Source organism: Xyrauchen texanus, chromosome 37, assembly GCF_025860055.1.
Source record: "Xyrauchen texanus isolate HMW12.3.18 chromosome 37, RBS_HiC_50CHRs, whole genome shotgun sequence".
Classification (NCBI taxonomy): Eukaryota; Metazoa; Chordata; class Actinopteri; order Cypriniformes; family Catostomidae; genus Xyrauchen; species Xyrauchen texanus.
The window spans coordinates 26,639,370-26,859,758 of record NC_068312.1 but is presented as its reverse complement, the minus strand read 5'-3'; the positions used below and the strand labels follow the sequence as shown (position 1 = coordinate 26,859,758).

General features: G+C 37.7%; 4 protein-coding genes and 1 long non-coding RNA gene across 10 annotated transcripts; 3 read left to right on the top strand and 2 right to left on the bottom strand.

Moving 5' to 3' along the window:
• The first annotated feature begins 34,031 nt into the window (after positions 1 to 34,031).
• Positions 34,032 to 172,307, top strand: LOC127630513 (nuclear factor 1 C-type-like). 4 transcript variants are annotated; one of them, XM_052108091.1, is made up of 11 exons: positions 34,032 to 34,521; positions 68,030 to 68,561; positions 132,448 to 132,519; positions 133,401 to 133,475; positions 138,346 to 138,469; positions 141,099 to 141,223; positions 147,719 to 147,829; positions 150,046 to 150,230; positions 154,910 to 155,069; positions 156,458 to 156,543; positions 162,534 to 172,307. In XM_052108091.1, the coding sequence occupies exons 1-11, from the start codon at positions 34,519 to 34,521 to the stop codon at positions 162,552 to 162,554; spliced, it is 1,494 nt and encodes a 497-aa protein (XP_051964051.1). In that variant the 5' UTR covers positions 34,032 to 34,518; the 3' UTR covers positions 162,555 to 172,307. The 4 variants fall into 4 exon arrangements, with proteins under 4 accessions (XP_051964051.1, XP_051964052.1, XP_051964050.1 ...); XM_052108092.1 differs by lacking the exon at positions 34,032 to 34,521 and adding an exon at positions 36,368 to 36,881; XM_052108090.1 differs by lacking the exon at positions 34,032 to 34,521 and adding an exon at positions 36,368 to 36,955.
• Positions 172,308 to 173,793: 1,486 nt separating this feature from the next.
• LOC127631255 (uncharacterized) lies at positions 173,794 to 180,950 on the top strand. Its single transcript, XR_007968931.1, has 3 exons — positions 173,794 to 174,542; positions 180,030 to 180,050; positions 180,407 to 180,950. It is a non-coding gene; the product is annotated as an uncharacterized LOC127631255 (long non-coding RNA).
• Positions 180,951 to 192,224: 11,274 nt separating this feature from the next.
• On the bottom strand, positions 192,225 to 195,128 carry LOC127631074 (putative nuclease HARBI1). The gene is made up of 2 exons (XM_052109041.1): positions 194,800 to 195,128; positions 192,225 to 194,559 (listed from the first exon to the last, which is right to left on the bottom strand). Exons 1-2 carry the CDS (start codon positions 194,983 to 194,985, stop codon positions 193,369 to 193,371), a joined length of 1,377 nt encoding a protein of 458 aa, XP_051965001.1. The 5' UTR covers positions 194,986 to 195,128; the 3' UTR covers positions 192,225 to 193,368.
• A 1,559-nt stretch (positions 195,129 to 196,687) lies between these two features.
• Positions 196,688 to 204,929, top strand: LOC127630974 (fizzy-related protein homolog). Its single transcript, XM_052108901.1, has 14 exons — positions 196,688 to 196,849; positions 197,580 to 197,700; positions 197,898 to 198,029; positions 198,113 to 198,176; positions 198,877 to 199,007; positions 199,101 to 199,180; positions 199,272 to 199,455; positions 200,364 to 200,429; positions 200,514 to 200,616; positions 200,847 to 201,031; positions 201,643 to 201,876; positions 203,436 to 203,540; positions 203,633 to 203,725; positions 204,432 to 204,929. Exons 2-14 carry the CDS (start codon positions 197,632 to 197,634, stop codon positions 204,471 to 204,473), a joined length of 1,488 nt encoding a protein of 495 aa, XP_051964861.1. The 5' UTR covers positions 196,688 to 196,849; positions 197,580 to 197,631; the 3' UTR covers positions 204,474 to 204,929.
• A 2,669-nt stretch (positions 204,930 to 207,598) lies between these two features.
• On the bottom strand, positions 207,599 to 220,124 carry LOC127630973 (HAUS augmin-like complex subunit 5). Of its 3 annotated transcripts, none has more exons than XM_052108898.1 (19): positions 219,950 to 220,124; positions 219,806 to 219,868; positions 219,323 to 219,355; positions 218,115 to 218,139; positions 217,894 to 218,026; positions 215,440 to 215,599; positions 214,637 to 214,712; positions 214,415 to 214,500; positions 214,275 to 214,329; positions 214,051 to 214,178; positions 213,887 to 213,965; positions 213,648 to 213,790; positions 212,370 to 212,532; positions 212,175 to 212,255; positions 209,966 to 210,111; positions 209,495 to 209,591; positions 208,854 to 208,992; positions 208,352 to 208,484; positions 207,599 to 207,811 (listed from the first exon to the last, which is right to left on the bottom strand). In XM_052108898.1, the coding sequence occupies exons 1-19, from the start codon at positions 220,039 to 220,041 to the stop codon at positions 207,709 to 207,711; spliced, it is 1,935 nt and encodes a 644-aa protein (XP_051964858.1). In that variant the 5' UTR covers positions 220,042 to 220,124; the 3' UTR covers positions 207,599 to 207,708. The 3 variants fall into 3 exon arrangements, with proteins under 3 accessions (XP_051964858.1, XP_051964859.1, XP_051964860.1); XM_052108899.1 differs by having other exon boundaries at positions 214,290 to 214,329; XM_052108900.1 differs by lacking the exons at positions 219,806 to 219,868; positions 219,950 to 220,124 and having other exon boundaries at positions 215,440 to 215,594; positions 219,323 to 219,357.
• Positions 220,125 to 220,389: the final 265 nt, after the last annotated feature.

Genomic DNA, 220,389 nt, shown 5'->3' with positions numbered 1-220,389 from the left:
TGGAGTCTGGACCATGACCTATATTTGGATGGAGGCAGAGTGGTGTGAATGATATAAGATTGGGCCTACATCTTGAGGTAAGGGACAGCCACCCAAGTATAGTGGGGGTGTACGAATAACATAATCACACAAGTCGGCATGTTGTTTCCGAACGTTCCAGTACCCTAGGATTGGCTACATTATGCAGACTCACAGACAATACCCTTCAGACTGTTTTGTATTGCCTCAAGCATCTTTCATTTTTACAAGGACATTTTTTTACAAGAAAACTGAAATCTTACCACGCTCCCTCCATTGGCTGATTTGATGACACTTGTTAAATACCTTGAATGCAGACATATTGGAAATTGCCTTTGCTGTGTTTGACTGCTAATGATTCTGTATTTTGTTTACATGTTATTTGTCATTGTGTTTTTGCTGCCTTCTTGGCCAGGTGACTCTTGTAAAAGAGATTATTTCTCAATGAGTTTTTATCCTGATTAAATCATGGTTACTTCCTTACCTTCCCTTGTGGGGGGACCGGAAGCGCAGTAGGTCAGCAGCGTGGGATTCCTGGGATCATGACGAGTGTGATTTCGAGGAAGCATTTTTCCCCCTTGCATTACGTTTGTACTCCACTGATAGGCTTAGGTAAAGTTGTTTAAACCATAGTTTTTAAGGTCATTTTAGGAGTTGTGTTACATTGTCATGGCAACAAAGATTTAAAGTTGGATAGCTGTTATGCATAGTGGAAAAAGTTGGATATCCATCTAAAAAAAAGCTGCCCAAGAGCGTTTCCAAGATGGTGGCTGATTGGACTGACTTAATTTGGAAGGGACTTTGCTAATATCAAGGTACTACTGCTTTAATGTCCTGGCTGGCTAGACTACTGTAAACTTACAAATTTATATAAAATATAATTTTTCAGACAGTTGTTGCTAAAAGTTAATAGGCCACCAATTTTTATTTTAGTAACAATAACTGTGTTAACTATAATATTCTCTTGGCTGTCGTGTTCTTCCATACTGTACGGCTACTAAAAAATCTCAGAGTGCTTTGGAAATTACAACAAGCATCTCAAATGTGCATGAAAACAGATGCTTGACATTTATTGTTTTTCCCATGACTAAAAATTTTATGTAACCAAACCCATTAAATTCCTCACATGTGTAAACTTGAGAAGTGCCCAAAGTTGTCAACGTATGCGTAGACTCAGATACACTCTATTATAAAATACAATATAACACATCCAAATGATACAAGTGAAACATTGAGAAAGGTGTGTGTGTGTTTGGTTAGAAGGTGAGGGAATGTCAGAGCCCATGGGACATAAATCTTCAGTCCCATGATAATTTTAAGTTTCTGTAGATATACAGTTATTTAAAACACAACAAAAGAATAAAATAGTTAATAAAATACCTCACTTGAAAGACATTATGATGCATGACTTATGGGTGATATGGGAGATTTTACAGGTTACATCATGACTGTCATTGCAATGGTCAGTATTGCTCACACACCATGTGGGATCTCTCATCTGTTAGGCCATTGCAACTACATGTCAGTTTCAATTTGGCAATATCTGTAATAACAAAACATTTCAAAAGTAAACTGAGAAACACAAATTTACTTAACAAGTCATTTTGCTCATATCTTCTCATTTAAAAGCATTTTTAAAGGCTTTTTTGTTTCAGGTAGAGAAATATGGGTATTTTATGGGTCCTTGAGAGTTAACCACACACACTCCTTCAATACCATGAAAAATCTTTAAGAGAAGGCAATTAGAGAAACAGAAAAGATTACTGGCAGAGAGCATGTGATTATTGTCAGAATAAGGATTAATCACGAATCACTGTGGATGACCAAAGAATATACATGAGTGAGGTTTCCAGCCCCCAGCTGGGATGGAGGTCTGGCTCAGAACTGTTGGAACTGGATTTGAATCTGTCAAGGATAAGCTGCTGTCCTGACCTCCAATGCTGCTTTTGTTTTTTTGTGTCACTCGTGATATTTTCACAAAGACGTTAACTGCCATGATGGTGCATTGTGGCGGCTGTTTCATGACAAATCATTTGTAAACAAGCTAGGCCAAACTGTCATCGATGGTAGTATAAACAACCCTAGCATTTAGCTCAGACAAAATCTGAGCAACTTCATATCTACTCATGCAGTCACTACATCTGGCCACATTATCATTTCGGTAAGTCGACATTCTCATCTGAGGTTTGCTCTTGTTCTATTGTCATGCCCTTTTCTGAAGTCAAAGAGTGTGCATGGTTCATGTGGTATATTTTAACATCACAGAGAGCTCAGTTTTCTTCGGCATGCTGGATGCAAGCTGAAATGTCTGACCCAATATCCTGTCCGTTCTGAAGTGTGGTTGGACTTCTGCACTCTGGCTGAATATGAGTCAGTAGTATTATTATGTCCCTTGGAGACCAACAAGTTTCTGTAAAAACAAACACATTTTTCTAATTTGAACCCGTTCTGGCATCAAATTTTTCAAACATATCAATATTTATTTGCACATGGAAGAATCTTTGTTAAATTTTAAATTGTGGGAGGCAGATTTGTTTTGTTTTTAAACTTTTAAACTGTTTTGTTTTTAAATTTAAACTTCTTTAAATTTAGTAGCTTGTAAATGTGTATTTAACATGCAACTTTTATTTAAACCTTTATTGTATATGTAAGGGAACGTTTATATTTAGGTGCTTGAACTGGTCACTATGTTGTTTTTCACTATGTGGTCACTAGTATTTTATAAATGTAACACATGCTTAAGCGCACAGTATTTTATTCATTTAACACATGCTTAAACACAGTATTTTATGCATTTCACACATGCTTAAATGCACAGTATTTTATTCATTTAACACATGCGTAAACGCATAGTATTTTATGCATTTATCACATGCTTAAACGCACAGTATTTTATTCATTTAACACATGCTGAAACGCACAGTATTTTATGCATTTAACACATGCTTAAACGCACAGTATTTTATGGATTTAACACATGCTTAAACGCACAGTATTTTATGCATTTAACACATGCTTAAACGCACAGTATTTAATGCATTTAACACATGCTTAAACGCACAGTATTTTATTCATTTAACACATGCTTAAACACACAGTATTTAATGCATTTAACACATGCTTAAACGCACAGTATTTTATTCATTTAACACATGCTTAAACGCACAGTATTTAATGCATTTAACACATGCTTAAACACACAGTATTTAATGCATTTAACACATGCTTAAACGCACAGTATTTTATTCATTTAACACATGCTTAAACACAGTATTTTATGGATTTAACAAATGCTTAAACACACAGTATTTTATGGATTTAACACATGCTTAAACGCACAGTATTTTATTCATTTAACACATGCTTAAAAGCACAGTATTTTATGGATTTAACACATGCTTAAATGCACAGTGTTTATGTATTTATCACATGCTTAAACGCACAGTATTTTATGCATTTAACACATGCTTAAACGCACAGTATTTTATGGATTTAACACATGCTTAAACGCACAGTATTTTATGCATTTAACACATGCTTAAACGCACAGTATTTAATGCATTTAACACATGCTTAAACGCACAGTATTTTATACATTAACACATGCTTAAACGCATAGTATTTAATGCATTTAACACATGCTTAAACGCACAGTGTTTTATGTATTTATCACATGCTTAAACGTACAGTATTTTATAAATGTAACACATGCTTAAACACACGGTATTTTATGGATTTAACACATGCTTAAACGCACAGTATTTTATGCATTTAACACATGCTTAAACGCACAGTATTTAATGCATTTAACACATGCTTAAACGCAGTGTTTTATGTATTTATCACATGCTTAAACGCACAGTATTTTATGTATTTATCACATGCTTAAACGCACAGTATTTTATGCATTTAACACATGCTTAAACGCACAGTATTTTATGGATTTAACACATGCTTAAACGCACAGTATTTTATGCATTTAACACATGCTTAAACGCACAGTATTTTATGGATTTAACACATGCTTAAACGCACAGTATTTTATGCATTTAACACATGCTTAAACGCACAGTATTTAATGCATTTAACACATGCTTAAACGCACAGTATTTTATACATTAACACATGCTTAAACGCATAGTATTTAATGCATTTAACACATGCTTAAACGCACAGTGTTTTATGTATTTATCACATGCTTAAACGTACAGTATTTTATAAATGTAACACATGCTTAAACACACGGTATTTTATGGATTTAACACATGCTTAAACGCACAGTATTTTATGCATTTAACACATGCTTAAACGCACAGTATTTAATGCATTTAACACATGCTTAAACGCAGTGTTTTATGTATTTATCACATGCTTAAACGCACAGTATTTTATGTATTTATCACATGCTTAAACGCACAGTATTTTATAAATGTAACACATGCTTAAACACACAGTATTATATGGATTTAACACATGCTTAAACGCACAGTATTTTATGCATTGAACAGATGCTTAAACGCACAGTATTTTATGCATTGAACACATGCTTAAACGCACAGTATTTTATTCATTTAACACATGCTTAAACGCATAGTATTTAATGCATTTAACACATGCTTAAACGCACAGTATTTAATGCATTTAACACATGCTTAAACGCACAGTATTTTATACATTAACACATGCTTAAACACACAGTATTTTATGCATTTAACACATGCTTAAACGCATAGTATTTAATGCATTTAACACATGCTTAAACGCACAGTGTTTTATGTATTTATCACATGCTTAAACGCACAGTATTTAATGCATTTAACACATGCTTAAACGCACAGTATTTAATGCATTTGACACATGCTTAAACGCACAGTGTTTTATGTATTTATCACATGCTTAAACGCACAGTATTTTATGCATTTAACACATGCTTAAACGCACAGTGTTTTATGTATTTATCACATGCTTAAACGCACAGTATTTTATAAATGTAACACATGCTTAAACGCACAGTATTTTATGGATTTAACACATGCTTAAACGCACAGTATTTTATGGATTTAACACATGCTTAAACGCACAGTATTTTATGCATTTAACACATGCTTAAATGCACAGTATTTTATGCATTTAACACATGCTTAAACACACAGTATTTTATGCATTTAACACATGCTTAAACACACAGTATTTTATGCATTTAACACATGCTTAAACACACAGTATTTGATGCATTTAACACATGCTTAAACGCACAGTATTTTATGCATTTAACACATGCTTAAGCACACAGTATTTTATGCATTTAACACATGCTTAAACGCACAGTATTTAATGCATTTAACACATGCTTAAACGCACAGTATTTTATGCATTTAACACATGCTTAAACACACAGTATTTAATGCATTTAACACATGCTTAAACACACAGTATTTTATTCATTTTACACATGCTTAAACACACAGTATTTAATTCATTTAACACATGCTTAAACGCACAGTATTTAATGCATTTAACACATGCTTAAACACACAGTATTTTTTTCATTTAACACATGCTTAAACGCACAGTGTTTTATGTATTTATCACATGCTTAAACGCACAGTATTTTATAAATGTAACACATGCTTAAAAGCACAGTATTTTATGTATTTAACACATGCTTAAACGCACAGTGTTTTATGTATTTATCACATGCTTAAACGCACAGTATTTAATGCATTTAACACATGCTTAAACGCACAGTATTTTATGCATTTAACACATGCTTAAACACACAGTATTTTATGCATTTAACACAAGCTTAAACGCACAGTATTTAATGCATTTAACACATGCTTAAACGCAGTGTTTTATGTATTTATCACATGCTTAAACGCACAGTATTTTATGTATTTATCACATGCTTAAACGCACAGTATTTTATAAATGTAACACATTCTTAAATGCATAGTATTTTATGCATTGAACACATGCTTAAACGCACAGTATTTTATTCATTTAACACATGCTTAAACGCACAGTATTTAATGCATTTAACACATGCTTAAACGCACAGTGTTTTATGTATTTATCACATGCTTAAACGCACAGTGTTTTATGGATTTAACACATACTTAAACACACAGTATTTTATGCATTTAACACATGCTTAAACACACAGTATTTTATGCATTTAACACATGCTTAAACACACAGTATTTTATGCATTTAACACATGCTTAAACACACAGTATTTTATGCATTTAACACATGCTTAAACACACAGTATTTTATGCATTTAACACATGCTTAAACACACAGTATTTTATGCATTTAACACATGCTTAAACACACAGTATTTTATGCATTTAACACATGCTTAAACACACAGTATTTAATGCATTTAACACATGCTTAAACGCACAGTATTTTATGCATTTAACACATGCTTAAGCACACAGTATTTTATGCATTTAACACATGCTTAAACGCACAGTATTTAATGCATTTAACACATGCTTAAACGCACAGTATTTAATGCATTTAACACATGCTTAAACGCACAGTATTTAATGCATTTAACACATGCTTAAACGCACAGTATTTAATGCATTTAACACATGCTTAAACACACAGTATTTTATGCATTTAACACATGCTTAAACACACAGTATTTTATGCATTTAACACATGCTTAAACGCACAGTATTTAATGCATTTAACACATGCTTAAACGCACAGTGTTTTATGTATTTATCACATGCTTAAACGCACAGTATTTTATAAATGTAACATGCTTAAACGCACAGTATTTTATGGATTTAACACATGCTTAAACGCACAGTATTTTATGGATTTAACACATGCTTAAACGCACAGTATTTTATGCATTTAACACATGCTTAAACGCACAGTATTTTATGCATTTAACACATGCTTAAACGCACAGTGTTTTATGTATTTATCACATGCTTAAACGCACAGTATTTTATAAATGTAACACATGCTTAAAAGCACAGTATTTTATGTATTTAACACATGCTTAAAAGCACAGTATTTTATGTATTTAACACATGCTTAAACGCACAGTATTTAATGCATTTAACACATGCTTAAACGCACAGTATTTAATGCATTTAACACATGCTTAAACACACAGTATTTTATACATTAACACATGCTTAAACACACAGTATTTTATGCATTTAACACATGCTTAAACGCATAGTATTTAATGCATTTAACACATGCTTAAACGCACAGTGTTTTATGTATTTATCACATGCTTAAACGCACAGTATTTAATGCATTTAACACATGCTTAAACGCACAGTATTTAATGCATTTGACACATGCTTAAACGCACAGTGTTTTAGGTATTTATCACATGCTTAAACGCACAGTATTTTATTCATTTAACACATGCTTAAACGCACAGTATTTTATGCATTTAACACATGCTTAAACGCACAGTATTTTATGCATTTAACACATGCTTAAACGCACAGTATTTTATGCATTTAACACATGCTTAAACGCACAGTATTTTATGGATTTAACACATGCTTAAACGCACAGTATTTTATGGATTTAACACATGCTTAAACGCACAGTATTTTATGCATTTAACACATGCTTAAACGCACAGTATTTTATGCATTTAACACATGCTTAAACACACAGTATTTTATGCATTTAACACATGCTTAAACACACAGTATTTTATGCATTTAACACATGCTTAAACACACAGTATTTTATGCATTTAACACATGCTTAAACGCACAGTATTTTATGCATTTAACACATGCTTAAGCACACAGTATTTTATGCATTTAACACATGCTTAAACGCACAGTATTTAATGCATTTAACACATGCTTAAACGCACAGTATTTTATGCATTTAACACATGCTTAAACACACAGTATTTAATGCATTTAACACATGCTTAAACACACAGTATTTTATGCATTTAACACATGCTTAAACGCACAGTATTTAATGCATTTAACACATGCTTAAACGCAGTGTTTTATGTATTTATCACATGCTTAAACGCACAGTATTTTATGTATTTATCACATGCTTAAACGCACAGTATTTTATAAATGTAACACATTCTTAAATGCATAGTATTTTATGGATTTAACACATGCTTAAACGCACAGTATTTTATGCATTGAACACATGCTTAAACGCACAGTATTTTATTCATTTAACACATGCTTAAACGCACAGTATTTTATTCATTTAACACATGCTTAAACGCACAGTATTTTATTCATTTAACACATGCTTAAACGCACAGTATTTAATGCATTTAACACATGCTTAAACGCACAGTGTTTTATGTATTTATCACATGCTTAAACGCACAGTATTTTATAAATGTAACACATGCTTAAACGCACAGTATTTTATGGATTTAACACATGCTTAAACGCACAGTATTTTATGGATTTAACACATGCTTAAACGCACAGTATTTTATGCATTTAACACATGCTTAAACGCACAGTATTTTATGCATTTAACACATGCTTAAACGCACAGTGTTTTATGTATTTATCACATGCTTAAACGCACAGTATTTTATAAATGTAACACATGCTTAAAAGCACAGTATTTTATGTATTTAACACATGCTTAAAAGCACAGTATTTTATGTATTTAACACATGCTTAAACGCACAGTATTTAATGCATTTAACACATGCTTAAACGCACAGTATTTTATACATTAACACATGCTTAAACACACAGTATTTTATGCATTTAACACATGCTTAAACGCATAGTATTTAATGCATTTAACACATGCTTAAACGCACAGTGTTTTATGTATTTATCACATGCTTAAACGCACAGTATTTAATGCATTTAACACATGCTTAAACGCACAGTATTTAATGCATTTGACACATGCTTAAACGCACAGTGTTTTATGTATTTATCACATGCTTAAACGCACAGTATTTTATGGATTTAACACATGCTTAAACGCACAGTATTTTATGCATTTAACACATGCTTAAACGCACAGTATTTTATGCATTTAACACATGCTTAAACGCACAGTATTTTATGGATTTAACACATGCTTAAACGCACAGTATTTTATGCATTTAACACATGCTTAAACGCACAGTATTTTATGCATTTAACACATGCTTAAACACACAGTATTTTATGCATTTAACACATGCTTAAACACACAGTATTTTATGCATTTAACACATGCTTAAACACACAGTATTTTATGCATTTAACACATGCTTAAACACACAGTATTTGATGCATTTAACACATGCTTAAACGCACAGTATTTTATGCATTTAACACATGCTTAAGCACACAGTATTTTATGCATTTAACACATGCTTAAACGCACAGTATTTTATGCATTTAACACATGCTTAAACGCACAGTATTTTATGCATTTAACACATGCTTAAACGCACAGTATTTTATGGATTTAACACATGCTTAAACGCACAGTATTTTATGCATTTAACACATGCTTAAACGCACAGTATTTTATGCATTTAACACATGCTTAAACACACAGTATTTTATGCATTTAACACATGCTTAAACACACAGTATTTTATGCATTTAACACATGCTTAAACACACAGTATTTTATGCATTTAACACATGCTTAAACACACAGTATTTGATGCATTTAACACATGCTTAAACGCACAGTATTTTATGCATTTAACACATGCTTAAGCACACAGTATTTTATGCATTTAACACATGCTTAAACGCACAGTATTTAATGCATTTAACACATGCTTAAACGCACAGTATTTTATGCATTTAACACATGCTTAAACGCACAGTATTTTATGCATTTAACACATGCTTAAACACACAGTATTTTATGCATTTTACACATGCTTAAACACACAGTATTTAATTCATTTAACACATGCTTAAACGCACAGTATTTAATGCATTTAACACATGCTTAAACACACAGTATTTTTTTCATTTAACACATGCTTAAACGCACAGTGTTTTATGTATTTATCACATGCTTAAACGCACAGTATTTTATAAATGTAACACATGCTTAAAAGCACAGTATTTTATGTATTTAACACATGCTTAAACGCACAGTGTTTTATGTATTTATCACATGCTTAAACGCACAGTATTTAATGCATTTAACACATGCTTAAACGCACAGTATTTTATGCATTTAACACATGCTTAAACACACAGTATTTTATGCATTTAACACAAGCTTAAACGCACAGTATTTAATGCATTTAACACATGCTTAAACGCAGTGTTTTATGTATTTATCACATGCTTAAACGCACAGTATTTTATGTATTTATCACATGCTTAAACGCACAGTATTTTATAAATGTAACACATTCTTAAATGCATAGTATTTTATGGATTTAACACATGCTTAAACGCACAGTATTTTATGCATTGAACACATGCTTAAACGCACAGTATTTTATTCATTTAACACATGCTTAAACGCACAGTATTTAATGCATTTAACACATGCTTAAACGCACAGTGTTTTATGTATTTATCACATGCTTAAACGCACAGTGTTTTATGGATTTAACACATACTTAAACACACAGTATTTTATGCATTTAACACATGCTTAAACACACAGTATTTTATGCATTTAACACATGCTTAAACACACAGTATTTTATGCATTTAACACATGCTTAAACACACAGTATTTTATGCATTTAACACATGCTTAAACACACAGTATTTTATGCATTTAACACATGCTTAAACACACAGTATTTTATGCATTTAACACATGCTTAAACACACAGTATTTTATGCATTTAACACATGCTTAAACACACAGTATTTAATGCATTTAACACATGCTTAAACGCACAGTATTTTATGCATTTAACACATGCTTAAGCACACAGTATTTTATGCATTTAACACATGCTTAAACGCACAGTATTTTATGCATTTAACACATGCTTAAACGCACAGTATTTAATGCATTTAACACATGCTTAAACGCACAGTATTTAATGCATTTAACACATGCTTAAACGCACAGTATTTAATGCATTTAACACATGCTTAAACGCACAGTATTTTATGCATTTAACACATGCTTAAACACACAGTATTTTATGCATTTAACACATGCTTAAACGCACAGTATTTAATGCATTTAACACATGCTTAAACGCACAGTGTTTTATGTATTTATCACATGCTTAAACGCACAGTATTTTATAAATGTAACACATGCTTAAACGCACAGTATTTTATGGATTTAACACATGCTTAAACGCACAGTATTTTATGGATTTAACACATGCTTAAACGCACAGTATTTTATGCATTTAACACATGCTTAAACGCACAGTATTTTATGCATTTAACACATGCTTAAACGCACAGTGTTTTATGTATTTATCACATGCTTAAACGCACAGTATTTTATAAATGTAACACATGCTTAAAAGCACAGTATTTTATGTATTTAACACATGCTTAAAAGCACAGTATTTTATGTATTTAACACATGCTTAAACGCACAGTATTTAATGCATTTAACACATGCTTAAACGCACAGTATTTAATGCATTTAACACATGCTTAAACACACAGTATTTTATACATTAACACATGCTTAAACACACAGTATTTTATGCATTTAACACATGCTTAAACGCACAGTATTTAATGCATTTGACACATGCTTAAACGCACAGTGTTTTATGTATTTATCACATGCTTAAACGCACAGTATTTTATTCATTTAACACATGCTTAAACGCACAGTATTTTATGCATTTAACACATGCTTAAACGCACAGTATTTTATGCATTTAACACATGCTTAAACGCACAGTATTTTATGCATTTAACACATGCTTAAACGCACAGTATTTTATGGATTTAACACATGCTTAAACGCACAGTATTTTATGCATTTAACACATGCTTAAACGCACAGTATTTTATGCATTTAACACATGCTTAAACGCACAGTATTTTATGCATTTAACACATGCTTAAACACACAGTATTTTATGCATTTAACACATGCTTAAACACACAGTATTTAATGCATTTAACACATGCTTAAACGCACAGTATTTTATGCATTTAACACATGCTTAAGCACACAGTATTTTATGCATTTAACACATGCTTAAACGCACAGTATTTAATGCATTTAACACATGCTTAAACGCACAGTATTTTATGCATTTAACACATGCTTAAACACACAGTATTTAATGCATTTAACACATGCTTAAACACACAGTATTTTATTCATTTTACACATGCTTAAACACACAGTATTTAATTCATTTAACACATGCTTAAACGCACAGTATTTAATGCATTTAACACATGCTTAAACACACAGTATTTTATTCATTTAACACATGCTTAAACACACAGTATTTAATGCATTTAACACATGCTTAAACACACAGTATTTTATTCATTTTACACATGCTTAAACACACAGTATTTAATTCATTTAACACATGCTTAAACGCACAGTATTTAATGCATTTAACACATGCTTAAACACACAGTATTTTATTCATTTAACACATGCTTAAACGCACAGTGTTTTATGTATTTATCACATGCTTAAACGCACAGTATTTTATAAATGTAACACATGCTTAAAAGCACAGTATTTTATGTATTTAACACATGCTTAAACGCACAGTGTTTTATGTATTTATCACATGCTTAAACGCACAGTATTTAATGCATTTAACACATGCTTAAACGCACAGTATTTTATGCATTTAACACATGCTTAAACACACAGTATTTTATGCATTTAACACATGCTTAAACGCACAGTATTTAATGCATTTAACACATGCTTAAACGCAGTGTTTTATGTATTTATCACATGCTTAAACGCACAGTATTTTATGTATTTATCACATGCTTAAACGCACAGTATTTTATAAATGTAACACATTCTTAAATGCATAGTATTTTATGGATTTAACACATGCATAAACGCACAGTATTTTATGCATTGAACACATGCTTAAACGCACAGTATTTTATTCATTTAACACATGCTTAAACGCACAGTATTTAATGCATTTAACACATGCTTAAACGCACAGTGTTTTATGTATTTATCACATGCTTAAACGCACAGTATTTTATGGATTTAACACATGCTTAAACACACAGTATTTTATGCATTTAACACATGCTTAAACACACAGTATTTTATGCATTTAACACATGCTTAAACACACAGTATTTTATGCATTTAACACATGCTTAAACACACAGTATTTAATGCATTTAACTCATGCTTAAACGCACAGTATTTTATGCATTTAACACATGCTTAAGCACACAGTATTTAATGCATTTAACACATGCTTAAACGCACAGTATTTAATGCATTTAACACATGCTTAAAAGCACAGTATTTAATGCATTTAACACATGCTTAAACGCACAGTATTTTATGCATTTAACACATGCTTAAACACACAGTATTTAATGCATTTAACACATGCTTAAACGCACAGTATTTTATGCATTTAACACATGCTTAAACACACAGTATTTAATGCATTTAACACATGCTTAAACACACAGTATTTTATTCATTTAACACATGCTTAAACGCACAGTATTTAATGCATTTAACACATGCTTAAACACACAGTATTTTATTCATTTAACACATGCTTAAACGCACAGTATTTTATGCATTTAACACATGCTTAAACACACAGTATTTAATGCATTTAACACATGCTTAAACACACAGTATTTTATTCATTTTACACATGCTTAAACACACAGTATTTAATTCATTTAACACATGCTTAAACACACAGTATTTAATGCATTTAACACATGCTTAAACGCACAGTATTTTATGCATTTAACACATGCTTAAACACACAGTATTTAATGCATTTAACACATGCTTAAACACACAGTATTTTATTCATTTAACACATGCTTAAACGCACAGTATTTAATGCATTTAACACATGCTTAAACACACAGTATTTTATTCATTTAACACATGCTTAAACGCACAGTATTTTATGCATTTAACACATGCTTAAGCACACAGTATTTTATGCATTTAACACATGCTTAAACACACAGTATTTAATGCATTTAACACATGCTTAAACACACAGTATTTTATTCATTTAACACATGCTTAAACACACAGTATTTAATGCATTTAACACATGCTTAAACACACAGTATTTTATTCATTTAACACATGCTTAAACGCACAGTATTTTATGCATTTAACATATGCTTAAGCACACAGTATTTTATGCATTTAACACATGCTTAAACGCACAGTATTTAATGCATTTAACACATGCTTAAACGCACAGTGTTTTATGTATTTATCACATGCTTAAACGCACAGTGTTTTATAAATGTAACACATGCTTAAACGCACAGTATTTTATGGATTTAACACATGCTTAAACGCACAGTATTTTATGGATTTAACATGCTTAAACGCACAGTATTTTATGGATTTAACATGCTTAAACGCACAGTATTTTATGGATTTAACACATGCTTAAACGCACAGTATTTAATGCATTTAACACATGCTTAAACACACAGTATTTTATGGATTTAACACATGCTTAAACGCACAGTATTTAATGCATTTAACACATGCTTAAACGCACAGTATTTTATTCATTTAACACATGCTTAAACGCACAGTATTTAATGCATTTAACACATGCTTAAACACACAGTATTTTATTCATTTAACACATGCTTAAACGCACAGTATTTTATGCATTTAACACATGCTTAAACACACAGTATTTAATGCATTTAACACATGCTTAAACACACAGTATTTTATTCATTTTACACATGCTTAAACACACAGTATTTAATTCATTTAACACATGCTTAAACACACAGTATTTAATGCATTTAACACATGCTTAAACGCACAGTATTTTATGCATTTAACACATGCTTAAACACACAGTATTTAATGCATTTAACACATGCTTAAACACACAGTATTTTATTCATTTAACACATGCTTAAACGCACAGTATTTAATGCATTTAACACATGCTTAAACACACAGTATTTTATTCATTTAACACATGCTTAAACGCACAGTATTTTATGCATTTAACACATGCTTAAGCACACAGTATTTTATGCATTTAACACATGCTTAAACACACAGTATTTAATGCATTTAACACATGCTTAAACACACAGTATTTTATTCATTTAACACATGCTTAAACACACAGTATTTAATGCATTTAACACATGCTTAAACACACAGTATTTTATTCATTTAACACATGCTTAAACGCACAGTATTTTATTCATTTAACACATGCTTAAACGCACAGTATTTTATGCATTTAACATATGCTTAAGCACACAGTATTTTATGCATTTAACACATGCTTAAACGCACAGTATTTAATGCATTTAACACATGCTTAAACGCACAGTGTTTTATGTATTTATCACATGCTTAAACGCACAGTATTTTATAAATGTAACACATGCTTAAACGCACAGTATTTAATGCATTTAACACATGCTTAAACGCACAGTGTTTTATGTATTTATCACATGCTTAAACGCACAGTGTTTTATGTATTTATCACATGCTTAAACGCACAGTATTTAATGCATTTAACACATGCTTAAACGCACAGTATTTAATGCATTTAACACATGCTTAAACGCACAGTGTTTTATGTATTTATCACATGCTTAAACGCACAGTGTTTTATGTATTTATCACATGCTTAAACGCACAGTATTTTATAAATGTAACACATGCTTAAACGCACAGTATTTTATGGATTTAACACATGCTTAAGCACACAGTATTTTATGCATTTAACACATGCTTAAACGCACAGTATTTAATGCATTTAACACATGCTTAAACGCACAGTATTTTATGGATTTAACACATGCTTTAGCACACAGTATTTTATGCATTTAACACATGCTTAAACACACAGTATTTAATGCATTTAACACATGCTTAAACGCACAGTATTTAATGCATTTAACACATGCTTAAACGCACAGTGTTTTATGTATTTATCACATGCTTAAACGCACAGTGTTTTATGTATTTATCACATGCTTAAACGCACAGTATTTTATAAATGTAACACATGCTTAAACGCACAGTATTTTATGGATTTAACACATGCTTAAGCACACAGTATTTTATGCATTTATCACATGCTTAAACGCACAGTGTTTTATTTATTTATCACATGCTTAAACGCACAGTATTTTATAAATGTAACACATGCTTAAACGCACAGTATTTTATGCATTTAACACATGCTTAAGCACACAGTATTTTATGCATTTAACACATGCTTAAACGCACAGTATTTAATGCATTTAACACATGCTTAAACGCACAGTGTTTTATGTATTTATCACATGCTTAAACGCACAGTATTTTATAAATGTAACACATGCTTAAACGCACAGTATTTTATGGATTTAACACATGCTTAAACGCACAGTATTTTATGGATTTAACATGCTTAAACGCACAGTATTTTATGGATTTAACACATGCTTAAACGCACAGTATTTAATGCATTTAACACATGCTTAAACGCACAGTGTTTTATGTATTTATCACATGCTTAAACGCACAGTATTTTATGTATTTATTACATGCTTAAACGCACAGTATTTTATGTATTTATCACATGCTTAAACGCACAGTATTTTATAAATGTAACACATGCTTAAACGCACAGTATTTTATGCATTGAACACATGCTTAAACGCACAGTATTTTATTCATTTAACACATGCTTAAACACACAGTATTTTATTCATTTAACACATGCTTAAACGCACAGTATTTAATGCATTTAACACATGCTTAAACGCACAGTGTTTTATGTATTTATCACATGCTTAAACGGACAGTATTTTATGGATTTAACACATGCTTAAACGCACAGTATTTTATGCATTTAACACATGCTTAAGCACACAGTATTTTATGCATTTAACACATGCTTAAACGCACAGTATTTAATGCATTTTACACATGCTTAAACGCACAGTATTTAATGCATTTAACACATGCTTAAGCACACAGTATTTTATGCATTTAACACATGCTTAAACACACAGTATTTTATGCATTTAACACATGCTTAAACACACAGTATTTAATGCATTTAACACATGCTTAAGCACACAGTATTTTATGCATTTAACACATGCTTAAGCACATAGTATTTTATGCATTTAACACATGCTTAAACACACAGTATTTTATGCATTTAACACATGCTTAAACACACAGTATTTTATGCATTTAACACATGCTTAAATCACTCAAAGCATTTTATAAATTTTTAAACAGGCCTTAAGGCCATGTATTGCAGATTAAAACAGTAGAGTTTTCATATTTTCTCACATACCACGTATTACAGTTATTTACTAAACTGGAAAACACTAAGCTATAAATCATTGAATGAGATGAGATTATTTATAAATTTACATACCCAGTCCTTGCATGTATGCCAAACGTGGTTAAACTCCACACATGCAATCAATATGCATCATTCAAAACTTTTCTGAACACATATTTAATACAATTTAACAACATTTTGTGTAGAATTTAAACCGGGAGCTCTCTTGTACAATGCATATTATCACATCTCCAACACCAGAGTGTGCTGGAAAGCAGATGTCACAAAACTCCAATCTTAGGAGGGGCCACATCCAATTTATGACTAGAGTTCAATTAAATAAAATTGCTCCCCTTGGCTACAATAAGATATGGAAAACAAAAAGCAAGGAAACAAAACAAATACTGCCCACATCTCCCCCACACAGACTCAGCTCTCCTGCGGCCAAGCAAGGGCCGGACTTCTCACAGCCATGTGGTTGTTGGAGATGATGAAAAAACATTTTAATTTCTACATTCTTTAAACACAAATTTTTTTTTAGTAATTTATTCACTGCCTTCTCCCCACAACAAGTCTGATGTTTTCTATTTAGTGCTGTGTGAATCAAATGTGATAATGAGGACAGAATAACTTTGCCAGCTCTGATAACTGATGCCAGCTGTGTGGTCTCCATGAGGCAGTTTCATACTACTGCACATGGGGCTTCTACAAAGTTTTGATATGTAATTTAGTTTCACCACAGATCTTATCTACAGGTGGTAATGCTGGATGACATCATTGTGGCCAGGTCTTGAAGTAGGATTCACTTTTTCTTATTCAAGTAAGTGTAAATACATTTAAATGTTAAAATACATGTTGGAGCAAAGGTAAAAAGCAGTAACTGCACATTTTGTAAAAACTATAACAGTAATAAGGTCTCTTAGACTACGATCTGTCCTGTTGCAGATGGGTTGGTTCAACCATTCTCAGAGTCAGAGAAATCAGAGTGTGTAATTAACCTGGCCACAATGATGTCATCCAGCATTACCACCTGTAGATAAGGCTGCATTACATATCAAAACTTCATAGAAGCCCCATGTTCCTGCAGTAGTACGAAACTGCCTCATGGAGACCACACAGTTGGCCACAGTTAACAGAGCTGGTCAAGTTATTCTGTCCTCTTCATCACATTTGATTTACCAAAAAGAAATTGTATTACCGCCGTATCCACACTCAAATCAAAAACCTTTGAAGCCATCTTTCTCAGTGTCAGTGTTGGCATAGTTACTTCGTTTTGCCCTTTTGGGGCAGTGTACATATGTTGTAAAAGATATTGTGATTGCATTTGTTTCTGACATCATCACCCAGTTTCTTCCTACATGTGCTTTATAATAGTGTGTTTGTGCGAGTGTGTGAATGTTAGCACAGCTGGCATTAGCTGGTCTGTCTAGCAGCCTGTGGTGGTGGTGTTGCTGTGGTCTGAGTGTCTGCATGGTCTGTTCAGAGAGTGTGGACTTTTCAGTGGGAACTGTTGTCGAAGTCTTAATCCTTGTACCCCCTCTCTCTCTCTCTCTCTCTCTCTTTCTCTCTCTCTCTCTCAACTGTCCAATCTCTCTCTGTGCCACACAGGGAGGTTAAAGATGAGAGCAAGAAAGAGGCAGCTGAGGAGGATTTGCACTTCTGTTCCTTTGGCTCCTGCTGTTTGGCAGAGTTTGGGACTGCTCTGAGAACCTCCACATCTCCATTTTTCTCTCTCTCTCTCTCTCGCTTCCTGTATCTGTCTGTCTTTATGGAGCATCCTAGCATCACACACACAAGTGGCACAGCGGTAGAGAATGCTGTGAAATGGCAGCTGTGTTATGATATGACAGCCAAGACCTGGTGGATGGTGAGTGTGCCTTAAATAACTTCACATGGCTTTCACACTGAATTCAGCACTGTTGCTTCACAAGTCATGTAAAGCTGCTTTTGTATGTTCTACCTGTTGCCGTTTGTTGTGAGTTTTGGTAAGAATATCTTCCAATCTCCTTTGTATAGCGTTCATGACGTAATTGGTTGCAGAGTAATGCTTTGCATGGACTGACGTGATGCTATTTGTAGTGTATGGTCAGCAGGTGACCTCAGATGACTTTTGGCATATAGCTGGATACATATTGGTTGAATGGCTCTTGTGTGGTTTATAATGATTGGATATTTTAAAAGATGTAGAGACTTTCTGAATATTTGATAGCTTCAGCAAGTTACATAAAATTTCATACGTTTTTTTTTTCTTTGATCAAAATACTTTACAATTGATCAAATTTACAGACTAGCTTAAAAGTTCACTTTCATATTTTCAGTGTCTTTCAATGTTATTAATGCATAGTTTCCACTTTGTGAAATAACATATCGCTTTGTGTAATAATAAAACAAAGACTGCTCACTATTCGTGACAGACAAACATGACTTTTTTTATTTGAAGGTTGCCAAATCTTTTTTTTGAATTATTATTATTATTTGTATTATTATAGGCACTTAGCTGTGCCTGAATATGTCCCTGATTACGGTCCACATATATCTTTAAAAATGATTTCAATATGGCATATGGTTTTTTTCTATTTATTTTTTTTATACTGTTTTTGAACAGTACATTTTTAATTTTATTTGAATGTTACAGTGTGTCCAGTCTAAAACTGCACCGCAACTGGTCGACAGACTGATTTTGTTTGTTTCACTTCATCATTAGCACATGAAGTTGTTTTAACTCCATTCGTGCCATGTGATTTGACTGTTTTATTCATGTTCGCTTTGTTTTTAGCACTAGTTTACTGAATTCACCAGAGCTTGTTAGCTCTTTTCTTCTCTCGGCCAGTTTCTATTGGAATGCTTTTTGTTTGCTTAAAGTTCAATGCTCCAGTTGTGCTTATTTATTCATCTATAATGGATTGGTTCTATTCCCTGGTCCTCCACTATTATTCCAAAAGTGATTGCCATTTTCCTTCCATACCCCACCCCCACTATCCATCTCTATCTCTCTCTCTCTCTCTCTCTTTCTGTCCCTCTCTCTTTCTTTCTTTCTTTCTTTACTGCGTTAGCCACCCACACTTTTGTTTAAATTAACTTGGCAATTAGCATTTGCTATGAGCCTTTACTAATAACTAATCACATTGAAGGGCTTTGATTGTTTGTCAAGCCTTGGTTTGAGAAATGACCATGCTTTCAGAGCCGGTGTTTCACACATGTTCTCACTCATTCACTCACTCAATCTCTCTTTTCTCCATGCTTTGATCCTGCATGTTAGCTGTGCTCTTTCTGTTCCACATGCCTCCCAAAAGTTTTCCTGTAGATGAGCATATTTGTTTCATGATTCTTTTTAACATTTTAATTTATTAACATTTGCATTGCCAAAACTTTGTTGGATTTCAGACTTTTGCAGTAATACAGTTCAGCTGAAGCTCAGGGTAAATCAAATATTTGGGTTTTAAAGACATACCATTCTCCATTATTAAAACAACCACATAAATAAATAAATAAGTAAAGGTAAAATGTGGCATTTTTGTGAGAGTAGATTGTTTTCTCTTATCCCAGCTGGTTAGGCAGAGTCAGCTGTAAGTAAGCAATTTAGGCTGATTTTACTGAAAAAGGTCCACTCTGGAGCTATCAAAACATTGCTGTTTTTGTAAGATCATACCCACCAACCCGATGAGCTGTTTGAAAAAAGTCATTTTATCTGCAATTCCATATGGTGACATAGAAATTACAAACTTTGCCTTAACTGTGAGCATCCCTTTCTGTTCCATATGTCTCACAAATCTTTCCTGTAGATGAGCATTTTTAAGTAAACTTTTTAAGGTTTAGGCTGTCTTTGTGTTTGGGGCTCCAGAGACTCAAATGATGCAAGACAGAAATTGTTGAAGCTTTAGCCCTCTGTTGTATCAGAAAGTATGCATGCCCTTGGAAATGCAACTGTTATGAAATATAGTTACTCTGTTTCTGTTTGGGGTCATTGCATTTATTCCAGTTTATATCTTGGGTCTCTGAGAATCCAAACAGGTTAAAACTTTGTTTTATAATCAGTTTTCATGAGATAAGGAAAGAACTTGAAGAATCAAACCTGTACTTTATAACTTGTCAATGCAGTTGTATTTAGTTGTATGCAGTATCAGGTGTAATGCACCTTGGAGAGCGTGTTGAATGCAAACGCAGCTTTGTGATGCTGATTTTGTATATGTAAAATTCTTTACTCAAACTGCCCACCTCAGTACATGTGGGTGGGTTTCACCTGTTTCGCTGTTGTAGCCACAACCTTTTGGAATCACATCTGACAAGCGGAAAATGAAAATCAACGCACAACAGAGAGAAGCAACATTATTTCAAAGTGATTGCAATTCATCTTATTTTTTGCCTTTTACTTGTGGGTGGAAAGGTTTATGCTCACTTAGCTCCTTTATAGGCCCTCTATTCATTGTAACGTCAGTGCTGGAGGTCTACATATAAACAAGAGCAATGAAGTGATTTACATATAGACCTATTTATTTAAAAAAAAAAAAAAAAAGTTTGTTTTTTGTAAGTTTGTGGTTATTTTATGGCACAGATGTGCCAGATGTGTTAAGTATAAACCTGTGGGATGTGTGTCTTAGATGATCAGGTGTGTGTGTGTGTGTGTGTGTGTGTGTGTGTGTGTTTGTGGCACTGTACAGCTCAGGAACGATCATTTTACTCACTACAACTATGAACCAAAGATTTTTTTTATTTCTGAAATGATCCAAGTTCTGTGAATTTCACCAAACTGGGCAAATCATTGTACATGTTGGCTATGGTCAAATCCCATTCCCTTGTGCTCCGAGGACTCAAAATAAGAGGATGGGGAAAAAATAAAAAACGTAATCAAAGGAACATCTCCAACGAATTTGGGATTTGCTTAAGTAGAGCCTAAATTGTGCTTGTGAGATTAGATTTGGCTGTAAAGTTAAATGTAGTTTTAGAAATTAAATACAAACATTTGCATAGCCAAAACTTTATTGGACTTCAGCCTTTTGCAGTAATACAGTTCGGCTGAAGCTCAGGGTAAATCAAACATTTGGGTTTTAGAGACATACCATTTTCTATTATTATAGCAACCGCAAAAAAAAAAAAAAAAAGAGAAAAAAAGGAAAGGTTAAATGTGGCATTTTTTTGGATAATAGATGGTTTTACTGTGGGATAAGAGTCACAAAAATCACAATGATTCATTTTTGTTAATTGCACGTATGATCTGTTAAGCAATGACCAAGTAAAGGTCTAATAAAAGATAGAAACAGTATTCTAAATATTCCATTTGAGATGTAAATGTATCCATGTTATTGTGATGAAAGCATGAGCTTTTAAAACAGTGTGATTTCAAGTTGAGCAGAATGTTTTTTTGTTGCCAGTCTCCCTCTATGCCTGTCATCCACATTCATGACGGTACAGTCAGACACATGGCCAGGCTTACATCAGCAAAGCATATAATACAAATATCAGCATGCATAACACTTTAGACAGGATGTGCGCCTTGAGTTTATACAGTCAAACCCCATTAAAGAGCAGAGTTTGATGGTGACTTTTCAACAGAGTGGCCCATGAACCTTCCCCCCGTTGTGATTTTCTACAGCATGGTGATTGTGGTTCCAGCCCGTGACTTCAAACGTCTGGAAACTGACATGAATCTTTCTCAGCAGCAGAGAGAGCAGCGAGGCTAAAATTAGAGAGAATGGTCACTGAGGAGACACACTTACAGCCCTCACAGTCAGATGCAGCCAGTCAGCACCGGATGAACTTAACTGACATGAGGAGGAAGGTTTTCCCTCCTTTGCATTTACCTGTTTATTGAGCAATTTCCCATATTTGAGATCATGTAACCTGTGCACAGAGGTGAAGATGCAACTCTTACTGTAGGAACTAAAACTAACAACCAGCAAACTCAGCAATATGACATATGATTTGCATTTACATTTAGCAGATGCTTTAATCCAAAGTGACTTACAAATGAGGAACACAACAAGCAAATTGTCATACAAATGTCAACAACATCTGTAGCATTGTACTGCCAAGTTGTCACGGTGTCTGCTGGAGTAATAAAGATGCTAGCGAAAGAAAGATACAGACATTTATTTTTTATTATTATTTTTGTTAAAGGGTAAATGCATTTAGTGTGGATTGGTTAAGTGCTCAAGGAACAGATGAGTTTTACGCTGATTCTTAAATGCTGAGATGGAATCAGCAGATCGTGTGGAGGTTGAAAGCTCATTCCACCACAAAGGAACAGAGAGAGTGAATGATCGTGAAATGGACTTGGTGTCTCTTTGCAACGGGACCACCGGGTGCCACTTGTTCAATGACCGCAGAGAGTGAGTTGGGACATGAATTGAGGAGTGAATTGAAGCGAGATAGTCCTGTTCTGTTCCATTGGCTGTCCTGAAGCCCTGAGTCAAAGTGGAGAGAAGTCAAGAGTGGGGTGACGTGAGCCCACATTGGCTAATTGAAGACCAGACGTGCTGCACTGTTCTATATCATCTACTGTGGCTTAATCGTGCTAGCTGGCAGACCAGCCAACAGGGCATTACCGTAGTCCAGTCTTGAAATGACCAGAGCTTGGATCAGGAGCTGTGTAATGTATTCAGACAGGAAAGGTCTGATGTTGTAAAGTGCAAACTTGCAAGACCAGACAGTTGTTGAGATGTTGGCAGTGAAGTTAAGCTGGTCATCCACCACCACTCTCAAGTTCTGGGCTGTCCTGGTTGGTGTTAGCGTAGCTGAACCAAGATGAAGAGATAGGTTGTGGTCAACAGATGGGTTGGCTGTGATCACAAGATATATGAACCACAAAGCTAATAATCACTCATCACTCACACTTATCTCATGTAGTTACAGTGCATGCAACTTATTCCCGGAAGAACCAATTTCACAACCATTAATGAAGTACATTCTTTAGGTATGCAAGTGTGTAGTAAAAAAATACATTCTAGGACATACAACTTCTACATAATTTTGGTGTCTACTCTATAATAGTTATACACTGAAAACACATGTTTTTTTTAAGCTGACAGCTTCTCCATTTCTGACAACTCATGTCCAGATGGAATCTGTGGACTTCTTTTTATATATTCTGTTCTGATTTTGGGGGAAAATCTGCAAATTTTTGCTGAAGGGATTTAAACATACTTAAATGTGTTAAATGGAGCTGAGTTTTTTGCTGAACACATACCATGCACATTTCAGAATTGCAGCAGATGCAGGTTATCTGGGTTAAAGGGTTAGTTTACCCAAAAATGAAAATTCTCTCATCATTTACTCACCCTCATGACATCCCAGATGTGTATGACTTTCCTTATTCAGCAGAACTCAAATGAAGATTTTTAGAAAGATATCTCATCTCTGAAGGTCCAAACAATGCAAGTGGATGGTGATCGGCACTTTAAAGCTCCAAATTTTACATTTATCCATTTTGCAGATGCTTTTATACAAAGCGACTTACAGAGCCCTTATTACAGGGACAATCCCCCCCGGAGCAACCTGGAGTTAAGTGCCTTGCTCAAGGACACAATGGTGGTGGCTGTGGGGATCGAACCAGTGACCTTCTGCTTAACAGTTTAGTGCTTTCGCCCACTATGCCACCACCACCACTCCAAAAAGCACAGACTGTCAGACTGTCAAAGTTAAAGTAACCCATACAACTCCAGTGGGTAAATTAATGTCTTCTAAAGCAAATGCTTTAGAATGCTAGATGTATGGACCTACAGAGATGAAATATTCTTCTAAAAATCTTCATTTGTGTTCTGCTGAATAAAGAAACTCATACACATGTGAGTATTTTCATTTTAGGGTGAACTATCCCTTTAATACTACATTTTCATACATTCTACTCATCTGACATGTCACTCTTTGCATATTGTGTAGCAGCAAAGTACACATTCTTTAAATCATGGGTCTGTCTCCCATTTCTTTTGGCTTTCTTCTCTTTTTCCAGTTTATTTTATACAAAACTTTAAAGACTCCATGAGATGCCTTGATGTGCACATTTTCTTTCCTGTGTTGATGTATTTGCTATAGAAATAGGAAGTTGGGGTGGGACATATCTAATGGCTTTAAAAAATATATATATATTTTTTAGTTTCTAACATTTCTAATGTTTCCATGACCACCATGAGCTGTGATTTGCTACTGCAGGTGGTTTTAGGAGGAACTTTGCTATTTTGCTAAAAAAAAAAAAAAAAAAAACTTGGATATGCCTGAGTCATCAATATTTTTGATCTATTTTTCTAGAACATAACCACTGTGAAATGTTTCAACAGGTGTACAGAGTAACACATACAGTAGATCGACTTAAAGTTACTTACATGGATGAAAATCCACAAAACCCCAATTTTGAATTTCAAATCTAGTTTCGAAGTAATTTCTAATTTCAAAACTATTATTGTTTGACTAGTGCTAATTAACATTGCACTAAATGGCAACAAATATATTTTTTTTATCAATGCAACAGTATATTTCACTGCAGAACAAAATAAATTCTGACTGCCACACAATTAAACAGTGGGCCAGTGGGCTCTTAAGGTTTTAGTGCTGGTCCGTTAATGAACTGCAGAGCATAAGCACTGAAAATGCAATCTGTTGCTCCGGATAATCCACCACCTTAAAAAGGGAAAATATTTTGTTTTGCCTGCCAGTCGTCCAGTATAATCCTGACACCATCTGTGAGAGGGGATCTTCAGAAAGCTGCACGCAATGTTGTGTGTACTCTCACAGTCCTTTGGTCATTCCCTCAAATGCTTTGGTTAAGTAGGCAACCCAGAATACCTTTTTGATTCAAAGTGCAGTCCAGGCATGTGGTAGACATCAATGTAATGAAATATGTTGATATTTGGACATGTGTGTGAGGTTTATTTGGTTGGTAAATGATTCATTCATTTTGCACCACAGGGTCAATTTGTACTGAATAATGTATTTCGATTGTAGGGTTCACAAAGTAGCATATCTTTTTAACTCAATAGTTTTGTTAACTTAATCTTAAATTTACACATATATGGTGCAATCTTAATAAAAAATAAATCACATTTGTCAAAGTCCAAGACCCATGTAAGATGCATGAATCTGTTTAGGGTGAAATACATTTCAGCACCACAAGAGGGAGTCAGCACTTTGGTTTTCTCCAATACTGTTTAGAATATGTGTTGGACTTTTTTCAAAGAATAAGAAAATCCACAGAAATCATAATTAAATATAAAGTAGAATGTGATTTTTTGTTTGCTTGTTTAAAGCAGAAATAGTCAGAAACTTCATTTCATAAAGTAATTTATTTTCATAAAGTTGTGTTTGGTGTGATATTTCTGTAAATGTTTACTTGTTTTGGTGTTCCATTTTCTTTTCAGCTGCACAAAAATAATGATAATAATAATAATAATGAAAGAGTTACTGGTAAAAACACATTTGTCCTTAAATGGGCAAAGTTTAGGCAAAATGCAAATAGGCCCCTCCAATATTTATTTTTCACAAACATTGCTTATTTATGTGTGGCTGAGCGTTGTCAGCTCTGTGTTACGCTGCATAATTAAGGGACTTTTATTATAGGGTGGTACTAATGATTTTGTGCTATCACTATATTGTTCTGTTGTTCAGAGCAAATCCAGCCATTCAGGTTCTACATTATCCAAGACACACAGCAATTGGACATTGCCAACAAATCTTCTAATATTGCCTTTCTATTTGTTTCCCATGAACATCAACCATAATTGAGCAGCCATTATGTGGATGAGGCAATGCTGTTAGGTCAAAATAACAATTAACATTTTATTAGAATTAAGTGGGTGCTGTGGATTTGAACTAAGACAGCCAGGACTAGATTTTCTGGATTAGTACTCTTTCATGAGCTAACTTTTCAAGCACTCACTCAAAAGCATTTATACTTCTTGAATGGATTGTTTTTTTGTTTTGCCAACACCCCCACACCCCACATCCCTTTTGCTGGGATTCATTTAACACCTACAAGTTAAATTAAAGTCAATAAACAGCATTTATGTCAAAAACTAATTTTTACTCATCCCCCATTTATTAATAAAAATAATAATAATAAAAAAAAGTATTGCGGTTACATTTAGGCACTTAAAATGGTAGTGAATGGGGCCAGTCCATCAACATTAAACTACACATTGCTTTAAGCATAGCCACAAGATGTGAAACATTATACATGTTAACATGATTTTAGCATGATAAAATTACTTACTAACCATGTATACAAGTATTTTTCCAATATTGGGATGACTGGGTAAAATCATATATAATTGTACACAGATATGGTTAGTAAGGGATTTTATAACACTAAAATCATGTTAACAGGTATGCTCTTTATATAATACTCACAAATGTTTTGTGGCTATAATTTTGAAACCGTGTGAATTTGAATGTAAATGGACTGGCCCTATTCACTTCCATTGTAATTGCCTTGTTGTTTCCACAGTTTTGCATTTCATTGTAGATAAAATAGAGATGAGTGAAAATAATCAATATGTGGAAATCAATATTATGCCACACGAGAAACATAAATTCAGTCAAGTGTGTCCAAAACTTTTTTAACGTTAACCTTTGTGACTGAATAAACAACCTAATTTATTTAGCATTTTCTGAGGCTCTTTCACTTTTTACAGTATAGAGCTGATGACAAAAGTTTTGAACATTGTTAATTCATCAATCTCTGTAATTGTGAGTTAAATCTGTTAAGACGTTCATGTTAAAGCACAGGAGGATTCTGTTAAAAGGTAACTCTAAACCTCTGATTTGTTTGCCCTTTTATGGGTAAATACACGAAAAACGTTATCCTTCGACTGCTATTTGTTTTCAAATGTTGTTGTTTTTGTTGTTTTGGCTTAGAATAGCAAAAGTAAATTTCAGCCCTGCTCCAATACACAAAAATGAGGTCAAATTTATTTTAGCACTCAAATTTCCATGACTTAATCATAATCATCAGTCAGTGCCTCCTGAATGTAATAAACAACATTCAATTAATGAAGAGATCATTAGCTGTGATAGCAGCCCGCTGAACATGTGAACATGTCCTGAGGTTCTGACAAGTGTTTAGTAACCTGCATGCAATTAGAGTGGTCTCTTCTGTAGGGTGCAGTGTCATTATCCTATCACAGCATAATCACTGCCAGATTACTGCAGCGTTATCATTTTCTAATAGCCATTAGTGGACTCCCACAGAGGATTCTGGGATCAATTAAAACCTAACTTTATGCAAATGGAGGATATGCTATGCTGAGCAATGCTCATTTTTCAGCATCATCTCAGATTCAGTCATGGCTTGTAGAGTCATGGTAGTTAACGTGGTGGGATCTACTATATTATGGATTAATTTGTCAACTGAAAGCCAGGGTGTTTTTATGTTTTTGTTTGTTTTTGCCATCAGCTCTATGTACATGTACAACATAAATTAGATTTGATGTGCATATTGCACATGGGCTTTGCAGTGGAGTGAGTAAATTGACTGGCAACCTGTCAACTCTCCACTAGCATAATCTCTATATAAATCAAGCGCTGAGAGAAGAGAATAACATGGTACAATGTTTTGTTTGACGACATACAGCCATTAGATATATTTAAGTTAACAAACTGTACCATTGGTTAAAATATGAATCTGAAAATGATCTGTACTAAGAGCAGGGCTGGCTTGATTTGAACCTCTTGTTTTTGATTGAATCGCTTGGCTCACCCTGAAGGTGACTGTAATGTACAACAAATGGTCCAAAATGGGAAAATTATGCACAATTTGCACTTGTAAGCGTTCAGATGGCAAAAGCAGTGAAATAAAAGTCATTCCTCTTTGTGAAGAAATAAAGCAAAGTCTTGGCATTGGACTGCTTGGCTTGGATCTGTTTCTTGAGAAAGAGTTTCCAGACATTTCCCCCTCGCCAGTCTTATAGAGCAATTTGGAAAAGTGAAGCTGTATAGGAGACTGAGATTTGCCTTGGGAAGTATATGCCAATGAAGTTAATAGGAAGTTAACTAGCCATTAGACTAGCCGTTATTTGAGATATTGTTGTGATAAAATTAGACCATTAAAAGGATTGTAACCAAGACATATCTGCTGGCCTAAACTTCATCAATTGTTTGTTGTAGTACTTCCATCTCACCACAAGTAGGAGTAAGACACCATAGTGAGCGGTGGAAACTTTATAGGGACAGTAATTGATACTCTGTACTCATTGTACAGTCTTTGTACACTAAATACCTCTTCTGTAACACTATCTGAACTAGCTGTTCCAGTCCTACATAGTCAAAATAACCATACACTCACATTGTTAATGGTAATATTTATTTCCAAAATGTCTATAAGTGCAATTCACCATTTAAGGGGTTTCTACTTGACCCATTTAAACATCATGTATAGGTTTTGTATTAATGTGATTGCATTGCCAACAAAAGGACAACTAAACATGGGCATAAGAAATCTTTGTATAATGTAGTTCTTAATCTTTAAAATGCGTTCGACATAACCAGTGACCATGCTATTATCCTCTCTCTCTCTCACTCACACACTCTCTCTCTCTAAACTTGACTACTCAGACTGATTATGTGATTGCATGTACAGTATCATAGGGAAATCATATGACTAGTCAGTATAGTTTCAGATGCTGGATCTATCTATACTAGAATCAGAGTTCATTTAAAAAATGACTGTAATTTGTTAAAAAAAAAAATGTTTTACATTTATTTACATTTTTCCCATAAAACAATTTCACAACTGAAATATTTTCTTTGCCCTGTTGAGGATGCCATTTTTTATTTTGGACAGATTCCTTACCCACAGGCTGTTTGTTCAGATCATGTTCTTGCTTGGGTGAGTTAAGAGGCTAAATATAGACCAAACAAGTCTCCCCCAAACATTTCAAAATGGTAAATCTGAATGAAAGGCTTTTTTACTCTTCCCAAATAAAATACAATAAATAATAATAAAAATAAAGGAAGAAGAGGGGCATTTAGTTCTTTTTATCACTCATTGTTCCTCTGATGAACTGTTTTAATGTGTCAAAGCCAGAGCACTCATCTGTCCTGTCCCCCTGACACTCAGTTCAGATATTATAGGTTGTAATTTCACTGTAGGTATTTACTATATATATATATATATATATATATATATATATATATATATATATATATATACACACACTATTGGTAAAACGTTTTAAAACACTTGACTGTAATGTTTCTCATGATCTTAAAAATCTTTTGATCTGAACGTGTATGTTTAAATGTTTGAAATTAGTTTTGTAGACTAAAATATAATTTTGCCACCATATTAATTTAATTCATTATAAAACTAAAATGTTATAAAAAAAATGTTTTTGAAATTGATGATTTGGACCAAATAATAAAGAAAAGCAGCCAATAAGTGCCCAACATAGATATGAACTTCTTCAATACTGTTTAAAAAGCATCCCAGCATGAAACCTCAAGAAGAAAATGTCACGAGTTCATGTCTGCAAGTTCTAGGCAAAGGGTGACAACTTTGAAGACGTTAAAATATAACTAAGTTTTATTTTGGATTTAGTTTAGTCACAACATAACATAGTTCAATTTATGTTATTACATAGTTTTGACTATTATTCTAAAATGTGGAAGAAGAAAAAATAATATATATAATAAAGAATGAGTGTTTTAAAACATTTTACCAGTAGTGTGTGTGTGTGTGTGTGTGTATATATATATATATATATATATATTAAATCTTTAGCATTTTGATATTTTGCCATCTTTCTTGGCCATTTAAACATTATATAAAAATTATAAATAAGAGTAAGAACTAAATAATACACACTTTAAAACAACTATTAAGATAAATATATTTTCATTTCAATAAAAGTATCACCACAATTATACTTTCTGTCTCATTGCTGCAAACCAATCTTTCCTCAAAAACTCTGATTCACAGAGCTGGCTGGTTCATATTTCTCTCTTTGTAACTGAGGCAGATGGCATGCCAGGGCAGCTTTCTCAGCAAGCCCTGTTAACTTTCCTGTTAGCACGTATCTGCCCTTCTGTGGCCAGATCTGGTCTCTTTTGCCACAGTTCTCTGGATTTAATGCCTGTTCTTTGCCTTTCAGATTTGACAGGGGAAAATGTGTGCAATGTCAGTTTGAGTATGTCAGCAAGCAGTTCAAACTTTCAGTTTTTGTGTGGTATGTGTTTGTTTGTCTGTGAAAGCTTGTGCATTTGCCTGTGTGTTGTCTGATTCTACACAGTTTTTTTACAATGTATGTTAATGTAAAAAAACACAGATATATATTGTAACTTAAAAAAATATCGATAGATAACGACTAAAATGTTTAAGTAGCCTTAATGTACACAGCCTCAGATTAATTTCAGCTCCATCAATAAAGTGAAAATATTTTTCAACAAGTGTTTTTTGTTTTGTTCAAAGAGGATTGTATGTATTTATTTATTTTTGGTGAAGCCAAAATAGTGTTGGAGGAATGAAGCGACTTGAGTCTAAACGAGTAATCTAAACAAGGATCTGCGTCTAACATGTTGATTTTGGAAGACATTTCATTGGATTCTTTAATGTAATGTTTGTCAAACTGTAACAAATTGGAGGAAAGTTTTTTTTTTTTTTTTTTAAAGTTTATTCCATTAACCCCATAAGCAGAATGTATTTATTTATTTAGACGGTTTTCCAGTCGGTCTGACGATATGATTTAACGAAGTTAAATTAAATTACAATAAATTAATTAAATTTTATTTATTTTTAGAGATGGCATTTCATTGGTGTTAAAATTATAATTACATTAAAGCTTCCAAATTATTTTCTGGCATTTCTACATTTAAATTATTGATTTTAAATCTGAGTTTAAATAATTTTAAGTTGCCAGCCTGTTAATGTCAAATAGCCTATATTGAATATCGCTTCTTTTTACGCAAATAAGCATGCTCCAGAAAATCAATTGCACTAGCAGAGGTGCAAAATATATAAACTTAGCCTACCGCAAAAAAAAAAAAAAAGAAAAAAGAGAAAAGAAATAAAGACATGCGCACATTTCAACGCCTAAAATGGAAATGTAAACGTATTGATTTGTCAAAAAAAGAATAAGGCGTTAATTACTCAGCATATCGTTGGTAAAATGTAGGTGGCAGCCTACAGTGCTATACGTTTCTTTCAAGCTCAAATTATGTCTTCAAACATCGTTATCGTTGCTGTTTACTTTTCAGTGCTGTAGCCTAATACTGACAGTCTACACTGCAATGCACTTTTAAAAATCTACAGTTTTAATGTTCTTGTCGTTCAACTACTTAAAACTGTGACTCCATAATCACATAGCTATTTTCCGCTAAATGCTGACACTAATTTGAAGCAGGAAAACACATTTTTTGAAAAGGGCATTCAACAAGTGAGAAGGACACGTAGGCTATTTAACCCAAATGTTTAGGCAGTTCTACCGAGAGCAAAACTATGTAATTATCATTCTTGGCTCTGACCAATCACTTTTAGCATACATCATTAACTCGAGAGGTTAAAATGTTGGTTTCGAGTTTATGGAGCTCTTTCAGCTTTTCGAGGAAGAACAAAAGGTAAAATACTTGTGTGCATATCAATGTAAATATAAGTTATAAAAACACAAATTGCTGCATTTTATTATTGTGGCATCTGTACAGGTATAGGCCGCACATTGCATGCATTTATGAAAAAAGCAAGGCTACAGTAAAACAGTAAGTTCAATAAGCCATTGTTGGATTACAACTGCCAGCAAAAGTAAAGGAATAAAGTTATCCATACTGAAATTGTATTTCTTGTTACTGCTGTTAAGATAAGTTGCATGTGTATTTAATTGCTGCAGACAAGCTTAAATCACAATAAAAGGCCTCTCGTTCTCTTACTTATCGGTTTTTAGTAATGTTATGAACAGTTAAAAAGTTTGTCCGTCATATTGTTAGCCTTTAAAATACCAGTAAGAGTGAAGCTGTTGTGAGTCACTTAATGACACAGCAATGGGCTGGGCATTAATAAATAAAAATTGATGTTTTAATACGCAATTTCAGTGAGATCAGAGAATTATGATTGTATTATTTTAAGAATAATATTTTATTCTTCTTGTATTGTTAGGCTACCCAATGAGTGGTCAACCACGTCTCTATATTAGACATGTGCACGCAGATCAAACACAATACGATTGTGACATTATACTTGTCTCTAATCGTGGAGACAGGGGTGGCATACTGTCCAGTTGTTAAGCACCTGACAATTAATCCTAAATTAGTCGTTATATAAAACAGAGGTTTTCATAAATAAGTTATTCAAACAAATGTATGTTTATCTATTACCATTGGTTTTACATTCTCTTGTGTGTGTGTATATATATATATATATATATATATATATATATATATATATATATATATATATATATATATATATATATATAAACTACGCCATCAAGTGCAGTTCTTTTAAACTAGTGGCCTCTTTGCAATGCACACTCTCTCTCTCTCTCTCTCTCTCTCTCTCTCTCTCTCAAGCCACCCCCGTGTTTCATCAATTCCTTCTCCGACTGTGTGTATGGAGCTCGTCGCACGGGCCGTCTGTGTTGCAAGAAACAAAAGAACAGACGAGACATTGACTCCTCTCTATACACAAGGACATCTGTGCGTGCTGCGTGTGCAATGCTGCAAAGCTTTGAGAGCAACGATTCAGCACTGTAAATTAAAGACACACGACCAAAAAAAAAAAAAAAAAAAACAGTGCCTTCAACCAGTGCACTCTCTGCAGCACAGCCATGCCAATATCGCGCAAGCCGTGCATTACCTACTGTAAAATATTTGCGTTGTCTTTCTGTACCTTGTAAAGGGGATTGCGGATCGGACGAGGCTCGAAGACTCCGCGTGGGACGTTTGTGTTTGGTCAGTGGGCAGGTTTATTCTCCCCATCCGAAGAGCACGGATTACTGTTCTGCTTTGCGAAGATAAATGGATACGGATTTATAAAAGCACCCTGACGCGATGACCAGGCGTTAAATCGCAGTTCTGCCAAACCCACTACGCTGTAACTTTTTGAGGAAGGTTGGCAGTTTCGCTTTGAAATGGTACGTGAACAAATCAATTTCTTCATTATGTATCGTTGCTCCAAAAGACGCTTAGGCGAGAGAGATCACGAGTTGTGCACTCTTAAAGTCAAATGAGATCATCATCATCCTCATCACAGGCGCTGTGTTTCGGTTCCCCCCTGCTTCCTCTTTTACCAGCCAGTTACTCCTTTTTTTCTCGTTGGGTTTCAGCCAAACGTAAGGTTTGTGGGAATGGCTTGCAAATGCTGGCGTGTTATTTATGCTATAGAGACGCGCAATAATTAAGACACTCAGCGATTTGGCTTTTCTCCCATAGTGAAAGTTATTAGCTCTTTGCCAGCTGAAGAAAAAGTGGTGCAAGATGTGTGTTAACCACGGGACTCCGAAGGCCAAGTTGAAGTTTAAAGCCAGTGTAGGCAGACGCCCAGCAGTAGAGTTTGCTCAGCAGAAAATGGCCGCAGCCAGAGCCGCAGGCTCGCCGGCATGAATTTGACATCTACACCGACAGAGGCGCTCCCTCCCTGGAAGAAGTCTCAAACAGTGTGCCGTAGTCACACAGCCGCGCAAACCGGGAGTTCGGCATTGTTTCCAAAGTGCAAGAGATTGCAGAATCACTTGCCTTGTCCTTGTGGCAGTAACGTGCTTTACGGAGAGTAATTGTAACTTGTAGCCTAAATAAAACAAATGAAACAGGCTTTACGAGACAGGACCAAAACAAAATTATTGGACCCGGATTAACTTTCTACCAATAATAAATAAACTTTTTATCCAAATAACCTCAGTATTAAACGAGAACCGGTGTTATATAAGACTCTTTTATTGTTGTTACCAGCACTGAGAATTAACGACAATAATTATGATAATCTATGCATAACAACACTCCAGTATTTGTTCTCTGCAGGGGTATTTTCAATTTACGCACTTACTACTTTTGCACAAAACTATGTTTTAAGCAAGGTACGCTTTTGATAATAATTTATGTTTAGGACTATAAATTAATACTTAATTATAATATAGGCTACATTACAAAAAAGCATTCGTTATATATAAGCATTTTCTCTCTTTCTGATTATTTAAAAATGCTTTGAGTTGTAATTGAATACTCTGGGGTCATAGTGCAGTTTACACAAGTCAGCAAAGATTAGATTCTTATTAGTTGATTCTTTACTCAATATGATTCTTAATTCGGAATATTTCGAGACGTCGGTGATTGAACAGTGCGATCGACTCTGTATGTGCACCACATTGCCTTCAGTGCACATACAAATAACAGGTGTTATTTACACTGTGAGTTTCGGTCGCCTGCAACTTCGCTCATTTAAGTTTGCCTTGTTTATTTTGTCTGCGTGTGATCACTCCAGCAAAGTGAGACTTTGCGGTTTCTTTCAACAAGTTTACAAAAACCCAAACCTCCAAACGCAAATGTTTTAAGTCTTGACTGGATAGCAAGTCTGCTGCACACTTAATTTCTAGATGCCAGTATAAAGACACCCTACCCAAGGCACGTTGGCAAACGTTTGTGATTATGCATATATGCAAAATAGGTTCCCCTAAACATGTATTCATAATATATGACACGGTTCTGGAGTTTATGTGACTGCCAATTCATACCATTGTTTTTCACTCGAGATTTAGTGTGAAACGTTGTCAGTATACATCCGAGAAGAATTGTTCACCACTGCCTCTAACACATATTTTACGCGTTTTTTATCCACTCAAAAATGTCAACTCACATGAAGCGATAAGCCTTGAACGGTCTGCCATGAATGGATGCATGCGTGTGCGTTCTCTATGACGCAATGTCCGCGCCAGCCTGGGTGTAATCGCTGCTTTGTAGCATTGCATGTCACAGTAAATTGTTTGGAATACGCGCGCGGGTAAAGCGCGCATAACGTTACTGCGCCCCGAACTAGATCAGCGCGAGGAAAAAACTGTGTCTGCGCACTGACGAAGAGAGAAGAAAAAACACAGAGACCTCCAAAACCCGTGGCAAATCACGTATTTGGTCATTTCGTGGACCCAACGGATGCTGCTGGACAGTGGAAACCCGAGTTAACCTCCCGACTTTCTCCTTCAAGGAGCCTACTTCTTTGGGATGGGCTATTTTCATAACGTCATTTCATTCCTCCCTCTTTTTCATTTTCTCTTTCTTTGATGCTTTCCCCCACCATTTCCTAAATGGAACAGATTGCACAACCCCTGCAAAGTTTGATTTCAGACTTGTACACAGTTCGCGTGGTTTCTATTCCTAGGCGCCCCTTGATTTTTGGACGGCAGACACATTAAGGGACTTGAAGTGGAAATCTGAAGTGGCGGCGGTGGAAGTGTAAATCATGACGAGGCTTACCATGATTAACTGAAAAATGATCCTCTAGCTGGTCGGTGTTTTGCCACTTTTCGAGTCACGCGCTCCCTTTTGAACATGATGTATTCTCCTCTCTGTCTAACTCAGGTAAAGAGATTGTTTGTGTCTTTCTGTCGATAATCGAACGAACTGCTCCTGATCGCGCGACGAGATTTCAGTTCATAAAAGGACGGACTGAGCTCTGGCTCAGTTAAGTGTAACTTCTTTGTACACATTCAACATCTATTCATACTCAACACCGTGCTGTTTACAATGTGCATAGCCTTTATTTGTTTATTAGATGCAAATCCTATGAAAAGGTTACCTTGCAAATACATACAGTACAAAGTAAACAGGAAAAAAATACAGTCACATTTGATGAGTTAGCCTATATGAATAGTTGGTTTTCGTTTATATGCTTTTTAAACTTTGGAGGTTGTACAGTTGGCTATAGTAAATGCACAGTCATCTGCTTCAGTTGATCATGAATTGGAGGGAAAGTTAGAGCAAATGCGAGATGATCATATTTAAGAAAAACTTTTTGTCAAACTGTAATATTTTTAGTTCTTGAAGGTTTGAGTTTGTAGCTAATTCTGAGTCTTATATATTTGTGGATATGGTTTGGATTCAAAATGGAAAATAAGGTTAAAAGTGCACATTTCAACGGCCGGTGTCTGGGGCAAAGAGCGCACGGGTTCATTTTAGTTCTTGCATCGTACCATAACAGGCCAGACAGTGTATTATTACAGCTTTATTTAGTCACTACTGTTCGAACTTTTACTTTGATGTATTAGAAAATACACAGAGTTGTGTAAATATACAGAGAGTTAGGATAATATTGGGCAAAACGGGCTTCATATCTGCTGTCCATACGGTTTCAGCTCTTGCATTTGTGTTTTCAGAATTAAGATTCTAATTAATACTCTAAAAGTTAGCTTATTTGTCTTTTTTAGTGTCCTCATATTTTACAAACAGAGAGTTTGTCACTTTAAAAGAGATAAACGTGAAAACATGGAGCATTCTAGAAAGAAGAACATTAACTAGAGAAAAAGTGGCCCTTTGCCTCTAATTTATCATCATTTACTTGAATGCTAAAACAACATTCCCTCATATAATTAAACAATCAGAAAAAAATCTTCTTATACCCTGATAGTGCGCACACTTTTAAAATGTCTTTGAAAAAATGTGAATTTCTTTTTAAATGTTTTGTTTTTTTGTCAGCAATTTGAATTGAGTTTCTAAGGTCACTTTATTGTGTCAAATTGCCTGTATTTTGACACAAGTCATTGGGATTTTAGATGACTGAGTGCTTTGACCTTATTGATGAGACGATGATGATTTTGCTTTATGCGTCTTTTACATTTCATATTAATATAGTGAATTGTAAAGCTACTTCACAGCCCAACCACAGTTCCCCTTCTCTCCTTAAAACAAATTATAATTATGATAAAAAAAAAAAAATATAATTCCACATTATTGCAGTTTAGCAGTTGTAGGTGAGAAATATTTTTTTTAATGTTTGAAAAAGTTTCACTTTTGCATTAGAGCAGTTTAATATGCTTGATTCAAAAAGTACCCATCAATGGCAGATATATAGACAATATATATACTGTCTAAACAACTGCTTGGAAAACGTTTGGGAATTGGGCTTTTAAGTCCCATCAAATATGTATTGTACTTTTCTGCTCTTATTGAATGTGTTCAAACATGTAACAGTACAAACACAAGCCTCACCCTCCAGCACTTGAATTTATTATTAAGTAAATTAGATGGATATATGTTTCAGTGATCACTCTGTTTTAGGGTTCGATATGACCGATGCTTGCTTTAGTCTTTGGATTAGTAAACTCGGTCAGTTCTGTTGAAAGATGAAGAAACACATCTCAGTCCATTCTTGCAGTTGTGCTGTCTTCTCAAATGCTGTTTTAGTTCATTTTAAAGGTAAATCAGCATGCATAATCCACTTGCACAAACTTCACAGCAAAACATAAAGTCTTAGACTAAAAAAAGTTTACTCTTGCTGCACACTTTCAGAGTGAATTTGATCTACAAGTTGCAGTGGACATTTTGGAATGGAATAAAATCCATTCCGGTACTGCAAGCCGTACACTGATCCATCGGTGTGGAGGCCTTTGGTTTTCTCTGTAACCATTCAGTATGTCCACTGCATCTTTGGACTTGCTATGGTTGCTGATAGGTAGCAGCTTGCAGTGCTTGCGGGAGAGCGTGCAGTGTGTGGAGAGAGGTTCTGGCCGTACTCTGGGCTGAAAGAGAGTGAGTGAGAGGGACAGGCGAAGCATGTGCCAGACTCCACCGCAGCCCCGCTGGCTGCTGGAGGGGCCTTTAGCTCTACTGAAATGCTTCATATAGCTTTCCCTTTGCTGTCATTATAACAATGCTGTGTGCAGTGTGCACCAATTACCTCAAAATGTGGCTTTTTAGAACTTGCTAATGGTTAAAAGACAATATTTTTTGTCTTGGATTTGACTTGATTTGTTGAGCAAGATCTAAAGCAAAATACCACTTGGGCACTTTTGTATGTATGTATGTAAGTATGAATGTATGTATTTGTGGTTGTGTATGTTTATATACTGTATCTATTTTCTTTTTTTTCTTTTTAAATGGATATTATCAGCTATGATCAAATGTAATCAAAATTAATTGCAACCAAGTAGCACAACATTTCAGACAGAATAAGTTATATATTTTAAAAGATGTAATAACATTTTGTAACTACTGATACATATTCCTAATTATTCAATTTATACAAACTAGTTAATGCATTATATATATATATATATATATAAACAGTATATAATATATATATATATATATATATATATATATATATATATATATATATAAGTATTTTAGTAGAACTGACATTAATTGTATAAAAGTAATGGAGCCGACAGCAGGGCTCTTTCTGTTTTTATTTTTTTTTAATGCACATATTAATCCAGACCTTTACTGCACAAATGTATTTACTGAGTTTGGACAGTCCCAGTTTGAAGCATATTTGCCAACACTGTAGAGTTGTATCAGTGGGAGATCTAAGAGAGGATCTATTCCCCTGAGCTGGCAACATGCTGTCCTGCCCCCATTCCTCATCGATTCATTCGGTTAGAGCCGCAATTAGTACCCCTCTGGAAAGGAGAGTAATGCCGATCCGAGCGCAGAGCCTTTTGGAGACATACTCTGTTGACCAGGCTGACCGACAAAATACTATCATTTAGGAAATTGTGCTGATAGTGAGACCTGCTCTGCATTGTTTTTTTTACATTTTCATATTTCTGTGGAAAGTATTCAAATTAATTTGCACATTAACAGAACAGAGATTCTCTTAAAAGAGCTTGGCCCATCAAATTAAACATTTTCAATACACTTTTTACTCTCAAGTTTAGCTCATCACTATTGGATGTGTGTGCATGGAAAGGCAGTCTAACTAGAACCTAATGTAATGAGCACTGAAATGTTCTCCTCCCCTCTCCATGGTTGGGCACTTTGTGTTTGAAATGCCGCTACTGGTCTCTCAAACGGCCCACAAAACCCCCATAGTGTATTCCACTGGCCCTCTCTCAGTCCGCCCGAGTGTGTATGCCTGCTTGCCTGCCTGAGGTTTTTTTTTTTTTTTTTGTCAGGAGAGTGTTTGCTCTTTCACTCGGCTCAGAAATGCATGCCCCACTTTTGTCTGACAGCCCTGAGTGGCACAGTCATGGTCGCGTACCAGTGCGGCAGCTCCCCATGTGCCCGTTAACAGATTAATTAAGCTGTTTTGATCACACGCTCTCCCTCATTTTTCATCCTGCTGTCATTTATCACAACCTTTTTAGATATTCGTTTGCTTATGTGTGTCAGGGAGTGTTTTGGAAAAAAGGATCAGAAATCTCAAGTGGAGCATCAGATTTCGTGCGTTGATTCTGGTGGCTGATATTCATTAGAGGACATCAATGAGAGTTTAGAGGAGGGGAGAGGAAGGGAGAGGAGGGGAGTAGGGCACAAAGAGTAGCCTCAGTTATAAAGGCCCAAGCTCTTGGCATGAGTAGATGACTTCATGTGGCCAGGGCTGGAGATGTCTGTGGAAGGTTGGCTGCATTTCATATCACACCCTGGTTTCTCTGCGGGGAGAATGGTGAGCAACCCTAAATATTTATTTCATGAAGATGTGTTTGGATTCCACCTGAGCTCGTGGCCTCACTCTCATCCATGGCAATATATTATAGGAGAGGAAAAGCTTGTTTTTGTTGTTTTCTAGATTGTTATGGTCAAGCTAGTGCCAGAATCACCCTCCGGAGTCTCGTTTTTTAACTGAGGCTTATAAAGAATAACACAGACCTCGGGAAATAGCTTAATCAACCGTACAAAGAAAAAATAAGCTTTATATCTGAAAGTACATCTACAAATCTTGGGAAAAAATTATATAATTCATAGATGAGGTTGGTCCGAATGGTATTACCTGACAAGATAAATATTCATCCTCATTTTTTTGGACCTCTGCAAATGTTTAAATCTATTTTTTATATTGTATGAGTTCAAATTCGGATGCAGACTCTCTCTAGCAGAGAGAGAGAGAGTGTTTTCGTCTTCTGCCCCAGGCTTTAGAGTCACAGTAGTAGGTCATTTTGAGAAGAACCTCCACTCTTGGCAGAGTCGGCTCTGCTGGGAAGGCTTTAAGAAATGTGTCCAACTGGAAGGCGATCAAGAAGAGCAGTGCTGGCGTGGCAGGGTGCAGCGGGCTGTTTATTTAAAAGATCCCTAAATCTACCTCTGCTTCTCCACTACTGTGGCTATGTTTTTCCAGCAATAGTTTTGTTAAGCAGTTAGATTTTGCCACAAACATAGTACTTGATTACATTCTTCGATGCCTATTACAACTCGTGATGAGGAATTGATTGTGTTGTACGTTGTTCATATTGCAGATTCTAATTAAATGTTCTACACAGGGTTGCATGCTCTTAGACAAAGAGCAGATATTTTCAATATATATACACTTTGTAGAAAATGTTACATTAGTTAAGCAATCAATGTTTTAATAAAATATTTATATTAACAATTCCATTATGCATTTTCTGTATTTTTGGATGGAAAATTCAACTGGAATGTATTTAACTGCTTTAACGTCCACTGTATTTGAGTTGTAACAGATGCTGGATTTTTTGGCCATCTCTTCATTGCCTGTGCACCAGTACTGCTGGCAGTTCATAATGTCTGATTTACACCTCTCTGCTGCTCTCCACAGCCCTGGAGTTGGAACATTGCACGATATGAATCCCTTGTTTGTGACGAGGCATGCAAATACATTGTGAATGGATATAGACCTTCTTTATAGATATAGAATTGCCATTGAGAGATCTGTTCCTTTGCTTCTGATGCTTTGTATTTGTTTATTCTTGGATAGATGTACTTTTTTTCATTCTCTGGTGCAGAAATACCTGCAGACTTACAGTACAGATAAATGCTTCGAACGGCTAGGCATAGTAGAGTTATTGAAGAATATGTGCTTTTGAAAGTCAGGTAAATATTATTTTTTTTAAATCCCTGCAGTAACTTTGCTAGCTACCATTTGTGTTTTAAAGGGGGTAGTTCACCAAAAAGTAAAAATGTATCTGTAATTTACCTGTATGATGTCAAAGGATCACAAAAGGAGATGTTACACCCTGTCTGCACTGGACGCGCCAGTTGATGCGACTTGACGCAACAAGTTAAATTGAACATTCAAAATGATGCACAGACAGCACAGACCAGTAGGTTTTGAGCTCTAGCAGACTTCCTCCACAGTTCAATCAGTAAATAACCTGCATCATACTTTATTTTTAATGGAAATCCAATAATATAAATAATTATTTTATATGGAATTATAATTGTAATGTTATTATTGCTAAAACTGTGTGTACATGTGGTTAGAATCAGAAGTATTTAAATGAGTAGACCAGAAACATCACAAGCTGGCTTCAGTGCAACAGTCAAAAGTTATTTAAATAGGTAGCAAATGAAATTCATGGCAGAAAGATCCACATGTATGGTATTTGGAAGTCATAATATTTTTATTTTAGATGCACAGGATACTAAAGTGGCTGGAGTAACTCTGCAGGGTGTCAGCACCAACAGAACCAAGCATCCTTTTTCTGTTGACTCTATATGGCGCTCCGCAATGAATGTTTTTGTTCAGTCCCCATTCACTTTCATTGTACATTTAAATGTACATTTTTAAATGTACATATTTGGCAGATGCTTTTATACAAAGTGACTTAAAGTGTATCGATGGCATACTTTTGATCAGTATTTATGTTCTCTGGGAATCAAACCCATAATCATGGCATTACTAGTGCTACCAGTTGCGCTAAAGAAACATTGTAAAAGGGGAATGATGGGCTCGTCAAAACAAGAATCATGCCCCTAGAACAGCAAGCCAACCTGTTGAATGGAAAAAAGTAATACGGGTTGGAACTACATGAGGTAAATGATTACAGTATTTTCATTTTTGGGTAAACTATCCCTTTCAGTCTTGAAAATTGAGTAAGTAAATATTACTGATGTCCCGAGCATCCACATAATGAACGGTACAAAGACACACTGTATGATTCCTTATCAACCATAATCCATCTAGAGGATCTTCACTGTTGCAAATGGTTTTACAGGGTCATTGAGCAAGCTTTTACCCTCTTCCACTCTGTGTATATGTCTATGTCTGGACCGCAGCTGGAAGAGGATGCCACAGAGCGTGTGGTGTAATGGAGACTTTCCAATACTGCAAGATAAGCTACTTGCTCTTTTGCCTCTGCTGTTGTGCATTGAAGGCAAAGGCCAGGATCCCTACAGCCTAGAGCAGAACTGGGCTTTCGGCTTGAAGATGGCTTGTCTGTACTCCACACCGGAAGAGGAAAAAACCAAGATCTCTTTCTTTCCCAGCTCTGAGATCAATAAAATCAAGAAGAGTTCACTCTGATCTAGAGTAGTCCTATCTTTATGGATTGAGCTTATAACTTGTTAATTAGGGATGGAATCATAAGGGACCTGGGAAAACCATGTTAATGAATATCGATTTCTGAGTCACTGTACGATAATATTGTGATTCTTTATGTTTTGTGTACTTTGTTCCAATGTCCTGGTATACTTCCTCATTGAGCCATAGAAATTGTAAAGTGCACAGGCACATCGGTAGCAAAGAGCAAAATGACAAGAGGGAATAGTGCATCTTGGTTGGTTTATCATTATGCTACAAAAAAAAACCTTGCTGTCTAGCTGTATGGAATTTCGGAACGGACATCCTTACAACATGCACAAGTTATAGACTTAAGGCAGAAACATATTCTACGCAAGTACATTAACGCAGATGCGAGCACTTAGCTACTGCATTGCCAATGTTAACATGCTTAACTTGCGTTCTTTCTTTACCGTGGCAGGAACAAACCTCAGTACTCAAGGGGGTGATTGAGTTACCTTCAAACATCTGTTCCCTTTACCTGGATGTGTTATTTTTCTGTAAGTTGCTATAAATATTTAGAGTTTACCTTGCTAAGTAATATTCTCTTCAAATGGATGCTTTGCCATTACAGTATTTGACTTGAAAAAGAAAACTCACTGTAGACGTGGACAGTTCACACTAATCTTGCAATAGCGCTCCTTGTGGCAGCATTAGCAATGCAATGCTTACTTGTGTTGTGTTATGATTTGTGTTCTGACACATTTCAAGTACTTGCATAGAGTTATTTAAGCCCTTACAGTCCAACCTGGTCTCCGGACAAGTCATAATAACAGTACGAGATGACAAGATGGTACAAGTTGGCTCATACAAAAACGTATGACTTTTACTCCCATAAAGAAAAATAAATGAATCAATGAACAATGTTATTGCTCAGTTTACCCCAAATCATACCATTGGAAAATAACTTTTGTGTACCACGGAATAAAAAAAAAAATTGGTGTTTGGAATGAGACGAGGGAAGTTTATTACAGGTTAATGACACATTTCAGTCATTTGTATTTTATAGCCTAAATAAATATGGAATGAGTCACCGATGTTTCATTTCTTAAAATAAAATGTTGGATAGGAGGCTAGCTAAAGTTTGAGGTCTGTTTTGTATTGATTTAACATTTTGTTTGTGGATTGGTTGGTGGGAATAAAAGTTGTACCTTTTCATATGAGCCAAGTTGTACAGTATTTTATGTTTTCGCCAAGTCGTACAAATTATGATGTGTTGCCATGAGTCTATGTTGTATAGTCTTAGCTTGTTCTGAGTTTGCATTCAAAATGAGTTTGGTCAAATAAAAATACAGTAGGTCTATTTGAATATGCATTGCCCTAATGCTGCAGTATGTGTTGTGTTCTAGCACACTTACTCTGAGTTGCACTTTATTCACTTTATGCTCAGTATGCTGTTTATTCCCAAAAATAGTAATGTGAAAATGCAACTAAAAATAATCATTCTTGGCATTAGAATATGGATGAAGTATTGTGAGGTAATAAATGTTTCTCACCACCTCTGGCATGTGTGTGTGTGTGTGTGTGTGTGTGTGTGTGTGTGTGTGTGTGTGTGTGTGTGTGTGTGTGTCAGTGCCGGTCCTAGCCTTTTGGGGACCCTAACCAAAGATTTGTGCAGGGGCCTCTGTCAGTATGTTCGTAACACTACTACATGTTATTTTATAGGGAGTTGATGGATCCTCCCTGATGGATTTTCTTAGCCTCCCCATTTGACAGCTTTGATTCATGTGTCCGCCTACTCACTCTGAGTGCAGGTTAGGACACCTTCTTGTGAAAAAGGACAATCCAGATCCTGATTCATTAAGAAAGCCAAACAGTAAACAGCATTCTCAGTTCTTAAGGTATGCCGTTGGGGTTCTGACGCATTGTTCATTGTTTTCGCTGACATGCAATTGAATAATGACCCCTGGCGATGCATTTAATTTTGTTTTGCAGGAACTTGAAATAGGCTGAAACTTGTGGCATACTTGCAGTCTGAATTACACTCTCGCCTTAAACCGTCATCTCCTTATCTTTTAAAACTATTCTCACTGATTTATAACATAGCATATCTCTGAGTGAAGAATTAAATAAAAAATCCATTTTTTTATGGAATTTACTTGAGAATGTAGACTCAAAGTAGATCAATCCTGGTTCTTATGACAAAGTAAAATATCACCTTATAAGAGCATATAAAGAGCTTTTTGAATGATATGGACCTGCTTGTGATGAATTAGACTGCTTCACTTCATAAATGTCTGTCATCACTTAAGAAGCTTGTGGTGTCTAGAAACAAGACAATTAGAGACTAATAGATAGAGAAAGCAGTATGAATAGCCCACTGGACTTTGTGGCATTGGCAACACTCTTATTTTCTTTCTGCCTCTTGATTTTCCCCTCTCTCTGTAAAACATGTACTGCAGCCAGATATGAGTTAAATTCGTTATGCTGCTCCAACAAAGAAATATTAAAGTCAAATCATAGGTAAATTATTTCCCACTTTTGCACATTGGGATGTGGTGACATCCATCCGTTGTTTTGATCAAGGGCAGGAGCTGCATAAAATCAGAGCAACACTTTATCACAATCTGAGAGCTGCGTTGGATTTAGCTGCATGGGATCAGTTTGAGTACAGGCACAGGAGAAGGCTGTTGTATCAATGGTGTGCAGAAAGGTTGGTGAACTAAGGCCAGAGTTTCTGATCTAAGATTAGGGCTGGATGATATAGCTACAAAAAATATGTATTATTTTAATATAGATAAAATGCTGGGTACTTCACTAAACAATTTTGATTGATGTAAATTAATCAAATCAGAGTTTTTATTGCCTTCATGAGAGATAGAGATCATCAAAGTACAGAGTGCATGTATTCATCTCTTATTTCAGACATTAAAGTTCATCCTGATGTCTTGCTCTTCAGCCTCTGTCTCAGGTTTGAGTTGACTGTGAATGTGTGTGTTTCGTCCTTGTCTTTCACACATGCACATTCACGAGCATAGATAAACAAGCTTCAAAGGTGTCAAAGCAGAAAGTGGAGATAGGTTAAAGGCCTCAGATATATATAAGTGTGTGTGCGTGTTTGTTCACTACAGGCTTAGACAGATATCTCCATGAATTAGGATCTGAGCCAAACAGTGCAGTGCTGGGAATGCAAGAGGACACATCAACACTTGCTACATGGCAGAAATGGAGCCACTTTTCTATGCAGCTCGGGTCCTGATCAGTGTACTAGTATAATGATTAAGTTTAATTATTTTATTATCTGGGTTTCCATGCTCATGGAAAACCTGTATTTCCTGGCCTGGAAATGTCAAGGAATTTAATACCATCCAACCTGATTTCATGAAAAGTCATACGAATCTGTACAAGATGGCTAATTTGAGGAAAGTGGTTTGCGGAAGGTCTCTATGAATTAAAAGCTTTTGCAACCTTGATGTGTTTCCAGTAATTCTGGGTATCGGATGATTTACTGGACTTTGAGTGACAAAAGTATAAGCTTTTCGTACAGCTCAATGTAAACTTTCTAAAATATTGCAATTTATTAATCCATTTATAAACATGGAACAGCATAATTTGCACTGTATAGGTTTACTAGTACTTTTCACTCTTGAGCAACTAATGAGGCTGAGAGGAATTTGAAAAGCTCTTTTTTTATAAGACATATCATCAGTGAAAATGATGGTGTTACTTGTTGGTAGGCTGTCACCTGAGTGTGAGAATGACATTTTGTAGAGCTTTAAGAGAGCATTGTTCTTCACTCCTCGACTCTAACAGAGGAAGATGACAGAGTTTTTAGTGAAGGCTTTGCTCTTAAGCTCTGCGCCGTGGCCCTATTGTGGCATGATTTGGATTATGGAGATTAGCAGGCTAGCTGGTTATGTAATTGAATGTAACAGTGAGGTGAGCGAGGAAGGGTTAGAAAACATGAGCTAGAGAGACCGACAGAGAGTAGGGAAATGGGAGTTAGAGAGAAAGAGATGGAGAGGACTTAAACATTTAAGTTGTTGGTTAACCGTTGTTGTTGTTTTTTAGATTGGACATTTAACTCTTTCGCTTCTATATTGGAGTCACCAAACTAGGCTGAACTACCCTGAAATTCAGTATAGACTCTTAAATAATTTAAATGTTCTGTAGCCTCCTCTTTTTGGCTGATAAATTATTCAGTCTACTTGAAAGTAGATTTAATTTGATTGGGATCTGCAGATTTGTTCTGCTTCCATGGCGCAAATAGATAAAATGAGAGGGAGGGTGATTCAGAGGGCGAGGGAAGACCCAATTAATTTTCTCAGGATTCTCCAGGATTTAAACCGTGATGTCAGAGAGTAAGCCGAAGCTTCAGCTAAATTCAGTTACAGGACTAATGTAATTAAACCCACAGAGAGACACAAGGAGTCTTGCTCTGCTCTGGTGTGGTCAGCCAGTATCCAAGACCCGACAGACCAACCAAGGCTCCATCACAGCCTACTCTTCCCCTGTCATCATTTCCTAATCAACTGCTCTGATTCTGTATAAATCAAATCACCTGTTCCCCTTTACTTTAGTGGCTGTTTTTCATTTTTATTTATTATTTATTATAAAGACAGTAAAAGAATGGAGTGCATCCTGTTTGGGCAACTGGCAATACATGAAAAAAGCATTCACTGATATATCGGTCATGCCTATTAATCTGCAGACTTTTGGCAATATGGAGATAATGCTTGATTGGCCAGAAAATTGAAGTATTAATACCGCCTAGTGTCATTTCAATAACCTATCTACAGTCTTGTCAATAGATATTGTACTTTTTAATTTAAAATATTTAGTAGATATACTAATATATTTGTTAAAGCTAATATTTTAGTGAATTTTAGTACAGATTTGTGTAACATAAGCAAAATATTCAAATCAACATTTCATTTGCTATCATTAAATTGATTTAAATATTTCGGCATTATATTGGTCACCCTGTCTTTATATATCGTATTATTAGACCCATTTTAGTCAAACACTAGTCATTTATACTTTTTAGATACTTTTACAGCCATGTTAAATGAGCTTTTCATACTCTCCATACATGTGCTCTTGTTTGAGTACCTCATTCCCATTCATAATTAATATGCATGTAAATGCAGAGCTATTATTTTCCTTTATTTTATTTGGAAAATATAAACTAAGCAACTTTGGCCATGGATCTGGCTGTTATTTGTAAGTTATCACAATATCACATTTGGTTTTATTAGCATGCTAGACAAAGGTTGAATTGGTGAACATGGTGAAACGGTCCATTGAGAAATCAAATTTTCTGAATAATTTTCCTACCCGATATATGATATATGATAAATGAAATGATAAAAGCATCTCCACTGCAACATTTGTTTCACTGGAAAAACTTGGATGTGGATCAGATCTCATTTCTTGAATCCACAAGACATCTTCCAGAATGGAAACCTTGAAAAGATATTTAATTAAATTACATTTTAAAAGATTTAATCAGCACATTTTTGTCATTCCATGAAGTTTAGAAGCTCCTTACATGATGCATTTTCATTTTACTGTCTAATTAACAAGATGGGATTTGAATCAATATACTGTAGTTATGTGGATGTGTACAGCTGATATTTAAGTTTGAGTCAAGTTTGATCCTTGCTGCATTGCAAAAAAAAAAAGCCTAATTAGAATCTTTGTCTTATTAAAACAAGATAAAACATTTGACTGATGTGGCAATTTAAGCATGCATTTAAATAATTGAGTGGGGTTTATAATTAAAATAAATAATAGTAGTTTGCCAGTAGGGCTGCAACTAATGATTATTTTGATAATCTGTTATTCTAACAATTATTAGAATGATTATTCTGCAATTATTGCACCGATTAATCATTAGCTCTTAACCGATTATTCAGCTTGTGCCCTGACTTAAAAGGTTGTATTAAACATGCTTACTAACAATAAAGAGGACAAAATCATCTTTAAAAAAATACCTCTAAATGACATTCATTGAATTAAAGGGAAAACATTTTTTTTTATTAAGTTTAATTCAGGAAAGAAATTCACTGCAAAAAATCCTATTGTTATCAAGAGTTTTTGTCCTGTCTCCCAATTAAAATAGTCTAAAAATCCTTAAAGCAAGATATATTGACTTGAGAAGCAACATTTAAGAGAATGTATCATAAATATAAGTGTACTTTGTATATAAGTGTATTTTTTCACATGGTTTAACTTCTGCAAGTGCATTAAAGACAAAATATACATATATTCAAGATTTATTCTCAAAAAGCAAGTATAAATATCTTATATGCTGCTTCTCAGGTGAATGCATCTTTTTTTAAAGGATTTTTAGATATTTTAAAATATCTGTATTTTTAATATTATATTCAATATTCTCAAATAAAAATTTTTTCTTCTGTAGTATAGCTGCTAAAGAAAATGTACATTGTTTTAAAGGAGTTTTAGATCTTTATATTGGAAAAAAAAGCCAAAAGAAAAACAAATCAAAAACGTATTTTGTTGCAGTGTACAATGAGGTGAGGACTTCCTCTCTCGCCTTTCTGTTTACTTCAATCCAACTTTAACTCACAAAAAACAACTCTCTCTTATTAATAAAGCTCCGTATTGCCAATTTTCTTCACGATAAGAAATACACAGTGACACATATATTATGATTAAAAAAGTCACGAGCCATCACGTTATAATCTAGCTGCATTAAGCGCTCGAGTGATGAGCGTTCCTGGGACAGTGTGCATCAGCCGGATGCAGTTTCAATCTCTCCCCCTTAGATCGGGACATTCACGCAACTCATAGAAGAGGCACTGATCGCACAGAGAAATGCCAGTTTCAGAGTTTGTAGTTATTAACATGATCTGCTTCCATAGTATTTGAACTTTAATAAAGCTATAATGCATTAAATATAACAGCTTTTAAGATGTAACACTGAAGTTTTTCCTTTAAAGAGCAATGAGAGTGCTTCTGTATTTACTTATTTTGTATTTTTGCATTATAATTCCCTCATACGTTGTGATCTACTTCACCTGGAGCTGAGAAAGTTAAGAGTGCATCTGGACTGTGAGCTGTGTAATTCTTCCTCCTCAGTCTGGCACGAACTGCAGTGCTGCTCTCGCACATGATCATTAGAGTTTAATATGATCTCATGTTACGTTAAGTGAGATCAAACGACTAACGTGGACTAATCCTTTCAGCCCTATTTGCCAGTGGTTTGACAGAGTTTGATAGAGTAAATGAATCTTGTTTTAAGGTTGTATGTGACACTATTCACATTGTTTAATTTTATATGTAAGAGAACTGCTTATTTTAGAAGGATATTCCAGAATGTGAAGAACCCAGGAGTGAGACATCGGCAAGTTGGCCTTGTACTACTATAAAACCCCTTAAAACCATTCTGTACCTGTAAGACCTCAGAAAACCTCCTTGAAAACCTTTTTTTTTTTTTTTTTATCTGCACACACTGGCCTTCATTGTCAACCTTACAAGAGAGTAGAGGTCAGTTTAAAGCTGTCCTTGTCTAAATGAAAGTTTGTGAGGATTATATGAGTCAAACAGCTGGATTTATAGGATCCAAATAGACTGTCATACTCTTGTGTAGTTAAACTGAGGGATTAAGGTTGCGTGGCAGGCACTGAGTGCCGTGTCACAGTGTCTGGGCCTTACAAGATCTCTGTTATCAACCTGATTGAAAATGTATAAGCGCCTCAGACTGGAGCTCTGTTATTGACTGTACTTAACCAAGATTATGTTAAACCGTAAAGGTTGCTTTACTGGGTGCACGTCCAGTTCAATTGTAATGCAGTTGAATTGAGAGGTGTGGCTTGGCTGTTTATAGAGATATAAAGGTTTAAGTGCACTGGCGTGCTCACAGTGTGTGAGGGCAGGAGGGGTAATAATCTTAGGGTTAACTGAGGTAACAGTGTTACTGTTTGCAGATGCCACATGGCGGAATCTGTTTGCATGCCCAAATGCCCACAATGCATTTCTCACTCTCTCTCTCTAGCATAGGCTACTTAAAATGCTCATTCTCTCATTTTCTGTTTAGCATCTTGAAGAGCATGAGTCTATTAAATTATCTTCCTCTATGTTTATTTCCACTCTATTTACAAAAATTTCAAGTTAATTTTGCTTATAATCAGTTTTTCTTGTGTGTTGACATATTTCCTGATGGAACAGGAAGTTTTTGCAGGATATATCAAAGGGCTTGTCCCTTTATTTAATAGCTAATAGGCTTTAGTTAAGTCACAGTCATGAACCGTGATTTGCTAGTTTGTGGCAGGGGATATTAGTGGAAGAACATTCTCATTCAAGAGAGCATTTGATTGGACAACAGTCTGTGAAGTGCAAAATGAGTCATCAATAGTTTTCAAATGTTGTCCTAGAAGAGAAATACTGTAGCCTAAATTTTAAATGCTGCTAAAAGTGAATTTTATCAATGTTTTGGAACACTAGCATATGTAGATGACTTCAAAGCTGAACAAAAGCCACAAAACTGTAAAAGCTAAACCAAGAAAAGGTCTACATTATTATCATTTCTTGGCAATCTAATCAGATTTTTCAATTATAAATAGGTTGATTCTTTCACGTATGTCCTATGTCTGACTGGGGGTCATGACAGTTCCTCTCTAATTCACACTATGAGTCTGGAAAAACACATATTTCCCTTTGAACTCTGAAATACCTTCTGGATGTTAAATGCATAGAAAATGCCATTTTAAGTTGACTTTAAGGTAATAACCAGCAGCAGTTCAACGTAATACTGGACAACAGATCAGGGAAAGAAGAAAGACACAGAGGGTTAATGTGGCAAGTTACATAGATAGACACATAGACAAAAGCTCTTTATTGATTTGTGAGTCACTGCACAAATCAATTTTTGCAAAGGCACGGTCGTTTCCTCAGTAAACCAAAGAGTACCACCATACCTTTTCTAGCATACCCCAATGATCAAACAGCTTAAAAACAGGCTGTTGGGGATTGTTTGGGGTTGTAGTCACTGGGCTGTTTGTATTTGCGGTTATGTAGTTAGTGTGTATGTTAAGAAGATGAAGCTGCAGCTGTCCCCTCCTCTGAAAGTGTGAAAGGGTGGAGGGATGGAATGTTTTTAGAAGGAATAAACTGAGTTCATCGGACTGTAACAAAAAGGAAGATAATGTGGACTGATAATTAGCAGCCAGCATTTTTGTTGGAAGGGGGTGCTTATAATAATTAATTAATTAATAAACAAGACCTCAATCAAAAATGGACACATTTTACTTTCTTAATAAATGTCCTTGGTCTTACTTGGCATGATTAATCAGTGCTTGTTTCGGAAGAAATTAAAATTGGATCAAAATGTAATAACTTTCTTCGCTTCTAAAGCAACTCTTCTTTTCTGCTGATGTCACTGAGTGGGGCAAAATAATATTAACCAATACAATCAGAGCCCACTTTTCACAATCCAGTCAAATCCCAATTGACAAAATCAGGTCCCATTCTCCTTCATTTCCTGTTTCACAAAGGAATACGTCACATTACAGAAGCTAAAATTGTTGCACCATTTTAAACAAGCAGGAAAGGGTACCCATATAAAACTCCTATTTGTCACAATGAAATCTTCACGTCAGATTTGACCGGCAAAGACTCACCCACTCATTCAAAAGCAGATGCACTCACAAATATAAGTAGCACCTTCAGTGCTGTGAAAAAGTATTTGCCCCTTCCTGATTTCTTCTATTTTTGTGTATTTTTCAAACTGAATTGTTTTAGATCTTCATACAATATATAACATAAAACAAATGTAAACACAAATTACTGTTTTCAAATATGTATTTTTTTATTTAAGCAAAAAAGTTGACACCTATATCACCCATGTGAAAAACGAACTGCCCCCTTAAACTTAATAGCTGGTTGTGCCACCTTTAGCAGCAACAGCTGCAACCAAACGCTTCTGATAACTGGAGAACAGTCTATCACAACGCTGTGGTGGAATTTTGGCCCACAGTTTTTTTGCAGAACTGCTTTAGTTCAGCCACATTGGAGGGATTTCGAGCATGAACTGCCTGTTTAAGGTCCTGCCACAGCATCTCAATCGGGTTCAAGTCAGGACTTTGAATAGGCCACTCCAAAACTTCAATTTAGCTTCTTTTGAGCCATTCAGATGTAGATTTACTACTATGCTTTGGATCAATGTCTTGCTGTATAATCCAGTTGCGCTTGAGCTTCAACTCACGGACTGATGACCGGATGTTCTCCTTTAAGATTTTCAGGATTTCCCTCAATTATTGTTATTCGCCCTGGCCCTGAATTTATGGATTTAGTAACTAAGGGTAAATTCACTTTCATGCATTTTCACACAGGCCTAGTTGGTTTTGGATAACTTTTTTGCTACAATAAATAAGATTATTATTTAAAACTGTATGTTGTGCTTACTCAGATTGCTTTTGTTTTATGTTTTGTTTGTTTTATTTTAATTTTTGAAACAATTTAGTATGAGATATACACAAAAACAGAATAAATCAGTATGGGGTTTTTCACAGCACTTTAAGAGCCTGAATTTCCCATGTTTTAAACATTATCTTCAGTGAAGACATTAAAGACACATTCCTCCTTTCCCCAATCCCCTCAAGTCCACCAGACAGCATTTTGATTGTAAACCCCAGGAGACAGGAGACCTGAAGATCTAGTTGATGTGAGGCACAATTGTTGCGTGGATTGAATCATGCATAATTATGCTGCTCAGTCTTTGTTTCAGATGTAAACAAACCCTTTCTATGTTCAATGGGATTTTCATGGCATTTCAGACGCTACTGTAACAGGTGCATTTAGCTGTCATGGGAACATGGATCCTGTGACGCTATGATAGGGAGTCACATGCAACAATGGTTCATCCTTTCAGAGTAGCTTTTAAAAGAGATCAATTCTTGATTAATCTTTTTGTCCAATATTATCAAAAGACTGTATTTTTAGTAGTTAAACAAGTATTTACCTATTTAACAAGTGCCCTTTTAAAATAAAGTATTTAGGTACAGTATATGTGTACTTGACAAATACTTTACTTTTATCGGAATGCATGAGAGACAGGGAATATTTTTTAGATGCCATAACTGACATAATTTCTTGGCTTAATAAGCATTCCCCATAGCCCATATACATAGAGTTTTTTTTCTTCATAAAAATATAACTGTATAATTTCCTAAAATTTAAGATGAAAAAAAAGAGCTAAAAAATCAAAACATAACAAAAACAAAAAAGAAATATCAATGTTAAATAGAGTGTGAATAGCTTAACCGTAATAATGTACCTCTGCAGCTCATCCTCCACACACCAGTGTTTCTCCTGAGAGAGGATGGTTAGCCAGCACCCATTATGATGCTGCATGGCTGAAGGCTGACTCAGCGATTGTGCAAAAGAGACAGAGAGGGGAAAAGAAAGAGGCAGTGTGACTCACAGAACATCCACTTTGATCCACTCAACATTCAGAACATCATCTGCCATCAGCCCACTGGGCACAGAGGACTGCAGCTTAGTTCTGTGTCTTTGATAAAGAATGAATCCAATGTATCAGGTGCATCCAACATTGTTTAGAAAGGAAAACATAAATGACTATAGATATGTTGCGTGTCATGATTAAATCACAAATGTGTATGAATTGCAGTTTTAGTTTTAGCAAGAACATCTAGGCCTATTTCTTCAGCTTTGCTTTGCCAGTGCGTTAAGTACGTCTTGTTTAAATTAATTTGAAGCAGAAGTGGCAATCTGATATGCTATACTTCAACTAAACATTCTTGAAACAAAATTTTTACTATTGGTGGATATTTTTAATGCGTTCAGTTATTCAGTACATGCAGACCTACAGTATTAATTGAAAGACTACATAAAATATCTATATTTGTATTTAAAATTCATTTGGCATACTACAGGTCTCTTTAAGAAAAGGCAAAAGTAGTTCAAAGTAGTGGAAAAGCTGAAGTGTGTCATTTTTGCTCCACCAAACGGAATTGCACAAATAAAGGTTCCAAAAGCAATGCTAAAGAAAAAACCATTTTGGGTCCCCAAAGAACCTTTCAGTGAAAGTTAATTAAAAGAACCATATTTGAAGAACCTTTTTATAGTCTAAAGAACCTTTTTTTTCTCTACAAAGAACCTTTTGTGTAATGGAAGTGTTTCGTCAATATTAAAAGTTATTTGTGGATGTACATCCCGATTAAAAACCTATTTTTAAGAGTGTATTGTTTTCTGATTACTTTCTGATTATCTACCATTGGCAGAACTAACATATAGTCCTGCCCCCACCTTAAGCCATTGGTTAAGTCAGTTTGGTTGTGTCGGGCTGGATTGATTGCTTAAAAGTCCAGTCAAGTCATTTTTATTTGTATAGGGCCTTTCACTACACACATTGTTTCAAAGCAGCTTTACAGAAAATCATGCATTAACAGAAGATAAAACTGTAATGTCTATAATGTCTGATGAAAGGATTTGTTGGCAATTCATTGATAGTCTATGTATTCCATTATAATTGTGTAGTCCATCATTAGACCGAGATGATGCAGGCAGAGATCAGTGAGGTGCATGGCAGTTCAACTTGCCGGTAATTTCAGTGAGGTCTCTCCTAAGTCTAAGGTTCAGGCTGTGGCATATGATGTATCCCATGTCTTATGGTTGGAGTTGTCATAAGTTCATCCTCTGAAGTCCATTGTAATAGACTGAAGTGATGTTTGGCTGGCACCAGCTGCTATTAGTCGTCATCACTCAGAGACACTAAGCAGTGGAGTCCAACACAAAGCAGGAATGGAGCTGGATCCAGCCGGTTCTGGTGACCTCAGGATAGGAGTCCCGAGGTTGAGACAGGGAATAAAATAGAATAATATTAGCATAGATGCCATTCAATTTATTGCAGAGTTATAAATCATGATCAATGTTTCTGGATTCAGACCTAACTAAAGCAGCCTAATTGTGGGTTGGAGGATAAATTAGGTGTATGCCTGGCTAAATCGATGAGTCTTTAGTCTAGACTTAATCTGAGTGAGTGTATGCATTTCGAACAGTGTTAGGGAGACAAATATGAAAAGGATCTACCTCCTTTTGTGGATTTTAATATTCTAGGAACTTTTAACAGGCCAGAATTTTGCAATCATATGATGGAATATAGCGTGTTAGAAGGTCACTTACAGTGAGGAAAATAAGTATTTGAACACCCTGCTATTTTGCAAGTTCTCCCACTTAGAAATCATGGAGGGGTCTGAAATTGTCATCGTAGGTGCATGTCCACTGTGAGAGACATAATCTAAAAAAACAAATCCAGAAATCACAATGTATGATTTTTTAACTATTTATTTGTATGATACAGCTGCAAATAAGTATTTGAACACCTGAGAAAATCAATGTTAATATTTGGTACAGTAGCCTTTGTTTGCAATTACAGAGGTCAAACGTTTCCTGTAGTTTTTCACCAGGTTTGCACACACTGCAGGAGGGATTTTGGCCCACTCCTCCACACAGATCTTCTCTAGATCAGTCAGGTTTCTGGGCTGTCGCTGAGAAACACGGAGTTTGAGCTCTCTCCAAAGATTCTCTATTGGGTTTAGGTCTGGAGACTGGCTAGGCCACGCCAGAACATTGATATGCTTCTTACAGAGCCACTCCTTGGTTATCGTGGCTGTGTGCTTCGGGTCATTGTCATGTTGGAAGACCCACCCTCGACCCATCTTCAATGCTCTAACTGAGGGAAGGAGGTTGTTCCCCAAAATCTCGCAATACATGGCCCCGGTCATCCTCTCCTTAATACAGTGCAGTCGCCTTGTCCCATGTGCAGAAAAACACCCCCAAAGCATGATGCTACCACCCCCATGCTTCACAGTAGGGATGGTGTTCTTGGGATGGTACTCATCATTCTTCTTCCTCCAAACACGGTTAGTGGAATTATGACCAAAAAGTTCTATTTTAGTCTCATCTGACCACATGACTTTCTCCCATGACTCCTCTGGATCATCCAAATGGTCATTGGCAAACTTAAGACGGGCCTTGACATGTGCTGGTTTAAGCAGGGGAACCTTCCGTGCCATGCATGATTTCAAACCATGACGTCTTAGTGTATTACCAACATTAACCTTGGAAACGGTGGTCCCAGCTCTTTTCAGGTCATTGACCAGCTCCTCCCGTGTAGTTCTGGGCTGATTTCTCATCTTTCTTAGGATCATTGAGACCCCACGAGGTGAGATCTTGCATGGAGCCCCAGTCCGAGGGAGATTGACAGTCATGTTTAGCTTCTTCCATTTTCTAATGATTGCTCCAACAGTGGACCTTTTTTCACCAAGCTGCTTGGCAATTTCCCCGTAGCCCTTTCCAGCCTTGTGGAGGTGTACAATTTTGTCTCTAGTGTCTTTGGACAGCTCTTTGGTCTTGGCCATGTTAGTAGTTGGATTCTTACTGATTGTATGGGGTGGACAGGTGTCTTTATGCAGCTAACGACCTCAAACAGGTGCATCTAATTTAGGATAATAAATGGAGTGGAGGTGGACATTTTAAAGGCAGACTAACAGGTCTTTGAGGGTCAGAATTCTAGCTGATAGACAGGTGTTCAAATACTTATTTGCAGCTGTATCATACAAATAAATAGTTAAAAAATCATACATTGTGATTTCTGGATTTTTTTTTTTAGATTATGTCTCTCACAGTGGACATGCACCTACGATGACAATTTCAGACCCCTCCATGATTTCTAAGTGGGAGAACTTGCAAAATAGCAGGGTGTTCAAATACTTATTTTCCTCACTGTAAGTACTGCGGAGCTAGACCATTCAAAGCTTTGTACGTAGTTAACAGAATTTTTAAATGAATACGAAATGTAACAGGTAGCCAATGTAACGACAATAAAATGGGGCTAATATGATCATTGTCATATTATTGATCTATTGGTTCTAGTCAGTTTATTTATTGGTCTTGCTGGAAATTCTCCCTGTAATGCATTACAATAATCTAGTCTTGAGGTCATGAAGGCATTAATACATTTTTTGGCATCAGCAACAAAGAGCATGTGTCATAACTTAGCAATATTTCATAGGTGAAAGAATGCTGTTCTACAAACATTGGTAATTTGATTTTCAAAGGACAGATTGGTTTAAAATTTTAGAGGTTTTTGGTCCAATAATTAGTACCTCTGTTTTGTAGGAATTGAATTGTAGGAAATTTCTGTCCATCCAATCTTTTATTTCATTGATACACTCTGCTAATTTGGAGAATTGTTAAATCAGGTTTTGATGAAATGTAAAGTTGGGGATCATCAGCATAACAGTGGAAACTTATTTCATGATTCCTGATAATATCTCCCAGGGGAAGAATATACAACGATAAAAGCAGAGGCCCTAAAACTGATCCCTGTGGCTCTCCATACTGTGGCTTTTGTTTAGTTTGACAATTCCTCATTTACATAGACAAAGTGTTATCGGTCTGCTAAATAGGGCCTAAACCATGGTAATGGTAAATAAAGTCAACAAATGCCATCATAATTCTCTAGCCTGTTCAAGAGCATGTTGTGATCTATCGGCTTGCCGTTGATCTATTGTTTCAAATGCAGCACTACAAACAAGCAGAGGAATTTTGATAGTGCTCCAGAGACAGTGGTTACAGTTTTGGAGAAAATGTACCTACAAATGGCTTACTCATAACTAGGGATGGGTAAATATATTGATTTTATGATGCATCTTGATCTCTATTTCGATTCTGTCATGATCAATGTTGTACTCTTTGCGCAAACCTTTACTACAATGAGAGGATGAAATCACTCTCATTTGATAAAATGTATATAATTGTTTATATTATGTATATAATGGCTGGTAAATGTTCAGATTTCACTCAGCAGTGATTGCATAGTGTTGTCGTGGAAGTATTAAGCAGCAAGATCATTTCACTGTGTGTTGAGAGTAAAAGTGATTACATTTGAATTATGCATAGCATGGATGAGGAAATTAAGCCGTTCAAGTCTCTCTCGTTAATATGAGCTCATTTACAGACATTCTTTACCGAAATGCCGGTTTTCATAAAGAGATAGTTTTTAGCATGTGTTCAACAAATTAATGTAAATACTTGTTAATAATGCAAACTATGAAATTAAACAATAAACATGAAACAAACAAAAAAATATATGCAATATAACATCATATTTTTTTGATTGAATACATGGATTTGCAATTTTTTTAAATGCTCAAATCTGACCAAAATTATGAAAAACTAAGAAATATCATTAGTAAAATGTATATTTTCGTAATGTACCTAGTTAGAAGGTCCCCTGTATAATAAAAAGCATTAGCTGTGAGAGAATTTATTTAAAATGTAAGAAAAAGGGACATTTTAGCTGAAATAAACCCATATAGAGAATCAAATTTAATCTGGAAATCTGTATCATTTCCCAGCTCTACTCATAGTTGTCTCTGCATATTAAGCTTGGATAGGAGAATGTATTTTAACACTGAAAAATGTACACACTTCGACTTTAAATGTGAAGTGTTTCATTTGTGTGCATCTAGTAGAATTGAAAAAATTATGACTATGTGGCAGGGCGGAGGGCGGGGCCGGGTCGTGATCATACACACCCGGTCCCTTATCAGGCTAATCAAGCCTCCGAGAGGGATAAAGGTCGACTGCGGAGGATTGTGCGGGAGAGAGAGATAGTTTACGGACATGTCCATCATGTGTGTTTGTGTCTTCTGTTTTAAGTTTTATATTAAACTATTATTTGTATCGTCAAGCCGGTTCTCGCCTCCTCCTTTCCATTGACTGCTTTACAGACTATTTTCAAGCAAGTTTCACGAACATTCCCCTTGTTTGTCATTAGTCTACCAAATGTATACAGTAGCCCCATTAGCATTGAGCTGAGTCAATGTTGCTGTGTTGGGCCGGTTGGGATTCTCAAACAAACACAGCAAGGTTTTGCCAAAGGTTTGACATTTTTATGGTGACCAGTTACAGCAACTAATATGTATACTTTCCCTTATACTGTACATATGTATAGATTGTAACCTAAAATGAATGTATGCTTAGTGTTCTTGGGTCTCTTTTATACATTTGCTGTATTTCTATGAGAATTGGCAACAGATAGAAAGTGGAGCAAAGGACTTAACATCTCATTCTGTATTTATTCCAAACAGAAGCATGCCTACTCTTCCCTGTTTGGGGGGGATTGGCTTTAAAAGTGTGTTAAAGTTGATTCCATTACCCAAATCCTAAACGATCCACTACTTTTTTCTGAGCCAACCAGTAGAAAGAAAGGGAAAGTTATTTTGGCAACAGCAGTGCAACAATGCAGGAAGGGTGGGGAGAATGTCTGCTTTAAATTAGGGCATTGCCTCAGAGGGCATTCTGGGTAAAATGCAGTGTTACAAAAAATCAAGACACACTGGCATTTTCTATCCCTTGGCACAGTGCACTCAAGGTGAAAGGTGAATCACACAAAAAAATCGTGGCTCACTGGTTAGCACTGTTGCCTCACAGAAAGAAGGTCCTGGGTTCGAGTCATGGCTCAACTGGGCCTTTCTGTTTGGAGTTTGCATGTTCTCCCCATGTTCACATGGATTTCCTCCGGGTGCTCTGGTTTCCCCCACAAGTCCAAAAATATGCAGGTTAGTGAATTGGACACTAACACCTTGTCCACACTAATACGTTTTTGTTTGAAAACGCATCTTTTTTGGCCTTCCGTCTACAATGGGACTGCGTTTTTGTCCGCAGAAACTTTTACGCTCTTCAAATTGGATACATTTGAAAACGCAGTTTTCGGGTTGTAGTATGGACTGTGAAAACGGATGCTTTAGAAAAAGATGACGCATTTTTAGTCATGTGATGTAATCATGTGACCCATTCAGTCCAAAACAAGATGGTGGACTACGTTGTATTGCAGTTGTCTTGGCTACTCTCCAGTTTGATTACGTTGTTAAAGATTAATGTCAGTTTGTACATACTTCAGCTTACATTTCTTCAAAGGAGACGGGATGTTTACTTGCAGTTGTTGTTCAGCGGCAGAACTCGTGGACAGTTGTGTTTCAGACCGTACATTGCCACAACGTTTCAAAGAGGCGTAAAGTAAATAAACGCCTGACGGAAATGACGCATGTCGAAGCGTCTAACGTTTTACTCATGCATAGTACATGGGACGTAAGCATTTTCAGATGTTTCGGTGAGGATGAGCAACTTTTGGAAAATGCTTGAAAAGGCTAGTGTGGACGGAGAGCGTTTTGAAATTAAAACTTTGTTTTCAAATGTGTCCAGATTAATGTCGACGTAGCCTAAATTGCCCCATAGGTGTGAGTGAGAGTTCCCCAGCCACTGGGAGTTGCGTTAGAAATGGCACCCAGTGTAAAACCAATGCCAAGTCAAATATGTGGATCCCGGATGGTCCGATGTGATGACCCCTAACAGGAGCAGCTGAAAGAAGAAGAAGAATATTTAACTAATTGATGCATGTGTTTTCACTACCATAGTAGTTTTAAAAAGCCTGCAGCAATTTTCATTGTTAATGATGTGCCTTGGAAAATCGTCAGACTTTCTTCAATTCTCATCACGCAAGTTATGGAAAACTGTCAGGAAAGAGCTCTGACCGTCTACTATACATGCTTGTGACACTTGGTGACCATAGCAACACTTTGTGTGTGTGCGTGTGAACACAACACCCCTATTTTGTCATCAGTTTGACTTTTCTACTCTCTTTCCCTCTCTCTGTCTCGACTCGGAAAAATATTTGGCAAAAAAAAGAACAGAAAAAAAGTCACATTCTCTGTTTAAGACATAATAAAGGTCCAGATCCGAGCAACGGACAGGAATAAAAACACATTTCCCTGAGCTACGCAATAACAAAATGATTCAATTACTGCATAAATACAGCTGTGTGTGTGTGGCTGACAGAGAGAGAGAAAGAGAACAGTAGAGCTGGTAAGCCTGGCTTTTTCAGGACACTCCAGTGGTCACCATTCCCACACGCTAAAGCCCCAGTCTGAACTCAGCTGTGCTGTCACAGTCACTCTGCAATCAACCTGCATCTGATCAAAGAGCCTTAGTTCATCTGCCAAATGAAGCCATTCATCAGCTGTGTTCATCAATAATATTCGCACATGAAATCCAGTCAAGGTGGACTTTTCAACCTAATTGTAGTTAAAGCAGAGCATTCCGTTGGAGCGCATCCAGGATTAATATGGAGAAAGAGGGAGAGAATGTTCAATTTACTGCTAAATGACTTCATGTTGGTGCTGTAAATTGTAAGCAATAAGAAACTGCAGGATTTAAAATACATTTCCAGGTTGAAGCAGTGACTTTAAGTGGCTGTGCTGAGGGGAGCATAAGGGCTATGTGAATTTGAGTTTGTAATTTCCTGATCCAATTTTCCCCTTTCTCCAACATAATTCTTTTCTGGATTGTGCCCCCCAAGTTCCAAAATCAAAAATCAAAATATAAAAGTACAATAAAATTTAAAGTACATTTAATTTATCATTATTTAATAAACTGGATCAGACGTAAAACATGCTTATGTAATAAATGAGCTATTTTAAAAAAATAAAACATTGTCACAGCATTTCTCATACCATGACAGAAGAACTTGGTCATACTGCCCACTCCTTCTCTCAACTACCACTATTAAAACAAGTGCTAAATAAATTAAAATGTGAAAGAAACTATACAAATTTTCCATGGTATGGTAACAATATGTAGACAAGGACATGGTATACACACACAGAGGAGAGTGTACAGGTGCTTTATCCTGATCCAGACTAATTTCAACTGATTCTGAGCTTTCTGTGTAATTGTGAGAAGGAAAAAAGGGCCAACAAAGGCTATTTTTGCCGGAGGAGTGGTTTGTGGTTTGATTTCTTGGTACAGAAGCAAGTGTTAAAAGCTTTACCCTAAAGATGGAGAGAAAATACAACCACATATGTCTGCAGGGACACAGGCCCGTGTCCTGTGTGGTCTTTATTCTTGAATGCTCTTATTTTCTCGTGGGCTTTCTCGTGGGAAACCTGTGCAGTTAGAGGATGCAAATTGTGTCCAGACTCTTCTATGTGATTTAATCTCGCTAGAATGTCCATGGAACACTTGAGCAATGCAAATTGCATTTTCAAAGCAATTAATTTTAAAAAGTCACAAAATCCTTCTCCTTTTTTTATTTAACTAAATAAAATGAGGGGAAGGGTTTAGTGATTTTTTTGGAAATTAAATTGTCTTTCTTTTTTCTGTGTTTTTCAGTAAAGCTTTGGAAAGTGTACTCAGTGGCTGTACCAGTTATGCCTGAGTCAGTCATGTGAGCTTACTGATTAAAGATTTGAGTGTCTGCAGGCTGGGACAGGGCCCTCTCAACCTCCCAATTACTGCTCTCTGTTTGCTTTCAGCTTTTTCCAGCACAAAAGTTTAAATAACTGGAAATAAAAACAGATTATGCCCTGATGTTGCTCTTGGGTTGAAAAGGATGTTAAATCTGGTTTCCTTTTTTCAGACCATCTTTAGTCCAGCTCAGTGTGAGAACTCTTAAAGGAGCATGGTTAAAAGTCTTTTCAATTATATCTGAAGCAGCACAAGGACAGGACAGTCTGTTTTGTGTTTCGGAAAGATTCAGAAAAATTGCCTTTAAGAAATGCACTTTAAATGTGTTCTGCACTTAAAGACACAAATATCTAAATAAAAAAAATTAAAAACACTTCTGAAATACTGTACAAAGGAAAACCCCATACTGCCCGGATTACAAGCGCATGGCTGCATAAGCAGAGAATGCTGGTGCTAGATTAGCTTGCCTGCAGTCCTGGCCTGTCTCCAGTTGAGAGTTTGTGGTGCATTATAAAGCGCACAATTTGGCAACGAAAGCCTTGTACAATTGCACAATTGTAGACCTGCATAATGGATGAATGGGGGAAAATTCCTCTTGCTTAACTTAAAAAACTTGTGTCTTCAGTGACCAAATGACTAATAACAAAAAGTGTAAATATAAGAAATGGTGATGTTACACAGTGGTAAACACTCAACTATGCTAATTCTTTTTAGCGTGTTGCAATCATGTGGTTTGAAATGAGTGTATATTAATAAAAAATTTATTAAAAAAAGAACAATTAAATTCTCAAAGTAAAACATAAAATCCCTCCTTTTTGTTTTTATTAGCATTTTGCATACTTTCAAAACTTTTGGAATTATGGTTGTACATTAAGGTGTTTATCTTATGCAGGGTGTGTTAAAGGTGGTGTTTAGAGGCATTGTTTAAGGTTAGCGGTTGGTGTGAGTGGAGAGGTTTAGGGTAAATGGGTTGTATGGAAAGTGGAGTTTAGGGTTAAGAATTTGCAATTGGGGTGATTAGAGTTTGTAAAAGGGCAATCTTTTAATAGCAGGATTTGTTGAGGGTGCTGTTTAACATGAGTGGGGTTTGTTAAAGGTGGTGTCTAAAGAGAGGTGTTTAGGGTGAGTGGGATGTGTTGAGTATGGTGTTTATGGTTAGAGGAGTTTGTGAAAGATGGTGCCTATAGAGAGGTGTTTAGGTTTATTGGAATGTGTTGAGGTTGTTGTTTAAAATGAGTGAAATTTGTAAAAGGTGATATTTATAAAGAGGTGTTTAGGGTGAGTTGGATGTGTTGAGGGTGGTGTTAAGGTGAATGGGTGTTAAGGGTTAGTGGGATGTGTTGAGGATGGTCTTTAAGATGAATGGGTTGTTAATGGTATTGGGTTGTGTTGAGTTTGGTGTTTCAGATGAGTGGTATGTGTCAAATGTGTTGTTTATAAAGAGGTAATTAGGGTATGTGGGATGTGTTGAGGGCTGCCTTTAAGATGAGTTGGTTTTGTGGAATGTGAAGCCTATAGAGAAGTGTTTAGGGTGAGTGGGGTGTTTAGGGTTAGTGGGTTGTGTTGAGGTTGGTGTTTAAGATGAATGGGATTTGTGGGAGGTGGAGTCTATAGTGACATGTTTATTGTGAGTGGGATGGGTTGACGGTGGTGTTGAAGATGAGTGGGGTGTTTAAGGTTAGTGGGTTGTGTTGAGGTTGGTGTTGAAGATGAGTGGGGTGTTTAGGGTTAGTGGGTTGTGTTGAGGTTGGTTTTGAAGATGAGTGGGGTGTTTAGGGTTAGTGGGTTGTGTTGAGGTTGGTTTTGAAGATGAGTGGGGTGTTTAGGGTTAGTGGGTTGTGTTGAGGTTGGTGTTGAAGTTGAGTGTCATGTATGAAAGGTGTTGTATATAAAGAGATGTTTAGGGTGAGTGGAATGTGTTGAGGGTGGTCTTTAAGATAAATGGGGTTTGTGGAAGGTGGAGCCTATAGAGAAGTATTTAGGGTGAGAGTGATGGTTGAGGGTGGTGTTTAAGGTGAGTGGATTGTTAATGGTGAGTGGGATGCGATGTGGGTGGTCTTTAAGATGAGTCGGTTTTGTGGAAGGTGGACCCTATAGAGAATTGTTTAGGTGAGTGGGATGGGTTTAGGGTTGTGTTTTAGGTAAGTGCAGTTTGCGGAGGTTAGTGTCTATAGAGAGGTGTTTAGGATGAGCTGAATATGTTATTGGTAGTGTTTAAGGTGACTGGTGTTTGTGTAAGGTAGTGTCTATTGAGAAATATTTAGGGTGAGTTGGCTGTGTTTGCTAAAGTTGGAGTCTGGAGATGGTTGTTGCATGTTACAAGTGGTGTTTAGAAGAGGATAATTTGGATGGATTGTTGCCTCTGCCATGCTTCACTACCATGTGCTGTAGAATGGGCTTATCTCATCTCACCAAGTCATATCTAATTATGTTTCTCTAAAACCAGCTCCCTGCTTGCAGCACAACCAGACTGAGGGATGCTCCATTTCCTCTCTATTTTTCTTGTTTTATTTCTCTCTGTTTGAATAATTGTGGTCAAGTAGCCCTTCTCTCTCACTCTTTGTTATTGAATTATACCTTAGAAAAAATGATGCTGGTAACTATGTCATGCTATATTGTTGCCACAGCTGACATCATTCAGTGTGAGTCTGAGTTTCATTATTATTATCACAGGACTGTAGAGCACAACTCACATTATGACTGTTACACACACACACACACACACACACACACACACACACACACACACGCACACACGCACACATAGACTCTCCATAGACATAATTATTTTTATACTCTACAAACTATAGATTCTATCCCCTAATTTTGACATTTTCAAAAAAAATTGCTTGGTATATATTTTTTTTTTTTGTGATATGAATTATGGAGACACTAGAAATGTCCTCATAAACCACATTTATAGCATAATACCCTTCTAATTACCAGTTTGTAACCTGAAAAAGTTTCCACACACACACACACACACACACACACACACACACACACACACACACACACACACACACACACACACACACACACACAAACAGCCACAGCAGTGTGCACTAAGCTTCAAGTCTTGTTTTGATAATTGATAGATGTGCATGTTTAATGTTCAGTTGTTCGGTTTTCGGTATTAGTACCATTTATAGCATGGTCTGCTGCTCGTTTAGGGTTTTATAAATGGTAAAATATGGACGTAATTAGTCAGACCAAATGAATGCTGCAGAATTATCATGCCCTAAACAGTTAAGGGACTGCGGTTTGCAACATGCCTGGGAGGTACATATGTGTGTGTTGTTGTTGTTGAAAATGTACCACTGAAAGTGAAAATAGTCAACAAGGCATAATTGGATAAATGATGACTGCACATGGTGCTTCAATGAGCATGAAAACAATGGAGGACTGTGGATGCAAAGAATTTGCTAAAAACTATGTACACAATTAACTGTGAAATCATTAAAATAGCATTGAGACTATTAAAAATAATGTCCGATTGGGCAAACAACAGTGAATGGAAAAAAGCATTTCAATGAAGTGCATCAATACAGAAAAGAGCCAGGATGTTTCATTTCCCATTTGTAGTTGACTTCAGGAATGTTTGTCTGTTTTTCCAAATAGATTTTGAGTAAAAAGGTTGAGTTGATCAAGGTAGGTTGATTTCCTTAAAATGTGTAAACAGTGTGGCTCTGTGGTACTATGAAAACATTTCTCTGTTTGTTTGTGTGTCCCAACCAGCAACACTGGCTCAACCAATTGTCTCAGTTTGGAGCAGGATTACCAGTTTTTCTGACTAATACAAGATAGGCCATGCATTTGAGAAACCTGCTTGAAAACTGTCATTATTTTTGCAGTTTCATTTGATGCTGCATGAGGCGCAGAAATTGCTTTGAGTAAATTTGAAATTGGTTTTCAGAAGACAATTTGAGTTGATAAATATTCCATCTTTTTCTGTTCTCTTTTAGGATGAATTTCATCCATTCATTGAGGCACTGCTGCCACATGTGCGTGCCTTCGCCTACACCTGGTTCAACCTGCAAGCCCGCAAGCGCAAATATTTCAAAAAGCATGAAAAGCGAATGACCAAGGATGAGGAGCGTGCTGTAAAAGACGAACTCCTAGGCGAGAAGCCTGAAGTCAAACAGAAGTGGGCGTCACGCCTCCTTGCCAAGCTCCGCAAAGACATCCGGCCAGAGTGTCGGGAGGACTTTGTGCTGTCCATCACGGGGAAAAAGCAGCCGTGTTGTGTACTCTCAAACCCAGATCAGAAGGGGAAGATGAGGCGCATAGATTGTCTAAGGCAGGCGGATAAAGTCTGGCGTCTGGACCTGGTGATGGTGATTCTGTTCAAGGGCATCCCGCTGGAGAGCACAGATGGGGAGCGTCTGGCCAAAGGTGGCCATTGTTCCAATCCTATCCTATGTGTTCAGCCCCATCACATCAGCGTGTCCGTTAAAGAGCTGGACCTCTACCTCGCCTACTTCGTGCAGGAGAGAGGTGAGTTAGCATGCTATCCTTCTACGCCAAAAAAGTTGGTTTCACATTGGCTACATTCACACAGCAGCAGAATATGTTTTTAAGGTAAAAAAACATTAAGTAAGTGCGTTAACACAAAAAAATTGTATCAGATGATTATTATCATATCCTATGACTCGATCGGTGATTGGTAATTTGGCTGATTGCATAAACCGATTACTCATGTCGCAAAGCTGTCACGTGTGGCTCCTTTAAGACTTCTGCAGCACAGTCATGGCATCATGGAGTGTGGAGAATACTGGCATAGTGTTGTACTGTACTGTTAATGTGATGTTTCACATGTGACAAGGCAAAGTGAAAATGGCGTGAGCTGTGAAACGGTCCTTATTATCGTTCATGTCTTGTCTTTCCTCTAGTGGTGGCTGGGTTAAATAGGTCCCACCTTTTCCAATTGGAACATAACATAATTTAAATAAAATTAACCCTCACCTCCCCATTCTTAAATACAAAATCTTTGAATAAATACATTGATAATAAATAAATAAGAAATGAGTTCAAATGAGAGTTAAAAACAAAACCAAAAAATAGTACTTATCCATACTGTCAGGACAATGACAGCCCACAGTACCCAGAAAGTCTGGGGCACTCTCAACAAAGCCCAGGAACCTCGACCGTCCAACTAGGGCTGCAACCGCCCCTCAAGTGGTCGAGTCCTCTCTGGCATCCTAGTCACTCCATCAGTCGACACTCCATGTCAGGGAACTTCTCTGGGACCTGCCGCCAATCTGACATCCAGCAATAGGGTTGGAATAATGTTTCTACTAAAACTGTCTTAGAGAAGTGAAGAAAACAGGGGGCAGAGTCCTCATGTCAGGTCTCACCTTTCCCCCTCCTTAGATTGGAGTTGCCACCAGATATTGATATTTGAAGCACCTCCATGAGTTCGCTTGATTCCTTCCACTTCTGCCGCTGGTCTGGCTCCTGCCAGTTGGTGCACTCTCACTGGCATGAGCTCGACCTACCAGTGTGTCCTCCCAGGCCTTGATCCTACCGCTGCCACCATGTGTAGTTGTGTGTCCCGGACAGGATCAAGGGGATGTGATAGTAAGGCACAGGATATGCAGGAATAATCCAAAAAAGTGCATTCATTGTGATCAGTGGTAAAGGGTGCTCATATATATGTAAAGTGCAAATAACATGAAAAAAAAAAAAAAAAAATATATATATATATATATATATATACTAACACACCTCCTCACACAGGCCGTCGACCACCTCGGGCTCGAGTGGTCACCGCCCCCTGAGCAGGCTCCCAACAGACTCGACGGCTGCTTTCTTCAGAGCCGTCGCCGCGCAACACCCACGGCCCGGGCCGCTCCCTTCCTGCCGGAACTCCACACTGAGCTTGCAAAGTCGTGGAATGCGCTTTTCTCGGCCAGGATCCGTTCCCACGTCTCCACCCCTCTTGCTTCGGTGGACGGCGCCACCGAGAAGGGCTACTCCTCCATCCCCCCGGTCGAGGATTCGGTAGAAGCACACCTTTGCCCACCCTCCGCGAGATGGCGGTCTAAGCCAGTGCTCCCGTCTAAGGCCTGCAGAGCGACTTCCGCCTATGTTGGCCGCGCCTATTCCGCCGCCGGCCAAGCCGCATCTGCTCTGCACTCCATGGCCGTCTTACAGATCCTCCAAGCGGACCTTCTTCGGGAGTGGGATGAGAAAGGCAGGCACCCAGAGGCTGTTGCAGATCTAAGAAGCGCGACGGAACTCGCCCTTCGCGCCACCAAAGCTGCAGCCCAAGCTCTAGGGAAGTGCATGGCCTCGCTGACTGTGACCGAGAGACACCTGTGGCTAACGCTAGCCGACATGGGAGAAGCAGAGCGCTCCACGTTCCTCAACGCACCGCTCTCTCCGACCGGTCTCTTCGGCTCCGCGGTGAGCGCTTGACCGCTCACCGCGGCGTCAGGGCTTGCGAATTTTGAACTATTTGGACGACTGGCTGATTATGGCACAGTCACATACGGAGCTTCTGTCTCACAGAACAGTTCTCCTCAGCCATCTGAACAGTTTGGGTCTTGCAGTCAATTGGACCAAGAGCTCACTACAGCCCAGTCAGGCAATTTCCTTCCTTGGAATAGAGCTAGACTCCCTGGCTATGACGGCTCGCTTATCTACACAGCGCGCGCGCCGTGTTCAGCGACTAGCCGCGTCCTTTCAGATGAACAGCCTCACGCCTCTGAAAAAACTTCAGAGAGTGCTAGGTTACATGGCCTCAGCTGCAGCAGTACTTCAGCTGGGTTTACTGCGCATGCGCCCGCTTCAGCATTGGCTAAACACCCGCGCGTCTCGCCGAGCTTGGGCCACAGGCCGCCAGCCGATCAAGGTGACTCAGACCTGTATTTCAGCTCTGCAGCCCTGGACAGTGGCCGAATGGTATCAGCGGGGAGTGACAATGGGAGCTGTATCTCGCCGAAAAGTCATTTCGACAGACGCGTCCAACACGGGTTGGGGCGCGGTCTGCGAGGGCTCTCCGGTTTTTGGCCTATGGTCAGTTCAGGAAAAGCTCCTTCACATAAATTGTCTGGAAATGATAGCGGTCGAGTACGCGCTTGTGCGCTTTCTCCCGGTCATTCAGGGTCACCACGTCCTGGTCCGTTCGGACAACAGATCTGTGGTATCCTACGTAAACCATCAGGGCGGTGTCAGATCCAGGAACCTCTTCCATCTGACGAAACGCATACTGAGTTGGTCCCAGTGCCACCTGCGCTCGCTGAGGGTGACGCACGTGCCAGGCCACCTGAACGATGGCCCAGACAGACTGTCCAGAGTCAATATTCCTCCAGGGGAATGGTCCCTGCACGCGCAAACAGTCCAGAAGTTATGGCGCATATTCGGCAGAGCAGAGATAGACCTCTTTGCGTCAGAAGAGAACTCTCACTGCCCAATATTTTTCTCGAAAAGCGAGGACGCGCTGGCCCAGGACTGGCCCAACCGCCCGCTTTACGCCTTCCCTCCCGTCTCGCTATTGCCACAGGCAGGGCCGTCCATAAGGGGGGATAAAGGGGAACGTTTTCTGGGGCCCAGCCGCTAGGGGGGGGCCCATGCAGTCCAGCAATAATTATGTTCATCCTAAATATCAGGTTACCATATTTTATGTTGAACCAAAAAAGCACCATTAATTGTTGAAAATGCATTTTATTTAATGCTGCTTGAGTAAAATGTAGCCAGTGTCATAATGAAACACCCCTCTCCTGAAAATGGTCTGAGCAGGCTATTTTTTTTTTAAAACGTAACGTAACGTCAAATCCGCCAGTGCTTCGCGCCAGTTTGCGGTCAGCAGAAAAGTGACAAGAACAAAATAATTAACTTAATATTGTAGTACATTTAGTTGGTATGCCAGGGCCAGCTAATAAATCAGGGTGCCAGAAGAGAAAGGAGAAGAAGAAGAGGGAGCTGGCAAGGGCTTTAGACCCAAACAAAATTCGACTGACCAACTTTTTTCAGTCAGCTCAGAAACCTGTCAGTGCTCCCAGTCAGGCTAACGATAGCCAGGAGGCTATTAGCGAGAGAGCCACCACCAATTGCGAAGATGTTCTGCATTTAACCAGAGGTGGGTAGTAACAAAGTAGGCCTACATTTACTTGAGGATTTTTTGGGGAAAATTTTAATGAGTTTATTCCAAGCGAGCTGTATTTTTTTTCTGGGCATGAGCGACTCTCAATTCACAAATGAATCACTCTTTTGAGTCGATTCTGTTCAAAGACTTCATCAAACAAGTTGGCAGATCTGTCTAAATCGGTTCGCGAATCAGTTTGAATGATCTGTTCAGTTCCTCGCGCACTGAATCGTCTGAAGCGCTTTCAATTCACACTCGACTCGAAGTCGTCTAACAGGAAGATTTGAGAACATGCGTTGGATGAATTGGCCGTGGACCTAACGTTACAGTACAGTCAAGTGAGAGCAAATTTTCAAATGCATCACATTTTTTGCCAGCGTCAGCGATGAAGATCTTTATTAATTGAACATGCTGTCTGTGAATTAATGATTCCACAGGACGATACAATCGATCTCATTTCATTCAGGTAATACATTTTACAACCAAACAGATTATTACGCCATGATAGCACTACTACAAAGTATGACATCATCGTTTTTTGGACATATTAATTTATACAATAAGCTACCATTGTTCACAGTTTATGAACCTGCCATCACGCGGTAGTTTGTGTGTATTACGCAGTGGCGTGCAAACTCGTTTTGGAAACAAACGCCTTTGCCTGCCTTAGACACAGTTAACCAGTTTAAACATGCTTGCAGAAATATACATTTGATTATATATTATAGAGAACAGACAGAAGTAGATCCGTCTGTGTGCATTTGATCGTTCTTTGTGTTCAGATCAGATGTTCAGTAGCGGTCATGAGCGTCAGCACATGTGAAGAGTTTTAACTATTTATTCTCTGTGTCAATTACATGCCTTTGAATGTAAAACTCTGCAGATCCTTTTTGTCGACATTGTCTAATAATCCAAATGTAGTTGTATAAGTTACTATTATACAAACCAAAGGACAGGCAATGATTTTTGGGCTATAGGTGGCAGAAATAATGCATGTCTCTTCTGTTTTTGTTGCAAAGATAGCCTATCTAATTATGATAATAATAGTCATTTAAATTAATGAAAAAAATATTTAGGCCTATATGATCTGAAGTAACTAGCTACATATTCAACAACCCCTTTAAATGTTTTGAGTTTTGCCAACTTATTCGGGTTTACAGTGCAGATCGTTTGAGAGTCAAGTCTCTCTGTTAAATGTATGTTAGTGTGTGTGTGTGTGTGTGAGAGAGAGAGAGAGAGACCAGCATGATATGAGTAGCTTAGCAGATTTGGGGAGGGCCCATTCACTGGACCTTTTCAGGGGCCCAGTCATTTCTGTGGGCGGGCCTGGCCACAGGTAATGCAGAGGATCAGGGAAACGCATCACTCGGTGCTCCTCATAGCCCCGCGTTGGGAGAATCAGACATGGTTCCCGGAGCTTGCGCAGCTGTCACTGTCCTCTCTCAAGCTCGCGGCACGATCTGGCATCCCCACCCAGAGCGCTGGGCGCTGCACGCGTGGGTGATCAACGACTACCCGTCGCTCTGCCAGAAGGGGTAATAAACACCATCATACACGCTAGAGCCCCTTCCACCAGAAGACTCTATGCGTCAAAATGGTCTGTGTTTTCAAAATGGTGCACCGACAGAGACCTGGACCCATGGACATGTGGGGTGTCGTCGCTGCTCGTGTTTTTACAAGAGCTGCTGGATAAGGGTTCGCTGAACCCCCTGCACGGCCAGTCACTGGGAAAAAACGAGCTGGTCATCTGCTTCCTCAAGGGAGCTAGAAGGATGAACCCCCCACGCCCTCCATCGGTTCCTATCTGGGATCTTTCTATAGTTCTCGAAACTATGAAAGCCCCTCCTTTCGAACCGCTTCAATCCGTGGATTTGAAATACCTTTCACTCAAAACCGTTTTTCTGACTGCCCTGTCATCAGTCAAACGTGTGGAAGACCTTCACGTGCTGTCTGTCAGCGCTGCGTGTCTTGAGTTTGGACCAAGTGACTCCAAGGTCATTTTAAAGCCTAGACACGGCTATGTTCCCAAGGTGATCGGTACTCCTTTCAGAGCACAGGTCATTTCCCTATTGGCGCTGCCAGCATCCGATAGCGAACGCGACGCCAATCTCCTTTGCCCAGTCAGAGCACTGAGATTGTATACTGCGCGCTCCGCCTCTTTCAGACGCTCTGAGCAGCTTTTCGTTTCGTTCGGAGGGTGCACCAAAGGTCTCGCCGCCTCGAAACAGACACTGTCTAGATGGATAGTGGACGCTATTGCTGCAGCATATGCGTCAAAAGACCAGCCATGCCCATTGGGCATTAGGGCTCACTCCACTAGAGGCATGGCCTCATCGTGGGCATGGTCCAGCGGGATTTCCATTCACGACATATGTGTGGCAGCGGGCTGGGCTTCCCCTTCCACCTTTGTCAGATTTTACAATCTGGAAGTGCCCGCCCTGCAGGCAAAACTACTAGCGGTTTAATACGCTACAGCTCCCCTGGTGAGCTGCACTGATGGGACTCATTCCACACAGACCGGCACCGCCGCTCTGTCGTTCCCTTCCCACTATGTGCTTATGTATTACACACACACTGGCCCGCACTCTTGCCGGCCAAATATTATTTCCCCACTCACAAGGGCTCCCCGGGTCCCCCCACCCCGGGGCTCATGCAGTGGATGCTTGGCGCGCACGGCGTTGACAATGGGTTCCCGTAGTGTAAGCTAGCTTACGCAATACGAGAGAACCTCTCGTAAGAGAACGAATCGGTTACCTAACGTAACCTCGGTTCTCTCTAGATGAGGAACGAGTATTGCGTAGCCGGCCGTGCTTCAGCGCCACGGCGACTTTCGCTTCATTCAATGAAAACCAGGGTTCCAGCCTACGAACTACGCTTATATGCACTCTAGCCACGCCCCTTTTGGCGGGCTTTGATGCAGTAAGCGCGCGGACGCCTCTCATTGGATGCGAGTTCGCCCAAGTTCGTCTATAGGCTGCAGCAGTTGCCGCAGAGCAACCAATGAGCTCGCTAGCTAACCCGCTCAAGGTCTGCAGTTGCTGCACTGCGTTGACAAATGATACAAAATTAAGGATCATTTTTTGGCTTCAATATCTCAGAAAAGATGAATCTTTCCCGTAGCGTAAGCTAGCTTACGCAATACTCGTTCCCTCATCTAGAGAGAACCGAGGTTACGTTAGGTAACCGATTCGCTTTCCAATTTAATGCAGCCCTCTTAAATTCTTTGGCCAGTTTATGAATAATTTATTTGATTTTATATGATTTTATATGACAGTTTCATGTCTATCCTTGTAAATGTCATCTGGTCGAGGTTGATAAGGGTTTTAGAAAGTAATTAGTAATAAGTAATGCAATATTTTTTCAGAAAGAGTAATTAGTACAGTAATCTAATTACACTGTAGAAGATGTAATTATTAGTTAGTAATTAATTACTTTTTAGAGTAGCTTACCCTACACTGGTGCTCAGTATAATCGAGACTGGAGAAACACTGGCATTGTTACATGTTTTAGAATCAATTTGGTACCGAAGTAATGGCATTTTTTACAACACTAGTTACAGGTGTTTTTCAAAGCCATTGTGCAAATAGACAAAATGGTTTAACATAGTGAAAGTAGCCATTTTTTCTTTATGTGTGCATTTGAATGAATCCATGTCAATTAGGTTACACTGCCAGCACGAGCTGTTGGAATCATCATAAATACGGGTTTCCTACTCTGAATTTGCACATGAATGTCCCTTCAGGTCGTAATTATGACTGGGAAACTCAGAGATAATTATAATACCACAATTTTCGTATTGGGATAAGACGTAAACATTTAACATCGTGGATGAGTTTACAATTTCAATAGTGAATGATGGTTTTTTCAATTTTTTTCTAAATGCAGCTTCCATGTTATTGCTTGCTTTTTCAGTCATATACATTTACCTATATCAGGAACTGTTTGATGCTTAATGTAAATTTTTACACAAAGAAATAGCATGTATTTGACAAAAATTCCATTATCGTGAGCTAATTTGATAGCATGTATTACAGTGTCAAAATAAGAGTTCCCCAAGAAATATACATGAATGAACCTGGTGTCCTACATGTCCAACAACAAAGCACTTGAACAATGTGACATGCTCATAATTATGAGTTCAGAAGTGGGAAGTAGGATAATTATGATAATAGGTGAAGGCAGCAGGAGAGTGGATGATTCTCGGAACTACAACACCACTGAACTATGACGGTTCATGTACTGGGAAGTCTTGTGTAAATGTACAGAGAAACTTAAGGCGTGTGGAGTGGCAGTTAAAACGGACGCTGTTTTACTCTGTGGTGTAAATCACAGAAGATGCTCTGGCTCATTCTTCTGAGAAAGCTGTTGACTCATCTCCTGTTCTGCTTAAGCCTGGATCACCAAATTTTGACTGCAACCTTTGCTGCAGGCCTCAGAGTGCACCAAGAGGCACCACACTAGCTGATCTTTTCAACCAGAACTATGCTGTTTGAACCACAAAGAGCTAGACAGAGCAGTATCCAACTGTATCGCGAGGAGGATCAATGTCTGCACTCTTATTGGTAGTCAGCACATGACATTACTGCTCATTTACATAATGTCGAGCTCTGTTTTGTCGCATCACTAACAGTCACTGTGCCCAGAAGTTGCTGTCGCTCGTGTGCCCGTAAATCGTCATCTCTCATTGAAACTGAATGACTTCTGGTTGCTTTGACGCTGCCAATGTGTTTGAACACCCCTTAAAACCTTAACAGAGCCAAGCTCTGATCCTGTAAATAATTTAAAATAAGTGGGGCTGGGCTGGCAAGCAGGTAGATGTGTTTGAATTTACTGTATTTTTTAAAAGGAGTAAAGCTGGGAGTTTGTGAGCGGTGCTTGTAGCCAGCTGATGATATTACTGCTCGTGCCAGCTAAGTCAATGCCTCTCTGAAGGCAGTTGGCACAGACACAGGTCCATGGCACTGCTCTAATGTACCACTTACCCTTGCATCCTTCACCTCTGAACTCTCATCTCAGACAACTCTGCTAAAACATAATAACTTTGGAGGTATTCGGAGGATACAAGTTTACATGATAGTGTGTGTGTGTGTGTGTGTGTGTGTGTGTGAGTGTATTTATCACTTTGTGGGGACCAAATGTCCCCATAAGGATAGTAAAACCCGAAATTTTTGACCTTGTGGGGACATTTTGTGGTCCCCATGAGGAAACAGCTTATAAATCATACTAAATTATGTTTTTGAAATGTAAAATGCAGAAAGTTTTCTGTGAGGGTTAGGTTTAGGGTAGGGTTAGGTTTAGGGATAGAATATAAAGTTTGTACAGTATAAAACCATTATGTCTATGGAAAGTCCCCATAAAACATGGAAACACAACATGAGTGTGTGTGTGTGTGTGTGTGTGTGTGTGTGTGTGTGTGTGTGTGTGTGTGTGTGTGTTGCTCAGTATGTCAGCAGCCAGAATGACTCGGTATTCTAAGTATGTGTGAGAAAGCATAATCAATTATCTCTTCATTGTATGATGTGTTCTAACACTTTTATTCAAATTACTGTGTTTAAGGAATTATATTTATAATTCTTTTCACTGCATCCTCCATCCCTTCATTTATAATGTGTGTGGTGTTTGAAAAGTGCACCTTAAAATATATGCACAACATGCAGACTAACTAAAAATTGCTTGAGTTGATTCATAATTACAAAACTCATAGTTCTGGTCTTAGATCCTGGTCAATACAGCGATCAAGAGGTAAAATGCACAAAATAGTAACAGCATTGACACAAAGCACCTGTTTACCTAAATACCATGCATATTACTCTGCATTACCCATAGATGTCAAATTACTCTAGCACTACTGTAGATAGGTTATTGATAATAGGAACTATATCTTGGTGAAAGGATGACACTTAACTTATTAGCTTAATAACCTTATTTGTTTATAATATAGTAACCATTTTATAAAAACAACAATGCATTAATTAGATGTAGGTGCTTAAATAGATTGTATTTGTAATTTATGTGTGTTTAGTACACTTAAAAAAAATTAATGTCCAAATATTATTTCATATGGTTGAATCAGCCTGATTACATTAGTTCACACAAGTCATTTTAAAGGTTCATGTCAGGTAGATTTAGCACCAAAGAGTAACAACTGCATATTTGCCTTTTTTTCTTTTTTTATAGTCTAGATTCTGTTCTTTCAGCATAAGTAAATATGACAGAAAGAAAGAAAGAAATGCTTGCCAAGCATTTAAACTTTATTCTTGTCTACAGCTGCAGCTTGCCTTTTTCTCCATTTCTTTCACTTTCTTTACTCTCTCATTCTCTCTCTTTCCCCCCCTGTTGTCTCTCCACCCCCTCAGGCGAACTTCCCCCCTGAGTAGCCTGGGTCAGACAGCAGCCTGCATGTCACCTGACCTGCCTAATAGCCTACAAACTCCTTGCTGTAAACACTCTGATAATGAACTGTGTCCGCTCACCCTCACTCCTTCTAACGGCAGTATCAAAGAGGGAGGGAGAGAGTGAAGGAAAGGAAAGGGGAGTGGCAGAGAGAAAGAACGGAGTGAAAGAGGTATAGAGTCAGCATTTGCACTTTCGCGGCCATCTTTCAGTTGCAGGGCAGGTTAAAACTCCCAGCATCTTGTTCGTTCTCAGAGAAGTTAAACAGGACCAGTAGTATTTAGATCTATAGCAGTAGCTGTGAATTTCATATTCTTAATCAGTATTTTGTCTTGTTTTGAGCACAAACCTCACTTAAGTTTGATAGTATACTTAAACAACAAAAATAGTTTTGCATCAATTTGGCAAATAAACTTAATTCAATATATATTTTCTGAAAACAAATCTTAATATCAAATGCATTTTTTTAATCGTAAATAAATGCATCTTGTTTTAAGTAAATTCATATTTATTTAAAAAAAAAAAAAAGTAACATCCTTAAAACAAGATACATTTACTTAAGACAGATAAGATATTAAGACTTGTTTTCAGGAAATACATATAAAATTTTTATATCTATATATATTATTATTATTTATTTATTTGCTATTTTGGTTAAAAGAAGAAGAAAAAAATAAGCGATTTGCCAATAGGCAAAAAAGAAATAGAATGAAAAAGAAACTTAATTCAAGATGTTCTCTTAAAATAAGGCTTACTATTTAACACATTTTTACCTCTCAAATAAATTTGTGTTGTTTAAAGTCGCAATTTTTTCATATTTTTTTCCTCATTAATAAAGTTATAAAAAGGAAATAAATTGTCGTTTTGTAACATAAGAATAAAATGATGTGCACTCACGTGAGATGAAGACTTCAGTCATATCAGTAACTTTATTAAAGCTCTTTAAATCTACATTACATATAGAGGGTCCCCTCATGGGGGCTTCCATGTTATGATCTTACTATCCTTAAAGGGGCAGGGGCACTCAGCTATTTTTTATGCATGCCTTGCTAAATACTACTCGCTTAATCTCAATAACTGGCCTGTAATTGCACACTTTCACCGAAGAATTCAAGTAATCATGGCTGATTCTGAATAATGAAATTATACAATGGCACTGGTAACTGAACATTTTGTGTTTTAATGATGTTGCCTCCATGCCCCTGTCAGTGTAAGACTAAAAAGACATGCATAAAATATAGCTGCATGCCCTTTTAAGGATGGTAAGATAATTAACTGGAAACAAGCCAAAAATAAGATGATTTTTACATTGTAAGTGTGTGTGTGTGTGTGTGTGTGTGTGTTGAAACTTTCAGCGGTGTGTTTCTGTATCATTGCTGATGGAGCAAAAAGCAATAAGGTAGGGCAGGGGTCCCGCTGGTGGCCATTACTCTTACTGCCCTCTTTCTCTCATTTAACAGGCTATTTGCTTCACAAACGCTTCAACCACATGTCTCTTTGGGTGAAAAGGCTCCCTCGAAAGATGATCAAATTAATAATATTTTTGAACGATTAGGCTACCAGTACTGCGATGGACTGGCGACCTGTCCAGGGTGTCCCCCGCCTTTCGCCCAATGTTAGCTGGGATAGGCTCCAGCCCCCCGCGACCCTGTACACAGGATAAGCGGTTGACGATGGATGGATGGATGGATAGGCTACCAGTATAATTAGAACTATAAGATTTATCTGCTGTTTGTTTCAGGGTATATCGGTTTCTAGCCGGGTAACATGACCTGGCTCTGGCCCCAGTCCTCCTGTGATCTTTTTTACAACTCACAGTCTCAAGCTCTGAAACTGAGCCAGTGAATATGGTATATAACACTTGTCAAAACAAACAGTATAGTGGTTTAACCGAGCCAGAAATCATGGCTGGTTTGGTGGCAGTCAAAGGAGCTTGGCCTGGCAAAAGAAGAAATATCAGGCCAGTGCTTGTTCTGCGGGCCTCCATATCTCATGTACAGTTTTTGTGAAGTCACACAATTGTGTTCGGCAGGCTCGGTCTCTCTCCATTCAATTCAAATGTGAGTATTCACTGTAAGTCAGCCGAGTAGGAAGATGCAGCAAATAAAAAAAGCCAACACACACGTGGACACAGACACACATGTTTAGTAAACACAGAAGAGCTGGAATGTGCTCCAGTGCTCTGGCAGCGGAAATTTGGGAGGGGTGGGAGAAAAAGGGTCAGCTCAGGTCAAGTTCACAGTGCTGTCGGCTTCCAACAGGGGTGGGTGTTCAGCATGCTTATCTTCTTAAAAGGCCAGAAGCACGTTAGGCAAAGCAGCACATGTTGTTTTATCGTATCTAAGTGTGTCTGAGTGTTAACCATACTGTTGTTCAATTCTCTTTTACTTTACATGTACTGTGGGGTCCAAAAGTCTGAGAGAACTAGTGGAAATACTTATATGTTGTCTTCTTAATTAATTTAATACATTTTTGCCAGCATAACAATTTTTGTGAAAAGTTGATTGAAAATTAACATGAATTTCAGAATTTCTTAGAATTTTGTATGCCCATTTTCCTTAATGACAGCGTGCTTTCTGACATGGTATGGACTCTTAAACCTAAAACCTCCATGTTATCCTAGCAACATTTGAAACGTTCCAAAGAGCATCTTGAATGCATAAATGGAAGCAAGGAAATCTGAGCTTTTGAACAGAGTGACGTTTACATTTGATAACTGACTATTCTACCTGTAGAATGTGCGCAAAAGGTTTCTTTTTCATTTTACATCATGATTTTTCTTTGTTTTACATTTTCCAAATCTTAAAACCTTTTGTCTGTGGTCAGGTTTAAATGAAGAAGGAAAAAAATAACGTTTCTCCCTGTGGTCTCTTTTGGACTCCACTGTCTGTTACAGTAATAGGTACTCTTCATAAGTTCAGTCGTGAACTGAATTGGTTGACTTGGTTATATCCTTGAATATACATATACATTCAAACAGAGCAAACTTTATACACAGTATTTACAGTCAAAGGTGCAATTTCCTGAAACAACACAAGACCTGCACATTTGTGGCTGAAACCTGGGGTCTTATGGGGAAACATCAAAGTATTCCAACCCCACAGAACTTTCTTTTCACGCTGTACTGAACCTTTAGCTGTTTCGGTGAAAGACTGTAGCTTGGTATTTACAGTAAATAACTGCTAGCAAATCCTCTGGCTGCTCAAAGCCCTGTCTTTCTCTCTGAGCAGCACTGCATGAGAGAGAAATAGCACTCTTGTGAAAAGAGTCAGACATGTAGCCACTCTGTCTGAAGAGAGTTGCTTTCCCTGCTCGACTTGGAATAAGATGATATACATAACTTAATGGAGTTTTGATTCCTCTTGGACTTGCGCTGTCATATGAGTGTTGTACAATAAACCCAAAAAAATTATTACCATATACTGTAAATATGGTATTGCTTAGTGTTCTTTGAAGTGCCATTCAGTACCATTTAAGTACCATGGTATACAAGAATATGTAACCAATGTTCAAGATTAGGGGGGACAAAGGTAAAATGTCAAAGTTAATTAAAAGTGAAAGAACTAAATGGATTGATGGATGGATGGATGGATATATTGCTGCAGAGAAAGGTCACAGATGAAAGTTAAAAACATTGCAGCTGTATGGTAATCAATCTGTCAAATCAATGTATGTAGCAGGCGGGCAGAATACAGTATAATGAATAATAGTGCTGACTGTTCACAACACACTCACTGCTCCACTCCATGTGAGACATGTTGAGCATCCCCAGGGACCACAATGGAACAGGAGACCCAAGAAAAAGCATTAAGTAATAAGCTAAATTAATACTCGCATAGCAGCAAATGCGAATAAACTTTGGCTTTGGCAAGAATATATATATATATATATATATATATATATATATATATATGTAACGCTTCCCACAGGAAGGAGGACAGGAAACAGGTGTTCAGCGCAAGGTAAGCTTTTATTCTCTTTCTTTACAACACACAATGTAATACAAGCGCACTGAGTTGGCTTGTCGTCTCCCCTTGACTGGAGGCTCTGTGTCTGCTTTTATGCCGCTCTCCTCGTGCTCACTGGAATTAGAGACAGGTGTTAGGCATAATTTAGCTCAGGTGTAAGCGCCCTTACCGCTTTCCTCTCCCGGACGGGGGCTTGACCACGCCCCCGCTGCCACATACCCCCACCACCCGACTCAGACCGGGGCACCGACCGGCCTGCCTACCACTCCCCCCCCATTTCTGGAGAGAAAGTCTGCGACAGCCATCTGCACCCCCGGTCTGTGGACCACCTTGAATTTAAAGGGCTGGAGAGCCAGATACCAACGGGTGATCCGGGCGTTAGTATCTTTCATGCGGTGGAGCCACTGGAGTGGGGCGTGATCCGAGCAGAGGGTGAAGGCCCGCCCCAGCAGGTAATACCGGAGGGTGAGGACCGCCCACTTGATGGCCAAACACTCCTTCTTCATGGTTCTGTACTTAGTCTCCCTCAAAGAGAGCTTCCGGCTAATGTACAGCACTGGGCGCTCCTCCCCCTCCACCACCTGCGAGAGTACGTCCCCCAGCCCTCTGTCTGAAGTGTCCGTCTGCAAAATAAAAGGGAGAGAGAAATCAGGTGCATGAAGAAGTGGCCCCCCACAAAGTGCGGCTTTAATCTGCATAAACGCCTGTTGGCACTGCTCTGACCATTGGACCGGATCTGGAGCCCCCTTTTTAGTGAGGTCAGTGAGCGGGCTGGTGACGTCCGAATAATTAGGCACAAACCTTCTATAATAGCCAGCCAGCCCCAGGAACTGCCTCACCCCCTTTTTGGTCTTAGGTCTAGGGCAAGTCGCAATTGCTGCGGTCTTATCAATTTGGGGACGCACCTGGCCATGACCCAAGTGGAACCCCAGATACCGTACCTCCACACGCCCAATCGCGCACTTCTTAGGGTTTGCTGTGAGCCCCGCCCGCCGCAGCGATCTCAGGACAGCCCTCAGATGTGCCGCTGCCAATCGTTGCTATAAATGATAATATCATCTAAATAGGCAGCGGTGTGAGGTCTGAGGATCCGATCCATGAGTCGCTGAAACGTGGCCGGAGCCCCAAACAAACCGAAAGGAAGCGTCACAAATTGGTGTAATCCAAACGGCGTAGTGAAGGCTGTTTTCTCACAGGTCATTGGTGTCAAGGGGATCTGCCAATAAACCTTTGTTAAATCCAAGGTCAAATAAAATCGAGCAGTACCTAACCGATCGAGCAGTTCATCAACACGGGGCATTGGGTACGCGTCAAATTTAGACACCGCGTTGACTTTTCTGTAATCCACACAGAATCGAACAGACCCATCACTCTTGGGAACAAGAACAACCGGGTTGGACCAATCACTGTGGGATTCCTCTATTACGCCCATATCAAGCATCGCATCTAATTCCTCCCGTACTATTTTCTTTTTATGTTCGGGTAAGCGATGGGGCGGCAACGCACCACCGCGCCCGGCTCGGTCTCGATGTGGTGCTGTATGATGTTTGTACGGCCCGGTAGAGGGGAAAACACATCAGCAAATTCCTTTTGTAATTCGGAAACCTCTGTGAGTTGCCGCGGTGAGGGTTGGTCTCCACAAGTAACCGGAGTGTTAAGATTGTAGTTTTTGTTTACCTCCGGTCCGAGCTCTGCCCTCTCTGGAACTACCGTGGCCAACGTCACAGAGGCCGTCTCCTCCCTCCATAATTTCAGGAGGTTGAGGTGATAAATTTGACGTGCGCCCCCTCTATCGGTACGTTTAACTTCATAATCGAGATCCCCTACTCGTCGTGTGACCTCAAAGGGTCCTTGCCACTTGGCGAGTAATTTAGAGCTCCGATGTTGGGAGTAATACAAGTACCTTATCCCCGGTGCAAATTCCCATAGCCGAGCACCCCTGTCATACAGCCGGCGTTGGCATTCTTGAGCTTGGAGCAAATTCTCCTGTGTTAATCGCCCCAGTGTGTGGAGTTTTGCTCTAAGATCGAGAACGAACTGAATTTCATTTTTGCTATTAGAAGGTCCCTCCTCCCACGCCGCGGATGACGTCAAGGACACTGCGGGGCGTCGCCCGTACAGCAGCTCAAACGGGGAGAACCCTGTGGAGGCTTGTGGGACCTCTCGTACTGCAAACAACAGGGGTCTAGCCACTTATCCCAATTTCTAGCGTCATCGTGTACTGCAATTTACTGAATCATGTTCTTGAGCGTTTTATTAAATCGTTCCACTAGGCCATCAGTCTGCGGATGGTAAACGCTAGTGCGAATCGATTTAATGCCCAAGAGCTCGTAAAGTTCGCGAAGTGTTCGTGACATAAAAGTCGTGCCTTGATCGGTGAGGATTTCTTTCGGAATCCCCACCCGGGAGAATATCTTGAAGAGTGCCCCCGCAACACTACGTGCGGAGATGTTGCTCAGAGGCACTGCTTCCGGATATCGCGCCGCGTAATCCACTAGGACTAACACGAAGCGATGTCCGTGTGCTGACCGTTCTAATGGCCCGACGAGGTCCATCCCAATTCTTTCGAAGGGGACCTCGATTAATGGTAGAGGGCGCAATGGCACTTTTGGGGTGGCCGGTGGGTTTACCAGCTGACATTCACGGCACGCCGCACACCACCTGCGGACGTCACCGCCAATGCCCGGCCAATAGAATGGGCTATTAGACGGAGAAGTGTTTTCCGTTCCCCTAGGTGACCGGCCATAGGATTATAGTGAGCCGCCTGGAAAACCATTTCCCGGCGGCTCTGTGGAATCAATAATTGCGTTACTTCCTCCTTTGTTTGAGCGTCCTGCGTCACTCTATATAACCGATCTCTAATCATGGCAAAATATGGGTATGAAATGGCGATGCCCGGCCGGAGCTGTTGACCATCAATTACTCTCACTTGGTCAAGAGCATGTTTAAGGGTTTAGTCCCGCGACTGCTCTAGAGGGAAGTCCCCTCAGGGAATTCCCTGAGAGGAGGGGCGCCACCTCGCCTCTTCCCTCGTCATTCCGAGCAGCCGAGGGCGGCCCGGCTCCGCCTCCCTGCCAAAGCATCGCACACCGCACACCTCTTTATGCAGGACCCATCCGCACAAATACCCTCTAAAATATCTTTAAAATTCGGCCAATCGGTACCCAAGATTAGCGGATGGGTGAGGCGGGACTAACCGCTGCCTCCACACTATGGTTTTTCCCCTGAATTTAATCACCAAAGTCACCATGGGATACTTGTGAACATCCCCATGCACACACCTCACCCTCACCAGTTTAGCTAAACCCAAAGCCCCGGGTTGAACCAAGCATTGGTGGATGGTGGTCTGATTGCAGCCGGTATCCAGCAAAGCTTGGTAAATACCCCCCCCCCGATCCTTACCGGAATCCAGTATGCTCCAGCCCAATAGGGGGCAGCCTGCGGGATGTCGGTGACCCGCATCACCGTCCCCACCTCCATCAGCGGACACTGATCCCGGAAGTGGTCCGGGTCTCCGCACCTCCAAAAGGCCGGCCCAGGCGTTGCGGCCGCACTTGTGCTGGCGGGCGCCCCCACCTGAGGAGGAGAGCGGCTGAAAGACGGGGAGTGGGAGGGTACATTCTCCCAAGGCTGGGAAGCTGGTCTCTGGAACCCTCCACGCCTGCACGGGGCAAGAACGGGCCCTGGGGAGAGAACAGAAGAAGAGACCAAAGGGGAGGGGGCGAGGGCAGGGGCAGACACAAGGGAAGGGGAGAGAGAGAGAGACGAAGAAGAGGGCTCGTCCGCCCTCGGGATCGCCGCCAGATGGTCCTCTGTGAGACGAACGGCTTCCTCCAGCGACGCCGGGCGGTGGCACTGGACCCACTCCGCCGTTTTCTGGGGCAGCCGTTGACTAAATTGCTCCAGTACCACCTGATCGATAACACCCTCGACGTCGCGGTCCCCCGCGAGCAGCCACCTCCGACAGGTGTCCCGGAGCCGTTGGGCAAATGCGAACGGGCGACCGGACTTTTCCAACTTCATGCCCCGGAAGAGCTGACGATTCTCTTCCGGGCTCCGACCGACCCGTTGCAAAATGGCTCTTTTTAGGTCTGTATAGGCCAGGAGGTTAGTTGCCGGCAGTTGTTGAGCCGCGAGTTGAGCTTCCCCGGACAGGAGAGGAACTAGGCGGGCTGCCCATTGTTCATGCGGCCAGCCCCAGATTTCTGCCGTTCGCTCAAACAAATCCAGAAAGGCCTCAGGATCGTTTGCTACCCCCATCTTCTGTAACGTGGGAGGGGGCAGCGTGGAGCGGGTGTCCGGGGTCGCGGCTGTGGCCGGCGCGGCCTCCTGGCTGAGGAGGCTCCGGATGGCGTGCCGTCCTCTGCCTGAGCCCGCATGAGCTCAAAAAACCGACGATTCTGGTCCTGCCGGAGCTCAAGCAGGGATTGTTGGTGGCTCTGGTGTAGTGTCGCGAGGGGCTGGAGGACCTCCATCAGCTGGGAGGACTCTACGGGGCGATCCATCTCCATACTTGGATGAACAACTCCCGGGTTTCGGCACCAGTGTAACGCTTCCCACAGGAAGGAGGACAGGAAACAGGTGTTCAGCGCAAGGTAAGCTTTTATTCTCTTTCTTTACAACACACAATGTAATACAAGCACACTGAGTTGGCTTATCGTCTCCCCTTGATTGGAGGCTCTGTGTCTGCTTTTATGCCGCTCTCCTCATGCTCACTGGAGTTAGAGACAGGTGTTAGGCATAATTTAGCTCAGGTGTAAGCGCCCTTACCGCTTTCCTCTCCTGGACGGGGGCTTGACCACGCCCCCGCTGCCACAATATATTATAATTTTTTTTTTTACTGGTTACCTTGTAACTTTTTTTTAACATAATTCATGGATTAGAATCTATAATGCACAATGTAACATCTGGATTTAGAAGTCTAATAACTAGATTTAGCAGCCTAATTGTCACGAACCCCGCTCCCTCGCTCCGCCCCCTCGAGCTTCCTCGCTCGTTTTGCTCCCTCGGGCTACCGCGCCCGTTTTGCTCGCTCGAGCTTGCACGCTCGTTTTTGCTCCTACGAGCTCACACGCTCGTACACTATCTCCCCCCTCGGGCTCACATGCCCGCTCCCAATGGCCAGAACATTATGTACACCTGCGCCCGCTCGCAGTCGCCACATTAGTTTCACCTGCACTCGTCTCATCACCTATCATTGTTTACACCTGCACTCCTGTTGGTTATTGTGTTTAGTTTCCCGTCTCTTTGCCACCCGCTAGTCTCGTCTAGTTTAGTAATCCTCTCGTTTACCCCTTAGCTTGCCAGCTCCCCTTGTTCCCCTGTCTTTTGCTCCCACTAGTCCCGTCTCGCTGATTCTGATTACCCCGGCTTTGACCCTACACTTTCCACGACCACTCTCTTTGGATTTGACCCTTTTATATTCTCCGATTCCCCGGCTTCGACCTCTCGCTCCCCTTGTCTACTCTTCACTGGATTTGCCCCTTGATTGTACTTTTGCCTGCCTGCAATAAAACGCAGTTTTGACTTACATTGTGACTGTCTCTTCTTGTGCGGGTTACAAAATAACCAACCTTTACCGAAGACAGTCACAATGCCCCGCGCTGAGGATTCGCGCAGCTCACTAGAGCGGAGGTGCACGTCACATTCGGCGCGAGGGGCTACAGTTTGGAGGCAGGACCAAGCGCCATGCCCAGGGGCAGCAGGTATGTTCTTTGTCTGATTTATGTCACCCTGTTTCACCTGTGTCTGCCCCTGAGCCCGTTTATGCCTCCAGTGCATTTCTGAGCGCCGTAAGCCTTCAACCCCCTGAGAGGTTTGATGACTCTTCGGTGCTTGCCAAGGGTTGTTTATGCAGGGCAGCGGTTGTAGAACTTTAAACCGTGCCCTTAACATTATGGACCCAGCGGCCCAACTCTTGGTTTTATGCGTCAGGGAGTCAACCCTTGGAGGCTTATGTGGTTGACTTTTGTGCCCTGGCTAACCAGGTGAATTTTGATGAGGTGGCTCTAAAAGACATTTTTCAATATGGACTGAATGAGCCAGCCTCATCATTCATGCCTGGTGGTCGCTGCTCTCTCAACCTGGCTCAGTTTATTGACCTCACCCTACTGTACGCTGGTTCCTCGTTTACTGTGGGGGAGGCAGACAATGAACCAGCGCTCCACACCACGGCCCCCGTCTCAAAGCCTACCACGGCCCCCGTCTTGAAGCCTACCACGGCCCCTGTCTTGAAGCCTACCACGGCCCCCGTCTTGAAGCCTGACACGGCCCTAGTCCCGAAGCCTGACACGGCCCCAGTCCCGAGGCCTGTCACGGCCCCAGTCCCGAAGCCTGTCACGGCCCCAGTCCCGAAGCCTTACACGGCCCTGGTCCTGAAGCCTTACACGGCCCTAGTCCCGAAGCCTTACACGGCCCTACCCCCGAAGCCTTACACGGCCCTAGTCCCGAAGCCTTACACGGCCTTAGCCCCGAAGCCTGACACGGCCCTAGCCCCGAAGCCTGACACGGCCCTAGTCCCGAAGCCTGACACGGCCCTAGCCCCGAAGCCTTACACGGCCCTAGCCCCGAAGCCTTACACGGCCCTAGCCCCGAAGCCTTACACGGCCCTAGTCCCGAAGCCTGACACGGCCCCAGTCCCGAGGCCTGTCACGGCCCCAGTCCCGAAGCCTGTCACGGCCCCAGTCCCGAAGCCTGTCACGGCCCCAGTCTCGAAGCTTGGCACGGCCAGCGAGTCAACGCCCATGCCTGCCACGGCCAGAGAGCCAGCGCCCATGCCCGCCACGGTCAGCGAGCCAGCGCCTGTAGCCTCGACCGCCCCAGAGCCAGCGCCTGTTGCGTCGACCGTCCCCATGGCCACGTCCCCTGTTGACCGAAGACGTAAGAGAAGGAAGAGGGCCCCTTCTCCCCAGTCTCGTTGTAAAATAGCTCAAGGACGGGACGGAAACGAACGTCAACTTAAGGGGTAAGTTTTTAATTCTTAAGTTTTTTTTACAATACAACAGAGACAGTCTTCCTTGGTTCTCTCTCATGCTCCGTCGCTCCTGCCCTTTTATGCCGCTCTCCTCACGTTACTGAAATTAGACACAGGTGTTAGTTATCATTTAGCTCAGGTGTGAGCGCCCTTACCGCTTTTCTCTCCCGGACGGGCGCTTGACCACGCCCCCGCTGCCACACTCGTCTTGTGCTCAAGACCACAGAGGTTCCCTCAGAGTCTTCCACAGCTCTACCGACCTCTGCTCCACCCTCAGAGTCTTCCACGGCTCTGCCGGGTTCTGCTCCGCCCTCGGAGTCTTCCACGGCTCTGCTGGGTTCTGCTCCGCCCTCAGAGTCTTCCACGGCTCTGCCAGCCTCTGCTCGCCCCTCAGAGCCCTCGTGGCCTCAACCTCACGAGCCTCCCAAGGCTCCTCCTCCCAAGCCTCCCAGGGCTCCTCCTCTCAAGCCTCCTAAGGCTCCTCCTCTCAGGCTTCCCAGAGCTCTACCTCCCAAGCCCCCCAGGGTTCTGCCTTTCAAGTCTCTCGAGCCTCCCAGAGCTCCGCCTCTTGAGCCTCTCAGGGCTTCTCCTCTCGAGTCTTTCAGGGCTCCCCCTCCCAAGCCTCTCAGGGCTTCTCCTCTCGAGTCTTTCAGGGCTCCACCCCTCAAGCCTCTCACGGCGTCACCTCTCGAGTCTCTCAGGGCTCCTCCCCCCTTCAAGCCTCTCAGGGCTTCCCCTCTCGAGTCTTTCAGGGCTCCTCCTCCCCTGTCTCTGCCCTACGGCTGCCCCCTAGATCTCCCGACCACCCGCCTGTCCGCTATGTTCCCCCTGACCTTGCCTTGAAACTGCCCATTGACCCCATGGACTGTCTCATTTCCCTCTGTGCCCCTTGGACTGCCCTCAATTTTGTTTGTGTGTTTTGTGGGTTGTCTGTTCAGGGTTTTTTTGTTTGTTGGGATCGTCCAGCACCACTTCCCAGAGGTCGGCTCCTCGCAACCGAGCGGCCGTCAGGAGCCGTCCGTTATAGAGGGGGGAGTACTGTCACGAACCCCGCTCCCTCGCTCCGCCCCCTCGAGCTTCCTCGCTCGTTTTGCTCCCTCGGGCTACCACGCCCGTTTTGCTCGCTCGAGCTTGCACGCTTGTTTTTGCTCCTACGAGCTCACATGCTCGTACACTATCTCCCCCCTCGGGCTCACTTGCCCGCTCCCAATGGCCAGAACATTATGTACACCTGCGCCCGCTTTCAGTCACCACATTAGTTTCACCTGCACTCGTCTCATCACCTATCATTGTTTACACCTGCACTCGCCCCTATATATTTCACAGCCCGTTCGTCTCACTCCTGTTGGTTAGTGTGTTTAGTTTCCCGTCTCTTTGCCCCCCGCTAGTCTCGTCTAGTTTAGTACTCCTCTCGTTTACCCCTTAGCTTGCCAGCTCCCCTTGTTCCCCTGTCTTTTGCTCCCACTAGTCCCGTCTCGCTGATTCTGATTACCCCGGCTTTGATCCTACGCTTTCCACGACCTCTCTCTTTGGATTTGCCCCTTTTATATTCTCCGATTCCCCGGCTTCGACCTCTTGCTCCCCTTGTCTACTCTTCACTGGATTTGCCCCTTGATTGTACTTTTTCCTGCCTGCAATAAAACGCAGTTTTGACTTACATTGTGACTGTCTCTTCTTGTGCGGGTTACACTAATAAACAAAAAACAAAAATCTATTTAATGTCCAATCAATTTTCTGAATTCACCAGCCATTAGCATGTGTGGCAAAAAGTTAATTTTGGACCCTCTTTTCAACTCTATTAAATTCAAATGGTTCTAACCTGTAAAAATGTTCTAATAAAATATTGTAACTCCATGTTCCAGCTAATAAATATGACCGTCAGGTGATACAACAGAACGGTATTTTCTATCAATGTGCATAGGCTTTGCAATGCGTCTATAAACTATATCTGGTGGGAGTTTAACATCAGCTCGATCAGTAGCTTGTGTGCATAGGCCTCTGTGCTTGACCTTACGTTGCCTCCTGTAGAGCGTGTATGATAACCAGGCATGGCTTCTTGCTGATTAAACAGTGCCTCAATGATAAAGCCCTTCTGCATTACTGTATCTCAAACCGCTGTTTCTGGTCACTGTCGTTCCACCATCTGGAAGTCTCTTAGCATTTCTGCTTAGTGGAGATTTAATAGAGGCCACCTGAATTATCTCAGCCGGGGAGGCCTAATTTACCAGAGGTTTGGGTTAACACAGTCCTGCGTGTGAAATTCAGGCACACGGATAGATTTTATGACAACTTTATTGTTTTAACTTTCAAACTTTATCGAAAATGGCAATGTGATGACAATATTGTCATTACTGTGATCTCTTTAACTGTTTTAAACAGCATTTTGCTAATTCTTTAATAATTATTATGTGTTGAGTTTTTATGACCAGATTAATTGAGAAACTAGTGAAAACAAACTGACTAGAAATTAGTGAAGCCAAAAAAGTTATTTTTTTTTAAGTGAAAGTTGAGCTGACACAACACCATAAATATACACTAAATCCATTGTTAATAAATGTATGTACTGTACATTTTATTCTAAAATCATGATGTTGATTTAGAAAGTGATATATCATTGTTAATTGGATTAGTAGCTTGTTATTAATATACAGTAAGTGGCGACAAATAAAGTCATTTTAAAAAGTGCATGGACATGTTGCGTCTGCTACCCATATATTTGTGTATTTTTTGGGACATCTTTTGTCTTTGGGTCAGGAGGTTTGTAATTGGTAACACACACACACACACACACACACACACACACACACACACGCACACACGTTTCGGTCTGCTTTGTAATTGCAGTCAGGCTGCATATGAAATGAAAGCTTTTATATGATCCTCACTGTTTGCGGCACTCTGGCTACATGAGAGACCACGGTCACACTCTCAGTGACTCTACTAATTGGCGTGTGTGTGTGAGAGAGAGTGTTTAAGGTTCAAGGGGGGGTCAGCCTCTATGGGAGTCTTGGGTTACTGACTCTTCATTTCAGAAAGAGGGAAGAGAGAGTGAGTAAAATGTGCAGGGAATCTGTTTGAACCTTTCAGAAGAGAGGGAGAGAGAGAGTTTGTGCGTGACAGACTGACAGTGTCTTCAAGCCCTATAAAAATTTTTCCTCTGAAATGCCGATGTCCCAGCTGTTACAGTGCAGATAGACAACTCTATTGACTTAACCCACCCTGTCTCTGCTTTGCTAGGTTCAGTGTGTGTGTGTGTGTTTGTGTCTGTCTGTTAAGGAAAGTGTCAGCTCAATTTCTTTACCTCAGAACAGCTGCCATTGGCCACTATGAATGTGTTGCAGGTATTGCAGTGGGAGTTTTGAGATTTATATGTCTGTTTTGCATCTGAATTTCCCTGTGGGGTTAAAAATTTTATTGTATTCTGTAGACAACACACAATCATACATGTAAACACACAAGCATTGATACTGTGGAATACAGCTTAAGTGTTATTTGCAAAATCTATAGTCTGTAAGGTACGAGAGGCTTTACCGTTTTATGAATATATGTCTAATATATGATGGCCTTGAGTATAGCTATTATTAAACTATTGTTATTGTTATTATTTAAATTATTAAAGTTACTACAAAAGTAAAATATTAAAGGAATATTCTGGATTCAGTGTTACTTTAAGCTCAGTTGACAGCATTTTTGTAATAATGTTTACTACAACAAAATATAATTTCGATTCATCCCTCCTTAACTTTTAAAAAAGAAACAGTGAGTATTTTAACATTTACAGATTAGCCCCATTCACTTCCATTGCAGTGTCACAAATTAAGTTTTACATTTACTCACCCAAATTAATCAACATCAACTCATATTTATGCTATAATACAGTATGAATAACTACAACCATAATATTAAGAACTATATAAGCTTTGACTAATAAAACAAAGAGTTTGACATTTTTGCCCCGAGCCCCCATTATTGATGGACTTCCATCATGGAGTTCAATTGTGAGTGCCTCACTGTAAATTTGCTTTGCTTTGTTTTATAGAAAACAAGGGACAAGTTTAAATTATTTGTTGTGGTAATCAACAATATGCCACATGTTGTCAATTGAGCTTAACTTATATTTAACCCAGAATATTCATTAAAGGACACTTTTTTTAATTATTTCATCATTATTTTATTTTTTATATTTATATTATTATTTATTTATTAAAATGTTTACATTTTAACTTTATTATTTAAAGTTGCAGTGCATTTCAAACTGTACATATTTTCTGTGTACATCTGTTTCCTAGGAATTGAACTTGTGACCTGCATTGGTAGTGCCATGAAATTTAAAGCAACTTATTTAAGCAAATTCATTCAAGTCCATCTTTATTATTTTTTCTGCTAGAAGAAATAGTCCATAACATGTAAACTAAGGTTAATAGTTGCCCTCAGTGGGTGCTGTGATGTACAGAGTAGCAAGGGGAACATGTGTTTTTCATGATAGCTGCTACTATTATTTTTTATCAAGATTGGAATGCTAAATTGACCAGTCGGTATCCAGGACCAGAACTGCCAACATAGACTGAAACCAGGTACATCAAAGTTTCACCCTTCACACAGATTTGAAAGCATTTTAAAGTTGGGTGGAAACACCTTGACTTAGTTTACTCTCAATATGCATCTTATCTAATGCTTTTGCAACCACAAATGGGAAATTAAATTGTATCATTTTCAGTCTTGACTCAACTTGTCTCAGAACGATGTCTGAAATGACGACAATGGAAGACGTTTCCTCTTAACAGGAAGTACCACTCTCATTTTTCTTGAATTTAAATGCCGTTATTGAAACTGCTTTGCGATAATTGAAACTTCAGAAAGACGCACTTTTACACTCACTGACGCAAGTGTCTTAAGTTTACAAGAAGCTTTGCTTTATGACAGCAGCATTCTGCTTTAATGTGGTGTGTCGTGACAACACAATTGATGACTCGTTATTCAGCCTAAAAATTTCCCTCTCTGGCCATTGTTTTAGCTGAATTGATGAGTCAGGCATCTCTGCTTGTCATTTGCCATTTGAGGGGCTTCATCTGATTTTCTCCTGATGTCTCTAAAGTTGTGGAAGTCATTTGCTTGTTTTGGAGGTTTTATCCAGGGATCTATACTTTAGGATCAGGCGTCATACATCTGTTTTTTCTTTTGGGGGAACCAGTGGTAATCCTGAGTCCTGACTTATTAGGTTTTGTAGGTGGAAAATTTTAATAAAAATGTGGTAGCATTTTACAATAAAGCTCCATTTGTTAACATTAATAAATGCTTAAGCTATGATGAACTAACAATGGACAATATATTTTTTCAGCATTTATTAATCTTTGTTATTGTTAGTTACAAAAATGCAATTGCTCCTTGTTAGTTCATGCTAGTTTGTGGTGCATTAACTAATGTTAACATACACATATTTTGATTTAAAAAAAAGTATTAGTATATTTTGAAATGAACATTAACCATTATTACCATAATAAATGCTGTAAAAGTATTGTTTTTTATAATTACCCAAGCAAAATTGCAACTGAACTTGACAGTAAAAGCTACGTTTTACAAAGACAAATTATTGTTTTAGTCTTACTGAAATGCACAATAATGTGCATGTAAACACAGTGATCACCATGCATATTTAAAACATTTGGAACAGAGCAGCTTTGACATTTCGATAAGAACTAATTTTGTGTTGTGCTAGAAAAAAGTAATTATACTTTCGAGCGACATGAGGCTAGGTAGATGAGTACAGGATTTTCAGTTTAGTCAAGTGAATGATCTGTAGAAGGATGAACTTGATTGAACTGACCAACTTTAGATACAATATAATACTGTGTTATTTTATTCCATTCACAAGCCACTTGTTTCAGAAGAGATGCGCACATGTTGACTTTTTGATCAGGATGTTTACTTTCTTCAGAAGTTTTATTTTTTATAATTTTATAATTTAAACTTTAACAGTAAATCCTGTTAATTGACAGTAAAACTGTCAATTGACTGTTCTCTCTTGGTTAGGACATGAGTCTATCAGAATTTATCTTCAGTCTGCAGTGTCTATATTTAGTTGTGATGTCTGTGATTTACTGTATATTTTACAGTTACTCATCTAGGGGAAGGTGCTGAAAGAAACTCAGTTTTATAATTCACACTATCTCTCTCTCTCTCTCTCTCTCTCTCTCTCTCTCTCTCTCTCTCTCTCTCTCTCTCTCTCTCTCTCTCTCTCTACACACACACACTCACCCTGCCTGACTTTGAAGCTAGTGTTCAGTATTGCTCCACAAGGAATGAGATCTTAAGGTTGAGAAATGTTTGACAGAGAGCAGCAGATCAAAGTGCTGAAAGAAGGAAGTGACAGATGAAAGACAGAGATGAGAGCGAGTAGGGCAGCACCTCCCAGACCAGACAAGACTGACATCCTCTCTTGGCATTACATACTATCCTCATTTCACTGCCCAACATAGGACACACACACAGATACACATACGCATAATTATATACACATAGAAACCCACCATCCATGCATAGCATACTTGTAGTGGTTTTCAGAGGTAGGCACTAATATCTTAGGTCTGTTTCTGGGCTTAAAATAAATTTTGGATCCCAGATTTTCAATGTGTGCTCAACAGAAGGTCAGATTTATTTAGTTCTTATTTTGTGACTGATACAAAACTGTTTTCAAGTAGTTCTGAATGGTGCCTTTGTGTCACATCTGATGTGTGTGAATCTTTTTCAGCGCACATGGTGTATGTGGGTTGTGGCTTTTGTAATGTCTTGTAGTCTGCGACTAAAGCACATCTGCCCACCCCCAACCTAAACCGCACACACGAACATTCTTTTCAATTATGTTACCATCTTCAATGTAGCACCCTGTTCAGGATGTGGGGTTTTGTGTCTGACTAATTTGCCATTTAGTTTGCTTTTATGGATCATCCTTTGCAGGGTTTAAACCTACAATATTACGATTACCAGTCCAGATTGTTAACCCACAAGTACAGTTTGGAGTGTTCAACACCCATTTTCCGTAGCTGTCACTCAACACATAAATCTTAAAGTTTATCATCTTTAAATAGCTCTGTGACAGCAGTGATGCCTCATAAGACTTTGCAATGCTTTCCCAGAAGTCCTTTTTTAGGTCTCATGCCTAATTATTGCTTCGTGCACAGTGAATTACACAAGGGAATCCTGGGAGAACCGTAGTCTTGGCCCAGTTTAAGCGCTGGGGTCCTCATCACCTCACCATTGCCTCTGATCTAATCCTCCCTTCCCTCAAAGGAAGCAATTAAGAGGCTGCCTTTAATCCCTGCAGTTAGAGAGTTAGATTGCCCACTGCTTTGACGGCCAAATGATGTATAAGTGGTTGTTTTGGAGTGGGAGCCCCATTTGAAATAGCTGGGCCAGACTTTCTTGAGTGGGTCAGACTCAGTGAACTTTGCCAAACTCTGTGTGAAGTAAAGTGTGTGCAAAGAGTCAAACGTGAAGTACTGTTCTGCTAAAATGAAGACTGTAAGCGGTTTCTGTGTGTATCAAACTTGCGTTAGGTATTGATTCTCTTTTAAATGTCTTCCAGTGGTCGATTAATGGCATTTTTACTACATTCACCTTTAATCCACACTTAGAGGTGAAAACGTATCGTTTTGCATAATAGATGTATTGGTCAGCACTTCAAGTCAAGTCAAGTGGTTTTTATTGTCGTTTCAACCATATACAGTTAGTACAGTACACAGCAAAACGAGACAACGTTCCTCCAGGACCATGGTGCTACATAAAAACAACAAAGGACCAACATAGGACCACATGAGACTACACAACGAAATAAAATACCTATATAAACAACCTATATATACCTATATAAAGTGCACGTGCAAACATGTGCAAAAAGTACAGGACAGTACAACAAATTACTGACAATGAACAGGACAATAGACAGTGCAGCGCCGACCAGTACTCAGTAGTGCAAAAAGATGACAGTTTCTAAAAATGTAAACATAACATACTATGAGATAATGTTCTATGCACATAGCAGTTATTGGGGTAGCAGACAGTTATAAAGTGACAGTTATTAAAGTGCAACTCAGGACACGTGTGTGTCAAACCAGTCTCTGAGTATTGAGAAGTCTGATGGCTTGGGGAAGAAGCTGTTACACAGTCTGGCCGTGAGGGCCCGAATGCTTCGGTACCTCTTGCCAGACGGGAGGAGGGTAAAGAGTTTGTGTGAGGGGTGTGTGGGGTCGTCCACAATGCTGGTTGCTTTATGGATACAGTGTTTTTTGTGAATGTCTTTGATGGAGGGAAGAGAGACCCCAATGATCTTCTCAGCTGTCCTCACTATCCTCTGCAGGGCTTTGCGGTCCGAAACGGTGCAAGTCCCAAACCAGGCAGTGATGCAGCTGCTCAGGATGCTCTCAATAGTCCCTCTATAGAATGTAGTGAGGATGGGGGTTGGGAGATGTGCTTTCCTCAGCCTTCGAAGAAAGTAGAGACGCTGCTGGGCTTTCTTGGTGATAGAGCTGGTGTTGAGGGACCAGGTGAGGTTCTCCGCCAGGTGAACACCAAGAAATTTGGTGCTCTTGACGATCTCCACAGAGGAGCCGTCGATGTTCAGCGGAGTGTGTTCACCTTGTGCTCTCCTAAAGTCAACAACCATCTCTTTTGTTTTGTCGACATTCAGGGACAGGTTGTTGGCTCTACACCAGTTCGTCAGCCGCTGCACCTCCTCTCTGTATGCTGACTCGTCGTTCTTGCTGATGAGACCCACCACGGTCGTGTCATCGGCGAACTTGATGATGTGATTCGAGCTGTGCATTGCTGCACAGTCGTGAGTCAGCAGAGTGAACAGCAGTGGACTGAGCACACAGCCCTGGGGGGCCCCAGTGCTCAGTGTGGTGGTGGTGGAGATGCTGTTCCCGATCCAGACTGACTGAGGTCTCCCAGTCAGGAAGTCCAGGATCCAGTTGTAGAGGGAGGTGTCCAGGCCCAGCAGGTTCAGCTTTCCAATCAGGTGCTGGGGAATGATTGTGTTGAATGCTGAGCTGAAATCTATGAACAGCATTCTAACGTATGAGTCCTTATTGTCTAGGTGGGTGAGGGCCAGATGGAGGGTTGTGGTGATGGCATCGATCCGTTGAACGGTTTGAACGATACGCAAACTGCAGTGGGTCTAGTGAGGGGGCAGCTGGGTCTTAATCTGCCTCATGACGAGCCTCTCGAAGCACTTCATGATGATGGGTGTAAGTGCGACGGGACGGTAGTCGTTGAGGCAGGACACTGAAGACTTCTTTGGCATGGGGATGATGGTGGTGGCCTTGAAGCACGTTGGAACAACGGCGCTGCTCAGAGAGATGTTGAAGATGTCGGTAAGAACATCTGCTAGCTGGTCTGCACATCCTCTGAGCACTCTGCCAGGAATGTTGTCTGGTCCAGCAGCCTTCCGTGGGTTGACTCTACGTAGAGTTTTCCTCACATCTGCCGTGGTAAGACAGAGCACCTGGTCGTTGGGAGGAGGGTGGACTTCCTCGCCATCACGTCGTTCTGCACTTCAAACCGAGCGTAGAAGTCGTTCAGCGCATCTGGAAGGGAGGCATCTTTGTCACAGGCAACTGATGTTGTCCTGTAGTTGGTGATGGCCTGGATGCCCTGCCACATGCGCCGCGTGTCACCGCTGTCCTGGAAGTGACTGTGGATTCTCTGGGCGTGTGCGCGCTTTGCCTCTCTGATTGCCCGTGACAGTTTGGCCCTAGCTGTTCTTAGGGCTGCCTTATCGCCTGCTCTGAAGGCGGAGTCTCGGGACCTCAGCAGCGTGCGCACCTCCGCAGTCATCCACGGCTTCTGGTTGGAGCGTGTGGTGATGGTCTTGGAGAAAGTGACATCATCAATGCACTTGCTGATGTAGCTGGTCACTGATGCTGTGTATTCCTCCAAGTTGGTAGAATCGCCATATGTTGCAGCCTCCCTGAACATGTGCCAGTCAGTACACTCAAAACAGTCCTGAAGAGCAGAGATGGCTCCTGCTGGCCAGGTTTTCACCTGCTTCTGAAGCGGTTTTGTGCGTCTGACGAGCGGTCTGTATGCTGGAATTAACATAACAGAGATGTGGTCTGAGTAGCCGAGGTGGGGGCGGGGCTCCGCCCGGTACGCGCCTGGGATGTTTGTGTAAACAAGATCAAGCGCGTTCGCCCCTCTCGTTGCAAAGTCCACATACTGATGGAATTTAGGGAGCACTGTCTTGAGATTTGCATGGTTGAAATCTCCGGCGACAATAAACAGTCCGTCGGGGTGAGCGTTCTGCAGTTCAGCTCATAGCCCCATACAGTTCACAGAGCGCTTCCTTCGTGTTAGCGCTGGGGGAATGTAAACTCCGGTTATGCAAACAGTGGTGAATTCCGTGGTAGATAAAAGGTCTGCATCTAACAGTCACAAGCTCCAACAGCGATGAACAGTAACTAGAGACTAGCATAGAGTTCTTGCACCATTCCGTGTTGATGTAAACACACAAGCCACCACCGCGAGTCTTACCGCGGTGGTGGCTTGTACTAAACTCAGTATCTTCCATTCTTTACATTATTCTCTTAAAGGAATAGCTCATGATCCAGATGACACCTATGACACAGATTAGACGTTGGTTAAAAAAAAGCCATTGTGTCTTGTAACCAAATTATTTTTGAGAGCTTCAGCCGAGGGGAAGATTATCTGTGAATTACAACTTCAATTTCGGTCTGTTCCTCACATAAAGCTATTGTATTGTTTCAGAAGAATTGGTACAAAGCATATGAGTCATATGACTGATTTTATGATGCTTTTGTAGAGCTTGACAACCTGTAGTCTCCATTAATTTTCATTGTACAGAAAAAAATCGATGTAAAAATTCTTTAAAAATGTGTAATAATAATAAATGTTTTGCTGAAAAAAAAAAAAATAATTTGTGTTCCATGGAAAAAATAACAGCATATGGGTTGGGAACAATGTGAGAGTAAGAAATAATGACAGAATTTTGGGGTGAACTATTCTTTAAAACAAGTACTGTACACTATATGCACCCTACACTAAAGCCTTGAATATGTCTAAACAGTGCAGGGTTCTTTATGGCAAACTTTTCCGGAAGGCACAGATGGGAACCATCACTCCTCCTTCAAACTTGCTTGTATTCCCATCCCTGATATTCCGCTCCCTGTTGCCACATCTCATCCCTTCTGCCATTTCCATGATCAATCACTTTCTATGGTAGTGGGAGTAGATCTTAAAGCTTGACCAGGGTTTCTGGATTGTATAAACGCTGATTCTATGACGTATCGTTCACATTGGAAAATCAGTGTAGAAATCATTGGCAATGATAATGTATACAACAGGATATTGTTGATCCTTGAAATCAGATAACAAAGGGGCTTTCCCTTTTCTTTTGTACTTATTACCATTACCTTATCTTTAAAATCAGCTGCCCTTTCCAGTCCATGCTGTCCATATTGCCTGAAACATGGTTCAAACCACATTATATGTTAAAGGATGTTGAATTGAATTAACATCCTTTGTGGACATCAAATGCAATTTCTCTACAAGGCAGCTCCACCTCCTTTCTCTCTCTAATGTTCCATATCCTTTGCTCATTTTACACTATGGGTTAGAACGGGTTGCACTTTATACTGTTTGCTGGGGCAAGAACGATCTGGTTCGTTGATATGACATATCCAAACTGTCGCTTTAATTTGCTGTCTTTCGCTTTTTCATAACTTTCACACAGAGCAAGCCTCCATCTGCTAACCCCGGTCTGACATGAGCAAGCTGTTCTCAAAATGTACAATATACATTCAAGATTAGGCTACATTGTTTCAAAAGAAATGTCTTGATGACATCATTCATTTGCTGTACATTCAATGTGCTTAAAAACTCAAGGAATATTGAGGGTTAGAACAGATTAAACATTACCGACAGCATCTGTGGAATGACATACTTTCGAATTACTGCAGAAATGCACTTACAATGGAAGTCTTTTGGGGTGAATATTGTACACTGACAACACATTTTTGTTTGTTTTTAAAAACTGAGGAATGAATCTGTCAATGGCATCTGTGGTAAATTACATCTTGCCAAAGATGTTGTTGATGGAGAACATACTGTGGATGGAGATTGATTGTTTTTAACCATCAATATTCCGGTAACACTTTACAATAAGGTTCCATTTGTTAACAGTAATTAATGCATTTGGTATCATGAACAAACGATGAGCAGTATATTTTTCATAGTATTTATTAATCTTTGTTAATGTTAGTTTATAAAAAATATGCAGTGACTTTTTCAGCTCTTTTAAAGGCAAAATTACTGTACTATTATATAGTTTGCCGTCACTGTGTCTCGAGATTAATACTTTGTTTCCTTTAGTATTTCGGCCCTACAGTAAGTCTTCTTTCAGAATGCACTTTGATTGACAGCTCCTCACCCTACCCATCCATCCATCTCTCTCCTGTGTGATGATTGGCCTGTTGAGATAGTCTAACCTTTCTCAAAAGAGAGCTGCCTGCTCTTGTCATAGCAGCACTGAGGTCACATCATTGGCAGCGGTATTGGTAAGTCGCCCCTTGTGAGAAAAGCAAGGTCACATGGAGGGCTTTGATCGCATTTTCCCTGCACTCTCTATTTGTGTTTCTTTCCCTGTTAACTTTCATCCACATGTGGTCTTTTTCTCCATGCCAATCCTAGCTACCTTTTATTACATCCTTACTTCCAATTAGTTTTTTCTTCCTTATTTTATATTCATCTGTCTCTTCTTTTTTCTCCCCTTCGCCCCTCTTTGCAGGGGGAACACGCGGTTCTGGTAATAGGTTTTTCAAAGGGTTCTTTTTTCCATCTTTATGTTTTAGGGGCTACTAGGCAATATATTGTCAATATTGATTTTTAAATGCTCGAGTCAAGCATAACAATACCGGTAAACGTGGCAAAATATTTTTGCTATTGCGGTAACGCCAAAGTCTGTTATTCCTACCATCACTCAAGCATATGCCGTATTTATGTTGAAAAGCCTCATTAAGATCATGCTTTCCATTAAAACTCGACGCCAAGCACCATGTGTGGGTGCTTAAACTCGCTCCCATGTTGTAGCTCTTTATTGTAGTATTTGGAACACGTTTTAAAGGGATGACATGCGCTGGAAACAATCTGCTCCCTGCAGCCTTAATGCTAACCCCAAACTAGAACCCAAACTGCCCTTCCCACTAATAGTGCCAGCGGTTGCCTCGGTCATCCTCAGGTTCTAATGAGGGAGAGTAGTTTGTGAGATGGAACCACTGGGTTGTTGGTTTCGCGCCAGGGGCATGCTGGCAGACAGAAAATAGGGCCAGAGGTTCTGTGAGGTGTAAAGTCATGGAGGTCTCCAGAAGTATTTTTCCCATTCATTTTTTCCATAGGGATTTCATAAAACTCATCATAAATACGTTCTAAGCCATGAAGCAAACAGACTGTACCAGCTTCGAGATAAATCAAAGCATTACAAGCTTTTATTTGAAACAAAAAAGCTTTTGAAAATTGTACAAAAAGACAAAGGTTTCAGATGGTGTACTGTCATCAGGATTCATGGGTAGTTTATTCCTTAACCATGAATCCCACTATTAAACAGGGCTTTAAAAAAGACATAGTATAGCGTGCAATGGGGCTAAAGGCACCCCTTAAGGAAATTTAGCTTTTGTCTGGTCACACAATGAAACAAGCTCAAACTAATTGAATAATTTAAATTTAATATTGATAGAGCTAAATAATTTGTGTGAAAATAAATAATAACATAAGGTTGTTTAGATTAAAATTCAGTTTTAAAAAAAAAAGGTGGCAAGGGAGCCTTTTACCTCATACTTTGTGCCAGATGGGCTGGTTTGTGTATTTCTGTAACTACTGATCTCCCAGGATTTTCATGCACAACAGTCTCTAGAATTTACTCAGAATGGTGCAAAACACAAAAAACATCCAGTGAGCGGCAGTTCTGTGGACGGAAATGCCTTGTTTATGAGAGAAGACAACAAAGATTGGCCAGACTGGTTTGAACTGACAAAGTCTACCGTAACTCAGATGACCATTCTGTACAATTGTGGTGGGAAATGCTATTCTGAGATGCGGGTTAGGGCTATTTTGGCGGCACGAGAGGGACCTACACAATATTAGGCAGGTGGTTTTAATGTTGTGGCTGATTGGTGTGTATATGTATATATTTAGATAGATAGATAGATAGATAGATAGATAGATAGATAGATAGATAGATAGATAGATAGATAGATAGATAGATAGATTTAGTGTGTGTGTGTGTGTGTGTGTGTGTGTGTGTGCGCGCATTGAGTGACTGAGCCAATCAAGCAGGTTTCTCGATAAAGTACGTTATTCTTAATGAGCCTAAATGAGACAGAGATTGATGCTACCCCCAAGGCAAGTAGATCTTCAAGAACACACACACCAAAAGTGAGAGGCATGTGTTGGTTAATTTTTTTTCTTGGCTTTTTTAATTGAATACAGTTGAATATGCCTTTTGTTCTTCTCTTAACTATTTAAAAATCACATCATCAGGGACAATATGCTCAGCAGATGCTCTCCATGCTGTTATTCTATACACTTTCATATAAACAGGCTGGTTTAAAGATAGGGCCCTGATTTCAAACCTATACCGAGTCCAAATGGTGGATCTGTATGAAGTATTCTTTGCGTTTTGTTACTTTGGGCTGATTGAGCAATCATTGAGCCACTCAAAGGTGAGTTTTATGAGCCGAAACAAGCCTTGAGTAATAGGCCGTCAGTCAGACAGTCTAATCAAGGCGGCTCCGTTTATTTCTACAAAGTTGCTTTCAACAATGTTAATTTATCCATGTTTTTTAAAGGCATTGATGTTGATCTAAATTAATAATCTAGAGATGAGGAACACACAAATGAGAGTTATTTATCAGCATATCGTTCTTGATTGGCAGCATTACATGAAATGCACTGCAGAAAAAAACAAAGGACAATCCTTCTTTTTAGCACAAATTATAAGTGGAGTTTATATCAGCGCCTGAGTCTAAGTTATGCTTTTTACATACATTTTGTGAGGTAATAGTCTGATCAGTTATTTTTACCAATTTAAGTAGATTACTAGATCTGTGTTAAATATGTAAAGCTATTTTAAATATCAGCTCCTATTTTTTAACTATGTTGGTGTGCATTTGTCAAACTGTAGGAAAAAATAAAGCAAGAATTTTACTGAAGTCAATACATATATAAACATGCTTTCTTAAACATGAAAACATACAGTTGTTATTAAAATAATAATATAAGACTATTGTTGTTGTCTTTTGATAAAAGTCATGATCAGCAGCTCACAAACTGTAGTGAACTGATGGATTTCCTTTGTTCTCATAATGCATAAAACCTCTAATGAAGTTTCTTTGTAAGTCTGTAGACATGCACATTTTATAGGATTACATTTTTCTTTTGATAGTTGATGCAGTGACTAACACTCACTTCACACAAGACATCACCAGGTGGTATCACCAGAAATGGTCACTGAACAAAACATGAAATGGATCTGAACACATTTTGGTGAACATAGTAAAAAACACTCGAACTTGGTTACATTTAAATCCCATAATGCACAAGCACAGTGTAAAAAATAAAATTCTGCACATGCACAAATGGCATAGTTGTAATCTATTGAATCATTTATTGAAGAACCAGCTTGTCTTTTATTGTAATGTGTGAAACAGAAGCAAGTGCTCCACAGGAATCCCTTTACATTTGCAGCTAATTTGGTTAAATCTTGTGCTTAATTTGCAATACTTGAGTCTTTAAACACTATAAATACTACAAGTAAATATACTTATATATTAATATAAAACATATATCATATTGAATATTAATATATACTGTAATATACTTTCTATCGGGAAGACACGCAGGCTTGAGTGAAGTTTGAGATGCCATTTATTTGGTAGATGTAAACGGGAGGGGATGTCTCTCTTTGGCGTAGGCCCCGTCCGGCAGTCCGAGGGAGTTGTACCCGGAACCATCATGTCCTGCCGGAGATAGGAGGCAGAGGCGAGGAGCCTACCCCCCTGCGGGACAGGGCTCAACTGGTGGTGGTGGGGAGGTGGAGGTTCCAGTGTTAGCACACCGAAACAGCAATGTGATAGATTGTGAGCGGACTCATAAAGCATTGGCTTACGTGCGATTGGCTAGGAGTTACCCAGCTAATGATGTGATTATGTACACCTGCTGGTCTTCCCGCTAGAACTACGCTCCACTTCCATGTATAAGTACTGCACTGTAAGTGTTGGGTCTGTGCGAGCCACCTACTGACACCTTACAACGACTTTTAAAATCACTGCTATGCCCTTGCACAGGCCAGAAGGGCTATTGGCAGTCCATCTGCTCTGGGACATAGCAAAAGGCTAATGCTAGCAGGTGCCCACTAGCAACATACTTGCAACGTTGTTAATGCCAAGAATGTGTTCATTTACATAGAACTTGCGTACACGTGGTGTTCTGTTTGTAGATGCACACTACAAGTCAAAAGGTTTAACACTCTTTACTAAATTTATGTTTTTCGTCATCTTAAAACACTTTTGATCTAAAGGTTTATGCTTAAATGCTTGACATTTGTTGTAAATTTACAGTACATTTCGATTAAGTGTGTATTTCTTTACAATAATTGTTTTTTATAAAATAAAAATAAAAAAAAACATTTGAAATTTTTTATTATTTTATCTAGATAGTGAAAGAAACGATAAGGGAATGTCCAGAGTGCGCAAAGCTGTAATCTGGTCAAAGAGTAGCTACTTTGAAGAAGCTAAAATATAAGGAAGTAGTTTTGATTGTTTTACTTTTTTTGGTCATTACATAATTCCATATTTCATTTGTGTTATTTCATAGTTTTGATGATTATTTTTATTTTAAATGTGGGTGAAAAATTATAATAAAGAACGTTTATTTGTGTCCTTAAACTATTTGTGTACAAAATCCAATTATAAAACCATTTACTCACAACCGTCACTACTGACTGTATTATTGAAATTAAAAAAAAGTTATTTGTGTATACAGTGAAAGACCACTTCCAACAACCCACAAAACATTCCATTTTACATTATAATTTAGTTAAACTCTGTGCAGCCAGTTACATTCAATAGAGTCTCTTTGTGCCGTGTATTATATCACCCAGTTCCCTTCCTTCCCTTCTGCACCCTGCCCACAGACAGCTGCCTGTGGGTTGCATGGGGCACTGCCAGGCCTGGCATCAGCATCGGGTATCACTGGTGGCACTGAGACAATGACAGAGCTACTGATGGGACGATTGGCAATCAGCCCATCCGACGGCTTTGAGAGAGTAAAACTAGGGGAAACCTGGAAGTGATGGGCAGGGAAGAGTGAGAGAGAGAGAGAGAGCGAGAGAGGCAATTATATGGTTGTTTAGGTTTACTCAACTGTCCCCCCGAAACACACACACACACACACACACACACACACACACACACACACACACACACATACACATACACCACACACTTGGCTAATTCATTATGTTTTGATTTAAACCTCAAATCAGCTCTGCTACAGCTGTGAGAGAGAAACAGCAAAATACAAAGAGAGAGAGGCAGCTGTCTGAATTCACAGAACATTTACAACTGTGCAGGCTGGTGCGCCATACGCTCCCGAGGTTGCTCAGTGCTTTCTTCCTGCTGTTCACAGATTCTCACAGTTCTATATCAGCCCCACTCTACAGTCTACATCTTTGTCAGCTTTAATTGGATCTATATTTATGAGCAGAGGGAAACCCCCAGCCGCTCTATGCCAGTGAATGGAGGTTTTGTGTGCGCAACACCATGGGCCAAAACAGCCACTCATCACACAGTGTATTGTAGAGGACACTGAGCTGAACCATCGTGAATACACAGGTTCTGATGGAGATCTGTCCCAAAGACCAAAGATGATTACAAGATAATAAAAGGAATGAGCTGATAACAGAAATCAAGTGAGCGAATAATCACTGGGTCAAATTCACAACAGTTGTGTCACGTCTGTGCTGAAATGACACTGCACCATGAGTATTTACACAGGAAAATTAACAAAAATGTTCATCAGGGTAGGTGTACCTGTTGTAATTACTAATCACCTGCAATCCAGTGTAACCAGGTGCTAAATTTAATCATATCGCTGCATCATATGTATTTAAATTAAGTCGTTGTTTTTCTTTTCAGTGCAAATTTGACTAATTGTAGAATGCGCCTTATTAACAAAACTTTTATTTGACAATTTTGGTTTACATTTCTATTGATCATGGCTGCAGTTATATATCAAATGATGGAGAACAGCGTTATAACCGGGCATATGTCCAGATGCGCGTTGCAGTAGAGCGCACTTTCAGCATTTTAAAGAGCCAACTCAAGTGGCTGGATCACAGTGGTAGAGCAGATGCTGTACATTTCCAGCATAGGATGCCAGATTCTAGAAGTTTACTGCATTCTTCACAACCTAGCACTCAGAACCGACCAGCAAGATGGGGAATTGTGTCATCCCCAAAAAAAAAAAAAAAAACATTTGAGAGCTAATTTTGTTTTTAAAATTTTGTAAAATTATTTTGAATTCTTTGAATAAGGTGCTAAAACTACACAGACAGCACATAAACAAATCTATCAGTGGGAACAATTAATTGTTACTGAGTTGGCGCCACACTGTGAAGTTCTATCAGTATAATTTTAGGTCAGGTCAGAGCTGTGGCCTACCAGTTATCACACATGCTCCCACACGTCATGCAAGCAATGTAAATTTGAGTCCAACTCACATTATTTCCCAGTACTGAGATGTCAGTAACAGTGGTGGAAAAGACAGTCTGTCTGTCTGTCTGTCTGTCGGTCTGATATATAATTTGTTCGTTCATTCATTTGTTTGTGTGTTACTTTTGTTAGGCAAAAGGAAAACAACAGGTGTGTGTGGGAAGATGATGCCTTCAAACTTCAAACGATGATTTAATTGACAGGCTGCATTTAAATTGTCTTTAGCAAGAACTGACTGCTTATATAAGAAAAGAATATAAAGCTCTTTGTTGATGTTGGCGCAAGCAGTGACATTCAATAATTCAGGAAACATTGTACTTATAGTCACAAATACATTATTATACCTCCTTAGCATTTCATTTACTTAATTATGGTTATTAAGTATTATTATATAATCCATATCACATTTTATATGGATCAGCCAAGAGACCCAAAACCATTGGCCTGGAAAGACAGGGTCACTCTTTCCAATCTCTCTCTCTCTCTCTCTCTCTCTCTCTCTCTCTCTCTCTCTGTCTGTCTGTCTGTCCTTCACCCTCAGTCCTATTCCTTATTAAAGTGATTGAAGGCAGGAAAAACCATGCCTAACTATGCGTGGATGCTAAAGCCCACCCTGAAAAATATGGAACATTTTCTTCGGCTGTTTATTTGGAATAAAATGGCTGGGGGATTAGGTGGAGAGAGAAAATGCTGTCACCAGCTGTTTCAGAGGTTTGTATTACACAGCTGCGCTCTTCCATATCACCCCCTCCCCACCCGCAAAGCTTAGTTCAACCCCTCAGCCTGTTCTGGGTATTTCTGCCCCATAAATTACCCTGAAACTGCATGCTAGATAGATAACAGCCCAGAGGAGACTTGAATATATGAATGGAAACTGATGGAAATTTGAGTCATAATCCCTTTATTGTATGCAACAATTTGAAGATTGTGTACTAGTGCTGTAGAGGAATGTGGTAAATGTTAAACATAACTTTACAGTATGTTATTATAAGTTACTGTAAGTATGGGTTGATTGGCAAAATGGGACGTCTGTGCCTGTGTAATTAAAGGTTGAATGGAAAAAGTATGGTTGGACCACTTGGTGGATAGAGAGATGTGGCAGGGACCCCCTGTTTACATATTGTATGAAATTAAGTCTTGAGTATTAAGCCTGGCTTATAATAACATGTGCATAGTTCCATATTGCTGTAATGTATTTACTTATTGTTGCATAATATGCAAAGCCATTCAAATATTCATTAATGATGTATAGAGTCATATACAGTAATTGCTGCTTGCATTTTAAATAAATGTTAATGTTGGGGACAATGAAACATTTAGCAAAAAGAGACTTGGTTTTGTGACTTGGTCTAGCTTTGAGGAAATCTGTATAGTGTACTCTTATAAGTTGACAAAAGGGTAGAAGATACTCTTTTGCTGTTAAAATTTAGTCTTTCTAGTCATTCCTAAAATATTGGTGACTCATATTGCACTCACATGTATATCCAAATTCTGTCTAATAAAATTATTTATAGAATGAGAATGTCCCTCCCCCCTAATACTAATAATGGTAAGTATAAACAATGTAAAATACATGTTATTGGCTTTCCTGTTTCAATAGGAAATATGTCAACACAGGAAGAAAAACCGTGTTTTAAGGGTCTTAAGGCTCACAGTGCCAGGTACATCTTCCCCTCTCTGTGTATGTACAACATTGCTTTAGTTTTACCATGGTGAAGCTCTACAGGACCAAGACAATCACACCCATCACAGATGGAAACCAAATTTCTGCACAATATTTAATGCTCCAGGGCTGTGTGTATGTGTTCAAATATTTCTGAAAGTGTGCGCGCACAAATTTTTGCCATAGCCGAGACTACCTGAAGGCACACATGGCCAGATGCTTGCATGCATGAGGCCAGAGATTGAGTTTCTTGGCTGAGTCTTGCAGTCTGTCTCTCTTATATTGATCAGTGTTTCCATGCTATTTATATCTCAGTGTGCAGCCGCTCGGGTCCCTGCAGGACCGGCTCCTCAACCCCTATAGGGGCTTAGCTCTCCGCCATAATGTCTGTCTCCACTGCACATTACTCACCATTGATGGACTCCACATTGAAAACACACTCTGTGGTGATATGTGGAAATCTGGCCTAAAATGTTCCACAGACACAATCTGCTTGAAGCATTCGTTGAAGGGATATTAACACAAAAATTAAAATTTGTCATAATTTACTCACCCCCATGCTGTTCCAAAACCAAATGGCTTTTTTTCTTTCTTTCTTTCTTTCTTTCTTACTTTCTTTCTTTTTGTTGGAACACAAAAGATGAATATTTGAATATCTTGGCCACTATATTTTGTTTAGTAAACATGAAAGAGGAATGGGGTAGTCATGCTCCAAAATGACAAATAGCAAATAGCATGCTATATTACAAACTATTCTTCTGAAACCATAAAATCATTTTGGGCGACAAACAGGCCGGAATTTGAGGTGTTATTCACTGAAAATCTTCCTCTCTGCTGTAGCTCTCAAATTTAATATTGGGCCATCAGACGATGATGATGTTTGATCATGAAATGTGAGAACCAATGGCATTTGGCATTAAATGGCATTTTTGTGGTAGCAGAGGATTATTTGTGAATAACGACTTAAATTTCGGCCTGTTCATCACACAAAGCCATCAGAAGACTTTGAATATAGCAGACTATATAGAAGACTACTGCATATAATATGGCTTCATAAGACTGGTATCTGGAATCATATGGACCACTTTTAAAGTGTTTTCCATTTGACCACATTAATTTTCCTTGGATGGATAAGCCAGGATATTCTTCATTAAATCATTAGTATATTTGTTTTGTTCCATGGAATAGAGAAAGCCTTATGGGTTTGGAACAACTTGAGGGTGACCAAATGATCACAGTATGTTCACTGTTCACTTAATAGTGATATCTTCGGCTTTGGTTAGCCTAAATCATTGCCAGAGAGTGGTTAATGTGTTAGCCATGACCCTGGTGTTGGCTTGACATGGGAGTTCGAATTTGAGTCCTATTTCTTTTATTTGATGCTATAATATATCAAGTATATAACAGTAGTTAATTATGCAGAGAATTTTTAGCAGCAAATGCTGATTGTAGCTTTATCACATTTTAGCCATGTGCTAATCATTATCTAGATTATTAGTTAGCTTTAACAGTAAACAAATGTGCTACAGATGAATCATTTTGAGATTCAACTTGTTGCTTATCTTCGATGTGTTTGCAGGGCATCGTGTTTTAATTTTAATTTCAAAACTGAACTTTGCACTTTTAGAGTGTAACGGCGTTGTTTTCACATACATTTACACAGTTGCCATTTATGGTATTTAGCTTAATTTGTTCTTGCATTTAAAGTGTTCCGTGATATATCATTCTTTCTGTTTTCATAAATTGCAGCGTTCACTTGGACAAAGTTCAGGAAACTGCTGAAGTGGGTTAATGTGGCTTTGAGGGAAAATAATATAGAGCATAAGATTGAGGGAGAGAGAGTGAAGGAGAGGGGGTGAAAACAGATATTGCTCTTTTATAATGAGTAGTCCAGATGGCTTGAGGTTAATGTTAATGTTTGCCACATTGCTGCAGAGAGCATATCATAAAAAAACAAGTGAGGGAGTGAGGTAAAATTGTTGGGAGGGAGGGCAAGGGAAAGTGAGCTAAAGGAGGGGCTGGGACGAGCTCTACTGAAGGGCATGTGAGGACAGCCATGCTACGTCACTGTTGTAATCTCTGTGCAGCTCTTCCTGTCTCTCTCACACACTTTTCTGTCTCCAGTTTAATGGGACAGTATCATATTTAATATACAGATACATATTCTCTCTGCCTATACTAATGATTGCTGACAGTACCAAAACATCCATTGAGTTCGAGCTTGGTTCATTGTGATATATTACCACCTTATGTTGCAGACAGAATTTTAAACGCTCCATGAGAGGGGACTGAATGGTTCTAGTGCAACATCACACTCTGGGGCCCACGATAGTCCATGCCAATGGCACATATTCACTGATATTGTTTTGTATGAAGTGTTCTCTCTAACCCACATTGTTAATCGCATTGTTTGGAATGCAGTATAGCCCTTTATGATTCCAGCCTTTATATAGATTTGCATTGCCATTTACCTGCTGGATTGGATACTGTATAAATAATGCAAAAAAAATATATATAATTATATATGTATATTTATATGCAAAAGATAAATATATGTGTATATGGTTTAGTTGAAATGGAATTGTTTCTGTATATGTAATGAGATTGGGGATCAGAGGGTGCCTAATTCTACTAAATCAGATAGACGAACGGTTGCAACATTTTGTCAGTGTAATCAGAGAAAGAACAGAGTCCTGTAGCAGTGCACTGTCTGGCCTGATAGTCGACCTGCCCTGAAACCTGCAGAGATATGATGCACAAGTCAAGATCCAAAGAAAGTGAGAAGTGAAATATTGGGGAAAAGAGATAACTGTCATCCTTTAGATATTTGACTGTACCACACTTGGACAGATTTATTAAAAGTTTGTGGGTTTTCACAGACCACTAAGCCATTTGAGTTTTGAGCACTTGCTGGAGCTTAGACACCATGAAATCAAAACTGCCCTTTGAAATGACTATAAAGGTTTACTACTACAACTACTACTACTACTAAAATTGGAGTGTTGTGGCTTTTAGACCATGTGTGTTAGTTTTGAGGCCATCTTTATGTTATCATACTCTTAAGTCTTTATTTTTTTGGAAAACTGACTAAAATAATGATGACTCATCTTGCACTTTAATTTTTTTATCTAATAAAATGCTCTCTCGAATTAAAATGATCCTAATACCACCTGCAACTGACTAGCAACAGCTAGTAGCAAATAATTGTTATTGGTTATGGATAATGGTGTAAACTAATTGGCCTTTCACTTTTCTTTCGAACAATTCAATTTTGAATCGCTTTAATATTGACCTTTCAATTTTACCTAAAATAATTGCTTTGAAAAGACAATGAGAATTTGTTTTCTGGGCTTGGTTTATGCAGCCATCTGTGTACATATACAGACTTCTGAATGAGGAAAGCCCTCATCAGTGCTGGCCGAAGGGATTGTTGCAGGCAGCCAAGCCACACTGAAGCAGCAAAGTCTGCCACGTGAGGACTGGTGAATCAAACAGCCCAGAGGCAGAGCAAGAGAGAAAGAGACAGAGACAGGGTCAGTGTGGATCTATGTTTCAGACAACAAATTTCTCCACCACAATACAAACCACCCGGGGTGGTTAGCACCCTCAGACACCCGGCCTGATTTTATGGTTTCCCCCAATTCACATGAGGGATAAACATGACACAACATATGGCATAAGCATGACAAATTCATGTGTGCTGTAGCAGTGTATGCTAGTCAAACTTAGCAGGTTTATGAGGCTTAAGAGTTGTTGTTTTTTTTGTGTTATTGTTATTTTTTCTGGAATAGTCAAAAAAGCGTGAACAATGTGTTAAACAACTAATTTCGTCGTACCTGAACAATCATTATAAATAAATGTAATTGAATTTGCCATCTTTAGTTATTTTAGTTATTTACATTGTAATTTAAAGTTACAAAGTACACCAAAGAGTATACATATATATGGAAAAGATCAATAACAGCCTGTCAAACTCAGAATATTAGTACTGGAAATTTCCACAGATTTTGCAGTGTGGCTCACCTCCAGCTACACTTTTCACTGCCTTTCAATATGACACTAAATCCTCCAACGCTGCCCTCTACTGGTGACTGTGCCCTCTTGCACGCATCCCACTACATACTGTACTGTACTTACATAAATGGCCAATGTGTGCAAGATAATTATAATGAGAAAGAGGTACCTCATGCTATTTAAGTTAGTTTAGACCAGTGGTTCTCTACTAGGTGGCAAGAGGCCACTTGGGGACCTCAGCAAACTTCCAAGAATGCTGCAAGATTGAAATGCTATAAATAGGTAAAAATCAAGACTTAAACTTGCATCAAATAAACTGACAGATCCCAAAACATTTGGAATCATGAAATGAATCATGATTAAGTATTTTAATCTGTTGACATTTCTAGGGTCTGAGGGATGCAATGGGGGCCTTGGAGTTAATACGTTCGACTCGAGAACAAATGGTTTTGCTTGAGGATCCAGATTTTACATTGGAAATGGGGACCCAACTCAGACCAAAATTGTTCCCTATACAAAAGTAAACAAAACGTTCTTAAAAACAAACATTTACTTTTATTAATATGAATAGACTACTGTATGAACTGCAGTAACTTAACAATATGCAAAATTATTAATGACCTAGGCTTGGGGAAAATGATAATTTTGCAAATACATAAATAAACAACAACCTATCACATGGAACAAATACTGGGCATAGTACTGTATTAGAATGAGCCATATAGCCATGTGACAAATGAAAATAAAGTTTAATTGGACGCACAGCCTTTGACAGCAACAGCAAAAGACTTGGGATGCATTATATTTAATTTGCTGTACTGGTATTCCACTATTATATGCTTAGTCACATTTTATTCTTAATTTGTCCCTGCTTTCCATGACCTTATCAGAACAGACCTGCAACCTATTTTTGGGTCTTGACCCAACAAGCAGCTGCTCTAGACAGCAATGGACATTGTTGAAGGCATATCTTCTCTAAATTGAGAAAGTTGACTTGATATTTATATAAGTGAAATGTACGTTATCTGCAAGTGCTGTTGGCTGTGGTCTTTGAAGTTGCATTGTTTGCATTCAGCGCTCTGAATTTGACTCTGTGGCCAGCCCATTCCGGTAAAGTCCACTACAGCAGAGCGGGAACCAGAGATGCGGGTTTCAGATCAGAGGGGATTGCAGCCTCTCAGACCTCAGATGAGGAAAATTCCTATTTATTATGGATTTCTGACCACATCGCTGGTCCTAAGAAACCACCATTTGAAAAGAATTCAGAGCAAAGAAGAGACAGGAAGGGTGATGGAAGCAGCCCAGAGGGTGAGGCCTCTGTGTTGAGGGTCCTGGCACAACTTTGGCCTTGGAGCCCTCTCCAAACTAAACACCCTCCAGCGCCCACCCAGACAGCCCTGCCCTGCTTCCACTCTCGGAATGGAGATCTGCCGCCTGCCATAAACTACTGTAGCCTCCGCTCTCTCGTTAGCTCTGATGGCCAATTAGAGATGTCAGCAAATGTTTTGATGGAAACCCAAACTAAGTCTTTTCTCAATTCCGTCCCCATAATCATGGAAGTAGTGCATGGCGGAGGCACAAAATGGTAGCCACTAAAGGCTTTCCCACTCACATTGGGCATGGTATTGGAATAGTTTGTGTGTTTTAATGTCTATGCATGCACACGTTTATATGCGTATTATGCATATGTGAACATTTGAATGTGTACATACTTTGAGCAAATACAGTATGAATGTATAATCATTTAACATCATAATTTCACATGCCAGTGTGTGTGCAATCTGCATGGGTGCTCACAAATGACATGCTATGCTCAAATTGCAGGGAGAGTGCTTTATAGCTGATCCAAAGGCAATGGTGGGTGGTTTAAGCCATTTTATTTAAATATATATTTTAATATGTCTATGAAACTCATCCAAAAATAACTTGAAAGTAATACGCCATTCACATCTGGTTTTTATATTGTGGCTTGTGGGACAGCATGAAAAAAATAGGAGCTTTATAATTCTTTACTTACAATGCAAGTGAAGCCCCACAGTGCCCTCTTCAACTGCAACCTCAATAACTATTGTTTAATAGCACTCTGAGTCAGTACAGGGCCTCCTGAGCTGCTATAATACCCTGTTTTTCCCATAAATGTGAGGTGTCAGTTGATGATAATGTTGTCCAAATGGAGTTTAGGCTAAGAACATCCCTTACTTGAAATAAAATAATTGCAAGTGGCTTAGAGTGGCTTAATGTTTAATTTAGTCACTTGTATGCACAAACATCTCACCCTGAGCATCCCAGAAGTGTTATTGAAGATGTTGTTTCATGTTGTTGTGTATTCTCAAATAAAAATCTTGGTCCATATAAATGCATCATTGGTAACACTTTACAATAAGGTTCCATTTGATAACATTAGTTACCATAACATGGTATAACAATGAACAATACTTATTAAGCATTTATTAATCTTAGTTAATGTTAACTCCAACAGATACTTATACAGTTTTAAAATGAAAAGTTAAGTTAACTTTCATTCAGAAAGTTAGTTAATGCATCTATGAACTAACATTAACTAACAAAGAACAATTCTATTTTTATTAACTAACATTAACAAAGATTACTATATAATGTCATAAATATATTGTTCATTGTTAGTTCATGATACTTAATACATTAACCAATGTAAACGAATTGAACCTTATTGTAAAGTGTTACCACATCACTTTGATTTAAAGTTTTTTATTTCAAAGATTTGCGTGTTGTGAACCAGCATAAATCATCTGGCCAGAAATGCAAGCATGCAGAGAGGTTCTTCTCAGGGTTCAAATGAGACATGAACCTAAAAGTGCAGTTTATGAAAGCAGATGAAGATGACAGTTTTTTATTGATATTTACTTATTTGCATTTTCACTCTGACAGACAGTGGTGTGCTCATGCTATATCTATTAATACAGGAATATTCCCAGCTTATTTAACTTATTTGTATTGCTTCTACTAAATAAACTGAAGTCCACATTTTATAGATGAAAATATGCATAGTTAAAAAGCATCACTTTGTATGATTTTTACATTGCAATCCATATTTATTAAGCTAATAGATTTGAACTGATGAAAGGAACTATCAACAGATGTTCCTAATTTCATGTTCTAATTTGATTTGTGTGCTGTCAGTTTTAAAGGTGTTTGGCATGCATAAATGCTTTTTATAAAACAAAACGAGTGAGACATTGTCATTTAGAGAGATAGATTATCAAAGTACTGCGTTTAATTTGTGCTCGTTAATAAAATATGCCTTTCATTTCGCATGTGTTTTTGTTTATTTAGAGAAACAAGTTCAAGGTAGATTTTAAATTTCAGGGTAAATATGCTTTTTAGGTGTCATTTTTAGGACATAACATGTGCTGTGTGTAGGTACAGTATGTGTGTGTGTCTGCACCTGCAGTGTGACTGTTGTATAGCCCTCCCTGTCTTCCTCCATCTGGCAGTGATTTGTCCAGGCATTCAGATTGAGCAAATAGCTGCAGTGTGTTATTACTGTCAGACTCCGGCAGCCCCATAATGCCCCTCTGCCACAGGAAGCTGCAATCTTGCAGAAAAGGTCAGCTGGACCAATTACACATGCCTACAATTTTCCCTTCAGTGAGTCCCTCTCAGCATCCCTCGCCTACTCTTTCCTTGCAGGCCCCCCAGTAGTTGCGATGAGAAGTTAAAGACTGTCATTTGGCTTTTGCAGTTGTGAGACATTGCCTTCCACTCCTCTGTTGGATATTTGTGAGGAATTGTCCTCATTGAATATTGTTTTTTTGTCTTTATTTTTCAATCATATGCAATTTGACCTAACTTTGTTGTTCTCTTGTGTGTTCCTTTGATGATGTGCAAAACTACATATTTTTTTAAATCAACTGAACGAATATGGAGGACTATGGTAATCTTATTTTTTTTAGGAAGCCTGTCAAAAACGGATAGATCTATTATGAGTAGGGGTGTCGATTTAAGTGTGTCAAACCACCCTTACAGGCTGCACAAGATGAGGACCCGTTCTTGCGTTCAACACAGCTTAATGGAACGCAAATCTGCATGCAGGGATCTCAAGATGTGTTTTTCTAAGTTTCAAACTATATTTAACTCATCACCGCATCCTGAAAAATGCTGTTTACGACACGACGCAAACTTTTTTATTTCTTAACTTGACTGCCAAAATAACTGTTTGCATTTTAATTATCTGAATATTTGTTTTTTTTATAATATTTTCTTTTATTTATAATTATTTAAATCTAACAATTTATAATAATTGTATTATTATATATTGATTTATTGTTATTTGTGGGGCTTTCGCAGCAAATATTATATATGCGATTAATTGCAATTAATTTGATTAATTGGCATTCCATGTAATTAATTTGACTAAAAAAATGTATTCGATTGACGATTGATAATGAGCTATTTTTTACTTCACACATTGTCTTAAAAATGCAAAGCTCATTGCGCGAGGCACTCAAAAACAGCACAGGTCAGGACACAATGGACATGTGTATGGCTGTAATGCAGTGCTTTAAAAGGACAAAATTTAAAGACAGTGTCAGTTGTATCATGCAAACTGTCAGCACACTAATTAAATCACTGCTGCCAAAACTATAATTAATAAATACAAATTTAAATCAATACAATTGTCAACCGCACCAAATGACTAGTCTGTTGTAGGATGTTTGGTCAACTAGCTGAGCATCGAGGCCCTCATTTCTGTTAACATTTCTTTATTTTTTTTAGTTTTTTCACATTTGTTTTGTTTAATGTATTATTGAGAGAATATACATTTGATTTTCTTTGTAAATGTGACTGTTCCCAACCTTCCATCTTCTCTAATTCTCTTTCTGACTCTATAGGACACCAGTATGCTGGACCACATAAAAGCAAAGGCTTCCTTCATTAAATGACAGCTTTGTGGCATCAAACTTCTGCTTACCACAGCAACTTTACTGAAAGATTTAAGAGCAGACATTCCCATTCTCTCCTCCTCTTTTTATCTCTTTCTCTTTCTAGCTCTTGTACACTCTTTCTCAGAGTGCTTCATGTTTCTCTCATCTATCCTCTAGGGATGGGTCACAACGGTTGGCTAGTTGTCCAACAACTGTCTTGTCGATTAGTAAGGTTGACTAGTTTATTTACTGTAGAACTTTTTTATATATATATATATATATATATATATATATATATATATATATTGATTTGCATACTGACAGCTTTTGGTGCTTTGGCTGTTAGTTTGCACTATAAAACCCTCTTGAATACGTGGACTTCCTTAGGGCCAATTAGTCGACCAGTCGTTCAGTCAACCTACTGAATAGTCAATTTCAATTTTTGTTTTTGTTTTGTACGCACCTATACTTTCCTGTTAGGTGTGAGATTCTTGATTCGTGGTTCATCAAATGTTTGTCAAACTTAAAACTCCCATCAGTAGCGCTTTTTGACACTCTCGTTCGTTGCCTCTGTTTTAACCTGGCTCCATCCCATTGAGAGAGTCTGCAATGAGTTTAGCTGAACACTGATGTTCGTAAGAGATTAAGATTACCCATTAAAAGTTTCCCAGTGGATTCTTATCCATGAAGGCTTGGGGGCCAGTGCAGTCTGCCAGACTTCTGAATGAATAAAGATCCACATCCCGATGCCTCTCTTTCTGTTTCTCTCTTTGTTTCTTTCTCGTTTACTCGGTTCTAAATATTAACGACTTATTGGGCAACTCTGATGGCGATGGTCAGGATAAATAACTTTTATCCTGACAGCAATCACACTCTCCAGAGAGAAAGAAAGAGAAGCAGACAGAACAGGAAAGGAAGAGTTTTATAGTGATTTGCATTCACCGTTTTTGGCCTTCAGCAGAAAACAGATCAGCAATTAAATCAGAGCTGTAAAAATGATCAGGAGATCCTTAAGAGGATATGACTGAATTGTATACATTCACTAAGCTCCTTATTAGGAACGCTATGCTAATACTAGGTAGGGCCTCTATTTGCTCTCAAAAAAGCCTCAGTTCTTTGTGGCATGGATTCCACAACATTCCTTTGAGATTCTGGTCCATGTTGATATGACTGCATCACGCAATTTCTGCAGATTTGTCAGATTCACATTCATGCTGCAAATCTCCCATTTTACCACATCCCAAAGGTGTTCTTTTGGATTCAGATCTGGTGACTGGGAAGGCCACTGTAGAACACTGATCTCCTTTTCATGTTCATGAAACCAGTTTGAGATGACTTTTGATTTGTAACATGGTGCATTAACATGCTTGAAGTAGCTATTAGAAGATGGGTAATTTGGGGCCATGATAGGATGCACATGGTCAGCAACAATACTCAATTAGGCTGTGGAAGTCAAGTGATGATTGATTGGTATTAACTTGCCCAAAGTGTGCCAAGAAAACTTCCCCACACCATTACACCACCGCTACCAGCCTTGACTGTTGACACAAGGCAGGTTGGGTCCATAGATTCATGCTGTTGGTGCCAAATTCTGACCCTACCATCTGTGTGCCTCAGCAGAAATCTAGATTCATCAGACCAGGCTAAGTTTTCCAGTCGTCAACTGTCCGGTTTTGGTGAGCCTGTACAAACTGCAGCCTCAGCTTTCTGTTCTTGGCAGAAAGAAGTGGAACTTGACATGGTCTTCTGCTGTTGTAGCCCATCCACCTCAAGGTTCAACTTGTTGTGCATTCTGAGATGCTATTCTGCTCACTACAATTGTACATAGTGGTTATCTTAGTTACCATAGCCTTTCTGTCAGCTAGAACCAGTCTGGCTATTTTCCATTGACATCTCTGTTTTGTTTTTGAAGATCAGCCATTTTAGAAACACTCAAACCAGCCCATCTGGCACCAACAATCATGCCACATTTGAAATCACTGAGATAAAATGTTCCCCATTCTGATGGTTGATGTGAACATTAACTGAAGCTCCTGATGCGTTTCTGCATGATTTTATGCATGGCACTGCTGCCACACATTTGGCTGATAAGATAATCACATGAAAATGTACAGTTGAAGTCAGAAGTTTACATACATTTAGAGCCAAATATATTTAAACTCAGTTTTTCACAATTCCTGACATTTAATCATAGAAAACATTCCCTGTATTAGGTCAATTAAGATCACTAATTTATTTTAATAATGTGAAATGTCAGAATAATAGTAGAAAGAATTATTTATTTCAGCTTTGCTCTCAAACAAATTCATCACATTCCCAGTGGATCAGAACTTTCCATAAACTTTGATAGTATTTGGTAGCATTGCCTTTAAATTGTTTAACTTGGGTCAAATGTTTTGGGCAGATTTCCACAAGCTTCTCACAATAAGTTGCTGGAATTCCTACAGACAGAACTGGTGTAACTGAATCAGGTTTGTAGGCCGCCTTGCTTGTCCATTTGGAAGACCCATTTGCGACCAAGCTTTAACTTCATGGCTGATGTCTTGAGATGTTGTTTCAATGCCATCTATTTTGTGAAGTGCAGCAGTCCCTCCTGAACTACGTTCATCTCTAGGAGACAGAATGCTTCTCCTTTCTGAGCGGAATGATGGCTGCGTGGTCCCATGGTGTTTATGCTTGCATACTATTGTTTGTACAGATGAATGTGATACCTTCAAGCATTTGGAAATTGCTACAAAGTATGAACCAGACTTGTGGAGGTCCACAATTTTTTATTTATTTTTTGGCTGATTTAATTTGATTTTCCCATGATGTCAAGCAAAGAGGCACTGCGTTTGAGGTAGACCTTAAAATACATCCACAGGTACACCTCCTATCAGAAGCTAATTGGCTAATTGTCTAAAGGCTTGACATCATTCTCTGTAACTTTCCAAGCTGCTTAAAGGCAGTTAACTTAGTGTATGTAATCTTCTGACCCACAGGAATTGTGATATAGTCAATTAAAAGTGAAACTATCTGTCTGTAAACAATTGTTGGAAAAATTACTCTAAAATATAAGTAGATGTCCTAAACGACTTGCCAAAACTATAGTTTACTAATATTAACTCTGTGGAGTGTTTAAAAAGTGAGTTTTAATGACTTCAACCTAAGTGTATGTAAACTTCTGACTTCAAATGTAGGTGTACTGGTGTTCCTAATAAAGTGCTCAGTGAGTGTACTTCTACTCTATTCTACACCATTATGTAGTGTAAATAGTGTACTCACACTCATATTCACACTGAAAATGCAAGAAAAACAAGTGTACTTCAAATACCCTGATGAAATAAAACCCTCAGTGTTCAATGTTGGACACTTCATGCACTCAGTGTTAAACTGAGTTTGGCTAACACGTTAAAGCTAGCGGCATGAAACGTGCAGATGAAACATCACTTCCATCAGCTGAAAACAACAAACGCTTAAATGTAGTAATAAACAGATATTGTTCAATTTGGAATAGTCCTACCCATTTTTTAAACTGTATACACTAGATGCTGAATGCACAGTGTATAGAGTGTCGTTTGGTATATAGTAATATAGAAAGACAAATAAAGGGAAATGTAGGGAGATGGTATATATATCACAATATATTTATTTTTGCTGGAAATTCAACTAATAATTGTTTATATTTTGATAACTATGTGGAAATGCACATTTATGGGTAATCCAGTGAACTATATACAGGTACTTTACAAATGAAATATGCTTCATCTCATTTCTGTCTTGACTTGTTTGAGATGTGTCCCTCTCTGTATTTTCACATGAATCAATGTTTCTTGTTGCTTTTATACAGTAATATAAAGCAGTCTTGCTCACACAAATCTACAGCGTTATGAGTGGTAAAGCAGAATCTCTACTTGTTGTCACATTTCCACCATTGTATTGCATTGACTGTGTTGTACTTTGATTCACTGTGTTGTGTTATATTGTCTTGTACTTTACTGTAATCAGTGAAATACAAATCCCTTTTTAGTTCAGTCTGCCAACCGTGCTCAAAATCTCTCCATTCTTCCAGCTGCATTAGATTTGTGATGCCATCGGATCTAAACTCCATGTGGACTGAGCACTCAGTTCCAATCAGTTCAAGATTGTTGACATTGGGTCTTTCATAGATTTCAATGAGTTTAAGAGAAGAGAATGTGCAGCGTTGCTAAATTATGGTCTATGATCTACAACTTAAACAGTTTAAACACTTTCCATACATTCTATTGAACATATTCTCAAATGGATGTTTACATTTCTTGAAAATGATTGTGTTGAAAGTAGTTATTCTGATCACTTAGGAAAGTAGTATCACACCTCTCTTCATTAAAGTGGAATGATTTGAGGAATCATTCGTGTCTGTATCACCAATGGTTTGGGAGGGGCTACATGCCAAAGTGTAATATAATAATAATAATATTACATTTTATTTATATAGTGCCTTTCCAAAGCTCAAGGACACATTACAGTCAATGAAAATACAGAAAAAGTAGAGTCAGTACAACATCCAGTACAAATTAAAGAACAGTATCATGAAAAAAAAAAGAAAAAAAGAAAAGTAAATTAACTTTCAGTAATATATTATAATAAAATAAACCTTTGGCTAATAGAGTTTTAGAACAGACTTTTGCAATAATGATGTTGCTTGCCTTAGCAAACACCACTAATAAAAGTTTTTCAGGATGCTCTGCAGGTAACGCACGATTGTGGCGCTGAACTGTTCTATGTTTCAATAAAATTCCATAGTTGCAGTGTAAAGGAACAACTCATTGTTTCAGTATTACTGCTGGCTGAATGCACTCCAATCTTTCTGTCTCATTGTTTCGGGATTGCCACAGCATCTCTACACTGGGAGAAAAGAACCTCTTCCTTCAGAGCAATGGAGTTTAGTGTGGTACACTAAAGATTGTCTCCCTTGGTCAGTTCAGCTGCAGCCAGGGGCAGACTGGGACTAAAAAGTGGACCCTGGACTTTCTGGCCCAGAGCGGTCCACCAAACACAGCCCACAACACACCAACCAAAGATTTGATTTTCTGGCTCAATTTCAAATTATTGTTTTGAAAAAAAAATATCTATTGACTGCTAGTCATGACAACGGGCCCCACAGTGCAAAAAAAGTCATACATTTAAAAAATATAAAACCATTGTAAATGTGATGAGTGGATTTTTTTAGAGAAAGCTCTAAAATTAACACTTTATAGTTCAGGCAAATAACATGTCTGAAAACTTTTTTCCCAACATATAGATGTTAAGTTAAAATGTACATGAAAGTACAAGGGAAAGTGTGTATTTTAGGTGCTGTGACAAGTTAGCATTTCTTCAAAGTTTTTAAAGATCTTAATCACCTTTCAACTTTTTTCTAGAAGTGTAAATAAACTATTGTCTTAGTTAATATAAGGTTGTGGAAACAACATGTATAATAATAATATATTATATATGTACTGTATATACGGTATACCTATACAAGATCATAAAATGTTTAAAATAGTTAGATCAAAGTGTCACACAGCAGGACACTGATGATTTTATGTCAATTACTCACATAACTATGTGTACATTTTATTTGTTTAGTTTTTTGCCATAAAATGTACATATACTGTATAAATAAAAATATAAATATATGTAAAACAAAATAAAAATACCTCTTAAAGTGTAGATCTTTGCAGATATTTAGCAGATTTATTGATTAACTGAATTAAAGTGTTTCTTGCGTTTTCATCTGCTGTTTTAATTCTTACCCTTGATTATTATTGAGAAATAGTGAAAAGCACTATGCTTTGACAAACGCTGTTAAACAAAAGTAACAAAGTACTTTAAACAAAGTAAACCTCAACGACTAGAAATATCTACAAAGTTATATTTTTCATACATCAATTCGCACTTCAGCTTCCACTAATGCTTTGCGGTATGAATAAATTGTGCAAATTACTATGTACTGTTCATAACTTTAGTGTTTGCAGATTTTATATATGCTGCTGTTATTGTATTTGTGGTAATTTGCAGTTATTTGTAATTTTGTGATTATTCATTTTATATAGGTTTCCACCATTATTATGATTTCTATGTCAAATAATGAGGTTCAAGTGCATGTATGGTAAAATGTGTATGTATTTTCAATATTAAAGTAATTTCAGTTTTTCAATATAAAAGTCATTGTATTGGCCTTAGCTTAAAAAGTTTTTTGAATAATCACTCTGAAATGGGGTCCGCACGGGCATGTTGGAGCCCAGTGGCCTGCCTATATCGCATGTAGGATGGGCTGGTACTTGCGCAGCAAGGCCCATATTACCCAGAGGCCCCTGGATGCAGCTGTGAATAAAGAGTTACAAACTAATCCTGCAAGGATGTTGGTTGGATCCATACACACAGAGACACATGTATTAGCGTACAGATAAACACTGTTATCAGTTGCATAGTGAAATCATTTCCCTGCTTAAAAATACAACTTAAGGTGTTACATATCTGGTCTAAGCTGTTTTCATTGCGGTTATCAATGAGCCACCAAAAACAACCTTAAGCTGGGAGACCATCTTGGACCAGCTAATGACTAGCTTAGATAAGAAGAAAAAGCATCTACCATGCTCCAAAACCAGCCACCAGCTATATATGCTGCATATTTATGCTGCCTTCTAAGTTACCTTCTGTCGACCGAAATGTACAGTTTAAAAATAGTTAATCTAATATAAATGGACTATTTTACCCTGTATTTTTGTGTATTGATCTGTACCAGCTTGCTAATGTCAAACTCTATTGGAATCTATTGTAATTCTCGTGCACTTCACTTGAGGAATGCTATTTGTTTGACGTGCAGAGTAGCTGCCTGTGTAGCGTCTCCAATCCATCACTTGTGAGGTTTAATTTCAAATAGAAGGCTGCCTATGTAGGAAGTAAACAGAGCTTATGTGTCAAAAGTCTGTTTTTGTTGTTTACTTTCGTGTGGATTTGAAAGTCTAATCATTTAGCTGATGAGGAATTTGGTGGATTTGGAGTGTATAGACTTACATTTCTGTGTTCCGACGTGCACGATTTGTGGAGGAAGTTCTTGCAGACGTTTGAGCTCAGCTGCAGTCAAGGTTTATTTTCTTACGTGTCAAAAAGAGCGAAAGTTAACTCACTCTTCCTGCCACGACTAACTGCATAATACCTCATGTTGTTATTTAGCTGTTAGTCACTTTAATAACTGAGGCAGTGCATAGGAATGTCTTTCTCGTAAGGTCATTTCCACAGCTAAAACTTTCTCTCATTTTCTCTCTTTCTCTCTGACTTTCACTCTCTGCCCACTCAGAATCTTCTCTGACTCTGCCAACTATTTAGTAGCAGCCATTTGCCTCTCTGTCTCTCTCATCTGCCCTGAACAGAGTGAGTTGGCACAGGGCAAGCTGGCACCCTTAAGTAAGGTTACTAATACTTTGTGTTCTTGCTTGAGAGAAAGAGGGAGGGATAGAGTGAGTGTGAGAGATGGAGATAGAGAGAGCCAAAAGAGCAATCTAAAATGGCTGCCAATGGCAAACTCCTCTCTGCTCATGAAATGTCTGCCAAAACAAAAACAAAAAAACTTAAATTGCTGTCGATGAATGATTCCTGCCTAGAAATGTAGCTTGTACGAAAAGAAAATGCAACAACGCTCACTAGAAATAACACCACTTTAACTGCAGTGACAGTTTTAGTATGGAAAACAAATACAACGATGAAAAGTTACTATGATGAAGGCCAATAAATCATAAAGATGCTAAAGTAAAATAAAACATTTTTGAAGGAGAGGGAAGCAAACATCTTGATAGATTGGAGAATATTTCTTTGGTAAATGATGTCAGGTGTCAGGTCTGACTTTTCCTTGTGTCTTTTGAAGGAAAACTACCCAGTCCTTTCTGAATGGAATTTAAAATGTGAGAAATCATTTCACAAAATGGCAGATGTTTACTCTATAAACTGAGAGAAAATGGACATTGTTCAAGCACATGTTATTACATCATATTTTCCATCTGCATTTCTTCTTCAGAAAGTAAATTGTTCCTGTCGCTATGTTCTTTATGTCTTTTGGTTTTTGAGAAAGTTCTGAACAAAATGGTCCAGTAATTTACTTCGTACAGCAATAGAAAATGATTGATGTTCAAGCAGATAATATTGTATCATATCTGCATTTCTACTTTTTGTTCTCATGTTTATGTATGGAAAGATAAAATGCGGACATCTCAATAGGGTTCAGAAGCAATTCCTCTCTTTATGTTGCATACGTTACTGTATTTTACCCTTATATTCATTTGACAAAGAGATTGAACACACACAAATGGGAAGGTTTTATTAATGTATGAATGATGTTGATTATGTAGCTTTTTGAGAAATCACAATAAATGGCGTACATTCACTCCAAACACTGAGAAAAATGGACGTTGTTGAAGCACTTATTATTGCATCATATTTTCCATCTGCATTTCTTCTGTTTGTTCTCGGGTTTATGTATGAAAGATAAAAAGTGGACCTCTGAATTGGGTTCAGAAGCAAATCCTCTCTTATTTAGTTTGTGTATATGAGTTTTTCCTTTGCATCAATGGGACAAATAGCTGAAACGCAAAAAAAAGGAAGGTTTTAGATGTTTTGTCATGATTAAAAAAAATTGCTTTTCGAAATGCTGTATGCTTGCTTTGTACACCTAGAAAAAATATCGGGTTTTTTTTTGGTTTTTTTATAAAATCTATATATGCGTTTCTGCTTTTTTTCCTTGGGCCTTTGTACGAAAAGTTTAAACCAGGGGTTTCTGTATTTTTTCCTTATGTGTCAGGTTTTAGGTTTGGATTAGGTTATTTTGTGTTGCTTCTTGAGAAATCACTATACAACATGGCGTACATTTACTCCATACACAGAGAGAAAACGGACATTGTTCAAGCACATATTATAGCGTTATATTTTCCACCTGCATATCTGCTTTTTTGTTCATAGGTTTATGTACAGCATGAAGTACAGTGAAAGGCTGACCCCTCACTGACTTCAGTAGCAATTACTCTCTCATTTATGTTTTGGTGTCCTCACAGCTTCACGTGGCCTTTTTGACACTGAGGTGTTTGGTGCCAACATCTTCAAACTGGCACTTTTATTTTTCCTTCCCCCATGATTCTCCTTGCCAAGGATTTGGTCAGAGGGCTGCTTGCCTAGAAACCGCTGCAGCTTTTGGCAGGAGTGTACAGGACACCGAAAACAGTCAAAGAGAAGCCGAAAGAAAGAGGGAACTGGAGCGCATCCCTCTGTGTAGCTGGCAGTGCTAATCATCCTGGCCTGCACAGAATCGCTGCGATGATAAACGTGTTTGTTTATGCTTTTGTGTTGGGTTATTTTTTATTTGATGCACTTTAAAACATCACTCCTCTCCTTTGGAACGGCGTCCAGAAGTCTCAGAATCCATCTTTCTCCTACTGTTTTAGGCCTCAGCAATTTTTCATAATCAAAACATCAACAAGCATTTGGCCCAGATCCAACCACCTCCTTTGAAATGTCTGAAAAAATTTGTAGGGTTTTTAAAGGAATAGTTCACCCAATAATTATAATTTTGTCTTCATTTACTCTTTCAATCCAGTATGACTTTTCTTCTGTGGAACACAAAAGAGTTCTTATACTAGAATGATCAAGCTGCTCTTTTACATAAGAAAGTTAATGATGATATCAAGCAAGATATTTAAGGCAAGTTTCTGTCTGTTCCTTGAACAAAGAAAGGTTTGGGAAGACATGAAAGGAAGCTATTACATTTTTTTTTTTTTTTTTTTCAAATAATATTTTTTTTCCGAAGCTGGTGTATTTTTTACTCATTAAAACATAATTAGACATGTATTTTAAGCAAAAATTTCATATTTTGTGGCAGAAGAAAATTACACTGGACTCATTATCCGAGCGGGGAAATCAAAGTTTTGATATCAGCGTGCAGTGCTCTTTTGTTGCCGCCACCTGTGTGTGTTTGCATGTGGCTGTGTGTGTGTCCTGAGCAGTAGTTTGTGGTCAGCTTGTGAGTCCTGCAGGCCATAAAGAGTGTTAGAGTCGTAATGATGTGTTGCATTTGGACGTCTGCAGCCGGTCAGACTCTCCTCAGCTTTGAACTGGCAGTGGCGTGTGGCCCATCTGATAGGGAGCATTCTTGTTGATTTATCCAGCTTGAGCTTTTTATGGCCTTTTCTTTGAATGCCTTCCAGACTCCTTGTGGTAACCAGGCCATTCTTTAATTCCCTATTGAGAAAATCCTCCACTTCTTCTTAACTCAAATTTTTTTTATGTGTTTATCTCCATTTACTCTTGCATCTATGTGGCAAAGAGCAGGAACATGCACAAATAGGAAGGTTTTATGCTTGGATTAGATTTAGTCATTATTGTGTCACTTCAATGAATTTACACTTTGGCAATACAATCTAAAGTGTGCTCTCCCAGCGAAGAAGGTTCAACGAGATTATGCCCGGCCTTGCCAAACGAGTTGAAATGAAAGAGAATATTTGAATGGTTTTAGTGCACTTTGATATGGTGTGTTTCTGATTTACGAGGATTATGAACCATTTGGCAAAGCCCTTGCGGGGTATCAGAGTGTGTATGCCTGTATCACTAACCTTTGTTTGTTTTATAAAAAACATGCGAGTGTTCGCACCCTCCCTGCTGTTTATGCAGCAACATGCTCATATGTCAGATTACCAAAGTTATCGCTGACATGTTCAACCAAATCCCAACATATCAGAGGTTTCAGTTTATTGAATGCATGCTTGAGAAAACTTTCTCTTGTGAAAATTTTGAGTCTTGAATAAATGCTGCAGCAGTTTGCATATGATTGCAATAACTAAAAATATAAAAGTATATAAATTATAGAATCAGTGCATAATTATTTAATGTTGTTTGTCTAAGTATGTTTTGTATTTGCATGTTACATATTTTGTATTCATTATATTTATTGAGAAGTAATTTGAGTATTGAACTTTTGGGTCCCTAATATGGATATTTAGGAATAAAAACAGGTTTGCAATCAATTGAGAGAGAGTTTACTGATTGTTCTCTGCATTTCCAATAAGCTTCACAAGTCGATGGGATCCAGTAGTTCACAAAGACAGAAGGAGAAAAAAGAAGGCAATTGCAGTCATATGTAAATAGAATTAGAGGTGTCACAGTACAACACATTCTAAGATTCTGATAGGTCACTTCAAACATTTTAGCACGTTACAAATATGGTCTGTTTCCACCTTCATACAAACTACAATTAGTTAGCCATAACATTAATCAAGTTCCCATCATTGTTTTTTATGGAAATGATGTGCAGATGTCATGGGTTAGCTATCAGTTATGACTACTCCTCTTTCTCTACATCAAGAAGGTACCAATAAGAGCAATTAAAATCCTTTGAGATTTTTGACTATGACAAAGGCACATAAACACACTATAAACAATGCAAACACTGAATGATTTAGACATTGCAACTGGTAGGTATTATCTCCTTCCAAGGACTGGAGGCTTTCTCCCTAACATTGGTAGAATGCAGGTCCTCGCCATCTGTGGAAAATGAGGACAGAGCACGGAGAAAGACAATGAGCACACACAAGGCCTAATACAGCACACTGTCACCTAATATGACAATAAAATCATAAAGAAATTAGACACTTTAGTTAAATGATTACATGAGGTTGATATGTTTTATGCAATGGTTACTTTTACGAATCATATAAAAATATGGATAAAAATAAGATCATAACTAAACTCTCTCATTCAATTAATAATGATTGATTTAAAATAGAATCAAATGGTTATAGAATATAGAATACAAATGATGTAATAATTATAACAGGTGTATATTTTTGTGAATAAATGCAGTATAATATAAATGCATATTCTCCAGGAGCCAGGCTAAATGAATAATTACTGTTACTGCATTTCTGGCATCAGAGCCAGACCCTCAGTCACCCCTTAGATTACATGTATGTTACTTTCACCTTATTGTAAAAGGAAAATAGGATATTGATTAATATAATAAGCAATATAAAAAACGAGGATGATAAAAGATGAGATATAACTTGTAAGAGTAAAAGAGAATTTAATATTTACCCTTTCAGAACATAAACAGATTATTAAAAAAAATATATATATATATTTTTAGCATTAGTCTTACCGTATCACATTGTAAAATAACGAAATAATACTGTCATAGATCCAGGTTTTCAACCTTATCAGAACTCCAAAATAAAAAAAAATTGTCTATATTTTCTTGGTAACTGTAACTGTGAGAGATCAACCAGGCTTGATTCCACCCTCCACTCAACGATCACTCTCCCCGGATTACTAATCTAACACACCTGTTCACTATTAACAACCTCATCAACACGTACTATAAATCACTCACCATAACCCCAGTTCAGCGTCAAGCCTCCAACAGGAACAGACTCTCACCGTGATCTTCTGAATCCCTGAAGCCTCCCGATTGCTGAAAAGTAACGTTAACTTACCTGAATACCTCTAACTTCTGTGTCCTCATTCTGTTGTCTCCAGGACTCCTGTTTACATTTCCTATCGCCAGTGCCCCTGTATCCCTCCGATTCGCCAGTGAGTCTTCTGAACCCGTTTCCAAGTATCTGCTTCCAAAAAGAGAGGATTTGTATCACTGTACTGTGACTACTTGATTCCCACATTCCCGAAGTGGTTGTGCTTACCTGTTGCCTGTCCGGCACCGAGTGATCTTCGCCGTATCTGCACCTGAACTGCCAAATTACTCACCTAACACTCTTGCCACCTAAAATAAAGCTGTGTTTGGATTCACTTACCTCTGCCTCCTTGTTTATATCCTGACAGTAACGATGTTGCTAACGCTGGCAATGATGAATACGATAGAGTGAAGAACCCAAGTGCAATTGAGTTGACTTGACTAAAACTTGACATAGACTTTACTTGACGTAGACTTAGCATGACATGTTACCAAACACAACCAAAGATACATTCAACAATACCTGACCATGGAAATCATGAGGGTTAAAAACATGATATGAGAGAACACATGACAAAGATAACCAATAAACACAAAGAACTCTAAACAAGATAAGACAATCAAACAATGAAAACAAGACACACGAATATGGAGGGAAACATGTAATCACATGAAGAGGGGAAATTACATGAAACAGGAACTAGAATTTCAAAATAAAAGACATGATATTATTTTGAATCATGAATCAACAAAATACACATGACAGTAACACTTATTAAAAAACTTAACAAAGAACATTAACTAAATTCATTGAATAAGATCATTAAAAAGTTAGAAATGAACTAATTAATTTATTTATTCTCATATGGATGTTTTTAAATACCATTCTCATTATAACAGTGCAAAAAATTACTATAATTGCTAAACTGCCAATTTACAGAAATATTTACTTTAAAGTTAATCTAAATTGATTAAAACAAAGAAAAAGTTGAAAAAGTCATGAAAAGTTCTATATGTTTTACATACGTTTTATCTCTCTACAAACCCATTTGAGTTCGCCCCTTTGCCTTTCTATATCTATTTAGAAAATCAGCTGAGCTGGTACTTATCTCTTGCTTTTTCTTATACTATCTCTCTATATTTCTTTCTCAGAGGCTGAACAGAGCAGCAGTCCTCGCACAGGCATTGGTTCAGATCAGGAGGACAGTCGAGCAGCCACCATGGGTAAGAGAGCACACACAGGCACGCACATGCACGCACACACGCGCACACACACACACACACATATACAGGAATACTTGCAGTATACATGCATACACTGTATTTGATGCAGCATTTGTACAGTATAGTGCAGTGCGGTCCTGTAAGCATTCTCCTGCACTGTACTAACATCCTGTTTACCCAACTCAACCTAGATGCACAAACGTACACCCACACACATCTCGCTCTCTCTCTGCCCAGTTTATGTCACACATGTACCCACAGGGCTGTTTCAACAGAGCTGGTCTGAAAAACTTGCCAGTTTCTCTGCATCAAACGTGGATGAAAGTCTGTCTGTGAAAGACATTAGGAGCCAAATATTGTGTGATCTGGTTGGCGGTCTTGACCTGTGGACAAAAACATCCTTAGATGGCATGCTGATCTTAGCTGGTCTCCCAGCCTGGTCCTGATGTCTCTTTGCTGGTTTTAGAGGGGTTTTGGGCACTTGTCAGCTGGGAAACAATAGCTGGCTCACCAATTAAACCAGTTGAACACCAGCTTGGCAAGACTGGGAGACTAGCTAATACCAAGACAGTAGATTATATTTTAAGCATGGTGTCTAAACATTCAGTCTTGTCCATTTTGTGGGATGATTATGATCATGATGGGATAGCTTTTGGTTCTTGTGGTACTTATGTATTTGTCAATACCACATCAAAAACTTGTTATTAATTCATTTTGCCCTCTGTGGACTAAAATCTCCGCTGAACAAATTCCCCTCATGTAATAAATGTATATTTAAATTGACTCAATTAGTAAATGTTTTTATCCAAATAGACTTGCAAATGAAAACCAAATTGAATAATTGTCCCATCATTTGTTCCATGTTTTCTTTTGTTTAACAGATGCTCCAGAGTTTCAAGAGAGCTTTGTAACTTCGGGGGTCTTCAGTGTAACAGAACTGGTGCAAGTATCAAGAAGTGAGATTCCTTCATTTATTTATTTTGATATGCTTTTGCTGTCTTTGAGAACCATGTCTACTTATTAAATCTAATAAAAAAAAAATTACCTAAGAAATACAGCTTGATTTCTATTAGACTGTATATGACCCAACTGACAAATTTCACACAGCCCACTGTCTCACCTTGCGGTTTGCACCAACGTCTATAATACCTGGAGAATTCATTAGCCATCTGTCAGCTTTCTCATTCTTCTCAAAAACAGTTGCTTGCTTGGTGCAGGACCCTCCAGAAGTACACAATTTGAAATCTGCCATCTTTGCTTATCGGCACTTACTGCAGTTTTGCATCCAGGTTTTTGAGCCAATCGCCTGAGCCATAAATGTCATGTGACTAATTATTTTGGCACTACAGGAAATAGAAGTCCTGACAGTGCTGTTGGCACCTCAAAAACATGCACAGTCCCAAGGAGGACGGTTGCATTAACTGAAAATTCTCCATCATTTACAGATTTTTTGGAAACTTTGATGGATAATTCCAAATGCTTTCCGTCATTTTGACAGACAAAAAGAAACAAGAAAATTATTTAAACCTAGTGCATCATAATCGATTTCATTCTCTCGCTCTCTCACTCCCTGTGTGTGCCCTGCCCCTGTTTATTGACTGGTATTAAGATGCGTTTAGGGAAGGGGTGTCAATCTCGGTTCCTGGAGGGCCACAGTCTAGCAGAGTTTAGCTCCAACCCTTATTAAACACACCTGAAGCAGCTAAACATGGTCTTCAGGAGTGCTTGTAGATTACAAAGAGGCATTTTGGAGCAGGGCTGGAACTAATCTCTGCAAGGCTGCGACCCTCCAGGAACTGAGTTTGACACCCCTGGTTTAGGGCAATCTGATCACAAGTGGACAGGCACCATCGTCATTTTACAGACATCACCATTGACACCTGATCGTAAAATCAGGTGATCTTTTTTTTTTTACCACATCCGTTAGTATTTTGAAGGGAGTGTGTGAACTGGTCTGATTGGAGCGATGGAGGAGTCAGGAGACAACGAGGCAGGTTCAAGTTTAGACCTTTTTTTATTGCTCGTGCTTTCTCACAAAGATATGTATGTGTATACAAAGTTATAGAGCATGATCGAGACACACTCTCCCGTCTGTCGTGCTTTCTGGCAATTCTCTCTCTCTCGCTCTCGACATTTGGCGTCCCTTAAATGTCTCTCTCCGTATCACTATAACAAGACACAGGTATTAGAGGTAATTACAAACCAGGTGACAAGCCTTACCGCTCTCTCTCTCCCGCAGACCGACACATGACCACGCCCCCCATGCCACAGAGTGTCTATGATTTCATTACTGCATACATTCATCATTACAGTATGTTAATACTGTATGTTACCACATTATAACAAAGCGCAAAAAATATAAGAGCAAAAAGAAAGGGCTAAAAAATCACTGTTTATGCCAATTATACATGCATTTCATTTTAGCGCAAACATGATATTTAGATCAGAATTCTCCATTATTTTAGTGGAGTAAATTTATTTTAACTTGAGCTGATGTGCTTGCTTCTCATCTGTGTCACTTTAAGTACAATGAAGTTCCGTGAAGTCTTGCGCATGAGCAGAGTATGTGAGTGGAGCAAGATGCAGCACACCGATGAAAGCCCACTGTCCAGTGCGTGTTTACAGCAAAACATGTGTGAACAGCCCCTGACTCGCTGAAAATCTGATGTGAACACAGCCTGAAACCCGATGGTTTGATGGGTCCCGTCGGGCTTGTTTCAGGTTAATGGCAACCCGATCTCATGAAAAGGCATACATAATTTACAAGTTACGTATGGTCTCACATGATGTTGTTCGCATAAACTCGTTCGATTTCATCACCTGCAAATTCCCAGATGTCTTATGCGGAAGTAAGCGTGAGTGCCGCACACGAGTCATTAAGGACATACTTATTAATATTATGCCCTAACCCAAAACCCTTACCTAAACTTAACCAATCAGTAGAGTTTGTATACATGATAGGAAGCCGTTGTGTGTGAATTAATCAAGTATTAGATGGAAACGATGTCCAGCAACGTCATTGGCTGTAGTGAAAGTCTTAGGAATTCAAACGAGTGCAATCGCACAATATTATATGAATAAGCCAAATTTAGAAAAGTCGTATGAATCCTGACGATTTCACCGTGAGAGTGTGTAGGTTAATGGTGTTTAACTCTGTGCTTAACACATTAATTCTTGCTGATATTTGGTGCCATTTGTTTTGCTTGTAATGGAGTGTAAGTTGAGCACACTTGGAATGGAAGAAAACAATGACGCTCCGACTTTCAAAAACTCTGCTCCTCGCTCAAGGCAAAATCATGACGCTCCACTTATCACTCTGCTTCTGCTCCGCTCACATACTCTGCGCATGAGTGTATGTGATTTTTCAAATTTTCCAACCAATCGGTTCTTACTTTATAAATCCGCACGTAACTGGCAAAGTTAAAATCTTGTTTTAGCGCAGCGGTTGATTGACAGGTAGAACTTTTAACCTAGAACTAATTGGTTTAACAATACTCATCCACTGTAATGTACTGTAGGCCTACTGTATATACTATTATAATCTATGCTATGCCCCTGAATGAATTCTCAGTTTTTATAAAACGAAAACAAGTAGGTTGGTTAAAATTATACCAGTGACAGAAATTATAAGAGTGACAGAAAATAAATTATAATTTCTAGCGCAACCTCTGGTCCCAAGCTCTTCACTAGTGACTATCCTGAGCTGTGACATCAAATTTAGCAGACCGGGGAAAAAGCAAATATCAAACTTTCAAGAGGTCTTCAAAATATATTTTTTAAAAGCAGGCAATGGCAAAACATCTACTATGCTGTGATTCATTATTTGCAATTGATGTGTTGCTTTCAACAACCAAAAAATATTCATCAGAATGCATAACTACTTTTGAATGCCATTCAATTGCGAAACATACTTTTTGCAGTCACATGGTGTAATTATTGGGCTAACTGTCCATGCTACCTATCCTGACCTTGACCCCTTGGTTGAAACTGGGACATATTTACATTTCTTAGTAAATTATTGGGACTGGTTACCCTAAGCGTGACAAAATGCTACACTGCTGTTTTATGCCAAATTGTATTGCAGCAATTGCAGACATACAACCAAGCAAGCTTGGTTCAAATGAACTCTCCTAGAATGTTTTCTATTTTTCAAGTAGCAATAGGAAGTATGATTCATTTTAGAGATTTGTTCGGCCGCATATCCCACACCTGAGTTTCTTGTCTTATTTCTTGTCCTTGCACCTCAACTGTCCCCTCCCATCTCCCCCACAGCCTTGTCTATATTTTAGACACATCTGTCAATTTTCACAGCTGTTTCATATGAACTCTGACCTTTCCTCATTAGAAGGAAAGGAATACTGCCAGTCTGTCTAACATAATTGATTGTATTTAGCTGAAATGATTTTCTAGCTCGCAGGTGGCTTTCTGTTTTCTGATAAAGAGATAAGTGCCCTAAACAAGATTGCTGTGTATTATGCCTCACACCTATGTTCAATCACAGTGAAAAAAGATTGATGGATTGTGAATGAAATAAAATGGTAAAAGCATTCATAAGTCATCTGTCAGCTGGCCTGAGACAAATAAAATGTATTTTTTCTTTATGTTTGAATACTTTGGTCTCATAACAGCGACAATGCATCTGTTTGAGGAAGAAACACTACGTTGTGGATTCATGCTTATTGACAGTGGTTTAACAATAAAGACATGAATGCTTAGAAAGACTACTTTCTCATTATCTGAACCCAGGAGGCTTTGGGCTGACATATATAATGTGTTTGTTTATCTAATTTGAGATCTGTTTAATGATTATGCATATGTCCTAAGAGACAAGCGTGTTTTCTCTAAACGACAAACCCTATGTTGACCAATTTATCCCAGAATAATTAAACCAAATGAGGGAAAAGTAAGCATTACTGGATGAACGTTTTATCAGTGTTTAACAACATGCTCAAACCAGACCAGATTTAATCCAACATAACATTGGAAATAAGTGTTAACACCACTCTTTGTAATATTAATCCATTTGGAAAAACAGGTACTAGTCATAAATGCTGAAACAGCAGACACATTTTTCTCACACAGTAGTTGCATATAAAACATTCATTGATAACCAAACAAACAACACAACCCTGTCCATGTAGACCAATCCATCACTGTACAATCAAACATACAAAGTATTGGAATCATAGCAGAAAAGAGGTCAGCTCAGGTAAGCTTAGGCATGCAATGGCATGATATGTGCATGATAAATTCCATGGTACTGAATGACTACCTGAAAGACTCATATGCCATGGTATTTACATAGTATTCCCCAATACATTTTAATGAAAACCATGGCATTACCATGGCATAGTCACAGAAAAAAATTATTATTAGTGTTAAAGATTTTTGTGCCATTAGTGTCACCGAATAGAATTGAAAAATAATTTTGGTGATCATAAATTTTGTAATTGTTTCAGTAAAACCTATAGGTTTCCTGAACACTCGCCAAACAGGCAGTCTTGCCCCAAACTCACACCATCGGTTGAGTCAGTGTTGCTGTGTCGGAATGGTCATAATGCTCAAACAAACTTGTTTTGACAGGGTAGCCACAGAGCCACAGTGTTCCACTTTTCAGAAAAATCATCCTACGAACATCCTACATCCTTAATTACTATAGTAAAATACTGTAGTTGTCCCTGCATATTAAGCTGGGATAGGAGAAAATATTATATCATAAAACAGTTACACACTTATTGCTAAAAATTGCAATAGTTCTATTGTCATTGATTGACTCTTTATGTTCCTTGTTTTCTGTTATTTACTTATCATGAATTCTGTGTGCAGCACCAGTGGTGACGGGCACAGGGCCAAACTTCTCTCTCGGAGAGCTGCAGGGGCATCTTTCTTATGATTTGAACCCTTCAGGTGTAGGAATGAGAAGAACCCTACCAAGCACCTCCTCTAGTGGGTTAGTACACTCATGCTTGCTGAACACACATACAGTATGCACATTTACACCACACCTGTATGCATGCTCACACACAACCGCACATCTGGCTGCAACATGCAGAAAGCCTCATGTCAAAGGCACTGTGTCCTTGAGCTACTTTTGACAGTAATGAGATCTGTGTGAGTGTGTCCCTATTGTCCTCACAAGGATCGTAAAATCTGAAAACGGGTTAATAAACATAATAAATATAAATGTCATGGTGAAAATGTACAAATACAGGGTCAGGTTAAGAGGTAGGTTTAGATAATAGAAAGTCAATGGAAAGTCTGTATCCCTGCTGAAAATACCAGCATATGTTGTGTTTTGGATGCTGATCCCCTTCATGTGCTGCTTGTGTGCTGGTGTCCCAACCAGGCTTTTAACTACTAGCTTTATCAGAAAGATCATGCTGGTTGACCAGCAATATTTGTAGTTGAAATGAATGATTACGCTGGTTCACCATCTAGACCAGCACTAACCTGTAAAAACCAACCTGACACAACATGGTATTGCATGCCAGTCTAAGCAGATCTTTTCAGCAGGAATGCCTTTTTTGTGGTTTGAAGAAAAGGACACAAATATGAAGCAACATTTGTTTAATGCAGAATTATTTTGCATTAAAGGAATATTCCGGGTTCAGTACAAGTTAAGTTCAATTGACAGCATTTTTGGCATAATGTTGATTACCACAATAGTGTATTTTGACTCGTCATTCCTTTAAAAAAAGCTACAAATCGAGGTTACAGTGAGGCACTTACAATGGAAGTCTATGGGGCCAAATTTTGGATGGTCTAAAGGCAGAAATGTGAAGCTTATAATTTTATAAAATCACTGTATTCATTAATACATATTAATTCTTCTGGTTAAACTCATGTATTATTTGAGCTGTAAAGTTGTTTAAATTGTAATTCTTTCAGTCATTTTCGTCATGGTAACAAAGTTGTAAAATTGTCTTTAACTTTATACAGAAAAGGTTAGTAAGTGATTTTATCACACATAAATCATGTTTACATGCTTATTGTTTATGTCTTGTGGCTATATTTTATATATTTTTTAAACATTAAAAAAGTTGCCCCCATACAGTAAGTGCTTCACTGTGACCTTGAGTTTAGCTTTTTTTAGAGAAAAGGAAGGGCAAGTCAAAATTTATTTTTGTGATAATCAAGAACATGTCACAAATGCTGTAGATTTAGATTACCTTGTATTGAACCAAGAATATTCCTTTAAAACATGAATTACATCCATGTCCAGCTTTGATGAAATCTCAAACTCCCTCCCTTCTGGTCCGGAGATTCAGTAATTTATTGTCACATTACTGCCACAGTAAAAGGATCTGAGTGTTCTTTTAATGTTGATATACTGTATCTTGCACTTTGGCTGCTACCAAAGCTGCAGCGGCATCTGACCTTACTACCTCAAAACCAGAAGCTACAGTGGCTACATGTAGATGTTTGTCCTCCAGCTGTTATTTTTGAGTTTGGTGGTCCTCTTTGTTGCCATGATTGAACAGCCTGCTGGAGATGCTGATTGGTCCAAACCAGAGTCGGTTTGGCCTACTTATCAGAACCAGGCTGAAACTGAGGAGCCAAACAAGGATGCGGCACGTGAGATTCCGGGTGGCTTGTCGAGACTTTGAGAGTTTCAAATGTGCCTGTCAGCATCTTGCAATGATAAATGTTGTCTATTAAAGCCGAAGTGTGTAATTATTTTGATTTAAGATACTTTCTAACCCAGCTTATTATACAGAGACAACTATAAATAAACCATCTGTAGGCTGATTTCCCCAAAAAGTGTAAACACTGTGTGGCATTGTTAATACAATTATTTTGTTTGAGCTTCCCAACCAATCCAACATAGCAATGTTGGCTCAACCAATGCATGAGATGGGGGCGGAACTTTCTGTTTGTTTAACTAATAGCAGATAGGTGGACTGTTCAAGAAACCTGTTTGAAAACTATCATTATTATTGTTGTTTTGGTTACACTAGTGGTGCAGAAATGACATATTTCAGCTTTTAGTATTGCAATATTTGCAGGGCAAGACAAAGAGAGCCAAACACCTTTTGAATTAAAGGTTTTTGATTCGCTGACAATAAAATTTGTCATTGAAGCGTCAGGAAAAAAAAAACTCAGCTGAGCACAAATCTGTATAAAACCATCACAAAATGACATCCTTACATGCACCTGAGAATAATGCACGAGTGTATATACTGCACAGTTTATGAAGCCCCTTACTCAGGTCTGCTCCTCAGTTGAGGGCAGTGATTTAAACAGAAGAAATTTGATTTTTTTGCATTTATGGTAAGCCAAAGCCTCAGTCCTGATAAATGCTTATTTTCATTAAACCCACTGCAATGCTAAAAGAAAGGTTGAATGTTGGCAATCTGCTCTATGTAGCTGAGTGCCTGGGAATCATGGATGGGGGACATCCAATCATGGCCAGACTGTTTGTGAGGGTGTGTATGTCTCTGTGTGTTACACGTGAAGAATTATGTTAAAGGCTTGAAGAAATATAGTTGAAATAAACAGCGCTTTTCATTGTTTATTCTCTCTCCCCTCTACCCCCACCCCCTTTTTTCTCCCCTCCCATCACCCTTTTACTCACACAGAAGTAAGAGACATAAGTCAGGATCCATGGAGGAGGATATAGACACCAGCCCAGGGGGCGAGTACTACACCTCTCCCAATTCGCCCGCCAGCAGTTCACGCAACTGGCAGGAGGACATGGAAGGAGGTCAGCCTTGTGTTACGTCTTATAAATATGCATTTAAACATAGAAATATAGAGTAGTAAACGTGAATAAAAAGTTAACCTTGGGTTTTGTGTTCTAAATATCGTGATGGGCGCACATTCATGAATGCCGCATTTTTAGATCATATGACCAGCCGAATATTACTCACTTTATCTCAATCATCCCCTGTAATTGCATTTTCAATCGCAGATTAATTTAATCATGGCTGACTGTGATTAGTGCATTTTTACAATGACATCAGTAATTGAACTTATTACAAGAACCATCCTCCTGGAGCAACTTTGGGTTAGGACACATTGGTGATATCTCATGGATCTCTTTGTGCCAATCGATCTAGCAGCCTTGCCATTACCAGCCCTGAGCCTTAACAACTACACCACACCACCTACTCCAAGTTCCTCTTAGAGACGCTGGGAATTGTACCTAGGGTTTCATGCATTCCATCCACTGAGCTACATCCCCTTGTGCACTTCCATCCATAAACAGTTGTGGACCTTATTTTTGAAGTATGTGAATAACAAACATATCAGGTTTTCAGCTACACTAGAGGAAGTCTAAAATCACGGGTTTAAGCTAGAATTGGATTTGAATTTCCTTAACGCAGTGCCAAATCCTAATTAATTCATGAACTCTCAATTTTGTGAAAGTCTGCAGAAAGCAGTACTGCTGTCTGCTCTGCTCCTTGGAGCAGATTTTCCAAATGCAGCACAGTGTGGCAGTAACTCCTGTAGCTGCTCTCTTTGCACAATAAGAGAGACCTACTGTATTGATGCTCGTTGGTTGCTTGAACTAACCAGTCACAAGTAACCCCTTTATAATTAGGTTGGTTATGGGTTCACCTGAAGCTGATCAGATGTGTTTCTTAGGGGGCATTTACAGAAAACATGTTCTAGCAAAGGAATGAAACACAATGCAGTGTTATCAAGGGCTACGTTCACACAGTTGGTGTTTGGGTGTGACAATCATATTCTCTCTTGAAATGTACCATTCATACAACACCTTACAGTTGCAGTTCAAATGCTATCTGTATGAACGAACAACCAAAGTCACAACCGTATTCTAAAGCTGTAACCATAGTGACAGTGACTAAAAGATGGCGATGTCCATAACACCGGTATGTCTTATAAAATTTTTTGCCGTGTTATTAAATAAATGAGTCCAATCAAGGAGAGAGTTCATCCATCAGATCAGAATTAATTGACAGCGGCTTTGAATGGTTTTTAACCACATGCAGAGTGCAGTTTTTGTGTCGCACGGCTTGCACTCCGATGGAGGACAACGTCTGAACCTGACACAGCTCATTTCTCAGTCTCCGTGAGTTAATGAAAACTCAAAAGAAATACACGGCACCTCTGCTTGTACAGTGCAGCGTGGCTCTCTTTGCGGGTGTCAGTACAGTTATAGAATGCGGTTGTCATACCCGTAAATAACCATCATGTGTGTGAAACTTATTAAACACTCAAAACAGGTCTGACAACCATATTCTGCTGATGTTTAAACATGGCCAAGTCATGTTTTTAAAATTTGGACAATTTTTTCATTTGACACACCATCCAAATGACTGAACGACTAATACAGTTGAAGTCAGAAGTTTACATACACTTAGGTTGAAGTCATTAAAACTCTATAGTTTTGGCAAGTCATTTAGGACATCAGCTTTGTGCATGACATGAGTCATTTTTCCAACAATTGTCAGATTGTTTCATATTAATTGACTAAATAACAATTCCAGTGGGTTTGAAGTTTACATACACTAAGTTAACTCTGCCTTTAAGCAGCTTGGAAAATTCCAGAAAATCATTTCAAGCCTTTAGGCAATTAGCCAATTAGCTTCTGATTGGAGCTATTTGGAGTAAATTGGAGGTGTACCTATGGATGTATTTTCTGGCCAACTTTCAAATTCAGTGCCTCTTTGCTTGACATCATGTGAAAATCAAAAGAAATGATCCAAAACCTCAGAAAGAAATTTGTGGACCCCCACAATTCTGGTTCATCCTTTGGAGCAATTTCAAAATGCCTGAAGGAACCACTTTCATCTGTACAAACAATAGTATGCATGTATAAACATCATGGGACCACGCAGACATCATACCGCTCAGGAAGGAGACGCATTCTGTCTCCTAGAGATGAAAAAGTGAAAATAAATCCTAGAACAACAGCAAAGGACCTTGTGAAGATGCTGAAGGAAACAGGTTGTCAAGTATCTATATCCACAGTAAAATGAGTCATATATCAACATAACATGTAAGGCTGCACAGCAAGGAAGAAGCCACTGCTCCAAAACTGCCATGAAAAAGTCAGACTACAGTTTCCAAGTGCCCATGGGGACAAAGATCTTACTTTTTGCATAAATGTCCTCTGGTCTGATGAAACTAAAATATAACCGAGGAAAAAGGGTGAGGCTTGTAAGCTGAAGAACACCTTCCCAACTGTGAAGCATGGGGATGGCAGCATCATTTTGTGGGGGGTGCTTTGCTGCAGGAGGGACTGGTACACTTCACAAAATAGATGGCTTCATGAGGAAGGAAAATTATGCGGATATATTGAAGCAACATCTCAAGACATCAGCCATGAAGTTAAAGCTCGTCACACATGGGTCTTCCAAATGGACAAGCAAAATGTCTTAAAGACAACAAATTCAAGGTATTGGAGTGACCATCACAAAGGCCTGACCTCAATCTGATGGAACATTTATGGGCAGCACTGAAAAAGTGTGTGTGAGCAAGGAGGCCTACAAACCTGACTCAGTTACACCAGTTCTGTCTGGAGGAATGGGACAAAATTCCAGAAACTTATTGTGAGAAGCTTGTGGAAGGCTACAAAAACATTTTGACCCAAGTTGAACAATTTAAAGGCAATGCTACCAAATACTAAAAATATATATTGTACTTCTGACCCACTGGGATTGTGATGAAAGAATTAAAAGCTGAAATAAATAATTATCTCTACTATTATTCTGACATTTCATATTCTTAAAATGAAGTAGTGTTCCTAACTGACCTATGACAAGGAATGTTTTTTAAGATTAAATGTAAGGAATTGTGAAAAACTGAGTTTAAATGTATTTGGCTAAGGTATATGTAAACTTCTGACTTCAACTGTACATCTGTCTGAATGTGGTTTAAATGCTGAAGTGATGCTGTTTAAAGATGTAACTTGTCCACAAGGTTTGTTCCATGCTAAAACACAGGAAGTTGTCAGCTAATTAAAGCACTGCTGCTAAAAATCTAAAAACTTCTAAAAAAATCTAGGTAAACTAATCAACCTCACTAATCCACTAGTGGGTTGTTTAAAGTCTAGTTTACCATCATGACTTATCCTTACCCATTATCTGCTCAGTAACATAAATGTATGCACAATTAACATGATCCTTTGTAAAGTTCTTCTGACTAAACGACTCATGACTGGAATGACTGGGTTGACTTGTCAACTGCTATCCTCATAATGCAAATATGTGGTTTTTATATGTTCTATTTTGGAGGCGTTATTTATATATACAAATCACCACGCGCCACACTGCGATCAAGAACCACATTATAGCGCCCATGAGGAGGTTACCCCATATGACTCTCCCCTCCCTAGCAACCGGGCCAATTTGGTTGCTTAAGAGACCTGGCTGGAGTCACTCAGCATGCCCTGGATTCAAACGTGTGACTCCAGAGGTGGTAGTCAGCGTCTTTACTTGCTGAGCTACCCTGGCCCCTGAGAATGAACGCTTTTGATGTTAAAGCATAACTATTGAACAAAATAGGTATGAAACATCAATGCCTTTGACACTATCTAAGAGGTTTTGACAGCCATCAACGTACTATAAAGTCCCTTAGAAATCACTCAAAGCCATTTTAGACAGCTCGTTTTTAATGCTGCGGTAGCTATGAACTGCTGATTAAGTAGGGCAGACAGTAGGTATAGAAACCATATTGTTATCCACTTCTGAGGGTGTATATGAGGTAAGTTTCTGTGAGCAATTTGTGTAGTTTGATTTCAATTTGTGGAGAGCATCAGAGGATACGGAGAACAGTGAGTCAGGAGAATTTGTGCGGTTCATAAGTGCTTGTGTAGTTTTAAAAAGATAGTTCACTTAGAAAATGGTGACTGAGGCTGTCAGTCCTTAACATTCTGCCTGACCTCTTCTGTTGTGTTCCAGAATTAGTCATATGGGTTTGTAACAACATGAGGGTGAATAAATTACATAATAATTATTTTTGGGTGAACTATCCATTTAATGGCAGTGCATTGCACTGTTTGTGCTGAAATATTTTTGGTGTGTGTGATTTGCTGACAGGCATCTAAATTCCACCAGTATGTATGAAATGGCAAAACTAGTCTCAGATCAGAGACTCAAGGGCAAATACCATCACCATATGCAGAGCTGAAGCCCCTGTGGGGGACTGGCCCTGCCCAGCTCACTTCCTGTCTAGACATTCCTATCAAGCTTACTCTTTAACAATCTCCCAGCTGATTGCTCATGGCTCAGGCTTTTCCATCACCTTTACAGGTACATGTGGCTTAAAGGAATAGTTATGCCAAAAATGAAAATTCTGTTATTATTTACTCATCCTCATGTCATTCCAAACCCATTTTGAAATTTTTGAAGAATGTCCTGGCCACTCTTTTACAAATAAAAGTGAATGAGGACTGGGGCCCCCCAAAATTTATTCATACAACTAGTGCATTGTATTTCAAGTTTTCTGAAGTCCTAAAATGGCTGTGTGTGAAACAGACTGAAATTTAAGTCATTATTCACTGATCATTTTCCCCTCTAGTGGGCTGTTAATGAGATAGTTCACCCAAAAATGAAAATTCTTTCGTCATTTACTCTCCCTCATGCCATCCCAGATGTGTATGACTTTCTATCTTTTGCTGAACATAAACAACGATTTTTAGAAGAATATCTCAGCTATGTAGGTCCATACAAAGCAAGTCAATAGTGACCAGAACTTTGAAGCTCCTATTATCACATAATGGCAGCTTATAAGTGATTAATATGACTCCAGTTGTTTAATCCATGTCTTCTGAAGAAATCCAATAGATTTTCCAATAGAAAATGTAACTCCTTTTTTACAATAAATGTTGGCATTTGCAGTTTCCTTGCCGATCATAATCTGTACATTCGTCAAGCACTAGTAAGTATAATCAAGCTTGAAACCATGATTGTACGAAGATACTGCAATGGTAATATGTACTGTGAAAAAGGATTTATAAATAATGAAAATAATAATAAATTTTGGGTGAACTATTCCTTTAACTGCCTCGATGGTTAAGTTGAACTTTAGAGCCAGATTTGTTAACAAATTATTTAGACCAGTTTTATGAACTGAATTAAGAGATTCAATGAAAACCTCAGACTCAAATTAATGATTTTTTCAGGAATCGGATATGGCTTCTTCTGTCATGAACTTTTATTTGTGTGTTCTCAAAGAGAGCTAAGGCATATGTCAAGATTTTCAGTGAATAATTACTTAAATTAGCGTAAATTATCGCATGGCTTCAGAAGTCTTGAAATATGGTGCTATAGTTGTATTGACCACTCTTATGGCACTTTTATGGTGCTTTCTTTGTAATTTTGGAGCTTGACAGCCTCAGTCCTCCATCACGTTCATTGTATGGGAAAGAATAACCAGGATATTTCTTCTAAAAATTCCTCTTTTGTGTTCCAAGGATGAAAGTTGTATGAGTTTACAACATCAGGAGAGTGAATACATATTGAACATTTTAGGGTGGCCTATTACTTTAAGATCTGCAGAATTGCAATGCCAATGAAAAGACTAGCCACCTAGGACATCTTCCTCACTCACACACACTTATAAACCTCGATCAATGGAATGAATAAATAATTTTAAGCTGAGCTTTTGATGGGAACTCAATGCGATTATGATTTTTGTCTTAAATGATGGTGAATCAACTACAAGCAATAAAACAATACATTGAATGAAAGGTCTCCACATATGCTACTTTGAAAACAAAGCAATTACTTGCAACTTATGACATGTATGATTTGCTTTTTAGGAAAAACTTATAAGGGAAAACCCATATAGGGAGGTTCTAAGTGTGGAATTATTATAGAGCACTCTCGAAAAAAAATATTTAGAGACTATATCATTGGATTTTACCTTAAATTACCGGCATAGGTCATCAGTTACAGACATATTTCTCATAATTCCCCTCTTCTTGCCGCAAGAAGAGAAGAAAATCACTCGTTCTCTACAAAGCACTGCAGCACCGAGGTAAACGTCAGTTCCTTCAGTGCCACCTTGTGGTCAGTTGTAGTGACTGCAAGCGGCTACACTGACCTGACAGAGATACTGAGAGTGACCACGCTGTGTTTATTAACTGGCTGACTAAGCATTCCTGTATACTTACAAAAGTTTGTCCTTGTATCAAGCAATGGAGCTGAATTAGCAGTATTCTGAATTAGCAAAGTGTGCCCCCCCACACACACATTTCGCTTGACTTTTTTCTCTCTCTTTCATTTAGGAATTTCCCCTACAGTTAAGAAGACAGAGATGGATAGTCCGTCTCCTCAGGAGAGCTCACCACGCCTCGGCTTCACACAGCACCACAGACCTGTCATTGCCGTGCACAGCGGTGAGGGGACAACACACACACATACACATGCATTGTTTGTTATTAGCTGAGTGTCTCTCCAGACACATACTCACAAAAAACTAGTAACACTAGACTAGTTTTCTAGAGAACCAAATGGGTAGTTGGCATAAAATTATTTTGCTAAGGAATATAAATTTAAGCATCCTGCTGTGTAACATGCTGTATTCCCTTTGAAACTTTTTAAAGAGCAATTTTGCTCATTCTTTTTATAATTTTATTTTAATAAAAATTATTTTGGTTATCATGCAATTTAGGGCCTCCATATTAATTTAGAGACCACATGGAATATTTGTAATTTTAAAAATGTATTTTTCAAACTGCATAGCCAATTAAAATGAACTAGTGAAGGCAATAATGTGATTGTAATGGAGAAAACTATAAAAGAAACAGTGAAAAGTCACATCATAAATGTCCACTTTACCTTACACATTCATGGATTTTTTTTCTTTTCAACAATAAGGTTTTAGGTAAAAATTTCTATGAATGTGTAAAAATGACACTTGAGCTTTAACAAAACAATTATGGACATGTTTTGTGTCAGTTTCCCTTTTTATTTATTTCTACTATTGTGTTAAAGCTCAAGCGTGTCATTTTTGTTGCCACTAGCGTTACTAAATGGAATTGTGAAAATAATTGAATTCCCAAAACACTCCCCATCTGTCATTGGTCAAAAAACAGATAGTCCCACCCCAAATGCACACTATTGGTTGAACCAATGTCAGGCTAGTTGGGATGCTCAAACAAACAGAGCAATGTTTTGAAAGAGCTTGTTTTAAGAGTGAATATTTATAGTAAAAAGGAGTTATATATTGATCTGTTTCTCATCCACACCTATCATATTGCTTCTGAAGACCACTGGAGTCGAACAGACAGCGTTACTGTTCCTGTCAGGTCATAGCTTATGGGAGACTGAGGACTGATTAGTTGTCTCGCAGCCAGTTGAGTTATGCTAAAGCAATTAGCCTGGCTGTTCAGATGAATCGGTGGAGCGTGACAGCCTTATGCTGCCTGCACAGAAGCAACCTCTGCTGCGCCTTGCCCAATGTTTTACAGCATCTCTAAAGTACTCTGTAGAGAGTTATGATTATTAAATACAACAGGATGTGACAACAGAGCAAAGCTTGTTAATTAGGATGTGGGTTATGTCTTGTATGGTCAAACATACCTGCTGATTAGACTGCCGTATTCTGTGTTTGAATGCTGGTGTGTATGTGTCTCCAAGAGTGCTTTTAACTAACTTAACCAGCAAGACTTCTTTGGTCAACCAATATTAACCAGAAGGACCTTGCTGGTTGACCAGAAGGTTGAAGTTTTGGGTATGGGGTCCACCAGCTAGACCATCTCCAAACCCATACTGACTAGCATAAACAATCCTGGAACAGCATAGAAATTCATGCTGGTCTAAACTGGTCTTTCACACAGGGATGTCACTAAAAGGAAGGTGCGTTGCTGGGTTCACTAAAATAATTAGAACATGAAGTCTAGTGAACATTAATATTATTATTTTTAAAGGGACAGTTCAATATTCTGCCAATGTTTACTCACCCTCATGTCATTCCAAACCTGTATGATTTTGTTTCCTACATGGAATACAAAAGGAGATGTTTTTAAGAATGTTCACACAGCCCTTTCACATACTATAAAACCATGTCAGGGACTGACAAGCTCAGAAATGACTAAAGGCAACATAAAATTAGTCCACATGACTTTTGTGATATATTCCAAGTCTTCAGAAGACATACAATAACTTTGTTTGATTAATAGACCAAAATTTAAAGGAACAGTTCACCCAAAATGTCCATTCAATTTAAATGTCATAATTTACTCACTCTCATTTTGTGCCAAATAAAGATAGAATGAATGTGAAAGGTGACAGAGGATCTACTTTTTTCTTTCTGGCAAAAAAGAAAGTCTTCAAAACAACATGAGGATGACAGTTTTCCTTTTGAGTGAACCATCCCTTTAAAGGAATATTCTGGGATCATTACAAGTTGAGCTCAATCGACAGCATTTATGGCATAATATTGATTACCACAAAAATGTATTTTGACATGCCCCTCCTTTTCTTAAAAAAAAATTAAAAATTGAGGTGACAGTGAGGCACTTACAATGAAAGTGAATTGGGGGAGTGTATTTTTTTACGTATAGTAGGACTTGCAGTGAATAATTCCTTAATGGTAATATGTCTCTCTCAGGTATCTCTCGGAATCAACACCCCTCCACATCTCTGCACTTCCCCGGCGGCCCCATCCTCCCCCAGACTGCCTCCACCTACTTCCCGCACACGGCCATCCGGTATCCCCCGCACCTCAGCTCTCAAGATCCGCTCAAGGACCTGGTTTCTCTGGCCTGTGACCCATCCAATCAACAGCCCAGCCCGGTAAGATCGCCCCTATATCACGTAGTCACAATTTATATGCCTTTCACCAGTCATCCACACTACACCAATCAAATGTCAGGCTATATGTCACATAACCCAAATAACCCAATCATCAGCCTTGCTTGATCAGCTTAACCAATCAGCAGCCCTAATTCTGGTGGGACCCCATGTGGGACATGAGCCAAGCATAGCTCTGAGCCTGTCGTGTTCATTCATATTCATATTCAGCACTGCTTTTGTTAACATGCAGAATTAAATATGAGTTTGAACCTGTACTTCAATTATTCTCATATCACAAGGTGCTAATTAAGAGATAGACTGCTTCCTTCCTGCCACTGTGTGTGTGTGTGTTTGTGTGTGTGTGTGTGTGTGTGTGTGCAAGAGAGAGATTGAGACAGACAGACAGAGGGAATGAGTGACAGATTAACATGCTAACATGTGCTACATGGATTGTAGCCTATGTAATCTGAGCCAAAGAAAGCTGACCGCTACCTTGTTGGAAAACACAACGGTCTGATTTCACCTCTTTGTTAAAGTGACCAGCAGCCTAAACAACACTGTCCATCAACCCTGTTTCCTCACACTCAAAGGCAACAGTTACTCAGTATATGTGTTACTCTCCACTCCAGATGAATACCTCGTTGGCTGAGTTTTGTTTCTCTGAGAGCCATGAGACTAGTTTCTTTCAATGAATATCTTAAGCCAGTTGAGTAGTATTTTTTAATGCTGCAGTGTTAATAAATACATTTCAATCTACAAATTACTCTACTTTTATGAGGACATTCCTATTCAACAAACAATGTAGTATAAAGTTGCCTGCAGCTACTGATCTAGAGTCAGTTATTCCCTTCTTCTCACCAGTAATTCAGATTTGGATTTAGAATGAAACAACTCGCTAAATATCATGAAAACTTTTTTTTTACCTAACACAGTGTCTTAAAGGTGTGACACTCTTGCATAAGATGCTGCAAAAACAGCGAGACACAGTGCAACGTGGAATCAAGAATTTAAACTGGCTGATTCGTGTTATATTGACAGTGACAGACGGAGCTAACGCAAGTATGAATGGCTTCTAGGACTGCCTGCCCACACAAGATCTGAGTCATATGCAACCGTATTTCCACTCAGTGTCTAGGGGTGATGCAGATGTTGGTACAGAAATGGAGGGGGATACAGTTGAACTCCTTTTTTAACCACTCCACAGATTTCATTTTAACAAACTATAGTTTTGGCAAGTCGATTAGAACATCTACTTTGTGCATGACACAAGTAATTTTTCCAACAATTGTTTACAGACAGATTGTTTCACTTTTAATTGACTATATCACAATTCCAGTGAGTCAGACATTTACACACACTAAGTTAACTTCGCCTTTAAACAGCTTGGAAAATTCCAGAAAATTATGTCAAGCCTTAAGGCAATTAGCCAATTAGCTTCTGATAGGGTCAATTGGAGGTGTACCTGTGGTTGTATTGTAAGGCCTACCTTCAAACTCAGTGCCTTTTTGCTAGACATCATGGGAAAATTAAAAGAAATCAGCCAAGACCTCAGAAAAAAATGTGTGGACCTCCACAAGTCTGGTTCATCCTTGGGAGCAATTTTCAAACACCCGAAGGTACCACGATCATCTGTACAAACAATAGTATGCAAGTATAAACTCCATGGGACCATGCAGCCATCATACTGCTCAGGAAGGAGATGCATTCTGTTTCATACAGATGAACGTAGTTTGGTGTGAAAAGTGCAAATCAATCCCAGAACAACAGCAAAAGACCTTGTGAAGATGCTGGAGGAAACAGGTAGACAAGTATATCCACAGTAAAACAAGCCCTATATCGACATAACCTGAAAGGCTGCTCAGCAAGGAAGAAGCCACTGCTCCAAAACCCCCCATAAAAAAGCCAGACTACAGCTTGCAAGTGCACATGGGGACAAAGATCTTACTTTTTGGAGAAATGTCCTCTAGTTTGTTGAAACAAACAAAAACGACCATAGTTATGTTTGGAGGAAAAAGGGTCAGGCTTGCAAGCCGAAGAACACCATCCCAACTGTGAAGCATGGAGATGGCAGCATCATGTTGTGGGGTTCTTTGCTGCAGGAGGGACTGATGCACTTCACAAAATAGATGGCATCATGAGGAAGGAAAATTATGTGGATATATTGAAGCAACATCTGAAGACATCAGCCTGGAAGTTAAAGCTCGGTTGCAAATGGATATTCCAAATGGACAGTGACACCAACAATACTTCCAAAGTTGTGGCAAAATGGCTTAAGGACAACAAAGTAAAAGTAGTGGAGTGGCCATCACAAGGCACTGACATCAATCAGAGAGACAATTTGTGGGCAGAACTGAAAAAGCGTGTGCAAGAAAGAAAGCATACAAACCTAACACAGTTACACCAGTTCTGTCTGGAGGAATGGGCCAAATTTCCAGCAACTTAAAGTGAGAAGCTTGTGGAAGGTTACCCAAAACGTTTGACCCATGTTAAACTATTTAAAGGCAATGCTACCAAATACTAACAAAGTGTATGTAAACTTCTGACCCACTGGGAATATGATGAAAGAAATAAAAGCTGAAATAAATAATTCCCTCTACTAACCCCCATTCTTAAAATAAAGTTGTGATCCTAACTGACCTAAGACAGGAAATGTTTTATACGATTAAATAGCAGGTTTAAATGTATTAAAATGTATAAATGTATTTGGCTAAGGTGTATGTAAACTTCTTAACCTGTAGAAAGAGGGGAAAATGTGAATGTGTATGTGCGAGAGAAAGGAAGAGAGTGAGATACATTTATGAATCTTGCCCTGTGGCAGCCAGGCCCCATTGATTCTGCAGACTAATTGAAATTCCCCCTACTGCAGTCTGACTGTAACCTAGCATTCACATATAAAGGCCCACAATGCCGCTGACTCACTCAGCAGCTATTGTTGTGCAGGGCAGTGAGTGTGCAGTTTCACAGAGAGAGAATGCAACCTGGAGCCAAACCCTTACAGAGAGAAATGGAGCATGATGGAGGGTTGTGTGGATTCACAGCAAGGGAAGAACGAATAAACAAAACATAATGGGCAGTTCAGTAAAACAGTGTGTTTTTCCCAATTGCTGATGGAGAAAGAAAGCAAGAAAGATACACTTTTATTAGAGGGGTAGTAGGCCTTTTAAATGTAATTTTTCCCACTTTAAACAGTTTTAAACTTGAAAATATAAGTACTTTTGAAAATATGTTTAAAATTAAGTACTCACATGAGATGAAGACTTTAGCTATATCAGTGGCATAGAAAATATGTTGCACCTGCAATATGGTCTGGCATCTGACCATAATGTTGTCCAATGCTCTGAAACTGACATATAAAAAGAAAAATGGCTATAATTTTGTTATTACAGGTGTATAATTATTAAGAGAGAAGATAATTTAGTTTGTCTCTTACAACGTTTGATTAACTTTGGCTCATTTATGCATTTTATTTGCTCGAAAGGGAATGTTATTCATTAAATGTGTACATGTTTCTGGTTGCTGTGTGCAATGCAATACAACCTCATTTGAGTTTTGAACATTTCTGCACAAGTTTCCAAGTTAAAACTCCAATTTTAATTGTTGTTCTATTGCACATTTCCAAGTAGGAAGTTTGAAATTTCAGCTTTCCTAATTGAATGGGAAGCAGCATTAGTTCACTTTTAAAGACAAGTTTGCTACCCATTTAACTTCCGTAAAGTGACTAAGAGAAATAGGATATTATATCCATCGGGAATTGATGGTTTTATGAAAAGTGGGGTAACGATAAATTGTTTAAAGGGAAAGTACACCCAAAAATGAAACATTCTCATTGAAATAATTATTTACTCACCCTCATGCCATCACAGATGTGAATGACTTTCTTTCTTCTTCTGAACACAAACAAAGATTTTTAGAAGACTTTCTCAGCTCTGTAGGACCTCACAATTAAAGTGAAGGGGTACTATTATTTTTAAGCACCAAAAAGCACATAAAGGCAACAAGAAATTAGTCCATATGACTCCAGTGTTTAAATAAATATCTTCAGAAGCAATATGATAGGTGTGGGTGAGAAACAGATCAGTATTATGTCATTTCTTTTACTATAAATTTTCCTTCCTGCCCAGTATGTGGCAAGATGCACAAAGAATGTGAATTGCCAAAAATAAAGAAAGTGAAAGTGGAGATTGATAGACTTCAGAAGATATGGATTTAACTACTGGAGTCATATGGATTACGTTTATGCTGCTTTATGTGCTTTTGGAGCTTCAAAGTTTTGGTACCCTTTCACTTCCATTGTGAGGATCTACAGAGCTGAAATATTCTTCTAAAAATCTTTGTTTGTGTTCTGCAGAAGAAAGAAAGTCATACACATCTGGGATGGCATGAGGGTGAGTAAATGACGAGAGAATTTCATATTTGGGTGAACTTTTCATTTAATATAAGACCAGGAATGTGAATCAAGAAAGTAAATACCCCATTTTAGAACATAATAGTCAATTAAAAAGTTTAATTTCATGTTGACTTATAATAAAAAAATTTTTAAAAAAAATAATAGTTTTAGAGGTAGAGAGAGACATGTACACAAAAAGAAAGTAATTGCATATGTTATGATGTTAGCTGTGTAGCGGCAGTGAGGGGCCCCTCCCCAATGTGGCTGAATGTTGCCCTCTCTTCCTCTGCAGCTGAATGGCAGTGGTCAGGTGAAGGTATCCAGTCACTACATCACCTCTCAGATGCTGGCCCCCCCGCTTCCCCCTGGCCTACCCCGACTGACGCTGCCCCTTGAGTCCAAATCCAGCACCACCTCTGCAGACGCAGCCACCAGTTCACCCACCTCCCCCAGTAAGTGGGACACTGTAATGTCCATCTGTTCGCTTGCCCTCTCTGTCCCAACTCTGACATGGCCACATGGACACCTTATCTAGGACCACCCCCCCAACCCGCAAAAAAACATTCACACACTTAAACAGATAAAGTTAAACCCCTTATTATAAAAGTAGAGTTACAATCCAATGGCAGGGCTGTCTCAAAAAGTGGTGTGTTAAATTAAATAACAGACTTTCATAATAGCTTCAAAGTTTTGCAACCTTTGCACCAGTGATCTAATAATCTGATGGGCAAATAAAAAATGGCTGGCTCAGAGTAAATGGCCTGGCTCATGTCAAGAACCACAAAAACAGTCACAAAGACAAACAACACATGATCGTTTTCACCATACCTTAATTAAGTCTTGGCTGCTTTTAATTGGATGACATCATTTACACGGATTACATCATAAACATAACTTTATCACCTGATGATTATACTGACATACTTTATTGCAAAACACACACACACACACACACACACACACACACACACACACACACACACATATATATATATATATATATATATATATATAATAATGCAATAACCCATGAGAGATTGTGCTTTATAGTGATTTTACAGCAGTTAAGGGGTGTGCCTAAAGCTAGGCGAAGTGCAATAAACACATTAACTGTGGTAAAATCACTTTGCATTGCTTTTATATACATAAACACAGCTAGTGTCTTTGAATCAGAAAAGCCTATAAACACAGATACTTTATAGATGACATGTCGGTCAGCTTGAATGGGCCAATGCTCATTGCCCTGTCCATTAATCATGCTAATTTAATTAAGAAATGCAGAGAACAGCTCAATATTGGCACCAACCACTGTACTGCAGATATTCCCATGATCAATCGCCTTTATATACCATCTCACATGGTCAATGCTCAGCATGATTATTCAGCTAGAGTCAGTCCCCTTATCATGTCAGCCTAAAGACCAGTTTGATAAAGATGGATGAATATATTGTTACTATGCACAAACACTTTTCATATGTATATTACTTAATTGTTGGGAAGATTTCCCAACATGTTTCATTATTTATTTATTTATTTCCACAGTCTGACTGTAACAAACACATAAACTTTGCCCCATATGCTGCATCAACACATGAACGCCATACACACTCTCACACATGATTGACGAGCTGAACACCCCGTCTGTAGTGTTTCTTATAAAGGACTTCATATAGGCTACACTTCAGGTTATTGTGGATTCTGAATGGTTAGAGGGATTCTGTTCTTCTTCCTCAGCCTTTGAAACAGTGCTGACAAATTGAAATGTATTAGAACTAATGGCCAGTGTCCAGACAAAAGCGGTATTTTATTATTTAACTCTCTCTTTCTCTCTCCCTGTCAGCATACTCTGCTCCCGGGACACCACCTGCCAACCGCTCCTTCTTAGGAATTGGCTCTCGAGACCCTGGCAGTCTTTATCAGGCACAGGTAACAAAACACAAATCTCTTTATACACAGAAAAACACATTTCGTCCACACCTCAAATTAAATTGTAATGCTTTATATAGACTTATGGAATAACTGCATTTTAATTACTGGGAAGTTTTCCTTTTCCTTGATAACTATAGGAAACCTAAGCACTGTGAACATTTCAAAATTCAATCTTGATTTCAAGTCTTGCAGTACTTGAAAATTTCCCTTGAACTCAGTGCCCTGAGAGAGACCAAAGACTTCTGTGTTCAATTATAGATCAGAGTTGAGCAGATCCTGTATCTGCTGCTGGATTCTAAGCAGCCAGCCGAATGCCGTCTTTCTTATTAAATTTAGAGCAAATCCTAACACCGTAACTGTATGTGGTACAAGCATAGAACTGGGTCTAAAGCCATGGGCCTCAAATACCAGGGGGCCACTTGCTAGATGATGTTCTCCATTGGGGACCAGTAACTGCAAAACTTGGCGCACACCAACTTTTTAGATGGATGCGAGAACACAGGCTTGTTTGTTGTCATCACCTAGGCTACAATGCATATTTACATTCACTTTTAAGCCTGTAATTGCCATTTGAAACATATATTGCTTTATACTTTAACAGATTGATGGGATAACGTTTAAAGCCAAACCAAAATTCAGAAAGTGAAAATTGCTTTGCGATCAGATTCAAGGATTAACTATAAACATTTGAGGGGCCACATGAAACTATCTTAAAGCTTGAAGACCTCGCTGGTCCGAAGGATTACACACTATAAAATCCTATTAATATACCTTATTTATTACTAGCACAGTAAACTTTTGCATGCTCAGCAGCCCTACTTCTTATTATTTAACAATGTACCAAATAGCATTTGAAGTCTTCGAATCCTAAAGGAAATGAGTACCCAAATATAAATTCTTGAAAGCTCTTCCTAACGTAAGTAATGGCTGCAGTTGCATTTGATTTGGCTGGGGAATGCAGCAGAGGCATGATCTGAAGTGTGCAAGGTGCTTCTCTGAACTGCAGGGCTCAGGAGTCCAAGCACGCTGCTGCATTGCAGTGCTTTCAGCTCCATAAAAAAAACTGTACTTAACAAAGTTGTGCAATCAGAGAGACAGAGAAACAGAGTGTATGAAAACTAAAGGGCAGAGCAAAGAGAGGAACAAATACTTGTGCATATAAATGTGGATGTTTGTGTGCGAGGTCCAAAATTAACACTCAGCAAGGGCCAAATTTGAGTACAAATTAACTTTGATGTTTATATAAAATGAGTTACACGGAAATGGCTGTTAACTTTATAAAGAACTGCAACATTGCAATTTGAAATGTAAGAATGATAGTCTGGCCCTTGCTTATGCAATTTAACTTAATTAACAGACACAATCTAACTATCCATGACAGAAAACATCTTCTTGACTCTAATGTTATCTAATCACTTTTACCCCCTGAACAATTTGCAATTAGAAGTTCATCAAGGATGCATTTTATTTCCACAGAACTCAATGTGGCAACACATATGTGGAATTTTCCTTTCCAAAACCAATTTATTTGGAATAAAATCATGATGGTCATCTTCACATTTTGCGACAGGTGCAGTTTAACAGAGAGAAGGAATCTAGTTTGTATTCAATGCTGCAATTGACACAATGATCTACATTGTTTGGGCTAATATGCAAATATAAATATCATCAGTCCAACATCAACAAACAGACACAGGCAGGTGCCGTTAACGCTCTTTTGTTACCATTGTTATATTGATGATTCATGCCAGTTGTACACTAAAGGAAAATCTAAACTTTTCTAGCTCTCGGCTAGACGTGAGTCTGTGTCCCTGTGAGAGTATCATGAAATGAGGTCCAGTGAGGAGAGAGACAAATGAGAGGAAGGGGAAAAGAATAAGTGAACTGATTGAAGAGGGGAGAGCATGTCCTGTTCACTTGCTCCGGGTTGGTCACATCCAAGGCTGTCTGGTTGCTAGGGGAAACCAGACATGATGTAATTGTCAGATGAACCTGTGCTTGAGGGAGTGGAAATTAAAGTCCAATATAAACCAATCAAGCTGATGTCTGTCCTGGTTTCCCCAAGACTGGATTGTGAATCATTGATTGTCTAGAAATTGTTGGGCAATATAATGTACACTTGTTTGCACTTTTGTCTCTCTTTTCACCTCTCTCTTTTCTTTCTCTCCCTCTTCTGTAAGTTTGTTTCTTTATTTCTTTCAGTCTTTTTTTTGGTTCGTTCATTCATTCATTTTTATCTTTCTTTTATTTCAGTCTTTGTTTCTTTTGTTAATTTGTTCTCTTTTTGTTTTTAATTTGTTTATTTTGTTTTAAGTTTGTTCATTAGTTTTTTGTTCTTTCTTTGTTTGTTAATTAATTTGCTATTCTTTCAGTCTTTGTTTCTTTTGTTTGTTTGTTTGTTCTTTTGCCTGTTCATTTGTTTGTTCATTATATCTTTCTTTTATATGTGTTTCTTTTGAATTGTATGTACATTTATATGTTTATTCATCTTTCTTTTTGGTTTGTTTTTGGTCTTTTGTTTGTTTGTTAATTTCATACTTTTTATTTCAGTCTATGTTCATTCTTTTCTTTGTACTTCTTTCTTTTTCTTCTATCTTTCTTCCTTTCTTTCTTTCTTTGTTTCCATTTGAATAAAATGTAATGGACTTTTTTTGTTTCTTTTTTTCCCTCTGTTGAAAAACCTACCTTACTAACAATCTTTGTTTATGGAAGCTCGTATTTCAGCCTTACCTCCAGGCTCTACCGAATCATTGTAATTAAAGAGAGCGACTGTCATTTGTTAGGCTCTTGCGGTCTAATATGTCCCCCTTCTTGATCCGTGAGCCCGCCCTCGTCTCAGCTTTATATTTTTATAACCTAAACCACCTGTCACCAAGACAAAGGCTTCAGCTTTTTTAGGCAACTAAATATTTAGTTTGGAATGAACATCTAACCACTGTTAGCCTGGGCCTCAGTTCTACTGGCAGTTTTGTCCTCAGGACAAATTGAAACGGTGAGAAAGTTTGAGCAGAATAGGGCCTTGAATGTGCCTTAGTGCAAAATTATAATATCCAAATGGCAGCTGGCAAAAAGTTTTGTAATGATAGACTCAAACCCATGGGATGAAACAAAGCTGGAAAGGTTTCACTTCAGATTCCCCTGAATATTATTTTAGCACCTGGTCTTGAACTTGCTTGCTGTCTTCACAATTTTTGCTCATTGAAATGTACAGTGGTGTGCCATTATGCAAAGGAAATTATATATTCATGCATTATATATTCATACATTAAGTATAATATACTGTATATATATATATATATATATATATATATATATATATATATATATATATATATATATAATGATTTTAACAATAATATTATTTTATGAATAAATAAATGTGTCTTGATAAAAACAGTGTAACAAAAGTTTAAAAAAAAGTTGCTCCCAATTTTGCTAGTCATTAATCCTAGCACTTGAATTTGTTCTTTAGTTCATACCAATCTTCCACTACACCATTTATTTATTTTACTACCATTCATTATCATTTAGTTTCATGTAATTCAGCTTGCCAAGATAACTGGGCACTGAGAACTTCCATACAGAAAACAAATATTTCAGTGTTGGATTTCATGTGTGCATGACACAATTGGGTAATGTCAAATATATGCCTGATTTTTACTTCTTCAGTAGTGGTTTTGCATTGGTTTGCATGTATCAGCACTTGGAAAGACGGATTTGATAATGAGTCCCCACTTCCCATCCCATTTCTGTCTGCCTTTGCTACATTAATATAAGAAATAATAAGAACAGATGCTACACATGACATCTTCTCATAAGCAGTTTTGATCATATTTAAGTGTAAATACTAAGCAGGCCATTTGTCTTTGAGTTGGGACAGGAGATTATCGCAAAAATGTCTCAAACAAGAAGAGAGACATGTCATGTTGCGGCTCATTTTCATTCCGAGGAAAAGATTGAGTTTCCATAACATAAACTGGTTATATATTAAATCACATCTTGCCTCTCTAGAGGTTAAGGATTGTGTATTTACTTCATCGAGAGACATTTTCAATATGCTAAAATGGCATGTGGTCACTTTAACGTGAAGCCAAGATGATATTCAGAGCACTGGAATATATGTATTATTCCAGAATATATTTAAACATTCAATTTTCCCTCATCAGTATTCAAAGGGAAACTTTAGTTCCCCCTTGGCTTTGGATGAAATTGGTTTTGACATAGTAGTCGCTGCAATTGTGCTGTCAAACTCATAAGGCATAAAAACAAGTACAATCAACCCACACTGCCAACTCTCCTGGGCTCAGATTTGATCCAGTAATCAACGCGAAATATGATTTGGGAAACATTTTCCCTCTAAACACTGTAGTAATCACTCAAAACAACATATTTGCATTTCCCAGCAGTGTCTATTGTCATTATAAGCTAATTTCAATTCCTGGAAAGTGTTTTTAACTATGTTGAAGTGTCCCGGGTTGTGTAAGGTTAAGCTAAGCTCCATTTCATGTTCATCTCTTTCGCAAGAAACTGGGGTTTAGGAAGCTTTACAAGGACAGTGAAGATGGAAAGCAAAGTAAGTTATCTTGTCAGAGCCCCACATCTTTAAAAAAAAAATACAATTTCAATTGCCATTGCCCCCTCTCTATTTTATGTTTTTATTAAATATTTTATAAAAAAAACAAAATTATTTCATTTGTATTTTTTTTACTGTTATGCTCTTAATTGTAAGATATTGCTCACATAGTCTTCATTTTGTTTTAAATCCCTCCTTTATTTTAAATCTATTACTTTTGAGAGTAAATAGGGTGTAATATAATTAGTCATTTTAGGGCTATCATAAATGTAATATCTTTCTATGTGAGAACTACTACACACATTTGGTATTATAACAGTCACATTTTAGTCACATGTCCAATGATCAATGTACAGCCAAAACTCCTTGGCGCCACCACTGCAGAGTACACTGGTTTTTAATACTGAAATGTGTCAAATGAATTAAACCTAACTTGTGCTAATATGTAATATCTAGGCACTATATTTTTGTTGCCTGTGGACTTGTGGAGTCAATAGGTTGTGGTTTGGTGCTGCACAAGTATCAAACCATCAGTCTGATGTATACAAATAGTTCAACAGGGAATAGGAACAATTCTTTTTCAAGCATTATTAAATCAATGCATTTGGGTATAGTTAAAGACGTCTGTTGGACTGCTGTTAAATTACTTAAAACTTAAAGGAAAATATTGAGCCAGGGGCTTATGGCATGAACTCCTTTTTCTGTTTTTAAACCTTGTCAAATTTTAAAAAGACTTAGTGGTCTGTGAGTGAAAGCCAAAATCCTGTTATACTTTTTAAAATGTTTGGGTGGGATCCTGCTGAGCTCTCTCTCTTCTTTTCTCTTTTACTGTGTGTCTGGAGCTCATAGCTTTAACACTGTATTTGTGTTAATAGGTTCATTCTGTGCCCTGACTAAGTGTTTGCTGCCCATTTGCAGATGAGAAACTGATTGCAGTGAACCTGTAACAGCCCAACTCATAACGTTCTGATTAGATGGCAGAATGGGGTGGTTTTGCAATATTTAGATATTTATGGACAGGACACTATGTACAGCCCCACTGTCACAGCTTCTCTCAAATCACAAATGCACATCGGTAAACAATTTGTGCTAGAACTACCCTTTTTAAGTTTGAGCTATCTTCCTTTAAATATCAGTGCTATCATTCCTTTTGATTTATTCAATGATATTCCTTCATTTTTACATGTCCAAGTACTTTTTGGGGCCAAAAAGTATTAATATCCCCCTGCATATTAACTTTAGATGAAACTGATACATATCGACTAAAATGTGGTTGGATGTAGAACACTTTTTTTCTCCCATAGATATCCCTCCCAAGGTGGATATCAAATTCTGCTTCTCTTATTGTGTTACTTGTGTTTGTACAGATGTCTTATTCATTTTTATTCTCTCTCTCTCTCTTTTTCTCCTACAGTCCTGGTATCTGGGGAACTAAAAACAAACACACAGACAAACCCGAGGAGGCACGGACATGGATCTGAGATTCAAAACTTGTTTGTGGAATTTACAAGAAAAGAAATTGTGAACGAGATGCAAGAGGGAAATCAGATATAAATGCAGTATTTGTATATATACACACACATATATCTATACACAATATTTGTGTATAGATATATGTGCACACATATTTATATATGCATAACAACATATAAGATCCAATACACTTTTTTGAAAAGACAATGGAAACAGAGAAGAGTGTGAGAGAGAAAGGCCATAGATGGAATGGAAGAAAAGCAGAGAAACGAGGCGAGATTAAACAAGGATGGGGCAGCTGGAGGGGGCAGCCTGAACAATGGCGTAAATTCACGGACATATAGAAGGGCCCATCCTGATTCCCTGTCTCCTGGAATGCCTCTCTTCAATCCCCTCCTTCTGCTACAGGTGCTGCTTCTTCCTATATGCAAACAAGTATCCTTTATTTTCTTAATGAACAGGGAAGAGAAACCCAGAGGAAGGGGTTTTCCGCTAGAAAATTTTGCCACAGGTTTGGAGGTGAGCACGGTCTGTTTTTATTTTCTTTTTTAAGTGCGCAGAAGTGCGGGGCAACGAGAAGTGGAAAAGGAAACAAAAAGGTTTCGATGCTTCCGTTCACATTTTGGCAAGGAAAGCAAAAAGGCTACTTTTCATCCAATTTTATTGACAATCATGTATCTGCGTCCTTGGTTTTGTTCGGAGTGTGATATTTTCTAAATCGCATTGTCCACCGTTTATAACGGAGTCCGCTTTTTGGTGGAAGCCTGTCATGTTTTTGTACATCGGAGGATGATTAGTGGTACCTCTGTGACATTATACGTCACAGTCCGAGAGTAGACACACATACACACACACACACACACACACACTTGCGTACAAACACACCTATATAAATGCTTCAGAGCAATGGCATGTACTGTTAAAGGCTACACTAGGTGTGTGTGTGAGCTGTAATACAGCCTTCAAAAGATGAACCAGGGAATACCGGGGTGAATTAGCACCTTCTTCACTTCGCAATATGAAAGCCTCGTATTTCCTGTACTCTGCTGTGGGAAAAGTGTGTGTTTGTGTTTGTGCATGAGCAAAATTCAGACACATTGGTAGTCCCGTATTCATCTCTGTGACTTCACAGAATAGGGTTTTTGATTCATGTAGATAAGTGGATGTTTTTCCACATAGTGACAAAGGGAGTTGAACTATAGTTCTGTCACTACTAAGACAGTATTGGTGTAGAGGATAGATTTTTTTTTTTTCTCCATGTGTAACTTGTTTAAATGCATTGGAAATTACAGGCATTGCACTACTTTGAATTTTTCATTTTTCCTCTTTTGCAAATTTCTATTTGGCCTAATTAAATGGAATGCTACAAGTCAAAGATATTTTTTTTTTTTTGTCATGTTCTGTTCACAGGGTAGATGAGGGATAATTTCCTAGTAGCTAATTAGCTGATCAGAACAATCCAACATTTTTATGTAAAGTCATTTACACAGACCTTGTAAATGTCTCCATGTTTATGTGATTATTTTTTTATGATTCCCACAGTTTGGGAGCTATATACATGCAGTGTAAATTAAGAAATAACTAAACAAAAACAGGCTATCCTTTGTCCCATGTTTCTATCCCAGGAAATTGACTGTTTTTATTTTTAAGCAAATTATGCACGTTAATCCGTAGGAATGTCAATAATTTGGATGTTTGATGCACACCAGTGAGACTAAGGTACAATGCACTACAATGACTGTAAAAATTCAAGCCAGTGTGTGGCTGTGCTGCCCAGTTCATTGGGAGGTGGCGCTGAGTCTCCAATGGCTGAATGGTGACTGGTTGCCTCAGAAATGGGTTTTGCTGCAATCCGAGATGTGTTGATTTGTACTAACAAAATAACATCAGGGCTTACTCTGCAACGCTATCAAACTCAAATCACTTGAAAAGTGCCTAAAACATTGCCAGATTTTCATTTGAATTCTTATTTTATGAAAAAATTTTGTGATTTTTTTAAGACTTGGAAATTTCCTTCATCTACTGCAGGTTGTTGTAGACGTAGATGGATTGTTTTTAAGCCCAGCGAAATATTTGAACAGCCTAGCAAGCCCCCAAGCCCTGATCAGCTACACTCAGCATGGGCTTACACTGAGGCAACACAGATGGCTACAGAAATGAAATGCACACCCTTTCCCCCTTGTAATCTGCCAGAACATAACAAAATCAGCACATATCAGAGCTTCAGCAGGTACCCCTCAATACATACACTGAGAAGGAATAATATCCACACACTCTGGTTGCTTTAGCTACCCTATTATATGGCTTTGCATAACAATTTGGTTGAGTTTGACTATAGTGAGCCCCACAATACATACAACATGACTTGTTTTAATGGTGCTGATATGAAAATTATAATGAAAATTATCTCTATATATGAATTATATATAACTGCATGGTGCTTTCTAAAAAAGAAATCTACCACCGTATCGCTAACATGGGCGCATGGCAGATAATCTTATTATTAATTCTGAAGCTAAATGCTCTCAACCTCTTCTTACGACCCTTCTCGAGCAAAGAGCCAATGACACAGATGGATCTTACCTTTGTACCACATTGGTTTTGAATTTTATCCAACAATCCCTCTTCTATTTTGCACGATATTTTATGAAACATATTATGTGCCTTGCCTTTAGTTAAGAACAATAATACATAATTTTAAAGTTAACCATTTTGTCTTTTTTGATGTAACCAGTTTCACAAATGAAAAAAAAATGCTGCATGTTCGAAATCTGTCATAATCAGATTAAGACTAACAATTTACCTACAAGATTATTTTACCTTCTTCCTCATTTTAAAGCACCGTAGATACATTTTCATGGTTTGAAATCCTCCCTGCATTTAAAAAAAAAATTTACCATTTGATTTTACTCAATTAATTTGTGTAATAAGAAAGTAACAAAATCTATGAAAAATGCTGTACCAGGTCTCTCCATATCAGCTTTTAGCTGATGTTTTGATTCCCTGTTAATTTTTAGGCTTTATAATGATTGCTATCTTAGAATGTATGTTATCTTGTGTTTCAATGTCACAACAGAGTATAGAAATGGAGTGGCCAGATTATAGTGATATCTTGTAGATACCAGGGCAATAGTAATAGGGCACAATTTGGCAACTATCCCAAATAATGTTGAGACAGCCATATGCTTTCTTGAGGAACAAATTAAGATGATGATTACTCAAAATAACCACTTCAGAAAAAAATCAATTTTTCTGTTCGTTTCAATCACATTTGGCATTTTATTACATCTCAAGTATTCTATAAACAAACAAATCTCTATTATGATTGAATGAGTCTATTTGATTCCAATTTGAACAAGTTTATAACAAATATATTTGTTCCACTTTTAAAAAATAATATGTTTAATAGGGGCCTAAAGGCCCTGCAACAGGGGCTTTTTACCCCAAATGCTGTCCTTTCATTCATTGGACAGTTATTGAAAAATGATTGATTTAATGACTTTAAACAAAACTGAAAATGATAAATAGGTATTTTGACTCAAAAGAAATGTGTTAATTTCAGGGATTTTCATTAGCTACATAAATTTGCAACATTTTAAAACATTATACAAAATTAGATCAAATTGCAAAGATCTCATGGATCAGGAAAATGTTTCACTGTATTGTGACAAAGAGGTATTTAGAAAAGTGCTGTGGTAGTTTTTGTTGCTATTTAGTTTTTTGGGAGAAAATCAATTCAATGGAGCCTTTTACCCAGTGGAGCCTTTAGCCCTGTTGTACCCTACAACCCAAAAATCTAAGTTCTGTCAAAATGATCTCAACCTCAAGTCATATTATAACCAAATTAATTTCTATCTTTCTTTGGTGAAACACAAAAGGAAATATTTTAAAGAATGTCATGTTTCCTGATTTTCATAAAATGACAGTTCGCTTTCTCACTTTAAAGCTTAAAAAGCACCCACAAGTTTAATAATAATAGTCCATTAAACATGTGCATATATATTCCAAGTCTTCTGAAGGTATACAATAGGTTTTGGTGAGAAACCAAGCGAAATGACATGACGGTGAGTAAATGATGACAGATTTTTCATTTTTGGATAAACTATCCCTTTAAAACATAAGTGAGTTTGGTCTACAATGTTAAATTGTGAGGTTTCCATTAACTGGCTGCAATAGAATGTGTAATAATGTGTGACAGATTATTTCTTTGATTAGTGATTAAGTTGTTTTGACTAACCAAGTCCCTTGTATATGTCCTTTCATTAATTGTAGACTGCAATCATATATAGTTTAGGTTAAATGAATTTGTCCTATTCAGTGTATAGACACAAGAAAAGCAAAATAGCATTTTACTGCTCACTTTGTGTCTTCTTAGAAAATGATTTAATACACCAGAATTATTCTTCTTTTTTTTTCTTTAATTAGATGGTAGGAGATAATTTATGAAACGTACTGTGTAGTGTCAGGGGAGGATAATGGTGAAGAGAAGATATTGTGTATTTTTGGAGCTGGGTCAGGAAAGGCCACATAGTAGTTTGTGATGCAGTGTACAGTATTGTTTCTGCAATTGATATTCAATGCTGGTAGTTCATATGATTTGCTGGTAGCTATTTAAAGTTTAAGTTGAATGAGAAAGAACAAGAGTCTTTTTTACATGATGCCTATTGTAAGCTTGTGGCGCAGAGGGTTCCTGAACCCACCTTTTGTCACCCTGGCTGAATTGGAGTGCTAAAGCAGATTGGCATTCCATTTTTCCCAAGACCCACACTTTTCCAGAAGTGCTATCCTCATTCAGCACGTGATTTTCCTTGTGTTTAACAGGGCAGGCGATGGTGCCAGGGGTCTGCCTTGGAGTTGAAGTTGAGGTTGATTCCACAATTATTGGTAATGAACAGTGTTTGAGGGCCCTATTACCCCTGATTCATCCTCGGTGATGACAAAATGTCATTGATGAGTGCTGATGAACAATTTTGGAATAATTTCAGGCAAGTTTCTTTTTTGAAACCGAAATGGCGAACTCCTTTCATTTAAATGTACACTCACATTTTCCTCATTCAAAAAGTTTACCCCTAAATAAATATTTTAACTGTAGTAATTGTAGAAGTAATTGTGTAGTAATTGTAAAAGTAATTCTGCTTTTGAAAAATATGTTAAAAACTTCCATGCAATGAAGGCTTCAGTCATATCAGCAGCATAATTAAAGCTTTCATTTTACATGGAGCTGATTTTGAGATCATATGACAGATGAATACTAGCCTACTCATTTTATCTCAGTAACCCCCTAATCACCAGACTATTTCATTCACCGAATAAAATAATAATAGCTGACTGTGAAAATGCATTTATACAATGGCATCAGCAACTGAAATCCTTAGCTTTTGCTGATGCTGCATCCACATCGCTACTTGTCATTATAAGTTCAAAACGACGTAAACAAAACATGAAAATATAAATGCTTCCCAAACTGAAGGTCTCAGGGCTCTCCAGTCAGTGGAAGCATCTCTCCTGTTCAGACTTGCACAGCCCACCGCCTGTCCTGTGAAGATTTGCACTGCTCCATTTTCATCTTTCTAAAGCTGTCAACCCTCTGGCCAGGGTGAGATTGTGGGATCAGTAGAACCGGGGTCTGATCATGGTTTCGCCAGCACAGTGGCTCTGTAGAGAGCTCTGTGAGCATGCTGTCTTCTTCTTTGTTTGCTTTCAGTGTTAAATAAAATTGGCTACACAAGACTGACAGATAGAAACACTTCACAAGAGTGGGTCGTTACCCATAACGTGTGCTTTCTAAAGTGACCACAGATGATGATTGAACTTGCTTTGACATTGATGATGCATTTGAGCTGATGCATGTAAAAAAGAAACGTATCTAATTGTTTTATTTCGAAACCCTTAACTAATATTTTTTATTGAGCAGAGTATCATGTTTATGCCTGTTGTTGAAATTTTGAACACAGATATTTTGTTTATAAATGCTTACCGTCTATCCAGTAGAATGAGGGGGGAAAGGCTAAATGTACATAAAAAGTTTTTTGTATGAGAAAATATGTTTTTGTTTGTATGTTTGAATTTAGTAGTCATAAGCTTGTGGCCAAGCCACAAAAAATTGAAAGCTCCTTCTAAAGGATCTGCTGTTGAAAGCATAATGTCAGCACCATTACCACACACTTTTCACACAGTTATCAGGTATTACTTTGCTCAGAAAATACAGACTCCAATAAATTCAGCATCACTTGTCATCATTTTAAGCAGAGCCAACAGCTTTATCGAGCTTTGATACATTTTATGCAGATTCCATTGATTCTTTTTTTTTTTTTTGGTAATCTTTACGATTTTCTTTTAAGTTCTGCACTTATTTTGTTTTTCTCTTTGGCATGCAAGCATTATAACCTTCAAACACACTTTTTTCTGTACTTCTGCTTGGAAGATTGCACTAGATAATCTGGTATTGAAACTTTGTCTAATAATACTTCTTTTTTTAAGATTTGCTTCTCTGAGGATATTTCTCAGCCTTGATCTATCATGATGCTGATAGACTAATGATTAGAATGCAAGAAAGAGAGAGAGAGAGATCACAGCTGCTTGAATGACAACCTTTTATTTGCCTTTGTGTCATTTATATGATAAATTAATTTATATGATAGATTTACCCTTCTAAGACACTGAAATCATGCCAAATCCCTGCTGACAATTGTTTCTTGCCTGTCCATGCTGGTTATCAGCTGGTCCAATTTCGTCATCGGCTGATCGACCTGCCTCCATTTATAGTATGGATGACCAGCTGACTGCGTATTTGTTGCTGGTCCAAGATGGTCCTAATTTATTTTTTTAGTCTCTTGAGGTTAAAATCTCTTTTCCGAGAGAGTCCTGGTCTGCCATCTTGGACCAGCTACCACATTTCAAACCATAACTTCCAGCGCAATTTGAAAGCTTGGCGGTCAGTCAGATTGTATTATTGAGGTTAAGGTATGCACAGCCAGTTTATTAAACCACTGTTGGACAATCAGTGGCATGACTGACTTACCTCATTTGAGCAAGATTTATGCAGCAGTGTGTATGAACGAACCTCACTCTTCTGAGTGCCTTCCTGGATTCATACTAGAGCTGAATGTTGAGTTCAAAATACAGTGCTTTGGTTGACCCAGTCACCTGCTGCAGATGTGAGGTAGTAGACAGATTGTGGGTTTACACAATATGTGACTTTTTGTGGTGTGATATACCACTGTTTTTGTAAGCTACTCATACCTTTATTTAGCAGAATTTGTGGAATGCACTTCTTGCATCACTGAAAAGATTGATAAATTCCAAGGTCCAGAGACTTTAATTAGTTTATGACACATATAATTCCACTGAATAGAATGTTCAAAGGCATAAAATGCTTATTTTCATAGTTTGGTTTTCCTACTTTCCATTAACCCACTGACAAAAATAGGATGTGAAGGAATTAGACTTGCTTGAGTGTTTCACTGTACCATTTTCTTTTCTTGTTAGTGTCATTTAGACCGTGCAATATCATGAACTTTGCACATGCGAGGTAGATAAAAATGTAAACTTGTGCCCAAGTCTTTGCTTCTTCTCTTCTCAGTAAGGGCTGGACAACCTCTTCAGGGCTGAAGCACTATAATGCAGTTTCTGCATATTCCTTCCTTCCTTCCATTTTCATTGTTGTGACATCAATTGATACATGACATGCTTGATATCAGAAGAAGCTGGAGAGTTTAAAATGGATTGCTCTGTTGGGTCATGTGCAGTTATGTCAGTCTAAACTGGTTTGAAACCCTGGAGAACAGCTAAAAAATGAGACAATAAGAGTAATTTTTAAATAATCTGAAATTATGGAACATCAGCTATGCATCTTAACCTAGCTTTATTGAAATATTTATGCAGAAAGTTTTCTGAAACTTTGAAATTGACTTTATGCAAAGCAGAGCTAATATTAAGGACCCTTTTAATGTGTCCGAGGCTAAGCTTAACCTACCATTATAGCAATCAAAAATGTGGAAAAAAAAGATTAGGCTAGGTTAGACTATAGCTCATTTAAAAAGAACAATTTGGCAGCCCATACTTGCTGTGTTTTGGCCATTGTCTGGTTTGAGCTTGTCTTTGCAAGGTTGTATTTTAGCTACTGAAAGTTGGCATGTGACTTTACGGCTGTCATAAGAGAGGGTTTCACAGATCTATTTGTGTATATGTGAGGTCATTGGTTATACCGACATTAACCCATGCTTACATGAAGTATGTAATTCAAACTGCTCAAACATTGCTGATAATTGAGCTGTAGGGGTGATCAATGTTTTTGATCCAAACTTTAATTACATTTCATTATAGATTGTAGGGTGACACACTGTGTATATTGGCAACAGTGCTATAGCAGATTAATATAAAAAATATTAAATATGCTAAAAACATACTTACATTTTTTTTTATTTCTAATGATTTTAGGCACCCTTATTCGCTCTTAACAATCCCAATACTTTGGTATATTAAATAAATCCCAAAATGGATAAAAACACTTAATTTTACTGCTTTGGTTTCTGTTCTTCTGTTAGTTGTATCACTGATATCATCTCTGCAGTGTTGGCCTGGATTGGATACAGTTTGTGTTTATCAAATACTTGTTATAGGAGTCCGATTTGCCAAAGCATAAAACAACTTCTTAGTGCTGCAACATATTCACAATGACAAAAGTTTGGGAATATTACAGTTTGACTGTAATGGCTTTATAAGTCTGGCCCTATGGGTAAAAATATGACTTTTAAAAGGGGTTGAACAATACCTGCTATTAGTTGTCTCTATTCAAATGGGAGAAAAGACCATTCCTGGGCTTTGTAGTTATGCAATATTCTGATAAGTGTATCATGAATTAATTGCCAAAAACACCCTGACACACCGCCTACTCCAATAGCCCAATTTCACAAATTTTTATACCCCTGTAATGCATCTAATGTATGCTTCAAATTCATAGTGTCCTCTTACCATTAGAACAATTAGTTTGTTTCACTTGTTTTGTTTGTAAATTTAATTAAGATGTAGTTTCTATTCATTTTTCTATTGTTGTTTGTATTGAAAGCATGCTGTTTTCTGTGTTTGGAGGCTGACTTTAAGGTGAAAGAACGAAGGTTGAAATATTTTTCAGAGAGCATTCTAATGCAGTGTTAAATTTCAAGGTTTTTGTTGTTTTTTTCCTTCCTCTTTTTAATCACATTATTCTTTACAAATATTACCATAGTAGTTACTCATTAAGCGCTTGCTTGCTGCACAGATAAACACATTTCACACCACGATGGGGCATGTGGCCATTTAGTTCAGACACACTCTATAGAATAAATCCCACAACTGGCACGATAACATGCATCCATGTTCTTTTGGAAAGCATCAGATTTTTGTTTCTTGTCTGTGTTCCTCTAGAACCTCGCTAAACGTCAGCAAAAGTCGGTATTGTCAGTTTAGAAACAGACGAGAAAAGACTTTCTGTTTTTATCATGCACAACAAACTAAATTTGCCATGTGTTTTTGAACTGGTGTGAGTGGTAAATGACAGCTTTAACAATATTTCATTATAACATTGTATTCAGCCTTCGCTGTTCGCAAAAAAAAAAAAAAAAAAAAAAGCTAATGAATACAATACTGGAAGTGAGTATGTTTCCCTATGCAAAAAAAGTAAATACAATTAAAATGAAATAAAAAAAATAAACAAAGCTATGCTACAACTCAGAAATGACGTGACTTTGTGTTTTTTTCCAATCACTTTGAGAACTGCTTGAGAACTTGAATGGTTCTTTATGTTGATGGATCTTGATTATCAGTCATGTATGTTTTGGAAGTGTAATAATGCTGCTGTGTGTATGTTGGATATTTTATTCACTGATATATTGTAGGTCATTCTTCACTGTGGCCCTGGGCGAAGTCAGGCCTCACGCCTGAGGACAAGCTAATTTTAGCTCAGTCGAAGCTCTCTCACCACCACTTACAGATCCTGAGGAGAGATCGCCTAATTTCTCAGTTAATAGTCTACATGTCTGATCTGCTTCTCTAATTAGATATATTTTTCATGATGCATCTTAGATGATAGATTCTGTAATTATTACTTGATAGTGGGAACCTTGGAAGAGAGAGACACATTTTTATGCAAAACATATTTTGGACCAGCAGACATTTTAAATGACAGCATTAATTCTGCGAGAAGAAACTGCAAAGAACAGAAGAAAGGGAATGAAAGAGTGAACTGAACACTTGCAGTTGTATGTTTGTTTTCAGTCAAGCTCAACTTGGCTGTTGAGCTTGACACACCTGACTCTAATCATTCTAATCCATTACACCAAATACAAGATTGTTGGAGCCGCATTTGGAAAATTATAATTTCAGCTTTGGAAAGGAAATCAAGATTTATATCATTTTAATTGTTCAAAAAAAGCATGAGCCAGCACAAGTAATTTTTTTATAATGTAAAGGGGGTGAATGAGTAAAAGTTAGCGCTAGGTGAAAGCTTAGCATGAACCGCAGCACAAGCCATTCATGAGCTCACTGCAAAATGGAATCAAATTGCATAATAACCTGTTGAATTTCAGTGTACTTCAGTGTTTCATGAAAGTCTGCAGTGTTCCTGCAGACACCACTGTAATCATACTCTTGTATGATTCTGTTTCACAAATTGTATCTCTATATTGCGTTTTTTGTGAGGTCTATTAAAATATATGTAACTTGGAAATAAATGTTATATATTTACAGTATGAATAGCCTTTTTAGTGGATTTTGTTTTGGAGAATTGTGAGTTTATGTATTGATTGTTAAATCAACAGAGGCCAAAAAGTCAATGTTCAAATTTCACATAAATTGCTAATAATGCATCAAAGAAATCAGTTACGATAGTAATGATGTGAGGAACTGTGATCACAAGTTGAAGTTCATCCACAGGGTCAAGGATAACCAGGAAGTTGCTAAATACCACAAAAGTAAAGCCTCAAAAGTGATGTGACATAAATGTGTCCTCTTGAGTCAAAATATGTAATGTTCCTGTATATGGCCATGGAAAGGTATCCAATTATTTATAGGGATTCAATTTGGCAGGAAGATGGGGAGAGCAAAATAGCCTTAATGTCGTGCCTGGTGTGACTATTTTAAATGAAACTTTAGTCATAATAACCCAGCTCCCAAAAAAATGGGCAGGCTTCCCTAAGCTCAGCACCTCCACTCCAAAGAAAACAGCAAGGCCTCAGGAGTCACGTGAAATGCAGCTCACACATTGGATGAAACAAGTCTCCAAAGGAAAAATTTAATTATAGGCTGAGCTGATGTTGGCCCACTGATTGGGACAATACTGCCATCTGTATCAACACAGAACCTCAACCTTATGGTAAGTCATAGTCACAGAATTAAACATATTATATATAGATGGCCACTTGATTTAATAATGCTACAATCTATCTCTTTAAAAATGTGAGCAGGCCAAAAGGGAATATATTTGTAAGCAGGCAAGGTTGGTAGCTACTCCTCTCTCTTCCTCTTTTGGAACTGAATGGATTTTGGTGTGTACACCGGAGGAGCTGAACACTCATCACCGGTTGAAGCTGGGGTCTTGGCGGATCTGAAGGGGGTGGCGGAGGAGAAGGCAGAGATGAAGAGCAGTCTCTGATCCATGCAAATAGAAGGTGGTAGTACCGGTAAATGCACTTACAAGTTTGCAAACCATCATTAATGAGAAGAAGAAAAAGAAGTTGGTGGCTACTCACTTCCTGTTTAGGTCCTGATGCCAGTGCTAGCATTGTAGCAGCAGAGCGTGTGAGCAGTATGCATTATCGTCTTGTCCCATCAGGTGGGCTGTTTAGATTGTTTGAGGTTTTGTAATGTAACTCAAATGTAGTTGTCTTGATATGTTTCTTGTGTGATTTTAATTTTTGTAAAGTAGACGAGGATGTTCACCTCTCAAATTTGGATGATGAAAACGAGCTAAAGGGTAATGGGTTTAAAAGTTTTATTTTGTGTGTGTAGTGTTAATGCAGCAATGTATAAGTGATTTATTTATTTATTTTTTGCATCTTATCAGTCACTGTTTTTTGTTGTTTGATTTAGTTTTTTGTAAATTATGGTAATTAGTGGTCTGTTTGCTAGCCAGCTTGCCCAGGTGTCTGGTGTGTAGTTGTAGTTGTAGTTAGAACCTGGCTAGCAAATATTTCTTTTTTTTAGGGCTGTCAATTTAACGTGTTAATTCAGCATGATTAATTTGACAAAAAATAATGCGTTAAAAACATTAACGCAATTAATTGCACCATAATAAGGAAGATTCCTGAGAAATGCAAGCTTGTAGTACCACCTGTTCTCCAGAGGGCAGTAAGTGAAATTTCAGCTGTATGAGCAAAGCACAGTTTATACAGTGAGGAAAATACTTCAGTAGGAAGAACAACGCAAACATACGTTACATTCTTGCGTTCAAAACACTTGAAGGAGCACAAATGTGAACTAAGGGATCTCAAGATGTGTTTAGAGATTGAGTATTAAACTATATTTAACTTGAAACAGTGAACTAAACATTTTATGTTTATGATGCAATGCACCCGAGACGCTACACAAGCATATCTGACGAAGGTGTAAATTGACAGGCTCTTAAACAAGCCCTCATAATAAATCTCCAACTGATTGACAAATTCACTTGTGAAATGGATTGCTGTGAACTGTATGCCAGTGATTGACTTATGATCAATAATATGGTAGTAAACAATACATTGTATTCTAAAGCCGCTTTTTGTATTGTCTTATCAATGATTAACTCTTCTGCCGCAAGAATGTAATGCATTTTAATTATCTGAATATTTTTATTATATATATATATATACACACTCACCTAAAGGATTATTAGGAACACCTGTTCAATTTCTCATTAATGCAATTATCTAATCAACCAATCACATGGCAGTTGCTTCAATGCATTTAGGGGTGTGGTCCTGGTCAAGACAATCTCCTGAACTCCAAACTGAATGTCAGAATGGGAAAGAAAGGTGATTTAAGCAATTTTGAGCATGGCATGGTTGTTGGTGCCAGACGGGCCGGTCTGAGTATTTCACAATCTGCTCAGTTACTGGGATTTTCACACACAACCATTTCTAGGGTTTACAAAGAATGGTGTGAAAAGGGAAAAACATCCAGTATGCAGCAGTCCTGTGGGCTGAAAATGCCTTGTTGATGCTAGAGGTCAGAGGAGAATGGGCCGACTGATTCAAGCTGATAGAAGAGCAACTTTGCCTGAAATAACCACTCGTTACAACCGAGGTATGCAGCAAAGCATTTGTGAAGCCACAACACGCACAACCTTGAGGCGGATGGGCTACAACAGCAGAAGACCCCACCGGGTACCACTCATCTCCACTACAAATAGGAAAAAGAGGCTACAATTTGCAAGAGCTCACCAAAATTGGACAGTTGAAGACTGGAAAAATGTTGCCTGGTCTGATGAGTCTCGATTTCTGTTGAGACATTCAGATGGTAGAGTCAGAATTTGGCATAAACAGAATGAGAACATGGATCCATCATGCCTTGTTACCACTGTGCAGGCTGGTGGTGGTGGTGTAATGGTGTGGGGGATGTTTTCTTGGCACACTTTAGGCCCCTTAGTGCCAATTGGGCATCGTTTAAATGCCACGGTCTACCTGAGCATTGTTTCTGACCATGTCCATCCCTTTATGGCCACCATGTACCCATCCTCTGATGGCTACTTCCAGCAGGATAATGCACCATGTCACAAAGCTCGAATCATTTCAAATTGGTTTCTTGAACATGACAATGAGTTCACTGTACTAAAATGGCCCCCACAGTCACTAGATCTCAACCCAATAGAGCATCTTTGAGATGTGGTGGAACGGGAGCGTCGTGCCCTGTATGTGCATCCCACAAATCTCCATCAACTGCAAGATGCTATCCTATCAATATGGGCCAACATTTCTAAAGAATGCTTTCAGCACCTTGTTGAATCAATGCCACGTAGAATTAAGGAAGTTCTGAAGGCGAAAGGGGGTCAAACACAGTATTAGTATGGTGTTCCTAATAATCCTTTAGGTGAGTGTATATATATATATATATATATATATATATATATATATATATATATATATATATATTTAAAGATAACTATGTATAATTATATATTGATATAAATATGAATAATCTTTATATATTGAATTATTGTTATATGAGGGGCTTTCTCAGCAAATATTTGTATATCCGATTAATCGCGACTGATTAATCGGGACACCATGTAATTAATTTGATTGAAAATTTTAATCGATTGACAGCCCTAATTTTTTTGTATTGTTTTGTTTTCCTTCCCAAGTTCTGAATTTGAAATTGCCAGCTCTGTTGTGTAGCCCTCCCATGGTGGAGTGGGACAGGGCTACACAACAGAGCTGGCAATTTCAAATTCCCCATAAGATGTCTTGTGATTGGTTCATTTTACGGCCAATCAGTTTATAGACTCTACTGAAGTTCGTGATTCAAAGTTTTTTTTTTTTTTTTTAAAGCTTAATAAAGTCATCTTTATTGCCAAACAAAGGATACAAATCACAAGTGACTTATCAAAATATACATAACAATTTTCTCAAATAACTACTGTTATCCTTCAACAACACAAACAAACAAGGTACATCAACAAATCTCTGAATATAACCTCAATTGTTCAGCCATAGGTTGAGCATAGCTAGTACAAAGAACAGAAAACACACTATGAACAAACTAATAATTAAATAGAAACAAAACAAAAATAAATAAAATGAAAAAATAAATAAAAAGGGACTTTTTAAATTAATTTAAACGTATCCAAAAGAGAAATCAGTTTAAGGGCTTTCTGATTTTTAACAAATTTTAAAAATTTGCACAAGAGTTTAACCTCATTCATCCAGTGATTAAAGTTGGGTTTAGATTTAAACCATCTGCATTTATGAATGAAAAACTTTCCAAAACATAACAAGAAATGAATAACAAAATCACAATCTTTGTTTTCCAGACAAACACCAAACCTAATTAACTTCCATGTGAGAGGTGGGAGTTCAACCCTCCTAGACCTTAACCAATTCTGCACCTCACTCCAAAAGGGTTGCACCAGATCACAATCAAAGAAGACATGCTCTAGATTTTCAATATTTGTTTCACAAAAAACACAATTATTCACATCAAAATTACATTTCAATCTTAAAAATTCTTTAGCAGGATAAATCTCATTTAAAATTTTGAAGTTCACCTCCTTAGCTTTAGGAGGAAGAGGAAAAGACAAATAATTTTTCAATTTTTTTTTTTATTTCAACCATATCAAAATCTTTAAGCACGTATTCCCGTCTAATTGGGTTTGGCTAATAAGCCTGTAAAAAAAAATTCTAATGACTCTATTTGTAAATTTATCACAAAAATCATAACCTTCTAAGGAGAGCTGTCTCAGTACTGGGGAGATTTTGGAGTACAACATGTGTTCTTTAACCATTAATCTTAAAGGAATTGGTATAGCTCTAATCATTCTAGTAAAAATATTAATGGTACACTGTACTTGGAATTTCTCACAAAACTCTCTATACAGTAACAAATTTCCATTATCATCCAAGAAATGGGCAATAGCCCAAATCCCTTTAGATATCCATTCCTCAAGATATACAGATTTTCTGCCAAATTTTATATATCCACTATTCCAAACTGAGTGTTGTGAGGAGTGAAGTTATGTTTGAACAATAGTTTCCAATAGAGCAGCACTTGCTGATGGAAGGCTGAAAGTTTAACTGGTAACGAAGTGCACGCAAAGTCACAACATAACAGAAAGTGTATTCCCCCCAGTTTGTTAAAGATTGCATTGGGGACAATAAACCAAAAGGAGTGGCTATTTTGAATGAAGGATTTTAACCATTTCAATTTCAAAACACCATTCATAATGTCAAAATCGATAGCATTCACCCCACCGTCTTCATATTTTTTTAATCATGTCCTCCTTTCTAATGTACTGACACTTATTTCTCCAAATAAATTACAAATGCACCTTATTTATTAATTTAATCATTCGTGTCGATATGGGCAAGGAGAAGGCTGGATAGATGAGTCTGGACAAACTATCCATTTTAGATAAAAGAACCCTTCCAAAAATTGTAAGATCCCTCTGCAGCCATCTATTCAATATGGACTTACATTTATCTATGTTATTCAACACATTTTTATCCTCCATAACATCTTTATCTTTAGAAATAATAATCCCCAAATATTGAACTTCCCTTTTAATTTGTATATTAGATAATGACTGCAAAGGAAACTCCTGCAGTGTTAACATTACACATTTGTTTAGGTTTAAATGTGCCCCGAAGCTTTAGAAAACTGGTTAATAGAATGTAAAGCTAATGGAATTTGATATTCATTCTTTAGAAACAATGTTGTATCGTCAGCAAACTGGCTTATAAGTATATGTCTATCCAACACTGAAAGACCTTCAATACCATTATTTTTTTAATCAATATAGATAATAACTCTGCAACCATTATAAATAATAATGGTGAGCTTGCCGGTCACCACCGAAACAGAAGAATCCAGCTGTTTTAGTTGAGGTCTGCCTTCTTTCTTTTTCGACTGTTTTCCTCTCTTTCTGCTACTGTTTTTATTGTTTCTAAACTAAAGACTGTTCTTTAATATATTAGCAGAGCACAATGTAATGGTTCCATATTTTATTTTTAAACTGTGGTGTTTTCATTTGAACTGTTACAGTGCTAAAACTTTAACTCCGTGTTACTCAGCTTTTTTGTAAATTAATCTGAAAGAAATGTTGAATGAAACACTATGATGTTTTGGCCAAAACATTTGAATTATTACAGTGGGGGGATTTTTTTTTTTTTAATTATTATTATTTGAAAGAGATTGTGAATAAAACTACTGTATATTGTAATGGCCAAACTAATTAAAAGAAAATAGTTGACATCGTTTCTGCTTCTGGGTTTTTAAAATTGCTCATTATTAAAATAGCTTTTATTTCATAAACTTGTTAGTTTTATGAAAACACTAAAAATAATAAACACTGGCTCTCAAATTTAACTTAATGGATATATACAGGGATGACAAAAAACTAAATTAATCTTTTGTTAATGTATTACTACATTTGTTTACAAGTAACATTATTCAAGTTAAAAAAAAAAAAATCAATAGGATTTACGTAATATACTGTAGAATTTAGCTTTTTTTTTTTGGTCACTGGCGGCCACCCCGTTTGGAGGCAGTGCCCCAGCATGGCCCCCACTGAAAATGCTCTAGACACGCCCCTGCTGTTGCTTGCATGTGTTAAGTTACGGGTTGGTTTATTGTTTGTATTGTTTTATTTTGTTTTTTAGTGTGTATTTGATTTGTGGTTATTTTTGGTTTAAATATACAAATATTTATATTTTAAGGATGCAATTATTATTTCACAAGTGTTTATCCCCTTTGTCTTATCTTTTAGATGGGATAACCGCAAGTTGAGGTACACACCGAGTTAAAATCCATGTTTAAAGAGATTAGAGTGAAGAAGACTGTTACATGTGGTGTTGTTTTTTATTTATCCATGTTATTTAATGCTCTTCAATACATGTAAAACACTGTGGCTCTTTTACAGTTATTTGCCCTTTATTATGACTAATATTTGAGATGAATTGTCAATAAAATTGTAATTTACCTTAAGATTTTTCATCATTAATTTGAATTCTGTTGAATGAGGGTAACAATCTGGCGTAGACAACAGGATAAGGTTTGTTTAAGAGCAGCAGTATTGAGCTTGGGAACAGGACAGTAGTATTGTTTGAAAGAACAGTGGTTGAATTAAGATTGTCTCCTGGGCAGCTTGACAAAAACATTAAAGGCATGATGGCTGGGGGACTGGAGGACCTACAAGCAGAGCTGCAGCGGTTACAAGAACCGAATTAGAGACTGAGAGAACAACAAAATAATGGAGGTAAAGCCACAAGTGACTTTGTACCTGCTATAACCCAACGTTGGGAATTCATATACAGTATGTATCATGAGAACGTATATGCTCTAAATTCTTAGGAAGGCCTAAAGTCTTTCCTTGTATTGAGGATTGGGTTGAAGAAGTGCAAAGCTGTACTAGAGGTAATCATATGTCTAAGTTGGAAAAAAGATTTGTATGTATATGTCCATTTGGAAGGGGAAGCCCGTACAGAAATTAAATTTAGGTTTTAAGTGAAGTACAGGAAGATGCAGAAATGTTTTTTTTATGTTTTGATTGAATTGTACTCTTGCTCACATTCATTTATTTCATTACAAGGATGGCGTTTTGATCGTAAACAAGGAGGAAGAGACATTAAAAAAGTTTTCTTTTTTAATTGATGGCTCTGATGGAGAAAGTAAAAAAAAGCTATCCAAATGCTGTTCCTAATCCTGTTATTTTGCAAAATCAATTTTGTGGGAGTGTAAATGTTCATATGCTATGTTGTGAATTAAAGAATTATGTTAAATGGCATGTAGATTCAACACTTCTTGATCTTCGCAAAGAAGCTGTCCATTGGGTGGAAGAAGGACAGCCCTCAAGAGAGAGACAGGTGGGCTATTCATCTTAACAGTATGAAACTCATGTTGTGGTGAATACAGAGGCAATTGAAGCCAGGTAGTCAGAGTTTGAGGAACTTAAACAATTGGTCTTGAAACAACAGGCTCAGCTAGGCATGCTTGTTAAAACTCTGAGAGGAAGTTCAAGTAACTTATCTAATAGGACAAGGGTGTTAACTCAAAGGAGTAGATTTAGACGTTCTGTTGATGGGTAGCCTATTTGTGTATGTTGTGATCAACTGGGGCATATTGCCTGTTACTTCAGGCAGAATAATGAAACTGGGATTTTATAGTACAATGGCGCCACAGAATGGAGGAGGGGGGTGAGGGCTCTAGTGTAAATACATCTGAGGTCACAATCATTTGATTAGTTCATGCCCATTTGTTGATGTGCAAATGGGAGGTGTTACAGTACGATGTCTAATAGATCCTGACAGTATGGTGACTACGGTGATGGAACAGTTTTTTTAAATCACATTTTCTGCATTTACAAGAAATTGCAGGAGTGTATCTGGTTGGGTTTAAAGGCAGCAAATGGACTTTATGTTTCCTATGTAGGGTACACTGAGTTATGTGTCAATGTGTTTGGGACACAAGTTCCAATATGTGGCATTTGATTGTAAAAGAACCTGTTAATTCCAGTTTTCAGAATAAAACATTGGTAGTACCAGGGATTTTGGTGATGAATTTGATTACAATTTTTTATTATGAGTTGTTTTGAAGAATGGTTTGTGTGTGTGCAGATGGCAACACTGACATAGAAGTATGCCCTTCGGTTTTGACCGCAGACAGAAGTGAGAGTAAACTCTTCTTTAACATATATGGTGATCGTTCAGGGTAAGACAGCTGTATGTGTTGCTGTCGGGACATTGACACAGGTACCTGTGAATAGTCCACAGGTTGCATTGACCAGTGGCATTTCATTTTTGCTAGAACCCACAGACCCAGATAAAGGTTTTCTGCCAGAGGGGTTGTTAGTCTCACCCTTGCTGGTTGCTCCTGAAAGAGGTATGGATTTTGGCCCAATTGTTCTTGTTGGTTGTACAGATGTATAGATATCTCCCCGAGTGGTAATTGGAACAGGACAAGCATTTAATTCATTTTGGGCCCCAAGTAGAATTTGACATTTCTGGAATCTGGTCCTGAACGTGTTGCTTATGTTTCTGTCCATTTAGCAGAAGCTACCAAGAGTGAGGGTGAATTAGACTTGCCCATCTGGATGGACTTACGGAAAGTGAAGAGTTGCTGGAAACATAATTGTTTCACTGATTTCAGTCTTTATTTTCCAAAGGAGATTTTGAAGAAGGTTGCGCTAATCTAATCTCCCATGAGATTCCATTGGTATCCATATGGGCCCCAGCTTGGCAACCCTATCGTAGGATTTGTCCTGCTCTGTATGAACTGGTTAAAACTCATATTCAACAACTTCTTCAGAATCAGCTTTATTGCCAGTTATGCTTACACATACAAGGAATTTGTCTTGGTGACAGGAGCTTCCAGTGCACAACAATACAGCAGCAAGATAATAATAAAAAATAATAAAAAAAATTAATAAAGTAAAAATTTAATAGAAAATAAAGTATATATAGAATACACAAGTCTATATATATATATATATATATATATATATATATATATATATATATATATATATATTAAAAATATGGCTGGGGGGTGTAATAGGTGCTAGTCTGTTTTAATATAGATAGGAGGGTCATGTTGACTTGAACAAAGTAGTGATCAGAGACATCTAAAGGAGTCCCACGAATATTTGAGTTGGTACAGTTACGTGTAAAAATGAGGTCCAGCTGGTTGCCCGATCTGTGAGTTGCTGTAGTGCTTAGTCTTTCCAAGTCAAACAAGGCCAGAAGAGCATGAAGTTCAGTGGCCTAGGGTGTATGTTGAAATCTCCAAGAATCACAAGTGGCCTATCATCCTCCAGGAATGGAGGACAGCAGGACATCCAACTCCAAAAGAAAATTTGCCAGCGTACCTGGAGAGCGATGGATGACAACAACTTGTATTTTTGTTGGTTGCATTGTAGTAATAGCATGGAATTCAAAAGAAGTGTTGTTACATAGAAAAGAGTATGGTGAAAATGTCCAGTTGTTTGGAATGAGCGAACATGTTCCCCCACCCCTACCGGTGTGTTGAGGGGTGTGAAAGAAGGAGAAGTTGATGGATAGAGCAGCAGGTGTTGCTGTATCCTCTAGGCATATCCATGTTTCTGTCAGTGCAAGGATGCTGAGGGTGGACTGTGTGGCGAAGCCTAAAATGAAGTCAGCTTTGTTCGCGGACTGGCAGTTCTAAAGTCCCACTGAGAAAGAGAGCGGAGCATCGCTGAAGTGCAAAGTGGCCGTAGGTTGTGTGGGTTGTGTTGTGCCTTGCATCTATATTGTGTAAACTGCCTGCAACAGATAACAGGGATATGCTTGAGTATCTGGACAAACTGACAGCTAGAATGCCAAGGATCTGCAAAGCTGACATTGCTGCATGTGGAGGATTTTTAATGAACTTTTTGAAGTAGCTTAAAACGTTCTGAACATTTATTTCTTTTTTTTCAAATTGTAATAGTAATTTTTCACATCATTAATGTCCTGACTATACATTGTGTTTAGCTGAATGCCACTTTGGTGAATAAAAGTACCCATTTCTTTCCATAAGAGCAAAATCTGTACTTTTGGCCACCAGAGTAGGTAAACAAATGGCTTTTGCAGTAATGTAAACATGCATCAATTGTAAACATGTTAATAAGTACTGCAGAGTATTCAGTTATACCCAGTTTTACCCATATGTGATTCAGTAAAAAAATGTGTTATACATTTATTTATTTGTATTTTTATTTTTGGCTAACAGTGCTCCAAATAGTAAATGAGTGTTTTTGTGCAATTTTATTATTAAAATGCTACAGTGAAAACCTATCAATTGACTGACTATAAGTTAGAGTGAAAAAGTATATTAGATTTAACAAGGCAATGTAATTTTAATGTAAATTAGTGTAAAAATATTTGTGAGCAAAACATACACTGTAAAGAATGGAATTACATTTTATCCAGCTTATGTTTTTTTAGTCACAGATACTACGACATGTGAATTAATTAGCATACATAAAAACATGTTAGACCAATGATATTACTCCCAGCTAGCCTAACCGAGTTGTCTGAACAAACAAATTCCTATCAAACAATGTTTCTGATTTGTGGGTCCCAGCATGATGGCAACATGAATTAATGATATGGTTATTGTTATATGCTCATTGTTTGCTGACTTTATTTATTTTGTTATTGTTGTTTTTTGTTGGTTCATTGTTGTATAATAACTAGGTCTGTAGATTGTCACCGTTATTGAGGTTTGTGTGCAAAACATACCTGTCTTCAGAGGTAAATATAACAGATAATATAGCATACAAGTTATTTAAAATCATACATAAGACTGAAATGTTAATGTTGACAAAATGAAAGTTCTCGCATTACGGATTGATAGTTGGCTGAACAAGAAATTCTCTCAAAAATAGTTTTAGCATGTAATGAACAAAACAAATTCAAATTGATTAAATAAAGCAATGTTACTGATGACAGTTATTAAGAATTACAATAATATATATATATATATATGTATATATGTGTGTGTGTGTGTGTGTTATTTTTAATACTGTTAAATTAGTTTTTTATGACTCCTATTTTACAGTAAGAACAGGAAGAAGGTGTTCCTTCAGTTTTGATCAGACCTATATTCTATTTTAATTGTTTTTGTATATTGTCTTATACAATAATGTCTTCCAATATTTTTATATTTTGTACATTGGAGTGTTTTATGTTACATTTTATGTTTAGAAATGTTTCCACTATTATTATGTTGGTTTAAGTAGATTGATATTTTACCATTATATCAGAAACGTCACCATATTTTTACAGCAATTTCTGGCAAGCATAAATGAATACAGGATTGATTTAAGTCTGTCATGTTCTCTTTGTGTTTGTATTTCATTTTAAATTAATACAGGATATACATTTTACATGTACAGGAAGAAGGTGGTCTATTTTTTACTCTGCATACTTAGAACTGCACAAAGTTGAATTGTGGCTGTTTTGATTATGTCTATTTAGACTTGCAGGTTCAAAGTGATTTCTCTCTCCTCAATTTCTCTCTGGCTCTCTGGCTGTGCTTATGAATTTAATATCTCAATGTACAGTATGTGATGTGAAGTGCTTGTAAAAGCATGCCGCAGTAATGGGCTCCAGATGTCTTAACAAAGGACTGCAGCTCCCTGAGGACCCCTCCCCTCTGCAATACGATCACAATCAGGTCACTCTATACAGAGTTCTGTGAGCAAGATTTGTGTGCCCATGCAGTATTTAAGTGACCCCTACTTTTAACAGGCACCCTAGCAAAGTGTATGTGATGAGGTTTTGTGACCAATTACTATTTTGAATATTGATATACTGTATATCAGTTTCTGTGGAATGGCAGAGGTAAAGTAGTAATGTCACTTTAAACTATGTGTGCAAACATCATGGCATTTCAGAGATATTTCATGCACAAATTGAATTTGGTTTATTGATTTAAGAAAGAAACAGAACAGATTGAAAGCTAATTTCATTCACACAGATCTGGTGCAGAGCTCAACTGATTGACTGATGAGTGTTTCAACAGTATCACTTACTCTTTGGCTTTCCCTGTGTTTGTATCTGAGGTTTTGCCATTTTACATGGTAATAATTAATGTTAGAAGGGAAAGACTAACTCCTCTATCACAGACTGCCTAGTGATGTGTGGAGCAACAAAGATATCTCTCAAGAAATGTGGAATAAAAATGTCAAAGGCAGCAGTGGGTGAATGAGACTAAAGAGGAGACCATTCTCTCTCTCTCTCTCTCTCTCTCTCTCTCTCTCTCTCTCTCTCTCTCTCTTCATGCTTTACTCTCTGCTGCTGACTTGTAGGCTAAGTTACTGTCAGTCATCAGCACTTGTATAGGAAACATTGATAAGTATACCTAGAACAATAGTTAGCTGTCATATATGAGATTGTCAAATGGTAATTATAAAAATGTTTGTTTAAAAAGTTAAATGTTATGAAAAAGTTAGGGATGTATGGTTCGTAAAGGAATAGTTCACCCCAAAAAATATCTCATACCTGTCTTCATGCCATCCCGAATGTGTAAGTTTTTCTTTCTTCTGCAGAAAACAAATTTAGATTTTAGAAGAACATGTCATCTCTGTAGGTTCATACAACACAAATGAAAGGTTACCAAAACTTTGAAGCTCCAAAAAGCAAATAAAGGCAGCTTAAATGTAATCCAAAAGACTCTAAAATTTCTGAAGCGATCTAATCTATTTTGAGTAAGAGGAGACCAAAATATAACTTCTTTATCACTATAAATCTTGGCAACAGTGGGCTCCTCGGCGATCATGATTTTAAGCTCGATTACACTTCCTATTCCTATTAAGCGCTCTGCACATGTATCAAGCACCAAGAAGTGTAAATTAGCATAAATTCATGACTGCAAAGGCCAGATGTACAGTGAAAAAGGAGTTATGTTTTACCACTAATGTCATGTGGATTACTTTTAAGATGCCTTTATATGCTTTTTGAGCTTCAAATATTTGGACCTAGTTGACTTGTATGGACTGGATGGGAACACCTTACACTTGCTCACCTGGCATAAGCTAATAATATATTAAATAAATAAAGTTGGACCAACGTAAGAAAATTAATTCAATTAAACATTAGTACATTTTGTTTGATGAACCTAATAAAATTGAGTTAAAACTACTATAGTACATTGATTTGACCTAATCCTACTAAGTTAAATTGTGTTGTCTGAACTTAATATGAATGAAAAAAATTAAATTGCTTGTAAAAACGTTCTTAAATTCAATTGAGTAAGGATAATGATATAGAAAAACATCTCACTGAAAGAGTCCTCAATTAACACTAAAAGATTAAAGTTTATGTTCATAAACATACAGTATAAAAGGAGGTACGGTTTAGTTGTGTTGGGAGGGTGTTTTATTGTTTCAGGAAGTTTATTGCACTAACAGCCCACTAGTTTTACTGTTCACAGATTGTTCATTTAGGTGTTGATTGACCAAAGTCTACTTTCACTCTAAAAACTGTGCACTTTATGTACTGCACAATTCAACCACTGAGAGAACACAGTGTCAAATGTGATTTTCAGCTCCCCATTAAAAGCATATTAACATCTGGCACATTATTATTATTATTTTTATTTCCACAAATAGCATTTTCATTATATTATGCTCTGAAAATGTGCTCTCATGCACAGAGGAACAGCTTTTAGTTTTGCACAAAAGCAAGAGGACCAAATGGTTCCAAAAGCATAGCACAACTCTACATTAAATAATTTCACTGGAAGCATTTTACATGTCCAAACTGCCACTCAAAATGAGTAATGGTTCTCATAGCCTTATCCATTCAACATAAATGCATTGCAAACCCAGATCTGTCATACAAATCAAAGCGCAGTTAATCAGAGCAGCATTATGTGAATGCTGTGACTCACTGAGCCATTATTCTTATCTTTCAACATTCTCACTGTCCAAATGAATGTTTAAAATTATGAATGTTACAGTTACACCATAGTAGTAAAGACTGCATTGAGAAAATGCCAAGAAAAGAATCTCAACTGGTTTCTTTTGTATACAGTGGGAAAGCTGCATGTTCATGTTGAAAGGTTTGACCGGGTGAAGGCTGCACCATCTAGTGGATGATGTAAGTAACAACACGCGATATATAAATACAATTTAAAAAAACACAAGAGCAAGAGAGATTTTTTTTCTCGAAGTTTACTTTTGGTTAATTTGATAAACCTTATTCAAACAATAAACTACTGAAATTTTAATACATTGAGAAATATTCTTAATACACTCAAAGCTGTACATGACTTTGTGACCCTGTGTCAAGTTGCTCTTGTTAGAAAGAGGTCTGCTTGGTTTCCTCATTTGCTTCCAATTCAGCCGCATTGTTTTCATAAAATGCACGCTTTTCCAAATCTTATTCTTCTTCATCGTCTCTGCAAGGAGAGACATTACTGAAATGCTGTATGTTTAAAGATAACATTTCACTGAGGTGGGCCAGATGAATAATTAATACTCATACTACCTCAAATGGACATTGCTGTGAGAATGGTGTAACAAAAATGAGGATGATGGTAAATTGTGCTGTTTAAAACAGAATGAAATCAATCATGTTTTTCACAAAAGAGAGCAACTGAAAAATGTGACAAAGGAAATATATCATCATCAAAGTGCTGCATACATTTTTAAACAGGGTGTGGCACTTTTAACGAGATGTACTTGGTAAATATGACTGCTTTCTGTGGTGTGCCTTGACCAATCTGATGTAAGTCACGTTCATGCGTCCTTGACAGTGTCTTGAAGTTTGCACTTATAAAATGTCAGTATCATCTCTTAAGCCATATAGCCTACGCATCATTTCCATCAAGTGATCTGAAACTGTTGTTGGGATTTTAAATCTAGAAACGTTCATATCCTCTTAAACTACATTTAAACCACTAAAACTATAATTTTCTTGTCAAGTTACATAAAGTATTTTATTGTATTATTTTTTTATGGGTGCGGGGCACAACGTGGGGCTAGTTGTAACACACGTGATTTAAACGTTTCCACACACGATGGTAAAACAAATCTCAGTTGATTGTTGCATATCAAAAGTTAATTTTGAAGTAGCAAAAGTAATTATTTCGGCCAATGCTGTGGCTTTGTAATGTAGTCATTGTCAAGTGTCAATAACGGACACTCGAGACGCATCTTAATATCAGGTGTAAACGGGGTTATAGGTACCCCCGGACTGACAGTGAATACCCAGGGGGACCAAAACACCCCAACCCATCTACTTGCATCAACGGACCACCACACGGACCCCCCTTAACTTATATAATGCTAGCATCACACCAGCAAGAGACATGCTAATCATGCTACTGCATTCAGAGAGTAGCCTACAAGTGAGTGCATCTACAGCTATATTTACACATCAACTTTTAGATTAATACAAATGAAAAAGAATGGTTAGAATGTTATAGGCCTACAACAAAACACATTTTCCTAAAGACTTTTGTACATTATAAGCTTTGTATATTTTTTCTTTTTTCTTCTTTTTTTATATGTATATTACATGAGGGATAAATTAGCAATACTAATGAAGAAAGATGACAGAATTGACAGTTTAATTTCTGTAAATTGGAAAGGGCTTCTGGAGAAATAGGAGATAGAAGGTTGTTCATAAATGGATTCACTGACACTAACTAATACACAGTGACTAATAAACTTCATTATAAGTGTCATTCATTATAAAAATCGAATTTGTTACGGAACAACACAGACAGTTTAAATCCTTGCAGAATTCCCTTCCTGTCCTCTTCTGGGTCATATAGGTCAGTGTTCCTTCTTTGTTTGTTTGTTTTCTCTCCCTCATCCCGCTTTGTTTGGTTCTTCGTCCTCTTTATCATCGGGGTCAGGACTAAGTACTCAATCTGTGTGGAAAGTAAATATGATCAATATTTAATTCAGTTTAGAGAAGCTAAAAATAATTTCTTCATTTTGTATTTAGTCTTCCATGAAGGTAAAACCTTTAATCAAGGGTTATCTATACTATAACCCACCTAATCCTGTCAGAGATGTTCCATATGGACTGCAGTGGGATCAAGTATCTTATAAATGGGATTTTAATGACATTTCTTTCAAAAATTATAAATTGTTTTCTGCAAAACATTTCATATTCTGTGCCAAACATTTTCCAATTCGTTTTGATTGCCCATGCATGGGAAAGTATTAATGATGATGATCATTAAACAAAATCTAATACAGGAGAAAGAATTTAGATGCAGATTTTCTCAATCTTTTATCTCTGAGGATGGGAACAATAAATAAATAAAATAAACAAAGTCATCACAACTACAATAAAAACATTGTTAATAAGTGTTTGTCTTGTTTTTCAGTAAATATATCTAAACATAAATTAAAGAAAAAAGATAAATGTACTTATGCAAAATTCTGAGATGATAGTTTTTTCTTTTTCTTTTTTAAGCATAAACAGTTAAATTATAAAATCAGTGAGTTTATGCTTAAAACAAGAAAAAACTATCTGCCAATGTGGTAAAAAAAAATAATTTAAGCTATCACTTAAGACTTATATGTTATGGGTATTGTTTGTAATTTAGATGTATCTTGTTTTAAGGATATTTAGATATTTTTCCTGGAAAAATAATAATTATTATTATTTTACAGACACCTACAAAACATCTGTGGCAAGCTTGTAATACAACAATACACTACTGTTCTTGACTCAGTGCTTTGACTCATCTACTCGCATTGTGGACGACCCCACACACCCCTCACACAAACTCTTTACCCTCCTCCCGTCTGGCAAGAGGTACCGAAGCATTCGGGCCCTCACGGCCAGACTGTGTAACAGCTTCTTCCCCCAAGCCATCAGACTCCTTAATACTCAGAGACTGGTTTGACACACACACACGTGTCCTGAGTTGCACTTTAATTACTGTCACTTTATAACTGTCTGCTACCCCAATAACTGCTATGTGCATAGAACACTATCTCATAGTATGTTATGTTTACATTTTTAGAAACTGTCATCTTTTTGCACTACTGAGTACTGGTCGGCGCTGCACTGTCTATTGTCCTGTTCATTGTCAGAAATTTGTTGTACTGTCTTGTACTTTTTGCACAGTGAAAACTGTTTTTTTTATATAGGTATTTGCACAGTGAAAAAGGGTTTTTGTTTATATAGGTATTTTATTTCGTTGTGTTGTCTCATGTGGTCCTGTGTTGGTCCTTTGTTGTTTTTATGTAGCACCATGGTCCTGGAGGAACGTTGTCTCGTTTTGCTCTGTACTGTACTAACTGTATATGGTTGAAACGACAATAAAAACCACTTGACTTGACTTGACTTTAAGGCAATAAAACCCAATGACATTTGGTACATAAATTCTACTCACTTAGAAAGGCGCTTCCTCAAGGTGCATCCTCGATCTTCTAGCCGAAAGTCTGAGACAGACGAAAGTTCCAGTAGACAATGGTTAGAGATGTGTTGGCAGTCACTATGCCGATCAATATGGGAGTTTCCACTGTAGAGGGGTTCTAAACCAGAGACTGATGCTGCACAAACTGGTTCTCTGACTGACTGACAAAGAGCTTATTTGAGCCAGTGACCCAGACAGATTTCCAGTTCTGATTCTCCACAGTATATGTGTCTTTATGAATTATATGATATATATTACTCATACTCCAACAAAACCCCCACCGGCCAGCAATGTTGCAAAATTATTATTATTATTTTTTCACTTAGCAGTCAAATCAACGTTCACAGGCACAGATGCCACATTCTCATGAGAAGAGACAAAAAAAGGTAAATCGCAATTTGCAGAAAGTCCAGTTATTCAAATAGCATAATGGTTTCAGGTTTATCTATATTCAGTAATAATAATAATAATAATAATGAAAAAAGAAATATGCACTATTGCACAACACACCCTGTTTGTAGTTAAATACAGAAAACGTTAGGGTAAAGTTTGTTTTAATTATGGTTGTCTTTTTTGCTTCCTTTTTATGAGAAGCTTCCGTCAGAACGCCGATCATGAATGGGTGTAGCATATTTGCTTTCCATCATTTTTAGTCTTTTTCTGTGGTTTGGTTCAGCCTCTCACGGCTGTAAGTGGTCTTCTCTCCTCCCCCTAGGCTCAAATGAGGCTTAAAAGTCCTATCATTATCATTCTTGCATCATCAGTAAATTAACAATGTACTTTTGTCTGCTTAAGAACACAAAACATGCAATCCCTGGCCATATTTTAACTAGGTTTTTTTTTCTCTCTCTCTCTCTCTCTCTCAAGTTTGCTAGTTTTTTGAGACTATACTTTGATTACAGGTAGTAACTTTTTATCAACTTCAACAATTTCGATTTTTAATAATATTGGTGCTATGATTGGTCATCATTTTTGTGAGATTTTCATCATTTGATTTACCCCTTTGCATTCACAAATTTATTTTAAATGACAAGGCATTAAATGACAAGGCAAGTGCAATGCTTCTTATCGCTTATGGATTGTTTATTTTGTTTTTTGTTAAAAATGCATCACAGGTATGATCACTTAAGGATTAAAGCATTCAGTTTTAGTGAGAAGTTTAACCCATGCTGTCCACTCGAAAAAGAACTTTCACTCACATATTCCAGTACTGAGTTTTCCGAAGGATTGTGTTACAGTAGCGCAACCTACTGGATTGGAGTGACTACGTTTCAAAATACGTAAACAGCGCAGCTATGTTTGTATCTAATTATCGGGGGGGAAATTATATATATATATATAAATTGTAAAAAACTATATATGTTTTTTACAATTTTTCTTTTAAAGTATCGCAACTTAAAAACATGTTTTGCCACCACAACCAATTTATTAGTTTCCACAAAACCAAGAGTAAACAAATATTACTGCATCACTATGAAAGGGATATGTATCGATCCAATATTTACAAATCTGTTAACGAGCCACACAAGAGGACTGTATGATATAATCTGATCCAGATTCAATAGAGGTTAAACTCAATCGACAGCATTTGTGGCATAATGCTGATATTATATATATTTATTTATCATAATAGACTCATATCTTGATTATTTAAAAACAGGCAAAAATCGTGGTTAATGGGCCAATACATAAAGACTAAAATATACACTGTTTCAAAAGTACAGCCACAACATGTAAACAATATGTGTTAACAGAATTTTAGTGTGACAAAATCAGGAATTTAGCGACATTACACCATTTACCAGATTACAACCAGTTTACCGTCATTACATTGCATTGACAACAAAGTTATTATATTGGATATTATTTAACACAAATAAGGAAAGTTAAAGTTCTAATGACACTAAAATTGTGATTACAAACAATGTTCATGTTTTATGACTATACTTTGAAAACAGTGTGAATTGTATTGTTTACAGACTGGCCCCATTCACTTCCATTTTAAGTGCCATACTGTAACAGGTGATTTTTGCTTATTTAAGAAAAATAATAATAATAAAAAAACAACAAGGAATTAGTCAAATCATTTTTGTTATTTTTTATCTACATTATGCCACAAATTAAGCTTAACTTCCATTGAACTTGGAACAATAAATTAAAGACAGAGTCCTAACTCTGAATAATGTCCATATTAACCATCAATGAGAAAAAAGTACAAGCTATGCTGTTCCTGTACTGTCCACTTGAGGGGGCTCTTGTACAATAGGCACAACTGGGCTGGAAGTTGGAGACCAGTTGGATGGATTTCTCTGCTGTTCCTGCTCAAAATAGTTACAGAGCAGAGAGCGAACGGCCTCTGCGTTTGGATCATCTATGTAGACTGTAGACACATCTGTGGGCTGTGGACACTCATTCTGACTCAATGCTTCTATCCATTCCTCTTTAAATGGTATGTTATGCACATTACAGATATTGTGCAAGATACAGCAGGCTACAGCCATCTTGGATACCAAGTCCAAGTTACTGTCATTTCTATTGTGTAGACACTGCCAGCGAGCTTTAAGGCGCTGGAAGGCATGCTCAATTACTTTATGGCAGTGGTTTAGCTTAATGTTAAATGTTTGCTGTTGTGGGGTAAGGCTTGAGGCCAGAGGGTAGCACTTCAGTAGCCAGGTTTGCTGTGAATACGCAGCATCCCCTAGTAGCAGAAATCCCAATGGCTGACCCAGAAGATCTTTGGGTGGCTGAGGGCAGAGGCCTCCTTGTTCTGCCATGGTCCACAGTTCTGAGCTCTGCAAGATGGTCATGTCATCTGTGCTGCCTGTAAAACCAGAACAAACATCCCAGAAAGTCCCTTGTGCATTCACCAAACACTGGAGGACCACAGAGGGCCATCCTCTTGGGTTCCAGCAATCCTGAGTGTCCGTGGAAGGTGTTTGAATAGGAATGTGAAGGGAGTCGATGACACCAATACAGTGAGGAAAACCCCACTGGGTTTGAAACTCCTCAGCATGTTCTTCTAGTTCATGATGAGCAGGCAACTGCATATAAAGTGGTTTCAATAACAAAATTATGGCTTCACACACCTCCCGCACACATTGACAGACGGCGGAGATGGGCACACCGAAGAGTTCACTTATGAAGCAGTATTCTGTGCTGGTGGACAAACGCATTAAGGCCATGGCAATACACCTCTCTAACGTAATGGTCTGTCCACTTTGTTGTATATACGCTTGCTCGAGCTGGGGCTTGAGTTTGCTGCTCAAAAGAAAGAAGATGTCTCTTGTGACATGGAACTTGTCAAGCCAGTCTTCTGGTCCAAACTCTGCCATCACAACTCTCTCCCACCAGTCAGGGTCTGCAGGGATTGGGACATGATGTTGCAGATCTTCTTCATCTGGTGAAGGCGACTAGAATGCAATGGCCAGAGAAGAGGAATGAGCAACTGGCTGTCAGCCTTGCATCAATTTAATAAGCATTGTGATGCTACACTATTCTTGTGAATACATACTATTCACATTACTGTTTGCATATCACGTTGGCTATTTCGATAATAAAACTGACGTTTGTTTGGTATAATGTCTTGAAAATGCTTTGTAAAAATAGTTTACTGCACATAAAAGACTCGTTTTAATGTATGGTCAGTTTACCGTTCTCGTCCTCAAGTAATTCTGAAAAAGATGCCTTCGATATCTGATCCGTTTGTTAATTTCAGTTCGTCTTTCTGATAAGTAGTTTTGGATTTCTTCTTTTCGTCGCCTAATTTTTGAAGCTAGCAAGTATTTCATCTCTGCGGCATCTCTCGCCTCGTCCATTTTCAAGTATGAACGCGGCATTTTTGTGTAATGTGTACAGAAAATACCAAACAGTGTTTGCACACGGAATTAATTTAAGATAATATTTCTCGATTAGATGACATTCGTTTATCATCATCAGATGGAGTAAAAGGAAGCAGAACAAAAAGTTCCCAGCACGAACACATCCATATCCGGTGACCTGCGCAAATGTCAAATTAAAAGTATCTTGGGAGAAGCTATTTCTGGTGTATACTATTATACAACAGAAATATATTAGTATAGACCTGTTTTTATTACTTAAGAATTGTTCAATCAAGAGTACATTGTTTATAACAATTGTACATTGTTTCAAAACAAACACGACGGGGTGAACATACAAAATAAATAAAATAATAATTGACCCAAATGACCTTATAGAAAGGGATTGTGCATGGTACATAAGGGAACTGGTCTAATTGCTTTCATATTTTTACTTTTTGATATCGTTCCAACCCGATATGGTTGTTCAAATAAAGGCATTTCAATTTATGTGCATAATATTGAGACATTATAATATCATTTAAATAATAATAATAAATAAATATTACACTTTTATCATTATCAATTGAAATACATTTTGACATAACATCTATTTCTTCTTAGTCAATGACAATATTGTATTATTTTCTTTTTTCCTTCTTCTTCTTTTTTACTTAAAGGAGCAATATGTAACATTGACATCAAGCGTTTAAAATGGGTACTGCAGTCAATATTGGACAAGAGAGGACACCACTTGACTTGAGATGTCTCCCCTGCCCCCTCCTCCCCAGACTCCAAGCTCACGCGGGTTGCCAGGTTGAGCACAATGACAAGCGCCTTACACTGTCAATGTAAGCTAGATGTCTGGTTTCCATGGCTGCAGCGCGCTGTTTTCCCGCTAACTTATTTCAAATCTGGCAACCCGGAGTGTCGAAATACTATTGGGAAATGGGCAGTGGGCGGATCATACAGGCCAAAACACAAACAGAAATTCCAGCCCGGAATGGACATTTCAAAATAGAATATACAGGCTGTAGCATTTTTTTTCGGAGAAACCAGTATTTCCTAGCATGTTTCCTAAATCTCTGATAACATATTATGATAATTTTATAAAATAATTTCATAAGATAAATTTAATATAGCCTATTTTTTATTTACTTTACTTGTATGTTTGATAGTCGAAGGCGAAAAGTTTAGTATAATAGAACTCTTTTATTTTAGGGCTTATTCTAATCTAGTACTTTGATTTACCCAATCTCTCTCTCTTTATTTATATTTTTCTTTCTCATTCAAGAGGATTATTACACCTGCATGCTATAATGATACTTTTTATAAAATAAATAAACAAAATGTATACACAAACTCCCCAAAATGAAATGCATGCGTTTCTATTCAAATACATAATCATAGACGTGTTTCTTCGTACAAAATGTATTACATTAATTATGGCACTAAAACATGGCAACATGGCTATTTTTTAACTGCAAAACAATAATGAAAGCACACATTCATAAGAAGGAAATATAAAAAATATATACATAAAATAGATTACATCGAATTAAAATATAGACAGTATAATAAAAGAGTAAAAGAGAAAAAACCTTGTATGTTTAGTCAGAGACTGTTTAGAAAGACTTGGTTTAGTTGATAGGTCAAGGCAACGTGACTTTTTGTTTTGTTTCAAATGTCGTGACGTCATCACTTAACTACGTCCCATGATTCGTTGCGGTAACAACAGCCTCGGCTTGCTAATGATATCGGGACGGCATATCTTACACCAGTTTTCAAATATTTCCGCATCATTTTTAGGATCTCGACTTGAAGGCTTTGTTTCGGCATATGTTGAGCTGATCAGAGTATAAAGTCACCGAATAACGCGATCAAGGTAGGTCTGATGCCTTGTGAGATCAAATTAGCCTAACTAGCTACTCAGTGATCCATTGTCAATCAGCACAATTATAATAAACGAATTATTTTGATGTGTGCTTTACATTATTACAGCTTGTATTGTTGTATAATATTTGTCCGCATTTAGATGGTTATTGTTTTATATGACGAAGAGATACAGAAAGACAGACCATTCTGCAATTATTCACACTGCTGTGTATGTTTGTAAAGGACTGTAGACTCTCAACATTCAGGGTCGAGAGTTCAAGACTTTTAAAATGGGGATAAGTTTAATGTGTGCTGTTCTCTCTGTATGGCAGCTTTTATTAAAGAAGCATTTGCCGTCTTTGATTTGTCATTGTTTGCTTTGGATAACCAAGCGAATGCATTTCAAGACTATGTATTTTAAATAACTGTAAAATACTGCGAATTGCAGCCAAACTAGTCAATTCGCGTCACTAAATGACAATTGTTTGGGAGCTGGTCAATTGGAACAGCTGCTGTTTGACACCTGTTTATGGGGTATTGAACAGCTGGCATTTGCTGACGAGTCTCTGAACAGCTTTCTGCCTCGTTAAACAGCAAACAAATGAATGCAACTTAAAGTGTAGTGTAGTCTTGCAGCTGTGGTTGTTCCACATGGTTACATTAGTGACCTTAAAAAAATTAGTTTGTCTCATTTCATTTGTTAAACTTTGCTTTTGTGTAAATGTTTTTCATGCATGTAGTTAGACATTGTGCCCCTGGATCTCCACACTCTCAGACTTCTGAATCACATCCATGGATCAGGACTATGAGCGCCGGTTACTGCGGCAAATCAATGTCCAGAATGATAACACCAGCCCTATGGTAAGTTTGTCATCTTCCCAAATGTTTCAGATGTAAATGAAACACAATATAGAATGCCAATGGTAAATAATCCTATATTTTGTATTAAAGTCATTTTCGTAATAATTATTTTTTAACAATATTAAATGTATCCTCTTCCCATTATTAATTTTATGTTATTCCTTGTTTTATTCTACTGTCGGGATTGCCATATAAAGAAAGTGAAAGATGTGATTTGTCACCTGACCCCCACCCCTGAGTCACCCCTGTCATCACCCAGCAAGCATGGTGACAGATTCATACCGTCTCGAGCTGGAGCTAACTGGAGCATCAACTTCCACAGAATCAATGTGAGTGAAATATTGTAAATGTATATTTATAGATGTACATGTATATGTTTTTTTTTTTATATTATTTTTTTCCAATATTACAGGAAAATGAAAAGTCCCCAAGCCAGAATAAAAAACCCAAAGATGCAACATCAGATACTGGCAAAGGTGAGTTCTGAGATGAGCTCTGTCCATAATTGTATTGTGTACCATTTTAACTACATCCTTTAATAAACTGGGGAAAACTCCAAAGAGTGTGAGACACAGAGGTATGCCTTTTATTTTTTAGAATCATGCTGCTTAAAGAAAAATTCCGGGTTCAATTTGTGGCATAATGTTGATTACCACATAATTTAAAGTTCAATCCAATTAGACAATTTAGTTGCCATGACGACCGAATGCGTAAACCCTGTAATCCTGCAAAAACAACAATTTAAACAACTTTAAAGTTCAAATAATATCCAAGTTTTTACAGAAGAATTTAAGTGCTTTATATAAAATTAGAAGTGTCATATTTCTGCCTTAAAACCCTCCAAAAATTAGCTCAATTTTTTTTAAAAGAAGAGATTAAATGCACCATCACTCATGATTTTCCCTTAAATTCGGCTTACTAAATTTTCAAAACCACCAATGGTGAGTTTAACGAGTTTGCTAATACAGTCTTGAATCAGTTTAAGAACCTCCAAAGACCATTTATATAGGTACTTATATATAACACTTTCTTTGTGGACAGACTTTTGTGGACAGACTTTGAAAGTACTTTTTCTTGGTGGATCGCATATGCGTATCCAGTCTATGGTGCTGTAATACTTTTAAAGTCGTACTGCAAAATAACGTCAATTTTCTCTTTTATTGTATTGACTTATAGCGGATGGCTTGGCTTATTCTGCACTGCTGAAAAATGAGTTGCTTGGAGCTGGGATTGAGAAGGTTCTGGATCCTCAAACAGAAGATAGGAGACTACAGCCCTCCACACCAGAGAGGAGGAGCCTCTTTAGTGTGAGTGTCTTTTATTCTCCGATCTGTTCATAATATGCAGTATGTAGATCTGTGTTTTTAACGGCAACTTTGGGCTTGTGTTTCTGTGCTCAGTATTCTCTCAGTGCCAAGAGATCCACGCCTGATGATAACAGTGTTTCTCCATACTCCCTCTCCCCTGTTAGCAGCAAAAGGTATGTTAAATATCTTCTCTTGCAAAATACCATATAATAGATCAAAAAGCATAATATATTGTTTTAATTGCATGTACGGTTTGGTTTACAGTCAAAAGTTGCTGCGGTCGCCTAGGAAACCCACACGCAAAATTTCCAAGATTCCATTTAAGGTGCTAGATGCACCAGAGCTACAAGATGACTTCTACCTCAACTTAGTGGACTGGTCCTCCTTAAATGTTCTCAGTGTAGGGCTGGGGACTTGTGTTTACCTTTGGAGTGCCTGCACCAGTCAAGTAAGTATGGTCTTGATATATGTCTGTTAAAGTACTGTATATCTAATAATAGGATAATTCCAATGAACACTTGGACTTATCTGACATTTGTACCACAATTTGAAGTAAGAGTATGTTGTTATATCCAAGCCTCTTAAGTAATCAAAGTTTGTTGAAGGCATAGAAAGTTCCACAATTTCAAAATAGGAGCAAACAAGCTCCAGCCTAAAGAAGGAATAGTTCACCCAAAAATGAAAATTATCTCATCATTTACTCAACCTCATGCTATCCCAGTTGTGTATGACTATCTTTCTTCTGCAGAACACAAATTATGATTTTTAGAAGAATATTTTTTACCTCTTTTGGTCCATACAATGCAAGAACATGGGTGCCAAAATGTCAATGCTCAAAAAAACACAAAGGTGTCATAAAAGTAATCCACACCACTCCTGTGGTTTAATCCATGTCTTCAGACATGATATGATAGGTGTAAGTGAGAAACAGATCAATATGCATATAACCTCAGTAGTGGGTTATATGCATGAAGAACCTGAATCACCAAAAGCACAAGAAGAAGAATGTGAAAGTTAAAGTGGAGATTGACTGAGCAGGAAGGATAATTTATAGTAAATATTGACTTAAATATTTATCTGTTTCACACCCACACCTGTCGTATCGCTTCTGAAGACATTGATTATATGGATTACTTTTATGCTGACTTAAATGATTTTTGGAGCCTCAAAATTTTGGCATCTATTCACTGGCAATGTATGGTCCAAAAGTGCAGAGAATACTGCTGAAGAAAGAATGTACATTTACATGAATATACATCCGGGATGGCATAATGGCGAGTAAATGATAAGAGAATTAACATTTTTGGGTTAACGATTCCTTTAAGTTTATTAACTGTCTCTTTGCTTTGTCTGCAGGTAACACGACTATGTGATTTATCAGTAGAGGGAGATTCAGTCACATCAGTGGGGTGGTCTGAGAGAGTGAGTAAAACCAGAATGACATCTGATACTCTGTTGCTTTAGTATAGGTTTAGCTATCTAAAATTAGTTATCACTCTGTTATAGGGTAATCTTGTTGCTGTGGGTACACACAAAGGTTTTGTACAAATTTGGGATGCTACCGCTGGCAAAAAACTGTTCGCTTTGGAAGGACACACAGCAAGAGTCGGTAAGAAGTTTTTTGTTGTTGTTATAAATCCAGGTGTCATTTACTGGAATGTTCTGTTTTCCTTTGGCACTCCTCGCATCTTGTCATGAATATATGTGATGCCACACGCTCTAAAGCTTGGACTGATTTTTCGTTTAGGACTATTTTTAATCATTCGAGTAATGCCTCATGTCTTTTGTAATACATGTTCAAATTAAGCCAGTTATGAAAACTCAGAAATCTGCCCTCAGGTGCATTGGCCTGGAATGCAGATCAGTTGTCATCTGGCAGCCGTGACCGAATGATCCTTCAGAGAGACATAAGGACACCACCTCTGCAATCAGAGCGCAGGCTGCTGGGCCATAGACAAGAAGTCTGCGGACTCAAGTGGAGCACTGACCATCAGCTGCTGGCCTCTGGAGGAAATGACAACAAGGTGACTGCTTGTTTTGAGAGAATGCTTATTCCCCAAAATGAAAATTCTCTCATCATTTACTCACCTCCATATCATCCCATATGTAAATGACTTTGTCTCCTACTGAACACAAACGAAAACATTTCAAAGAACATTTCAGTTCTGTACGTTCTTACAATTCAAGTGAATGGGTGCCAAACTTTGAAGCTCCAAAAATCAAAAAGGCAGCATAAAACTGATTTTAAGTATTTTTATTACTATAAATCTCAACTTTCACTTTCTGAAAGTGAAGATTGAAAAATTGATAGTAAAAAGGACTTAAATATTGGGATTGTTTCCAGTTTAAATCAAGCGTGTTCCACTGTGGGATATATCATTCCAGACAGTAAGCTCTTTTGTATTCTGCTTATTTTAGCAAATGTAGTCGGTATTTTGGGTATTTTATGCAAAAGAAAATTTGCATACACTGCACAGTAAAAGTAGAGTGCTGTTCCAACATAGCCACAAACAGGTGACTTTCCCAATCATGCCCTCCCCATCATTTCCTGTCTTCTCTCTGCTGTACTCTGAAAATGCTAATGCAAAAAAATAAAGTGATAATTGCACTAAAAGCATTCTGATTATCCCTGCAGCTGTTAGTGTGGAACCATTCCAGCGTATTACCGATGCAGCAGTACACAGAGCACCTAGCCGCAGTGAAGGCCATCGCCTGGTCTCCTCACCAGCATGGGCTGCTGGCCTCCGGAGGGGGGACGGCAGACCGCTGCATCCGCTTCTGGAACACTCTCACAGCACAGCCACTGCAGTGTATCGACACAGGGTCACAGGTCTGCAATCTGGCCTGGTCCAAACACACCAATGAATTGGTATGTATATTCTTATAAAATGACCAATCAACAATGAGAAATGCATGTTTTTGATTGGTAAATATCAGGGACTAAAAATGGTTCAAAGAAAGAAAACCAAAAACGAAATAACATCAGTTTTAACAGAACGTAACCGAAAACCAGAACAAAGTAATTTTTAAATGCTGGAAACCAGTTATAACCAGATCATTTTGTTCTGATAATTTTTTCATGAAACTTAAGGCCAAAGGGTTTATAACAGACCATTTTTGGAACTACACCATTTCATATTGCCTAAAAAAGTTACAAATGTGCTTTGAACCTGAAGGAAACTTCTGCATCACACATTTCTTTCCCTAATTGTCTGTTGTGGATGTCGCATTCTCTGAATGAAGACATAGGTTTAAATACTTCATACAGTACATGCACTGCTAATCCAGAGACAAGGAAAACATTATTAGAGGTAAATATTTATTAACCGTTATTTTATTTTGTTCTAACCAGTAACCATTTGGTTAGAAGGCTGTGGAACTTTTGAACCAGAACAAAAAAAAAAAAAGTTTTTGCTCAAAACGAACCAAAATAAAAAACATTTTGTTTTTAGTCCCTGGTAAATATAATGGTTTGTTTGATCAGTGCAATTATATAGGGCCTGTATCAACAAAGATTTGTATGTTACCATTAGAAGTTCTCCAGAGAGTTCATAGCTAAGAGTTTAGCAGTTTACAAAACTGCTAAGAGTAAGTTTTACTAAGGAATAGATAAAATAAAATGGAAGTGAATGGGGACATATTTTGGAGGGTTTAAAGGCAGAAGTGTGAAGCTTATACTTTTATAAAAACACTTCTATTAAAACTTGTGTATTATTTGAGCTCTAAAGTTGTTTAAATTGTAAATTTTACAGTCATTTCAGGGTTTTAGGGTTTGTTGACATTATATCATCATGTCAACAAAGCTGAAAAATTGGCTTTAACTTTACATAGAAAAGATTAGTAAATTATTTTATCACACTAAAATCATGTTTACACCCATCTTTATAAAAAAAATAAAAAAAGGTGAGTATTTTAATGTACAAAAAAAGTGCCTCACTGTAATCCAGATTTCAAGTCAAAATAATTTTTTGTTGTAATTTAATATTATGCCACAAATGCTGTTGATTGAGCTTAACTTGTATTGAACCCGGAATATTGCTTTAAACAGATATTGGGAAGTAAGTCCATGTAATGCATGGATTGCTATGAACTTTCTGTGATTCACTTTAGGAATTTAGAAGTTTTCAGGATGACTTGTAACTTGTCGTGTGTTTAGGAGCTACTTTTAGCTTTATTATACTTTTAAATTACTTTTAGACTAAAATTAGGAGTGACACGCCCATCATTTTTAAGAGTTGGTTATACATTTCTGAGTTAGGGGCTACTTATAGCCTTAAGTTTTTTTGTGAATACTATACTTGCCCAGAAATATGTTAAATTCTGCAAATGAGATTGTATTTTTATTTTGGCTTGTTTAAATGATTGTATTCTACTATATAATGCTTGATTATAAAACTCTTGTTAAAGTCTAAAATGTTTCTTCTCCAGGTGAGCACACATGGTTACTCTCAGAATCAGATCCTTGTATGGAAATACCCCTCGCTCACTCAAGTAGCCAAATTAACCGGCCACTCTTACAGGGTGCTCTACCTGGTGAGTATCTCTTCCCTATGGTTTTTAATTTTGTATTGACACACTTCAAATACTTGGGACTGTTTACTGATACAATCCTTCTATCTTTTAAGGCGATGTCTCCAGATGGGGAGGCGATAGTGACAGGGGCGGGTGATGAAACTCTGCGCTTTTGGAATGTATTTAGTAAAACACGATCAACAAAGGTAAATTCACCCAATATTCTAATTTTTTGTAATACGTGGTATCTGCGGGTCCTTAAGTTTTATTTTACTTTTTAATATTTAAGACCATAAAAAGTCTTAAATATATTTGCAGAGGTCTTAAAATTGTAGGGCTTGAAAAGAGGAGACCTTTAAAACAGCATCTGAGCTGTTAGAGCTTTACGGATGTGCTGAGATGGATTATAAAGTGAAGTCATCAAATACCAAACAATGGGGAAACGTTAGTTCAACAAGTGGCTCAAAAATGAGTTCTAAACATTAGTATAAAGTAAACATTAGGTAATCTAATTAGTTAAAATTTCTAAATATACATTAAGACAGTAAAAGTTTGATGATAACATTAGGCAATGCATCCAGAATTGATTCATAAGACATTTAGGATTAATATTAATATATAAGAAAATACATAAATGCACAATATAATAAACATTTCCTGAGACATCCAAGGAGCCTCAGTGGTTTTGAACTGTCCTCCTAATTAATTATTTGTATTTTAAAAACATTTGTTTCATTGCGAAAGCATGGTCTTACATTTTAATTTGATTTGGCCTCAAGTAGTCTTGAATTTCATTCCTTTGAACCTGCAGATACCCTGTAATAAGTTAAAAGATTATGCCTTGATGACAGAGAAGAAAAGTTTTCCATTGCATTCATGTCTTTTAACGTGTAATTTTGTTTTGTCTTTCAGGAATCTGTGTCAGTTTTAAACCTGTTCACCAGAATACGATAATTGGGCTGCTAAAAAACATTTCATCTTTATATCATATTCATGTCACTGTTCGTATGGAGTAGACTGGTCAAAAAAGACAGCGCCACTAAAAGAAATCTACTGCCATCACTCACAAAACTTTGGACATTTTTGAATTTTCTGTGTTGACATTTAATTTTAAGTTCAGATGTTGTGTTTACTTTTATGTGTACATTTCGATTCATGATTTTATTTGTTTTTGGTTACAAAAAAGTGTCTATTATGAACATATGTTATCCAAGCCTTAAGCCAGAAACAATGCCATTGAATCAGGGTGTAAAGAAGAAAACAGCCATTGTGAAACAGCTGCCTCTGAAATAATTTGTGAGTGGGCTTTTGATTGAGGGTGAAAACAATTCCATAAAAGAAATTTCTGTTTTTAACTTGAGTTGCATTAGATTGATATTAAGTATTATAAAACACCCTGAAAGACGAGTACATGCTTTGTTGTTCTTTTGTTGTGAAGAATGAATGTGAATTAATGCAAATTGGTTGAATTATATTTTTACCAGAAGTGTTTGTGTTAATTTGACAGATTGCTACATTCATAATCCAATAAATACACTTCAGTAAACCTCAGGTTAGGTAACACAAAAAAGAAAAGCCACAACACTGGAGGAAATTCAAATGATCCTCTCTTCTAGAGACCAACAGGTAAGTTTGAGAAATCCAGTATGGCAAGCCGATTTAGCTTTTAATGTTCCCAGCATTACTCAACATAATTGCATTTTTACTTGTAATATTTTAATTAGAGTGCTCTACAATGTATTTTCTACCACTACGAATTCCAATTAGAGTTCACTGATTGCATTTTTACCAATAAGAAATCAATTCGATTACAGAGCTCTGCAGTTGCATTTTTACTAGTCACTATATTAATTAACCTCTACATGAAAAATATTTAAGAGCAATAAAATCCCACACCAAGAGACATTGGCTATAATAAAACATCTTTTTAAATGTGGCAACTGTTTATGGACAGAAGTCGATGCTTTTTTAAAATTACATATTTCTATACTGTAACAGTTAAAAGGTGTTTTTTTTTTTTTTTACACAGAAACTCATGAGTATGGTTCATAATAGCTTTGAATGGACTGCAGATTACAGAGATGTAATCACAAATCCGTGGAAAGTAGTTTTGTTTTATGAATTAATGCTATCATAAAGGGGAAAACAAGATAATGGGGCTTTTTTTTATGTTATATTTTGTTTATTGTCATTCAAATTAAATGTATTGTTATTATTACATTCATAATCTAAAAACAGATATCCATATAGGATTTGTAGGCTCTTCTCTGACTGCCCACTCCAGCACAAAACACATATGGATATACCATCGCTACCACCTTCTACTGCAAGAAATCTGATCGGGTCCCACGGAAGTTCCGCAGGAATACAGACCTCTACTCTGCAATTACATTCTTACTAGAAAGTACTCAAATTACAGAGCTTGCATTTAAAGATCTCTTTAATGGAGATTTTTTACTAATAAGAATTCAGTTAGAGAGCTTTCTAATTGGAATCCTTACTAGTAGAAACTCAATTACAGAGCTTTCTTATTATAATTCTCACTAGTAATAATTAAACTGTATTGCCGTGGCCAAAAGTATTGGCAGTGACATACATTTTGTGTTTTGCAAAGTTTGCTGCTTCAGTATTTGTAGATAATTTTTTCACGTTTCTATAGTCTACTGGAAAACAATGATAAACATTTCATAAGTTTGAAAGGCTTTTATTGGCAAAAACATTCAATATATTCAAAGAGTCAATATATATAATACAAATATACAGTGTTGACCCTTGTTCTTCATAACCTCTGGCATGGTGGATATTAGTTTCTGGGCTAAATCCTGACTGATGGCGATCTATTCCTGCCTTATTAGTGCTCAGAATTGATCTAAATTTGTGGGCTTCTGCTTGTCCACTCGCCTTTTGAGGATTGACCACAAGTTTTAATGGGATTAAGATCCGGGGAGTTGCCTGGCCACGGATCCAAAATTTCAATGTAATGATCTCCAAGCCACTTCATTATCATGCTTACCTTGTGACATGGTGCTCCATCATGCACGGATCATCACCAAATTGCTCCTGGATCATTGGGAGAAGTTGCTCTTGCAGGATGTTTTGATACCATTCTTTATTCATGGCAGTGTTTTTGGACAGAATTGTGAGAGCGCCCACTCCCTTGGATGAATAGCAACCCCACACATAGATGGTATCAGGATGCTTCACTGTTGGCATAACACAGGACTCATGGTAGCGTTCACCTTTTCTTCTCCGGACTATCATTTTCCAGATGTCCCAAAAAGTCGGAAGGGGGCTTCATCAGAGAAAATAACTTTGCACCAGTTTCTACTGTCCAATCCTTGAACGGAAATTCTGCAGGAATGCAGAATTTTAGTCTGTCCTTGATGTTTTTCTTGGAGAAAAGTGGCTTCTTTGCTGCCCTTCTTAACACCAGGCCATTGCCCAAAAGTCTTCGCCTCACTGTGCGTGCAGATGCACTCACACCAACCTGCTGCCAATATTGAGCAAACTCTGCACTGGTAATTTTATGCCAGCGCCAAAAAACAGTGAAATTTGGGTATTTGTGATAAAGTAAATTTTTTTTGCAATTATTTAAAATGCATCTGATCAGTCTGCCCAATAATCTAGAAACAATGCGAATCAACACAACAACTGAAGCAGAAAACTTCGTGAAACACAAAATGTATGTCACTGCCAATACTTTTGGCCACGGCTGTAGAGCTCTCTAATTGGAATCCTTACAAGTAAAAATTAAATTGTAGTATTCTGTAATTAAATATGAATGGGAGTCAATGGAAATATTTAACAAAACATTTTCAATTGTAGAACTATGTAATTTGAATTTTACTAGTACAATTGTAGAGCTCTCTAATTCAAATTCTTGCAAGTAAAAAATTCAGTTAGAGAGCTCTGTAATTTTAATTCTTACTAATAAAAATGCAATTAGAGAGCTCTCTAATTGGAATGCTTTTTAGTAAGAATGCAATTATGAGGAGTAACGACGGGCACATTAAAAGATAATTTAGCCTACCATAATACAGTAAAAATGTTTATAAAGATTTAACATCCTTAAATACATATTGAATGATAATCAGTTTATTTTTAAGAGTAAAGTGTTGAAATATGAAAGTAAAATATAAATTGTATAGAGATACACTACACAAACTTTGATTACAAATAGAGAAATAAGTCAGGATTCTTTTGTTGCCAGTTTCCATCGCTGTAGCCACTGTTGGAAAGACAGTCCTTCTCTCTGCATCTCTGGCAAGGCAAACTGTCCAGGCTGCTCCCACCTGCATAGTCAAATAGTATGATAAATCATAGTTTGAACAATTTATCATCACTATTGCAAATGTAGATTGAATTGTAAAGATGCACTCAGTAAGGTTTTATGTCTTTTGGACATACAGTAACCTAGAGGCACAGATGCAGCATTACTCAAACACAATAGTTTTCAGTTACTGAAGCCATTGTAGAAATACATTTTCACAGTCAGGCTTGATTCAATTAATCCATATGTGAAATTATCCAATAACAAGGTGGTTACTGAGATTAAGTGAGTAGTTTTCAGATGCTCATGTGATCATAACATGGTAGCCCCCATCAGAGGACCCTCTCCATGTAGAATAAAACAGCTTTTATAAGGTTACTGGAGTCTTCATCTAAAGTCAATGGTCATGATTTTATACATACATGTCAAAACCGCAATACATTTCTTTAGGTGTAAAACTTACTGAGTGCATATTTAAATAATTCTATCCAAGAAAAAAAAAAAATCACTCTTAGAACCTAAGATGTTAGAGACTATTTTGCCCCCATATCAGAACATTTACCAGTGTGTAATAGCAGTCTTCACTTGTTCTGCGTAAAGCAGGCCTTTAGAGCATCTCTGTGTGAGCTCAAATGCCCGAGGGAACAATGTCTGCTGAATCTCACCATCTACCATCTTCACACGCTGCAGCAAAGCTGAAACAAAAAAAGTATATTCTCCGTGAGGGTAATTTGGACCCTTAAACCACTCCCTTGAATTGCTGAATTCAACTGCAAGCTGTGCTAATTTTCCAATTTAAAAAATAAAAATCTTGCTTAACAAAATGTCGGTCAAGAAAATGTCAAATGTAATTGAGCACACATGTTAATTAGAACAAGGATGGTTTCAATTGTCTATTATTTGAGGTAGATATATTGTATATCTGGTACCTATAAATACATATGCAGTTTACAGTGAAATTTACAGTTGTAATTATTCTATGGAATCAACCAAGGAGGCAGGCCATATAGGGGAATCTGAACCTCTTCTGTAAAAATTATTTAAAAAGTGCTGTAATGACATACTCTGCTGATCAGGGGAGGGCAGCTTTGCCGTCAGCTTCTGCGTGTCTGCTGCTGACTCTGAGAGAAGCTGAAGGAGTCTGCACAGATGTCGTAACTCCAGCCGCCGGGCTGCAGCCTGAGACCATAGCTCCTCTGAAGCCTGGAAGACAGACCAAACAGGAAATTTAATGAAAGTAAATAATACACCAGGCAGACTCCATTTGTTTCCATACAAATTGGGTTTAGGAAATGGATACTTTCAGCCTTTGCAGGCAATGCATTTGCAATCATCATCAATGAGTTTGGGGAGATTCTTGTACAAATAGTACATAGAGTATATATGGTCCGATTTTGATGGACAAAATCAAAATCATTGGGCGTGGCACATAAACTTTTGGCTTGCTCACTGGGGGTCTTACAAATAGTACTTACTTATAAAGGCACAATCTACAATCACATTTTTATCAAATCGCACAATGATGACCCAAAGATGTCTGCTGTTTTTAAATGTAGTACAGTGGTCATGTTTATGTGTATATTTAATGCAAGGAATTTTCAACATTGCATCAATAAGATGGTAAAATAATAGATAACTAAAAACATAGCCTTCAGAAGAGGAGTAATAAAATGAGAACTATTGAAACAATAAGAGAGAGTCTCACCATATACATGGGAAATGAGAGACTTTCACAGAGTTTTTGGAAAGCAGGAGACTGTAACCGGTGGATAGAAAGCTGAGCTGCTGGTAGCTTCTGTCCCCTGCAGATTGAAGAATCAAGACTTTTTAACAAGCTTCGAAAAATAAGTTCCAAGGAACACATTAGTTATTAGATAAAAGTGCCTTTATTGGATAGGCTAATTTATGGTAGAAACAATACAAAACTATCAGCAATAAAAGAAAGAAATGAGAATTGGTTTGCAATCCACATTTCTTTCTTTTATTGCTGATAGTTTCAAAATTGCTTTCAATGATGCAAAAAAAAAAAAAATCCCCCTACCAAAGAGCAACTTCCACATATTTTTGTACTTTTGATTATACTGTATTTTTTTTTCTTCATCATTTTAACATGCCGTTTAAATCCTACTAACGATGCAAGAAGAAGAAAAAAAATATCATTTGAAGATTTGCTGACCCCTTCATGACCCTGCGGTCCAGTGCAGCCAGTGACACAAAACTGAAGTGCTTGGCCCCTTGTGATACAGAGTTTCGCAGTCCATTTCCAGCTTTAATCACATTACCAAACTGAGTACTGAGGTTTTCCTGCACAAACTGTCCAACCTAAAAGAAAAAATAGCTTTTTGTTACAATTTATCAAATCGTTCTTGTTGAGAATTGAGATCAAGCTGGCTTTTAAAGGAATAGCTCACCTTATATAGTTCACAATGTTCCAAATCTATATTACTTATTTTCATCCACAGAACAGAAAATAAGATCTGGAGAAGAATCTCTAAGCTGCTGTTTTCCATACAATGAAAGTGTTTTGTAACTAGGGATGTAAAGGTGTCACAGTTTCACAGAATACCTTGGTTTTAAAATGAGACAATTATCATACCGTTGACATTTATAATTCACGGTATTGCATTCTCAGAATTTATTTTTTCTCTTCTAAAATCCAAGTAAATGAATGAAAGTTTACATTTTAAATCTCAGTTCAATTAAGAGAGAATCGTCTAGATTTACACAGCATCATATAAACCTTTAAATTGCGATGTCCTCCGTTTTCACTCAAGTCACTTCATTTTAAAAGGCACACACACACACAACTGCACAACAGAGAGAGCACAGTGCACTGAAATGCTAAAAAGCTTGAACCTTTTTTCCCCTCAGCCAAGCAGCTGAAGTCCACGGTGTGTATTTTGGTTATTTAAAAGACCCACAAGGCACCATCAATGTTGATGGTTGCCCAAATTGTCGGCTCAGGCAGATACAGAATATAGGCTAATAAACCTCCTTTCATAACACTCCCAGATCTACAAGATTTGTATAACTGATTAGAATTATACAGTAGATAGTCTAACTTTATGTTTGTGCTTTGTCCGGAAAACAGATTTAAACACATATACTGTATGCAACATTGTTAGGTCATTGTAAGTGCAGCAAAACAATAGGCCTACAATGCGTTTACAAATAAAAACAATTATTATTATTAGTCCTAAAGTCCTTTTTAAAAACTGGTTTTATAAAAGTACTTCAGGCATACAAGAAATGGACAGTGATAGTAGAAAGTACTGGAAAATAATGTCAACAAACTATAAATGAATTAAACTTTTTTGATAGTAATAAATAACATATGATGAAAGAGCATAGTTTTTAAAAAGTACTCACCTTTCCATTTCAAGTTTTTTTTATTCTTCAGTAGGCATAATTAGTGTTATTCAAACTAAATTCCAAAAGCAACTAATTACTTACTGAAATGCATATTTGTTATCTTGGGTTGAAATCTTAAAAAAAAAAAAAATATATATATATATATATATATATATATATATATATATATTATTTGCTATTAAAAAAAAAAAAAAACACATTTCATATATTGATATTTTCTTAAAATCTTAAAATATCTGTAAAGATTTCAAATGTATTTATTTATCCATCCAGAAAAATGTCCCAACATCACATCCTGGGACTAGTATATTCTCTTTTAACTACAGATTTTTCTTTTACATCATTCTTTAGTTATAACCATTTGGTTATGTTGCAAAAATGTATCCTCATCATTGCTTTACTGTCCTGTTTTGTGATCTTTTGTGTTTTACATTTATATCTATTCTGCACCGTCTGATTAAGAGTGTCCAGATGTTCTAGATTTATAAAGCTACAATTATTAGCAATTTAATATTTAGTTATGAAATAAATCTTAGAAAAACACAGAGGCATATTTCAGTTTTGGATTTTTTTTTATATTTAAAGAAATATAAAAAAATATAAAATAAAGTTAAAGAACTGGTTATAACTGAAATATGCCTTTGTGTTTTAATAAGATGTATTTTATAACTAAATAGTAAACTGCTAATAATTTTAGCAAGACATCTTAATACCACGATACCGCTGTATTTTTTTGTGAAGGTTATCATACCGTGAACATTTCATACCGTTACACCCCTAACTGTTATCTGGGCAGTCAAGCTCCAAAAAAGGACAAAAAAGCACCATAAAATACCTAAATGATCTTGTTACATATACAGAAGAACTATAAAGTACATCATTTTGTCAGTCAGTCATATCAGTTTGGTCAATTTGAATTTCTGGGTGAACTATTCCTTTAATGTATTCCTTAAAACCAAACAGACTGCATACCTTGGTGCAACAAAAAGTAATGTTCTAGAATGAGATGGTACCTCTGCATGGACACGGGTTAATTCAGTCTTCACCGAGGAGTTCCCCTTGATCAGGCTCCGTATCTGTTCTTGTCTCCTCTCCTACACAGACAAAACCCATTCTGTCATTCACTTCATATTCCTGTTAACACTTAACCACTACATTCCATGAGTTTACAGACTTTCAGAAACAATGACCTCTCATTTGCTACCCACCACAAGCTGTCTGAAGTCCATGACACTTTGCCACTGTGTATGTAGGGTCCTGATGGCTTCCTGTGCTTCTCTGACTCGTAACTGCAGCTGAGTACACTGCTCTCTGATGCTGTCTCTTACTACTGCTTGCTTTACTCCCTCCATCTTCAACTCAAACACACACCTGCTCGAAGACAGAGCAAAACTCGTATTCTTCTATCAATCCTAATTTATAACATAAAAAATGTTGTTGTTAGGCTGAATCGGCCTCAGTCACTATTTACTTTAATTGCATCAATTTTCCATGCAATGAAAGCAACTTGATCTCATAGTGAAAATGTGACTATATACATTTTTGCAAAACTTGTTATACGTGTCTCCAGGTACAAATCCCTGCAGTTTCGAGGTGAAATGAACTTGGGTGCAAGAACAACTGTGTATTTTATTCACTTTCACTCAAATCAGGACTTAAATGGCTGATTATGACTTTATAATTACTTATTTTTGTCTCTATTACTAGACCCTACTATTTTATGAAATCGAAACACTTTTACTCTAACATATCTTTTGAAAAACTATAAATTGTTATGCTTATATTACAGAACCCCCTACATTTATGCATTTATTCCAAAACGATTATTTTGTGCAATAGCTAAATTGATAGAGCATTGGACTTTAGAGTCGGTGGACTGCGGTTCATTACAGTCATAGAAGTGGCAAAAAAATTGTTCAGAATTTTTTCATTTTTTTCATTTTGCTTCTGCATTTTAAAACACTTATGGATAGGTTTAGGCATTGATAATGTAAGGATGTCTTTTTTAAATGTCTCATTTATATTTTGAAACACTATTGGTTTGGTTCAGGCAAAGGTTTTAGGTTAGGGAGGTATGCTTTAAAAACATCCATCTAAAATTCACCTTAAAACCTCGCCTGGATCCGACACCATTTTACTCACTTTTGGCGACCCCAGCTGGACATTTCACTGGAAAACTGCAGCCAAACGTGTTTATAAAGCACATACATTTTGAATTGTAAAAATGTTGTCATGTTCAAGTATATTTCATGAGATCAGGCTGCATTAAAGCGAGTTGTGAGTTCAGCTGTTAGCTACATTTCGTACAACGTCTCTTTTTGGCTGAGGTCCTGAAAGGTTGGAACAACGATGAGGTTAAGGAAATAACATCAGAGTATTTTGTTATTGGGTTAACTATTCCTTTAAATATGGTGTCTACAATGGGTGAAAAAATCCAATGAAACAATAAAAAAAGAAAATGAAAATTATTGATGCGAGAAGTTCACCTGGCCAGTGGGTCTGTTTCCTGTGCCAGCACACCAACCTCTGCCTTACTCATCAAAGCTGAAATCTCAGTCTCCAGCTGCCCACGTCTGTATCGAGCCTGTGATAATTCAACATAACTCTGCTCCACCTCTTCCCAGACAGACTGCACAAAAATACAAAGTGAGCAAAATTCTTGTGTTCTCCATTCCCAGGTTTATTCAATGTATTCGACAAAAAGATTACTATTTCTGATGATCACCTGCAATAGACTTCGAACAGGTGGCAACTCCTCTTCCTTAGCTGACACATCTATAAGATGATCACTCTCATAACAAAACCTTCAGTGCCAGAGTAACAGGCAGTTAAAAAATTATGAAAATGGCAGTAGGTTAATATTATACACAATACGATGTAGTAATTTACTCTAAAGCTGATACATCACGCTCTACATCCAAAGATGCAATTTTCTCCTCTAGTGCCACTTGCTGTCTGGAGGTCAGAGCTTGAAGAGCTGAGAGCACTTGGTTTGGAGGGTGAGAACGTAGGACATTCTGAATGAAACATGTTGATGTATACACGGTAAGGTGATGATCAGAGGGCAGAACCCCCCCCCCCAAAAAAAATAACATGCATATATTTACACATACCTCCACTGCACTCACCCAGTGCTGGATCACAGCATTCCTTTGATCATGATTAAAACTGGATAAAACAATTAATAAATTAGAATGGTTAAAGGAGAAGCAACTCATCTACAATGTCAGGATCCGAGACCAGTAGTTCTTACTCGGCTGATGAATTTGCTGTCAGTTCGCTCTGTAGAAGGCATTGGAAAAAGAGAACTCTTTCATTGCAGAGCTCTCTGATATCCCTCTGAAATGAATTAGAAACACATTTAAGGTAAGATTTCGATCTAAGTACAATAAGCATAAAGCTAACTGATGCTAAATGAATACATGCATAATTTATAAATGTGTGTACATCACAAACCCAATACAGCGTCACTTACTAAAACCAGAGGATCTGCACCAGCTCCACAGTCTGCATTGTTGGATGACCCAAACACCAGCTTCACTTCTGCTTTCCTGGACATGAGAAAAAGAAAGATTTTTGACATGCTGCTTTTATGCAATATTTAATGTTATAATAGTTGTGTCAGTGAGCTACTTTTGTACAGTGGTAAAACCACAGTTAACTCTTTTAACATCACTAGCTAGATTTAAAGGAATAATTCACCTAAAAATTTGAATTCTCTCATAATTCTCACCCTCAAGCCATCCCAGATGTGTGAAATCATTTAGAACAATATCTCAGCTCTGTAGGTCCATACAATACAAGTGAGTGGTGGCCAAAATTTTTAAGCCCCAAAAAGCACACAAAGGCAACATAAAAGTAATCCATCAGACTCTAGTGATTTAATCCGTCTTCAGAAAAAATCGAATAGGCTTTGAGTGAGAACAGACTAAAATGGAACCACTTTTTAAATTAATACATTACCATTGGAATCTCTGCATGATCATGATGTCGATCACAATCATGATGGCCAAGATCCTTTCAGATGACTTGGATTTAACCATTGTATGGATAACTTTTGTGCTTCCTTTATGTGAATTTTTGGAGCTTCACCATTCACGTGTGTTGTATGGACCTACAGTTGAGATATTCTTCTAAAAATCTTTGTTTTTGGCCTGCAGAAGAAAGAATGTCATACACATCTGGGATGGCATATGGAGTAAATGAAGTGAATTTTCATTTTTTGGTGAATTATTCCTTTAAAGCTACAGTGTGTAATTTCTGCACCACTTTTCTCACTTGGACAGCTCTTCCAGGGCATGTCGTTGGGTGCCAATCATGTGTGTGTCTTCCAGGAGGATTTTTCTGTCCTCTGTGCAGCATTGCCTGAAGGAATCCAACAGGAGCTTTCTCTGTCTGTTCTCCATGAAATCCTCCCAGTTCCTGTTCACATTCTGCTCTGCACAGCACCCAAGAGAGAGGAGAGATGGTAACAATATTAGGGACTTTTTTTCAGTGAACATGAAATGCCGCTCACAACTCATTTTACTCCCAAACCTGATGTATTTAAAAAAATATAACACAGCAAAAAAAATAAATAAGAAACGTTCCATTTTCAGGACAATGTAGTTTAAAGATAATTTTGTAAAAATCAAAATAACTTTACAGATCTTTATTGTAAAGGGTTTAAACTATGTTTTCCATGCTTGTTCAATGAACCATAAACAAATAATGAACATGCACCTGTGGAACGGTCGTTAAGACACAGCTTACAGACGGTAGGCAATTAAGGTCACAGTTATAAAAACTTAGGACACTAAAGAGACATTTCTACTGACTCTGAAAAACACCAAAAGAAAGATGCTCAGGGTCCCTGCTCATCTGCGTGAACGTGCTTTTGACATGCTGTATGGAGGCATGAGGACTGCAGATGTGGCCAGGGCAATAAATTGCAATGTCCGTACTGTGAGACGCCTAAGACAGTGCTACAGCAAGACAGGAAGGGCAGCTGATCATCGTCACAGCGGCAGACCATGTGTTACAACACCAGCACAGGATCGGTACATCTGAATATCACACCTGCGAGAGAGTTACAGGATGGCGGCAACAACAAATGCCAAGTTAAACCAGTAATGCACAATCCTTCCAACAGTGTTCAGACTGTCCACAATAGGCTGAGGGCTTGTAGGCCTATTGTAAGGCAGGTCCTTACCAGACATCACTGACAACAATGTCGCCTATGGGCACAAACCCACCTTTGCTGGACTAGACAGGACAGGCAAAAAGTGCTCTTCACTGATGAGTTGTGATTTTGTCTCACCAGGGGTGATGGTTGGACTCGTCGAAGGAATGAGCATTACACCGAGGCCTGTACTCTGGAGCGGGACTGATTTGGAGGTAGAGGGTCCGTCGTAATCTGGGGCGGTGTGCCACAGCATCATCGGACTGAGCTTGTTGTCATCACAGGCAATCTCAACGCTGTGCGTTACAGGGAAGACATCCTCCTCCCTCATGTGGTACCCTTCCTGCAGGCTCATCCTGACATGACCCTCCAGCATGACAATGCCACCAGCCATACTGCTCGTTCTGTGCGTGATTTCCTGCAAGACAGGAATGTTGTGTTCTGCCATGGCCAGCGAAGAGCCCAGATCTCAATTCCATTGAGTATGTCTGGGACCTGTTGGATCAGAGGGTGAGGGCTAGGGCCATTCCCCCCCAGAAATGTCCGGGAACTTGCAAGTGCCTTGGAGGAATAGTGAGGTAACATCTCACAGCAAGATCTGGCAAATCTGGTGCAGTCCATGAGGAGGAGATGCACTGCAGTACTTAATGCAGCTGGTGGTCACACCAGATACTGACTGTTACTTTTGATTTTGACCCCCCCCCTTTGTTCAGGGACACATTATTCAATTTCTGTTAGTCACATGTCTGTGAAACTTGTTCAGTTTATGTCTTAGTTGTTGAATCTTTATGTTCATAGAAATATTTACACGTGAAGTTTGCTGAAAATAAAAGCAGTTGAAAGGACATTATTTTATAATGTTTACTTATCCATTGGAAATGTATTGGATCGTTAAAGGTGGTCTCTATATACATTTATGTTGGAGTGGTTGATAAATAGGTAAGATTGGTGACATAAGTTTTTTTTCAGAGGCGGAGTGAGTTATTGCATTTTAACAAAATTCATGCACTGATGAATTGTGCAAATAAGACCAGGAATGTGCATTGAAAGTGCAAAACTTTAAATAGGTTTAAGAACTAATTTGTACCAAACATAATTTATTGTATTGGGTGCTTGCTTGTTTACATTGTGTCTGTATGTAATTTTATGTTGTATGGATAATTTAAACTTTTAAAGTGTATCTTGGAAATAATGAAAACTGAATCCAAACCAAATTTCCCCATGGGGACAATAAAGTATATTCCATTCCTCAAAGTACATTTTTGTTTGTGTTGCGCTGGCCAATATGGGAATCATCTTAGTCTTCTACTGACATCTAGAGGCATGGATGCCACATAATTTTATGAGGCAGCCCAGCTCCATTTAAATTAAAACAGCGTGAAATCACTGGAGTCTTCACTTCAAAAGAGTGTACATGATTAATTTTTTTATGGATTCAACTTTTTTAATAAGGGGAAATATTTAATGCACCTTTAAAGTAAATGTGATCAATTTTGATTTCATGTTGACATCACATAGCCTATATGTAGTCTAGTAGAGAATCATTAGACACAAACAGAAAGAGAATTCACCTTCAGTAGCAAGCTGATCCTCCACCCGACTGATCTTTGTGTCCAGTTGAACAAGATCAGTCTGAAGGGCATCAATCTCTTTCTGAAGCTCAAGCCTTCTTACATCTGTATTCTGACTGTTCAAGTGTTTCAGCTACACAGAATAATTAATGAGAACCTTCACATACAGTATCATCAATTTTACTTTAAAGTTGGAAATTGGAATTAAGCTTCTTTCTTACCTCTTCATCTTGTAAAACTTTGTACCTTAGGATTCAGACTGTCAAGGCAAATGACTCCACAGCTCATATAAAAGGTGATGGTCTAATTTGAACAACTTGGTCAGGGACATTTTGACACACTGCAGTATAAACACTAAACACATGATCACTTTTATATATTGCATATATGCCATATAATATGCATTTATGCATATTATAGTTTTTATAAATCTTTTTACTAATTCTTCAAACTATAGTCAGTGCTCTCAAAACAATTCACACAGACGATGAAACAGACACTTAATTTTGCAGAACAATTCAATTTCACTGCATAATGAAGCACTATATTCATTTCTGATAATGCATTTATTAAAACTAAATACTGACATAGATGTGTTCTCTATTGAATTCATAACATATTCAGCTTTAGACACACAACTATACTATTGTAATAACACATTCATCATTAAAATCCACAATAAAAAAAAAAATTTCATGTGTTTTCCTCTCATTTCTATTTTTTTTAACTGCTTTTTACGGTTGTAGACATATGTAAGACAGCACTGTAAGCACAGATGGTACAGTAATTGTGGACATTGATTGTGGCATGCAGACCAATGCCATTTCTCCCTCCCTTTTTTATAGAGATGGAAATCACTGTAGATCTGCTCACATTAGGCTCATTAGAAAGACTCTGATCATTTGAGCTTCTTCTGTGTCGTCTTTAAATTTGGTCTTTAATCAACTCTTTCAGTGCTCACCCCTGAAAGAGTTGAGGAAACCTTCCCCTTTTCTCATCACTTCTTCCTTTACCTCTTCTCAGTTTGCACCTCTTCTTTGTCTTGTCTTCCTCATTGCATTTACATATTTTATCCCTTTTATAGATGGCATGTCATGAAAGTTGAGTGGAAAAATTGCATTTTCTTTGCTGTGTGCATTACTATCACAGCAGATATCAATATGAAGGATTTGACAACCTGGCATGTGCATTTGAGTATATCAATTTAAATGGAAAGCATGAATTTTGGATGGATCAGAGAAATTTGTGTGTAGTGTTTGGAGAATATAATGAAAATCAAGAAAAATTTACAATTTGCTTAGGACAATTACAAAGTGTTCAGATGGCTGTGTTAATTGTTTTGAGAGCAGTGTTGTGAGTGTGAAGAAATGTGTAAAATCGATCGAGAAACACTGTAACAGGGCAGGCTGTCCAAAAAATAAAAGGATACCATTGAAGATTCCCCCTTATGACCCGAACATTCCTAGAAGTATTTATAAATTGCTTACATGAAAAGGGGTAGTTGACAAAATCCATGAATATTTTAAGTACTTCAAGAGGTTGCCATTTCTTTTATTCGTTATTTACCATTTCATTTTAAATCACCTTTTAGATATGTTTACAAATGCATTAAGAATAAACTTGAAGAATAATATTTTAAAACAATACATATTCCTCTTAGTCTCTCAATTAATATGAGGTCATAGAAATTGAATGAAAGAGAGATATATATAGATAGATAGATATATAGATATATATATATATATATCTATATATATACACAATTTAAGATGAAGGATAGATAGTATGTCACTTACGGCAAGGCACTGCTTGACATTTGATGATAATTACACACACAGGCTAACTCTGAATCATGTATATGTCCTGCATCAAGAATATCAGCATTATAAATTATTAAAACTAAGGACATCACCTCTCTTTATACACATGCTGCGTGATATATTTCCAAATGGAAGCTCCGAGACCAACGCACAACCTAAAAGAAAAAGGCAAACATATTTTCACTCTTAAAGCTTTGGTGAGAAATTAATGTTATGACTCATAACCACAAACGTACGTCTTTATATATCCGTCATCAGGGAGTCTGGCTGCTGGCAGATTAAGTTCATCAATAGCCCAACGCTTTAGCTCCTGACTGAGACCCGACATCTTTTATAACTGTTTGATCTTAATCAGAGATTATGTCTTGATGTCAACAAACTGCTGCATCCAAATCTCAAAAACCCGGGAGAATTTTCTTCGCCTCTGCTTGATTTCCGACTTGTAACAGATAAAGACGATGCTGCCCCCTATAGGTCTTCACGATCATCAGCACAGTTTGTAGTCCGCACGAGTTTAGGGGTTTTCAAAAAATTGTTTTGCCGCCGAGGACTCCTATTATGTTGATATTGCGATGGACCCCCTTCCTTATATATAAAGAAAGCTTTATAAATTATTTTCATATACAACCCATTTAGACCGAGTGAAATTGTGACACAATGGTGACATCTTGTGGCA

What these genes read in the sequence shown, in the direction of transcription:
- LOC127630513 (XM_052108089.1), top strand. Translation starts at nt 40,902, where the DNA reads ATGTGGCCAGGGCTGGAGATGTCTGTGGAAGGTTGGCTGCATTTCATA. An exon ending in CTACTTCGTGCAGGAGAGAG is followed by an intron (nt 68,562 to 132,447) that starts GTGAGTTAGCAT and finishes TTTCTTTCTCAG; the next exon opens with AGGCTGAACAGAGCAGCAGT. An exon ending in CCAATCAACAGCCCAGCCCG is followed by an intron (nt 150,231 to 154,909) that starts GTAAGATCGCCC and finishes CTTCCTCTGCAG; the next exon opens with CTGAATGGCAGTGGTCAGGT.
- LOC127631074 (XM_052109041.1), bottom strand. Translation starts at nt 194,985, where the DNA reads ATGCCGCGTTCATACTTGAAAATGGACGAGGCGAGAGATGCCGCAGAG. An exon ending in ATTACTTGAGGACGAGAACG is followed by an intron (nt 194,560 to 194,799) that starts GTAAACTGACCA and finishes ATTGCATTCTAG; the next exon opens with TCGCCTTCACCAGATGAAGA.
- LOC127630974 (XM_052108901.1), top strand. Translation starts at nt 197,632, where the DNA reads ATGGATCAGGACTATGAGCGCCGGTTACTGCGGCAAATCAATGTCCAG. An exon ending in GGAGTGCCTGCACCAGTCAA is followed by an intron (nt 199,456 to 200,363) that starts GTAAGTATGGTC and finishes CTTTGTCTGCAG; the next exon opens with GTAACACGACTATGTGATTT. An exon ending in CAGTGGGGTGGTCTGAGAGA is followed by an intron (nt 200,430 to 200,513) that starts GTGAGTAAAACC and finishes ACTCTGTTATAG; the next exon opens with GGTAATCTTGTTGCTGTGGG.
- LOC127630973 (XM_052108898.1), bottom strand. Translation starts at nt 220,041, where the DNA reads ATGTCGGGTCTCAGTCAGGAGCTAAAGCGTTGGGCTATTGATGAACTT. An exon ending in ATAAGGGGGAATCTTCAATG is followed by an intron (nt 218,140 to 219,322) that starts GTATCCTTTTAT and finishes CTGAATCCTAAG; the next exon opens with GTACAAAGTTTTACAAGATG. An exon ending in AAGTTTTACAAGATGAAGAG is followed by an intron (nt 218,027 to 218,114) that starts GTAAGAAAGAAG and finishes TATTCTGTGTAG; the next exon opens with CTGAAACACTTGAACAGTCA.